This window comes from Pristis pectinata, chromosome 6 (genome assembly GCF_009764475.1).
Source record: "Pristis pectinata isolate sPriPec2 chromosome 6, sPriPec2.1.pri, whole genome shotgun sequence".
NCBI classification, from domain to species: domain Eukaryota; kingdom Metazoa; phylum Chordata; class Chondrichthyes; order Rhinopristiformes; family Pristidae; genus Pristis; species Pristis pectinata.
In genome coordinates, this window is record NC_067410.1 from 52879319 (window position 1) to 53167676 (window position 288358).

General features: G+C 46.0%; 5 protein-coding genes across 9 annotated transcripts; 3 read left to right on the forward strand and 2 right to left on the reverse strand.

The window, feature by feature from the left end:
• Positions 1-1364: 1364 nt before the first annotated feature.
• LOC127571810 (protein B4) lies at positions 1365-10064 on the forward strand. The gene is made up of 5 exons (XM_052018521.1): positions 1365-1475; positions 2371-2642; positions 4610-4724; positions 8831-8892; positions 9640-10064. The coding sequence occupies exons 1-5, from the start codon at positions 1376-1378 to the stop codon at positions 9829-9831; spliced, it is 741 nt and encodes a 246-aa protein (XP_051874481.1). The 5' UTR covers positions 1365-1375; the 3' UTR covers positions 9832-10064.
• Positions 10065-13964: 3900 nt separating this feature from the next.
• On the reverse strand, positions 13965-135593 carry plxnd1 (plexin D1). 2 transcript variants are annotated; one of them, XM_052018330.1, is made up of 36 exons: positions 134447-135593; positions 116387-116563; positions 115155-115283; positions 111471-111571; positions 104637-104769; positions 103554-103734; positions 102399-102507; positions 92309-92417; positions 90725-90829; positions 87306-87392; positions 86267-86360; positions 80654-80817; positions 77546-77697; positions 75812-75911; positions 72904-73043; positions 70074-70244; positions 56108-56198; positions 54771-54998; positions 49896-50039; positions 47363-47477; positions 46475-46582; positions 39267-39379; positions 38347-38469; positions 37768-37898; positions 34408-34606; positions 30483-30629; positions 29260-29416; positions 26151-26254; positions 25395-25458; positions 24990-25024; positions 21010-21114; positions 19312-19475; positions 18511-18658; positions 17087-17227; positions 16762-16836; positions 13965-16304 (listed from the first exon to the last, which is right to left on the reverse strand). In XM_052018330.1, the coding sequence occupies exons 1-36, from the start codon at positions 135554-135556 to the stop codon at positions 16188-16190; spliced, it is 5571 nt and encodes a 1856-aa protein (XP_051874290.1). In that variant the 5' UTR covers positions 135557-135593; the 3' UTR covers positions 13965-16187. The 2 variants fall into 2 exon arrangements, with proteins under 2 accessions (XP_051874290.1, XP_051874289.1); XM_052018329.1 differs by having other exon boundaries at positions 49896-50042.
• A 49414-nt stretch (positions 135594-185007) lies between these two features.
• On the reverse strand, positions 185008-244355 carry LOC127571672 (transmembrane and coiled-coil domains protein 1-like). 4 transcript variants are annotated; one of them, XM_052018259.1, is made up of 5 exons: positions 244245-244355; positions 242094-242825; positions 198952-199877; positions 197323-197458; positions 185008-187432 (listed from the first exon to the last, which is right to left on the reverse strand). In XM_052018259.1, exons 2-5 carry the CDS (start codon positions 242652-242654, stop codon positions 187118-187120), a joined length of 1938 nt encoding a protein of 645 aa, XP_051874219.1. In that variant the 5' UTR covers positions 242655-242825; positions 244245-244355; the 3' UTR covers positions 185008-187117. The 4 variants fall into 4 exon arrangements, with proteins under 4 accessions (XP_051874219.1, XP_051874222.1, XP_051874220.1 ...); XM_052018262.1 differs by having other exon boundaries at positions 242094-242614; positions 244088-244337; XM_052018260.1 differs by lacking the exon at positions 244245-244355 and adding an exon at positions 244088-244225.
• Positions 244356-244382: 27 nt separating this feature from the next.
• Positions 244383-272552, forward strand: abhd14a (abhydrolase domain containing 14A). Its single transcript, XM_052018263.1, has 5 exons — positions 244383-244441; positions 254635-254920; positions 263035-263150; positions 267970-268205; positions 272136-272552. The coding sequence occupies exons 2-5, from the start codon at positions 254658-254660 to the stop codon at positions 272316-272318; spliced, it is 798 nt and encodes a 265-aa protein (XP_051874223.1). The 5' UTR covers positions 244383-244441; positions 254635-254657; the 3' UTR covers positions 272319-272552.
• A 4887-nt stretch (positions 272553-277439) lies between these two features.
• Positions 277440-286280, forward strand: rpl32 (ribosomal protein L32). Its single transcript, XM_052017863.1, has 4 exons — positions 277440-277492; positions 278624-278724; positions 279306-279487; positions 286104-286280. Exons 2-4 carry the CDS (start codon positions 278629-278631, stop codon positions 286231-286233), a joined length of 408 nt encoding a protein of 135 aa, XP_051873823.1. The 5' UTR covers positions 277440-277492; positions 278624-278628; the 3' UTR covers positions 286234-286280.
• Positions 286281-288358: the final 2078 nt, after the last annotated feature.

Genomic DNA, 288358 nt, shown 5'->3' on the forward strand with positions numbered 1-288358 from the left:
TGTGGAGGACTGTCCAAGATTGCAGAGGGACATTGATAGGATGCAGAGCTGGGCTGACAAGTGGCAGATGGAGTTCAATCTGGAGAAGTGTGAGATGGTACACTTTGGAAGGACAAACTCCAAGGCGGAGTACAAAGTTAATGGCAGGATTCTGGGTAGTGTGGAGGAGCAGAGGGATCTGGGGGTTCATATCCACGGATCCCTGAAATTTGCCTCACAGGTGGATAGGGTAGTTAAGAAAGCTTATGGGATGTTAGCATTCATAAGTCATGGGATCGAGTTTAAGAGCCGCGAGGTAATGATGCAGCTCTACAAAACTCTGGTTAGGCCACACTTAGAATACTGTGTCCAGTTCTGGTCACCTCATTCTAGGAAGGATGTGGAAGCGTTGGAAAGGGTGCAGAGGAGATTTACCAGGATGCTGCCTGGTTTAGAGAGTATGCGTTATGAGGAGAGACTAAGGGAGCTAGGGCTTTACTCTTTGGAGAGAAGGAGGATGAGAGGAGACATGATAGAAGTATACAAAATATTAAGAGGAATAAATAGATTGGACAGCCAGCGCCTCTTTCCCAGGGCACGAATGCTCAATACAAGAGGGCATGGCTTTAAAGTAATGGGTGGGAAGTTCAAGGGAGATATCGGGGAAGGTTTTTTACCCAGAGAGTGGTTGGTGCATGGAATGCACTGCCTGGGGTGGTGGTGGAGGCAGGTACATTGGTCAAATTCAAGAGATTACTAGATAAGCATATGGAGGAACTTAAGTTAGAGGGATATGTGGGAGGAAGGGGTTAGATAGTCTTAGGCGAGGTTTAAAGGTCAGCTCAACATTGTGGGCCAAAGGGCCTGTATTGTGCTGTATTGTTCTATGATTCTATGATTCACTCAAAAAATCCAAGACATCTCAGAATCTAAGTCCTTGTATCACAAAAGGACTGACATGTAGAACCTGTGTAAGCTTCAGGTTTTCCACAATCTGTGAGCATGGCACTGCAGTGAGTGCCTTTGAACATTGATTTTATATTTGGCTGTATTAGAAATCCCACCTCTGTTTGAGGAGTTGGATTTTTTATCTTTATCACACTCTGTGAGCTAATGTGTGTTGATGATGGAGTCTCCATCTTTTTAAATGAGCCATGGATTGTAATTTGAAGTTTGGATTCTGCTGATGTCATTGAGTTAATCCAGCCTCACTCCTATTGGTTTATTTATAAGAAATCTCTCAGTAAGGAGGAGCTCAGCACACAGTCATCAACACCAAACTCATTGACAGACTCAATGAGGTTCAGCTGCAAGCCAATCAGAAACTTGTCTGACTGATTCACTAAGTATATAGGCATCATCCAACACAAGCACCCTTTGCACTATATTAATCACTATGCCTCCAAAGAAAGCACCAACAGGACCTGGAAAAAGTGGCTCCCAAACAACTGGTGTGAGGGTGGTTCCTTCAAGGAGTCAGCAGATGCCCCTTGCAGGTAGGAGTAGATCATGAGTGTGTGTTTGCTGGGCAGCAGATGGTTTTAGTGATCTAAGTTTAGATGGACTAGAGAATTCATTTGGTACAAGGATTTCCATTTAATTCAACCTCTTCTATAGGTGGTCTGGGTGAGAACTTGGAGTGACACTGGTTTAACTTGTTGTCAGTGGCTGTCTCTTTGATATGCTTACCCAAAGCCATCTAGCTGCCTTTAACTGATTTCTGGATTTGTCTCCCTGATTTTTGTTTTGGAATTCTTTTATTCTTTGGGCCTCTTTTGTATTCACTGCCTTGATGCAATTATTTGTGCCAGTTAGATGCTAACTAATTGCTCCTTGGCATCAAGAATAGTTACTTCAACTCTTCCTCCTTTGAGGAATTGACTGTCCAATTTACTGACTTGTTCCCATATAAGTTCACACCATCCAACCTGATTATATGCTACCTTAACTAGCTCTTGTTGTTAATTATTTACTCTTTGAACCTAGTTGAGTTGAAGTATTATTTGCCTCCATCCACTTCAAAAAGCAACTCTTTGCTGTTGATTTTCCTTTCTGAGAGCAAAATGTTGCATCCTCTTCTTAGTTGGAGCCAAGTAAATGCTTTGTCCAAATCCCACTGCACTAAAGCTGTGGTTAGTATTTACAATGTATTGAGGTCTTGGAATCTTTCCAATCCCAAGCTTACTCTTGAGGCCCAGCTGCAGTGCTTGTCCTACTCCCTGATTCCCAGACCCTTAACTGTTTTCCCTCCATGTCCTTCTCTCCTTGAATAAAGTGACTCTGTTCCATACCTGCTGATTTTGCTCATCTTTTACTCTTGAAATTGGAGGCAACATCAATTGTAATGTATCTTGTCAAAGCCCAAATTCTTGTTGTGCCTTTCTGTTCCAGGGGTGAGCAGGAGAACCAGCAGTACATTAATCCACTTGCAGTACAAACGTCCTCCTACTATACAAATGGTGGTTAAAGCCTTGGAGAAAAGCAATGATCCCAAAGGTACTTCAGTACCAGCCATAAAGAGCTACATTCTCTCAGCCTACCCCACAGTGAATCCTATCATCCTCAAGTACAGTCTGAAGAAAGCCTTGAGTGTTGGCCTTGAAAAAGGCATTCTCATCAGGCCTGCAAACTCAAAAGCAACTGGAGCTACAGGACGATTCAAAGTAAGCATGGTCCTTTAACTCATTGTACCTATTACCCAGTTGGTGAATAGAAACTTTTAAAAAGTAACTATTTATGTTAAACTTCATTCACTCTAATGGCGAATGCCCTTTAACCTGGTCTCCTGATGCTTCTGATTCTTATTATCCAATTATCAGCCAAGTTGCTTCAATCCAATTTGAGTCCCCAGTACAATTTGCCATTCATTCCAGTTGTGTCCTGATAAATGATTTTGACCTGCTTGCACCTTGGATAACATTCATTTGGATGACTTGGTTATCAATTGTAATAACAGTGAGATTCTGCATCTTCAACAACAACCACTGCCCCCCCCCCCCAAAAAAAAACTCTGACATAGCAGGTCTGCTTCTCTACTACTGGCCTGTCTTGACCACTAGATAAACACATGAATGATAGAGAAATAGGGGACTATGTGGGAGGGAATGGTTAGATCTTAGGGCAGGATAAAATGTCAGTGCAACATTGTGGACTGAAGGGCCTGTAGTGTTATATTTCAACATGCAATCATTCAGTGTTGGCTTCCTACTCATAAAGGGTCTGTACACAGTTTCCTTGTTGAAACTGAAACAAACATCAGTCCTTGTTGCACAGACAACTGCACTGATTGTTATGCCAAGTGTCTCATGTGTTGGGTGAGGCTAGGCAAGAGAATCTGGTGGATAGAAACATTTTGCCCCACCGATCTTCCATTACCTTGTGATGGGATTATATATCTGGCATGGAACAGGATTCAATGAGTGGGAGTCTTAGTTTGACCCTAGTAACAACTACCTGTGATAGAAGCTTGGCCTTTCATCCAAAATGCTGATGCATCTTGATTGGGAGGAGAATTTGTTTGAATAATGCAACGAATCTCACTGCCCAATGTTCAGGGGTAAAATTATTTCCCTACTTTTGGTTGAGTATCATTACTTTGTTCTGCAACTGAGCCCACCTTGGATGATGTACTTGCCTATTATTTCATCTTGGAGTTGGTCTGTTGATGTCTTTTGCTGAGTAAGAAATAAAAGCAGGAGAAGGTCACTCAGCCCCTCATACCTGTTTTGCCATTCTATACAAAATGGTTGATCTACTGCAGCATCTCCTTCTGCACTAACTCCATATTCCTGGATTCCTTGGATATCCAATGTCAATTGGTATATTTTGAACATCCTTACTGAGCCACCACAGTCATCCAGTTGAGAATTCCAAAGATTCGCCAGCCTCTGGGTAAAGTGGTAACTTTTCATTAGCTCTGAATGGCTAACTGGTTATTTTGAGACTGAGCCCCCTGGTTCTCAACCTCTTGGCTGGGGACCAGTTGCCCTATCTTATGCTGTAGAACCATCTAAGAATTGGAATCACTTTGAGCTATTTCAGTAGGTCAGCTGGGATTGGAGCTCTTCCCTCCACCTCCAGAGCCTGAGGGATCATCCTGCATTTAGTGACTCAAGCAAGGGGGCATATTGCAAGACAAGGGGTGGGTATTTAAAATTGAAGTGTGTGAATTTCTTGAGGGTAGTGAACTGCTGGAATTCTTCTACCCTGGAGGGTATATTGGGGGTATTTAAGAGGATGTAGGTTTTGTGAAAGAATCAGGCATTCAGGGCTATGGGGGAACTGACTCAGTTCAGGCTTGGGGTGGGTTAGCCACAAACATATTGAATGGGGGTGTGGAGAATGATGTGCTGAGTGACTTTCTACACACATTTTTGTATTCTTCTGTTAAAATGCCCAGCTTAAGTCGGTGTCCAATGGTGGGTAAATGCTGTCATCAAAACCACTTGCCCCTGACATGTGCTCCAGCAATCCTTGTCTAGCACTGCCAGATGTCTCTGTCCCACCAACCTCTCCAACCCACCAATTCTTTCAGATGTTGTTTTGTTTCACAATACCATGCGAATTACATAGTTTTGAAGCTGAAGCAATTTCCTGATTTATCTGAAGTCCCATGATTAATCTTTCCCAGCTTGCAGCCAAAAAAACTGTGAAGAAAGCCAATGAAAACAGTAACCCCAATGTTGGCCCTGCAAAGGCAGATGTAAAGCTCAAGGCCAAGACAACTGGAGCTGATAAAAGATCAGGTAATGATATTTACTGTTTGGTTCCTTCTCATCTAAGCTCATTCTAACACATGAGCCAACTCTTCATTGCTTTTGGTCTAGTCTTTTGTCCATGCTACTGGGTTGAACAAATTTCCACATGCTGTGGTCTGTCTGGGATCAAATGGCTGTTAATGTCCCCTCTCTCCAAGTGGGTAGATTGGTAACTTCAAAACAGAATTTGTAACCTACAGTCTCTGTGGATTTAAAAGCACAGTTAAACCAGGGCAGGGTATACAGTGTACCTAAGGAGTGTTGTAGAACAGACCTTGAGGTACAAGTACATATTTCCCTGTAACTGATATGGGTAGATGGGGGTGGGGAAGGCAGGCATGCCATACCTTCATTGGCTGGGACATTGAGTATAGAAATTGGTATGTCATGTTACAGCTGTACAAATCATCAGTTAGACTGCACTTGGAGTACTGTGTGCCTTTCTGGTTGCCATGTGATTAAACTGGAGGGTACAGAAAAGATTAGAGGATGTTTTCTGGATTGGAGGGCTTGTTAGAGGAGAGATTGGATAGGCTGGGTCTGTTTCCACTGGAGTGAATAATTGAGGTAGCAGGATGAACTATATAAAATTAAGCATAGATAGCTGGAGTTTTTCCCCATACTGGAGTATCAAAAGCTTGAAGCTGAGTTTGTACAGGAAAGGTTTAAAGAAAATCTGAGGGGCAACATTTTCACATGCTAACTTCAGGTAAGTTAACTGTTCCCTTTTTTGTTTTTAGTCTGTGGACAAGTGTAAGTTTTGCAGTTACTAGTTTGTTCCTGAGGGGGGCCAATATCCTTGCAGCCAGGTTTGCTAGGGTGGTTCAGGAGGGTTTAAACTAGATTGCAAGGGGAAGGGAACTAGAGGAGTAGGTCAGGAAGGGGATGGGGAAAAGTCAGATCTCTCAAGTAGAGAGGCTTTGAGGAAGGAGAAGCAGAGTACAGGCTATAAAGTAGTAAGGTGGATGGGCTAAAGTGCATTTACTTAAATGGAAGAAGCATCAGGAATAAGGGAGACGAATTGAGAGCTTGGATAAGTGCATGGGACTATGATATTGTAGTTATTACAGAGACATGGCTGACATCAGGGCAGGAATGGATATTGAATATTCCTGGTTTTCACTGTTTTAAAAGGGTGGGGGGGGGGGGGAAGAGGAGGAGGAGGGGTGGCAATACCTGTCAGGGATATTGTTACAGCTGCAGAAAGGGTAGGTAATGTAGAAGGATTCTCTAGAGTCAATATGGGTGGAAGTTAGGAACAAGAAAGGGGCAGTTACCCTCCTGGGAGTATTCTATAGGCCCCTGGTAGCAGTAGAGATACTGAGAAGCAGATTGGGAGGCAGTTTTTAGAAAGATGTGAAAATAACAGGGTTATTATAATGGAAGACTTCAACTTCCCAGGTATTGTTTGGCACCTACTTAGTGCCAAAGGTTTAGATGGGGTGCAGTTTAAGTGTCCAGGACAGATTCCTGACACAGTATGTTGACGGGCTGACTAGAGGGAATGCCATATTAGGTCTAGTTCTAGGTAATGAACTGGGCCAGGTGACAGATCTATTGGTGGGTGAGCATTTAGGGGACAGTGACCATTTCTAAAGGTTATGGAGCATTGTCATGGACAAGATAGGAGCAAAGAGGATGGGAAGATATTTAATTGGGAAAGCTGAATTGAGACCATAGGGTGAGAACTTGAGTGTAAATTGGGATGACAGTTTTGAAAGGAAATGTACTATGGAGATATGGTCAATTTTCAGGGATCTCTTGCAGGATGTTAGGGATAAATTTGTCTCAGTGAGGCAGAAGGAATGGCAGGGTGAAGGAACTGTGGGTGACAAGAGGTGGAACAACTAGTTGGAAGAGGGCAGCATTCATAAGGTAAGCAGCAAGGATTGGACAGGGCTCGTGAGGAATATAGAGCAGCAAGGAAGGAGCTTAAAGGGCTGAGGAGAGCGAAGGGGACATGAAAAGACCTTGGCAAGTAGGGTTAAGGAGAATTCCCAAGGCTTCTTTCTCATGTACAGCAGAAGGATGGCTAGAGTAAAGGTAGGACCAATTAAAGACAAAGGTGGGAGGATGTGCCTGGAAGCTGTGGAAGTGGGTGAGGTTCTCAATGAATCCTTCTCTTCAGTATTCACCAAGGAGAGGGGTCTTGATGATGCTGAGAACAGTAGGTGAGGGTAATGTTCTAGAGTATGTAGATATTGAGAGGATGTGTTGGAGTTAGAAAATATTAGGACAGAAGTCCCTGGGGCCTGACAGAATATTCCCCAGGCTGCTTTGAGAAGCAAGGGAGGAGATTGCTGAACCATTGGTTAGGATCTTTGTCTTTGTCAATGGGGATGGTACTGGAGGATTGGTGGGTGGCAAATGTTGTCCCCTTATTCAAAAAAGGTAGTCGGGATAGTCCAGGGAATTACAGACCAGTGAGCCTTGCATCAGTGGTGGGTAAGCTGTCAAAGGATTCTAAGAGATAGGATCTGAGCATTTGGAGAAACATGGAGTGATTAGGGACAGCCAGCATGGATTTGTGAAGGGAAGATCTTGCCTCTCAAGCCTGATAGGGTTCTTTGAGGAGGTGACCAGGAAGATTGAGGGTAGTGCAGTAGTTGTGGTCTACATGGATTTTAGTAAGGTATTTGTCAAGGTTCCACATGGTAGGCTTCTTCAGGTCAGAGGGCATGGGATCCCAGGAAGCCTGGCTGTGTGAATTTGGAATTGGCTTGGCTGTAGAAAGCAGAGGGTTGTGGTAGAGGGAGTGCACTTGGATTGGAGGGCTGTGACTAGTGGTGTCCCACAGGGATTGGTTCTGGGACCTCTACTTTTTGTGATATTTATTAATGACTTGGATGAGGGGGTGGAAGGCTGGGTTAGCAAGTTTGCAGATGACACAGATTGGTGTTGTGGATAGTGTGGAGGGCTGTCAAAGCTTAGAGGGATATTCATAGGATGCAGAGCTGGGCTGAGAAGTGGCAGATGGTGTTCAATCCAGATAAGTGTGAGGTAGTACACTTTTGAAGGACAAACTCCAAGGTGGAGTACAAGGTAAATGGCCGGATTCTGGACAGTGTAGAGGAGCAGAGGGATCTGAGGGTTCATATCTACCTGTGGAGGCAACTTTGTGATCTGTGGATAAGGTAGTTAAGAAAGTTTATGGGATGTTAGCTTTCATAAATTGGGGGATTGAGTTTGAGCTATGAAGTGATGATGCAGCTTTACAAAACTCTGGTTACTCCACATTTGGAGTACTGTCCAATTCTGGTTGCCTCACTATAGGAAGGATGTGGAGGTGTTGGAGATGGTGCAGAGGAGGTTTACCAGGATGCTGTCTGGATTAGAGAGTATGGATTATGAGGAGAGACTAAGGAGCTAGGGCTTTACTCATTGGAGAGAAGGAGGATGAGGGAGACATGATAGAGGTATACAAGATATTGAGAGGAATAGATAGTGGACAGCCAGCACCTCTTTCCCAGAGCACCAATGCTCAAAACAAGAGGGCATGGCTTTAAGGTAATGGGTGGGAAGTTCAAGGGAGATGTCAGAGGGAGATTCCTCACCCAGAGAGTGGTTGGTGCACGGAATGTGCTGCCTGGGGTGGTGGTGGAGGTTGATATGTTGGTCAAGTTCAAAAGACTTAGATAAGCATATGGAGGAATTTAAGTTAGAGGGATATGTAGGAGGAAGGGGTTAGATAGTCTTGGGTGTGGTTTGAAGGCCAGCACAACATGGTGGGCTGATGGTTCTATGGTTCTAATGGTCTTGTGTACATCCAGACAACACTGCTTCAGTATAGTGTATAATGGAGCTCCAAGAACCTTGAGCTCTTGTCCTGAGATCTGCAGACTTTATTTGGATGGTAAACTATAAATGTTCAGTCTAAAGGCCAATTCCAAAGTTTGGGTCCACTCCACTGGAAGAAGTTGAATAGCATTACTTTGAACCTTGTGTTTTTACCATCACACCACAGATGGTTGTGACTCTACAATCCATGCTACAGTGTCAATGAACATAACATTAACACTCAGCTGTTTTGTTGTACTCCAACTCCCAATGTGGTTTCATAAAAGAGCTCCCAACCAGCTTCAATCTCTTTGCAGAGGTAAAAAAGCCAAAGAAGTCTGCAGAACTTTCAAAAGGAAAAGGAGCAGAATCTGGGAAGGTAAGTGGTGACTTGATTCTGCCTTTGGCATCTAAACTCTAACAGTCCAAAGGGAGCTCTAGTCTTGTTGCCAACCTCAATTTGCTGTTAGTTGCAGGACTGTAGATGAGGTTGGGTGCTTCATTAGTGATGCCACTATCCTCCTGGATATGTCACTATTCCTATTAATACCTCTAGTTACACAACAATGGTTGGACTAGAGTGCAAATGGTACCAATGCAGAGACTGGTGCCTTCCACAGCACTCCAACCATCAATGCAGCAAGAATCTACTTAAAGCCCAAAAGCAGCCTGCTGGTAGAGAAAGGGTGACAGTTTGTGACCAGGTAGATGTCAATGTTCCCACTTGTGGGAGCCTCTAATGAGGGGATATAGTCACAGATAAGGAGGCAGTCAGTTAATGCTGAGGTGTAGAAACTATATTGGAGGATGGCAAATCTTGGACTGTGTGTTGTGGTGGCTAAATTGTTAGGTGTTTTTAAGAGGATAAAACTTGCACCCTCTTTGATAGAGTAGATAATTATTTTGAAACTTCAGGGAGATGAAGGTTATGGGTATCTGGCATGGAAGAAAGCCTGAGGCAGCTCAGCCATGATATTGAATGTAGGGCAGGATTGAGGGGCTTACTCCTGCTCCTAATTTCTTGTGTTCATTGTTACTTGTATGCTTGTGGCTTGTTTGGATTATCAGAAGTGCAAATCTGCTCATTGATTGGAAGGTTTCACTAAATGTTCTCCTGATTTTGAAGGCATCAGGGAAAAGCCAACCAGCAGTAGCCAAGAAATCATCCAAGAAGTCATCTGATAAAACATCAAAACCTGAAGGAAAGAAGGAAGTGAATAAAAAGCTTGGCGAACCTTCAGGCACTGGGAGAACAGATAAGGTGGTGAAAAAGAGAGGTGGACTTTCAGAAGCCTTGCCAAATAAGGCTTTAAAGTAGTCTTCTGCCTTGCTTGTTTCTCCCTTCCTGCCTTGGATCCTTGAGTCTTTCTTCACAGGGTCACAGACTAGCTCCAGATGAGCTTCAACCATCCACCAGTATGGCTGGGTCCAGGAGGGGCTGCTGATGGCCAAACACATCTCATGGGGCAGGCTGTCTCTGAACAAATGAATAGCAACTTTTAAATTTAATGTATTTTGTAGATTTGTTTAATAAAGTTCTAACAAGATGTATTGAGCCTTTTGGTTTGGTCATTTGGAAAATGTCCTGCACCTTGGCAGGTTCCCTAATTGACAATGGCAGTCCCCTGCTGTAGGAAATTCACCAGGGAATGCAATGACAGAAATGGTGAGTCTTCAGGCCAATTGGCTGCAGGTAACCTTGCCTAATATTTACCCCAACAGCAAGTCAAACCTGTCCATCTGGCTTTTTTCCCACCCCCCAAAAAAATACTCATCAAATCTTTCCTGTAATGGGCCTGTGGTTTCTGACAGACACCAGTATTCCTGACTCTGCATCTTTTGCTGTGCTAATTATGAAGGGTTTTAAATGTTAATTTGTCCCTGACAGCTGCAGAAGCCTGTGGTGTGGAAGATGGAGGGAAAATGCAGTGAGTCAGGAACCTGCTGGAAGTGAAGCTGACAGTTGCCATGTAAGGCAATGGGTTGGTGATTTAGGCCACACTCCTTTCAACTGTTGATTCCACTGAGAACTAACTTGCTGGTAAGTGTGCAGTAGATTACTAATGTTGGCCCCAGGAGAAAGACAACAAATGCCCAACTTTCTACTGGGTACATCTCAGTTGATACTGCACTTGGTCAAATGCTGCCCTGGTATCAAGGATACCCTTGCCCTGCCTCTTGAATTCAGCACTTTGGTCTATTTTGGATCAAGGCTATGGAAGCAGGTGTCCATTTCCTCCCCTAGATCATAGGAGGTGAGTTTATTGCTCAACACTTAATCACCCAATGACACCTATCACCTTGCCATCAACTTACCTACTACAGGCCCTCTAGCCCACCATATCCATGCCAATCCTACCTTCCAGCACTTGGCTTGTAGCCTTCTGTGCCAGGGCATCACAGTACTTAACTATTTAGATGAGTACTTCAGTACCTCTCACCATCTCAGGCAGTAATCTCCAGTTTCAACTACCATTGGTGGAGGAAGGAATTCTTCCCATAATCAAGTGCCCTTAAGCTTGCCCTCTTGTTATAGATACTCGTACAATGGGGAAGAACTTTCTCCTACTCTCCATCTATGCCTCAACTTTCTATGCCTCATCAGATACCCCTCTGCTCCAAGGAAAACAAACCCAGCTTTTTTGGTTTTGTACCTACAATACAGTATTGCATCCCAAGCAGCAGCCTGGTGAATCCCCTCTGCACACTCCCCAATGCATTCATACCACAGTGACTGCACTATATTCTGTCTTTTCTCTACCTCAGCTCTGTATTTGATTACAATAAACTGTCATGTCCAGCATCCACCCCAATAACTAGCTTTCCTCTCTGCTGCTGATCTGCCTGGAGAGCTGCAGGAGTTAACACTCACCAGATGTGTGATCTGAGGCTCACACCCTTGTCTGTTTTATTTATTTACCATGGAAGTGTGTGGAAATGGATGCTGAGCAAGCACTGGCAAGCTGACTTCATAGGGAGAGCTATGATGGAGTAGCTAAAGGTGAGTTGGGCCCAACATTCTGCAATGTCCTGGTGCTGGGGTGAATGGCCTCTAACAACCACTACCACCTTCCTTCATGGAAGGTAATGACAGCAACCATTGATGGTATTTTCCCCTTAACACCCTCTAACCAGTTTTACCAGGGCAACTTGATGCCACACTCTGTCACATGTATTCTTGCTGTGAAGGATAGTTACTCTCACCTCTGGAATTCTGCTGATTGGTTCAGGTTTGGGCCAAGGCTGTGACAAAGCCAGGAATGCAGGATTTTTACTACTTGTTCATGGGATGTGGACATTGCTGACAATGTCAGTATTAATTTGTCATTCCTATAATCATCCTTGAATTAAGGAGGCTTTTAAGAGTTAACCACATTGGTGGGTCTGGAACACAAAGGAGGGAAATTATCTTACCTGGAGTGAATTCAATGAGTTTTTAACCATAACCTAGCAGTTTCATGTTGATCATTTGCTTTTTTTGAAGTTCCATGTGTAGTTAATGGCCAAGATGGAATTCAAACTCCTGCCTCTGGCTCAATGGTGCAGAAGTCCAGCTCATAGTCAGTTACTGGTCACTACACCCTGGGCCAATCACCCACACACTCCCACTGGGTCCTCACTTTCACTGTTTCCATCTGCCCCCTCCCTCCCTTGATTCCATCATCTTCAGCCCTTTGCCTCCTCCAATCACCTCCAGCTTCTGTCACTATTTCCACTCCTCCCTCTGCTTATCACCCTTCCTCACTTGGATCCACCTATCATCTGCAAGCTCTTACTCCACCCCTTCCCTCCACCTTTTATGCTGGCCATCTCCCCTCTATCTTTCAGTCCAGATGAAGTGTCTTGACCTGAATTGGCGACTGACTGTAGATCTCCATAGATGCTACCTGAGCCACTGAGGTCCTCCAGATTTTTGTGTTGCTCCAGCTTCCAGCACCTGCAGACTCCTGTGTCTCCAGGGGTACAGCTGGAACATGATTGGTTCTGGAGCCACACAGTGGGATGTGATCTGGTTCCCACAGCCTTCAGTAGGTGCAAGTACACTCTGCTCTTCATATCATCAGATTAGTCTAACCTGCTGAAGGCTGGCTTCTGTGATGGTGGGCCATTGGGAGAAGCTTGTAAATGCTTCACGTGCCGGGCTTTGCATTGCAAAGGGTGCTCTTGGAACCTGTCCTCTCGGGTGAGGTGGTCTAGTGAACATCACTGGTCTAAGACTCATCAGCCTGTCCATCAGCTCCCCTCTGAGGATGTGGAGGATCACATTCTCCTTGTGTAGGTTGCCTCATTCTCCAGCACCAGCCCTGGCTGAAGCGTTGAGCCATTGACTGTAAGGTTGCTCTTTTGATAGCCTACTGCTTAAACCAGCAGCAATGTGTTTATTGCCCTACATGATTCATACCTCATCCTAAAGCATATGAGCAGAACTGTCTCTGGGGCAGTGAGATATCTCTCCTTGATGGTCCTGGCCATTCTGCACAGTGACCACACACCATATTGTCTTTTCTCTTCCTCAGGAACTCTGTACTAGATTATAAGCAGGTGATTTGCTTTGTTGATTTGAAGGCCATCAAGAATCAACAACATTGTGGAAATGGAGGCCTGGGCTGGCAAGAGTCCCAGCTTCCTCACCAGCTGAGAGTACAAAATTACCTGGCAGTTTTTGAGGTTGTGTCTGGTTACCAAATTAACCCCACCTTTTGGGCTTTGCACTGTCAAGCACTCTACCCTCAACTTGGGACAATGACCTCCAGTCCACAGTTGCCTGAGTGGGATGTTGCTTGTTCAGTATGTCAGCAGTCAAGTACAGCCCATGGCTCCTGTCATTCTGTCTGGGACAGGTCCAGCATAAGTTTTACTGAGCTCCCAAAGAGGCCACTGTAGAGCCTACCAACATGACAGATCCAAACATGAAGACAAATAGAGCCAGTGTTCACAAAAAAACATTTTATTAAAACAAAAGGCATGTAACATACTAAAGGTGGTGCAATCCCTCATACTTGGTCATGATCCACTTTGGTTGTGCATTGTGACTGTGCCAGTCACATTTGAAACCTGCTGTTGGGAAAGTGGCACACACCAGACTGCTGGGCACTGCTTCAATTCACCCTACAGATCATGAGGTGCACACAAATTGCCTTGTGGAAATGAAGGATTCCATTTGCCACCTCTGCTAGTTGATATACTTAAGGTGTGAGAACTTAAAATTAGATTCAATGAGATGAAGTGCATGGTTTGTTGGTGAGGCCAGGAAATTGTTTAAGAAAGGACAATCCAAGTGACTTGCCTGACAATGTGCTAACTCCCATTTACCACATCTGATTACTACTTTAGGCTGGATATCAGCACAGGATGCAGGTGCTGAGCCAGACCCAGAGCACTAGTCCTGAGGGCACCAGGATCAGGCAACGCTGCCAGCGTGATCAGACCACGACTACCTTCCTAAGCGGGTTCTGAACAGGTAAAGGTCCTGCCCCTTCTTGCAGGTATGGAGTATGGAGGGAGCTTTAGCAACATGGTAGGAGCACACTCTGCATGAACACACATGTTCTCTGGATCGTCAGACACATGGCTGCCTGCTTTATATTGGCCAAGCAAGTGGCTCCATTAACTGAGGCTACAGCCCATTTATTACTGAATGTCTCCAGATAACTCATCTTAAGTACAAGCATCTCCAGATAACTCATCTTAGGTACAAGCATCTCCACATACACTCAGGCCTCAGTTTACTGGGTACTGTTTGCACAATTTCAGTTTTCCATAGAAAATAAGTTGTGACCGTTTACTTTTTGTGCATGGTACAGGTTCATTGTTACACAGAGCACTGCAATGCCAGGATTGGTGGATGGGTTACAGGGAGCAGTGCAATGCTGGGATTGGTGGACTGGTTGGGATCAGGTGGTGACTGCCCATTGTCCCACAGCCAGGCTACCCCCAGTGTGATTGGGTCTTACCCTGTGAACATCACACAGGCCATCGCTCTCAGTAACTGTCCACCCCAAGCACCAGGCTAAATGAGTGACACTGAGGAAGCAGGATAAAGTGTTGACTTTAGTATGGAGGAGGTGTTAGATAGATAAGGTTCATCATTGGTGACTCATGCTTATGGCCTCAAAGAGTCAACTGTACACAGAGTGAAAAGGAAAGAGGCACAAATTAGAGCAAGTCTTATCACTCGTGATAGCAGTCTATGCTTGTGATACTCCCAAACAGGTGGATTAAGGAGTAAGGACAGAAAATATTCCATCAGATGATTCAGTGATTCAGGAAGCAGCTAAGTGACAGTACTACACCTAAAACCAGAAGCTCAGGGAGTCAGGATAACCAAGTGCCATCAGTACTGGCAATGGTTGGCTCCGCTCCACAGGAACCCACTTCACAGTTCCCACTTCAACCTCAGCATTACCATTACAACTAGTTCATCTACATTGTCAGTAAAGGTTAGTAGAAATTTAAAATGTCATTAACATTTTTTAATAAATACCTATACTGGATAAATTAGGATGGCCACCTTGTAAGCCTAGAACCTGACCCCTGCTTCCCCACAGAGCCTTGATGTGTACTGGCTTGGTGTTTCTCACAAAGATGGCCTGGCTGTGCGTCAGGCCCACCACAGACCACAGGCATCACCTCCCTGTGCTGGCCCAGAGACGCGCCCTCTGCTCTCCCGTCTGACCACTGTGGCAGGCTCAACGGCTGCTACAGAAGGACAGAGGGTGATTTTCGAGTGTCCCACTCTGAAGGGGCCAACTGACCCACTCCTGTCCCTATCCTCCTCCCCATGGGATTGCAGCAAGGTTGGACAAGCCTTCCCACAGCCTGGATCAGAGACAGCTTCACAGCCAGGTTGGTTAGTAGAACAGTTTAATAGATCTATTCATAAAACTAAACAGCACATCCAGCGGAAGTATTGATATCCAAAGGTGGTGATGGGGGGGTTGAAGCAGATGAGGCACTCTGTGGACATGCTGACACAGTGTCCACATACTAACCAACCTGCTTCAAAGTCAGCTGCTGAAATACATTGCACAATATGAAAACCACAAAATCACCTCATTTACAAATGACCGCTTCAGATTTAAGCCCAAAGTCAGAAGTGAATCCCTGAGAATTTGGTTGAGTGCCCGACAGCCCCCATACCAACCTCCTTTTGTTATTGTATTGTTGGAACGAAGGTTCTTAGCACCAATCCCCTGCAGTCCTTCAGAAAGACTCCACCAATGATCACTGGCCTGCCCAGAGTTCTCTCAGTGGTGGTAGTCCTGGGGGCCAGTTCCTCATCTCCCACTCATGTCTTCTCTAACTGTATCAGGCAGCTTCCCACCACTCTGAGAGGACCTCACTGTTGCTGGGTACACAGACATGGTCTCTCCCTGTCTAAGCACCTCCCTTCCTCTCTCTATATTCCACCCCCCCCCACCCCCATGCTGAACCTTCCCTGCTCACAATCAGCACCCCATCCCCAGGACATGCCACCTACAGCCCATGGAATCGCATGCCAGCACTGACTCAGTGCTGCCACACCAGTCGACTGGGTCTGTTCAACAGCTCTTAGGGCCATGGAGGCCATCAGATAATGTTAAAGGGCAGCATGTTGTGGTGAGAACTATCTGCTGAAGGCTCTGTGTTGGAAGGGCAGGTCTTGGTGCATTCATTCAGCAAGCTTTCACCCAGCTACGCCTCACTACAACACTCATAAATGTTGTCCTCCATCAGCGCAATGACTTGTTCGAACTTGTGTTGCATTTGCATGCGTCTAGTCACTGAGTTTGATTCCAAGGCATTCATCACCTAGAGGGAGAGGGGAAGGAAGAGAGCTTGAGTCTGGAGTCTGTTCTGTGACCTGTTAACAGCAGTAAACATTGACAATGGGGACTTTCTGCAACTCATGAAACTGTTTCTAACACAAACAATGAGATCAGTGCTGAGATTGTGTAGGAACTTTCCGGTAGCTTTGTGTGTCTGTGTACAGGTGGACACAGTGAAGTGCACAGTTGAGACTGAATGCACATCTGTCAATCTGCAGCTAAGTGACAAAGTGTTTGAATGTGAGTGTGTCTGTGTCCCAGATTGATTGAGTCTCAATGCTTGCCTTAGAGTTTGTCTGAGTGAATGAACGTACACATGTGTGCCAGTGAGGTGAACAGTCAAAAGGAGCAAGCCTGCCTCTTTTTAATGAGTTGGTTTGCTACAGTAGTTTGATGTGAAGAGCTGAAACATTTTGGTGATGTAACACTGGTGGCCTTACCTGACTGCGATATCGCTTGGCGTATTTATAGATTTCAGCCATGGCAAAATTGGTGTTAAACTCATTTTGGTATTTCTGTAAAGAAAATAATGAAAATGTTTAGAAATCTGCAGTCAGGGCTTGCCTGTAGTTGCCTCACCTCCAGCCCTGAAGCATCTATCCTCTTATTTAACATGACTTGTCCATGGAGAGTACTGAAGCAACATCCCACTTTAATCCCAGTGGTACAATGATGGATGAAACACACTCTGTGAGCAAAGACAGTGAATTCGATAGCACACTGCAGTTGTCCTAGCTGCTGTGCTCCTTCAGCCTCATTACTTACCCGGGATTCTTCTGCCAGGTGAGCATTCATTTCCTGTTCACTAAGTGTGATCATTTCCTGGATTTCTCTGTAATATCTCTGCACTGCTTTCTTGTATTCAGGAATTTCCTTGGCATACAAGAGTTTATTTGTTGGTGAATCCTAATGGAAGCAAGAAAAAGAACATAAGGATCCCAAATGCTCCATGAAGTTGCCTTTCATCAACAGTTGGTTTTGAGTTTGGGAAATTGCTATCAAGGCCCCCATTTATTGCTGATCCCTCATTGCCCATGAGAAGCTGGTGGTGAGCCATCTTGTTGATTAACTAACTCTGGAGGATTCCGTGGCTGTGAGGAATAATCACCTGTGCAGTGCCCACCTACCCAATATCTCACTACTGAGCCTACAAAATGCCATCTCCAGCTAATTCAAGCATTAGAATGGACGAAATTACCAGAAGGATTAAGTGAGCTACAAGGGTCCCTCTGTCACAAAACAGCAGCACAAACTCCACCTGAGGCTCAACACAGTTGGAATCCTGAACATTAATCTGATCCTCCCCTTTTGATCCCAGCCTGTAAATCACTCTGGTATATCTGTTATTCTGTGTTTGGGCTCAAGAAGGGGGACTGAAAGGAAGCAATATAAACCAGTGGGGCAGTTCTAAATGGAGTACACAGACAGAGAGTTCTGGGGGTGTAAGTGTATAATTCATTGCAAGTAAAAGAGTAGTTGAGAAAGTGGTTAAAAAAGCACACAGGATCCTGGGCTTTATACACAGAGCTAGAGAGCACAAGAGCAAGGAAGTCACGATGAATCTTTATAAAACACTGACTGGGCCACAACTGGAGGATAGTGTCCAATTCTGGGATTAAGATGGGAAGGCTTTGGAAAGGGTGCAGAAGAGATTAACTGATGTGATTCCAGGGATGAGGTACCTCATTTCCATGGAGAGACTGGAGAAACTGGAGTTGTTCTCCTTGAAATGGAGGAGGTTGTGAGGGGACCTGACAGAGGTGTTTGAAGTCATGGAAGGTTTTGACATTAGACAGAGAGAAACTGCTTCCATTGGTGTAGGGGGCAAGGACCAGGGTTCACAGAAAAAAGATGATTGGCAGAAGAACTAAAAGTGATGTCAGGAGAACCTATTTCTGTGGTGAGTGGTTCTGGGCTAGAATGCATTGCTGGGGAAGTCATGGAGGTAGATTCAGACAAAAGCATCAAAAGGGAGCTAGCTAAGTGCCTGAAATTAAAGGATTTGCAGGCCTGTGGGGGAGTGGGGCCAGATTTTTTTTTTACATAGGAGCTGGAACAGACCCAATAGATCAAACGGTCTCCTTCCATTCTGTAACTCACTCCTGACATTTGTTATTCTATCTTCTAACCAATCAAACATAAAGGAGGTTTGAGCCTTCCTGCTGGGACTCCGTCGATCTGACATGTACCTTGCCCAGCTGCAGGTCTGAGATAGAGCAGGCATCAATGAAGGCCTGGGCTATCACTGACAGACAGGCGTCCATGTGGTCAGTCTTCTCTATGTCAAATACAAACTGAGGATTCTTTAGGATATTCACCCAGAAGCGGAGCGGCAAGCTGGAAAAGGAGAAATCAGACATCATGTGAGGATAAAAAACTGCTTGCAGGACACAGAGAGGGCATATCTGGAGAAGATCAATTGCTCACAGCCTCGGTGCTGACATTGGAGCTCATGCGTCTGCCTTTGTCAAGTTGGCCACAATGTTGGCAGGGAATCCATTGGAACAGCACTTCCAGGAGAAATCACTCAGGCCTCGAGAAAGGGTCTCTGTAATTCACCTGAGGACATGAAAGGCAAGGAATCCCTTGTGCAGGCATGCAATATTAAAGGGTCTGATTATACAAACCTGCATGTTCTGTTATTACACTTCAAGTGACTCTGTAAAAATGCTGAGTCAATTGCTTGATTTCCAGATGTGGGTGCCTGGGTCAGTCTCTCTCTCTCATCTGTTTGCTTTCCAGATGGAGAGGGCACCTGGGTCAGTTTCATCTGTTTGTTTTCCAGATGTTGAGTGTGTCTAGGTCAGTGTCTCACCTGTTTTCCAAATCTGTTGAGTCTGGGTCAGTGTCTCACCTGTTTGTTTTCCAGATGTGGAGTGTGTCTGGGTCAGTGTCTCACCTGTTTGTTTTCCAGATGTGCAGTGTGTCTGGGTCAGTGTCTCACCTGCTGGTTTTCCAGATGTGGGAGTGTGTCTGGGTCAGTGTCTCACCTGTTTGTTTTCCAGATGTGGAGTGTGTCTGGGTCAGCAGTGCCCCGTTTCTCAGCTTGCTCCTCCAGGAAATCAAAGAAATATTTCACTGCAAAGGGAGGTTTCACAGCGTGGATACTAAGCACTGCACAGAATAAATCATCCAGGAACTTCTGCAGCGTGCCCTGAAATGGAGAGGGGAGAGGGCACAAGACAGAATGAGGATAAAGAGTTATTGGGGAAAAGCACAGAGAGCAAGGTGTCCAAGGTAGTGGTGCTAGAGGGTACTGGTGGGTTGGGGAGAGGTGCAGGGGTATTGCTGGTGTAACCACATGAGTAGCATCTAAATCTCCACAAAGCATGATGGGAAAAGAAGCCAACTTTACATGACCAATGGATTATTGTGAGAATAGAAATAAAACAACACAAAGGTGGCTCGCAAAGTGTTAAAAACAACCATCCCAGAACAGAAAACTGGACAGTGCTTTCAGTTTGAACAAGACACCTGCAAGGATAGACAATGGTCCATGAACTTCTCTAAGAATGCTAAGAGAATATAGGCAAAGAGTTAATAGGAAGAGTTTTCTCTAGTATCAATGGATTGATCACAGAATTGTGAATTAGGAACTGTTTTGAGAAGCCATCTGTGCCAATTAAACAGTGAAATATAAATTTAAACTAGACCTTTAGAAGATAAAGAAACCAAGTTGCAAAGTAACATTCTCTTGGTCTAATTCTTCTCACTGGGGAGTTCTTGGCTTTGTTGGGATTCAAGGTCTCAGAGGTCTAATAAATTGAAAACAAGAAGACAGCAGCCACCTGGCGATAGTGAGATACGAATCAATAGGTCCACTCTGAAATATCTCCCACGGCCTCCAAGTCCTCAACAGCAGGCTGAAGGGTCAGTTGTCACTCTAGTAATAAGAGATAGTTGGGGCCTAGGTTAACACAGTGAAATACCTATGGGAAGATGGTCATGAGACCAACATAAGAAAAGTGTCAGGAGCAATCATCTCCACACTCCTCTGTATCTGATTGGCTCAGCTGGGGTGTAAGGATCCTCCAGAATTCCAAAAGATTGGTGCAAAAAACATATAAAAGAAGAAACATCAAATACCTTGGCAGCAACAATGTGGGAACGACCATGTCAAATGGAGGACCCTAACTTCAGAACTCAGAGGAGACTTCAACCCATTGGAGTTGAGTCTAGCCAGTTTATCTTGAACAGGCTGTATCTGAATCCAAGTTGTGAGTTTTATGATTTAAAGTATTGAGTAACAAGCTAAATGCAAAGTTGTTTGAGAGTTATATAGTTTAATTGAATACCTGTATACTTTGAGTAATCTGAGTATCAATAAAGATTGAGTTGTACTAAACTGTACTTTGAGTGTTTTCTTTGTCCACCACGTCATTGACACCCATAGACTCACAGATGCAACACCGGAGAGCGGGGTAGAGGTGCTGGAAGGTAATCATGGGTAGGGACAGATGCTTTGCTCGCTCTCCCTTTGAGATACCACTCTAATTTAGCTGTGTTATGTGCAAGCCTGTTGTACAACAGGCTTGCACATAACACAGCTGTCTGTTGCACATAGGAAATCCCCAAACAAGCACGTGCACACAAAGGCACACACATGGCAGGCCAGGAAGAGCCGATGTCTTGCTGAAGCTCCCACATTTGAGGTGTTCCAGTAGCAGTCCACCGCACAAACTCCTCACCTTGGTGGAGAGAAGTCGAGTCAAATAAATCTCTGGCAAAACCTTCTTCCGCTGGCTGTGTTTGTGTGAGCGGCTGGTTTCAACCAGCTCATCATTTGGAAGCACCTAGCGTGGAGAGAACAATGTGATTAGTCCATGTTCCTGCACAAAGGTGAAATCCATTGAATTGAAATGGGCCCACTGGTCACTGGAATGAAGGGATAATAGGGAGGTTGGAAAGGCATTAAATTAGCAAGTCCTTGGGTGGGATCTACATAGAACAGTACAGCACAGGAACAGGCCCTTTGACCTACAATGTTGTGCCAAACTAATTAAACTAGTAATTAAATGCCTAACTAAACTAATCTCTTCTGCTTACACAATGTCCATATCCCTCCATTCCCTGCACATCTATGTGCCTATCTGAGAACTTCCTCAATGCCTCTATCATATTTGCCTCTATCATATTTTCCTCCACCACCAACCCCAGGCACCCACCACTCTCTCTGTAAAAACTTGTCCTGCGCTTCTCCTTTGGACTGTTTGTATCTACTCTATCGATACCTCTCATAATCTTATAAACCTCTATCAGGTCTCCCCTCAGCCTCCGCTGCTCCAGAGAAAATAACCCAAGATTGTCCAACCTCTCCTTATAGCACATGCAGCATCCAGGCAGCATTCTGGTAAACCTCTTCTGCGCCCTGTACAAAGCCTCTACATCATCCTTATAATGGGGCAACCAGAACTGAATGCAATACTCCAGATACAGTCTAACCAGAGTTTTATAAAGCTGCAACATAAAGGTGCAACATAATGCACCTTCTTTACCACCCAATCAATGTGCAGCCACTTTCAGGCAGCTATGGACTTGAACCCCAAGATCCCTCTGTACATTAACACTGTCATTAACAGTGTACTGTCCCTCTGCATTTGATCTCCCAAAGTGCAACACCTCACAGTTGGCTGGGTTAAACTGCATCTGCCATTTCTCCGCCCATATCTGCAACTGATCTGCATCCTGCTGTATCCTTTGGCAATCTTCTACACTATCCACAACATCAGCAATCTTCATATTGTCTGTGAACTTACTAATCCACCCATCTACATTTTCATCCAAGTCACATATATGTCTCACAAGCAGCAGAGGTCCCAGTATGGATCCCTGTGGAACACCGCTAGTCACGGACCTCCAGCCAGAATAGGTCCCACTACCCTGTGTCTTCTATGGACAAGCCAAGTCACGGTGGATCCCATGCATCTTAACCTTCTGGATGAGCCATCCATGAGGGACCTTGTCAAATGCCTTACTAAAATCAATGTAGACAACGTCCACTGCTCTACCTGCATCAATCACCTTCATCACCTCCTTGAAAAACTCAATCAAGTTAGTAAAACATGCCCTGCAAAAAGCCATGCTGACTGTCCCTAATTAGGTCATGGTTTTCCAAATGCTCATAAATCCTATCCCTAAGAATCCTCTTCAGTAACTTCCCTACCACTGACATAAGACTCACTGGTCTACTCGCCAGTCCTCCGGGACCTTGCCTGTGGCTGGAGAGGACACAAGGATCTTAGTCATGGCCCCAGCAATCTCATCTCTTGCCTCTCTCAATAACCTGGGGTATATCCCATCAGGCCCTGGGGACTTATCAACCTTAAAGATCTACATCTACAAAGAAAAGGAGCCAAATAAAACCTCATATAATATGCTCCAAGATAAACACAATGAATAAATGATAATTAGAGACAAGTCAATTCTAGGCATCCAGGAACAGAACATGGGAAAGGAATGTGGACAAGAGTATTTTAAAAAATTCTGACGCAGAACAGTGGGAGATAGGAAGTGGGGCAACATGGAGCGAGATGGGGGGAGGGCACGGAACAAGACGGGGAAGACATGGAGTGAGACAGTCGGCGGGGGGAGGACATGGAGTGAGATGGGGAGGACAGAGTGATACGGGGAGGATACGGAGTGAGATGGGGAGGACATGAAGCGAGATGGGGGAGGATACGAAGCGAGATGAGGGGGACATGGAATGAGACAGGAGGAAGACACAGAATGAGATGGGGGCATCAGAGCAAAATGGGGGGGGGCGGAAGAGGGTGAACACTAGTTGGAAAATAATGGTGTGGAATCTGTATGTGTAGCTGAGAAACAACGAAGGGCAGAAATGGCTGGTGGGCCTTGTCTTTAGGCCCCCAAACAGCTGTGGTGATGTAGAGGATTGAATTAAACAGGAGCGACACATGCAATCAGGGTATAACTGAAATCATGGGTGACTTTAATCTGAATATTGATCAATCAAACCAAATTAGCAATAATAGAGTGGAGGGAGAATTCCTGAAGCATGTGTGAGTTGGTATTTTTTAAACTGATACATTGAGGAACTGACTAGAGAACAGGCCATCCTTGACTCAGTAATGTGCAATGTGACAGGAATCATGAATCATGTTGTTAGTTAGGGAAGAACAACCATTAAGATGAAGAGGGAAGTTGTGGAATCAGAGTCTTGAGTTCATCTCTGAACACGGGGAATTCCAAGGATACAAGGCACGTGCTAACAATGATGATTTGGGGAAAGGCAGAAAGATGAACCTCTTCATTCAGTGTTCAGCAGGGAAACCCATCAGGACATTTTGGAAGGCAAGATCAGACATGATAGCTTACACAAAACAATCCACTTCAAAAAGAGTACAGTGCCTGGTGTGGAGGAACTACATTTGTGCTTTTTAAATATATTTAGAAAAGTGACAGCAGGGGTGTAGCTAAATATATTGCTGGAAGTTGTTTAGAGCCAGAGGACTGGAGGAAGGAGCACTCTGTCAACATGGACTGGGCTGCAACAGTGAAAAGAAGTAATGGACAGAAAATTGCAAGAACTTCAACATGGAGGTGGATTCCACTTTGTTAAGGAAAACAAAGAAGTTACAGAATAGTAATGTCACTTGGAGGGGCAAAGAGATCCGAGCCTGAAAGCAGCAACATATTGAAAAAGCAGCAGATTTCAGGAGGGATAGAATTGAAAACCTGAGATGTTGAACTAGAAGTATATTGGTTGAAACATGGCTGGAGTGGTGTGTTCAGTTCTGGTCACCACTTTATATCACAGCAAGACTGGAAAAGGTACAAAAATAGATTTACAAGGATGGTGACAGAAATATGAGGTTATATATATATATATACTGGCTGGATCTATTTTTTTCTCCTGGAAAGGGAAAATTAAAGAATTCTAAAATTATGAAATGTTTTGCTGCAGAGACAGAGAGAGAGAGTTTCTACTGGGGAAGAGAAAAACACGTGCCCATCAAAGATAATTACAAAGATACAGGTGTTGTAGAGTGTAGAAGTAGGGTTGAACACAGGGCCCCCAAAAAGGGAACACAGGAAGCAGAGCATTGGTGAGCTGGATGCCGAGCCATTGGGATTCCCAAACAATGGGATAGCAGATTATCAGAATTTTACTGTATTGCACGGGGTATTCAGAAAAACCTGGAGCAGTCTGCCGAGAACATTTGTACTCAGATCAACAGGGCGAGTTTGAAACCAAGAACACGAAAGATTTAAAGGAAAGCTGGATAAACACATGAGGGAAGGGATTAGAAGGTGATTATGATAAAGTTGGATGAGGAAAGGTAGGAGGTGACTTTTGTGGAGCAAAATGGCAGCATGGGGTGGTTGGGCTGAAGGCCATGTGATGTATGCCCAGTTCCAGCCTGGACATAAGACCGCCCTGAGCCTCTGTCAACACCAGACAGCAGTTGGTGGACCAGGTACGTCTGTGACAGTTCCCTTTACCCCAGACTCCACCAGGCGCACAGGGGAAGGCTGCATTCCCAGGCGGAGGTCTGACTCCGCTGGCTTTACCCAAGAACCAGTCGCAGTGCACTGAATCCCAGCCTGGCCCCTTGGCTGGCCCTGCCTCAGAAAGGCTGAGCTGCAATGGACTGCAAACATTGACAGTGAAGACAGTTCCACAGAGAAGTGAGGAAGAAGTACCTACCAAGTGGAAGTATTTTTCAGTGTCCAGGTCCTTCACTGTAAAACAATTGAACACATTTGAATAGGACCCACTCAAGTATCAGTTCGTTAATACAGATCAGTGCAGAGAGCAGTTTCTGTGCAGGAAGTGAAGAAAGCCCCCTGATCATGCAATGGTCACACATGGTGGCTGGGGTACACCAACTGCCATGTGGTGCTGGGATACCACTATGAGCCCGATTATCTCTGTTGATTTTCAAACTCAGTTGTGACTGCCATTTAAATTTAAGTTTTTTCCAAAGTCCTTATTTAGTCTGTGAACTGTTGCTGGTCCAGCATTCACAGCTGGGTGCTGCTTACAGGTCTTTAACACCACCCCATATTGTTCTATGTCGCCAGTTAGTCCTTGCTGTTTAGTGAGACCTACCTCGTCCCAGAGTGCCGTCCCACTGGTCCTTCAAGCTCATTGCCAACGAGGCTCCATCAGGGACCTGCACAATTGTACAATCATAAGTTAGTCTTGTCTAAACATCTGAACTATTGCAGCCAAGTTCAATCAGCCTCTGGTAGGACAAGTTACACTTAGCCTTCACCAAACTTATGTGAATGTCCTGCACCCTCACTTTCATTTAAAGAAACCCACAGAAATGTTATAAAACATGGAACCCCTTTATACAACAGACCTTGGTCATGGGAGTAGAATGTAAATGCAGGGAAAGATGGAGAGGCTAGGAGGAGTCAGGAGGGGATTGAGAGCAGAGCCAGGCATGGATACATCTGGTACTGGAGGGGCAATGTAGATAGGGGTCTGTGCAACCGGGGGATGGGATATCAGTGTGAACCAGGGTGGGTTGGAGGAGTCAACGGGACTGGGTGGAGGGTCAGTGGGACAGTGAGGTTAGCGGTGGGGGAGGGGTTCATGGGAGGGGCATTCATGGGAGAAGTCAGTGGGAGGAGTCAATGTGAGGGCCAATGGGAGGAGTCAGTGAGAGGAGGGGTCAGTGGGGGGGGTGGGGTTAGTGGGACAGCATTGGGTCAGTCTGGTCCCCATAGGTGGGGGGTCTTGATGTCAGACAGGGACCAGTGAGGGGATGAAGATGATGACATCTGGTCATGTATGACAGGTCCTGCCAATACCTCTGGTGGGGTGTGCTGGGCTGTGGAGGTTCTGCCCACTCCTCACCTTGCAATGTGCCAGGGTGTTGAGCTTTTTCCGGCCATCCTCAACTATGGAAGTGTTGTCCAAGTCCCGCAGGATTCGGCTGTTACTGCTCGACGGAAACCACTCTGTTAATGACAGACTCAGTCAGAATGAACGTCAGCCGCTGTTGACTCTAACCACTGACACAACATTAGCCAGTCACTCATTGCTCTAAGATTCCTTTTACTGCTTCATTTTCTAGGTTCTGCCCAGCTGTCATTGCCCATCAGATAGTGGTGATGAACTACCTCTTGAACTGCTACTGTCCTGGTGAAGGTGCTCTCAGTGCTGTAGGGCAGGGAGTTTCAGGAGTTAGACCCACTGATGAGGCAGTGTATTTCCAAGTCAGGATGGCATGTCCCTTGGAGGGGAACCTGAGGACCCACTGCCCTTGCCCTGGTGTAGAAGTCAAAGGTTTGGAAGGTGCCCTTCGAGGGTGGAAAGGTCTTGGGATGTCAGGTGTGTCACTCACTGCACATCACCCAGCTTCTGACCTGTTCCTGGAACCATTGTATTTATGTAGCTGGTCCAGCTGTGCTTTTGATCAATTGTGTCTCTCAGGAAGGTGGGAGCGTTGGTGATGGGAATGTCATTGAATGTCAAGGGAGGTTGTTTGTGTCTTTGTTGTGGGAGTTCACCATTGCCTGGCACTTTGTGGCACAGATGTTACCAGCCCCTGCCAGAATGTTGTTCAGGTCCTGCTACATGCAGGCATGGGTTGCTTCATTTACTGAGGAGATGTGAATGGAATTGAACATTGTGCAATCAGTGAAGATCCCCACTTCTGACCTTCTGACGGAAGGAAGGTCATTGATGAAGCAGCTGAAGATGCTTGGACCCAGGACACTGCCCTGAGGAACTCCTGCAGTGATGTCCTGGGGCTGGGATGATTGACCTCTAACAACAACCACCTTCCTTTGTGCCAGGTATGACACCAACCACCGATGCCCACTCACCACAGTTTCACTGGGGCTCTGATGCCACCCTCAGTTAAATACTGTCTGGGTGTCAAGGGCTGTCCCTCTCACCTCACCTCAGGAAATTAGTGTTTGAGCCAAGTCTGTGAGAGTCATAGAGTCATACAGCAGGGAAACAGGCCATTCAGCCCATCATGTCAAAGCCAACCACTGCGGATGTATCCATATTACTCCCATCTCTCAGTAACTGGCCCATAGGCAATTCAAGTGACTTTTTAATACATGATTCTAGACACTTCCACCACTCTCTCAGGTGTTCCAGGTTACTCTCCACTCTCTGGGATCCCCCTCAGATCCCTTCTAATCATCTCCACCCCTTACCCTGATTCCACATCCTCTAGTTTTATCTTATCTCTGATATGGGGAATGTTTCCTGTATTCTACCTTATCTATAGCCCTCATTATTCTACATACCTCAATCATGTCCCCGTCTTTACCTCCTCCACTCAGGGAAAACAAAACCAGCCTCTCCAGTTTCTCCTCATAACTGAAAATGTTCCATCCTAGGCACCATCCTGGTGAATCGCCTCTGCACTCTCCTCCGGCACCATCACAATGTCCCTATAGTGGTGAGGACACAGAACTGCACACAGTACTCCATCTGAGGCTTGACCAGTGTTTTAAAAAAGTTGGAGCATCACCTCCCTGGTCTTGCATTCAGTGCCCTGACTAATGAGGGCAAGTAAACCATATGCCCCTTAACTAAGTTACCTACCCACACTGCCACCCTTCAAGGAACTTTGGACTTGTAACACCAAGGTCCCTCTATTCTTCAATATTCCACATTCCATGGTGTATGTCCTAGCCTCATTAGTGGTCCCAAAAAAGCATCACCTCATATTCAGGAGACACAAGAGACCACAGATGCTCGAAATCTGGAGCAACACACAAAAGAGCTGGAGGAACTCAATGGATAAGGCAACATCCATTGAGGGAAATGGATAGTTGATGTTTCAGTTGAGACCCTTCATCAGAACCGGAAAGAAAGAGGGAAGATAGCTAGTATGAAAACTTCTGGTACCCATTCTCCTCTGGCCCATCCCTTTTTTCCCTCTGATCCCACTGGCCCCATCACCCCCTCTCTTTCCCTTCTGCTGCTCTCTCCATCTGCCCATCACCCACACATTCCTTCCACTGGTTCCCCTCCCTTTATTCCATGGTCCACTGTCCTATCAGATTCCATCTTCTTCAGCCCTTTGTCACTTCCACCTATCACCACCAAGCTTCTTACATCAGTCCCACTCTCCTCTCTCCCCCACCTGCCTATCTTCCCCCTCTCACCTGGACTCACATATCACCTGCCAGCTCTCGCTCCACCCCTTCCCCCTACCCTTTTATACTGGCTATCTCCCCTCTTTCTTTCCAGACCTGATGAAGAGTCTCCACCTGAAACAACGACTGTCCATTTCCCTCCATAGAGGTTGCCTGACCTACTGAATTCCTCCAGCATCTTTGTGTGTTACCTCACATTTGTCTGGATTAAACTCCACCTGCCATTTCTCAGGCCATTTCACCAACACTCCATATCTCCTCTGCAGCCCAAGACTACCCTCCACACTATCAACAACTTCACTAATCTCCCGCGTCATCTGTGAAGTCACTGATCATAATTCCAATCATTCACAGATTCCCTAGTCACAGGAATTCAGTCACAAAAACTTCCATCCTCTGTCTCCTATTGCCAACCCAGTTTTGGACTTCCTGGAACCCATAAGCCCTAACCTTTTGGACCAGTCTCCCACGTGGGACCTAATCAAAGGTCTTACATAAGGGCCTCTCACCATTGTTGCACTAGCACCCAAAGCCTCGCCCCATTTGTGGGCCTCACTGCCCTTGGTCCAGTCCTTGGCCTTGACTCTTGCTACTGGGCCTGGTTCCTGACCCTCAGGATAAACCCAGTAACCGGCACTCGCTCAAGCCCCGCCTCGACCCTTGTTCCCAGTCCCAAACTCTCTCAGTGCATGGTTTGACTGGGCCATCCAGTCCTGGTGTCAGACAGCCAACTGCAGGCTGAGCAATAGCTGGCATTGTCCTGGTGACTACCACACTGTGAGCTGTCACTCCAAGTCAAGCCCAGTTTACATATCAAGGCCCTTCAGCAATAAAGCACATACCCAGGTCCACATCTTCCACTCGCGGCCACTGGGAGAAGGGCACGTTCTTGTAAAAGCCTTCCAGAATCTTCTCTTTGACTTGGCTGATGGAGTCGCTGTCCATCACTCGGACTGTGATGGAGTCCATACCACAACCTTGGAACGACACGTTGAGGTTCTGTTGTAAAGGGGGACAGTTTGGTAATTATTGGGGGATGGGCTGCTCTGTGTCAGGGAGGGAAGTGGGCAGATCCCAGGGCTCAGACCTGAGCCCACTTTCATGATGAATATAGGAGGGAGCTTGGGGTCCCCCGCTCAGCCCCAGAAAGTTTTCAGATAGGGGAAACTACTGGAGGCCATTGAGTCCTTGCACTTCACACATATCCTGCTCTTTGCCAGTGTCGCAAATATTATTATCCTGTAAAAGTACTGATCTATTGAACTAGCTCCCATCACCCATTCAAACAGAGCATCACATCACCCCAATTTGCATGTGGTGTGTTTTACAGTATTTGTATAGATTTCTGGGTGGGAATAAATAGCAGACCCACAGTAGTTAAACTCAAACATCCAGGTAAATGATATATAAAGTTTGTGCGGTTTCTGCAGAAGGGTCTGACTGAGGCATTTAAAATCATGAAGTATAGAGAGGGAAGGTTCCAACTAACTAACTAAGGATCAAGGATCAGGGATGTAGAATGAAGGTGAATGGCAAAAGAACCAAAGGTGAGGGTGGGGGTGATAAGGATAGGGTTGGATAGGGGTGGGGCTGGGAGGTGAGGAGGGTGAGGACAGGAGGTGAGGGTGGGGGCAGGAGGTGAGGAGGATGGGGACGGGAGGAAAGGTGGGGGTGGGAGGTGAGGAGGATGGGGACGGGTAGTGAGGGTGGGGGTGGGAGGTGAGGGAGTGGGGATGGGTGCTGAGAGGGGGAGGATGTTGATTGTGGGACTGGAGCTTTAAGGCTGGGTCTGGTAGTTGGAGTTTACTGGGAGTGTGGTTTGGGATGTCAGGAGCATTGGGATGTCCCAGGATGGGTGCTAACAGTGAGGCACAAGCTCTGCAGCAGCTCCATGACCAGAAGTGCCCAGAAGGACCTAGCTGAAGGACGTGAGACTGCAGGGAAAGCACCAGGTTCCCCCGAACACCCGATCTCTGCTCTCTGTTCTCCCATCCAAGGCCCCAGTGTCAGAGGGTTGGGGAGGAGAAGACACTCCCAGCCATGGCTCTCCCACCCTGCTCCTTACCATCGCTTTGGCCTCAACATTCTCCCTCAGCAGCCACTCCTCGTTGAGGGTGTATCGGGCCTTCCCGGTGATCGCATCCACCGAACCCTTGTTAATTTGCTGCTTCATGGCACACAACAACAAGAAGAAAGGCTCCCCCACCGTTTCCTGTCAGGCAGCAGATGCACAGGAGGAAGGCAGAACAGAGTTAGATATACAACGAGTAAAGGTATGAATCAGAATCATTATCACTGACATATGACGTTAAATTTGTTGTTTTGTGGCAACAGTACAATGCTATAAATTACGAAATAAATAGTGCAAAAAAAAGGAATAACAACGTAGTGTTCATGGATCGTTTAGAAATCTGATGGCAGAGGGGAAGAAGCTGTTCCTGAATCGTTGAGTGTGGTGCTTACTGGTATGCATGGTGTGTCACAGGGTACATTCTCACAGGTTACACTCTCACTGTGCGTCAATCACGGGGTACAGTCTCACTGTGAGGTCAGTCACGGGGTACAGTCTCACTGTGCATCAATCATGGGGTACAGTCTCACTGTGGGGTCAGTCAAGGGCTACACTCTCACTGTGCATCAGTCATGGTGTACACTCACTGAGTGTCAGTCACGGGGCACACTCTCGCCGTGGGGTCAGTCATAGGGTACACTCGTATTTAAATGTTGCTAATGTGCCCACCTTAAACACTGTTTCTGGCAGCTCATTCCAAATACGCATCACCCTTTGCATGAAGAAGCTGCCCCTGATGTCCCTTTTAAAGTTCTCACCTCTGACCTTAAACCTATGCCCTCTTGTTTTTAGCACCCTCTCCCTGGGAAAAACACTCTGTGCTTTCACCCTGTCTATGTCCCTCTACCTGAGACCCACTTTCAACAAACTATGCAATTGCACTCCTAGGTCCCTCTGTCCCATAACACTCCTCAGGGCCTTAGTGGTCACTGTACAAGTCCTACCCTGGTTTGATCTCACAAACTGCAATAACTCACATTTATTTGGACTGAAAGCCATTTGCCAATCCTCAGCCCAGATACCTATCTGAAGATTCCCCTGTAATTTTTCATAACCTTCTACACAATCTACAACACCAACTATTTTAGTATCATTCACAAACTCACTAACCATGCCTTGCACATTTACATCCAAATTGTTTATATAAATTACAAACAACAAAGGTCCCAGCACTGACCCCTGTGGCACACCACTAGACACGGATCTCCAGTCTGAGAAACAAGCCTTGAGCATCACCCTCTGCTTCCTACCACTGAGCCAATTATGAATCCAATCCGCTATCTCTCTCTGGATCCTATGCAACCCAACCTTCCAAACTACGCTACCATGAGAGACCTTGTCAAAGACCTTGCTAACATCCATATAGACAACAGCCACTGCCTTACCCTCATCTATCCTCTTGGTTACCTCTTCGAAGAACTCCAAGAGATTTGTCAGACATGACTTCCCACACACAAAGCCGTGCTGACTGTCCCAAATCAGACCCTGTCTCTCCAAATGCTGGTAAATCTCATCCCTCAGAATGCCCTCCTGCAGGCTCTGAACTCCTGACATCACACTTTTAAAGGCTTCCCACCTGGCAGACATTCCCTTCCCTGCAAACAATCTCACCCAGTCAACCACTGCAAGATCCCACCTAATGGCTCCAACATTTGCTCTGCCCCAGTTTTCAAGTCCTTAACCTATGAACCAGTCGTAGCCTTCTCCATAACTATTTTAAAACTAATAGAATTATGGTCACTGGACCCAAAGTGCTTGCTGACAGACATTTCCACCACTTGCCCTACCTCTACCTCATTCTCCAGGAGGAGGTCCAGTGCTTCACCGTCTCTAGTAGATCCCTCTATATATTGATCAAGGAAGCTTTCTTGGACACATTTCACAAATTCTATTCCATCCAACCATTTGCACTATGGTTGGCCCAGTCTATATTAGAGAAGTTTAAATCTCCCACTAATATTACCCTATTATGTTTACAACTAGCTGCAATCTCATGACATATTTGCTCCTCTAATTCTCTCTGAGTACTGGGGGGCTTATAACACAATCCCATCAGAGTGACCATTCCCTTCTTGTTTCTAGGTTCTACCCATTGGGCCAACTGGATGATCCCCCAAGAATATCCTCTCTGATGACTGTTGTTATGTCCTCTTTCATCAAGAAGGCAACACTCCCTCCTTACTTATCTGCACCTCTGTCACACCTGTAGCTTCTGTATCCTGGAACATTGAGCTGCCAGTCCTTACTCAATGACAGTCCTGACAGCTGTCAGCCATGTTTCCATTATGGCTACAACATCCCAGTCCTCAGAGCCAATCCACGTTGAGTTCATCCACCTTACCTGTCAAGCCTCTTGCATTGAAATAAATGCAGTTTAAACCAATGGTCTTTTGTCTCCCTTTACTGTGCCCCTGTCTATCCTGATGACTAAATTTGCTCTCATTGGCTACAGTATTATCCTCTGATTTCTCATCAGCCACTCTACTGCTCAGGGCCCTACCCCCCTGCCACTAAACCCTCCCAAGTAGCACTAGCAAATCTCCCAGCCAGGATATTGGTCCCCCTCCAGTTCATGTGCAACCCATCTCTCTTGTACAGGTCACCCCTACCTCAGAAGAGATCCCAATGATCCAAGAACTTGAATCCCTGCCCCCTGTACCAGTTCCTCAGCCACACATTCACCTGAGCTATCTCTCTACTTCTACCCTCACTAGCACATGGCACTGGGAGTAATCCAGAGATTACTACCCTTGAGGTACTGCTTTTTAGGTTCTCTCCTAACTTCCTATATTCACTGGGCAGGACCCCATCCCCTTTCCTACCTATGTCGTTAGCACCAAAGTGCAGCACAATCTCTGGCTCCTTGTCCCCCCCCCCCCCTTGAGTATGTTCTGCAGCCTCTCCAAGACGTCCCTGATCTCTGGCACCCAGGAGGCAACGTACCATCCTGGTGTCTCTTTGTGGCCACAGAATCTCCTGTCTGTCCCCCTCACTATTGAGTCTCCTATCACTACTGCCCTGCCTGACTTCTCCCTTACCTGCTGGGACTCAGAGACGGCCTCAGTGCCACCAACCTGGTTACTGCTGCTGTGCCCAGAAAGGTCGTTTTCCCCCCCAGCAGTATCCATAGGGGTTTACTTGTTGCTGAATGGAACAGCCACAGGGGAACCCTGCACTGTTTGTCTCTTCCCCTTACCTCTCCTGGTGGTCACCCAAGTATCTGCAGTGTGCACTGGCAGCCAGTCACAAGGTACACTCTCACCATGTGTCAGTCATGGGGTACACTCTCACTGTGGGGTCAGTTACGGGGTACACTTTCACTGTGCATCAATCACAGAGTACAGTTTCACCATGCATCAGATGCAGCGTACACTCTCACTGTGCGTCAGTCACGGGGTACAGTCTCACCATGTGTCAATCCTGGCGTACACTCACACTGTGTGTCAATCACAGGGTTCACTCTCACCGTACATCAGTCATGGGGGACACTCTCCTTGTGGGGTCAGTCATGGGGTACACTCTGTGTGTCAGGCATGGGATACACTCTCACCATGTGTCAGTCATGGGTTACACTCTCACCGTGCGTCGTTCATAGTGCACACTGGACTGTCTGTGCCATAACGATTGTGAGACTGGGTTTGCTGTGCGTGCAGTTTGAAGGTTGCCTGTCAGTTACTGATCACTATTCCCTCTGTCGTGCTGATGTCCTTGTGCTTGGCGGTCAGGGTGGTGGGAAAGGGGGGGGTTCCAAGGTGCCTGTCCATTGACATGCAGTGACTGCTGACCACTGCCTGCTGAGGGTCAGTGAGTCCAACTCTGGGAGCAGGTGTGGAGTGTGCTTGAATCCAGTCCTTCATTCATGGTCCAGTGAGTGGGGAGGGTGGAGGGGGAATGGCTGAATGTGGTGGTGGATCTCTACCTTGAGGAAGCTGTACATGCAGATGGACATCCAGTTGGTCAGCATCTTCTCCACCACTGACTCCGTCCTCCGCAGCATCAGCTTTGGGTTCTTGGAAGCAGAGGCATCGATGAGGTCCACCAGCAGGTCCTTCATGATACCCGTGAAGTACTCCAGTTTACCATGCAGCGCTATGGTCAGCAAGGATGCGAGGTTACATCTGTGAGGAAACAGCTACATTAGGGCCTTGTTCTGCCTCCTGTTTGGCTCTCGTGAAAGGATGGTCAGATGTGGTACTGAGGCACACAACCCATCACTCCAAACTTCACCCTGTCTGCTGAGTTAGCGGCCTCTTGGGCTGTCTGAGGGCTTCTGAGATGGTTGAGTAGGAGGGAGAATACAATTGGCCTTGGCACCCTGATAGAAACTCTGTTTGGGTTCCTTTGTCTGTTTCGCTGTTGCTGGGTGTATTTGTGGCTCTGGGTATTACCAGAAACACTCTCATTACACAGGTTACTGTTGTAAAGCAGACATCCACTCAGCCCATCGCATTGGTGCCAGCTTCTCAGACAGGTTATCCACCAGTTCCACTCTCTTACTCTATGGACAGTTTTTATCCACTTCTACTATCTTACTAAGTGGTGACTTGATCAAGATACCTGGGTGTATGGAGACAATCCTGTGTCTGGTTCCTGGTTCTCTTCTGTGTCCATGGTTACCAGTAGAAATGGGTTCTACTGCAGTCATAGAGTCATATTGCATGGAAACAGGCCCTTCAGCCCAACTTGTTCATGCCGACTGTGTTGCTCAACGAGCTAGTCCCATCTGCCCATGTTTGGCCCATAGCCCTCTAAACCCCTCCTATCCATGTACTTATTTAGATGGCTTTTAAATGTTGCTGATGTGCCCACCTGAACCACTATTTCTGGCAGCTCATTCCAAATACGTATCACCCTTTGCATGAAGAAGCTGCCTCAGATGTCTGTTTTAAATCTCTCACCTCTGATCTTAAACCTATGCCCTCTTGTTTTTAGCATCATCTCCCTGGGAAAAAGACAATGTGCTTTCACCCTGTGTATGATACTCATGATCTTATATACCTCTATCAGGTCACCCCTCATTCTCCTACATTCCAGGGAATAAAGTCCTAGTCTATGTAATCTCTCTTTGTAACTCAGGCCCCCAAGTCCAGACAACATCCTGGTAAATCTTTTCTGCACTCTTTCTAGTTTAATAACATCTTTCCTAAAATATGGTGACCAAAATTGTACACAATGCTCCAAGTGCGACCTCACCAACATCTTATATAACTGCAACATAACTTCCCAACTCCTATGCTCATTGCTAATGAAGGCTAGTGTGCCAAACGCCTTCTTCATCACCCTATCTACCTGCTTTCAGTGAACTATGCACTTGCACTCCTAGTCCCTCTGTTCTATAACACTCCCCAGGGCCCTATCCATCTCCGCCTGGATCCCATGCAATCTAACCTTTCATGCTAGCCCGCCATGAGGAATATTGTCAAAGGCCTTGCTAAAGTCCATATAGACAACTTCCACTGCCAAACCCTCATCTACCCTCTTTGTTACCTCCTCGAAGAACTCCCAGAGATGTGTCAGACATGACCAAATGTTGGTAGATCCTGTCCCTCAGAATCTCCTCCAGCAATTTACCCACCACCGATGTCAGACTCACCAGCCTGTAGTTTCCTGGCTTGTTTTTGCTACACTTTTTAAACAATGGTACCACATTAGCCACTCTCCAGTCCTTTGGAACCTCACCTGTGGCCAGAGATAATACAAAAATCTCTGCAAGGGCCTCTGCAATTTCTTCTCTAGCATCCCACAGGGTCCAAGAATGCACCAGGTCAGACCTTGTGGATTTATCCACCTTAATGCATTTCAAGGCCTTCAGTATGTCCTACCTGATAATTTGAATGTGATTGTTTTCTCCATAGTAAAAACTAAAGAGAAATATTCATGAAAAATCTCACCCATTTCCTTTGGTTCCACACACAGAGGCCACGCTGATCTCTAAGGGGACCTACTCTCTCCCTAGGCACCCTTTTACTCTTAATCTACCTATAGAATCTCTTGGGATTTTGCCTCACTTTGCCTGCCAGATCCTTTTCATATCCTGTTTTTGCCCTCCTAACTTTTCTCTTAAATGCGCTCCTACACTTCTTGTAGCCATCAAGAGATTCACTAGTTCCCAAAAGCTTATGTGCAGTGTATGCCTCCCTCTTTTTCTTAACCAGAGCCTCAATATCTTTCATCAATCAGGGTTCCCTAAGCCTGCCAGCCTTGCCCTTAACCCTAACAGGAGCATGCAGGCCCTGAACTCTTGACACCACTTCATGAGAGACCCTTTGTGACCTGTGAAGTATGTCAGCTGGAAGGAGAGCAAGCCCAGCCTCTCTACATCACTGAAGCCCTTCACCTCTGGCCCAGACTAGTAAACTACTGTACCTCTTTATGGCTTTGATGGCCCACTCATGCAGCACCGGCTGAATCAATATTGTACAAACTCAGCTCCAGCAACCCTGGCCATGCATGGTTGTCAGGCGAGGGCAAGGCCAGCGGGAGCAGGTGACGTGGGATGAGAGGCACAATCCCCCAACCCAGAGCTGGCAGCAGCATGGAGGCTGGTGTCACACCTGCTGCGGACAAGAGAGCACAGTGGCAGCTGGGCACAGCCTGCAGCGTGGAGACTGGGTCAGCAATGGTGAGCGGCCTCCCTGCAGCCGGGGCAGGGCTGTAGAGGGGACTCACAGGAACCAGACCAGGACGTGCTGGGAGACGGTTTGAGGCTCCCCTGCTTCATGGTCAGACCCAGTTCTGCAGGGCATCCATCGTCTTGGAGGGAGGGGGAAAGCAAGTGGGTGGTGCAGTGAAGGAGGAATGTGGTGAGGGAGGTTGTGGTGAGGGAGGTGTGCAGTGAGGGATGGTACGGTGAGGAGGGGTACGGTGAGGGACAGTATAGTGATGGAGGGTTGCGATGGGAGATGGAGGGGGGCACGGTGAGAGACGATGTGGTGAGGGACAGTGTGGTGGGGTACAGTGCGGAGGAGTGCGGTGGGGGATGGTGCAGTGGGGGATGGTGCAGTGTGGGAAGAGTACGGAGGGGGAGGGGTGTGGAGGGGTAGGGCTGAGGTGCAGGAGGGGTGCAGAGGGAGATGGGTGCGGTGGGGGACAGTGCAGTGGGGGACGAGTGCGGAGGGGGAGGGGTGTGGAGGGGGATGGTGCTGTGGTGGGTGCCCCAGGGGTGTGGGGGCAGCTGGGCTGCAGGGTCCCATGTTGTGAAGGTGCTGGGTGGTTCCCCTGTGTGTCTGTGTCCGGGCTTTCTATGGTCTCGTTCCCCAACACACACTCATTCACTCACCTGTCTCTCACTGCAAAGTCCTTCTGCTGTTCCAGTGCATGGACAAAGGTGATGAGAAAGTGCCTGTTGCTCAGCAGCATGGAGAATAAAGAAATACCCTCCTCCATGTTCTGCCGAGAGTTCTCAGGGACCTGACACAAAGAAGGAGAGACAGTGAGTGTGATCCCTGTCCCCAGTCTCCCACACCCAATGTATGGACTGCTCACTGCAAACCTCCGCCCCCCAACACCCAGGATTTCAGTTTCAGAGTCTGAACCCCTTCCCCGTCCTAGTCTGGATGACCTGAGGGAAGACCCCCACCCCGTATGCTGACTGACCACCCATCCACCAGACGGGCGCAGCCCCAGCCCACAAGTCGTCCCAGCACTCTCTCTCCTGCACAGGTGTAGCCTCACGCCTGGATCTCCCCACACCTCCATGGGGAGGGACTTGGACCCCCAGACCTGAGAGCTCCCTGATTGTTCACCAGCTCTCGGCATGTTCTGAGACCTGATCCAGAATCTGCCATCAAAGGTTCTGAATCCCAGGATCCACCTCAGCTCCCTTCTGGTCCTGGACCATTCCCCAGTCACAGCTCACCTTCCACTCGGGCAGCAACAGAGGGTGGGTCTCGGGCCGGCTGCTGGAGATGGTGGCCTCTCTGGACTGGGCGTTCAGCTGATGGTAACACTCAGGGCTTCTGCTTTCACAGTCAATTGAACACTGGAATGAAGGATTGAGCTTGGTGAGTACTGAGATGCAGACAATCTTTACCTCAAGTCTTTCATTGGCACCAAAGGGTGGATTGCTACAACTGATCCTTCTCCACTTCTGCCTTGTTTTCAATTGGTTCTTTCCAATTTATGCTATCCATCCAATTATGTTCTACATTTCTCCCTAATCACATTACACTTAAAAGCATTGCCACACATCACCCTAAAATGCACCAGACAATTGCAGTCTCCCAAATATAAAGCCATCATATCCCACCAGAAATAAAGCTTGCCAATCATTTGGGAAAAGAGAATGGGGGAGATGTGAAGCAGATGGAAGAAGGGCAGGGGTTGCCAACAGCTGGGGAAGAGAGGAAAAAGCCTCTGAATACAGGGAAATTAAGGGAAGGGGGAGAGACAGGAGGGAAGGGAGAGAAGTATGTGAGGGAGGGAGATGGGACGGAAAAAAGAATTAAGAGGAAGAACAAAACAAGGGGTGAATGACAGGAGACCAAGGGAGATTTGAGGAGGAGGATGGAAGGGGGAAGGAGGAGAGAGTGAGAGGAGATTGGATTTCACCTATAAATGACATGCTGAACAGGTGCTGTACGTGGTGCTAACACCCAAATCAGGGACCCCAGCCCTCCCCAGGAATTGTGAAACAGGTGAAATTTACCTTTGAAAAATCGTTAGTGGAAGGGGGAAGGGATACATTGGTTCAAGGTTGGGGAGGGAGTTGAGTGCAGGAGGACCCAGCCTGAATCTGGGAGGAGAAAGCAAAGTGGCAGTTAACACAAATGGACTCACTTTTGGGAAGAAGGTGCGAATGACGAAGTACTTGTAGTCAAGAAAAGGAATACCCTGGCTGCGGTTTAACTCTTTGGTGAGATCAGTCATATCAGTCTGCAACTCCGCAAAACCTGCAGAACAAGGGAAGGCAAAGGGTCAGTACCTGTCTTTCAATGGAGAGATGAATTGACATCTATGTAGCAATCTTGACAGCCTCGGGGCACCCAAAGGTTATTGTGACCAACAAAGAATTTTTGCAGGCTTTTCCCTGTTGCAATGTAGGATTTGCAGCAGTTAATTCAGTGCACGGGATGTACCCACAAACAACAAATGATATTGACCAGATATCTGTTTAAATGTTGTTCTCTTCAGGTGTCACAATCTGATGTGCTGGCCATTTTCTACAGCTCAGCATTTCACACCTTTTACATGTTCCTTTGCTTTTGTTTTCTCTCTCACTCCAACATCTCTCCTTAATCTATCAACCAGATGGATCCATTAACAATTTGTCCCCATGGCTACCCTGGCCTTAACCTGTACATTCCTGCAGTCTGTACATCCCTGCCAGCTGTACATCCCTGCACTTTGTGTATCTTGTCTCTTCCCAGTTCTGATGAGAGTCTTTAATCTGAAATGTTAACTCAATTTCTCTTCCCATGGATGCTGTTTGACGAGTGGAGTAAACGTTTCCTCATTTTACTTCAGAGGCAGGCTTCTGTTGCAAGTGACTCATCACCTGGCACCCTAGATCTTTTCCACCATCTACAAGGCATAAATAAGGAGTGATGCCAGGATAGTGCATGGGCAGGATGGGCAATAAATGCTGGCATTGCCAGTGACATCCAGATCCCAAAAATAATTAAGTAATTTAAAAAAGATACTGGGGAAATAGTACTACATGATCAGTGTACACCCACATAGCACAGCAGATGGAGCCTTACTTTAACACTTCAATCGGGAGATTGCAGCTCTAACAAAGTGACATCTCCTCAGTATTGTACTGGAGTGAAGGCTGAATTATGGGCTTCGATCAACCCACAACCTTCTGACCAGAGCTGAGAGAGCTACCAAGCAGCCATCGGGTGACATCACATGCATCTTACCTGTTTTCTTCTTTGTCGGTCCTCGGGACTGAGGCACATGTGGGGCCCACAGGCTCTTACACTGATGGGGCTGGAGGTCCTGACATGCACATGGGTAGTTTGGTAGATTTTGCACACCTATCGCTACATGACCTTCACGAGCTCCCTAATGAAAAGTCTCAGAGTTCCCAAATGTTTCTTCTCTGCTTGGAGTGAATATGGACCAGAGATTCCCAAGAGTCAGTGGTGATTTTGCATTTTTTTTTGTAAAGGCAGCTTTGATCACATCCTGGAATCTTTTACATAGAAACATAGAAAACCTACAGCACAATTCAGGCCCTTCAGCCCACAAAGCTGTGCCGAACATGTCCCTACCCTAGAAATTACTAGGCTTACCCATAGCCCTCTATTTTTCTCAGCTCCATGTACCTATCCAACAGTCTCTTGAAAGACCCTATTGTATCTGCCTCCACCACCATTTCCGGCAGCCCATTCCATGCACTCACCACTCTCTGAGTAAAAAACTTACCCCTGACATCTCCTCTATATCTACTCCCCAGCACCTTAAACCTATGTCCTCTTGTGGCCACCATTTCAGCCCTGGGGAAAAGCCTCTGACTATCTACCTGATCAATACCTCTCATCATCTTATATACCTCTATCAAGTTCCCCTGCATCCTCCGTCGCTCCAAGGAGAAAAGGCCGAGTTCCCTCAACCTGCTTTCATAAGGCATGCTCCGTATTCCAGGCAGCATCCTTGTAAATCTCCTCTGCACCCTTTCTATGGCTTCCACATCCTTCCTGTAGTGAGGTGACCAGAACTGAGCACAGTACTCCAAGTGAGGTCTGACCAGGGACCTATATAGCTGCAACAATACCTCTCGGCTCCTAAATTCAATTCCACGATTGATGAAGGACAATACACCATATGCCTTCTGAACCACAGAGTCAACCTGCGCAGCCACTTTCAGTGTCCTATGGACTTGGACCCCAAGATTCCTCTGATCGTCCACACTGCCAAGAGTCCTACCATTAATACTATATTCTGCCATCATTTTTGACCTAGCAAAATGAACCACTTCACACTTATCTGGGTTGAACTGCATCTGCCACTTCTCAGCCCAACTTTGTATCCTATCTATGTCCCTCTGTAACATCTGACAGCCCTCCAAACTATCCACAACACCCCCAACCTTTGTGTCATCCGCAAACTTACTAACCCATCCCTCCACTTCCTCATCTAGGTCGTTTATAAAAATCACAAAGAGTAAGGGTCCCAGTACAGATCCCTGAGGTACACCACTGGTCGCCGACCTCCACTCAGAATATGACCCTTCAACAACCACTCTTTGCCTTCTGTGGGCCAGCCAGTTCTGGATCCACACTGCAATGTCCCCTTGGATCCCATGCCTCCTTACTTTCTCAATAAGCCTTGCATGGGGTATTTTATCAAAAGCTTTGCTGAAATCCATATACACTACATCTACTACTCTCCCTTCATTGATGTGTTTAGTCACATCCTCAAAAAATTCAATCAGGCTCGTAAGGCAGGACTGCCCTTGACAAAGCCATGCTGACTATTCCTAATCATATTATACCTCTCCAAATGTTCATAAATCCTGCCTCTCAGGATCTTCTCCATTAGCTTACCAACCACTGAGGTAAGACTCACCGGTCTATAATTCCCTGGGCTATCCCTACTCCCTTTTCAGAATAAGGGAACAACATCTGCAACCCTCCAATCTTCCAGAACCTCTCCCATCTCCATCAACGATGCAAAGATCATCGTCAGAGGCTCCGCAATCTCTTCCCTTGCCTCCCACAGCAGCCTGGGGTACATCTCATCTGGTCCCGGCGACTTATCCAACGTGACGCTTTCCAAAAGTTTCAGCACCTCCTCTTTTCTAATATCTACATGCTCAAGCTTTTCAGCCCACTGCAAGTCCCCACTACAATCCTCCAGATCTTTTTCCGTAGTGAATATTGATGTAAAATATTCATTAAGTACCTCCACTATTTCTTCCGGATCCATACACACTTTCCCACTGTTGCACTTGATAGGCCCTATTCTTTTGCACCTTATTCTCTTGCTCTTCACATACTTGTATAATGCCTTGGGGTTATAATGCCCACCAAGGCCTTCTCATGCCCCCTTCTGGCTCTCCTAATCTCCTTCTTAAGCTCCTTCCTATTAGCCTTATACTCTTCCAGATCTCTAACATTACCTAGCTCTCTGAACCTTTTGTAAGCTTTTCTTTTCCTTTTGACTAGATTTATTATAGCCTTTGTACACCATGGTTCCTGTATCTTCTTGTTACTCCCGTTTCATTGGAACATGCCTATGCAGAACTCCACACAAATATCCCCTGAATATTTGCCACATTTCTTCCGTACTTTTTCCTGAGAACATCTGTTCCCAATTTAATCTTCCAATTTCCTGCCTGAGAGCCTCATAATTCCCTTTACTCCAAGTAAACACCTTTCTAGTCTGTCTGTTCCTATCTCTCTCCAGTGCTAATGTAAAGGAGATAGAATTATGATCACTATCACCAAAATGTTCACTCACTGAGAGATCTGACACCTGACCAGGTTCATTTCCCAATACCAAATCAAGCACAGCCTCTCCTCTTGTAGGCCTATCTACATATTGTGTCAAGAATCCTTCCTGAACACACCTAACAAACTCCACCCCATCTAAACCCCTCACTGTCTGGAGATGCCAATCGATGTTTGGGAAATTAAAATCCCCCATCACAACAACTCTGTTATTCTCACACCTTTCTAGGATCTGATTCTCTATCTGCTCCTCAATATCCCTGTTACTATTGGGCGGCCTATAAAAAACACCCAGTAAAGTTATTGATCCCTTCCTATTCCTAACCTCCACCCACAGAGACTCTGCCTCTGCCCATCTGGTCATCTCTTCCCTTGACAGTGCTCTTCTGGTGTTAGGCATGTGAATGATAGGGCCTGTCCAACAGAGCCAACTGTGTAACTGGGGCCTCAGTGCTGGGGATGTCAGCCTAGGTTAGGGTGCTGACATTGGCTTACTTAACCTGCGGTGGATTTGAGGGTTTTGCAGAAAGACACTTGGTCATATCCATCAGTGCCTGCTGTAGAGAGCTGAGGTCTCAAGATCATGATGACAGGGAGCTCCGCTGTCTGGTAGACCAGCAGCTTTTTCCAGGTTCGAGGTTTATCTTCAAACATTCTTCTCCTCATATGACTGAAGGCAATTGTGAGGGTCACGTAAATAGATTTAGAAGAAGGGACACTCATGAAGCATAAATGCTGGAAAGGTGAGGTCAATTGACCCAATTAGAATCACAACAGAGTTATACAGCTCGGAAACAGGCCCTTCAGACCCCTACACCTTTCCAATCCATGCACCTGTTGAAATGTCTTTTAAGCATTGTAATTGTACCCGCCTCTAGTTTTCGACTCCGCTACTTTGGGAAAAAGACTGTGACCATTCACCTTATCAATGCCCCTCTTGATTTTATAAAACTCTATAGGGTCACCCCTCAGCCTCATTCACTCCAGGGAAAAAAGGCCCAGTGTATCCAGTCTCTTCTAACTCAAGCCCTTGAATCCTAGAAACAACCTTGTGAATCTTTTCTGCACCTTTTTCAAGTAATTCTGTTCCATTTTCACATACAATCCAGTGTAATTCTGCCATTGATGTTACTTTCAGTGAGATGCAGCTCCTGAGAAACGGAAAGTGATCCCCAGGGTGTTGCCGGGGACCTTGGTTGTTGGTGGAGGATGTGCCAGATCCATAATGAAACATGAGAAACTGAAATGTGAAGATCCAGTATGGAAAGTCATACAGTGCTGGTCTGAGGAAATAGATGAGCTTTGACGCAACTGCTTTGAGACGGTAGACTGGCCCACGTTCAAAGACAACTTAGATGAGTATGTCACCACTATCACGGACTTTATCAGCAAGTGTGTTGAGGACTGTTTACTTAAACAGGACAATCCAGGTGTTCCCAAACCGGAAACCATGGATTAACCTGAAGATCCAAGTCCAGGACTGTGGTATTCAAATCAGGTAACACTGACTGATACAAGAAATTGAGATATAACCTCCGTAAAGCTCTCAGAGATGCCAAGAGACAATACCAGTCCAAGATAGAGTCCCAGACCAGCCCTCAGTTGTGGCAGGGTTAACATGCTATAATGGGCCAGAAAACGAAGTTGGACAGCATCACCAACAACAACACATCCCTTCCTGATGAGCTTTAACGCATTCTATGCATGCTTTGAACAGAAGGGTTTTGGAATTTCACCACCCATCCCGACAGCCTCCAATGCACCTGAACCCACAGTCACTGTTGCAGACGTAAAATCAGTCTTGCGGAGAGTGAACCCGCAAAGCATCTGGCCCAGATGGTGTCCCTGGCCGTGTCCTTAGATCCTGTGCAGATCAGCTGGCGGGGGCATTTGTGGACATTTTTAACCTCTCCCTACTTCAAATTCACCCCGGACATTCTCTCTTCTCCCCAGAAGATACAAAAGCCTGAAAGCATGTACCACCAGGCTCAAGGACAGCTTCTATCCCACTGTTATAGGACTCTTGAATGGTCCCCTACTATGTTAAAATAAAATCTTGACCTTACAATCTACCTCGTTATGGCTTTGCACCTTATTGTCTGCATGCACTGCACTTTCTCTGTAACTGTAACACTTTATTCTGCATTCTTATTGTTTTCCCTTGTACTACCTCAATGCACTGTTGTAATGAAATGATCTGTATGGATGGCATGCAAAATGTGTTTTTCACTGTACCTCAGTACATGTGACAATAATAAATCAAGTTATCAATTTAATTTTATGTGCAGATTCTTTATTGCTCACCTACAGTCTGCTCACCCAAGGACCCACCTTGCTGAGTAGAGGTTATCAAGGGCAGAGAGGCAGTCAGCACCTCTGGAAGGAGACACAAAGACTCAGTCTTTGACTAAAGCAAGGACAGAAGTGGCCATCCATAGCTGATTACACTGGTCTCTGGAGCAGACCCAAGCCCTGCTGAGGTACAAACACATGCCAGCGAAGTACTCCTGTGGTAAATGAATGCCCTCACCTCTCATGTCTGGAATGGGGGAGACATGCTGGAGCATCTCAGAAATGCCCTAATGATGGCTGCCTTCAAGATAGGAGACATTCGACAATGGTAACTATAGAGAGGCAGGGGGTCTCCCTGCTGTCTGTCACAGTGCAGTTTATTGACAGGGTTCTCCTCAAATGCCTCCATCCAGGGTCCAAATTGTGGTGTGCATTCCGAGCATCTGGTGGACATGTTCTTCACCGTGCACCTACTCGAAGAGAAATGCAGGGAGTAGCTCCAGCCACTGCACACGGCCTCCCTTGACGTTACAAAAGCTTTTGAATCCATCAACCAAGGGGAATTATGGAGCATCCTTCAGAGACGTGTCCCTTCTACATCTGCCAACCAATGGGTCCACCACAGGCCTATTCCCATGTCAGACTGGGGCCAAGCAAGGCTGTGCCATTAGTCTAACGTCTTCTCAACTTTCCTAGGTGCAATGCTGCACCTCAGCCCTAACAGGCTTCTAATCTTCACTGTGGTCCAGACTTTCCGAGAGTTCGCCAACAGAATCTGGAGATGCTTTTGGTTCACGTTTCATATTTATCATATTATTTTCATGGCATAGGAGACCATTCAGCCCACTGAGTCTAAGCCGTTCTCAAAGTAATCCCTTCAATCCCATTCCCCCACATATTTCCCTGTAACCTATTTGCCGTCACAAATGACCACAAACCCCTCCTTGAATCCCAGCCACCCATTTACACCAGGGGTAACCTACAGTGGCCAATTAACCTACAACTTCACTTGTATCCTACTTTGCTTCCGCCTATTATTATACACATAAAAATCTGAAACAATGCTTTAGCCTGCTCAGTACTGTTGAACATCTGAAATATAAAATGCCTACTGTGTATTTATATATGAATATAATATATGAATATATATGAATACACTGTGATTGAAGATTACTTTTGTAGCTGTGTCAAACTAACATCCCGTCTGGAACAGGTACAGGTCACTTGTTGTCCAGTCAATGGGACCATGGTCCACTGTTCCCCTGGAGCCGGTGTGGCCACAGGCAAGGCACATACCTTTTCGAATCTCCTCCCTGATCTGAGCCTCCATCTCCTCCATCTGAATCAGGGTCTTCTGCCAATATCGCTCTGCTCGTCGACTCTTTGTACAGAAGATGACCAAGGCTAGGAAACACAGAATGGTTACAATAGGGAGGAGGTTGTTCAGCCCATCAACTCCATACTGGATCTGTGCAATCTAGCAGGTCCCACTACCCCCCCCCCCCCCGTGCACCCCCCCCCCCACCGCCTCTCTCCACAGTCCTGCAAGTTCTCCACAAAGAGGGGCAGCTGAAGGTGGAGCTGGGTCAGCAAAACTGCTTCCATGGGGAGAGAGGCTCCACCAGTTGTGGAGAGCGGACCATCCCCAGGAGAGAGGAAGAACCAGGGGAGACGGAGGAAACCCATAACCCAGTATGCAGGAAAGACAGGAGGGAAGGGGAGTGAGGGTGGACGGGGAGATGGGAGTGAGGAGGGAGGTGGGTGTGAGGAGGGAGGAAGGAGGGGGAGGTGGGAGTGAGGGGGAGGTGGGAGGTGGGATTGAGGAGGGGCATATGAATGAGGGGTAGATGGGAGGTGGGAGTGAGGAGGGGAGGTGGGAGTGAGGAGGGGAGGTGGGAGTGAGGGGGTAGGTTGGAGGTGGGAGTGAGGGGGTAGGTGGGAGTGAGGTGGGGGAGGTAAGTTGGCTGAACCAAATTTCACTGTTCAGATTCCATAGTTCCAGTCCTGAAACACGAACTGTTTCTCTCTGCAGACACTGCTCAATCTGCTGAGTGTTTCCAGCCTTGTCTATTAATCCTTGAGCCATGGTCTGCACTGTGCACATAATATGTCTGGGCTGAATTGAGTAGCTTCCGGGCACTTTCACTGAGACGTGTCCACAAACAAGATATGTGAATTTCTTACCGATGCCACAAGCCAGCAGCAGTAACAGGCAGACCACGATCGATATCACAACCGAAGTCTCACTCTCTCCCAGTTGCACCATCGCAATTGTCTCATTGTAGTTCCCCACTCGCACCTAGAGCAGAACGTACAAAGACAGGTAGAAGACAGGGCACTGGGAAATGGCAATAAATGAGAACTTTGGGAGAAACACCCACAAAGTGTATGAATAAAAATGCCAAGGAATTACACACAAATCCAGCATGTATTGAGACGGGGAGGTGGGAGATGCCCAGCCCACAGCTACAACCAGCCGCCTCTTCTGGTCTTGCTGCTCCAGGCTTTCCAGTTGTGAGTTGTGGGCCAGCAACTGGGACTCTAAGGAGAAAGCAAAATTCCAAAGGGAAGGCCCACTATAAGTGGTTTACTAAAAATGTTATAGATAAAAAATGACAGGAAAATTGGTGGAGTTGCTGATAGTGGGGCAGTCTTAGGTTATAGCATGATATTGATCAGCTGGTAAATTGGGCAAAGCATTGGCAGATGGAGTTTAATCCCGATGTATTTTGGAAGGTCTAATAGGATAAGACATACACCATGAATAGTGGGGCCCCAGGGAGTATTGAGGAACAGAGGGATCTACATGTACAAGTCCAAAGATCCCTGAAGGTAGTAGATACGGTGGTGATGAAGACATACGGGATACTTGCTTTCATTAGCCAGGCATAGAATATATGAGAAGGGAGGTTATGGTACAACTTTATAAAACATGATTAGACCACAGCTGGACTGCCGTGTACAATTCTGGTTGCCACACTATAGGAAGGATGTGATTGCACTGAGAGGGTTCAGAGAAGATTCATCAGGATGTTGAAACAAAAACAGAAATACTGGAAGGACTCAGCCTGGACATTCCCTGGGATGGAGTGCTATAGTTATGAGGAGAGACTGGATAGGCTGGGATTGTTTTCCTTGGAGCGGAGGAGGTTGAGCGGGGTCCTGATAGATGTGTACAAAATTATAAGGGAAGATTATAATGGGAAAATTATAGATAGGGTAAACAGTAAGAAACATTTCCCCATGGCAGAGAGGCTGTAAAATTAGGGTGTGTAATTTTAGAGTAAGGGGAAGGAGGTTCAGGGAGGATCTGAGGAGGACTTTCTTCACACAGAGAGTGGTTGTAATCGTGGCCTGAGGAGCTCATGGAGGCAGAGACTCTCACAACATTTAAGAAGTATCCACATGAGCACTTGAATCGCAAACACCTGGGAAGATATGGACCCAGAGCTGGAAAATGGAAATAGTATAGATAAGATAGATAAGATCTTTATTAGTCACATGTACATCGAAACACATATCGAAACGCCACACTGCTGGCGCCAACATAGTATGCCCACAACTTCCTAACCCGTACGTCTTTGGAATGTGGGAGCAAACTGGAGCACCCGGAGGAAACCCACACAGACACGGGGAGAACGTACAAACTCCTTACAGACAGTGGCTGGATTTGAACTCGGGTCACTGGCACTGTAAAGCGTTACGCTAACTGTTACACTACCATGCCTGCCACTAGTTGATAAACAGGTAGTTGATAGTCAGCATTGACATAGTGGGTGGAAAGGCCTGTTTCTGTGCTGTATGACTCTATGAATCTAGAGCATTCACATCACTCCAATCTGCATTTGATTCCAACCCAGGACCATGTTCCACCACCGTGACCCCAACCCAGGACCCTGTCCTGGTCCCACCACCATACCCCAACCTAGGACCCAGTCCCACCACCCACGATCCCAACCCAAGTCCTGATCCCACCACTATGACCCCAACCCAGGACCGTGTTCCACTACCATGACCCCAAACCAGGACCCTGCCCTACCACCATGACCCCAATCCAGGACCCCGTTGCACTACTGTGACCCCAACCCAGGACACAGTCCCACCACCGTGACCCCAATCCAGGACTCTGTCCCACCACCATGACCCCAACCCAGGACCCTGTCCCACCACCGTGACCCCAACCCAGGACCCTGTCGCACTACTGTGACCCCAACCCAGGACCCTGTCCCACTGCTGTGACCCCAACCCAGGACATGGTCCCACCACCATGACCCCACCCAGGGGCTGGTCATCAGTCTCACTGCTGTTCGTGAGACTTTGTGGTCATTCGGAACTGTTGCCACCATCTAGACAAATGATGGACACAGGCAGTCCGAGGAAATTGTGAGGATAAACTTAGAGTGTGATGGGAAAAGAAGAGGGCACATGGGCTGACAAAACATTTGTTCTTAGAGTCCGTAGTGCCCAGTGAATGGAAAGCCTTCTGTGTAAACTGATTCATGCAAGTGATGCTGGGAAAATTGTCCAGTTTTCTTTGTTTGCCATGATCGCAAGGTCCGTGCTGAGACAGCAGCACCATATTCACGTCCAACCACCCCACAGTGCAGTCTGAAGCTTCCCCCGACAGCCCAGCATCAGGCTGTCACCCCCTGTGACCTAAGATTTGCATGTGGTTCATGATGGAGATTTACAGTTGATCTAACTTCCTGTTACTTACCATGACAGGCAACTGCCGTTCATCAGAGTCGATTGAGACATTCACGGTACAATGAATCTTTCCCTTAACAACATAGATGTCACATGGAAAAGGGCCAATCATCACTTTGTATTCCTCAGGAGCCAAGTTCAAGTTGTCTGGTGTCTTCTGTGAAAGGAGTAAGTTCCTAATGAAGGGTCTGAGGGAGAAGTCATAGGCTACAACAGTTATGAACAAGGGGGAGGAGAGTGTGAAGGGGCAGAAGGCAGACAGAATGCAGAGAGAGCAGAAGGGATGTGATGAGGGTGTACCCCCTCACTCTTCCCTCTCTTTGTCCTCTCTCTCAATGAGGAGAGAGAGAGAGAGGAGAGAAGGGACAGATTTCATGTCTCTCTAACTCTGTGATCCATGAAATGTGACCAATGGTAGAAAATCAGTTGATTCTCCGCTCTCTCAGGGTTCCCAGGGCAGTGATCAGGAGGAGGTACCCTGGGTGACTCTCCTTCTCCCTTGCTCACTGCTGAAATGGCAGTTGTTGGGAACAGGTGTCCTGCCTGTCTTTCTTCTTAGAAAATGATATAACAGAGCAGGAGGTGAAGGCACAGCCCTCCTTTGTCTGATGACACAGCATTCCTTGGTCAGTAGCAGAAGGTGGTTGTACAGGAGACACACAAGACTACTGATGCTGGAAGCTGGAGTGACACAAAATCTGCTGGAGGAAAAACTCAATGGGTCGAGCAGCATCTGTGGAGGCAAAGGGAAGATCGACGAATGTCGAGACCCTACATCAGCACTGAGAGGGGACACAGCCAGTATAAATAGGTGAGAGGGAGGGGTGAGATGGGCTGGTAGGTGGATCTAGATGAAGTGAGGGCTGATGGAGCCAGATGGGGATTGGGGGCGGGTGGGGGGGGGGGGGAGGTGGTGACAGAGGGAGATTAGAGGCAGGTGGGTGATAGAGTCATACGGCACAACAGAAACAGGTCCTTCAGCCCAACTGGTCCATGCTGACCAAGATGCCCCATCCAAGCTGGTCACATTTGCCCATGCTTGGCCCATGTCCCTCTAAACCTTTCCTATCCATGTGCCTGTCCAATTATCTTTTAAAAGTTGTTATTGTACTTGCCTCAACCACTTCCTCTGGCTCCTCATTCCACATACATAGCACCATTTGTGTAAAAAAGTTGCCCCTCAAGTTCCTAATAAATCAGTCCCTTCTCACCTTAAGCCTCTAGTTTTTGATTCCCCAACTCTGGGAAAAAGACTGAACGGATTCACCTTTAGCTACGGCCCTGATGGTTTTATACATCTCAAGGAGATCTCAGTCCCCTATGCTCCAAGGAATAAAGTCCCAGCCTGTCCAACCTCTCCCTATAACTCAGTCCCTCAAGTCCTGGCAACATCCTTGTAAATCTTTTCCACACTTTTACCAGTGTAATAACATCTTTCCTATAGCAGGGCGATCAAAATTGAACACAATTCTCCAAGTGTGGCCTCACCAGCGTCTTGTATAATTGCACCATGACCTCCCAACTTTTATACTCAATGCCCTGACTGATGAAGGCCAACGTGCCAAAAGCCTTCTTTACTGCTCTATCTAACTGTGACTCCACATTCAGGAAACCATGTACCTGAACTCCAAGGTCCCTCTGTCCTACAACACCCCCAGGGCCCTGCTGTTCAATATGAAAGTCCTACCTGGATTTGACTTTCCAAAATGTAACATCTCGTACTTATCTGAAATAAACTCCGTTTGCCATTCCTCGGCCCACTTACCCAGCTGATTGAGATCCCCCTGTAATGTTGATAACCTTCTTCACTGCCACTAATCACCTATTTTAGTGTATCTGGCAATTTACTAACCATACCTTGTACATTCTTATCCAAATCATTGATATAGGTGACAAACAACAATGCACCTGAAGCACACCACTAGTCACAGGCCTTCGGTTCCAGAAACAACCTTCTATCATCACCCTCTGCTTCCTATCATCAAGTCAACTGCGTATCCCATTAGCCAGCTCTCCCCAACTATCTATAACCTTCCAGAGCAGCCTACCACATGGAACCTTATCAAAGACCGTACTGAAATCTATAAAGACCACATCTACTGCCCTGGCCTCATTGACCTTCTTGGTCACATCATTAAAAATCTCAATCAAGTTTGTAAGACATGATCTCCCATACAAAGAGCTATGCTGACTACCCCAATCAACCCCCATCTTTCCAGATGTATGTCTATCTTATCCCTCAGAATCATCTCCAGTAACTTACCTACCACAGATGTTAGACTTACTGGTCTATAGAACAGTACAGCACTGGACAGGCCATTTCACCCACGATGCCAATTTATACTCAATGTCCTCCTCCTGTGTATCATCCATATCTCTCTATTCCCTTCATATTCATGTGTCTATCTAAAAGCCTCTTAAAATCCACCAACCTGCCTGCTTCCACTACTACCCCTGGTAACCCAGGTACCTACCACTCTCTGCATAATAAAAAACTCGCCCCTCACATTGCCTTTAAACTCCCCCCTCCCCCCACCAACCTTAAAAGCACGTCATCTGGTATTTGACATTTCTACCCTGAGGTAAACATTTTGACTGTCTACCCTATCTATGCCTCTGATAATTTTAAAAACCTCTCTCAGGCTCCCTTCAGCCTCCGACACTCTAAGGAGAACAACCCAAGTTTGTTCAACCTTTCCTTATAGTTCATACCCCCTAAACCAGGCAACATCTTGGTAAACCTCTTCTGCACCTTTTCTACAATCTCCACATCCTTCCTACAATAGGGCAACTAGAACGGCACAAAATACTCCAAGTGTGCTCTGACCAAAGGTTTATATAGCTCCAGTATGACTTCCTTACTCTTATACTCAACACCCCTACCAATGAAGGCAAGCATTCTTTTTGCCTTCTTTACCACCTTATCCACTTGAGAAGCCTCTTTCAGTGAACTATGGACTTGGACACCAAGATCCCTCTATACCTCAATGCTACTAAGAAGCCTACCATTAAATGTATACTTTCACCTTTCATTTGACTTCCCAAAGTTCAACACCTCACACTTTCCTGGATTAAACTCCATCTGCCACTTCACTGCCCATACTTGTAACTGATCTATATCCCACTGTATTCTTTGATAGACTTTACACTGTCCACAACTCCTCCAATCTTGGTGTCATCCACAATCTTGCTAATCCACCCATCTACATTTTCATCCAAATCATTGATATATATCACAAACAGAGGTCCCTGCACTGATCCTTGTGGAACATCGCTGGTCATGGACCTCCAGCTGGAATAATAGCCTTCCACTCCTACTCTCTATCTATGGGCAAGCCAGTTCTGAATCCAAACTTGCATTTTACCCTGGAGCCCATACATCCTTATCTTCTGAATCAACCTACCATGAAAGAGTTTGTCAAATGCCTTACAAAGGTCCATGTAGGTAACATCCACTGCCATACCCTCATCAAGTACCTTTATCACCTCCTCAAAAAACTCAATTAAGTTTATAAGGCATGACCTGCCCTGCACAAAGCCATGCTGACTGTCCCTAAGCAGGCCATGCCTTTCCAAATGCTGAAAAGTCCTATCCATTAGCATTCTCTCCAATAACTTCCCTATCACTGACATGAGGCCTGGATTATTCCTATTTCCCTTCTTGAACAAAGGCACAACATTTGCTACTCACCAGTCCTCCGGGACCTTGCCTGTTGCTAGTGAGAACACCAAGATCCTTGTCAAAGTCCCAGCAATCTCCTCACTTACTTCTTTCAATATTCGGGGATATATGCCATCAGGCCCTGGGGACTTATCCACCTTAATGCTTTCCAGAAGACCCAGCACTGTCTCCTTCTTAATCTCAAGATGTCCCAGCACATTAGCATGCCCCACTCTGTTTTCAAATCCTTCTCCTTAGTAAATACTGACACAAAGTAGTTATTTAGTACCTCAGCCACTTGCTCTGACTTGAAGCCCAAATTCCCTCTATTTATTTGTTATTGGACCTACCCTCTCCTTATTTATCCTCTTTTTCTTAATGTAAGTATAAAATGCCTTGGGATTATCCTTGACCCTGCTCATCAAGGACATTTCATGGCCCCTTTTGACCTTCCTAATCACCTGCTTGAGCACTTTCCTGCTATCTTTATATTCCACAAGGGCCCAGTTTAATTTTAGCTTCTTAAACCTTATGTATGCTTCCTTTTCCTTCCTGATTAAATTTAGTCTTGGGTCATCCAAGGTTCCCTTACCTTACCATCCTTGTCCTTACACCCTACTGGAACACGCCAATCCTGAACTCTGATCAACTCACCCATGTCAGACATAGACTTGGCCCACAGCAGCTGTTAGCTCCCGTCGTAATTTGCCCTCTACAGTTCCCAGGATTTTCCTTGTAGCCCTTCTTAAATAAAGGTACAACATTCACTACCCTCCAGTCTACCGGCACCTCACCTGTGGCTAACGATGATGCAAATATCTCAGCCAGGGCCCCCGCAATCTCTTCTCTAGCCTCCCACAGTGTTCTTGGATATACCTGATCAGGCCCTGGGAATTGTCTACCTTCATAAATTTTAATGCATCCTGCATTTCCTCTGCTGTAATGCAGACTATTACCTCCTATGGTGCATCAAGTGCAAGGGGATGAGGAGGGATGGGTAGAGAGGGATGGGTGAAACAGGAAGTCACAGAGAGAGTGGTCCCTGGGAAGGGGTGGAGAAGGGAAGATGTGGCTGGTGGTGGGATCACATTGTAGTTGACGGAAATGGTGAAAGATGATGAAATTAATGAGTTCCACGTGCGGCAGCTGGTTGGTGGATTTCCAACAGGGTTTGTATTCAATAAAGTAGGGGTGTGTCATGGTCAGATTGCATAGATCACTTACCTCAATCACCAGAGTGAGGGGCTCTCCCTGATGGTGTTTGATAAACTTTTCCTTGCGGCAGAACTGTGGGTCACTGAAATATTCCATAGAGAACCCTATATCAGTCTGTGACAAGGTTCGAGGCTCCTGGTAGAGGATCCCATTAATATGGAAATGAACATTCACTGTGGACACTGAATAGGTGGGAGACAGGCAGATGAGAACAGAATCGTTCATAACTACACATCTCTGAAAAACACAAAGAAAACTTGTCTCATTAAATGGAAAACTAGTGCCTTTACTTCACAAATTTACATGAACAGGAAGAAATAACAGAGGGACTTATGAGTACAAGTACATGGTTCCCTGAAAGTGGCGTCACAGGTAGACAGGGTGGTGGAGAAAGCTGTTGACACACTGACCTTCATCAGTCAGGGCACTGAGTATAGAAGTTGGGAGGTCATGGTGCGATTGTACAAGATATTGGTGTTCAGTTTTGGTCATCCTGCCTTAGAAAGATTCCATTAAACTGGAAAGAGTGCCAAGGAGATTTACGATGATATTGCCAGGACTCAAGGGACTGAGTTATGGAGAGAGGTTGAGCAGGCTGGACTTACTTTTTCTCCATTGGAGTGTAGGAGAATGAGGGGCAACCTTATAGAGTTGTATAAGATTATGAGGGGCATAGATAGGGTCAATGCGTACACAGTCTTTTTCCCAGGGTTGGGGAACCAAGAACTAAAGGGCATAGGTTTAAGACATGTAATAGGAACCTGAGGGGCAACTTTTTCACCCAAAAAGTGGTCATTTAAAAGGTACTTGGACAGGTACATGGATTGGGAAGGTTTAGAGGGATATGGACCATATGTGGGCAAATGGGACCAGCTTAGAAGGGCATCTTAGTTGGCATGGTCCAGTTGGGCCAAAGGACCTGTTTCCGTGCTGTATGACTCCATGACTATAGAGCAGTTGAAGGGGAAAAGTTGCAAAGGTCATAAGCTGGGGTGTGGGATACCTTGGTCACTAGCCTGTCTGTGTAGTGTTCTGTCACAACTCTCTGGATGTACCCTCCTCATCCATTAAAAAGAACACATACACCAATAAAAGGAGTACTCACTCCTTCAAAGCAAAGCCTTTGAGGTTTAACCTCAGAAAATCATTTTTAAAACACTGAAACCTGCACCAGTTCCTTCGGACACAAACTAATCAAATACATCCATAGCCCGAACCATTAAAAGAACAGAGTTCAAGTTGTGCAAACACTTCATATTCATGTCAATAACTATCCCAGTAAACTCAAATACCCACATAAGACAAGTTTGTGTGACATTTATTTTCAACCAGAATGAGAAGCTCACCGACTGAGCACTTCCAGTGTGTTTGACCACCATGAGGACAGTCTGTATCAAATGGAATCGTTGGCCTTTCACTGTTATCTCCCGTCCACCACTGCAGAGAAAGCAGGAGGTTACTATACAGTTATAATCACATTGCAGACCTGTACCTGAGTTATACTGATGCTATAGTAACAATAACTGTCTGACACCAGCTTACAAGAGTGTTACAGACTGTCATCATGGGTGACAGACTGATACTATAAACACAGGCGAAGAAACCTCCTCCTGATCTCCACCTCCCATCCTCCCTCAGGTGGTGAATCAGTGCTCCTTCACGTTGAATAACACTTGGAAGAAGCATTGAAAGTAACAAGGGTACAGAGTGTACTCTGGGTGGTGATTTCAATGTCCATCACCAAGAGTGGCTGGCAGCACCACCACTGGCTGAACTGACCAAGGCCTGAAAGACACAGATGCCAGACTGAACTAACAGGGGGATAGACCCACATGACTTGTCCTCACCGATCTACCTGTGGGAGATGCATGTATCCAGTTCAACATTGGTAGAAGTGACCACTACAGTCCTTGTGGAACATAGTCCCGTCCTCAACACCCAAGATATCCTCCATTGTGTTATGTGGTACTACAATCATGCTAAATGATTTAGACTCAGAACAGATCCAACAGCTCAAACTGGGCATCCATGTGGACATCAACATCAGAACTGTTCACCACTACAATGGCCTGGCATATCCCTCCCTCTACAATTACAGTCAAGCAGGTTCAATGAGGAGTGTAGAGGTGCATGCTGGAGCAGCATTAGGTGTACCTAAAGCTGATGAGGTACCAGCCCAGAAGCAGCCCGGGAGCCGTTGGAGCAGCAGTTCCCTTTCAGGTACGGTGAGTATATTTAAAAAGCTTGTGTTTTTCATGGGCTTTTCTTTTACAGAAGCAGCCTGAGAGCTGTTGGAACAGTAGCTCCCTTTCAGGTACGGTGAGTATATTTAAAAAGCTTGTGTTTCGCGGGCTTTTCTTTTATAGAAGCAGCCCGGGAGCCATTGGAGCAGCAGTTCCCTTTCAGGTGCGGTGAGTGTATTTAAAAAGCTTAATAAGTGGAGGGCAACTGAAGGGTTAAACAGAGTGTTGAGTGCTTGAGTAGAGGGAGTGTGTATTAAGGTAATTGGCAGGGACAAATATAAGGAGGGGTAACTGAAGTGGTCAGTGAGTAGTGACTGAGGAAGAGTTTGCTTCCAGAGAGGTAAGGCTGGTAAGTTCCTTTAATTTAATTAACTTAGGAGTAGGTAATGAAGGCAGCAGTTAGGGCAGTTGTGTGCTCTGGATGTGGGAAGTTAGGGACAGTACACTTGTCCTTGATGACTATGCCTGTAAAAGGTGCATCCAGCTGCAGCTCCTGATAAACTGAGTTAGGGAACTGGAGCAGGTGCTGGATGAACTCTGGAACACTTTTGAGGCAGAAACAGACAGGAGTTTCAGGAAGCTAGTCACCCCTATAAGTCAGGAGGCAGGTAGCTGGGTGACTGTCAGGAATGGGAAGGGGTATAGACAGAAAGAGCAGAGCATCCCTGTGGCTGTTCCCATCAACAAGTATACTGTTTTGGATGCTGCTGGTTGGGATGACCTACCAGGGACAAGTTGCAGTGGCTGCCTCTCCCACAAAGATGGGATCCTCAACTCAGAAAGGAAGGAGGGAAAAGAGAGCAGTAGTGATAGGGGATTTGATAGTTATGGGGACAGATAGGAGGTTCTGTGGGAGAGATTGAGAATCCTAGATGGTCTGTTGCCTCCCTGGTGCCAGGGTCTGTGATATCTTGGATTGAGTTCTTTGTATTCTCAGGAGGGAGGGTGAGCAGCCAGATGTTGTGGTCCATGTAGGGACCAATGATGTGGATGAGGAGGAGGTCCTGCAAAGAGTTTAGAGAATTAGGAACAAAGGTGAAGGACAGGACTCCTAAGGTTGCAATCTCAGGATTGCTACCTGTGCCATGAACTAGTGAGGCTAGAAAAAGGAGGATCATGCAGCTAAATATGTGGCTAAGGAGATGGTGCAGGAGGGAGGGCTTCATGTTTCTGGACCACTAGACTTTCCACCAGGGAAGGTGGGACCTGTTCTGACAGTATGGTTTGCATCTGAACTGGAGGGGGACTAACCTACTTGTGGGTAGTTTGCTAGTGCTGCTCTGGGGGGTTTAAACTAGATTTGCGGAGGGAGGGGATCCAGAGTGTTGGAGCAGATAGTGAGATGGAGGAAGAAAAAGGTCATGTGAAGACTGTAGGTATAGACAGAAATATTCTCAGGTGCATCTATTTCAATGCAAGAAATATTGTAGGTAAGGCAGATGAGCTTAGTGTGTGGATTGGCATGTGGGATTATGATATTATTGCTATTAGTGAGACTTGGTTGCAGGAGGGGCAGGACTGGCAGCTTAATGTTCTGGGGTTCTGTTGTTTCAGATGTGATAGAGGGGGAGGGATGAAAGGGGGAGGAGCGGCATTACTAGTCAGGGAAAATATCACAGCTGTGTGTAGATAGGACAGCCCAGAGGGCTCATCTACAGAGGCTGTATGGGTGGCACTGAGGAACAGGAAAGGTGTGGACACACTAATAGTGTTGTATTATAGACCACCCAATAGTCAGAGAATTGGAGGAACAAATCTGTAATGAGATAGCAGACTGATGTAAGAAACAAAGTTGTAATAGTAGGGGATTTTAACGTTCCACATTGACTGAGACTCCCACACTGTGAAAGGGCTGGATGGCTTGGAATGTGTCAAATGTGTTCAGGAAAGCTTTCTAAATCAAAATAGAGGTACCAATGAGAGAGAATGCAATACTTGATCTCCTATTGGGGAACCAGACAGGTCAGGTGACAAATGTGCAGGTGAGCATTTTGGGTCCAGTGACCATAATGTCATTAGTTTCAAGTTCCTTATGGATAAGGATAGGTCCGGTCCTTAAGTTGAGGTTCTAAATTGGAGAGGCCAATTTTGTGGAAATGACAGGATCTAGGAAGAGTGAATTGGGATAAGTTCTTTTCTGGCAAGGATGTGTTCAGTAAATGGAAGGCCTTCAAAGGTGAAATTTTGAGAGTGCAGAGTTTGTATATTCCTGCCAGGATTAAAGGTGAAGTTAACAAGCATAGGGAACCTTGGTTTCCAAGGGATATTGGCAATCTGGTTAAGAAAAAGTGGTGTATAGCAGGTACAGGCAACTAGGAACAAATGAGGTACTTGAGTATAGAAAAAGTAAGAAAATACTAAAGAAATCAGTAAGGCAAAAAAGACATGAGGTTGCTTTGGCAGATAATGTGAAGGTAAATCCAAAGGGTTACTACAAGTGTATGAAGAGTATAAGGATAGTAAGGGACAAAATTGGTCCCCTAGAAGATCAGTGGTCATCTATGTGATGGGGGAGATCTTAGTTTTTTTTGCATCAGTATTTACTCAGGAAACTAGCATAGTGGACATGGAAGGAAGGGAAACAAGCAGTAGTGTCATGGAACATTTAGAGATTAAAGAGCAGGAGGTGCTTGCTGCCTTACAGCAAATAAAGGTAGATAAATCCCTGGGCCTAACAAGATATTTCCTCGGACATTGAGAGAGACTAGTGTAGAAATTGCAGGGGTCCTGGCAGATATATTTAAAGTGTCCTTAGCCATGGGTCCAGTACTGGAGGGTAGATCATTTTGTTCCATCCTTTAAAAAAGGATCTAAAAGTAAACCAGGTAACTACAGGCCAGTGAGCCTGACATCATAGTAGGTAAATTATTGGCAGGTGTTCTGGGAGATCAGATATACAAATATTTGGACAGGCTGATTAAGGATAGTCAGCATGGCTTTGTGTGGTAGATAATGTTTAACAAATCTTGTAATTTCCTCCAAGGAGGTTACCAAGAAAGTAGATGAAGGAAAGTCTGGATGTTGTCTATGTGGACTTTCGTAAGGCCTTTGACAAGATCCCACATGGGAGGTTAGTTTAGAAGGTTCAGACACCAGGTATCCATGGAAAGGTTGTAAACTGGATTCAAAATTCTGTGGGAGAAGACAAAATGGTAGTGGATGATTGTTTCTCAGACTGGAGGCCTGTGAGTAGGTGTGCCTCGGGGATCTGTGCTGGGTCCATTGTTGTTTGTTGTCTATATCAATGATCTAGATGTGGTAAATTGGATCAGCAAGTTTGCTGATGAAACTAAAATTGGAGGTGTAGTGGACAGTGAGGAAGGCTTTCAAAGCTTGCAGAGGGATCTGAACCAACTGGAAAAATGGGCAAGGAAATGGCAGATGGAATTTAATGCAGACAAGTGTGAGGTGTTGCATTTTGGAAGGAAAAATCAAGGTAGGACATACACAGCAAATGGTAGGGCACTGAGGAGTGCAGAGGAACAAAGGGATCTGGGAGTTCAGATACACAATTCCCTGGAAGTGGTGTCACAAGTAGACAGGGTTGTAAAGAAGGCTTTTGGTATCCTGGCATTCCTAAATCAAAGTATTGGAGTATAGAAGTTGGGATGTTATGGTGAGGTTGTATAAGACATTGGTGAGGGCCAAATTTGGAGTATCGTGTGCAGTTCTGGTCACCTAACTATAGGAAGGATATTTGTAAGATTGAGAGTGCAGAGGAGATTTACTAGAGTGTTGCCAGGTCTTCAGGAGTTGAGTTGCAGGGAAAGATTGAAGAGGTTAGGACTTTGCCTTGGAGTGCAGAAGAATGAGGGGTGATTTGATAGAGGCTTACAAAATTGAGGGGTATAGATAGTTAATGTGAGGAGCCTCTTTCCACCTAGATTAGGAGAGAAGTATGAGGACATGGCTTTAGGGTGAAAGGGGAAAGGTTTAGGGGGAACTTCTTCAGTCAGTGGTGGGAGTGTGGAATGGGCTGCCATCTGATGTAGTAAATGTGGGCTCACTCTTGAGTTTTAAGAATAAATTCCATCAATACATGGACGAGAGAGGTCTGGAGGGTTATGGACTGGGTGCAGGTAAATGGGACTAGCAGAATAAGTTTGGCATAGACTAGAAGGGCCAAATGGCCTGTTTTGTGCTGTAGTGTTCTATGAGAATACATAGCTAGACAGCAGACAGTGTTCAATGATCTGTGACTGGATCAGATCAAAATTCTTTAGTCCCACCACATCCAATGGCAGATCTAATCTAATGCTTGCAAATAATAAACAGAGGAGGAGGCTCCAAGAGCATTCCCATCCTCAGCAATGGCAGGACCCATCATGTGAGTGAATCCTAAAGGAACATTTGAACATTCAGAACAGGTGCTCAACCAAAAGTGCCAGGTATATGATTCCTCCCAGTCTCCAGAACCAATTCCATTCACTCCAAGTGATACAAAAACAGCTGAGAGCACTGGATACAGCAAAGGGCAAGTAACCAGACAACATGCTCAGTGAGTGGTTGGAGGCAGAACCAAGTGGGAGCCAAAGTTTAAAAAGAGCTAGCAAGGTGACTGTTTTTCTTCAGGTTAAAATTGGTCAGTGTGCTCAGTAACTTGCTGGAGACAGTGTCAGCCCCCATCAATGAATAAGAGGCCAGCTTTAGCAGAGTGGCCATTTTGCAGAGCTGTGTTTTGAGCTGTGAGTGTCATGGTTGAATAGAAGTGCTGAGGCTTTGCTTCGAGGCTTCAGTGAGAGGAGGCTGAGCAAAGGAAAAGGTAAGAGCAGGTAATGTTTCCCTTAGAATTGTTCTTCCTATTAGAGTAGCTGGGATGGCAATTAGGGCAGTGGCATGCTCCTCTTGCAGGATGTGGGAGATCAGGGAGACTTCCAGTGTCCCTGTGACTTCACCTGTAGGATGTGTCCAACTGAAGCTCCTAATTGTATTAAAGAACTGGTGCTGGATTTGGACGTACTTAGGATTGTCCAGGATGCTGAGAGCATCATAGAGTTTTAGTAAAGTGGTCACACCTATGGTGTGGGCAGCAGAAAGTTGGGTGACTAGCCAGAGGTAGAGTGAGCAGGCAGATATTGCAGGAGTCCCCTGTGGCCATTCCCCCTCAGCAAGAAGTGTACCCCTTGGATGCTGGTTGGGGGGGCGTCAGATGTGCAGCAGCAACCAGGTCAGTGGCAATATGACCAGCTCTGAGGCTCAGCAGTGAAGGGAAAAGTCAGGAAAGGCAATAGTGATAGGAGACTTAATTGTGGTGGGGGGGGGGGGGGAGAAACAGGACAGATAAACAATTCTGTGGCTGCAAAAACACTGGGATGGAGCATTACCTCCTGGATGCCAGGGTCCAGGATGTCTCAGGCTGCAGAACATTCTCAAGGGGGAGGGTGAGCAGCTAGAGATTGTGGTGCACATTGGCACCAACAAAAGTAGAAAGGGTGACCTGTACAAGAGGGATGGGTTGCACCTTAACTGGAGGTCAGGTTCCCTTGTGCTACTCAGGAGGGTTTAAACTAGTCTGGCAGGGGGATGGGAACCACAGCACCAGGTCAGAAATTGGAGGGATTAAGATGAAGGTAAATGTCAGTTTAAGGAAGTATGGGCAGAGACAAGGTAATAGACAAGGTGGAATGGATGTTTATTTTAATGCTTGGAGTATTAAGAATAAGAGATGAACTTAGACCATGGATCACTACATGGAACTATAATATTGTGGCCATTACAGAGACTTGGTTGAGAGAAGGACAGGACTGGATGCTTAATATTCTGTGGTTTTGATATTTTAGAAGAGGGGGAGGTAAAAAAGTAGTGGGGGGGGGGTTGCAGTATTGATCAAGGACAATATCACAGCCTCACTCAGAGGGGATATAATAGAGGGCTATATTGAGTCTACGTGGGTAGAACTCAAAACAAAAAGACATCCAATCACTCTGGGATTATACTATGGACCACCCAGTAGCTACTGGGACACTGAAGAACTGATATGCAAGCAGATTAGAGAAAGGTGCAAGAACATCACTGTTGTTGTCATGGGTGACTTCAACTTCCCAATATAGACTAGGATCTCCTTAGTGCAAGAGGTTTAGATGGAACAGAATTTGTTAGATGCATCCAAGAGGGTTCCTTAAATCAATATGTAGATAGTCCAACTAGAGGAGGAGCCATACTGGACCTGGCCAGCCATTGCTGGCTGGCAATGAGCCTGGCCAGGTGACTGACCTTTCAGTGGGGTAATATTTAGGGAACAGTGATCACAACTCTCTATTCTTTAAGATAGCTACAGATAAAGATGAGTATGGCGTTTGGGGAGACTATTAAATTGGAGCAGAGCAAATTATGAGATCATTAGGCAGGAACAAGGGAGAGTTAATTGGGAACAGCTACTTTTGGGCAAGTTCACATCTGACGTGGAGGGTGTTTAAAGACCAACTGCACAGTACAGGACAGGTATTCTTCAGTTAGAAGGAAGGACAAGGCTGGCAAAGTAAGGGAACATTGGATTATGAGTGAGTTGGTGAATTTAGTCAAAAAGATAAAGGAAGCATAAGTAACTTTTAGTAAGCTTAAATCAAACCGGGTTCTTGAGTATTATAAATTAGCTCAAAGGAATGCCAAGCCATCCTCAATAGCTATGGGCTATTGGCAAATAGGATTAAGAGCATCCCATGGCATTCTATACATCGAGCAAGAGGATAACTAGGGAGAGAGTAGGACCACTCAAGGATAAAGGAGGGAACATGGGTGCTTGGACACAGAGGATGTGCGGTGAGGTCCTAAATCGAACACCTTGCATCAGTGAAGGATATTGCGATCAGTGTGGAGCAGACTAATATACTAGGGCATCATGAGCTAAGGGAGGTAGTGTTGGGTCTCAAAGAACATAAAGGTGGATGTCCCCAGGGCCTGATGGGATATACCCCAGGTTATTGAGAGAGGCAAGAGATGAGATTGCTGGGGCCTTGAGCAAGAGCTTTGTCCTCTCCAGCCACATGTGAGATCCTGGAGGATTGGCAAGCAGCTAATGTTCAAGAAGGGAAATAGGGATAATCCTGGAAACTATAGACTGGTGATTCTCACTTCAGTGGTAGAGAAGCTATTGGGGAGGATTCTTAGGGATAGGATTTGAGCATTTGGAAAACCATGGCTTAATTAGGGACAGTCAGCATGACTTGGTGCAGAGCAAGTCGTGCCTTACTAATGATTGAATTTTTCGAGGAGGTGATTGAGGGTAGGGCAGTGGATGTTGTCTACATGAATTTTAGTAAGGCATTTGACAAGGTTCTACATGGTATGCTCATCCAGAAGATTAAGATGCATGGGATCCACAGTAACTTGGCCGGTTGGATTCAGAATTGGCTCTTCCATAGAAGACAGGGTAGTGGTCAATGGGTCTTATTCTGGCTGGAGGTCTGTGACTAGTGGTGTTCTGCAGGGATCCATACTGGGACCTCTGCTGTTTGATATATTATAATGACTTGGATGAAAATGTGGATGGGTGGGTTAGTAGTTTGCAGATGATACAAAGATCGGTAGTGTTGTGAGATAGCGTAGAAGCTTGACGAAGGATATTGTTACAGATATGGGTGGAGAAATGGCTAGGAGTTGTCACACTTTGGGAGATCAAATGTAAAGGGATAGTACACAGTTAATTGGCAGGACCCTTAACAGCAGGATTTTGGAGTCAGTCCAGGCTCCCTCAAGTGGCTGAACAGGTTGATAGGGTGGTAAAGGCAGTGTATGGCATGCTTGTCTTTATTCAAGGCACTGAGTTCAAGAGTTAGGAAGTTGCATTGCAGCTTTATAAAACTCTGGTTAGGCTGTATCTGGAGTATTGCATTCAATCCTGGTTGCCCCTTTACAGGAAGGATGTGGAGGCTTTGCGAAGGGTGCAGAAAAGGTTTACCAGGATGCTACCTGGATTAGAGGGCATGGGCCATGAGGAGAGTGGACAAAGTTGGGTGGTTTTCTCTGGAGCAGTGGAGGCTGAGGGGAGACCTTATTGAATGAGAGGCACAGATACAGTAGACAGCTGGTACCTCTTTCCCAGGGTTGAAATGTCTAATACTGGAGGGCATACATTAAGGGGTAAGTTTAAAGAAGATGTGTGGGACAAATTTTTTACCCAAAGAGTGGTGGGTGCCTGGAATACACTGCCAGGGGTAGTGGAGGTAAATACGATGGAGATGTTTAAGAGGCTCTTAAATAAGCACATGAATTCACAGAGAATGGAGGGCATAAACATTGTATTGGCAGAAGGAATTAGTTTGGTTAAGTATTTAATTACTAGTTTACTTAGTTCAGGCCTGTTCCTGTATTCTGTTGTAACACCCCAACTGTTGTACTGAATCAGTGCTCCAGAACTAGTTGCATGTCCAGTCAAGCTGTTTTGGTACAGATACAACACTGGCACCTACCCAACTATTTAGAAAATTGTCCTGACATGTCCTGTAGGACAAATGCATTCTGGTTAATTACCACCCAATCATTTAAGTCTGTTCATTGTGCAATAATCAATGTTCAATTCCACATACAGCTCCTCAGTTAACCTGGAGAGTATTCATGCATGTGTTGATAAGTGACATGTAACATTCACATCACAGAAGTGCCAGGCAATGACCATCTCCAATAAGAGAATCTAACCATCTACCCTTGGCATTCAAAGTCATGAACTTCCCCCTCCACTGACATCCTGGGGATCAGAAACTCAAGACAAACCTCAAGAATACTGTCTGAGATGTCAGGTGGGGGTATCCTGTGGCAACTGGCACCCCAAGGCCTTGCCACTAATCAAAAGGCTCAAATCAGGACCTGATGGAGCTTTGCTCTCCCCTTGCCTGGATGTGCAGCTCCAAGAGCTCTTAAGAATATGGACATCAACGAAGGCAAAGCACCCCCTGGATAGGCTCCCCATCCACCACCACAGAAACCCACTGGCTGCAGTCTATCCCATCTACAGCACCTCCCATGATCTCCACTACCAAGGGCAAGGACAGCATGTGCACTAGCACACCACCTGCAGCTTCCCCCTCCAATCTGCACAACATCATGACTTGGAAATATATCAATGCTCCTTCATCACTGGGTCTAAATCCTGGAACTCTCTTCCCAACTTTTGTGGGAACACCTTCAGGACTGCAATAGGAATAGAGCATAGGCATCTGCATTCCCCACCCTTACCCCCAAAATATTGTCATATAACATTCTTGAGGCACATGCCACATGGGCTGGGTAGAGTAAAACTCCACCCCTCCACACTTTCCTATCATCAGACTGACACTTGGGATGGCAGGATTAATGTATGAAGAAATTTGGACAAGTGGGCTTGTATTTGCTGGAGTTTGGAAGAATGAGAAGGGAACTCAGTGACAGAACTGGACCAGCTAGATGCAGGCAGGATGTTCCCAGTGGTGGGCAAGTCCAGAACCAAGTGTCACAGCCAAAGGACATGGGGTAAGCCATTTGCAGCTGAGGAGAAGGTTCTCCACCCAAAGAAGTGAACCATAGAACTCTCTATCACAGAAGGCACTTGGCCAAATCATTAGGCAAAGTCAAGGAGCTAGATACAGTCCTAATGGCTAGAGGGATCAAAGGATATAGGGGGAAAAGCTGAAAGAGGGAACTGAATTTGAATTAGGCCATGGGTTCCTATCCCTGGAGCAAAGGAGGCTAAGGGGTGACCCAAAAGAGCTATAAAATTATATAGATAGGGTAGATAGTCAGAATCTTCCTCGCGGTCAGAGTATAGATAAAATAGAAGGGCATAGATTTAGGATGAGTAAAGGAGATTTAGAGGGGATCTTAGGGGGGTTGGTTTTTATACAGAGTAGTTGATATCTGGAATATGCTGGTAAGAGGAGGGTGGAGGAATCAGATATAATTGCTACATTTTATAGTCAAGGCACAGAAAGATACAGACCTAACTTGTGGACAAATGGGTATTAATGTAGATGGGCAAAATGTCAGTATGGATGTGGTGGGCCAATGGGCCTGTTTCTCTACTGTACATCTTTGTGACTGAGCATATTGAATGGTGGAGTGGGCTCAAAGGTCAAGTGGCCACTCCTCCCATTTTTGTGTTTATCAAATGCTCAAACCAATGTAAAAGATGGCTATGAAGCTGCCCAACATATTGGGAGAACTTTATTTCATTCACAAAACATGCCTCTGCTTTTGTTCTTCCAAAAACTAATCCTATCACTGTCCATATTCACTCACCTATCCTTTTGTAACAATTCCCACTTTTGAAGGAAGGTCATTGATGAAGCAGCTGAAAATGTTGGACTTGGGACATTCCCCCAGTGTTATCTGCAGTGTTGTCCTAAGGCTGGGATGATTGACCTCCAAGAACAATTTCTACTCTAGCCCTACATTGACACAGTCACATGGAGACTAAGTAACTTTCTGGAACCAGAGAGGTGACAAATAGTATTGTCTTTCATGGCATAACTCCAAGCACTCAAGTAAAAAGAACAGAAGCTCAACCAGTGACAATGTATGAAGGCTGTCTTGCATGTTAAATAAAAACAAAATGCTGGAAACACTCAGCAGGTGAGGGGCAGCATCTATGGGAAGAGTAAAATTTCAGGTCATCAGAACTGGGAAAGAGTGAAAGCAAGTTGGATTTAAGTTGCTGAGAAGGATGGATAGGACAAAGAGGATATCTAATCAGGTGAGTCTAGGGTCAAGGTGGGAATAAACTGTAAATGAGGTCATCTGGTCAGTGGGTTAATGTGGCAGCTGAGGGTGGAAATCAAATAAAGGAAGCTATGAAATGAGGACAGTAATCAACATAAGTTGCAAAGTGTAGGGCTGTCAGACATACACAGCAGGTCAGCCTGTACTAATGGAGAAAGAACTGACCCAATGTCACTGATGGATGACTGACAGCAGATGCAGCCAGTTCTTATCCAAACAGGGCATGTGTGCTATCTAAAGTTGTAGAATTTTCTATTGAGTCCAGGAGGATGAAACCTGCCCAGGTGCAAGATTATTAAACCAGTTCATCTGTGATATTGCCTCAGTCTCTATCAGTAGTACTATAGCCCCACAAATTGCAGGTATTGAGTTCTGTTCTTTGCATTCTAATTCTCTAATTTCCTTTATTTCATAGCTATTACCTTGTTCATTCTTTCTGTAACTATGGTTAACAGTAACTATGTAACAATGGTTAACAGTCATTAACCCATTGACTGGATGACCTCTGCAACTTGCTGTGCTCACCAGCCCTGACCTCACCCTGTCACATATATTCCCTTTGTCCTATCCATCCTCTCCCACATAATATGAGCAGAATTGGGCCATTCAGCCCATCAAGTCTGCTCCACCATTCAATCATGGCTATTTCTTTAAACCTCATTCTCCCACCTTCTTCCCATAACCCTTAATTCCTTTACCAATCAGAACCTATCAATCTCTGCCTTAAATACACCTTAAATAACTTGGCCTGCACAGCCTCTGCGGCAACAAATTCCACAGATTCACTACCTTCTGGCTGAAGAAATTCCTCCTTATCTCAGTTTTAAAGGGATGTCCTTTATTCTGGAGGCTGTGCCCTCTGATCCTAGACTCTCCTGCTAATGGAATCATCCTCTCCACATGCACTCTATCCAGGCCTTTCAGTATCCAGTAGGTTTTAATGAGATTTCACCCCCCCCCCCCCCCCCCCCCACCCCCAATCCTTCTGAACTCCAAGTACAGGCCCAAAGACATCAAATGCTCATCATATGTTAAGCTCTTCATTCTTGGGATCATTCTTGTGAACCTCCTCTGGACCCCCTCCCAGGGCCAGCACACGCTTCAGATAAGGGGCCCAAAGTTGCTCCAATTTTTACTGCTAACAAAAATTCCACTGTAATGTCAGGAATCGCATGTCCAGTTGGAAATGGGTACCATATCACTCTTGGGGCTAAACTGGTTTTCAAATGCACAGAACTGAGTTTTATTCATAAATCATTTTTTAAAAATTTTTTAAAATGCAGATGAAGGAAAGCTGAAACTAAAATGAAAAATGCTGGAAACACTCATGTCTGGAGCAACTGTGGAACAAGAACACTTAAAGTTTCAGGCACAAAATTTGAAAGAATTTCTAATCTCTGGTCTCCTAGTCTTATTCCTTCTCCTGCTTCTCCTTGCACAACTTCTAGCTACATCTCTCTTGCTTTCAATGTTCAAATCCAAAAAGAATTACTGGGCAACCCATCAGACCCATCATCCCTCATTATAACTTAAAACCAACTTTTCTCTTTCCCAGTTCTGAAGAAGGATCTTGACCCTGAAAAAGTTTAGTTTTACTTTCCAAAGATGCTGCCAGACCTAATGAGTCTTTCCAACATTATTTTAGATTTCCAGTATCTGCAGTTTTTTGACTTTCATGTTAAATATGGAGATGTCCATCGTCTTGCAGATTTCTATCTTAAGACCATAAGATACAAGAGCAGAATTAGGCCATTTGGCCCATCTGGTCTACTCCATGATTTGATCACGGCTGATTTATTTTCCCTCTCAAACCCCATTCTCCTGCCTTCTCCCCATAACCTTTGATGCCCCTACTAATCAAGAACCTATCAACCTCTGCTTTAAATACACCCAACAACTTGCCCCCCCCCCCACAGCCATCTGTGGCAATGAACTCCACAGATTCACCACACTTTGGCTAAAGAAGTTCTTCCTCATCTCTATTCTAAGGGGATGTCCTTCCATTCTGAGGCTGTGCCCTCTGGTCCTAGACTCTCCCATTACTGGAAACATCCTCTCCACATCCACACTAACCAGGCCTTTCAATATTCAGTAGGTTTCAATGAGATCCCCCTCTTCCTTCTGAACTCCAGCAAGCACAGGCCCAGAGCCATTAAATGCTCCTCATACATTAACCCTTTCATCCTCAGAATCATTCTTGTAAACCTACTGGACACCCTCCAACACCAGCACAACCTTCTTTTGATATGGGGCCCAGAACTGCTCAGAATACTCCAAATGTGGTCTGACCAACACCTTATTAAAACCTCAGCAATACATTTTTGCTTTTATATGCTAGTCCTCTCGAAGTGAATGCTAACATCGCATTTGCCTTCCTTACCTGACATAACTGGTGTTAGGGCTGATGCTGTCTATGATTGGATTCTCCCGGTACTTGAAGGTCACATTCCTGCTGATGCAGCGTCGACCCTCAAGCTGGACACAGATGGAGGTGGCTGTCTCAGCGACACCTACGGCTGGCATCACACAGAAAAGGGCATTCTGAGTCCGTCTGTGAAAGGAAAAGTTTGCACTTGTAATGAGACCATTAAAGATGTTATACATCCCAAAGCACTTTATGGCCACTGATGTACTTCTGAACTGTAGTTCCTATTGAAATATAGAAGCCATGGCAACTTGCATATAACCAGAGCCCACAAACTGTTCATTGAAGAATAATATTTTTTATTTAAATTTCAGGATCTGGACATTGGTGACAAGACCAACATACATTGCCCATCCCATGAACTGAGTGACCATTCCAGAGGATGTTACTGGTTCTAGAGTCGTATGCAGGCTAGACTGGGTAAGGACAGCACCATTCTTCCCTGAATGGGCATCAGTGAATGAAGTGAGATTTTAAAATCTGGTAGTTTTGTGGTCATTATTACTAATTTAAAGCAAGCTTTTAAATTAGTCTATTTAACTGAATTTATATTCCACAGCAATTACAGTGGGATTTGAACTGGTGTCTCTCAGGTTAGTCCAGGCTTCTGCATTACTAGGCACTAACATCACTGCTGCACCACTAACATACTTCATAATGTCAGCAGGACATCAGGAGACAGTTCTCTGCCTTTTTCCAGGAGATTGTCCCAGACCATCTGACAGACACCTTTGACAAGATAGACTTTATCGGTACAGAACCAGAAGAGACTTTTGACCAGAGGTTTCTGGTCAACTAAGATAAATCCACTGAATTTATTTGATGGAAAATGTTGAAGGCTCAAAGGCTGAATCAGGCAAAGGCACATAGCAACTAAGGATTTGTGCTGGAATTGTAGGCAAAAGTGAGTTTTAAGGAAAGCCTCACAAAAGCAGAGTGAGGTCTGGACAGAAGTTCAGGGAGGCAACACTAGAGCAGTGAATCAAAGGATGTTGTGGCCAGTTGAAGAGAAGGTGCACAGAGGAATGAAGTGTCTTTGAGAAATGAAGGATACTGGGGGAATGGTGCATTAAACTGGGACTAATGAGGGGCTGGTGCATCATAGAGCTTAGACACACACAGCCCAGTGACTGGTGCATCAGACCATTACTAACTTGGAACTAATGCAAAAGACATCAATGCAATAGATTTCTGCATCAGAGCAGGGACTGGTGCAGTGGACCAGGGCAGAGCAGGGACTGGTGCAGTGGACCAGGGCAGAGCAGGGACTTGTATCTAGAAGGGTACAGACCAGGAGACACGAGACTGTAGATGCTGCAATCTGGAGTTAAAAACTGCTAGAGCAATTCATGGGTCAGCCAGCATCTGAGGAGGCAGAAGGATGGTCACCTTTTTTTTTCAGTTGGCACCTGCATCACAGTGTAGAGGGAAGATAGCTAGTTATAAGGGGGGGGGGGGGGGGGGGGGGGTTGCTGAGACAGGAGATGGCAGGTGATATGTGGAACCAGGTTACAAAGATTGATGGCCAGATGACACCAGGTGGGGGAAGGAGGTCGAAGGTAGACACAAGCTGGAGGGTGATGTGGAGATACAAGAGGCTGCAATCTGATAAGCAAGGTGATAAGTGGAACCAGATAAAGGAAGGATGATGGGCAGATGGAACTAGATGGGGGGAGGAGAATAGGAGACACAGTAGGTGTGGTGTGTTGGTGATGGGCAGATGGGAGGGGATAGAAACTGGCTAATGGGGGGCTGGGAGATGAGAACCTGTGTGGATCAGGAGAGAAAGCAACACAGGCTGTGGGTTTTCTGAAATTGGAAAATTCCATGTTCAATTCAAAATTCAATAACAAACCAGGGACTGGTGCATTAGATGGGAGAGACCAATTACTAGTACATTAGATAAGGACAAAAAAAGGCCTGGTGCAGTAGGCCCTGGCTGACCAGGGCCTGGTGCAGTAGTCTGGGACAGGTCACAAATTAGCACATGAAGGTCCTGTCGGGGGTTGGTCTATGGAAAAAGTCCTGGTAAGATGGAGGGAGAAAAGGTCCTGGCTGGTTGGGGCAGAAGATCCTGGTAAGGGTAGGTTGAGGTCCTGGCAGGAGGGAGGTGGGAGGCATATCCTGAAGGGTGGTAGGAAGAGAAGGTCCTGGTGGGTGGCTGGGGAGGCAGGGGGTTAAAGAAGGTCCTTGCAGAAGTGGGGGTCATGGTGGGGCAGGGGGTTGGAGAGGTTGGGGAAGGGGGGTGATGAGAAAATCCTGGTGACAGACAAGAGAAGTCAAGGAACTGGCTGCCTTTCCACTGGGTACAGAGCCAATGTATTGGTGGAGGTCCTGGTGGGGGAGAGAAGGTGCTGGAAGCAGGTAAGCAAGGTCTTCTGCTGGGTACAGTGAACCAACTAATGCAGCTGAGAGTCCTGGTCAGCTGGTACTGGACGACAAACTTCCAGAAGTTGGATACAGGCAGCATCTGAGGAGAGCTGGAGAGGATACACCTGCTGGGTTATGGGCTGATTTACTTCTGGGCTGCTGAGTACATTTGGTGAAAGACTCAATCTGAGATTTGTTTTAAACCAGAGATAAGATACTCAAAAATGAGTGAAACCATTAGATCTCAAATAAGCTTCATCTGAATTGTATAGACAGACACATGCAGCTTTGTTTTGCCTTCACATCCTTGCTGGCTGCATTTGGCAATGTCATCTTTCACCTCATTTGCTGCAAGCAAGTATGTGACTGAAGTAACCCATCAATAGTTATCCAGGCTGCTGTCCAAGTGACTTACTCTATATTGGTGCAGTCCTTGGAGCCATTGACAATGATCCTGACTGTGGACCCAATGTGCAGGTTTTTGCCACTGATAGTGACTTGGGTGCCTCCAGCTTTGGGCCCCTCATCAGGCCCAACCAAGGTGACCTCAGGAACCTAGTTAGAAAAAACACAAGTTCAGTGGATGAAAATCTAGAGTAGAACATCCAAACCAAGTCCATAGATGGAAAACAAACTTACAAGTATTCAAAACAATGACCAGCAGTGAGGAGAGGCTAAGGGGTGACTGGATGGACGTTTCCAAGCGCTGCTTCATCAGGGACACATTGTGAAATCCCACTGCATCCAGACACTGGTCATGTACATAATATGCACATACCCTCAACATCCATTAAAACTACAGGTAGACAGGGTGGTGAAGGAAGCACAAGAGATACTTTCCTTTATTAACAGAACACCAGATATAAAAACAGGGAGGTTATGGTGCAACATTGATTATAAAACATGGGTTAGGCCACAGCTGCAGTACTATCCAGTTCTGGTCACCGTACTACAGGAAAGAAATGACAGTAGTGGAGAGGCTGTGGAGGAGACTTGCCAGGATACTGCCTGGGATGGAGTATTTCAGTTATGAGGAGAGACTGAATGGGCTGGGTTTGTTCCCTTTCAAGTAGAGGAGGCTAAGGGGAGATCTGAGTGAGGTATAGAAAATGATTAAAAGCACAAATGGGGCAGATAGTGGGAAACTTTCCTCCATAGCAGATATGTCTAAAGCCAGGGTCATAGGTCTGGGGTAAAGGATAAGAGGTTTAGAGGGTATCTGAGGAGGAATGGTTTTACTCAAAGGTTTAGATCCGCCATGATCGTATTGAATGGTGGGGCAGGCTGGAGGGACTGAGTGGCCTACTCCTGCTCCAATTTTCTTGGGTACTTGTAGAAGGTGGTTAGAATCTGTAATACACTGCCTTAAGCAACATCTGCCGAGCACTGGAATCACCAAGGGTATGAACCAAGTGCTGGTAAATGGGATGAGTACAGAAAGATACTTAATGGTCAGCATGGACACAGTGTGCTGAAGGGCCAATTTCTGCTGGCTTACACTATCACCCTAAGCCTTTCCAAAATAACTTCAGATTAATCATCTGAATTCAAATTCAACAGCTGACATGGTGGGATTTGAACTCGGGACCAATGACTTAAAATTGTACCATTTTGACAAGGTTCCTCCATGGGAGGCTGGTCCAGAAGGTTAAGGCACATGTGATCAGAGGCACATTAGCAAACTGGATCCAAAGCTGCCTTGGTGATAGGAGGCAGAGGGTAATGGTGGAGGGGTGTTTTACTGACTAATCCAGGCAGTGTCCTGTAAACCTCTGCACCCTCTCCAAAGCCTCCACATTATAAAACAGACCATAGAACAGTACAACCCATGATGTTGTGCCAAACTAATTAGCTAATGATGCCTAATTAAACTAATCCCTGACATAGACAGATTCTGCAGATGCTGGAATCTGCAGCAACATGCACAAAATACTCAGAACTCAGCAGGTCAGGCAGCATCTATGGAGGGAAATAAATAGTTGATGTTTCTGGTTGAGACCCTTCATCATCCTAATCCCTTCTTCCTGCACATGGTGCACATCCTTCCTGTAATGTGACAACCAGAACTGCACACAATACTCCAAATGTGGTCTAACCAAAATTATATACAGGTATTGCATGACACCCTGACTTTTATACTCAGTGCCTTGACTGATGAAGGCAAGTCTGTTTCTTTACCACTTTCAGGGAGCAATGGACTTGAACCCTAAGAACCCTCTGTACATCAATGCTCCTAAGGGTCCTCTCACTTAGTGTACTTTTTCTTCTATTTGACCTCCCAAAGGGCAACACCTCACATTTTTCCAGATTAAACTCCATCTGCCATTTCTCTGCCCAAATTTCCAATTGATGTATAACCTGCTGTATCCTTTAGTGACATCCCTTACTGTCAACAACTCTGACCATGTTTTTGAGCCATCTGCAAACAAATGGCAGTCCCAGTACTGATTCCTGTGGAAAATCATTGGTCATTGACCTCCAGTCAAAATAACACCCCTCCTCTATCATCCTCTGTCTCCTATGGCCAAACCAATTTGGAATCCAATCTACCAAGTCCTGTGGATCCCTGTGCCTCAAACTTTTGGATTGTGTACCACACTACAGGAAGGATGTGGTAGCAATAGAGAGCACAGAAGAGATTCACCAGGATGTTGCCTGGAATGGAGGCCTGTAGTTATAAGGAGAGATTGAATAGGCTGTGTTCTCACTGGAACCTAGGAGGCTGAGAGGTGACCTTAGAGGTTTATAAAATTAATAGTCAGTCTATTTCCCAGGACAGGAGTCTGTCTAGAGGGCACAGGCAGTGGTATTCCTAGAGGGAACAGTACCCCCATGTCTGATGCACATCAGCACAACCTGAGTTACAGGTAGTGGTATTCCTGTGTCTGATGCACATCACACACTGAGCTATAGAGTGTCCCTGCTGCCTGATTCAGATAATCAAACAGGGAAGTGTCTGATTCTGAGTATTGTTTTATTATTGTTACTTGTACCAAAGTACAGTGGAAAAACTTGTCTTGCATACTGATTGTACAGGTGAATTCATTACACAGTGCAGTTACATTGAGTTAGTACAGAGTGCATTGAGGTAGTACAGGTAAAAACAATAGCAGTACAGAGTAAAGTGTCACAGCTACAGAGGAAGTACAGTGCAAGTAGACAATAACGTGCAAGGTCACAACAAGATAGATGGTGAGGTCAAGTCTATCTCATCGTATAAGGGAACCATTCAATAGTCCTGTCACAGTCACAACCTGAGCTGCAGGGAGTGTTGTCTGTGTTACTTGCTGTTTTTTGTAGGTTGTATTGAAATTGTCACTTACGAGGAAAGAGAATCTTTGATTGGAGTTTGCTTCCTCCTGGACCCTGACGCTCACCACATCTGTGAACTCTCTGTTGGCTCTATCAGTTGTGCACACAATCCTGCAAGACAACCATTCAGCAAAGGAAGATCATTGCCTTATTCAGCTTCTCCATCTCCAACCCACCCTCCCAAATTTTGTGTGCACACAGATTGTGCCTTTATTTAAGAAGGGCAGCAAAGAAAAGCCTGGGAACTATAGGCCAGTAAATCTAACAGCTGTGGTAGGTAAGTTACTGGAAAGGGTTCTGAGGGATAAGATGTATGTACATCTGGAAAGGTGGGTTGATTAGGGATAGCCAGCATGGCTTTGTACATGGGAGATCATGTCTTATGAACTTGATTGAGTTTTTTTGAGGTGACCAAGAAAGTTGATGAGGGCAGGGTTTATATGGACTTGAGTAAGGCCTTTAAGGTTCCACATGGTAAACTGCTCTGGAGAGTTAGATCACATAGAATCCAGGGAGACCTGGTTAATTGGATACACAATTGACCTTATGGTAGAGGGTAATGGTTGAAGGTTGTTTCTCAGACTGGAGGCCCATGACTAGTGGTGTGCCTTGGGTTGGTGCTGGGCCCATTGTTATTTGTCATCTCTATCAAAATGATTTGGATAAGAATGTACAAGGCATGGTTTGTAACTTTGCAGATGACACTAAAATAGGTGGTATAGTGGACAATGAAGAAGATTATCAAAAATTACAGGGGGATCTTGATCAGCTGAGTAAGTGGGCTGAGGAATGGCAAATGGAGTTTAATTCTAAGTGCAAGGTGTTGCATTTTGGAAGGTCAAATCTAGATCAGACTTTCACAGTGAATGGCAGGGTCTTAGGGAGTGTTATAAAACAGGGACCTTGGAGTACCAAGCACATGGTTCCCTGAAAGTGGAGTCACAGGGTAGACAGGGTGGTGAAGGTGGCTTTGGCACATTGGCCTTCATAAATCAGGGCATTGAGGATAAAAGTTGGGAGGTTATGGTGTGGTTGTACAAGACACTGGTGAGGCCACACTTGGAGTAATGTGTTCAGTTTTGGTCACCCTGCTATAAGAAAGACATTATTAAACTGGAAAGAGTGCAGAAAAGATTTACAAGAATGTTGCCTGGACTTGAGGGACTGAGTTCTAGGGAGAGGTTGGACAGGCTAGGACATTTTTCCTTGGAGTATAAGAGACTGAGGTGATCTTATAGAGGTGTATAAAATCATGAAGGGCATAGCCTTTTTCCCAAGGTTGGGGAGTCAAGAACTAGAGGTCATAGATTTAAGGTGAGAGGGGAAGATTTAAGAGGAATTTCAGGGGCAAACTTAGAACGAACTGCCAGAGGAAGTGGTTGAGGTGGGTACAACAACAACTTTTAAAAGACACTTGGACAGGTACATGGATTAGAAAGGTTTAGAAGGTTATGGGCCAAATGCTGGCAAGTGGGACCAGCTTGCATGGACTAGTTGGGCCAAAGGGCCTGTTTCCATGCTGTATTACTCTCTGATTCTATGACACAGAAACAGACTGAGACAATGTGCACATGCACAAACTAATACACATGGTTGATATACACATTTATAAAACCACTGCTTTCAGTGACTGATAAGTGCAAGAAGTCCATATTGTGCAATGTGCCAGGAGAGGAGTTGAACATTACCATTACAACAGATTTTCTTCCACAGAATGCAGAAAAAGAAATAGGGGAACTACATACTGTGCTGAGACCACGTAACCTTCCTGTAGAGGAGTACATGCAATGTCACCAATGCGAACACCATCAACGATGTCACTGAACCTGCGGCCCAGGTTCCTGCCTTTAATTGTGAGATGTGTCCCACCATGCACAGGGCCAGTCAGTGGTTCTATCTGAAAGAGACAGACCCTTCCATCAGCTGGGTCACAGTCTGGTTGAACAAAACACACTCATGGAAGATCATTCAGTACTCTGGTCAAACTCCTTGCAGTCACCCAGAGACTATCTATTGAACTCGCCCCACAACAAACTCTCAAATGTGAGAGTCCCCACAACACCCTCGTTCACACTCGCTGACCCCGCAACACCCTCGTTCACACTCAGCAACACCACTCACCCTGCAACACCACTCACCCCACAACACCAGTGGATCAATCCCCTCAGTCACATTTCCTTCTCCATTTTTCCCTGCAGACCTGCAACTTATTCTTTCACATTCCACCAACGCATCTTTAAATCTTTTGCTACTTACCTGTGTTGGGGGCAATTTACAGATGCTAATTAACCCATCGACCCACAGGTCTTTGGGATGTGGAAAGCTGGGGAAACCCACATGGTTACTAAAAGAAGGGTGACATAATGAAGATCAAGTAGCAAATGTGCAAACTCCACACAGACAGCACCCGAGGTTAGGATTCCACCCAGGTCCCTGAAGCTGTGAGATACAGGCACAGTAGTTAATTCTGCTGCTCACAACCACAAGGATGCAGGTTCAGTCCTAACTTCAGGTGCTGGCTGTGTGGAGTTTGCATGTTCACCACTTGACCTTCATTAGGTCATGTGTTTTACAAAAATTTTAGTAATGAAAACAGACTATAATCCAAACCCTTCTGCTTCACTAATGTCCTTCAGAGGAAGAAGTCTGTCACCCTCATCCTCATCTAGTCTCTGGTAGATAAAACTAGAGGACATAGATATCGAGCAAGGGGTAAGAGATTAGAGGGGATCTGAGGGGGACCTTTCTCATCCAAAGAATGGTGAGTACCTGGAATGCACTGGCTGAGGGAGTGGTTGTAGTCAACTCACTGACAGCATTGAAGAGCTATCTAGATGAGCACTTAAAATGCCTAGGCATAGAAACCTATGAACCAAATGCTGGAAGCTGGGATTAATAGGGATGGGTGCCCACTGATTGGCATGGATTTGATGGGCCAAATGGCCTGTCTCTGCTGTGTGAATCTATGAATGTATCATGATGAAGTTCAAAAAGAAAATGAGGAAAGACACAGCCCAGGGTCTGCTTTGATGCCCATGGCGGGGTGCGTGCCAGGGTGCACAGTAGCAGGCCTTTTGGCTGACCATGTCCATGCTTGCCTTCAATTATCCATCTGTACTAATCCCATTTACCAGCATGTGGTCTATGTCTCTGCAATTCAAGTGCTTGTCCAGGTACTTCTTAAATGTTGTGAGAGTACCTGCCTCCACCACTTCATGCACTGTCTTCCAGATTCCAACCACCCTCTGGATAAAAAAGTTCTTCCTCACATCCCCTTTGAACCTCTTCCCCCAGTTCTTAACCTATTCCCTGTTATGGGGAATAGTTTCCTATTTTCTAACCTATCCATGACTATCACAATTATGTTAATTTCATTCAGAATCCGCTTAGCCTCTTCTGCTCCAAAGAAAACAAACCCAAACCATCCAGGTTCTTCTCGTAACTGAAAGCAACATCCTGGTGAATCTCTCCAGGGCAATCATGTCCATTCTACAGTGTTGTAACCAGATGTTCATATATTGTATGCCCAGCTAGTGAGGGCAAGTATCCTGTATGTCTTCACCACCTTATCTACCTGTGCTGCCACCTTCAGGGATTTTATTGGATTCGTACAACAATTTCTCTCTGTTCCTCAATACTGCCTAGAGCCCTTCCATTCATTGTGTAGGTCCTGCATTTATTATCCCTTCCATAATGCATCATTTTGGATTTATCAGGATTAAATTACATTGCCCATTGTTCTGCCAACTGATCAATATTGTTCTGTAGCTGAAGACTACCTCCTCACTATCAACAACACTACCAATTTACATATTACTGAGAACTTGCTAATCATACCTCCTACATTAGCATCTAAGTTGTTGATGTATATAACAAACAGCAAGGTCCCAGCTCTGATCCTTGTGGAACACCACTGGTCACAATCTTCCAATCACACAAACAGTCCTCCACCATCACCCTCTGTCTCCTATTACCAAGCCAATTTCAGATCACATGGGGTCTTTCCTTTTGGACCAGTTTGTCAAAGACTTCACGGAAGTCCATCAGACCACATCAACCACGCTACCCTCATCAATACATTCTGTTACCTCTTCAACAAATTAATCAGACAGAGTTTCCCCCAAACAATGACATGCTGACTAACTTTCCAACTGTAGATTAATCCAGTCCCTCAACACTTTTCTTCCCCAGGATATTCCCTTTCACTAATGGTCAACTCAAAGGCTGTAGTTCTTTGGCTTATCCCTGCTGCCCTCATACCTGTAACAGATTCCACAATCGGGCTCCTGAGAGGAGTATTTAGAATTGAGGGTCATAGATAGGGTGGATAGTAGAAAACTTTTCTCAAAGCAGAGCTGTATAAAACTGGAGGGAACAGGATTAGTGGGAACAACTGTAAAGTTTAGTGGGGATTTAAGGAGGTACTGTTTCACCCAGAGGATGGCTGGAATCTGGAATGCAGTGCCTGAGGGGATGGTGGAGACAAAAACTCTAACAATATTTAAAACATATCTGGACAAGCACTTGAATCTCCAAGGCATAGAAGGTTATGGATCAAGTGCAGGATTAGTACAGATGGGGACTTGATGGTTGGCTTGAATATGGTGGGCCAAAGGTATTGGATCTCTGCTGTTTGATTATAACTCTGAAGTTCTGGTGACTTGAAGGATGTAGCAGTGGAATGCAGAGAAGAGGAAGATCTGGTCTTGAGAGGACTGTACACTTGGAACATGAATAGAACAATCAGACCAGAGAGTGTGATTTGGAGGATTGCACCCCTAGAGTAGGGAGCAGGGTTGGTGCATGGTGAGGCTGAGGGTGTGTGAAGGTGTGAGGAAAGAATCCTTACTCACCCTTTGGATCTCAGGGGCAGGACAGTTGTTTGCGATCTGTCCACACTCACTCTGCAGCTTGCAGCTCTGGGTGGTTCCACACCAGACACAATGATGTTGCCGGTCCTCTCGCCCCCAGCACTCCGAGCAGTCTGAGCTCCCACTCGCACAGTTGTACACCTCCACTGCAGAGACACAATGTCCCAACTTTCATTTCCAGGTTTAATTAGCTTTGTCAGTAGTTGAGAAGCAATAAGCAATGTTTTGTGATTTCCCACTGGTTACTGACAGACCACATTCATCCCATTTTCAGCATCAGGTAATCCAACTCCTCTTCCAGATTTCACTTTGCTAATTGTGTCAGGTTCCTCAATCCCCAAAGCACATTTAGATATGAAAGAAATGTTGCCTCTATACTGACACTTCAAACAGCCAGAATTGGGACAGCCATTGGTTATGTACAGATTATAGCTCCCTTTGCACCATCCCAAACATTCCTATTCCTGAAGTGGGACAGTGTGGATCAGACTCAGAGTAAAACTCCTTCTCCACTGCCCCAAAGATTTCCATTGCTGGGGCAGGGACAGTGTGAGTCAGAAAGAGTAAAACTCCTTCTGCACTGTCCATGTAACACACTCCCAAGGCAGGGATGACACAAGTCAGACACAAAGTAAAGTTCCGTCTGCACTGGCCAGACGTTGGCAGGATGGGTTTGAATGGGCCTAACTCCGGTCTCCAATGAAGGAGACCCGAGGGCTGAGAGAGCTGCAAAGAGATGATTTGATTGGTTTCATCCAGTTTTGCTGGTGGGAAAAAGGAGAGGAACCTTATAAGGTGGAGGAGAGGAAGAAGAGGCTGTAACCTTGCAGGGATAAGGTTGCCAGAGGCTTGTACTGACCTTTTCACCATTGGAATTCCTTCTCCATCCCTAATGCCTGGCTCAGGTCAGTTTTCATTGGAGATTGGCAATAGGGATGAAGAAGGAATTCCAATACAATACAACTCTGGAAAGGCCTGTGGGTTTTCAGCTGACCTTGGTGGAGATACTTCCCCCAACAACATTGCCATCAGAGCTGGAGCTGTTGTCCTCTGCTGCCTTCTCCCCTTTCCCAAGCCCATTCATCTTCTTCCAAACATTTTTGTTATCATTATTTCAACTGCGATATGTTTGCCTGCTGGACACAGTGGCAATCCACCCTCTCCAGTGGCAGGGTCCACGGACAACTATGCAGCAATGGCAGCTGCAGCCAATCCTGTTACTCTGCCACCAGTTTTTACAAGATTATTGACAATGGCTGAGATTGTTGGCCCCTTTTCCATTGTCATAACCTCCAAACATATGGAAGGCTGCATATATTCTGAAGGCCTGGCAGATCATGTCTTGCTTGAACATGGAGCTCACCCGGGGCAGGACCTTAACTTTAGTTGAGCAGAGAGCAGGTGTTGGGAAGTGTTCCAAGTTTTCACTTCCCATGTAACCCCATTAGGAACATGTAATTCCATTGAACCTTCCTTCCCACTTAAAGCCCTATTGAAGTAAAATGGGCAACCCCCATTGAAATTATGTTCGACCACCTGGAATATAATTTAGAGTTACCATTTTGAAACATTGAAAGGTTGTTTCAAACAGCTGACACCGATACCAGACAGGAGAGAGGGAGACAGCTAAGCACTGTTTGCTTGGACCAAGAGGGGAGGGGAGGGGAGTGTATGAAACACAGTTTTAGATCAAAACATATGGCATTTCAGCTATATTAGTATATGGCAAATGGGGCTTTACTCTAACATCAAGGTTTCTCAGCCACAAAGACACTGCAGTCAGGGCAGGGTCCCTGGTCACTGGAAGACAAATGTTATTTGGACTGTCAGGAGATTAACTGCTGAGACATTCATGATAATACATATGGTTCAGCTTGTAGTAGAAACAGAGAAACATAGAAAACCTACAGCACAATTCAGGCCCTTTGGCCCACAAAGCTATGCCGAACATGTTGCTACCTTAGAAATTACTAGGCTTACCCATAGCCCTCTATTTTTCTCAGCTCCATGTACCTATCAAAAAGTCTCTTAAAAGACCCTATTGTATCCACATCCACCACCGTTGCCGGCAGCCCATTCCACGCACTCACCACTCTCTGAGTAAAAGACTTACCCCTGACATCTCCTCTATACCTACTCCCCAGCACCTTAAACCTATGTCCTCTTGTGGCCACCATTTCAGCCCTAGGGAAAAGCCTCTGACTATCTACCTGATCAATGCCTCTCATCATCTTATACACCTCTATCAGGTCCTCCCTCATCCTCCGTTGCTCCAAGGAGAAAAGGCCGAGTTCCTTCAACCTGCTTTCATAAGGCATGCTCTGCATTCCAGGCGGTATCCTTGTAAATCTCCTCTGCACCCTTTCTATGGCTTCCACATCCTTCCTGTAGTGAGGTGACCAGAACTGAGCACATTACTCCAAGTGGGGTCTGACCAGGGTCCTATATAGCTGCAGCATTACCTCTCAGCTCCTAAATTCAATTCCACGATTGATGAAGGACAATATGCCTTCTTAACCACAGAGTCAACCTGTGCAGCTGCTTTGAGCGTCCTATGGACTCGGAACCCAAGATCCCTCTGATCCTCCACACTGCCAAGAGTCCTACCATTAATACTATATTCTGCCATCATATTTGACCTACTAAAGTGAACCACTTCACACTTATCTGGGTTGAACTGCATCTGCCACTTCTCAGCCCAACTTTGCATCCTATCTATGTCCCACTGTAATCTCTGACAGCCCTCTATACTACCCACAACACCTCCAACCTTTGTGTCATCCACAAACTTACTAACTCATCCCTCCACTTCCTCATCTAGGTCGTTTATAAAAATCACAAAGAGTAAGGGTCCCAGAACAGATCCCTGAGGTACACCACTGGTCACCGACCTCCATGCAGAATATGACCCTTCAACAGCTACTCTTTGCCTTCTGTGGGCCAGCCAGTTCTGGATCCACATTGCAATGTCTCCTTGGATCCCATGCCTCCTTAATTTCTCAATAAGCCTTGCATGGGGTACCCATTGCATGGGTAATTGACAGACAGTGAAAAGGGGAGGTGTATTTCAATGTCAGCTGTTACATCAAGGTTACTGTAATCCTCTAACCTCAAGAAAATGCATTTCACCACAGAATGAGCAATTATGGTCTCGTTATTTTTTTTCCAGAAGTCCTTCATCAGGACCCCCATCTCCCACCTTGTGCTGGAAGCCATGAGGATGGAGCCAGACGTCAGCAAGGGTTGTCAAGGAGGGGAGGGGTTAGTCAAGTGGAAGTGCAGAGATGGTGACAGAGATCCCTTTTGTGAAGGTGGTATTAGGGCTCCTGTTCCCCTTGGGAAAGAAAAGGTGGAGGTGCCCCTCTTTAAAGGTGGAGGAGGACCTTGAGGTCCATCTACTGGAAAGCAGTTTGCTCCTGGTGCATTCCCCTAGCCATCCCCCTCCATTCACACCAGCACAGCCATGAACCTGGTATCTGCAGGGGTGGGTACAAAGTGGGAAACCCCAGAAAAAGAGGCCCGTTCTAGAAGAGGGAGGCAAGGTGCCTCTGTGATGGACCCTTCACTTGTCACATCTCTGTCTGACATTGGGTGGGGCAAGGAGAAGGGTGACGTCTGCATGCTGTTCCACACCGTAGAGCAAGGATTCCTGGACAGGCTGCTCCCAGACACTCTCCATTTCCTCACCCCCCATCAACTGTGGTGGTTTGGATGTCCAGTGGAAGTTTCAGTGTGAAGGAATCCTCCCCCTATACATCGGGGACTGGGGTGGAGAATGTTGTGTGGAACTGTTCACAGACCAGGGCATCTTCTGCAGCCTGGGTGAGTCTGTGTTCCATCTACATGTGGAAGGTGCAAGGTTGTAGCTCCTGTAAGTAATTGAAGGGGCTACTCCTCAAGTTCCAGCTGCAATTCAGCCCCATGCTCCTGATCTTTGGGCATCTGATACACAGGTGGAGCTGGAGTCAAGGTTGATTCAGAGACCTCATCATTGGTCTGCTCCTGGGTATGGCCATTCACATCCAGGTGGAGAGTGATTGGAAGGTCCATCCACATTGACTGCCTCACTTCTGAGGTTACGATCATTGGGTGCCCCATGTTGGCTAGCTTTCTGTGATCAATGCACACTGCAGGGGCTGGAGTGCACCCTGGACAGCAAGGGCAACATTTTAACTTAAGGTTTTGTTTCGCTTTGCAATAAAATTACTTAATAAAAAAACAAAAAGGTGTGCACACTAAATAGGACCAAGTCCAAGGGAAAATAAAAGAAAAAAATACTGTTGGAGATAGAATATAGCTCCAAAAAGGGAAAAAAAGATCAGATTAGATACTGAGTATGTTGTCCCAATGATTTCTGGGAGAGTTACAGCACAAGTTATACACATAAAATCTCCCTCTTCATTCCTGCAGCAAACATTCCCAGGACAGTTATGGTGCAGGCCAGGTACAGAGCTTAGCTCTCCCTGCGCTGTCCCCAACATTCTCTGGACAGGTACAGCATCAGATACAGGGGAAACCTCCCATTATTGGGCTCCTTTGGCCACAGGTTGAGAAGAGTGCTTCACACTGATCAGGAACGGATGGCAACTCCACACTGACACCAATCTCCTCCTGGGCATGAATTTACCAACGTGAAGCCAATTAACAGGAGTGAGAAAGGCTCTGGAGGTGGGATTGATGTTCATGAGCAGTGCAATGCTTCCGTAAATCCATGCTGATCAAATTTGCAAGGGCAGCTACATTAATTGGGTATGGTGGATAATTCCAGGGTGCCAGTGTAATATAGGAAATAGCCCGACTATAAACGTCCCATGGAATTCTGATGGCTAAATTCAGGTGCAAGCGAAGGAAGTTGCTTGACTACACCTCCCAGCCTACACCACAGTTGTTGTCTAAGCAACCCTTCTCATAGTAACCTCTGGAAGCCTTTCTGAGAAGAGGGGTAGGTTGTCTCTGCACAAAGACCATAAGATAAAAAGATTCATCCCGTGCTTGGGTATTACAGAATCCATTCCTGAGGAGATCCCCTCCTTCCTGAGGATCTCTCCACTCCTGCAGGGATTTCCTCAGGAACCTCTCCACTCCTACAGGGACCTCCTGCAGGGATCACCCCAGTCCTACAGGGACCTCCTGCAGGGATCACCCAACTCCCACACCTGCCACCCAGAATGCATCCATTGGCTCTGTACTGCCTGTCTGAGGAACTCAACACCTGTTGTTTGTGTATCAGCATGGCACAATTTGACATGTCCCCGGGATGCCTGTCCTACTGCCAAAGTCTGGGCTATTCAGGACTTCGACCACTTGAATGATGGCTACAGCCAAACTACTTTTTAGTTCGTGGAGATGTGAAGGGTCCTGTTGGATGGTAGCCCCAAGTTGGAGACTTGAATCACTTAACATGCAGTGAACCGTTGGAGAAGCAGTCCCTGGTGCAGTGGAGGACAGGCTGGTGTCAGGACCTGTATCTCAGCATGTATTTCCATGAAATATTGAACAGAACAGAGAGAGAATCATTCTGAGCTGGTCCCTCAAGACAAGATGAGTGCCCTGCCACACATCCCATGGTGCATTCACACTCGTAGTGTACCAAACCTGAGGTTGTGCTGGGATTGTCAATCAACTTCTCTGGGTCTTCCTTCAGCCTCAGATTGATGGGAAAGTGGTGGCTTGTATTGGCTGTGGACAGCTGAAAGAACAAAGGAAATGATGGTCTGCAAAGCGGTTCAGGAGTCAGGAGGGGCAGAGAGGGGTAAAGGTGTGGTGCTGGGTCTGGATATGTGCAATATCACCGACCTGCTCCCAGCAATGCCCATTGTCTAATAACCAGGAGCTGCTGCTTGACACGGTTGGACAGACATGTGCCTTCTACAGTTGCCCCAGCCACAGATTGCAGGCATTGGCATATTGGAGACCTGAGATAAATAGGAAGAAAAGCTTGCAATCACATGGCACCATTCTCATCCCCTTCAGAATGGCCATCGAACCTCACTGCCAACCACATCCTTCTTGGAAGTACCATCACCTCACCAATTGGAAACATGGCAGGCAATCTGTGCACAGCAAGATCACACAAACTCCCATACACCACAGACTCTCATACACAAGCTTTCATTCACAGGCTCACATTCACAGCCTCCCCTACACTGCAAGCTCCCACACACAAACTCCCATGCATCATAGGCTCTCATACGCAAGCTCCCACACGCAAGCCCTACATGTATAAAGCCAATAGGGACCAGGTAAATTGTTTTTGGAAAAGCCAATCAGGAGATAACTATTGACCAGGGCTCCTGGGCTAAGTCACCTGCTCCTTTTGCTTCCATCTAAGAGAGCTTCAGTCAGCATATTCTTCTAGTTGCACACACAGCAGACCCACAACACTTGGCTGGAGAGCCAGCCTCAGATCCCTGGGACATTCAGAGGAGAATCCTACCAACAGAGTCACAGCTGACAGTGGTGTTACAGGCTGAGATTATAGTGTTAGATCAAGGAGGCTGCTCAGAGTGGGAGGTTGAGCCCAATGTGTCGGTAAGGGTTGTTAGGCCTCCTTTGCTACGTGACTATTTAACGCCAGCTGTTTGTGATCAAGGACGGGAGGAAGAATTGCGGAGGTTTCCAGTGCTGTACTCACCCTGACGCCCTCACACAGCACGTGGGAACTGTTGAACCACCGTGCCTCGTAAACCTGGTGTCCAAAGTCACACTGCAGCTTACTGCCCTGGAGCAGAGGAGAAAATGGTCAGAATGGCAACTACTCCCACCTGGGTCAGTCCCTACACCCTGTCCCTCCCTCACTAATGCCCCAGTCTTAACCCTCAGTCCCTGGTCTTTTGGCCTGGACCATCAGCATGTCCCCTCCCCTCTTCTGCTGCCCTCAGATCCAACCCTTCTGGTCTGACCACCACCACCCCCATTCCCACCCATCCTATCTGGACTCCCAGTCGATCTTAACCCTATCCCTAACCCAGCTCCACCACCACTGGTCTGGACCCCCAGCTCAATCCCAATCCTCCCCTCACTGGTCAGCACCCTGAACTCCAGCCTCTTTGGGATGCAGACCACATCCACTATCTAGTGCCCTGGTTTTGTGATGTGGAGGGGAATCTGCAGGCAGTGGTGTTCCCTACACCTGCTGCTCCTCTCCAGCCAGTATTAACTGCAGGTTTTAGAGGTGCTGGTGGCATTGCCCAGAAGAACTCCTGCAGTACATTTTGTAGGTAATACACATTGCACACTAGTTACATTACTGGACTAATATCCAAAGGGCTGTACAACTGATTCAGGGACAGGAGTTTGACATGAATTCCCACCATGGCAGCTGGAAAATCAAGTCAAATCTGGAAACTAAAACTAGTATCAGGAGCAGAGACTATAGGTGGTGGCCACTCCTTCCACTGCTACCATAGGGTGAGGACGAGGATGAGGACTGGGACAGACCCAGTCTGGCAGATGTGTCCTTCAAGACTTGGTCAGCTCAGTCGGTGGTGGTGTTACCCAGCCAGACCAGGTGGTATAACAAAACCAGAAGATGCTGGAAACTGGAGAAGGTGCAGAAAAGATTCACAAAGAGGTTACCAGGACTGGAGGGCTAGAATTATAAGGATAGGCTGGGGCATCTTTCCCTGGTGTGAAGGAGGCTGAGGGGTGACCTTATAAAGGTTTATAAAATCATGAGGGGCATAGATAAAGTGGATGGTCACAGTCTTTTTCCCAGGGTAGGGGAGTCTAAAACTAGAGGGCATAGGTTTAAGGTGAGACGGGAAAGATTTAAAGGGGACCTGGGCAACCTTTTCCACACAGATGGTGCTTATGTGGAACAAGCTGCCAGAGGAAGTGGTGGAGGCAGGTACAATTACAATGTTTAAAAGACATTTGGACAGGTACATGGATAGGGAAGGTTCAGAAGGATATGGGCCAAACACAGGTAAATGGGACTATACAGACATCTTAGCATAGGCAAGCTGGGCTGAAGTACTGCCTCCTGTAGTACTCCATTCCTTTCTCCTAGTTCCTCTGTCTCTATTGTGTCTATTCTGATGATACATCTTGCATGTCTCTGACGTGTCTTCCTCATTCCTTAACCATGGATTCCCCCTCTACCAAAATGGGCAGAGGCCTTGACTGTATCTCATCTATTTCCCATAGCTGTGTTCTCTCCCTTCTCCTCCTGGATAGAGCAAGAACAGGACGTTCCTGATCTTCACCTTGCCCTCCAACAGCCTCTGCATTCTATCCATCATCCTTCACAACTTGCACTGCAGTATTTTCAGTTTTTATTTCAGAGTTACAGCAACTGCAGCATATTTTGATTTCCCCCTTGTGATAGGCATTGAAGTTCTCCATCCAGAAGACTTTCTGTGCTGTTGCTTCAACGTGACAGAGCACCAATTCATCAGCTGAGGGAGGGTGGTAGGTGGTAATCAGGAGGAGGACCTGATGCCACGAGACTTCATTGGGTCTGGGGTGGATGTTGAGGACTCCCAGGGCGACCCTCTACCACCTCTATACCACTGTGTTGACAATCGCCCCCTCCCCCAGATGGTCTGTCCGAGTGAGGCAGGACCTGCCCAAGGACTGTAAATGAGTCTAACACATTGTCTGTGAGGTGTGATTCTGTGAGGATGACTGTATCCAGTTGTTGCTTGCCCAGACTGTACAGCAGCTCCGCCAGTACAGACACCAGTCTCCAGATATTTGTGAGGATGACTGTGCAAAGGTGACTGGACTGGGAGTGACTTTTCTGTATTTGAACCTGTTGCTTTGTGTGATAGAGTCATCCAGCACAGAAGCAGGCCCTTCGGCCCAACTCGTCCATACTGACCAAGATGCCCATCTAAGATAGTCCCATTTGCCCCAGTTTGGCCCATGTCCCTTTAAACCTTTCCTATCCATGTACCTGTCCAAGTGTCCTTTAAGTGTTGTTAATGTATCTGCCTCAACTGCTTCCTTTGGCAGTTCGTTCCACCTCTGAGTGAAAAACCTGCCCTTCAGGTTCCTTTTAAATCTTTCACCTCTCTCCTTGAACCTATGCCTTCTAGTTTTTAATTCCCTTTCCCTGGGAAAAAGACTGTGTGCATTCACGCTATCTATGCCTCACATGATTTCATACACCTCTATAAGGTCACCCCTCAGTCTCCTACATTCCAAAGTCCAAGCCTGTCTAACCTCTCCCTATAACTCAGGACCTAAGCTTAGCCTGAAGCTTAGATGGAAGTAAGGTGGTCTATCTGGCTGTATTGTTGCATCAATTAAACTTGATTGATTCATTCAGTTGTATCTATCAAGTTTAATTGATACAACTGAATGAGTTGTGCAACGTGAGCACTGGGCAAAGACCAGATTACAGAACAGTTGCACAAGCAGATCAGTGTATTGAAGCCAATCACCACTCCATACCTGAGGAGAGGGAATGAAAGGGAAAAAAACCTATGGGAGTATAAATCCTGTTGGTTGCCGACCCTACATCAAAGCCAGAGATGCAAGACAGACAATTTTGGGATGTAAGCACTGAAGGGGAGGAAGGGATGGAGGCAACGTTAGGGAGGTTGGATCAGAAGAGGTGGGGACGTGGAGACACTGCCTCACAGGCTGACCAGGAAAGGAGCAGATGGACAGGGAGACTGACCAACCTTCACCAGCCCCACAGTACATTATTGCAGATAGCTTCTGCACTGTGCAGGAAGCCAGGGTACCTGAAGTAAAACAGGTCGCTGCCATCTACACTTGTGTTGGCTTTGATTATCTCATGTTTACTGACGTTAAATTCCATGATCTGTATTGTCTGCATTCTGTCCTGTGCTGCTGTCTGCTCAGATGGTTCCTGCTCCACTCAGTTGCATGAATGTTGGGATAACTGAGGTTTGGCTGAAGGGGGAGGTGAAGCTAAAACAAGCAGGGTGGACTCAGTGACATCTCTTACAGGATCACCTGACAAGTTATCCAATATTTTGCTGATCTGATGCCCTGTTTGATTCCATGCCCAGAACCTGGCCTTTATCCTGGCCATTTTGTGCTGTTTGTGTAACAGAGGAAACTCCTGCAATGGTTTACCTGGAGTAATGCACTGTTATTTATGGAGACTGGGAAGTCTTGGATACTCCCAGTGGGAACTGGCTGGACCTGAACTGGCAACATTTGGGGGCATTGTGTGAAAGTCTGCAACAGAAAGAGGCAGAGGATTAAAACAAGCACCCAGTAACCTATCTTTACCAAGCACCTCCAGTTCTCAGCCCTGGACTGTGCTGGTAATTCACAAATCCAGCAGACATTCCCAGCCCCTCAATCCCAGAGCTTCAAACCTCCTGCTCCCGTTCATTGTTCAATGACCAGGAATGAGAAAGTAAGCAGGTAGTGTAACAGCAGAAGTGGAAGCTGATGAAGACCACTCACTTCCCAAGTCAGTTCTCCATTCAGAAAGATCACCACTGATCTGACCAATTTATCGCCTCGCCACCTTCCCATTTCATTCAATTCCTTTGGAGTGTAAAAGTCCATTGATCTTGGTCTTAAACATGCTCAGCCACTGAGTATCTACAGCTTCCTGGGAGAAAGTATTCCAGAATTTCACAACCCACTGAAAGAAATTTCTCCTCAGCACAGGCAGATTCTTATCCAGAGACTGTGCTCCCAAGTTTGGACGCTGCAGCCAATGAAACAGCCTCTCAACAGATATATTCTCAGTCCCTCTGAGAAGTTTATGCATTTCATTGAATTTGACTCTCATTCTTCTAAGCTCATGTGAGCATTGGCCTGGTCTACTCACAAAACAACTCACTCATCCTGGAGTCTGTTAGTGAACCTACTCCACTGATACTTGCACCCACGCAACCCCCCCCCCCCCCACCCCCACCCCCATGTGTCACACACTCCCAGCTCTGTTTCCCACCCATTCATCGGTCTTCAATCTATTCATTTTGCTGGGAGACAAAAGACAGGTTTCTGCTCCCCATTCCATCGCTCTCCCACACCGCCCACAGAAACAAGTCACAGTGCTCAGTGAGATGGTATCAGGGATTGCTTTATTCTTGCCCTCCCACTTCACTAGCCAAGGGGTAAGGAATCAACTGCTCCTCCTTCAGCCTCAATCAACGTTGTTGTCATTGCAGACTTTGCATCTTGTATTGCTGGGACATGATATTTAACTCGGCAGGGGTAAGTGATGCGATAATGTGGAACAGGTGAATCCTGCAAGGTGCAGAGAGAGGATATAGCCAGTCATCTGCCTGGGCTGCAGTCAAGAACAGAGACCAAAGGGTGAGGGAGAATGGCCCAGGTTGGAATGACCTCCAGTACCCAGGCCTCCCACTTATTCCTTGTTATAGTGAGAAGCAGAGGGTGCCCCTGGGCCAGACCAGGTACTCTCACTGCTGACTCCTGCTCCACAGGTAAGGAATTATTGAACATCAGGAGAGGGCTGAAGTGGACAGCAGCTCGACCAACAGACACAGAAGTAAATCACAGCCGGACCGACACAGATGTAAATCACAGTTGGACCGACAGACATAGACCGCAAATTACTCCACAGCTAGGCTGACAAACACACTGAAAATCATCTCCACATCTGGAATACAACCAGCTGGATTTGGCTGAAAGGACTCATCCTGCACTGAGTTGTATAATGGAATGCTTCCTTACCTCAGGTACACCACCTGTTACATTGCTACAGTCTGCTTTTGCTGAGACACACCTGTGCTCAGGAACACACCAGAAGCATGTCCAACTGGTCTGTAAGCAACTTCTGCATCTGAAAAACCAAGTAACACCAGTAATGCATTCACAAGCCACAGAAATAACAGAATCCTAACATAGGTCGCACCCTCACTGCAAATGTAAAACAGACACACATTCCCAGTCACATGCCCAAACGGAATTAAGCAGGAGCATTGAGTGTGGGGTAATCACATCACATTGACCCCTTACACAACCCCACTGCAGTCAGCCCCTCCATCACAGCAGCACATCGTACTAATACATACTCCATTGCTGCTGAACCACACCACACCACCCCGCCCCCCACCCCCCCTCACACACACACACACACACACACATCCTCGCATACCTTTTCCTGGGTTCAGTGATTGGAGGAAATTTTACTCCTTGCTCAACAATTGGAAAGGATTCACTTTCTCCCCGGGGTCAGTGATAGGAGGATTCTCACTTTTACTAGGGCCATATCCAGCGGGCAGCGTCGGAGCAGGCAGCGGAGTGAGAGGGAGCAGAGTGGTTGGGCTTTGGCTTAAGGGACTTAGGCATAAAGGGGCAAGGCAGGTGAGTAGCTGGTAAGTAGGTAAAGGTAAGGTTTTACCTGTTATCTGTTTATAAATTTTTAAGTAGGAAAAACTAGGGGGGAAAAAAAGGAATTAGTTCAGATGGAGGACATGGTGGTGTGCTGCAGCTGCTTGACGTGAGAGCCCGTGGACCTTGCTGTGGTCCACGATGGCCACATCTGCAGTAAGTGCTTGAGGCTGGAGGAACTTTGGCTCAAACTTGATGAGCTGGAGTTGCAGCTTCAAACACTGCGCAGCATCAGGGAGGGAGAGAGTTATGTAGATACTGTACATAAGGAGACGGTCACCCCCCTTAGAGCAGGTACTTCTGGAGTCCAGGAAGTTGATAGAAGGGTGACTGTCAGGGGAGGGAAAAGGAAAAAGGAAACGAACAGGCAGACAGAGCAGAGGACCCTGGAGGCTGTTCCCCTCAGTCACAGGTTTTCCATTTTGGAGGCTGTTGAGGGAGATGACCTGCCAGGGCCTAACAGCAGTAGCCAGGTCTATGGCACTGGGACCGATCCTGCTGCTCAGAAAGGAAGGGAGGAGAAGAGGAAGGCAGTAGTGATAGGGGACTCAATAGTCAGGGAAACAGATAGGAGGTTCTGTGGTAGTGAGCGTGAATCCCGGATGGTGTGTTGCCTCCCAGGTGCCAGGGTCCGGGATGTCACTGATCGGGTCCACAGGCTTCTAGAGCGGGAGGGAGAACAGCCAGAAGTCGTGGTTCATGTTGGTACCAACGACATAGGTGGGAAGAGGGATGAGGCCCTGAAAAGTGAGTTCAGCGAGCTAGGCAGAAGGCTAAAGAACAGGACCTCGAGGGTAGCAATCTTGGGATTGCTGCCAGTGCCACACGATAGTGAAGGTAGGAATAGGAGGAGATGGCAAATAAATGCGTGGCTGAGAAGTTGGTGCAGGAGGGAGGGTTTTAGATTTTTGGATCATTGGGATCTCTTCTGGAGAAGGTGGGACCTGTACAGAGAGGACAGGTTAGACCCGAACCTGAGGGGGGAGGCCAATATCCTTGCAGCCAGGTTTGCTAGGGTGGTTCAGGAGGGTTTAAACTAGATTGCGAGGAGGAAGAGAACCGGAGGAGTAAGTCAGAGGAAGAAGGGGATGGGGAAAAGTCAGATCTAACATATAGAGAGGCTTTGAGGAAGGGGAAGCAGAGTACAGCCTATAAAAGTAGTAAGGTGGATGGGCTAAAGTGCATTTACTGAAATGGAAGAAGCATCAGGAATAAGGGAGATGAACTGAGAGCTTGGATAAGTACATGGGACTACGATATTGTGGCTATTACAGAGACATGGCTGACATCAGGGCAGGAATGGATATTGAATATTCCTGGTTTTCAGTGTTTTATAAGGGATAGGGAGGGGAGGAGAAGAGGTGGAGGGGTGGCAATACTGGTCAGAGACACTGTTACAGCTGCAGAAAGGGTAGATAATGTAGAAGGATCCTCTCTAGAGTCAATATGGGTGGAAGGTAGGAACAAGAAAGGAGCAGTTACCCTCCTGGGAGTATTCTATAGGCCCCCGGTAGCAGTAGGGATACTGAGGAGCAGATTGGGAGGCAGATTTTGGAAAGATGCAAAAATAACAGGGTTATTATAATGGGAGACCTCAACTATCCAAATATTGATTGGCACCTACTTAGTGCCAAAGGTTTAGGTGGGGCGCAGTTTGTTAAGTGTGTCCAGGACGGATTCCTGGCACAGTATGTTGACAGGCCGGCTAGAGGGAATGCCATATTAGATCTAGTTTTATGTAATGAACCGGGACAGGTGACAGATCTATCGGTGGGTGAGCATTTGGGGGACAGTGACCATTGCTCCATAACCTTTAGAATTGTCATGGACAGGGATAGGAGCAAAGAGGACAGGAAGATATTTAATTAGGGAAAGGTGGATTATGAGGCTATAAGGCAAGAACTTGAGAGTGTAAATTGGGGTGACATTTTTGAAGGGAAATGTACCATGGAGATGTGGTTGATGTTCAGGGATCTTTTGCAGGATGTTAGGGATAAATTTGTCCCAGTGAGGCAGAGAAGGAACGGCAGGGTGAAGGAACCGTGGGTGACAAGAGAGGTGGAACAACTAGTTAGGAAGAAGAAGGCAGCATACATAAGGAGTAGGCAGCAAGGATCAGATAGGTCTCGTGAGGAATATAGAGTAGCAAGGAAGGAACTTAAGAAGGGACTGAGGAGAGTAAGAAGGGGACATGAAAAGGCTTTGGCGAGTAGGGTTACGGAGAATCCCAAGGCTTTTTTCTCGTATGTGAAGACCAGAAGGATGACAAGAGTAAGGGTAGGTAGAATTAGAGACAAAGGTGGGAGGATGTGCCTGGAAGCTGTGGAAGTGGGTGAGGTTCTCAATGAATACTTTTCTTCAGTATTCACCAAGGAGAGGCGACTTGATGACACTGAGGACAATGTTGGTAAGGGTAATGTTCTAGAGTATGTAGATATCAAGAGAGAGGATGTGTTGGAGTTGTTAGAAAATATTAGGACAGATAAGTCCCCGGGACCTGACGGAACATTCCCCAGGCTGCTTCGTGAGGCGAGGGAGGAGATTGCTGAACCATTGGTTAGGATATTTGAGTCCTTGTTGTCCACGGGGATGGTACCGGAGGATTGGAGGGTGGTGAATGTCGTCCCCTTATTCAAAAAAGGTAATCGGGATAGTCCAGGGAATTACAGACCAGTAAGCCTTACGTCTATGGTGGGTAAGCTGTTAGAAAGGGTTCTGAGAGATAGGATCTATGAGCATTTTGAGAATCATGGACTGATTAGGGACAGCCAACATGGCTTTGTGAAGGGAAGATCTTGCCTCACAAGCCTGATAGGGTTCTTTGAGGAGGTGACCAGGAAGATTGATGAGGGTAGTGCAGTGGATGTGGTCTACATGGATTTTAGTAAGGCGTTTGATAAGGTTTCGCATGGTAGGCTTCTTCAGAAGGTCAGAGGCCAAGGGATCCAGGAAGGCTTGGCAGTGTGGATTCAGAATTGGCTTGCCTGTAGAAAGCAGAGGGTTGTGGTGGAGGGAGTGCACTCCAATTGGAGGTCTGTGACTAGTGGTGTCCCATAGGGATCAGTTCTGGGACCTCTACTTTTTGTGATATTTATTAATGACTTAGATGAGGGGGTGGAAGGGTGGGTTAGCAAGTTTGCAGATGACGCAAAGGTCGGTGGTGTTGTGAACAGTGTGGAGGGCTGTCGAAGCTTACAAAGGGATAATGATAGGATGCAGAGCTGGGCTGATAAGTGGCAGATGGAGTTCAATCCAGAGAAGTGTGAGGTAGTACACTTTGGAAGGACAAACTCCAAGGTGGAGTACAAGGTAAATGGCAGGATTCTGGGCAGTGTAGAGGAGCAGAGGGATCTGGGGGTTCATTTCCACAGATCACTGAAAGTCACCTCGCAGGTAGATAGGGTAGTTAAAAAAGCTTATGGGATGTTAGCTTTCATAAGTCATGGGATCGAGTTTAAGAGCCGCAAAGTAATGATGCAGCTTTACAAAACTCTGGTTGGGCCACACTTAGAGTTCTGTGTCCAGTTCTGGTCGCCTCATTATAGGAAGGATGTGGAAGCATTGGAAAGGGCGCAGAGGAGGTTTACCAGGATGCTGCCTGGATTAGAGAGTATGGATTATGAGGAGAGACTAAAGGAGCTAGGGCTTTACTCATTGGAGAGAAGGAGGATGAGGCGAGACATGATAGAGGTATACAAGATATTAAGAGGAATAGACAGAGTGGACAGCCAGCGCCTCTTTCCCAGGGCACCAATGCTCAAAACAAGAGGACATGGCTTTAAGGTAATGGGTGGGAAGTTCAAGGGAGATGTCAGAGGGAGGTTTTTCACCCAGAGAGTGGTTGGTGCATGGAATGCGCTGCCTGGGGTGGTGGTGGATGCTGATACGTTGGTCAAGTTCAAGAGATTGTTAGATAAGCAATATGGAGGAATTTAAGATAGAGGGATATGTGGGAGGAAGGGGTTAGATAGTCTTAGGTGTGGTTTGAAGGGCAGCACAACATGGTGGGCCGAAGGGCCTGTATTGTTCTATGGTTCAATGATTGGAAGAAGGCAGAGATGGATGTGGGATAGAAACAGCCAGATGTTGTAGTTCACATTGGTACAAACGACATAGGTAAAGTGAGGGATGAGATCCTGCAACATGGTCACAGTTTAAAGAGCAGGGAATGTTGTAATCACTGGATTACTTCTGGTGCCATGTGTTAGTGAGTATCGGAATAGGAAGATAGTCAGATGAAGGCATGGCTGACGGGATGGTGTAGGGGGGAGAGCTTTGGATTTCTGGATCACTGGGACTATTTCTGGGGAAGGTGGGATCTGCACAAGCTGGAATCGACATCCTTGAGGGGAGATTTGCTAGGGCTGCTGGGAAGGACTTAAACAAATTTAGTAGGGGAATGGGACACTGTATGTGTACAGTTGTGGGGAATGGGACACTGTGTATGTGTACAGTTGTGGGGAATGGGACACTGTGTATGTGTACAGTTGTAGGGAGTGGGACACTGTGTATGTGCACAGTTGTGGGGAATGGAAGTGCAGTCAAATATAGAAGGAAAACTGTCAGTCCTGTGGGAGAGCAGACGTGGGTGTGATAAGGCACATGGGAGGAAGGTGAGGGAAAATACATCTATTTTATTGCAAGGAGTCTGACGAGTAAGGCAGATGAGCAGAGCGCTGATTAGCAGATGGGAATATTGATATTGTTGCTGTCACAGAGACTTGGTTAAAGGATAGGACTGGAAACTCAACATTGCAGGGTACAGAAGGTTCAGGAGTGTTGAGGGGGAATGTAACAGAGGAAGTGGCATTCCAGAGTCCATTACCACAGTGATGGGAGAGGATGTCCTGGAAGGTCCTTTAATAAGGCCATATGATTGAACTTAGGAACCAAAACTGGGCAAGCAATCACTTTGCTGGGGGTATACTACAAGCCTCCTAACAGTCAGCAGAATTCAGAGCAGCAAATATGTGGGCAAATTACAGAGAGATGTACAAATAGTAGTTTGCAAATAGTTTTTAAATAATAGTGTGCAAATAAGAGATTTCAACTTCCCCAATATTAACTAGGATCATAGAGTCATAGAGTACTACAGCACAGAAACAGGCCCTTCGGCCCATCTAGTCCATGTCGACCTGATCTTCTGCCTAGTCCCATCTACCTGCATCCCCGGACTATATCCCTCCAAACCCCTCCCATCCATGTACCTATCTAAACCTCTCTTAAATATTACAATTGAACCTGCATCTACCACTTCCACTGGCAGCTCGTTCCACACTCGCACCAGCTTCTGAGTGAAGAGGTTTCCCCTCAGATTCCCCTTAAATATTTCACCTTTCACCTGAAACCTATGTCTAGTTCTGGTCTCACCCAACCTTAGGGGAAAAAGCCTGCAATGCATTCACACTAACTAAACCCCTCATATACACCCCTATCTATACACCTCAATGTGAAAGTCTTTTTGAGCAAGTATGTAGTTAGTCCTACTGGAGAAGGAGCTGTACTGGAGCTAATACTAGGGAATGTAGCCAGGCAAGTGTTTGATGTGTCAGTGGGAGAGTATCTTGGAGACAGTGATCATAATTCTGTAGGATTCAAGATAGTTGAACAGCTATCCAGAAATTGAGTTCCTGAATCAGAGGGAAGGCTGATTTCAATAGAACTCAGCAACAGTAGACTGGGAGTACTACCTACAGGGAGGTCTACATTTGACTAGTGGAAATTATTTAAAAATGAAATAATGGATGTTCAGGGACAACACGTCTCCATAAAGAAGAAAGGCAAGGGCAGCAAGGATGAGGGCAGGGCAGTATATGTAGTCCATATGGACTTCAGTAAGGCCTTTGAAAAGGTTCCATATGGTAGGCTGCTATGGGAAGTTAGATCGTGTGGAATCCATGGAGAACTGGCTAATTAGATACACAATTGGCTTGATGGTAGGAAACAGAGAGTGATGGTGGATTGTTATTTTTTGGACTGGAGGCCTGTGAATAGTGGTGTTCCCCATTGCTATTTGTTATCTATATCAATGATTTCGATGAGAATGTACAAGGCATGGTTAGTAAATTTGCAGATGACACTAAAATAGCTGGTGTCGTTGACAGTGAAGATGGTTATCAGGAATTACAGAGGGATCTTGATCGGCTGGGTAATTGGGCTGAGGAATGACGAATGAATTTTAAATTGGATAAGTTCGTATAGCACCATGAATAGCAGCATTAATTCAGATAGCATCATGGTTGGCATGGACTCATTGGGCTGAAGGGCCTGTATCTGTGCTGTATTGTTCTACAACGCCACAAGTGCAAGGTGTTGCATTTTGGGAAGAAAAATGAGAGTAGGACTTCCACAGTTAACGGTAGGGCCCTGGGGAGTGTTGTAGAACAGAGGGACCTCGGAGTTCCCTGAAAGTGGTGTCACAGGTAGACAGGGTGGTGAAGGAGGCTCTTGGCCTACTGGTGTTCATAAGTCAGGGGATGAGTGTAGAAGTTGGGACATTTGGTTGCAGTTGTACAAAACGTTGGTGAGGCTGCATTTGGAATATTGTGTTCAGTTTTGGTCACCCTGCTAATAAGAAAGATGCCATCAAGCTGGAAAGATTGCAGAAGAGATTTACGTGGATGTTGCCAGGACTGGAGGGACTGAGTTATGGAGAGATGTGAGCAGATTGGGACTGTTTTCAATGGAGCGTAGGACAATGAGAGGTGATCTTATAGAGGTGTATAAAATCATGAGGGCCGTATAAAGGGTCTTTTTCCCAGGGTTGGGGAATCAAGAACTAGAGGGCATAGGTTTAAGGTGAGAGGGGAGAGATTTAATAGGAACCCGGGGGTGGTCAGTATATGAGCTGCCAGATTAAGTGATTGAGGCAGGTACATTAACAACATTTAAAAGATGCTCGGATAGGTACATTGTTAGGAAATTTTCAGAGGGATATGGGCCAAATGTGGGCAAATGGGACGAGCTTAGATGGGAGTCTTGTTCGGCATGGACCAGTTGGGCCGGATGGCCTGTTTCCGTGCTGTATGACTCAATGATCACAATGATCCTTGAGGGAACCTATTCTCTCCCTAGTTACCATTTTGCTCTTGATATACTTGTAGAACCTCTAAAGATTCTATTTTACCTTATCTGCCAAAGCTATCTCGTGTCCTCTTTTTGCTCACCTGATTTCCCTCTTAAATGTACGCCTATATCTTGTGTCCTCCTCAAGGGATTCGTTTGATCCCAGCTGCCAATACCTGACATATGCCTTCTTTTCCCTGACCACAGCCACAACATCCCTTGTCAACCTGGGTTCCCTTATCCTGCCAGCCTAACCCTTCAGTCTGATAGGAATATGCTGTCTCTGAACTCTCCCCATCTCACTTTTAAAAGCTTACCACTTGCCAGACTTCCCTTTACCTGCAAACAGCATCTCCCAATTAACCTTTCCAAGCTCCTGTCTATTGCCTTCAAAAATTTGCCTTACTCCATTTTAAGATTTCATTTGCAGACCAGTCCACAACTTTTTCCATAACTATTTTAAAACAAATAGAATAATGGTCATTGATCCCAAAGTGCTCCCCTACTGGTACTTCAGTCACTTGCCCAGCCTCATTTCCCAACAGGAGGTCCAGTGTTGCCCCCTCTCTAGTAGGCCATCTACATACTGTTTGAGAAAACTTTCCTGGACACATTTGGCAAACTCTGACCCATTCAAGCCCTTAGGACTACTGCAGTCATCAATATGACAGTGCTGGGACCTCTGTTGTTTGTGATTTTTATAAATGATCTGGATGAAAATTGGGCGGCACGGTAGCGTAGCGGTTAGCTCGATGCTATTACAGCGCCAGCGATCGGGGTTCGATTCCTGTCGCTGTCTGTAAGGAGTTTGTACGTTCTCCCGTGTCTGCGTGGGTTTCCTCCGGGTGCTCCAGTTTCCTCCCACATTCTAAAGACGTACAGGTAGGTTAATATGGGGGTTTAAAATGAGCGGCGCGGACTCGATGGGCCAGAAGGGCCTGTTACCATGCTGTAAATAAAATTTAAATTTAAAAAAAAATTTTAAATGTAGTTGGGTTGATAAGTAAATTTGTAGGTGACATGAAAATTGGCAGAGTTGTGGATAGTGAGGAAGGTCGCCAAAGGACTCAGCAGGATATAGTTCAGTTGGAAATTAGAGAAATGGCAGATGAAGTTAAATCCAGATGAGTGTGAGGTGTTGCACTTTGGGATGTCAAATACAAGAGGCAAGTATACAATAAACGGCAGGATATTTAGGAGCACTTATGTACAGAGGGATCCTGGGGTGCAAGTCCAGAGCTCCCTGAAAGCGGCAACACATGTAAGTAGGGTGGCAAAAAAAGTGTAGGGCTTGCTTGTCCAGATCGGTTGGGCCAGTAAGTATAAAGTTTGGGAAGTCATGTTACAGCTGTGTAAGACTATGGTATGGCCACGTTTGGAGTACTGTGTGCAATTCTGATCCCCACATTACAGGAAGGATGTGGAGGCTTTGGAGAGGGTGCAGAAGAGTTTCACCAGGATGTTGTTTGAACTAGAGTGTATTGTCTATGAGGAGAGATTGGACAATCATGGGTTATTTTCTCTGGAGCGCCAGAGGGAGACCTGATAGAGGTTTATAAAATTATGAGAGGTATGGAGAAGGTAGATAGTAAGAGTCTTTTTCCCAGGGTGGAAATGTGAAATACTAGAGGGCATAGTTTAGGGTGAGAGGGAGGAAAGTTTAAGGAGATTTACAAGGCAAGATTTTTTTTACACACAGAGGGTGGAACTTGCTGCCAGGGGAAGTAATGAAAGCAGATACAACAGATAAGATAAGATATCTTATCTATTGTTAAGATATCTTTATTAGTCACATGTACATCAAAACACACAGTGAAATGCATCTTTTGCGTAGAATGTTCTGGGGCAGCCCGCAAGTATCGCCACGCTTCTGGCACCAACATAGCATCCCACAACTTCCTAACCCCATACATCTTTGGAATGTGGGAGGAAACTGGAGCACCTGGAGGAAACCCATGCGTCACGGGGAGAACGTACAAACTCCTTACAGGCGGCGGCCAGAATTGAACCCGGGTCGCTGGCACTGTAATAGTGTTATGCTAACCGCTACACTACCATGCAAGGGACATTGAGACAGGCACATGAACATGCAGGGAATGGAGGGATATAGACCATGTGCAGGCAGATGGAATTATTTTAATTTGGCATCATGGTTGGTGCAGACATGGTGGGCTGAAGGGCCTGTTCCTGAGCTGTACCCTGTTCTCCCTAGGGTCCACCTCCCAGGGAATCCCCCTTTCCCCGGGCTGAATGATGGAGGATTATCACTCTCCCCAGGTCAGTGTTCAGATTTTACTTCACCCTGAGAATCGATATAGATACAGAATGTGAGTTGAAGCAGGAATGATAACAATGGGTAACTTACGCTGTGTTTGCATGAACTTTTCCCGTTCTCTCACATTCATAGAAGGTTAAATTCCCAGTCACGATCGATCGATTCCCCACCTCGACTGCAACTGTTACAATGGCATAATCTAAATATTAAATAAACAGTATTAATCAAGGCAGTGTGCCATTTTGGTTGGGGAGAATGAGAAGAGATGATATAAACTAGATGGTACGATTCTAAAAGGGTCACAGAACACAGATTTCTGGGTATACGTATGTGCACAATTCATTTGAAGGGGCAGGACAGGACGAAGAACATTTGGGATTCTGACCTCAGGATTCTGTTGTTTTTTTAAAACACTCCCTCAACTTTAATGTAAGAACTGAGTACAAGAGTGAGGAAATCATGATGAAGTTTTATAAAACATGGTTAGTTCACAAATGGAAGACTGTGTGGAGGCAAATGCAATTGTAGTGTCTATGACTCTATGACTTGAGTGGTATATGATCTAAATCAAAAGTCCTGTGTGAACCAGAGCAGTATATAATCACAATGTGAATAACCTGGTGTGAAACAAGGCACCACGTTATCTCAATGTCAATAGTCCAGTGTTAATCAGATTGATCTGTGACCTCAATGTGAATAACCCAGTGTAAACCAGAAGTCTTGAACACCTCAGTCACGAGCAGGGCAACCTCACACACAGTTTGTCCATGCAAGGATCACACTGCAGAGGTAGGTTGTGGGATGTGTCATGTAGACACACTGCCCAAAAGTCTCAGTCCAGGCAGATCAAGGTTCAAACTCCAAGCCCAGCCTCCTCAGAGCTCAGCAGCTAAGGGGGCTAACCTCTCTCTGACCCATAGGTTAGGGTCAGGATTTCTGGGGCAGGGGGCTGGTAGGGTGGTGGGCATATATAAAATGAGAAAGGACAATGTATAAGCTGAGCGACTGGCTGTGGTGATGAACGAGACTGCAGTCAGAGAGCCTGAACGAAGCCTCCTGGCAGGCTAAGGAACTGGGAATCATTGAAGGAGCAGCAGAATAAATTTTAAAAAAGTACAACTCAGCTTCCAACTGGCATCTCTGTGTAAAGAACACATCTGTCCTGCATTTCTGTTGGTCACCGTCGGCTCTGCAATGTCCATTCAGCAGCCAGAAGGGTCAAGCTCCTACATAGAGTCTGCATACCTTTATCCAACAAGAATGCTGGGTACTTATTCTTCCGCAGGAAAGGGCAGTGCACCAACTGGGACGGGCTTGACTTATTTTCAATTATGGTGGCTGGGGTCTTCTCCATGTTCACGTAAACACAGCGAACATCCCTGCCCATCAGCTGCGGGACATGACCATTGATGGTGATTTCAATGTCCTACAGCAAAATGAAGACTGCTTTCAGTAACAGTGGACCACACAGAAGCAATTTGTATTAATTTCATACTTTTTGACATAGAGAACTTAATGAGAACTTCACTGGAGACTTAGCACACAACCTCACGTGGACCAGCGGCTGAGGTAAGAGGGCTTGGTAAGAGCTAAAGGTTTCAAGGACTGTATTACAAAAGGGCAAAGGAGAGAAGATAATATTTACAGAGAGAATTCCAGAGCTTAGGCGAGCAAGCTGAAGACATATTCACCAATCATGGAAAAAAGGAAATCAAGGCTTTATGGGAGACCACAAATAAAAGATCTACATTTCTTTCAGGGTTCTAGGTCTGGAAGAGGACGCAGAAACAGAGAGGGTGCAAGACTGTGCTGGGGTTTGAAGACAGAGTGTTGCTGGAGCAGGAGCACTTGCTCTCAGGATGAACACAATGGTGCGAGTTCAGATACAAATACAGCATCGCAGCTTACAGAGGTAACAGACTGATGGGCCAGAGGTGAAAGCAGCCTCTTAGTACAAGGGCAGACATGGGCTGCCATCCACAACTGTCACTCTGTGTGATTACTGCTGCAGTCAATGATAGCCTTGGTTAATCCAAGCCATTCCCAGGAGTCACCAGCATTACTGTGGCTAACATTCACTTTTGCCCACTGTCAGCATTACCCTTCATGACCCCAGCCCCTGTACCAATGGCCTTCAGTGTTAATTTGGTTCCTTTTTACCACTGACCACATTCACTGCCTCTGGACATTTGTTGGTGTCCACAGGGTCTGATGTAAATCTATCCCTTAAATGTACTGAGAAGTCTGAAACCACTGGGCATTCAGCCACTGCCATCAGGAGAGGAATTGTATTCAGGAGAATAACTGGCACTGTGGATGATACGGTACCTTTTGGGCAGCAAGGCTGATGTCGATTTTCGATGGGATTATGTTCATGGTTGGACACTTTGGTATTCCAGAGTTGAGGTTGATCCAGAAATAGGGCATATCAGAACTGGCACAGTCCTGTTGTAGAGAGCAACTGGGAAGGAAAAGGTCATAGAGTGGGTCATACACAGGCAGCTCAAAGACTATATGCAGCACAGACTGAGATGTGTGCAGGCTGCTTAAACACTACACACAGCGCAGATTGAGACATACACAGGCCAAAGACTAACACTGCAGAGACTGAGACATACGCAGGCTGCTTGAACACTACACACACAACAGACCGAGACAAATACAATCCACTCAAACACAATGCATAGCTCAAACCAAGACAGACACAACCCACTCAAACACTATGCAGCTTTTAAAATGTCTTCCTTCTTCCTGAACTGTGGCATCCCCTCCACCATTGTGGACAGAGCTCTCGACAGTGTCTCGTCTATTTCCCGCACCTCTGCTCTTAAACCTCCTCTTCCTGGAGAGAGCAAGAACAGAGGGCCCCTGATCCATACCTTCCACCCCAGCTGCCTTGCATCCAATGGATCACCTTTCACAATTTCCTTTCAGCTCCAACAAGATTCCACCACTGAACACATATTCCCCTCCCCTTTCAGCATATTGAAGGGATCATTGCCTCCTCAACTCCCTGGCCTGTTTTTCCATCCCCAACTACCACTCCATCTTAGTGCACTTGCCCATGTAACTACAGGAGGTGGAACACTTGTCCTTTGACATATTCACCAAATCACCTCTGGGACTTGGAACGAGAGTGGGAGAGTTTAAAAGAGGCAAGTCTCATTGCTTGTAAGACATTGTTCGGGGAATTATCCAGTGAGGCCATATAGGTAGAACTTAGAAACAAGAAGTTCACTCTAGTGGGCTGTATTATAGACACCCCAGTAGTCAGTGGGAACTTGAGGAGCAGGTGTGTAGAGAAATTGGTCATGATTGTAAGAATAATAGGGTTGTATCAGTGGGAGATTTTAATTTTCCCGGTATTGACGGGGCCATCTAAAGTGTTAAAGCCCTGGATGGGGTGGAATCTGTGAAATGTGTCCAGGAGAGTTTCCTGAGTCAATATATAGAGGGGACCTACTCAGGAGGGTGCAGTACTGGGCCTCCTCTTGGGGAACAGGGCAGGGCAAGTAACCGAAATGGCAGTCAGGGAGAACTTTGGCTCTAGTGACCATAATTCTATCAGTTTTAAGATAGTGATTGAAAAGGATAGGACAGGTCCACAGGTTAGGGTCCAGAACTGGCACAGGAATAATTTTGGGGGAATTAGGCAGGATCTAGCAGAGGTTGACTGGGCGAGCCTGTTTGAAGGGAAAATGGAAGGCTTTTAAGAGTGTGATATCAAGAGTCCAGGAGCAGCATGTTCCTGTTAGGGTGAAGTTTAGGGAACCTTGGCTGACGAAAGATGTTGAGGCTCTGGTCAAGAAAAAGAAGGAAGCATACATTGGGTTTAAGAGTTTGGGAATGAGTGTATCCCTTGATGACTATAAAAAGATTAAGAATATACTTAAGAGGGAAATCAGGAGGGCAAAGAGCAGGTATGAGATGGATCTGGCAGGTAAGGTTAAGGAAAATCCCAAGGGGATCTATAGCTATATAAAGAGTAAAAGGGTGGCCAGGGAGAGAATAGGTCCTCTTAGAGATCAGCAGGGACACCTACGTCTTGAGCCACAGGACATGAGTGGGATTTTTAACAAATACTTCTACTTGATATTTACGGAGGAGAAAATCATGGTTGGTCAAGAGATAAGGGAAACAAGTGGTGATGTTCTGGAGGACATTCATATTACTAGGGAGGAGGTATTTGCAACCTTACAGCACACTAAGGTGGATATATCCCCAGGGTCTGACCAAGTGGAGCTTTGTGGGAAGCCAAAAAAGCAATTGCAGAGGGCCTTGCAAGATATTTACTTCATTGGCAGCCACTGGCGAAGACTGGAAGGTGGCTAATGTTGTTCCGTTGCTTAAGGGTAGCAAGGACAAGCCAGGGAACTACAGGCCGATCAGCCTGATGTCAGTAGTGGAGTAGTTACTGGAGGGAATTCTAAGGGACAGGATCTACCAGCATTTGGATGGACAGAATCTAAGTAGGAGTCTACATGACTTTGTGCATGGAAACTTGTGCTTGACGAACCTTTTAGAGATTTTTGAAGAGGTAACCAAAAAAAGTAGATGAGGGTAGGGCAGTGGATGTTATCTATTTGGACTTTGGCAAGGCCTTTGACAAGGTCCCACATGGTAGGCTGGTCTGGAAGGTTAGGTCCCATGGAATCCAAGGGGAGCTAGTTAGGTGGATTCAAAATTGCCTTGGAGGTAGGAAGCAGAGGGTGGCGGGTGAAGGTTGTTTCTTGGAATGGAGGCCGGTGACTTGTGGGGTGCCGCTGGAGTTGGTGTTGTGACCCTTGTTGGTGGCAAACTAACTCGGCAGGTAGAGTGGACATCAATTGACCGCCAGAGGTTCCAGGTCAGGAGAACAAGACTAAGACAGAACCACCATGTTTATGCTCAATGAAGAGTTAATCATGAAGCAGTACTCTGCTTTCACCTGATGCTGCCATCTGGTCCATGTGGTCCATGACTATACACAGCAAAATGTGAGTAACACTCTGTGCATTCACTTTCTACACAACACAGAGTGTGCAATCACACTATACAGGACATAATGTAAGTGGCACATTCAAGGCTTTCACTCTGTACACAGCACAATGTGATTGACACCCACTAGGCACTCACAATATACAGCAGAGTGTAAATGATACTCTCTGGGCATTCACTCTATATACAGGACAGTGGGAGTGACTTGGCAATAGGAAATAGAGGGTGATGGTGGAGGGTTGTTTTTCTGATTGGATGTCCATGACCAGTGGTGTCCCACAAGGTTTGGTGCTGGGACCTTTGCTGCTTGTTATATATGTGAATAACTTGGATGTGGATGTGGGAGACAAGATCAGCAAGTTCTCAGATGTCATGAAGATTGCTGGAGTTGTTGAAGGCAGTCTTAGTCTGCAGAGAGATATCCATATGTTGGTGAAATGGGCTGAGAAATGGCAGATGGAGTTTAATCCAGACGAGTGTGAGGTGATGCATTTTATGAGCACTAATGAGGCTAGGACATACATCATGAATGGTGGGGTCCTAGGGAGTACTAAGGAACACAGCGACCTTGGTGTACATCTCTGTAGATCCTTAAAGGTGGCATTGCAGGCAAATGACGTGGTTAGGAAGATATAGGGAATACTGCACTTCATTAGGTGGGGCATTGAATAGAGACATGAGGAGGTTATGCTGCAACTTTTATTAAGCATTGGTCACGCCTTAGCTCGAGTACTGTGTGCAGTTCTGGTCACAAAGGGACAGGAAGGATGTAACAGCACTGGAGAGGATGCAGAGGAAATTCACCAGGATGTTGCCTGGGATGGAGCATTCAGTCATGAGGAGAGATTGGAGCCGCTGGGTCTTTTCTTCCTGGAGTGGAGGAGGTTAAGGGGGATATGATTGTGGTATATAAAATTACGAGGTGTAAAGATAAGTAGATTGCAGGTAACTTACCCCCACCAAAGGTAGTTAAAACTAGAGGACAAGGGGTTAGGGTAAGGGGTATGAGGCTTAGAGGGAACCTGTAGGGGACCTTCTTCACTCAGACAGTGATGAGTACCTGGAATGCACTGCCTGAGAGAGTAGAAGCTGGCAGCATTTAAGAAGTGTCTATATGAGCACTTGAATCACTTAGACATGGAAGGCTATGGACCAAGTTCTGAGCAATGGTTCGTACAGAAGGGTTCCCACTGGTTGGCGTGGACGAGTTGGGCCAAATGGCCTGTACCAATGCTGTACAATTCTATGACACACACTAGGCATTCACTGTATACACAGTACAATGAGAGTGAAACACTCTGAGCATTCACTATACACACAGCACTGTGTGAGTTACACACACTGGGCAATCACTCTATACATATGTCAGTCTGAGTAGCCATTCCCTGTAGATACAGCACAGTGAATATACAGTGTATGTCACTCATTGAGTCATGCAGCTCAGGAACAGGCTTTTTGGGCCACCATATCCATGCCAACTAGTTTACTCATCTGCACTGATCCCATTTCCCACACTAGGTCTGTATCCTACTATGCCTTGCTATTCGTCTGTCTAAATGTCTCTTAAACGTGGTGACTGCAACTAATTCCAGCACCTCCTCTGGCAGCACGTTCCAGATATCAGCTACCCTGTGCAAAAAATTGTCCTCTCGGATTCCCTTTAAAACCACTTCCTCTCACCTTAAACCTATGCTATCTTGTTTTTGACACCTCTGCCATGGGAAAATGATTCAAACTATCTACCTTATCTATGCCCCTCATAATATTATATATCTCTATTAGGTCACCTTTTGGCCTCCTCCACTCCAGGGAACACAAGCCCAGCCTTTCCAATCTCTCCCCATAACTAAAGTCCACCAATCCAGGAAACATCCTGGTGAATCTCTTCCGCACCCTCTCCAGCACCATCACATCAATGCACATTCACATGGTACATAACACGGTTGGCAAGAGGTATTGTATCCACAACACATTAGAAAGACACACACAGCTCATCAATAAACTGGACACGTAACTCTATGATAAGAAATTCACACAATATTCATAGCCCTTTGTGAACTGGACACCCTGTTTTTCTCTGGCAATATTTTGGCCTGTGAGCTTTAGTGATGATTGACATTCCTTTAATGAAGGCCATTGCTTAATCATAGCACCGGGCAAAGTTAGGCATTTGGCAATAACTGGAAATAGTGATGTGAAACTTTCATCTGCATTGTATTCATGTGTCCTGTGGATGCACTTACTCAGGGTCACATAATTTGCAACAATTCCTTTTTGTATTTTTACAAAGACCTAGAACAATATTTCCTTCCTCCTCGTTCCTCCTTAATCAGTTTCTGTCTGATTTCACATCCTTAATACAGGACAGAAATATATGAAGATTTCTTCCAGTACTTCTCTGCATTTGGAGCATGGTTGGATGGCCAGGTCTCTAACCCCTGCAGCTGGGGCAGGGTTGGATGGCCCAGGTCTCTAACCCCTGCTGCTGGGGCAGGGTTGGATGGCCCAGGTCTCTAACCCCTGCAGCTGGGGCAGGGTTGGATGGCCCAGGTCTCTAACCCCTGCAGCTGGGGCAGGGTTGGATGGCCCAGGTCTCTAACCCCTGCAGCTGGGGCAGGGTTGGATGGCCCAGGTCTCTAACCCCTGCAGCTGGGGCAGGGTTGGATGGCCCAGGTCTCTAACCCCTGCAGCTGGGGCAGGGTTGGATGGCCCAGGTCTCTAACCCCTGCTGCTGGGGCAGGGTTGGATGGCCCAGGTCTCTAACCCCTGCAGCTGGGGCAGGGTTGGATGGCCCAGGTCTCTAACCCCTGCAGCTGGGGCAGGGTTGGATGGCCCAGGTCTCTAACCCCTGCAGCTGGGGCAGGGTTGGATGGCCCAGGTCTCTAACCCCTGCAACTGGGGCAGGGTTGGATGGCCCAGGTCTCTAACCCCTGCCATGCAGTGGCATTTCCAGCATTCTTCCTTATTTCAGTATTCTACCCTACAGTTCCAGTAAAGATTTTTCTTCCTCTGTCTCCGTTCATCTCTCTCTGTTTACACCTCCTTGAGATAGATCAGCTGTGATTAACAAACCTTCACTGCTTTCTCTGAGCTACCATCATCATTTTGCTAAGCTGTCCTGTCACAAACATTCCCTTTGCTCCCTCCACCACTGCCCTTTTTCAGCAACCGGTTTCCTAGTTTAGATCAAAGGTCATTGTCCTGAAATGGTATCTCTGTTTCACTCTCCCCACAGATACTGCCTGACTTGCTGAGTACCTCAGGCATTATCAGTTTTTCTTTCAGACTTCTAGCAACCTTTTTTCCACTCAAATTCAGCAAAACAAAAGAGCTGGTCATTGACTTCAGGAAGTGGGGGCGGTGCACATGCTCCAGTCTACATCAAAGTCGAGAGGGTTGAGAGCTTCGAGTTCCTGCGAGCCTGTCCTGGTCCAATCATGTAGACGCCATGGCCAAGAAAGCTCATTGGTGCCTTTACTTCCTCAGGAGGCTAAAGAAATTTGGCATGTCCCCATCAACCCTCACCAATTTTTATTGATGCACCATAGAAAGCATCCTATCTGGATGCATCACAGCTTGGTATGGCAACTGCTCTGCCTGTGACCCCAAAAAACTGCAGAGAGCTGTGGACACAGCTCAGCACATCATGGAAACCAGCCTCCCCTCCATGGTCTCTGTCTACATTTCTCGCTGCCTCAGTAAAGCAGCCAGCATAATCAAAGACCCCACCCACCCTGGACATTCTCTCTTCTCCCCTCTCCCATTGGGCAGAAGATACAAAAACCTGAAGGCATGTACCACCAGCTCAAGGACAGCTTCTACCACACGGCTATAAGACTATTGAATGGTTCCCTAGTACGATAACATGGAATCTTGACCTCACGATCCACCTCGTTATGACCTTGCACCTCATTGTCTACCTGCACTGCACTTTCCCTGTAGCTGTTACATTTTACTCTGCATTCTGTATTGCTTTACCTTGTACTACCTCAATGCACTGTGTAATGAATTCATCTGCATGAACGGTACGCAAGACAAGTTTTTCACTGTACCTCAGTACAAGTGACAATAATAAACCAATTCTGATTCTGTAGTTTTGATTTTTTTATAGATGCAGTTGTAATCTCATTGAGGTTTGGAATATATTTAAAGAGTAGGATGGCCATTTTTCTAAATTTTCCATACCGGCTCTCCAAGGTGCACCATCCACAATGGGCATCATGTGCTCCCAAACACTCCCGGCAGGACTGGAACTGGTCACAGGAGGCAACTCTCACCCGACTGACCTGTAAAATGCAAGAAAGCAAAGCTGAGGACTCAGTGGGACATCCAGAACCAGATTGGAACCAGATCACCAATCACTCAGCGAACAGGAGAACTCGCAAGATAAGTAAAACCCTTACAAGCTATTTCTGGGCAAGGTGAGAATTGGAGTTTGTGGAAATCCTCTTGGTCCTGAACACTGTGTACCTCTGTCAACATCAGCCATGATGAGCAAAAACAATTCCCAGCACACAAGTGATTGAGGGAATTGATGAGGCATTGGGGGATAGACAGGGAGGGGATGATGCTCAATATGAGCAAATTATGATGGAATGAAGAATTACAACAGACTATGCCTTTCAGTCAGATACTAGGAGTGAGTGTCAGCCTGAGTCTGAAAAGGGTCTGGATGGTTTATACACAAAACAGCAGACAGATGAGAGAGAATAGCAGGTAGCCGTCTATACAGCAGTTAGAACATGAAACAGTACAGCACTGGACAGGTCATTTGGCCCACGACGTTGTGCCAATCTTGATGCCAATTTATTCTAAATGTCCTCCTCCTGTGTATCATCCATATCCCTCCATTCCCTTCACATTCATGTGTCTATCTTAAACTCCACCAAACTGCCTGGTTCCACGACTACCCCTGGTAACCTATTCCAGGTACCCACCACCCTCTGCGTAAAAAAACTTGCCCCTCATGTTGCCTTTAAACCTCCCCCTTCTAACCTCTAAAGCATGTCTTCTGGTGTTTGACATTTCTACCCTGGGAAAAAGATTCTGACTGTCTACCCTCTCATAATTTTAAAAACCTCTATCAGATCTCCCCTCAGTCTCCAATATTCTATGGAGAACAACCCAAGATTGTCCAACTTTTCCTTATAGCTCATACTCTCTAATTCAGGCAGCATCCTGGTAAACCTCTTCTGCACCCTCCACAGTCTCCACATCATTCCTACAATGGGGCAACCAGAACTGCACACAATACTCCAAGTGCAGTCTGACTACAGTTACGTATATATAGCTGCAGCATGACTTCCCTACTCTTATACTCAACGCCCCTACCAATGAAGGCAAGCATTCCATACACCTTCTTTATCACCTTATCCACTTGCGTAGCCACTTTCAGTGAACTATGGACCTGGACCCCAAGATCCCTTTGTACCTCAGTGCTATTAAGGGGCCTATACTTCCTCCTTTCATTTGACCTCCCAAAGTGCAACACCTCACACTTGCCTGGATTAAGCTCCATCTGCCACTTCTCTACCCAACTGATCCATATACCACTGTATTCTTTAATAGTCCTTTACACTGTCCTCAACTCCACCAATCTTGCTAATCCACCCATCTGCATTTTTATCCAAATCATTGATATTTATCACAGACAACAGAGGTCCCTGCACCGATCCTTGCGGAACACCACTGGTCACGGACCTCCAGCCACAATAACAGCCTTCTACCAACTACTCTCTGTCTCTTCTATGGGCAAGCCAGTTCCGAATCCAAACCTGGATCCCATGCATCTTCATCTTCTGAATCAAACTACCATGAGAAACCTTGTCAAACGCCTTAGTAAAGTCCATGTAGATAATATCCACTGCCTTACCCTCATGAAGCACCTTTGTCACCTCCTCAAAAAACTCAATCAAGTTTGTAAGGCATGACCTGCCCCGCACAAAGCCACGCTGACTGTCCCTAAGCAGGCCATGCCTTTCCAAATGTGCATAAATCCTATCCCTGAGTATCCTCTCCAGTAGCTTCCCTACCACTGACATGTGGCTCACTGGCCTATAATTACCTGGATTATCCCTATTTCTGGTAGCAAAGGCAGAGGGAAGATTGTGATTCCTACTTCAGAATGGCCACAGGGAACGCTTCAGGAATAATTTCAGGAGGAAGGCCTCCAACTTATATATTTGATGTACCTAACAAGGACAGCACAGTGGCGCAGCTATAGAGCTGCTGCCTCACAGCTCTAGAGACCCAGGTTCAAAGCTGACATTGGGTGCTGTCTGTGTGGAGTTTGGATGTTCTCCCTGTGATTATGTGGATTTCCTCTGGGTGCTCCAGTTTCCCCCTACATCCTAGAGACATGCAGGTTGGTAGGTTAAATGGCCACGGTAAATTGCCCCTAGTATGTAGGTGAGTGGTAAAATCTGGAGGAATTACTGAGAATATGGAGAGAATTCAATGAGTTAGGATAGGATTTGTGAGAAACTGGGTGGTTGATGGTCAATGTGGACTTGGTGGGCCAAAGGGCCTGTTTCCATGATGTATCTCTCTATGATTCTATTTCCTTTCTTGAACAAAGGAACAACATTTGCTACTCTCCAGTCCTGTGGGACCTTGCCTGTTGCTTGTGAAGACACAAAGATCTTTGTCCAAGCCCCAGCAATCTCCTCGCTTACTTGTGATATATGCCATCAGCCCCTGGGGACATATACACCTTAATGCTTTTCAGAAGACACAGCATTACCTCCTCTTTAATCTCAAAGTGTCCCAGCACATTAGCATGCCTCACTCTGCCTTCACTATCCTCCAAATCCTTCTCCTCAGTAAATACTGACACAAAGTAGTCATTGTTGCTGGTTATAGTATGGCTGACGGATTCCACTAACTTTAAATCTATCAACTGTTGAAGTTTTTGCGATTTCCCGTTTAAAGTTTAAAGTGTAGTTAAAATGCACAGGTAGATTAAGCCTGTGAGGCAAGAACAGCCCATTCTCGGGACCAGAAACTAGGAAAGACCAACCACCTATTGATTGCTCACAGGCTGGCAAACGACTGCTTGCTGTTCACTACGTAAGTTTCCAAATGCATCACAAGATCACAAGACAAGGGAGCAGAAGTAGGCCATTTGGCCCATCGAGTTTGCTCCATGAGCTAAACTAAAACTATTCCTATCTAGCCCCAATTTCTGGCCTTATCCCCATATCCCTTGATACCTTGACTAATTAGATACCTATCAATCTTCTCCTTAACCACTCCCAATGATCGGGCCTCCACAGCTGTATGTGGCAAAGAATTCCATAAATTCACTACCCTCTGGCTAAAGAAATTTCTCCTCATTTCTGTTTTAAAACGGTACCCTCTAATTCTAAGATTGTGCCCTCTAGTCCTGGACTCAGCCACCAAGGGAAACAGCTTAGCTACATCTACTCTGTCCAGTCCTTTCAACATTCTAAATGTTTCTATGAGGTCCCCTCTCATTCTTCTGTACTCCAGTGAGTACAGTCCAAGTGCAGACAAACGTTCATTGTACGTAAACCCTTTCATTCCAGGAATCATCCTCGTAAATCTCTTCTGAACCCCCTCCAACATCAGTACATCCTTCCTAAGATAAGGGGCCCAAAACTGCACACAGTATTCCAAATGAGACATTGGGACAATGATCAGCCACACTGACCCAGCCAGTGATCGCCAGCTAGCAAATACTAACCTGTGTATTGGCCAATGATGCTGGTATGGCCAGGAAACAACATTTGCAGTTAAGGGTGTAAAGTATGTGAAGCCTCCTTCCTCTTTTAGCAACAACTTACAATATATTAAACATAGCAGTCGGTTTATGACACAGGCAGAGATAGGCTTTAAATGTTCACTCACCTGGTAAGTGGTCATCACGTACAGATAGTTCTGGTCCTCAGGGTCAAAGTGCATGATGTGATGGACTGCCTCCCCTGGGGCCACTGGAACAACTTCTTTCTTCAAAAGCCCATCATTCTGCAAGTTCATCTGGAAGAGTGGAGCCCAAACATCAGATGGGTGCTGGTACTTCACCTACCCCCCACACTCCCAGCTTCCTATCCCAGCATAAGACCAGACACACAGCATGGGGTCTTCCATGTACATGCACAATGAAGAGGTGCTCTGGAGCACTGACCTTACCCTGACCTGTTTGGCCACATGTTGGCCACATCTCCCGGCAGTGCTGGTGTGTGCCCGAGCCTAGCTGTGCCAGTGTGAGCCCTCTGTTAGCCGTGCCGGTGTAAACCCAAGCCGGGTTTGTCCTGTATGAGCCCAAGTCTAGCTGTGCCACAGAGTACCCACCAGTGCCCAGTGGTGCAAGCATTCTGATGAAAACTTCAGGAACTTGCATTTAGCTGAAGGTCCCCAGGTGCTCCACAGAGAGTGAGGTATTCCTGGAGAGTGGTTGCTGTTATGGGGAACACGGCAGCCATGTGCATAGCAAGATCCCACAAACTGCAATGGGATAATGGCCAGAGAATCTGCTTTTAAAACTTGATTGAGGGTTAACTATTGGGCAAGGCACAGCATGCAATTCCCATGTTCCTCTCCAAAGTAAGTCCATGGGATGTTTTGCCCCCTAACGCGAGCAGGCTAGCCTTGATCTAACATCTCAACCAAAAGGCAGCACTTCCAACAATGTTGCACACCACAGGTGTCCCACCACAGTCTAAGCCTTGATGTTTGCAATTGAAATCAGCTCTCTGAACTGAGACCCAAAACCAGCACCTGACTCTGAGGGGGAGCCCTGCCATTACAGACACAGCTATCCCACATATTGATGCAAGGCATGAGCTCACTAACCTACAGACTGAAGCACACAGTGCAAAATGGTCTGGGTTGAGGGCTGGTCTCTGTGCTCAGCAACTGCTGCAACCAAACCAGCATCTGAGGGCATTGAGGAAGCGTGAAGGGCTGAGGCAGTTCTGGTGTCACAGTGACTGTCTACTATGAGAGTGGGAAAGAGGGTGCTGATGGCCTAGTTCACCAGTACACAGTAGGTGTGATCTCAGAAGAGATGGAAGTCAGTGTTGTCTGCTGGGGACACCAGAGAGGCCAGGCAGACATGGGCACGAGTGACAGTGACCTACCTTCAGCAGACGACCATTCGCTGTGCCCAGAAACACCACCGTGTGGTTATTCAAACTTGACACTGCCACTGAGGTCAAACCCTTCTCCTGCAGAATGGGGGTAGCTTTCAGTGGGTCCCTGATGGCCAGAGGGTGCTGCAGATGGGCAGCTCCACAGTCTAGCTGTTCCTCATGCAGCTGCAAACAAAGGAAAACATTCAGTTCAGATACTCTATCCCTAAGCCACACCCCCAGGAACCACACACCCAGACACACCTCTCTCCCCACATCCAGGGACCACATGCCCAAACAACTCCACACACCCAGACACACCCCTCCCCACACACCCAGACACACGCCTCCCCACACACCCAGACACACCTCTCTCCACACACCCAGGGACTACACACCCAGATACACCCCTCCCCACACACCCAGACACAAGCCTCCAACACACCCAGTCACAGCTCTCTCCACACCCTCCAAGAACCACACACCCAGAGACCCCCCCCCCCCAACAAACCCACACACACCCCTCCCCACACCCCCAGGGACCACACACCCAGATGCACCCCTCCCAACACCCCCAAGGACCACACACCCATAAACACCCCTCACCACACCCACACACATCCCTCCCCACACACCCGGGGACCACACACCCAGACACACCCCTCCCCACACACCCAGACACACGCCTCCCCACACACAACTCTCTCCACACCACCATGGACCACACATCCAAACACACCTCTCTCCACACCCTCCAAGAACCACACACCCAGAGACCCCCCCCCCCAACAAACCCACACACACCCCTCCCCAAACCCCCAGGGACCACACACCCAGACACACCCCTCCCAACACCCCCAGGGACCACACACCCATAAACACCACTCCCCACACCGAAGGGACCACACACCCTGACACACCCCTCCCCACATCGCCAGGGACCACACACCCAGACACACCTCTCTCCACACACCCAGGGACCACACACCCAGACACACCCCTCCCCACACACCCAGACACACCACTCCTGAAACACACAGGGACCACACAACCCGACACACCCCTCCCCACACACCAAGACACACACATCCCAACATCCTCCAAACACCACACACGCTGACACACCCCTCCCCACGCATCCCAACACACCCTCCACACATCCCCAGGGACCACACACCCAGACACACCCTCCCCACACCCCCAAGGACCGCACACCCAGACACACCCCTCCCCATACAGCCACACACATCCCTCCCCACATGCACACACATCCCTCCCCACATCCCCAGGGACCACACACCCAAACACACCTCTCTCCACACCCCCGGGACACAACACCCAGACACACCCCCGCCCACACACCAAGACATGCCCCTCCCAACACCCTTCAAGGACCACACTCCCAGACACACCCCACTCCAAACCCCCAGGGCCGACACACCCAGACACACCCTTCACCACACCCCAGGGACTACACACCCTGACACACCCCTCCACACACTTCCTACCACACCCCTCCCCACACCCCAAGGGACCACACACCCAGACACACCCCTCCCCACACACCCACACACATCCCTCCCCACACCCCCAGGGACCACACTCCCAGACACATCCCTCCCCACACCCCCAGGGACCACACACTCCCAGACACATCTCCCTCCACACCCCCAGGGACCACACACCCAGACACACCCCTCCCCACACACCCAGACACACCTCTCTCCAAACCCCCAGGGACCACACACCCAAATACACCTCTCTCCACACCCTCCAAAGACCATACACCCAGACACACCCCTCCCCACAACCCCACACAGATCACTCCCCACACCCCCAGGGACCACACACCCATAAACACCACTTCCCACACCCAAGGGACAACACACCCTGACACAGCCCTCCCCACATCCCCAGGGGCCACACACCCAGACACCTCTCTCCACACAACCAGGAACCACACACCCCGAGACACCCATCCCAACACCCACCAAGGACCACACACCCAAACACATTCCTCCCCACACACCCAGGGACACCACTCCCCAGGGACCACACACCCAGATACACCCCTCACCACACCCCAGGGACCACACACCCAGACACACCCCTCCCCACACCCCCAGGGACCACAAACCCAGATACACCCCTCCCCACACCCCCAGGGACCACACACCCAGACACACCTCTCTCCACACCCCCAGGGATCACACACCCAGACACACACCTACCCACACACCTAGATACACATCTCTCCACACCCTCCAAGGACCACACACCAAGACACACCCCTCCGCACATCTCCAGGGACCACACACCCAGACACACCTCTCTCCACACACCCAGGGACCACGCACCCAGACACACCCCTCACCACACCCCCAGGGACCAGACACCCAGATACACCTCTCTCCACACCCCCAGGGACCACACACCCAGACACCCCCCTCCCCATACACCCACACACATACCTCCCCACACCCAGACACAGATCTCTCCACACCCCCTGGGACCACACACCCATAAACACCACTCCCCACACCCAAGGGACCACACACCCTGACACACCCCTCCGCACATCCCCAGGGACCACGCACCCAGATACACCTCTCTCCACACCCCCAGGGACCACATACCCAGACACACCTCTCTCCATGCCCCCAGAGACCACACAACCAGACACCCCCCCTCCCCATATACCCACACACATCCCTTCCCACACCCAGACACACCTCTCTCCACACCCCCAGGGACCACACACCCCTCACCACACCCACACACATCCCTCCCCACACCCCCAGGGACCACACACCCAGACACACCTCTCTCCACACCCCCAGGGACCACACACCCAGACACCCCCCCTCCCCATATACCCACACACATCCCTCCCACACCCAGACACACCTCTCTCCACACCCTCCAAGGACCACACACCCAGACACACCTCTCTCCACACCCCCAGGGACCACACACCCAGACAACCCCCCTCCCCATATACCCACAATCCCTCCCCACACCCAGACACACCTCTCTCCACACCCTCCAAGGACCACACACCCTGACACACCTCTCCGCACATCCCCAGGGACCACACACCCAGATACACCTCTCTGCACACACCCAGACACACCCCTCGCCACACCCTTCAAGGACCACACACCCCGACACACCCCTCCCAACACCCTCCAGGGACCACACACACAGACACACCGCTCCCCACACCCCCAGGGACCACACACCCAGACACACTGCTCCCCACATGCACCCCTCCCCACACCCCCAGGAACCACACACCCAGACACACCCCTCACCACACCTCCAGGGACCACACATCCTGACACACCCCTCCTGACACCTCAGGGACCACACACCCTGACACACCCCTCCCCACACACCCCTCCTAACACCCTCCAAGGACCACACACCCAGTCACATCCCTATCCACACCCCCAGGGACCACACACCCAGACACACCCCTCCCCACACCGCCATACACACAGTCCTGACCCACACCGCCAGACCCACCCTCGCCTCCACATGCACAGCCCCACGCCCGCCTACAGTCCCACACACCCAGACCCACAGCCCGACATCCACCTACACCTCTACACACACAGACCCAGACCCCCACAGCCACCTACACCCCCACACACCCACCCACACCCACCGCCAGACCTACCCACACCCCCACCCCTCAACCACCTACACCCCCACACACCTAGACCCACAGCCCCCAGACCCACCTACAGACTCACACACTCACCCTTCACCCACCTACACCACCACATACCTAGACCCATACCCCTAGACCCACTGCCATACCCACCTACACCCTCATACACCCACCCTCAGACCCACCCACACCCCCAGACCCTCACCCCCACCCCGAAGCCCACACCACCTGCCAGTGGCCACAACAGGCTGGTGACATTGAAAGCCCCTAAACAGGGATCCACAACCAACCCCAGAGCCCCCACTTATCCCAGGTGTCCATGTTCACTTACAACGGCAACATGACCTGATGACATTATTAGCTCCCAAAATCTCTCAACTTTCGACCAGCCGCCAATTTGTGTCTTACTGCACAACCATCCCAGTGTAACACCATGCCGTAGGTCACTCAACTCAAGGGAATTTCTGGGTCCCTCCCTGCCATACCATTGAGTTCATTGCCATGGAAATAAGTCTTCATAACATCCAGCATCAGGGAAATATTAGACCTTCTTCCTTTGAAAGCAATACCTGAGAAGCTTCAAGAACAACCTACGTGGTTCCCCCAAAGTTGCTCTCCTTCCAGACTTCCACATTTACCTTCCTTCCTTCCCAACTCACCAATGGTCTGAGCTACCACACCCACCTTGGCAATGGGTCACAGTGCTAGAACTCAGCACATTCATTCTGGCATATACAGACACTCCCATCCAGCTCCACCCCTGGAAGCTGAGGTGAACTGCTCATCCCCTCCTTAGTGCTTTGGTAATTTGTGAAGTGGTACAAAGTGAAGACCGAGTGCAGGGAGCCTTGTTCAGAAGCATAAAGGTTTCTCCTGCACTAGATTTGTATACACATCGATACGAGCTCATGACGGTAGCCAGAGGACAGAGAAAGAAGCAACACTGACAAAAGAATGGCCGGAAAAACAGTGAGGGAGCCATCTGAAGTGAACAGTGTTACTTGGAGAGACGAAGCTGTCTGCACTAAACAGTGTTACACAGAATAAGAGCTGTGTGAATTGAACAGTGTGTTGTAGAGAGTGAGAGCCAAGTGGATTGAATAGTATGTTATACAGAGAAAGTTCAGTGAACATTATTACACAAACAGAGGGACTATGGTTTGAGAGAGGATGTATTGCATTAGGTGCAGTTCAGAAAAGGTTTACTTGACTAACACCTGGAGTGGGTGTGTTTTCTAATGAGGAAAGGTTGGCTTATATCCACTGGAGTTTAGAATAGCACAAGGGAAGTGACTGAAACATTTAAGATCCTGAGGGATCCTGACAGGGTGGTTGTGGAGAAGGTGTTTCCTCGTGTGGAATAATCTGGAGCCAGGGGTCACTGTTTAAAATTCAGTGATTGCCCATTTAAAACAGCATTTCCCTCAGAGGTTCATGAGCCTTCGGAAGTCTCCTCCTCAATGGGTAGGGGAAGCAGAATGTTTTGACTATTTATAAGGCAGAAGTAGATAGATTCTTCATAAGCAAGAGGGTCAAAGGTTACTGGGCCAGGCAGGAATGCAGAGTTGTGGTTACAGTCAGATCAGTCATGACCTTATTAAAGGGGGAAGCAGGCTTGATGGGCTGAGTAGTCTGCTCCTATTTCACATTTGTATGTTTGTACGTAACTCTCCCCTCCATTAGAAAATGATGGAGGTATTCAGCAGGTTAGGCAGCATCTGTGGAGGGAGAATCAGTTGATGTTTCAGGTCAACGACCTTTCATCAGAATTAGGAAAAGTTAGAAATCAAACATAAATACAAACTGCTGGAGGGACTCTGTGGGGCGGGGGGGGGGGGGCGGTTGGTGGCGGGGAAGAATTTTCGATGTTTCAGGTTTAGACCCTACATCAGGACTGAGAGTGGAGAGGGGAAATGGTCAGCATCAAGAGGAGAAGGGAAGTGGTGAGACAGGGGCCAGTAGGTGATAAGTGGACTTGGAAGGGTTGAGTAATGGTGGGCAGAAGGAACAATGTTGGGAGAGGGAGAGAGATGAAGTTGAGAGAAAGAGACATGTGAATAATTGATGGAAACAGATGAGGATAAAAGAGGCAGATGGAGCCAGGTGGGGGGAGGGGAGGGAGAAGGTGGAGATAAGAGGGGACACAAAGGCTACAAGTGCTGGAATCTGATAAGTAAGGAAGGTGATGATGGGAACCATGAGGAGAGAGGTGAAGGGCAGATGGAACCAGATGGGGGAGGGATCCAGTGGGTCATAGAGTCAGACAACACTGAAATAGGCCCTTCAGCCCAACTGGTCCATGCTGACCAAGATGCCCATCCAAGTGAGTCCCATTTGTCTGCATTTGGTCCATATCCCTCTAAACCTTTCCTATCCACGTACCTATCCTACCAACTTTTAAATGTTGTTATTATACTTGCCTCAACCAGTTCCTCTGGCAGCTCATTCCATAGACGTACCACCCTCCATGTAAAAGTGTTGCCCCTCAAGTTTCTATTAAGTATTTCCCCTCTCACCTTAAACCTATAGCCTCTAGTTCTTGATTCCCCAACCCTAGGAAAATGACTGAGAGCATTCAAGGAGAGAAAAAAATGACACATTGCTATACAGAGAGATCTTGGGGTGCAAGTCCACAACTCCCTGAAAGGGTTTTGAAAAGGTCATTTGGTATGCTTGTCTTCATAGGCTGAGGCATTGTGTATAAGAGTTGGAAATTTATGTTGCAGTTATACAAAACATTGATTAGACTGCACTTAAGAGTATTATTGTGTACAGTTCTGGTCACCAAACTACAGGAAGGATATGGTAGCAATAGAAAGAGTGCAGAAGAGATCCACCAGGATGTTGCCTGGAAAGGTGTGCTGTAATTATAAGGAGAGATTGGAAAGGGTGGGTTCAGTCTCACTAGAATGTATGAGGCTGAGAGGTGACCTTAGGATAGATAGTCAGTCTTTTTCCTAGGGCGGGGTAGTCTAGAACTAAGAGGGCACAAACGAGAGGGGAGAAATTTAAAGGGGACCTGAGGGATAAATATTTCAAGCAGAGGGCGGTAATGATCTGGAATGAGCTGTTAGAGGAGGCAGATATAACCACAACGTTTAAAAGGCATTTGGACAGGTAGTTGGATAGGAAAGTGGAGGGATACAGGCCCAATGCAGGCAAATGAGATCAGTGAAGATAGGCATCATGGTTGGCATGGATAAGGTGGGCCGAAAGGCCTGCTTCTGTGCTGAATGTCTCTATGAAAATAGGAAACTATGAACAAGTTAACCTGACAGCAGTGGTACTGAAAATGCAGACATTGATTATTAAGGAAATGGCAGGACTGGGACTGAGAAATCATGTTGGATAAAACTGTTAGAATTGTTGATGTTCTAACTGGCAGAATAGATAAGGCAAACATAGAAATAGAGAAATTAGCAGCAGGAGTAGTAGGTTTAAGCCTGCTCCACTACATTGTATGACAGTACCCTGTTCCCACTTTCCCCCATATCATTCGATCTCTTTAACCATTTGAACCTGTGTTAGCATGGACTGAAGATGGGTTATCACAATATCTAAGTGGGGAAAAATTACAGATGGGCAAAGTACGAAGGGATATAGATGCTCTATTGCACAAATAGGAAAAAGTGAGCAGGCAGGTGCATTAAGTGGTAGACAAGCAGGGAGAGAAATGGCATATTGGCCTTCAATGCAAGAGGGCTGGATGTTTGGAAATTGGGAAGTTTTGTTAGAATTTGTAATGGGTACTAGTGTGGCCACACTGGAGTAATGCACACAGTTTTGGTCCTCTTATTTAATAAAGGATACACTCGCATTGGAGGCTAATTCCTGGAATGAGAGAGTTGTCCTATCATGAGCAGCTAAAGTTATGAGATCAATACTCTTTTGAATTTTGAAGAATGAGGGGTGATGTTATTTAAACATACAAGGTCCAGAGGGGACATGACAAGGTAAGGGTTGAGATGTTTCCACTAATGGAAGAATCTCTAACAATTGGACACAGTTGTAAAGCTAGGGTGGGGATGGGAGGTTATTTAAAACTCAGACGTGTAGTTTTTTTTCATAAGAGTGTGATGAATCTCTGGAATTCTCTACCCCATGGGTGGAGGCTGGATCATGGGTATTGAAAGAGGAAGTAGATAAATTTTTGAAAGATCGGGGAACTGAGAGCTATGGGGAACTGGCACAGAAGAGGAAATGAGGTATGGCAAGATGGACTTGAGCGGCCTGGTGGCCTACTCCTGCTCTTTTTTTTATGTTTTAATGTGATTTCTTTGTCTCCATTATAAATTACCCTCTTTCTGACTGTAAGGAGACTACATTTGTCCTCACCAGCAACACACTGGGGGAACTCAGTGGGTCAGACAGCATCAATGGAAGGAAATGAACAGTTGACATTTTGGGTCGAGACCCTTCATCAATACTGGAAAGAAAGAGAGGGAGATAGTCAGTATAAAGGGGTGGGGGGAAGTGGTCGAGCAAGATCTGGTGGATGATAGGTGGGTCCAGGTGAGGGGGGGTGACAAGCAGGTGAAGGAGGGGGAGAGTGGGAATGATGTATGAAGCTGGGAAGTGATAGGTGGAAGTGACAAAGGGCTGAACGTGATGGAATCTGACAGGAGGAGGACAGTGGACCATGGAATAAAGGGAAGAAGGTGGGGAGGGAAACCAGTGGGAAGAATGTGTGGGTGATGGGCAGATCGAGGGGTTGGGGGAAGGGAGGGTGATGGAGGCCAGTGAGATCAGGAAAACAAAGGGAAGGGACAGAGGGGAGTGACTACTAGAAGTTAGAGAATTCGATGTTCATGCCACTAGGTTGGAGAGTCCTGTATTAATCCAAATCTAATCCCACTTTATTTAGCATAGTGTTGTATCAATTCCAATCTATTCCCACTGCCCTGCTCTCACCCACAGCTCCATAGTAAATAGAATTAAATCCCACCTTCTTCCCATAGCCATGTATCAATCCAAATCTAATTCTGATGCCTGTTCTCTTAGTTTTGCATCAAAATTACTTCAACCCAACTGTCTCCGTAAATCTTATATCAATGCTATTTTAATCCTACTCTTTCCCTGCAGTGATGTGTCTATCTCACTTTCCACTCTCTCATAACATTGTCTGAAATTTATCCCATTTACCACTCTCCCTAAGGTTCTGTACCAATTTCAAACTGACCCCTCTGCTCAGATCTCTCCCCATTATCTTTGCATCATTTCCTTTCCAATCTCCTGACCCTCACCATACTTCTTAATCTATCCCTCTCTCACCTCACGGTATCAACAATCCTCTCTGTATACCAATCACAATCAGATCCAGATTATATGGTATGAATCTGAATCTGATGCCATTCCCATTGGCCCTCCCTCAATCCCAAACCATTCTAAATTGGTCATTTTTCCTAAAGCCCCGTGTCAATCCTAATCCAATTCCACTGCCTACCTTTCTTTTTAGCTCTTTTATATGAAGTGAGAGGAAGTGATTTTAATGATGACTGGGGCAGGCAAGGATCAAGCCATATTAGATTTTGTCAGCAGTAATAAGCAAGATTTAGTTGACAGACTTTTTTCATAATATGACCAACTTTAGTGTTGTGCTTAAAAGTAAGAAATGCAAAACAGCTTCTAAAATTCCAGATTTGGGCAAGCTCAACTTCCTCATATTGATTCAATACACAATAAACTAGACAATCCTGTGAGAGGCTAACGTGATAGTAGCACAATGGAATGAATTCAAAAACAATTTAATACAATATTCAGTCAGTTAATACTCCTGAAGGGCAAGATCTCTACTTATCAAATAAAAACAGACTTGGGACTAAAATGGTAAGGCAACAGAAAACTGTTATGAAAGGCAACAACTTGCTGATCCTGCTAAGGATAAAAAGAACAACAGGAGGTGATAAAACAAGTAGTAAGGTATACAGAATGGGAATATAATAAGAAAATTGCAAAGGACATCAAAAACAACACAAACTAGTTTTTATAATTGTATTAGCTATGGGTGGTCAGAAGCGTTGTGGATCCTTAAAGATGGATGATATTGATATTATAAAAGAAAGTAAAGGGACAGTGGACACATTGAATTGTGTGCATCAAAGCTACCCTTGCAAGAATAGGACAGTAATCCTGACATACAAGAAACAAACACTGATCAAAGGACAAGTTCTCACAAATCCCAAAGCACTAAAGCCTAAATGGGATCTGTCCCAGGGCTCTGAAGAGAATTGGTGGCAGTATTACACATGTCCCAACTATAAGTTCCAAAAATCACTCATTTCGGGAACACTTTTGTTAGACTGTGAAAGATATTCTGCTATACTGATACTGAGAGAAAGACATCAGGGAACTATAGGCCAATTAGACTAGTACCTCAAAATTACCAAAGTCTTTAATTAAGGGTAGAGCACTGAACACCCTCAATTTTCAGTGGATTGGAGAGATCCAGATGTACTTGTAAAGGCAAGTGATGCTGAGAAGCTTCCTGCCCCAAGTACAGCGACCCTGAGTGCACTTTGAACCTGATGACCAGGTTCTTCCTAGTTACTGAGTGGGAGTGCCATTTCCACAGTCCCAACTATTGTTAAACCTTCATCTCCAGAAGATGTGACTAAATTGGTTAAACAGGGGTATATATCTGTGGTTGTAACTTATGTGGACATTGATAAAGTCCCTCATAAGAATATGCTGACTGAGGTTGCTCATGGATCCGAAGACAAATTCCTATCTGGGTAAGGACTTGCTGAGTGGCAAAGATGGAATGTAGGTTTAAAGGAAAGATAATCAAGCTGACATTATGTGCCTTTGGTGTCCAATAATTCACCTTCTTTGTAGATGGCTTGGGTCTTGGGGTTGAAAAATGAAGTATTTGTGCACAAATATTGACAACTTTTGGTGAATGGTTCATTGACGGTGGATCCCTTTCTGATAGACAGGACCGACTTTACTGACATCTCATTGGCCGACCAACAATGATGTAGGGGCTCTCATTTACCCAAGGCTAATTTGCATACTGTGTTCTCATTGGTCAAGTGAATGTGAGCAAGTTGGCTGCTGTCAATGCACGGACTGGCGGCCATTCACTCAGGACAAGAGCCAGGTTAATGGGACCGCGCACCACAGGAACGCACATCTCTCCCTTCACCTTTGCCTTGCTTTAACCTCTCCCCCCACTCATCTCACCTCTCCCCCTCACTGCACCTCCCCACCCTACCCCCTCACCCCATCTCCCCCTCCCCTCGACCCTTCCCACCACCTAACCCCTCCCCCTTAGCTCATCTCTCCCCCTCACCCATCCATTCTGTCCATCACCTCTCCCCCCTCCCTCACCACCCTCACCTCGTCTCCACCCTGGACCCAAGAGCTGAATTTCAGAGATGAGCTGAGATTGAATTACCCTCACATCAAAGTATCATCGGACATGTGTGGCATCAAGGATCCCTAGTTTCACTGTTTCCAGTCTTTCACTATTCAGAAAGTATTTGTCCCTTTTTAGGGTACAAACAGATGACCTCACAGATGTTTACACTTAAATTCATTTGCATCAACACACACAAAATGCTGGAGGAACTCAGCAGGTCAGGCAGCATCTATGGAGGGAAATGAACAGTCAATGAAGTCTTGATGAAGGGTCTTGGCCTGAAACGTTGACTGTTCATTTCCCTCCAATAGATGCTGCCTGACCTGCTGAGTTCCTCCAGCATTTTGTGTGTGTTGCTCCGAATTTCCAGCATCTGTAGTCTCTCGTGACTGAAATTCATTTGCCACATTTCTTCCCATTTGTCTAATCTATATATATCTGTGTGTAATTTAATGACTACAATGCCACCTGCCTTTGTGTTTTCTGGCTTTAAATGTATTGCTTTCAACACCAAGACCCAAGCCATTTACAAAGAAGGTGGGGAGGTGCAGTGAGGGGTAGAGGTGAGATGAGTGCAGAGGGAGGTTAAAGCAAGGCAAAGGTGAAGGGAGAGATGTGCTTTCCTGTGGTGCGCGGTCCCATTAACCTGGCTCTTGTCCTGAGTGAATGGCCACCGGTCCGTGCATTGACAGCAGCCAACTTGTTCACATTCACTTGACCAATGAGAACAAAGTATGCAAATTAACCTTGGGTAAATGAGAGCCCCTATGTCAATGTTGGCTGGCCAATGAGACATTATAAGGTCAGTCCTGTCTATCAGAAGGGGATCCGCTGTCAATGAACCATTCGGTTGTCAGTATTTGTGCACAATAAATCCCTGTCTAACACTGTGTAATTGGCTGCATCAGATGGTGTGTGTACCCAAAGTACGTGGGCACTAAGTTTCAGTATGTACTGGGGTTCTACCTGTCCCTGGTGTGGCGGAAGATAGACCTGGCACCAGTCAGCTGGCTGTTGCAGCACTACCTGTCCTTTGTGGAAGAGTTCTTGCAAGTAAATACCTTTGGCCATATGTCCATCAGGCAGTGGTCAGCGCGCAGTGTACTGCAGAAACTGCGGGACAGGGAAACTATGGACTCTGTGGGTTTGTTCCTTGAGCAAATGGTCCAAACCATCAGGCAAAATGCCTCATCGCCAGATCTGACGAACAAACACCAAGACTTCACTTGGATGGTGGTGAGAGGTGCCCTCCCAGTCAGAGGTTTCCTTTACAGATGTCATATCACCCCCAATGTCTGCTGCCTCAGAACAGCTACAGTGGGGAAGAAACGGTCACCCACCTCTTTGCAGACTGTGGATTTGCTAAGAGGTTGTGGAAATGGATGCAGGGGTCCATGTCCCGGTTCATCCCCAGCAGCTGCATAACAAGAGGACTCTCTGATGTACAGGCTGTCCCCATGGATCCACACCGAGACAGACATCAAGTGCTGCTGGTAGGTCATCAACCCGGTGAAGGATGCACTTTGGTCTGTCCGAAACTTGTTGGTCTTCCAGCAAGCGAGGTGTCTGTAAGGGAATGATGCAGACTGGCACAGTACAGGCTGCAGGAGTACGTGCTGAGGGACGCACTGAAGCTGAGTGCAGCCAACACAAAGGCTCTGTGGGGAAGGACCACAGTCTAGGGTCCTTCCGCTACCACACATGGAGGGGCTGAATCGGGTGGGGAAGCCCCTCAAACTTTGAAGTGGCTTCACCTCAGGGGGCCACACAAGTGGCAATGGTGCTATGGTTTTGAAAAAAAAAGTTAACACTAGTGAATGTAATGACCGTGAATGTAAAAGTTTTGCACCGTTTCCTCTTTTGTATATATTTTTTATTATGAATAAAGTCTATTTTTGGAAGAACATCGACTATCCATCTCCCTCCATAGATGCTGCCTGACCTGCTGAGTTCCTCCAGCTTTTTATGTGTTTGAACCGATAATGCCTGGGTGGTTGATTGTTGGTGTGGACACATTGGGTTGAAGGCTTGGTTCCATAGAACCATAGAAAACTACAGCACAGAAAACAGGCCATTCGGCCCTTCTAGTCTGTGCCGAAACATTATTCTGCTAGTTCCATCTACCTGCCCCCAGCCCATACCCCTCCAGACCTCTGTATCCATGATGTCTCTCGCTATAACTCTCACCCTGAACCTATGCCCTCTTCTTTTAGATACTGTCACCTTGGGATTCTTACTATGTATCTATCCCCATCGCAGTGTTATAGATTGCTGGCATTGTGGATAGTGTAAAAGATTGCCAAAGGACACAGCGGGATATAGATCAGTTGCAGATAAGGGCGGAGAAATGGCAGATGGAGTTTAATCCAGGCAAGTGTGAGATGTTGTACTTTGGGAGAGCAAGTGTATAGGGAAAGTATGCAGTTAATGGCGGGGCCCTTAACAGCGTTGATGTACAGAGGGACCTTGGAGTCCAAGTCCATAGCTCCCTGAAAGCGGCTGCACAGGTTGACGGGGTGGTAAAGAAGGCATGTTGCATGCCTGCCTTTATTAGTTGAAGCATTGAGTTCAAAAATCAGGAAGTTATGTTGCAGTTTTCTAAAACTCTGGTTAGGCCTCATCTGGAGTATTGCATTCAATTCTGGCTGCGCCATCATAGGAAGGATGTGGAGGCTTTGGAAAGGGTGCAGAAGAGGTTTACCAGGATACTGCCTGGATTAGAGGGTATGAACTATAAGGAGAGTTTGGATAAGCTTAGGTTGTCTTCTCTGGAGTGTTGGAAGCTGAGGGGTGACCTAACAGAAATTTATAGAATTATGACAGGCATAGATAGAGTAGATAGTCAATATCTTTTTCTCCCCCAAGATTGAAATGTTTAATACCAGAGGGTATGCATTTAAGGTGAGAGGGGGTAAGTTCAAAGGAGATGCACAGGGCAAGTTTTTTTTACAGAGTGTGGTGGGTGCCTGGAATGCGCTACCACAGGTGGTGGTGGAGGCAAATACGATAGAGACATTTAAGAGGCTCTTAGATAGGCACATGAATGTGCAGAGAATGGAGGGATATGGACCATGTGCAGGCAGAAGGGATTAGGTGTCATTAGCTTACTTAGTTCAGCACAAGATCATGGGCTGAAGGACCTGTTCCTGTTCTGTACTGTTCTCTGTTCCATGTATAAACCTAAATGAAGTCTCCCCTCAGCCTCCTACATTCCAGCAAAAACAAACCCAGCTTATTCAGTCACTCCTTACAACTGTAACACTTTAGAATTTGCAGAGCACCTACACTCTGTCCTCAGTGGCTATCCCGAACTCCCAGTTGCATGGCATTTCAATTCTCCTTCCCATTCCCACACTGACCTGTCCATCTTTGACCTTCTCCACTGCCAGGATGAAGCCCAATGCAAACTAGAGGAATGACACCTCTTCTTCCCCCGTGTAGTCTACAACCCAATGGCATTAACATTGAGTTTTCTAATTTTATGAAACCCTCCCCTCCAGTTGGTTTTTTCCCCTTCCTCCACTTCCAATCCTCCTCTGGCCCTCCCATTTTTGTCCCTTTTCACACCTCCCACCCATGCAGCTCCCCATTCTCTATTTTTGAGACCCTCCCCTTCCTAGTTCCATCCACCCACTACACACACAGTTAACCCACAGTGTCTCCTTGCCCCCGCTCTCCCCCATCTGGTTCTGTTTCCTTCTGCCAATCACCTCTCCCCTGATGGTTCCCATTCTCACCTCCTTTACAGCACTGGTAGCCCTTTGTGTTCCTGCCTATCACCCTCCAGCAGCTGGTTTCAACATTCACTCTCCCTTCTCACCACCTCATCCCATCTGCCTCTCATTTTTTCTTCTCTTTGTCTGCCTCCATCTCTCATTCACCTGCCACTGTCCCCCAACTTCAGCCACACCCCCCTCCACCTGCTGCAACCTGCCCATCATCTCAGTGACCTATAGGCTTGCACCCCAAGATCCCTCTGTGCTCAATGTTCCCAAGGGTCCTGCCATTTGCTGCATTCTTTCCACTGACATTTGACCTCCCAAAATCCAAACCTCACACTTATCTGGATTAAATCTGCCATTTCTACTCCCATCTGATCTACATCCTGCTGAATCCTTTGACAACCTTCCTCACTATCCACAAATCCACCAATTTTCAGCTCACCTGCAAACAGTCTACATTTTCATTCCAATCATTAATATATTACAGAGATCCCAGCACTGATCCCTGCAGAGCATCGCTGGTCACAGACATTCAGTCAGAAAAACACCCCTCCACCACAACCCTCCGTCTTCTATGGCCAAGCCGATTTTGAATCCAATCTCCCAAGTCACTGTGGATCCCATATGCCTTAATCTTCTGGATCAGCCTTCCATAAGGGGCCTTGTCAAATGCTTTACTAAGGTTCACGAAAACAACATCTATTATCCCACCCTCATCAATCACCTTTGTTACTTCCTTAAAGAGCTAAATCAAACACAGGACCTCCTCCACACAAAGCCATGCTGACTATCCCTAATAAGTCCAAACTTTTCCAAATGTGATTGATTTACTGTCCTCCAATAATTTCCCTATTAATGACGAAAGGCTCATTGGCCTATAATTTCCTGGTTTGTGCCTGTTGCCCCTCTTAAACATGGGAACAACAATGACTGTTCTCCAGTCTTCTAGCACCTAAAGAGGATAAAAATATCTCAGTCAAAGTCCCTTACTTCATTGTTGAAGGGTCGTATTCTGAGTGGAGGTCGGCGACCAGTGGTGTACCTCAGGGATCTGCACTGGGACCCTTACTCTTTGTGATTTTTATAAACGACCTGGATGAGTAAGTGGAGGGGTGGGTTAGTAAGTTTGCGGATGACACGAAGGTTGGGGGTGTTGTGGATAGTGTGGAGGGCTGTCAGAGGTTACAGAGGGACGTAGATAGGATGCAGAGTTGGGTTGAAAAGTGGCAGACGCAGTTCAACCCAGATAAGTGTGAAGTGGTTCATTTTGGTAGGTCAAATATGTTGGCGGAATATAGTATTAATGGTAGGACTCTTGGCAGTGTGGAGGATCAGAGGGATCTTGGGGTCCGAGTCCATAGGACGCTCAAAGTGGCTGCTCAGGTTGACTCTGTGGTTAAGAAGGCATATGGTGTATTGTCCTTCATCAATCGTGGAATTGCATTTAGGAGCCGTGAGGTATTGTTGCAGCTATATAGGATCCTGGTCAGACCCCACTTGGAGTATTGTGCTCAGTTCTGGTTGCCTCACTACAGGAAAGTTGTGGAAGCCACAGAGAGGGTGCAGAGGAGATTTACAAGGATGCTGCCTGGAATACGGAGCATGCCTTATGAAAGCAGGTCGAGGGAACTCGGCTTTTTCTCCTTGGAGAGACGGAGGATGAGAGGGGACCTGATAGAGGTGTATAAGATGATGAGAGGTATTGATAGGGTAGATAGTCAGAGGCTTTTCCCCAGGGCTGAAATGGTGGCCACAAGAGGACATAGGTTTAAGGTGCTGGGGAATAGATATAGAGGAGATGTCAGGGGTAAGTTTTTTACTCAGAGAGTGGTGAGTGCGTGGAATGGGCTGCTGGAAACGGTGGTGGAGGTGGATACGATAGGGTCTTTCAAGAGACTGTTAGATAGGTACATGGAGCTGAGTAAAATAGAGGGCTATGGGTGAGCCTAGTAATTTCTAGGGTAGGGACATGCTCGGCACAGCTTTGTGGGCTGAAGGGCCTGAATTGTGCTGTAATTGTTCTATGTTCTATTCATTACCCTAGGATAGATCACATCAAGCCCTGAGGACTTATCTACGATACTAACAAATTCTGCCCCATCTAAGCCCCTGGTACTAAGGGAGACCCAGTTAAGTTTGCAGAAGTTAAAAATCTGTTGCTTTTACATTTCTCCATAATCTGTCTACATATTTGTTCCTCTATCTCCTGCTGGCTTTGGGAGACCTATGATAAACTGTAACCCCATCAGAAGGATTGCATCTTTCTTATTCCTGAGCTCTACCCATATTCCCTCACTGGGTGAGCCCTCCAAGATGCGTTCTCTGAATGTAACTGTGATATTCTCCCTGATCAGTAATGCAATTACCCAACCTCTTTAACCTCCCTCTCTGTCTCATCTGAAACATCTATACCCTGGAACGTTGAGCTACCTGTGCTGCCCTTCTCTCAACCAAGTTTCTGTAATGGCTACAATACTGTAGTTCCATGTCCTAGTCGGGTGGATCTAGCGCATCAGTAAATGCTACTTGATAGTACTCTCCTCATCACTTTGCTGACGATTCACAACAGACTGGGTGGTAGTGAGCTAGATTGGATTTGTCCTACTTTTTGTGAACAGGACTTGGGCGATTTTCCACATTGCTGGGTGGATGCCAATGCTGTAACTGTACTGAAACAGCTTGGCTGGAGAGACACTGCTAATTCTGGAGTGCTGGTCTCCATCTGGGTGTTGTCTGATCCCATAGCCTTTGCTGGATCCAGTGCTCTCAGCCATTCTGTGGAGTGAATGTGGAGTTGGCTGGAGACTGCTTCCTGTGGTGGTGGGGGTGGGGGATTTCAGGACAGAGCCGAGATGGATCATCCACCAGGCACTTCTGGCTTAAGACAGCTGCAAAATTAGCACTGTCACCGGACTTTGCCATTGTGGAGGGTGGTTGTGGCTTTTGAGCTGCCAGATCTGTTTCAACTTCATTCCATTTTATCACAACTTTAGGGCCACACCACATGGTCAGATGCACTTTTCAGAATTTGCAACTCTTCCACAGGGTCATTTGTTAACATTAACTTGGTGGCAGACCTTTGTCAATGAAAAGGATTGAGTTATAGGAAAAGGGTGGGTACTGGAAGCCCATGGGACATGGCTCAATGAATGATTCCTTACCCAGGCCAGCGCCTTGCCCTCAGTTCCATGAACAACCTCAGTTAGCAGTGTCCTTCATGCCTTGAGGGTCTACATGCTGGGCTGCTGATCTGAACAGGCCATCACCAGTCTCCCTGTAATATGCAACTTCTCAAGCCCTGATGCACTCACCGTGATGTTACGCTGGATGCAGGCTGGTCCACTTCCTTGGATCACACTGTCCAGCACGGTCACCTCCTGACTGTGCTTCTTCTCAAAGCACTTGCGGCGGGCGTTCCTCATGCTCTGCTCAATGTGGGCGAAGCTGAAGGTGCAGAGGGCAGAGATCCCCCTGCTGTCCTCGGGCCTGTCGAACAGACCGTACAGGTAGGGTCCTGGGCCCGGCCACACTGACCGCAGGCGTCCGTAGAGGGTGGGGCCCGAGCTGCAGTGCAGACCGAGCTGGATGTAGGACTCGGTCAGCTTGCGGCTCTCAGTGGGCCGTGAGCCCCGAGCTCCAGTACAGATACGGGCCAGCAGGCTGCGGGCACGGCCACCCTTGGCGCTGGAGTCAGCGTCGTTGTTGAGCGCCAGGTAGGTGTAGGTTTGGTAGCTGAAGGCGCGGACGAAGTTGAGCCGGTTCCGAGCCTTGGCCTCGGCCTTGATCTTGAAGACGTTGTCCTCGGAGGGGTTGATGTCATAGGTGAAGAGGCGGGACAGCTGTTGCCTGTCCAGGGCGCGGATAGCGATCTCGGGTGTGTTCTCGAAGCGCAGGTCTTCCCGGCTGCTGTTGGTGGGGAAATAGCGAGTGCCCAGACCTGTGTAGGTAGCAGCCACTAGGAGCCGACTCCCGGCCTGCCCGCCCAAGCCCCGCAGCACCAAGCCCACGGTGGAGGCCTGCGGGTGATTGGCTGCCACATACAACATGCTGGGGAAGATGAGGGTGCTGGAGGGGGGTGGGAAGGGCACCGCCAGCCGGCTGACATTGGCCAGGTCCCGCAGCTGGCAGAAGCCCTGATGCACGGAGCCACATACCACCAACAGGTCCTGGCTGGGGTCTGCCAGCAGCAGCTTGTTGTAGCAGTCGGTGTGGCTGCGTGGGTGCACACAGCTGACGTTGGAGAGCTGTGGCGCATGGCACAGGGCACTGTCCTGTACCGGGCCCGTCCTCAGCCGTGCCTCCAGCCCCAGTCCTGGGCCCAGCTGGTACACGGCATTCACCGCTCCCACGTACACCCGGGACCCCAACACCACTAGGTTGTTGGTGGGTGTGGCACTGCGGAAGTGCTGACACACCTGCATGGGCAGTACCAAGGGCGGCAACAGCAGCAGCAGTCCAGCCGGGAACCCCCTCCTCCTCAGCCCCAGCCCCATCCCCATCCTGCTTACACCCCCTACCCCTCGAATACTCGGAATCCCTACCCCTGAAATCCCGGGGTCCTAGCCCCACAAACCCCACAACCTCAGGTACCGCTGCTCCTCAGGGGGTCTTTATCTATGGCTCGGGTCGTTGTTCGGACGGTTGTGACCAAGCGTCCACCCAATCCTCGGGCTCCCTCTCGCCCCGTCGGCTTCACCAATCGCCCCTCTACCCCTTCCGGTTCCTCGGCGTGCTGGGACCCATTTCTCCCGGTGCGGGACACTCTCCCTATCTCCCGGTGCGGGACCCTCTCCACCTCTCTTTCCCGATGCAGGACACTCTCTCCAGGTGCGAGACTCTCTCTCCCTCTCTCCTGCTGCGGGACTCTGTCTCCCGGTGCGGGACTGTCTCCCGATGTAGGACTCTCTCCCTGTCTCCCGATGCAGGACTCTCTCCCTGTCTCCCGATGCAGGACTCTCTCCCTGTCTCCGGGTGCGGGTATCTCTCTCCCTCTCTCTCCCGGTGCGGGACTCTCTCCGTCTGTCCTGGTCGGGGTTCCCTCTCTCCCGGTCCGGGCTCTGCGTCTCTGGGACCGTGCCCCACTCCCTCCTCCTGCTCTCTCTCTCTCTCGCAACAAGCCCACAGGAAGTCTGTTTCCTGTCAGTCCTCTCCCTCGGCAGAGGCAACGCCGACTCACCGCTCCGTCCCAAAGTCAGGCTGAGCGGCGGCAGAGATACCGAGGACCCCAGCCCCGGCACCACACTGTCGGTGAAGCTCCCTCTACTCTCCGATGAAGCTTCCTCACTGACCTATACCCTCCGGCAAAGCTCCCTCATTGACCTATGTCCTCCGGTGAAGCTCCCTTTGTGTCCCACTATCTGCAGTAAACTATATGTCAATTTGTTTCACATCTCACACAGACATACCACATGTAAACAGGCTCTTTGGCCCACTGTCTCCCCCACCATCAACCACTTATTACACGAATTCCACATTTCATTCTCCCCACTTCCTCAACAACTCCCCCCGGATTCTGCCACTCGCCTACACACTTGGGGTGATTTGCAGCAGCGAATTAACTTACCAACCCGATCATCTTCGGGATGTGGGAGGTAACCAGAGCACCCGGAGGAAACCCACACGATCACAAGGAGAACGTGCAAACTCCACACAGACAGCACCTGAGGTCAGGATTGAACCTGCGTCCCCGGTGCTGTGACGCAGCGGCTCTACCAGCTAGCTGTACCACTGCGCTGTTCCTTCACGTTTGTATCAGGGAAAATGCTGGAATCCCTTATTGGGCAGTTAATAGCTGTACATTTAGAAAATCATAATGCAATCAAACGGCCAATGTAGTTTTATGAAAGGAAAATCGTGTTTGATAAAGTTGCGAGAGAGTTCAATGAGGATGTAACAAATAGGGTGGATGAAGGGGAACCAGTGGATGTAATATAGGTGGATCTCCACAAAGCATCCCACAAGGTGCCATGCAGAAGGACATTGCACATGGAGTTGGGGGCAATATATTGGCATGTACAGAGGAGTGGCTAACTAACAGACAAGAATGTTGAGATCAAGGGTCATTTTGGGATTGGCAATTAGTAACTAGTGGGATGCCACAGGGATCAATGCTGGGACCTCAATTATTTATAATCTGTGTTCATGACTTGGATGAAGGGACTGAGTTAATCATAGCCAGTTCAGTTAAAGATGTTAGCAAGTGGCAAGGGGGACACAGGGATATTGATAGGTTAAGTGAATGGGCAGGTGGAGCATAATGTGGACAAATGTGAGGGTATCTGAAAATGTTAACATGCTCTCTCCCAGCTAAGTCCAACATGCTTAAGTTTTTCCAGTATTTTCTGTTTCTATTTCAGAATGAAATAGTAAATTAATAAAATGGAGAGAGACTACAAAATGTTGTGGTGCAGAGGGATCTGGGGGCCCTTACGTATTATGAAAGGCATCGATGGGCTAGATCGGCAGTGTCTGTTTCCCACGGTAGTGGTGTCTAAAACTAGAGCACATAGGTTTAAAGTGAGAGGGAGGAGGTTTAAAGTGGATATGAAGGGGTAAATTTTCCACACAAAAGGTAGTTGGTATCTGGAGGTGGTGGAGACAGGTACAACATTTAAGAGGCATCTGAACAGGTACTTGAATGAGCAGGACACAGAGGGATATGGAATTAGTGTAGACAAGTGAGATTAGTATAGATAGGCATGATGGTCGGCATACATGCAGCAAGCCAAAGGGCCTGTTTTTGTGCTGTACAAATGTGTGATTCTGTGACTGAGAAAGGGTTGGTAGATACAGCAAGTGACCATTGTGTTCAGTTTTGGTCACCCTCCTATAGGAAAGAAGCCTTTAAACTGGAAAGAGTGCAGAGGAGATTTATGAACATGTTGCTGGGACTTGAGGGATTGAGTTTATGGACAGATATTGTATATGAGGAAGTGGTTGAAGCAGGTACATGAACAACACTTAAAAGGTACTTGGAGAGGTACATGGATAGGCAAGGTTTCGAGGGATATGGGCCAAATGTATACAAATGAGACTAACTTAGATGGGAATCTTGGTCAGCATGGAACATTTGGGCCGAAGGGCCTGTTTCTGTGCTGTATGACTCTTTATTCATTGAAGAGTGAGAGGTGATTTTATTGAAACAGATGATTCTGAGGAAGTTGACAGGATAGATACTGAGAGGGTGTTTCCCCCAGTGAGGTATCGAGCTAAGGTTAGGCTTCTGTTTCTGGTGCTACTGGGGGGTTTGAAGGAACAGGAGATCTAGGCTAAGACATGAATGTGACAGACATTGAAGGAAAACTGGTGCTTTGATCTATACAGCTGAGCAGGAATGTTCTAGATTGTCTAGGAATTTGCACCTCACCGAATAGGAGAAAGAATCCCCACAGTCTGCTGGTCAGGGCCTAAGTCCCCACTGGCTGCTGCTCAGGGCCTGAGTCCCCACAGTTTGCTGGTCAGGGCCTGAGTCCCCACTGGCTGCTGGTCAGTACTTTTCATTGGGTTTAGATTCAGTAACAAACCACGGTTTCCGTGGGAAAGTGCAGCAGCATTATGTTCCAGTGTAGTCTGGATCTTCTCCAAAAAGACAACTCACCAAATAAAGCATCCAGCAAACAGAACTGCAAATCTCCTGTCACCCAACAGCCAGCCTAGAACTCTCGAACTCTGTAAATTCAACATATTGGAATGATTGTCATGCCTGGAACTGGGCCAGAAGCTGAGAGCAGTCAGGTCCTGGAACCAACTCAGTCCTGACGGAGCAGCCGCCTGGGTCACAGGGAGATCCAGAGGCTGGATAGCAGCCAGTTGGAAAGGTCACTTCTCAAGGGCTGGACAGGGGAGGGGCGGACACTTGCTGCAAATGAAAATCCAAACACTGCAGATGCTGGAAATCTGAAACAAAAGCAGGAATAGCTGAAAACACTCAGCGGGAATGTTTTTGGGACCCTTTATCAGACTGTGGTCCCAAATCAGAAATGTTGAAGGTTTCTTTTCCCACGGATGCTGCCTAACCCACTGAGTAGAACCATAGAACATAGGACCATAGAACACAATAGGACAGAAAACAGGCCATTTGGCCTTTCTAGTCTGTGCCGAAACTTTATTCTGCTAGTCCCATTGACCTTCACCCAGTCCATAACCCTCCAGACCTCTCCCGTCCATGTATCTATACAATTTATTCTTAAAACTTGAGAGTGAGCCCGCATTTACCACGTCAGATGGCAGCTTGTTCCATACTCTCACCACTCTAGAGTGAAGAAGTTTCCCCTAATGCTCCCCCTAAACCTTTCCCCCTTCACCCTAAAGCCATGTTCTCTTGTACTTTTCTCCCTTAATCTAGGTGGAAAGAGCCTACTCACATTTACTCTGTCTATACCCCTCATAATTTTGTAAACCTCTATCAAATCTCCCCTCATTCTTCTACGCTCCAAGGAATAAAGTCCTAACCTGTTCAATCCTTCACTGTAACTCAACTCCTGAAAACCTGGAAACATTCTAGTAAATCTTCTCTGCACTCTTTCAATCTTACTGATATCCTTCCTATAGTTAGGTGACCAGAACTGCACACAATAATCTAAATTTGGTTTTATACAACCTCACCATAACATCCCAACTCCTATACTCAATACTTTGATTTATGAATGCCAGGATGCCAAAAGCCTTCTTTACAACCCTGTCTCTACCTGTGACGCCACTTTCAGGGAATTATGTATCTGAACTCCCAGATCCTTTTGTTCCTCCGCACTCCTCAGTGCCCTACCATTTACTGTGTATGTCCTACCTTGATTTGTCCTTCCAAAATGCAACACCTCACACTTGTCTGCATTAAGTTCCATCTGCCATTTTCTGGCCCACTTTTCCAGTTGGTCCAGATCCCTCTGCAAGCTTTGAAAGTCTTCCTCACTGTCCGCAACGCCTCCAATCGTAGTGTCATCAGCAAACTTGCTGATCCAATTTACCACATTATGATCTAGATCATTAATATAGACAATAAACAACAATGGACCAGCACAGATCCCTGAGGCACACCACTAGTCACAGGCCTCCAGTCTGAGAAACAATCATCCACTACCACTCTCTGTCTTCTCCCACACAGCCAATTTTGAATCCAGTTTACAACCTCTCCATGGATACCTTGTGTCTGAACCTTCTTAACTAACCTCCCATGTGGGTTCTTGTCAAAGGCCTTACGAAAGTCCATGTAGACAACATCCACAGCCTTTCCTTCATCTACCTTCTTGGTAACCTCCTCGAAAAACTCTACAAGATTCGTTAAATGCGATCTACCACGCACAAAGCCATGCTGACTATCCTTAATCAGCCCTTGGCTGTCCAAATACTTGTATATCTGATCTCTCACAACACCTTCCAATAATTTACCTACTACTGATGTCAGGCTCACCGGCCTGTAATTACCTGGTTTACTTTTAGATCCTTTTTTAAACAACAGAAGAACATGATCTACCCTCCAATCCTCCAGCATTTTAAATATATCTGCCAGGGCCCCTGCAATTTCTAGACTAGTCTCTCTCAAGGTCCAAGGAAATATCATGTCAGGCCCGGGGGATTTATCTACCTTTATTTGCTGTAAGGCAGCAAGTACCTCCTCCTCTTTAATCTCTATATGTTCCATGACACTACTGCTTGTTTCCCTTCCTTCCAGATCCACGATGCCAGTTTCCTGAGTAAATACTGATGCAAAAAAACTGTTTAAGATCTCCCCCATCTCCTGAGGCTCCACATACAGCCCACCACTCTGGTATTGGTATTGGTATTGGTTTTGGTTTATTATTGTCACTTGTACCAAGGTACAGTGAAAAGCTTGTCTTACAAACCGATCGTACAGGTCAATTCATTACACAGTGCAGTTATATTGAGTTAGTACAAAGTCCATTAATGTAGTACAGGTAAAAACAGTAACAGTACAGAGTAAAGTGTCACAGCTGCAGATAAAGTGCAGTGCAATAAGGTGCAAGGTCACAACAAGGTAGATCGTGAGGTCATAGTCCATCTCATTGTATAAGGGAACCGTTCAATAGTCTTATCACAGTGGTGTAGAAGCTGTCCTTAAGTCTGGTGGTACGTGCCCTCAGGCACCTGTATCTTCTACCCGATGGAAGAGGAGAGAAGAGAGAATGTCCTGGGTGGGTAGGGTCTTTGATTATGCTGGCTGCTTCACCAAGACAGCGAGAGGTAAAGACAGAGTCCAAGGAGGGGAGGCTGGTGTCCGTGATGCGCTGGGCTGTGTCCACAACTCTCTGCAGTTTCTTGCGGTCCTGGGCAAAGCAGTTGCCGTACCAAGCCGTGATACATCCAGATAGGATGCTTTCTATGGTGCATCGGTAAAAGTTGGTGAGAGTCAAAGGGGACAAACCAAATTTCTTTAGCCTCCTGAGGAAGTAGAGGCACTGGTGAGCTTTCTTGGCCGTGGCATCTACATGATTTGACCAGGACAGGCTGTTGGTGATGTTCACTCCCAGGAACTTGAAGCTCTCAACCCTCTCGACCTCAGCACCATTGATGTAGACAGGTGCATGTACACTGCCCCCTTTCCTGAAGTCAATGACCAGCTCTTTTGTTTTGTTGACACTGAGGGAAAGGTTGTTGTCATGACACCATTCCACTAAGCTCTCTATCTCCTTCCCGTACTCCAACTCATCACTGTTTGAGATACGGCCTACAACGGTGGTATCATCTGCAAGCTTGTAGACGGAGTTAGAGCAGAATCTGGCCACACAGTCATGAGTGTATAGGGAGTAGAGTAGAGGGCTGAGGACGCAGCCTTGTGGGGCACCAGTGTTGAGAATAATCGTGCCAGAGGTATTGCTGCCTATCCTCACTGATTGCAGTCTGTTTGTTAGAAAGTCAAGGATCCAGTTACAGAGGGAGGTGTTGAGTCCTAGGTCTCGGAGTTTGGTGACAAGCTTGCTTGGGATTATTGTATTGAAGGCAGAGCTATAGTCAATAAACAATAGTCTAACGTAGGTGTCTTTACTGTTCAGATGCTCCAGAGCTGAGTGTAGGGCCAGGGAGATGGCATCCGCTGTAGACCTGTTTCGGCGATAGGCAAATTGCAATGGGTCCAGGTTGTCTGGTAGGCTGGAGTTGATGCATGCCATGACCAACCTCTCAAAGCACTTCATGATGGTGGACGTCAGAGCCACTGGTCGGTAGTCATTGAGGCATGTTACCTTGCTTTTCTTTGGTACCGGGATGATAATGGTCTTCTTAAAACAGGAGGGAACCTGAGGTTGAAGCAGGGAGAAGTTGAATATGTCCGCAAATACTTCTACCAGCTGATCAGCACAAGATCTGAGCACACGGCCCAGGACACCATCTGGGCCAGGTGCTTTCCTCGTGTTCACTCTGTGGAAGACTGATCTTATGTCCTCCACTGTGATCACAGGTTCAGCTGTGTTGGTGACTGTCAGGGTGGCTGGTGACAATCCACTTCCCTTTTGTTCAAAACGCGCATAGAATGCGTTGTTCATCAGGAATGGATGCGCTATTGTTAACTATGCAGCCCGACTTCGTCTTGTAGCCTGTTATGGCACATAAGCCCTGCCATAACTGACAGCTGGTCAGGGACTCTATTTTGAGTCGGTATTGCCTCTTGTCATCCCTTATAGCTTTCCGAAGGTCATACCTCGACTTCTTGTACAGATCAGGATCACCCAGATTTGTGTGCAGCAGTCCTCTCCTTCAGTAGGGAGTGGATCTCCCAGTTCATCCATGGTTTCCTGTTTGGGAACACCCGGATTGTCTTCTTTGGTACACAGTCCTCCACACACTTGCTGATAAAGTCTGTGATGGTGGTGGCATACTCATCAAGGCTGGCAGCTGAGTCTTTGAACATGGACCAGTCCACTGTCTCAAAGCAGTCACATAGGGGCTCATCTGCTTCCTCAGACCAGCACTGTACAACTCTCCGTACCAGATCGTCCCATTTCAGTTTCTGTTTGTATGCAGGGAGAAGGCGCACAGCCTGGTCGTCTGATTTCCCAAAGTGAGGACGAGGGGTGGCTCGGAAGGCTCGGATGGTTTATAGCAGTGGTCAAGGGTGTTGGCACCCCTGGTGGAGCAGGAGATGTGCTGATAGTATTTTGGTAACACACTCTTGAGGTTGGCCTGATTGAAGTCCCCTGCGATGATGAAGAGGGCCTCAGGGTATCCTGTCTCAAGGTTGTCTCTGATCTTCTAGGGGACCAAATTTGTCCCTTACTATCCTTTTACTCTTAATATACTTGTAGAAACCCTTCGGGTTTACCTTCACATCATCTGCCAGAGCAACCTCGTATCTTCTTTTTGCCTTCCTGATTTCCTTCTTTAGTATTTTCTTACATTTTCTATACTCTTCAAGTACCTCATTTGTTCCTAGTTGCCTATACCTGCTATACACCTCTCTTTTTCTTAACCAGATCGCCAATATCCCTTGAAAACCAGGGTTCCCTATGCCTGTTAACTTTGCCTTTAATCCTAGCAGGAACATGCAAACTCTGCACTCTCAAAATTTCGCCTTTGAAGGCCTTCCACTTACTGAACGCATTCTTGCCAGAAAACAACTTATCCCAATCCACTCTTCCTAGATCCTTTCTCATTTCCACAAAATTGGCCTTTCTCCAATTTAGAACCTCAACTCGAGGACCAGACCTATCCTTATCCATAATTAACTTGAAACTAATGACATTATGGTCACTGGACCCAAAATGTTCACCTAACATACTTCTGTCACCTGACCTGTCTGGTTCCCTAATAGGAGATCAAGTATTGCATTCTCTCTCGTTGGTACCTCTATATATTGATTTAGAAAACTTTCCTGAACACATTTGACAAACTCCAAGCCATCCAGCCCTTTCACAGTGTGGGAGTCCCAGTCAATATGTGGAGAGTTAAAATCCCCTACTATTACAACTTTCTGTTTCTTACATCGGTCTGCTATCTCTCTATAGATTTGCTCCTCCAATTCTGTCTGACTATTGGGCGGGTCTATAATACAACCCTGTTAGTGTGGCCGCACCTTTCCTATTCCTCAGCTCCACCCATATGGCCTCTGTAGACGAGTCCTCCAGGCTGTCCTGTCTACGCACAGCTGTGATATTTTCCCTGACCAGTAATGCCGCTCCTCCCCCTTTCATCCCTCCCCCCCATCACGTCTGAAACAATGGAACCCCGGAACATTAAGCTGCCAGTCCTGCCCCTCCTGCAACCAAGTCTCACTAATAGCAATAATGTCGTAATCCCATGTGTCAACCCACGCCCTAAACTCATCTGCTTTACCTACAATATTCCAGAATCTTCTGTTTTGTTGGACGCTGCTGTCCGTAACCCTGGTCGGACCACATCTGGAACATGTTAGCACTGCTGGGGATCACACCTCAGGAAGGAGATGCTGGTCTTGATGGGAAAATCATCACTAAAGCATTACCAGCTGAGGAGGGTGAGATTGCGAAGACAGATTGTAGGACCTGTCGATGGATTACTGGTGATGTACTGAGGACAGAGAGCCTTGGAGTTTGGAAGGAAGGCTGGATGTTATTTTATATGTTATTTTATATATTTCTCATGACATAGAATGTGGTTAGTTAACCCCCTGAGTCCCTGCCAGCACTCAGAATGTTCCCATCAGTCTCATTCCCCCACTTATTTCCCTTTAACCTATTCCTTTCCTATCAATGGGACAGCACAGCTCCAGTGACCACAGTTCAATCCTGACCTCAGGTGCTGTCTGTGTGGAGTTTGCATGTTCTCCCTGTGACAGTGTGGGTTTCCTCCGGGTGCTCCAGTTTCCAAAGACAGGCTGATTGGCAGGTTAATTGGCTTCTGTAAATTGCCCCTGGTGTACAGGTAGAGGGGAAGCAGGGGTTGGAGTCGGGGGAGGGGGGAAATTAGTGGGGATACGAGCAGAAAGGAGGGATGAGTGTGGACAATGCTTGATATTTGATTGTTGGCATGGACACAGTGGGCTGAAGGGCCTGTTTCCACACTGAATGGCTCTCTCCTGATTCTCCTCCCAGGACCTACACTAGGGGTAATTTACAATAACTAATCCAACCAATCACTGTAACCAGAGCCTGAGCCTGACACAAGGTGGGAACAGTACTGCATGTACTGTCAACTAGATATGATGCTCAGCTGTTACTCCATGGCTTCCTTTCAGGCTCCAACAAGTAACACTAGCCACACCTTACCATTCACAAGAGCACCAGTGTACCAGTACCTTCCTTTACCCAGGGAAGGAACAGAGTGGGCTATAGGCAACTACAATCAAGCAAGTCCCTTGAGTGTGTAGGAGAGTAAGAAGGAAATTAGGAGGGCATAAAGAGGTCATGAAATATCCTTGGCAGGTAAGATTGAGGAGAATCCGAAGTCTTTCTATATCAGGTAGCTAGGGAAAGAGTGGGTTCCCTTAGGGACCAAAGGGGTAATCTATGTGTGCAGCCAGGGGTTGTGGGTGAGGTCCTAAATCAATGTTTCTCATCCATATTCACCAAGGAGAAGGACATGGAAGATAATGAGTTCAGGGAGGGGTACATTAACATTCTGGAGTATGTCAGTATTAAGAAGGTGAAGGTGATGGATGTCTTGGAACGCATGAAAGTGTCTGCTGAGTGAGATCTATCCCAGGTTGCTGTGGGAAATAAGGGAGGAGATAGCTGGGGCCCTGATAGGATCTCTGCATCTTCCTTAGCCATAGGCAAGGTACCACAAGACTGGAGGATATCTTATGTTGTTCCTTTATTTGAGAAGAGCAACAGAAGGACATATAGGCTAGTGAATCTAACATCAGAGCTAGGGAAATTACTAGAGAAAATTCTGAGGGGTAGGACTTATGTACAGTTAAACAGGCAGGGACTGATTAGGGATGGTCAAAATGGCTTTGCACAGGCCAAGTCCTGCTTTACTAATTTGAGCTTTTTGAGGAGGTGACTAAGAGGATTGATGAAGGCAGTATTGTAGATGTTGTCTATATGGATTTCAGTATGACATTTAACAAAGTCCTGCATGGTAAGCTGGTCCAGAAGGTTAAGGCACAAGGGATCTAAGGAGAGTTGGTTAATTGGATCCAAAATTGGTTAGGTGATATGAAGCAGAGGGTAGTGGTGAAAGATGCTTTGCTGATTGGAAGTCTGTGACCAGTGGTGTACCACAGGGATTGGTGTTGGGACCATTGCTTTTTGTGATATATATTAATGACTTGGATGTGAATATAGGAAAATGATTAGCAAGGTTGTGGATGATACAAATGTTGGTGATGTTTGCAGACAGTAAGTAAGTTTGTCACATGGATCAGGTGGAATGTTGGGTGGAGTGTTGGCAGATGGAATTTAATCCTGACAAATGCAAGTTGTGCACTTTGGGAAGTCAAGTAGTGGTAGGATATACGTATACAGTAAGTGGTAGGGAGCTAAGGAATGTTGATAAACAGAGACCTAGGGGTGCAAGTCCATAGTTCCCTGGAAGTGGCAATGTAGGTCGATAGAAGGCATATGGCATGCTTGTAGGGGGCATGGAATATAAGAGTTGGGATGTTATGTTTCAACCTTACAAAATACAGGTTAGGCTGCACTTGGAATATTTTCTGGTTGCCACACTGTAGGAGGGATGTGGTTGAACTGGAGAGTGTGCAAAGAGATTCTCCAGGATGTTGCCTGGATTGGAGGTCTTTAGTCATGGGGAGAGATTGGATAGGCTGGGCTTGTTTTCCCTGAAGCAAAGAAGGCTGAGGGGGGCCTGACAGGTATATAAAATTATAAGAGGCATAGATAGGTTAGATGGTCAGAATCTTTTTTCTATGGTAGGGGTATCAAAAACAAGGGGGCATAGGTTTAAGGTGAGAGGAAGGAGTTTTAAAGCAGATCTGGGGGGAAACTTTTTTAGGCAGAGTGTTGTTGAAATCTGGAACGCACTGTCAGTGGAGCCAGTGGAATCAGATACAATCACTGCATTTAGGAGGCATTTTGAGACTTAAATAGGCAAGGCACAGAAAGATACAGACCAAATGAAGGCAAATGGGATTAGTGTAGATGGGCAAAAGGGTCAGCATGGACGTGGTGAGCCAAAGGGCCTGTTTCTGTGCTGCACAACTCTATGACTCTATGATTCGAGAGGAGGGCTCAAGACTTCATGTGGAGAGCAGGGAGCAACAAGGGGAAGACGGTGCCTTCCCCTTGTTGCTCCCTGCTCTCCATACGAATACCCTCATCCTTTATGAATCAAAATGATTCCACTCGCTCATCATCAATGCAAGACTGTGCCTGCTGCCAGGGCCCAGTTTCCCCCTCTCTCCCTCCATCAGGCCCCTGGCTGCCCCACTACAGGCTGATCATTGGACATGGCACATATCCCAGTCAGGAACTAGGCCAGGCGCCTATGTGAGTCAGCCTGGCACACCTTCGATGGGCTCCATGGTCAACATGGACAAGATGGGAGGAAGGACCTGTTTCTGTGCTGTATGACCCTATGACATCAGGTTGATGCCAGTCCACAAATCATGGCGTGTGAGCAATAGGCATTCTCAGGCCTTTGCAGAACACTGAGTAATGTCCCAGCAGGAAGAATGACTGTGGGGTAAAGTTTAAGATAAATATTTAGCAAACTAAATCAAGGGATTATCTAAAATTTAAACTGTTAATTAAACTGACAATTTAATGAACTATTTAAAGAGTTAGGATGGGGTGACAGGTTAGGTCACATCTGCAACATGTAGGGTTTTCTGTTGTCACAGTCCTGCACATCTGCACTGTGTGCACAGCTGGAGAAGCAGGTGTGTTGCTGGGCTGCAGCTGAGGCCAGGTGCCAGGGGTGTGGAACTTTGCACTGTGTGGTCTGACCCACTGCATCATGTGGCATATTGATGTTCCTCTACTGAAGTAGACCAGGCAAGTGCAGCAAACATGGGGGAAGCTGGTCTTGTCAGCGGGCAGTGCCACCAACCCATGTCCCCCGCCCAACCTACAGGGGGGTTTAAAGGAATACTGCTGTTGGGAGTGGAGCAGGAGGGTAGATCACTGTTTCAGTATGTGGGGGGGGGGGGGGGGGGGGGGGTGATGAGAGGCTAGACTGTCCACAGTGGAAGCTGTGTCTGCCGAAGTGCTCTCTTCCTGTGGCTGCGCGACCTCACCAGGAGGGAGAGTCTGTCCTCCAGCCGTGGGAGGCAGACGCTCACTGTCACAGGAGGCGTGGAGCCCTCCACCCTCCCTACACTACAGCAAAGCCTGTTGCCCACCCCCCCACACTGCTGCCCCCTCCAGCCCACAGGATTCCCGGAGGCCCTGGCTCAAGGGGAGAGGATCTCCTCCTCCTCCTCCTCCTCCTCCTCCAGAGAGCAGGAGGCAGTGAAAAGGGATTCCCTGGGCTTGGACTGCAGGCATGGGGCACATAGGTCTCGGCACAGGCATCCTCCCCTTGAGGGTGCAGTGATGTACCTGAGAGCTCCCTCCTTTTCTCTCCTGCTGTGTCCACCACAGTTCAGCCCATACATCAGTCAGTCCTCTCAATCCCTGGCTCCAGTCAGAGCTCAGCATGCACAGTGGGCACAGCGATACCATCAGCTCCAGAGCAGCCTGGCACCTAGCAGACAAGTGGTCCTCTGGTGGCTGGAACTGTCAGTAGCACCATGCATCACGGGGCTGAGGGCCCCTTTCACTTCCCCAAATGCATCGTGCAGAAGCTACAGTGGGAATTACCACTGGCCAAGGGCATGACATCACCAGGAAGTGAACAACAGAGTCATAGAGTTGTCCAGCACAGAAACGGGCCCTTCAACCCACAATATTTGTGCCAATCTTTTTACCCATCTACACTAATCCTATTTGCCCACATTAGGTCCATATCATCTATACCTTGTCTGTTTAAGTGTCGGTCTAAATGTCTCTTAAACACAGTGATTGTATCTGATTCCACCACCTCCTCTGGCAGCGAGTTCCAGATAACAACCACTCTGTGTAAAAGAAAATGTGGGAGAATAGAAAGAAGATGGGTTAACAAAAAGAGTAGTGTATCATTGTCAAGTTGGCAGACTGTTAGGAGTGGGGTGCATCCCACACCATACAGTCTGTGTCCATGACTCAGATGGAGGAGCTTGCTGACACAACACAAGGCAGCAGTGAGGAGCACACAGTAACACTGGAGAGTTGGAGAAATAGAAAAATAATGTCTATTCAATGGAGAGAAATGTAGATGATCAAAGACTTTGGGGGGTCTTTTTACCAGAGGGTTATCCAGGGGTGCTTCAGGCACTGAGAATGGCAGGTGGAATGTTGGTGTTTACTGCAGTGACAATGGAGTACAGGAGCAAAAAGGCTCACTGTGGGTCATCAGGGCTTTGGTGAGATCACACTAGGAGCCCTGTGGAAAGTTGTGGACTTTATCACAGGAATTATACACTGACCTTAGAGCCAGTGAAGAGAGGTTCACTGAAGTAGTTCCTGGTGAGGAGACAGTCCCATGAGGAAAGATTGACAATTCTGGAGAATAAGAATCAACTGAAAGATACAGAACAGAGAACACAGAACAGTACGGCAAAGGAACAGGTCCTTCAGCCCACCATGACTCTGCCAACCATGAGGCAAAATTAAATGGAATCCCATCTGCCTGTCCATGGTCCATATCCCTCCATTCCCTGCATGTTCATGTGCCTGTCTAAATGCTTCTTAATCAATGCCATTGTATCTGCTTCCACCACTACCCCTGACAGCACATTCCAGACACCTACCACTCTTTGTGTAAAAAACTTGACTCATAAGTCTCCTTTAAACTTTCCCCTTCCCACCTTACACAATGCACTCGAGCATTTGACATTTCCACCCTGGGAAAAAGACTCTGACTACTTACCCTGTCTATGCCTCTCTTAATTTTATGTACTTCTATCAGGTCTCCCCTCAGCCTTTGAGGTTCCAGAGAAAACAATCCAAGTTTGTCTAACCTCTCCTCATAGCTAATACTCTCTAATCCAGGCAACATCCTGGTAAACCTCTTTTGCATCCTCTCCAAAGTCTCCACATCCTTCCTGTAGTGTGGCAACCAGAATATGCATAATGCTCACAATACTCCAAATGTGGCCTAACTGAAGTTTTATACAGCTATAACATGACTTGCCAACTTTTATTCAAAGCCCCATTCGATGAAGGCAAGCATGCCATACACCTTTTTTGCCACCCTATTCACTTGTGTTGCCACTTTCAGGGACCTACGAACTTGCACTTCAAGACCCCTCTGTACATCAATATTCCTAAGGATCCTACCATTTCCTGTGTACTTTCCACTTACATTTGACCTCCCAAAGTACACCACCTCACCCTTGTCTGGTTTAAATCCATCTGCCATTTCTCTGCCCATATCTGTAACTGATCTATATCCTGGTGTATCCTTTGACAACCTTCCTCACTTTCCACAATTCCACCAATTTCCATGCCATCTGCAAATATACTAATCAGAACACCTACATTTTGTCTAAATCATTTATATTTTATATATATCTCACAAACAACTTGCCCCTCAGGTCCCAACACTGATCCCTGCGGAACACCACTGGTCACAGATTTCCGGTCAGAAAAACACCCCTCCACCATCACATCACAGTCTATTTCCCAGGGTAGGGGAGTCTAAAGCTAAAGGGTAGAGGTTTAAGATGAGAGGGGAAAGGTTTAAAGGAGATCTGAAGAACAACTTGTTCACACAGAGGGTGGTGGGTATATGAAACGAGCTGCCAGAGGAAGTGGTTGAAGAGGGTACATTTACAATGTTTAAAATCATTTGGACAGGTTCATGGATGAGGAAGGTTTTGAGGGATATGGGAGACTAGCTCAGGCGGCGCCTTGGTCGGTATGGGCCAGCTGGGCCGAGGAGCCTGTTTCCCTGCTGTTTAATACTATGATTTTGTGATACTACCTTCTGATGTCTTTGACAATTTTGGATCCAACTTACCAACAATATGGGACACAAGAGACTGAATGTTACTAACATTCTGAAAGCCTCAACAGGGTGGATGTTGAGAGGATGTTCCCAGAACAAGGGGTACAGTCTCTAAACAGGGGCAGGAAGAACGTTTTCACTGAATCACTCTCCCCTGGGCTGTGGATTGAGTATATTCAAGGTAGTGAGTAATAGATTTCTGCCAGCTGGGGCAACAAGAGGATATCAGGCACTGAGTATTGAGGTAGATCAGCCCTGACCTCATTGGTATGGCAGGCTCCTGTAACCATTCCTGCTCCACCTCCCTGGAAAACATAGGGAGGATGAGTTAGGGGGATCAGATTCCATTCAGCTAAGAATCCAATTAATGTTGTCACAGCAGATTGACCAAAAGCTCTATGCCTTTATTTATTTATTTATTTGGATGTAGAAGGAAGGGGCCGGAAACCCACCCAAAGTAGCAAAAAGTCAACCACAGGAGCTGAGAGATTCCCATCAAGGGCAGGATTCCCACACCGGGACACAACTAACAGAAACCCTCACACCAGGACACAACTAGCAGACAGCAGGACCCCCTCCTCCCCATCCTCTCACACTGGGACAGAACTAACAGGAACAGACCCTTCGGCCCACTACGTCTGTGCTGACCATGATGCCAATTTAAACTGCACATCTGCCTGTACATGATCCATATCCCTCCATTCCCTGCCTGTTTATCCGTCCATCTAACAGTCTCTTAATGCCACCATCATATCTCCCTCCACCACTACTCCCGGCAGCCTATTCCAGGCAACCACCAAAAAACTTGCCCTGCACATCTCCTTTGGACTTACTCCGTCTCACCTTAAGTGCATGCCCTCTAGTTTTTGACACTTCTACCCTGGGAAAAAGATTCTGACCATCTACTCTAACTATGCCACTCATAATCTTATAAAATTCTATCAGGTCTCCCCTCAGCCTCCACCACTGAAAAGGAAACAACCCAAGTTTGTCTGACCTTTCCTTACAGCTCATACCCTCTAATCCAGGCAGCATCCTGGTAAACCTCTTCTGCACCTTTTCCAAAGCCTCCAAATCCTTCCTGTAATGCAGCAACCAGAACTGCTCACAATACTCCAAATGTGGCCTAATCAAAGTTGACTTCCCAACTTTTATACTCAACACCCCAAGTGATGCATGCTATATGCCTTCTTTACCACTCTATCTACTCAGCAAACTATGGACTTGGACCGCAAGATCCATAGAGCCATAGAACCATAGAACCACACAGCACAAAACAGGCCCTTCTGCCCACCATACACTACCTAACCCCTTCCTCCCGCATATCCCCCCATCCCACACTCCTCCATATGCCTATCCAACAAGCTCTTGAACCTGTCCAACGTATCTGCCTCCACCACCACCCCCTCTACATCTTAATTCTCCTAAGGTTCCTGCCATTTGTTTTGTACTTGCATTTGAATTCCCAATGTGTAACACTTCACACTTGTCTGGGAGCAGAGGTAATGGGTCAGGGGTGGAGGTGATGGGTGAGGGGTGGAAGTGACGGGTCAGGGGCGGAGCTGATGGGTCAGGAGTGGAGATAATGGATCAAGGTGGAAGTGATGGGTCAGGACCTGCTGACCCCCGACTGCATGATCCCCACCGCTGCACTAGCTTCCCACAGTCCTGTGGGTTTCCTTACACTGGAGGCCTCCAGAGATACTCCTGACCCCTGACCCCTTACCCCAGGACCCTGACCCCAGCCCCCCTATCCCTGACCCTAAACAGCAGAGACAGTGGCCCAGGCAACCCCTGTATGAAAGGATATTCCAGGACGGATTCACTGAGCTAATTCCTGGGATGAGAAGGTTGTCCTGTCACCAGTGGATAAGGAGTTTGGAGTTCAGAAGAACGAGGGGTGATCTTATTGAAACATATGAGATCCTGAAGGGGATTCACAGGGTAAGTGTGGGAATGTATCCACCAGTGGGAGAACCCCACACATATGGACACTGTTGCAAGCTTAGGGGGCAGTCATTTAAATGTGAGGTGTGTAGGAACAACTTATGGCAGAGCGTGGTGAATCTGTGGAATTCTCTGCCCTGGTGGGCTGTGGAGGAGGTAGATAAACGTATGAAAGATCAGGGAAGTAAGGTTGAGGGGAAACTGACAGCAGATCAGCCATGTTCGTATTAAATGGTGGGGCAGATTGAGGGGCCGAGTGGCCTACTCCTGCTCCTGTGTTCTTCTGTCATTGTGTCAGGGTGAGTGTGAGCTTCAGTGTATCAGATAGTGTGAGATTTGGTGTGTCAGAGTGAGTATCAATGTTCAGTGTGTCATAGCAACAGTGTATCAGTGAGTGTGTGTGTGTTTATGTTTCGAAGTGTCACACTGTCTGAGAATAGGTGTATGAGTGTGTGTATCAGTGTGAGAGTGAAAGATAGTCCCAGTGTATCAGTGTGTGTTTTTAAGTGACTTTCTATGTGTCAGACAGTGTGAAAGTTTGAGAATGTCAGTGTGAGGTGAGTGTGTCGATGTGTGAGGTGAGTGTGTCAGTGTATGAGGTGAGTGTGTCGGTGTATGAGGTGAGTGTGTTGGTGTGTGAGGTGAGTGTGTCAGTGTATGAGGTGAGTGTGTCGGTGTGTGAGGTGAGTGTATTGGTGTGTGAAGTGAGTGTATCAGTGTATGAGGTGAGTGTATCAGTGTGTGAGGTGAGTGTGTCGGTGGTGTTGGAGTGAGTTTGTGCTTATAGCTGTGATGAATGTTGGAATGAGAGAGCTCCCCTCTGTCCTCACCCGCCCCTCCCTCTCCCTTTCCCTCAGTGACAGTGTGCAGGACGTGGTGCTGGGTCTGCAGAGAGCCAAGGTCCCTGACCTGGTTTGACACACCACCTCTGATGTTTGTATCACACTCCAGCCGAAATCCCTGTTTCAAGGCTTGGGCTTCCTGTTTATTGTGTTGCTCCTGCAAATCAGCAGGAAACAGGCATTTGCTTCATTTATCTTGGCCTGTGTGCCTAATTTCAGGGAGACAATGGGAAGGAATAACAAATTGCAGTGGGAGCAGGAAGCAGAGTGTAGAGCAGATTCTCTGGGGATTTGAGCCAAAGCTGTGAACAAGGAGCACCACAACATTATCACAACAGAAAAAACGAGTACAGCAGAGAACATAGAACATTACAGCACAGTACATGCCCTTTGGCCCACGATGTTGTGCCGACATTTTATCCTGTTCTAAGATCTATCCAACCCTTCCCTCCCACATAGCCCTGCATTTTTCTATCATTTATGTGGCTATCTAAGATTCTCTTAAATGTCCCTAATGTATCTGCCCCACAACCTCTGCAGGCAGTGCATTCCACGCATCCACCACTCTCTGTGTAAAAAACATACCTCTGACACACCCCTATACCTTCCTCCGATCACCTTAAAATTATGCCCCCTCGTATTAGCCATTTTCACCCTGGGAAAAAGTCTCTGACTGTCCACTCAATCTATGCCTCTTATCATCTTGTACACCTCTATCAAGTCACTTCTCATCCTCCTTCGCTCCAAAGAGAAAAGCCCTAGCTCACTCAACCTACCCTCATAAGACATGCTCTCCAATCCAGCCAGCGTCCTGGTAAATCTCCTCTGCACCCTCTCTAAAGCTTCCACATCATTTCTATAATGAGGCGACCAAAACTGAACACAATCTTCCAAGCAGCAGCCTTCCACAGGCACACAAACTCTCCCAGCTTTCACATTGGCACAGTACAGCACAGGAACAAGCCCTTCGGCCCACCATGTCTGTGCTGAACATGATGTCAAATTAAACTAAATCTCTTCTCCCTGTACATGGTCCATATCCCTCCATTCCCTGCAGATTCATGTGTCTGTCTAACAGTCTCTTAAATACCGCTATTGTATCTGCTTCTCCTTTAAACTGTCCCCTTTCACCTTGTGCATATCCTCTAGAACTTAGCATTTCTACCCCACGAAAAAGATTCTGACTGTCTACCCTATCTATGCCTCCCATAATTTTATAAAGGTCTCCCCTCAGCCTCTGCTCCAGAGAAAATAACCCTAGTTACCCACAAGACAATTGACTGGGTTTTCTTAAGGTAGTGAGGCAGTCACAGCAATGTATGTGCTGGTATTTCTGTGCATGTGACACCTGTGTGTGTGACACTCCACGAGGGCATGATGCTTCATGCAGGATGACCTGTATGCACTGTGATCCAAGTGTGCACTGTCTGTGCATGGGATAATCAATGCACACAACATCTGTGCACAGGAGAATCTGTGCACACAACGCTCTCTGCATGGGATGTGGTGGCCATCATGGCTGAATGTGATCATCTGTGGGCTCCCTGAGAGTGAGATGGTGAATGTTGGTGTTGGGGTTGATGCGGCTTGTGAACACATACTCAGACCCTGTTCCTCAGCACCCAGCCCTCCCCAGCACCACAGAACCCACCACTCCCAGCCACAGTCTCTGGTCACTCCCAGACTCAGGCTGGAGACAAACCCCAACATCGTCAACAAAAGGGGCCCTACTGTTGTGACTTGCAAAATGTCAGTTCTCAGAGACAAACTCATACCTCTAACTGGACCACTATGTTGTCATTGGACATTAGGCTCTTGTCTCCCAGACAGTCTCTGACCCCATCTCCTTGGGAAATCTTTCCTCCACAGCATCCTGCCTCAACCCACAATCCTGCACATTCTGCTTCTGCCTCCTCCCCAAAATCCACACGCAGGAATGATGGGTAGACCCATTGTTACAGTTTACTCTTGCCCACCAAACTAATGTCTTCCCACCTTAACTCTATTCTCTCTCCCCTTGCTCAGACCCTTCCCACCTACATCCTCTGATGCCCTTTGCCACTTTGACTGATCCCAACTGGCTCTTGTTCACCATTGGTGTCCAATCCTTCTACATCCACATCAGGATAGTCTGAGGGTCCTTCACTTCTTCCTTGAACAGAAGCCCAACTAGTTCCTTCCACCACCACCCTCAACTTCTCCTTCAACTCCATTTCCTTTCTCCCAATCAAGACCACACGAAAATTAGTGAAGTATTACATAGCAAAGGTTGTCCAAGGATACAGCGGGATAAAGATCAGCTGAAAAGTTGGGTGGTGTGGTGGAGGATGGAATCCAGACAATTGGAGCTCATTCAAGCTATGCTTGTTCTCTTTGAGGAGTACGTGTAACAGTCCTTGTTTCTTACCCAGGCACCTCCTTCAGCTCTCTTTCTGGTTAATGAATGACTGTATTGGTGCTGCTTCCTTCACTCATAGAATCATAGAATCATACAGCACAGAAACAGGCCCTTCAGCCCACCTTGTCCATGCCCACCATGATGCCTATCCACATTTATCCCATTTGCTTGCATTAGGCCCATATCCCTCTACTTTCCTACCTAATGTCTTTTAAACATTCTAAATGTACTTACGTCTACCACCTCCTCTGGCAGCTCTATGTGAAAAACTTACCTCTCAGATCTAATTCAAATTTCTCCTCTCTCAGCTTAAACCTGTGCCCTCTGGTTCTAGACTCCCCTGCCCTGAGAAAAAGACTATTTATCCTATCTACGTCCCTCATAATTTTATAAACCCTTCAGTGCTCTAAGTGCGATCTAACCAATGTTTTGTACAACTGCAACACGATGTCCCAACTCTCATACTCAATGCCTCAACCTATGAAGACAAACATACCAAATGCCTTCTTTACTACCCTATCCACCTGTGATGCCACTCCCAGTAAACTATATACTTGCTCTGTACAGCAATGTTCCTAAGGTCCCTGCCATTTACTCTATATGTCCTCCCAGAACTTGACCTCCCAAAATGCATTACCTCACAATTGTCTGGATTCCATCCTCCACCACACTGCCCAACTTTCCAGCTGATCTTTATCCCACTGTATCCTAAGACAACCTTTGCTATCTAATACTTCACTAATTTTCGTGCGGTCTGCAAACTTTTTAATATTACAAACAAGAAAGGCCCCAGGTTACAGACTTCCAATCAGAATAAAACCTTTTGCTTCCTATCACCAAGCCAGTTTTGGATCCAGTTTGTTGATATGTCCTTCTGGATTATCGACCATGGGGGACCACTCATACAAAACTCCAAGATTTCCTCACCTCTGCTGCCTGTTCTCACCTTCACATAGTTCATATCTGATTCTTCCCTTTCTATTCTTATTTTTAATTTCAAACATTGGCAGTTTTTTTGCTTTACAGGAAAGTAAAAATTGATTAGTTTCTTCCTATGTATCAGGGAGAGTCTTGGTCTGATCTAATCTCATGATGGAGGAGATGGACCTGTGAATGGCCCAGGTGGGAAATGAAAATGTGGGGGCCAGTCTACACTTCTGTAGCTGAACTACAATGACCCAAAAATTCCTTTCAAACTAACAATGAGGCCAGCAGCACTTCCTATCATTGAAGTACAAACAGCAAAGTGAAATTAAACAAGAGAATCTGTGCATTCTGTCATGGACCTCAGGAGGTCAACAACTCCCACAGCACTCATACTTCACTGTATCCAACCCAGCAGTTGTGAATCAGGAAAGGAGGCACATGAATTCTTACCTCTCTATCACTGGCCATTTGAGTTCTGGCTCTATTCCTGTTACTGGAATATTACACCATTACCAACCCTGTGACAAGCTAAATCCACAGTGATGAGTTTACATTTGACTAGAAGTTATCAACATTTCATCCAGGGCTCACGTTCACTGACCTGAGGAGAGAGGTCCTCCATTTGCTGAGCTGGGAAGCACTCTGGACACAGCAGACTGAGCAAATGTGAAGGTGAGATCAGCTGTTGCAACCATAGATATCTGGCTTCGTATATATCCCTGACCTGATGTGCAGGGTCAAGGTCAGGATATATATTCAATTTCCCCCAACTCACGACCTACATCAGCCACTGCTCATCACTCACCTCATCAACAAACTCTGAATATAACTTGCAGAAAAGTCTAGGGGATGCATTCATGATGTTTTTTAGAACAAAGGATTGTCAAAAGATTCAGCAGGATATAGATCATTTGGAGATATGGGCAGAGAAATGGCAGATGGAGTTTAATCTGGCCAAATGTGAGGTCAAGTGTAGAAAGACAGTAAATGGCATTGATCTTGGGGTGCAAGCCCATAGCTCCCTGAAAGTGGCAACACAGCATGGTAAAGAAGGTGTACAGAATGTATGCCTTTATTGATTGGGGCATTGGGTATAACAGTCAGGAAGTCATGTTGCAGCTGTATAAAATTTTGGTTAGGCCACATTTGGAGTATTGTGTGCAGTTCTGGTCGCAGCATTACAGGAAGGATGTGGAGGCTTTGGAGAGGGTGCAGAAGGGGTTGGAAAGGATGTTGCCTGGATTAGAGAATATTAGCTATAAGGAGAGGTTGGACAAACTTGGATTGTTTTCTCTGGCGCGTCGGAGGGTAAAGGAGAGACCTAACAGGAGTATATAAATTATTTGAGGCATAGGTAGGTTAGATAGTTAGATTCTTTCTCCCAGAGTGGAAATGTCAAATACTAGAGGCACAGTTTTAAGGAAAGAGGAAGAAAGTGTAAAGGAAATTTACCAGGCAAATTCTTTTACACAAAGAGTTGTAGGTTCCAGGAACGTGCTGCCCGAGGAGGTTGTGGAAGCAGATACAATAGCAATGTTTAAGGGGCATTTAGAATACACATGAACAGGCAGGGAATGGAGGGATATGGATCAATGCAGGCAGATGAGATTAGTTTAAATTGGCATTATGGTCAGCACAGGTATGGTGGGCCGAAGGGCCTGTTCCTGTGCTGTGTTGTTCCTGTTCTTATGTTGTATGTTTTTTAACAGTAATTTCATGAACCAATTAGGGAATAGATTATTTTGAACACAGAATTCTCTATTGAGTCAGTGCTGTGAAGAAGATTCATCATGATAACCTGATGTGTCTAGACCAAGACCAGGGTCTTAAATTTAACTGAACACAATTCCAAAGGTATGAGGGCTTAGGCAGACTGAGAAATACAATTAAAAGTTCTGACTGTAACTAACCAATTCCAATCACTTAAAGAAATAAATGACAATTCTCAATAAACATATACTGCACTGAGGAATACAACTCCATTCTGCTTACCCTACCCCGCTGCCTGTTCTTCTACAACAGACATCATCCTTTGGAACAACTTCTAACACTGTGGCAGCACACATCTCTCTCTGATGAGTCAGATCAGGTGTTTTCCTGACCTTCCTGGGTTCTTACTTCCCTGATTTTTCCAATCTATGAACTGTGGCTTTACAAAAGTTAAACAAGGAAACTGAATTAGGTTTCAGGAAAGCGGACTGATGAGAAACATTAGAACAAAAGTCACCGGGAGACATTGAGTGAAAATAGAAGGCACAATTAACTCAGAGAAACCTTGCCAGTTGGGCAGGAAATGAGCGGTTCCTTTCAGTACACCAGTTGTGCAGGAATATCAGGATATGAGTCAGGATCAGGCTCCGAGGAAAGCCACAGCATCAAACTCCCATTTCCCAAACAACCTTTTTTTCACACAGTCTGCCGAAAACCCCTCTGCTGTGGAGCCTGGCCTGTACAGATGGCTTCAGCATCCCAACCTACTTCTGCTGATGAGGCTGAACAAAATGAGAACCTGATGGAAAGCAGGAATGCAGGGTAAACAGTGCTTCAGTGAGCTACAGAGGAGGGCACCTCAGATCACTAGACAAGGACGGACGACATCAACACCTGCTCTGGGACTAACAGACATCGAGGTGCAAGCCAAACCAGTAAAGGAATTGAACGGCAAAGTTCTGAAACTGAATCAATGTACACAGCACGGAGAATGCAGTGGAACAGAATGGCAGTGGAAATTGAATAGGATTGCTGGCTTTAATACAGATAGTTAAGTCCCAGGCCATTGACTGCAGTCTGACAGAGGTGTGCCAGCCTGCTCCAAGGATCAGTGAGCATAAAACTTTGAGATTACCTCCCCAGGTGGCCATACATGTGTGTAAACAGATTCCTGTGGGCCTCCTTTTCGTCATGTCGAGAGTGAGGTTGTCTAGGGAATTGGTGTCTACAACAGAGAGAGGAGGGAGCCCAGAACTAGAGGACTGTAAATAGAGCTCCTCGAACAGAAGAGGCCATGGTCTTCTATTACTCCAGCAATAGGAACATAACAGCGTAGGAAATGGGAGCAAAACCAGGGCCCAAATATGAACCTTCTCACCGACCAACCCCCTCCCACGTCCCTCCCAGACCACCACACACACACAAAACAAAAGCCTCCATAACATGTGATTTCACCTTGTAGAGTCATAGAGTTATATAGCACAGAAACAGCCCTTCAGCCCAACTCGTCCATGATGACTAAGGTGCCTACCTGAGTTAGTCGCATTTGTCTGTATTTGACCCATTTCCCTCCAAACCTTTCCTATCCACCTATCTGCCCAAATGTCTTTTAAACATTGTAATTGTACCCACCTCTATCACTTCCTCTGGCCACTTGTTCCATATACCCACTGTCCTCTGTGTGTAAAACTTGCGCCTCAGGTCTCCATTAAATCTTTCCCCTCTCATCTTAAACCTATACCCTCCAAGCTTTAGATTCACCTACTCTGGAAAAAAGACTGTGACCACCCACCTTATCTATGCCCCTCATGATTTTATAAACCTCCATAAGGTCACTCCTTAGCCTCCTTCACTCTGGGGAAAACAGTCCCAGCCTATCCAGTCCTTCCTTATAACTGAAGCCCTCCAGTACCAACAATATCCCTGTGAATTTTTTCCGCACCCTTTCTAGATTAATCGCATCCTTCCTATGGTATGGTGACGAGAACTGCACACAATAGTCCAGGTGTGGTCTCACCAACATCTCGTACAGCCGTAACATGACGTCCCACCTCCTGTACTCAATGGCCTGCTCGATGAAGGCAAGCGTGCAATACGCCTTCTTCACCATCCTGTCTACCAGTGTGTCCACTTTCAGGGAACCATGTACCTGTACCCCTAGGTCTCTCTGTTCTCCAACACTCCCCAGGGCCCTGTCATTTACTGTGTAAGTCCTGCCTGGTTTAACTTCCCAAAATGAAACATCTCACACCTGTCCGAGTAAAATTCCATCTGCTATTCATTGGTCTACTTCCCCAGTTGATAAGATCCCATTGTAATCTTACTGACCATTATACCACCAATTTTGGTGTCATTGTCAAGTTTATTAACAATGCCACCTACATTCTCATCCAAATCGTTAAAATAGATGACTAAAACTGGGCTCATCCAGATTTGAAGGTAGGATCTGAAGGAAGCAGGTGGGGGCTTAGATGGTAGGGGAGGATTGTGTAAGGACTGGTGCTGTGTCTCCTGTGCTGGACAGTGTTGGGGGAAGGAAGGTGGTTGGTGGGAGCTGTAGACAGAATTGTCTCTTCAGAATTCAGGTGAGGGATGTACTGCATTAAAGGAACTGTTAAAGTGCATGAGACTGATGCTGTTGAAACATTTCTTTTAGCAGAGCTCTGTGCCCAGTTTAGGAAGCTGAGTCTTTGAGAGGAGTTTCGGGAATGAGGAGCCTGTGTTCCCACACTCTGTGTTTTCAAGATCTATTAACCATCTCAGGTCAAGATCTATTAACTATCTCAGGTCAGAGAGTTAATGGATCTTGAAAATGACAATGGTTTTAGATGGAGGAGATGGAGAAGAAGTGTCCAGTTCCCATTATCACCCTCCTTACTTATCAGATTCCAGCATGGTAACCCTTTGTGCTCCTGCTTATCACATTCCAGCTTCTGTCTCCACCTTCATCCCCCCTTCCCTCACCTGGCCCCATCTGCCTTTTTATTTTTTTGTCTATCATCCACCTGCCTCTGTCTCCTAACTCCACCTCTCCCCCTACCCTACATGGCTCCATCTGTCTTCCTTCACCCTTCCTCAGTCCACCACTCCCTTTTATTCTTTATACTGTTCATCTCCCATCTCCACACTCAGTCCTGATGCAGGGTTTTGGCCTGAAATGTCGACATTCTTTCCCCCCACAGCTGCTTGACCCGCTGAGTTCCTCCAGCAGTTGTTTGTTGCTCCGCTGGGAGTAGGTTCCACAACCCCACAGGACATTAATACACTGTCTACAAAGAGGCAAAGGGACATGGAGAGATATATTTTAAACAATGAAAGATGATGGTCTGGTATGGCAATTTGAGTGCACACAAACATAAGCTGCAGAGAGTAGTGGACTCAGTCCAATACAGCATGGGCACATCCCTCCCCACCACTGGTAGTATCTGCATGAGGTGCTGCCTCAAGAAAGCAACGTCCATCATCAAAGATCCCCACCATCCGGGCCATGCCATCTTCTCACAGCTACCATCGGGCAGGAGGTACAGAAGCCTGAAATCCCACACCAACAGGTTCAAGAACAGCTACTTTCCTTCAACCATTCAGTTCTTGAACCAACCGGCACAACGCAAATCATTACAGTATGGACTTCGTCTTTTTTTGTTCTAATTGCTTTCTTTCTTGTAAAAATTGTGTGTAATTTATGCTTCATTTATGTTTTTCTTGTGAATGCTGCTTATATAATGCTATGTGCCTATGATGCTACTGCACATTTTTCATTATGCACATTGCAAGTGTACATACATGTACTTGTGTATATGACGATAAACTCAACTTTGACTTTATTCATGCATTGTCTGAAACCCTGGTGCAAGAAATTCCACAACAGCTGTTAGCAGAGAAGGGCAAGTGAGAGAGCGGCAGGGTGGGGCAGGTGAGGGAGCGGCAGGGTGGGGCAGGTGAGGGAGCGGCAGGGTGGGGCAGGTGAGGGAGCGGCAGGGTGGGGCAGGTGAGCGAGCAGCAATAACTGAACCACATGCTGAGGCCTTGCCCAGGTCTGACAATGGTTTCACTCCTTCACAAGACAGTATTTGCTGATTTTCACCTGAACTGTTCTGGAAGCTCCTCTTCCACTGTAAGCAGCTGTTTGCTGTACAAAATGGATTGTGTATACATTGTTCAGAGGAGGGTGAGAGTGCAGACACTGACACTGAGGAGCAGGTAATATGATAGATGTCACATCCTGGATCCAAGAAACAGTCTGAAGGAAGGTTTTACAGGAGGGAGGAGGGAGGGTGAAGGCTGTGGAGGAAGTGCCAGAACATAGGGCCAGTGACCGAGGAGTGACCATCCTGCCAGTGCCCACCTCACCACCGCTCGCCCCACCAGCGTCCCCCAGTGCCCAGCCTGCAATGACAGCTCTGCCAGTGCCCACCCCATCAGTGCCCACCCCACCAGTGCCCACTGATGGGTGGAGGAATGTGCTGGAGCAGGAGTCTAATCAGATGCAATATGTATAGATGTATAGAGCACAGCCGGCCCTTTATGAGAAACCAGCGTCACTCACCACAGTCTGAGCCAAATAGCTCACAGTCACAGCTGTGCCTGAGATCTCCGGTCCTGGACCGGAGGTGGACATAGGGAAGCGATGCTGCTAAGGTTATTCCCAGTAAACAGAACAGCAACGCTGAGGAAGAATGTGGGTGAAAGGTGAGAGTCCAACCTTGCTTTTCATTCTGCCAACAGCTTCCCAGAAACAACTGCCCGTCCTAATCCAACTTTCACCAGGGTCCCAGCCTGGCACTGAATTCATCTGCCTCTTTGATTGACACCTTCTCCTCAGCTCCTGTGCTGTCAGTTCCACAAACCTCTGGACTCTTGGTGAGAGAGGTTTGACAGCCGGCTGGTCTTCAGGTCCCTGACTGTCAGCTCACACTAACAGTAATGGCGCGTACACACACACACAGCCCCAAATCCATGGAGCAGCCCCATTCATCACCGCATGATCAGAAATCAATGGCAAAGTACTCCTTGCTCACTGCACTGCCCACAAGGCTCCAGTGCAGACTCAGACCCCACCCAGTGAGCCTGGTGCATGCCCTCGGTAAGGTGGTGTGGGAAGCCCAGCTTTGCTATACCGTGACCGGCAGTGAGTCACAGCCCACTGCCCCGGACTATGCAGAGGCCCATATGTTGGAAAAACGTGAAAGAATCAAAAGGGCAAGTTTGCATTCTGAGCAGAAAATCGGTAGCAGGTCCCGAATAAGTTACCATAAATTTCAGAATGACATAAGGTGTTGGGACACCTACTGTGGTTCCATCTGTCACAGGCAGAATAATGTCTGTACACATACAGGTGTGGCTTCACAAGAGTAAATCCCAGAGTCTGGGAAAATGGTTCAGAGATACACTCACACACACACACTCACAGAAAGAGTGAAACCAGACAGGCAGGTGCACAGAGGAAGAAGGGGAGAGATGGGGGAACCAGACGGAGGCAGAAAAACAGATTAATAAAAAGAGGGTGAGAGTCAACAGTGTGACAGAGAAAAAGAAGGGGACAGCGATAGGCAGTAGATAAAAAGAAACAGAAAATGATCAGTGAAGACAAATGTATGTCCCTTACAAGTTAGAAATGGGAGAATTTATAAAGGGGACAGAGAAATTAAATCCTTTGGTTCTGCCTTCATGGAAGACAACACAAATAACTTCCAAGAAATATTTGGGAACTAAGTGTCTAATTATATAAAAAAAATTAATGGAAATTAGTATTGGTTAAAAAAGTAGTGCAGGAGAGCCAAAAAAACACTATGATGCTGGAGGAATTCAGCAGGCCAGGCAGCATCCGTGGAGAAAAGCAGGCAGTCAATATATCAGGTCACGACCCTTCTTCAGGACGGAAGACAGGAAAAGGGGAAGCCCAATATATAGGAGGGAAAAGCAGAGCAGTGATAGGTGGACAAAAGAATGGAGGCGGGGTGGGCACAAAGTGGTGATAGGTAGATGCAAGAAAGAGAGATAGTGATAGGCAGATAGAAAGTGATGAGGTGTGAACTAGTGATGGAGGTGGTGTAGGGGCAGGTGCTCCAAGTGTGGCCTCCTCTACATTAATGAGACCAAATGCAGACTAGGTGACCATTTCGCAAAACACCTGCACTCTGTCCATAACCGCGATCTGCATCTTCCCGTTGCCAGTCACTTCAACTCCCCCTCCCACACTATCACTGACATGTCAGTCCTCGGCCTCCTCCACTGCCAGGAGAATTCCAAGTGCAAACTGGAGGAACAGCACCTTATTTTCTGTCTTGGCACCTTGCAGCCTAACGCCATGAACATTGAATTCTCCCACTTTAGGTAATCCTCACCTCCCTTCCCCACAACACCCCCTCCCCCATCATGCTTCTTCTCTTCTTCCCTTTCCTAGCATGTTTTTTTTCCACGATTTTTTGTCTCTCTCCTTACCTTTGACCCATCTCCCAGTGTTCTGCTCTCCCCTCCTCTCCTGTATCTGCCTATCACTATCTCTTACCTGTATCTACCTATCACCGCCCTGTGCCCACCCCACCTCCTCTCTTTTGTCCACCTATCACTGCTCTGCTTTTCCCTCCTATATATTGGGCTTCCCCTTTTCCTATCTTCAGTCCTGAAGAAGGGTCCTGACCTGATATATTGACTGCCTGCTTTTCTCCTTGGATGCATAGAAACATAGAAAAAAACTACAGCACAATTCAGGCCCTTCGGCCCACAAAGCTGTGCCGAACATGTCACTACCCTAGAAATTACTAGGCTTACCCACAGAAACATAGATGCTGCCTGGCCCGCTGAGATCCTCCAGCATCATTGTGTTTTTCATCTAGATTCCAGCATCTGCAGTCCTTTATTTCTTTAGTGCAGGAGAGCTAATGGCACTGAAAGCTGATAAATCCCAGGGTTTGATAAACTGCAGCCCAGAGTACTGTAAGAACAGCTAAGGAAATTGTGGATACATTGGTTGTCATATTTCAAATTTCTCTAGATTATTGAGCAGTCCCTGCAGATTGGAAAGTAGCAAATGTAAGCCCAATAATTTAAAAAAGGGAGAGTGAAAAAAGATTAGCCCAACATCAGTTGTGGGGAAATGCCAGACTAATACAGAGGGAGGTAAAGAGGTGTGGAGTTACACAACTGATCAGGGAGAATGTCACAGTGGCACTTAGAGAGGATGTCCTGGAGGGTTCATCCAGTGAGGGAATGTGAGTACAGCTCAGGAATAAGAAAGGTGCAATCTCTCTGATGGGGTTGTAGTAGTCAGTGGGAACTAGAGGAACAGATATGTAGACAGATTATAGAAAGAAGTAAAAACAACAGGATAGTTGTAGTGGATGACTTTAATTTCCCCATTATTGACTGGGACTCCCTTAATGCTAGAATCTGTCAGGTGCATATGGGAGGTATTCTTGACACAGTATGTAGATAATCTAACTAGGGATGGTGCCAATACTATATCTTATATTGGGGAATGAGTCAGGTCGGGTGATTGGAGTTTCAACGGGAGAGCATTTTGGGAACAGTGACCAAAACCCCACAAATTTTCACGTAAGACTGGATCTTGGGGCAAAGTGCTAAATTTGGGAAAGGCTAATTACAATGATATGAGGCAGGAGCTGGGGAGAGTAGACTAGGATAAGCTGTTATTGGGTAGGCCCACAACTGACACGAAGGAGTTTAAAGGCCAGCTGTTCTGAATTCAGGACCAACGTGTTCCTTTGAGGAAGAAAGACAAGGATGGCAAGGTTCAGGAACCTTGGATGATAAGAGATGTAAATTTAGTTATACATAAAAAGGAAAGATATATAGTCATAGAACAATACAGCAACGAAACAGGCCATTCGGCCCAATGAGTCTATGCTGACCACAGTGCCCACCCAGCTAAGTTCCAATTTCCTGCATTCGGCCCATATTCCTCTAAGCCCCTCCCCCTCCATCTACCTATCCGAGTGCTTCTTAAATGACACTATTGTACCTGCCTCAACCACTTCCACTGGCAGCTCGTTCCATATACTCACCACCCTCTGCATGTAAAAGTTGCCCCTCAAGTCCCTTTTAAATCTTTCCCCTCTCACCGTAGTTTTGGTTTTGGACTCCCCAACCCTGGGGAAGAGACTGCTACCTTCCACCTCATCTATGCCTCTCATAATTTTAAACATTTCTATAAGGTCGCACTCCACCCACCACCACCCCCCCCCCCCAAACCCCCAATTCTCCTACATTGCAAGGATTAAAGACCTAGCCTGGCCAACCTCTCCTTATAACTCAGGCCCTCTAGTCCTGGCAACATCCTCATAAATAATTTCTGTACTCTATCCAGTTTAACCACATCTTTCCTATAACAGGGTGACCAAAACTGTACACGGTACTCTAAATGTGGTCTCACCAACGACTTATACTACTGCAACATAATGTCCCAACTCCTGACTGATGAATGCCTGCATGCTAAACAACTTATTCACCACCCTGTCTGATGCCGCTTTCAACGAAGTATGCACTTGTACTCCCAGGTCCCTCTGTTCCATTACACTCCCTAGCGCCCATAGTATAACTCCTACACTAGTTTGACTTTCTGAAATGCATCACATCACACTTATCTGCATTGAAATCCATTTGCCAGTCCTCGGCCCACTTCCCTAACTGATCAAGATCCCCCTGTAATCTACAATAACCTTCTTCACTATCAGTAACACCTCTTACTTCCGTGACATCCGCAAACTTACTGATCAAGCTTTATGCATTTGCATACAAATCATTGATATAAATAACGAATAACAAGGGTCCCAACCCCAACTCCCGTGGCAACCACTAGTCACCGGCCTCCATTCCGAGAAACAACCTTCAACCACCACCCTCTGCTTCCTACCTCCGAGCCAATTTTGAACCCACCTTACTAGTTCTCCCTGGATTCCATGGGACCCAACCTTCCAGTTCCAGTTCCAGAACTTTGTTGAAGGCCTTGCTGAAGTCCAAATAGACAACATTCACTGCCCTACCCTCATCTACCTTTCTGGTTACCTCTTCAAAAATCTCTAAAAGGTTTGTCAGGCATGACTTTCCACGCACAAAGCTACGCTGACTCCTCCTAATCAGACTCTGTCTATCCAAATGCTGGTAGAGCCTGTCCCTCAGAATTCCCTCCAGTAACTGCCCCACCACTGATGTCAGGCTGACAGCCTGTAGTTCCCCGGCTTAGATTTGCTACCCTTCTTAAACAACAGAACGACATTAGCCACCTTCCAGTCTTCGGGAACTTCACCAGTGGCTAATGATGAAGCAAATATCTCCGTAAGGGCCTTCCACAATTTATTCTCTTGCCTCCCACAAAGTTTGAGGATGCACTCAGTCAGGCCCTGGGGATTTATCTACCTTAATGCACTGCAAGGCTGCAAATATCTCCTCCCTGGTAATGCGAATGTCCTCCAAATCATCACCACTTGTTTCCCATATCTCTTGACCGATCATGATTTTTTCCTCAGTAAACACCGAGGAGATATTCATTAAAAATCCTACCAATCTCCTGCAGTTTGAGACCTACTCTCTCCCTATCCATCCTTTTACTCTTAATATAGCTATAGAACCTCTTGGGATCTTCCTTAACCCTACCTGCCAGATCCATCTCATACCCTCTCTTTGCCAACCTGATTTCCCTCTTAAGAGTATTCTTAATCTTATAGTCATTAAGGGATTCACTCATCTCCAAACTCCTAAACCCAATATATGCTTCCTTCTTTTTCTTGACCAGAGCCTTAATATCTTTCATCAGCCAAGATTTCCTAAACTTGCCAGGTTTATCCTTCACCCTAACAGGAACATAGTTCTCCTGGACTCTTGACATCACACTGTTAAAAGCCTCCCACTTTCTATTCGTTCCTTTCCCTTCAAACAGGCTCACCTAATCAATCTCTGCTAGATCCTGCCTAATTCCCCTAAAATTAGCCCTGCTCCAGTTTAGGTCCCTAACCTGTGGACCTGTTCTATCCTTTTCCATCACTATCTTAAAACTAGTAGAATTATGGTCACTAGGGCCAAAGTGCTCCCTGACTGCCACTCCAGTTACTTGCTCTGCCTCGTTCCCTAAGAGAAGGTCCAGTATTGCACCCTCCCGAGTAGGGTCCTCTATATATTGAGTCAGGAAACTTTGCTGGACACTTTTCACAAATTCCACCCCATCCAGGCCTTAACACTCTGGGTAGTCCAGTCAATACCGGGGAAATTAAAATCTCCCAATAATACAACTCTATTATTCTTACAACTATGAGCAATTTCTCTACACACCTGCTCAAGTTCCCACTGACTACTGAGAGGTCGATAATACAGCCCCACTGGAGTGACCCTCCCCTTCTTGTTTTTAAGTTCTACCCATATGGCCTCACTGGATGATCCTCCAAGAAGGTCATCTCTAAACACTGCTGTTAAGTCCTCCCTTATCGAAAAGGCAACACCCCTCCTCACTGGGCGTACCCCTGTCACGCTTGCAATATCTGTATCCTGGAATATTGAGCTGCCAGTCCTGCCCTTCTCCCAACCATGTTTCTGTGATGGCTGTAACATCCCAGTCCTCAGAGCCAATCCACGCTCTGAGTTTGTCCGCCTTACCTGTTAAACATTGTGCATTGAAATAAATGCAGTTTAACTGGGTGTTCCTTTCCCTGCCTTTACTGTGCCTCTGGCTATTCTGATCTCACTGGCTACTGCTTTATCCCATGACTTGCTCCTGCTCAAAGTCCCATCCCCCTCCCAATCTATGTAACTAACCTATGTAAGGTTTAGGAAGCTGAATTCAGACAGGGCCTTTGAGGAATATAAACGAAGCAAGAAAGAACTTAAACAGCGAATCATGAGGGCTAAAAGGGGTCATGAAATATCCTTGGCATGCAGGATTATAGAGAATCCCAAGGCATTTTATACATGCATAAAAAACCTGAGAATAAATAGGGAGAGGGTAGAAACACTCAAGGACAAAGGGGGGAATTTATGCCTGGAGCAAGAGGAAGTGGGTGAGGTACCAAACAAGTACTTCCTGTCAGTATTCATCAAGGAGAAGGACATGGAGGATAGCGAGATCAGGAAGGGGCATATTGATATCGAGGTGAAGGTGTCGGGTCTCTTAAAGAACTAAGGCGGCTAAGTCCCCAGGGTCTGATGGGATCTGACCCAGCTATTGAGAGAAGCAAAAGAGGAGATTGCTGGGACCTTGACTGAGGTCTTTGTATCCTCTTTGGTTGCAGATGAGGTCCCAGAAGACTGGAGAATAGCCAATGTTGTTGCTTTGTTTAGGAACAGCAGCATAGACAAACCAGGAAATTATAGGCTGGTGAACCTTACATCGGTGATAGGGAAATTATTGGAGAAGGTTTTTAGGGATAGGATCTACTTGCATCTATAGAAGCATAGACTTATTAGGGATAATCAGTATGCTGTTGTGTGGGGGAAGTCAAGTCTTACGAGCTTGATTGAGTCTTTTGTGGAAGTGACGAAGGTGATTTACGAGGCAAGGGCAGTGGATGTTATCTACATGGACTTTAGTAAAGCTTTCAACAAGGTTCCTCATGGTAGGCTGATCCAGAAGATTAAGGCACGTGGGATCCATGGGGAATTGATAGGCCATTTTCAATCCAGAGGCTAGTGGTGGAGGGATGTTGTTCTGACTGGAGGTCTGTAACTAGAGGTGCTCTGCAGGGGTCAGTGCTGGGATTCTGTTGTTTGAAATCATATATATCACAAAGTCAAATTTATTGTCATATGCACAAGTACATGTATGCACAGGTGCAATGAAAAACTTACTTGCAGCAGCATCACAGGCACATAGCAGCCTTCACAAGAAAAACATAAATTAAACATAAATCAAACATAAATCATACACAATTTTTTACAAGAAAGAACACAATTAGAACAAAAAAAAGTCCATTTTAGTCCAAAGTGATCAAAATGGTCACTATAGTGTTGTTCGTGAGGTAGTGATTAAGGTTGTGCAGGTTGGTTCAAGAACCAAATGGTTGAAGGGAAGTAGCTGTTCTTGAACCTAGTGGTGTGGGACTTCAGGCTTTTGTACCTCCTGCCCAACAGTAGCTGAGAGATGGCATGGCCCAGATGGCAGGGTTCTTTGATGATAGATGTTGCCTTCTTGAAGCAGCTCGTCCTGTAGATATTACCAATGGTGGGGAGGGATGTGCCTGTGATGTATTGGGCAGAGTCCACTAGTCTCTGGAGCTTCTTGCATTCCTGCGCATTTGAATTGCTATACCAGATGCAACCAGTCAGGATACTTTCAACAGCACATCTGTAGAAGTTTGTTAGAGTGTTCGGTGATAAGCCGATCCTCCTTAACCTCCTTAGAAAGTAAAGACGCTGATGCGCTTTTCTTATGATTGCATCTATGTGCTGGGCCCAGGACAGGTCATCTGATATGTTAATGCCCAGGAATTTAAAGCTGCTGACTCTCTCCACCACCAATCTACCAAGATAGACTGGAGCATGTTCGCTCTAATTCCCTTCCCTGAAGTCAACAATCAACTCTTTAGTTTTACTGACGTTGAGTGAGAGGTTGTTGTTGCTGCACCACTCAACCACGTGTCCTATCTAACTCTGGTAAGCTGACTCATCACCACCTGTGATTTGTGCAACAACAGAGCTGTCATTGGCAAATTTGTACATTAGTCTCACAGTCGTGTGTGTATAGTGAGTAGAGCAGGGGGCTAAGCATGCAGCCTTGAGGTGCACCTGTGTCGATGGTCAGTGAGGAGGAGATACTGTTACAAATCCTCACTGATTGAGGTCGGCTGATGAGGAAGTTGGGTAACCAGTTGCAGAGGGAAGTACAGTAGTCCAGTTCTTGAAGCTTGATGATAAATTTAAATGGGTTGATTATGTTGAATGCTAAGCCGAAGTCTATGAACTGCAGCCTGACATACAAGTTCCTGTTGTCCAGACAGTCCAGAGCAGAATGAAGAGCCAGAGAAATCACATCTGCTGTTGACCTGTTGTGATGGTGGGCAAATTGAAGCAGATCCAGGTCATCTCTGAGGCAAGAGTTGATTCGCGCCATAATTAACCTCTCAAAGCACTTCATTATGGTTGAGGTAAGTACTACTGGACAGTAGTCATTGAGGCAAGTACTACTGGACAGTAGTCATTGAGGCAGGTCAACCCACTCTACTTGGGCACCAGTACAACAGATGCCTTTTTGAAGCAGGTGGATACCTCAGACCGCATAAGCGAGAGGTTAAATATGTCCATAAATACTCCGGCCAGTTGGTCTGCACATATCTTTGGTACTTGCCAGGTACTCTGGATCAGACGTCTTTCATGGATTTACCCACTTGAAGGATGCCCAGACGTTGGCCCAGAGACTGAGACCACAGGGTCCTCTGGAGATGTGGGGGCTCATGTGGGTGTGTCATAGTTTTCCCTATCAAAATGTACATAAAATGCATTGAGCTCATTGGGAGTGATAGGTCATTGCCACTTATGTTACCTGATCCTGCCCCGTAAGAAGTAATGCTGTGCAAGCCCTGGCACAGCTGTCAAGTATCCATCTGTGATTCCAGTTTTCCACCTTGTGCACGCAATGGCCCTCCAGAGGTTGGACCTACACTTTTTGTACGACTCTGTGTTGCCAGCACTGAATGCCACAGGTCTCATCCTCAACAGATTATGAATCTCCTGGTTCATCCAGGGCTTCTGGTTGGGGAAGACTCAGAATGTTTTGTTGGTATACACTAAATAAATGGGACTTTACTTAGATTGGCTGGTGTTGACTAGTGGAATACTTCATATGTCCTTATGAAGTCAGTGACGACTGTGGCATATTCATTTTGGTCCGGTGACGAATCCTTGACCATGTTCCAGTCCACCGACTTGAAACAATCCCAAATTTGGATGAAAATGGAGGTGGGCTGATTAGTAAATTTGCAGAAGACACAAAAATTGGTGACGCTGTGGACAGTGTTGTCAAAGGATACAGTGGGACATAGATCAGCTGGAAATGTGGGCACAGAAATGGCAGAGTTTAATCCAGACAACAGCGAGGTGTTGAGGGAAGTAGACAGTAAATCGCAGGAGCATTGATGTACAGAGGAATTTTGGTGTGTAAGTCTATAGCTCCCTGAAAGTGGCAACATGTGGATAGGGTGGTAAAGAAGGCATATGGCATGTATTAACTATAAGGAGAGGTTGGACAAACTTAGATTGTTTTCTCTGGAGTGTTGGGGGCTGAAAGTAGTATATAAAATTATGAGAGGCGCATACAGGTTAGATAGTCAAAGTCTTTTTCCCAGTGTGGTAATGTCAAATACTAGAGGGTATCGCATTAAGGTGAGAGGAAAAGTTTAAAGGAGAGTTACGAGGCAAAGTTTTTTTTTTAAACAGAATGGTAGATGCCGGGAATGGGCTGCCAGGGGAAGTGGTGGAACCAGATACAATAGTAATCTTTAAGTGGCATTTAGACAGACACATGAAAAGGTGGGGAGTTGAAAGATATAGATCATGTGCAGGCAGATGTGTGAATTGGCATCAAGGTCAGCACAGACACAGTGGGCCAAAAGGACCGTTAACTGTGCTGTGCTGTACTGTTTCATGTTCTAATAGGACTCTCAGACAATATTAGTGAGATTAGCAGTCGCTATGCAGTCTCTATAGCCAGCATGGATTTCGGGAAGGGAATTAATCTTTGATAAGCCTACTAGAGGTTTTTTTTTTGAGGATGCAACTGGTCGAATAGATAAGGGAGAACCAGTGCACTTTGTGTGTGTGTGTGGAATTGGGCAATGTATTGGCATGGAATGAAAATTATTCAACAGACAGGAAATAGTATAAGAATAAATGGGACTTAAGAGTGGCTGGTGTTGACTAGTGGAATACTGCAGAGTTCAGTATTTGGGCTCGAGCTGTTCATAATATATAAAGAACTGAATGTAAGACTTCTAACTTTGCAAACAATGTGAAACTGGGCAGAAGTACGAGATGAGAGGAAAACACAAAGAGGCTTCAAGATGATGCACGGTGAAATATACATAATTCTGGATAACATATACTGTTGGGGCAGATGACCTTTCAGAGGCCAGCAGCAGTGGCCAGGTCAGTAGCACCATGCCCGGCTCTGAGGCAAAGAAGGGAAGGGTGAAGTCAGGCAGAGCAATAGTGATAGGGGACTTGATAGAAAAGGGATGCAGATAGGTGTTTCTGTGGCTACAATCAAGACTCCAGGATGCTGTGTTGTCTCCCTGGTGCTAGGGTCAAGGATGTCTTGGAGTGGGCACAGGATATTCTGAGGGGAAGGTGAGCAGCCAGAGGTCGTGGTCCATATAGGTACCAATGACATAGTCAGGAGCAGGGATCAGGCTCTGCAAAGTGATTTGAGGGAGCTCGATAGAAAGTTAAAAAGCAGGACTTCCAGGGTTGTAATCTCAGGATCACTACCTGTGCCACGTGCTAGTAGGGTGAGAAATAGATACATAGTGCAGTTCAATACGTGGCTAAGGAGCTGGTGCAAGAGGGAGGGCTTCTGATTTATGGATCATTGGCCTCTCTTCCAGGGAAGGTGGGACATGTACGAACAAGATGGTTTGCATCTAAACTGGAGGGAAACCTATATCCTAGCCAGGAAGTTCTCTGGTGCTGCTCAGGAGGATTTAAACTAGAATGGCAGGGGGACGGGAACCACAGCAGCAGGGCAACAGGCGGTACGGTTGAGAGCAAAAAAAAAGATGGTATGAAAAACAAGTCTGAAAAGAAGGACAGCAAGGAACAGGCTAATAAACATGGTGGGATTGATGGGGTGAAATGTGTTTATTTCAGTGCTAGGAGTATTATGGGTAAGGAGGATGAACTTAGAGCCTGGATCAGTACATGGAATGATGTTGTCGCCATCAAAGAGACCTGGTTGCATGAGGGACTGGACTGGCAGCTCAACGTTCCTGGATTTTGTTATTTTGGATGTGATACAGAGAGGGTAAAAGAGATGGAGGGGTTGCAGTACTGATGAGGGAGAGTGTCACAGCAGTACTCAGGACATACTGGAGGGTTCATCCACACAAGGAATTTGGGTGGAGCTCAAAAATAGGAAAGGTGCAATTACACTGATGGGATTATACTGTAGGCCTCCCAATAGCCATTCAGAGGTGGAGGAACAGATTATAGAAAGACACAGAAATAACAGTGTTGTTATACTGGGAGACTTTAACTTCCCCAGTATTGATTGGAACTTCCTTAATACAAGAGGCTTAGATGGGGCGGGATTTCTTCAGTGCATCCAAGAAGGGTTCTTCAAACAGTATGTGGAGAGTCCAACTCGAGGAGAGAACATACTGGACCTAGTTTTGGGAAATGAGCCAAGTCAGGTGACAGACCTGATAGTGGGTGAACATTTTGGGAATAGTGACCACAACTCATTATGTTTTAAGATAGTTAAGAGCAAGGATAAAAATCGGATCTTGCGGCAAGGTAGTCAATTGCGGGAGGGAAAATTACGACAGGATAAGACAGGAACTAAGGGGCATTGATTGGGAGCAGCTGCTGTGGGATGTCCACATCTGACATGTGGGAGTTGTTTAAAGACCAGATGATCAGAGTTCAGGATTAGCATGTTCTGGTAAGGAGTAAGGACAAGGATGGTAAGATGAGAGAACCTTGGATGACCCAATGTCCTAAATTTAGTCAGGGAGAAAAGGGAAGCATAGGTAAGGCTTAGGAAGCTAAAATCAGACTGGGCCCTTGTGGAATACAAAGGTTGCAGGAAAGTGCTCAAGCAGGCAATTAGGAAGGCCAAAAGGGGGTCATGAAATGTCCTTGATGAGCAGGGTCAAGGAGAATCCCAAGGCATTTTATACATACATTAAGAAAAAGTGGATAACTAAGGAGAGGGTAGATCCACTCAAGGATAAAGGAGGGAATTGGTGCTTGGAATCAGAGCAAGTGGCTGAGGTACTAAATGAGTACTTTGTGTCGATATTTACCGAGAAGGATTGGGATGATAGTGAAAACAGAGTGGGGCATGCTAATGTGCTGGGTCATTTTGAGATTAAGGAGGTAGTGCTGGATCTTCTGAAAAAGCATTATTGTGGATAAGTCTCCAGGCCCTGATGGTATAGATCCCAGAATATTGAAAGAGCAAGTGAGGAGATTACTGGGGTTTTGACAAGGATCTTTGTGTCCTCACTAGCAACAGGTGAGGTCCCGGAGGACTGGGGAGTAGCAAATATTATGCCTTTGTTCAAGAAGGGAAATAGGGATAATCCAGGTAATTATAGGCCATTATGAGCCTCACATCAGTGGTAGGGAAGCTAATGGAGACGATACTGGGGGATAGGAATTTGGAACATTTGGAAACATGGCCTGCTTAGGGACAGTCAGCATGGCTTTGTGCAGGGCAGGTCATGCCTTACAAACTTGACAGATTTTTTTGAGGAGGTCACAAAGGTGCTGGATGAGTGTAAGGCAGTGGACGTTATCTACATGTACTTTAATAAGGCATTTAACAAGATCCCTCATGTAGGTTGATTCAGAAGATAAAAATACATGGGATCCAGGGTGAATTCCAAGTGTGGATTTGGAACTGGCTTGCCCATAGACAGAGTAGCAGCAGTGGAAAGCTGTTATTCTGGCTGGAGGTTCATGACCAGTGGTTTTCTGCAAGGAATGGTGTGGGACCTCTGTTGTTTGTAATATATGTCAATGATTTGGATGAGAATGTAAATGGGTGGATTAGCAAGTTTGTGAATGACACCAACATTGTTGAGGACAGTGCAAAGGACCATCAAAGAAGACAGCAGGATATAGATCAGTTACAGATATGGGCAGAGAAGTGGCAGATGGAATTTAATCCTGGCAAGTATAAGGTGTTGCACTTTGGGAGGTCAAATGAAAGGAGAAAGCATACAGTTATTGGTAGGCCCCTTAATAGCATTGAAGTACAGAGGGATCTTGGGAGTCCAAGCCCATAGCTCACTGAAAGTGGCTACATAAGTGGATAAGGTGATAAAAGTGTTTGGCATGCTTGTCTTCATTGGCAGTGGTGTTGAGTACAAGACTAAGGAAGTCATACTGCAGGTATATAAACCTTTAGTCAGACCACACTTGGAGTATTGTGTGCAGTTCTGGTTGCCCCATTATAGGATGTATGTGGAGATTGTGGAAAAGGTGCAAATGAGGTTTACCAGGACACTGCCTGGATTAGAGGGTATGAGCTACAAGGAGAGGTTGGACAAACTTGGATTGTTCTTCCCAGAGCGTTGGAGACTGAGGGGAGACCTGATGCAGGTTTTTAAATTATGAGAGGCAGAGAGGCATAGATAGACAGTCAGAATCTTTTAACCAGGGTAGAAATATCAAATGCTGGGGGGGGTGGGGGTGGTTTCAAGGCGATGTGAAGGGCATTTTTTTTTAAAACGCCTTTACGCTGAGAGTAGTTGGTATCTGCAACAGGTTATTGGGATAGTAGTGGAAGCAGGCAGTTTGGTGGAGTTTAAGAGGCTTTTAGATAGACACATGAATATGAAGGGAATAGATGGATATGAATGACACACAGGAGGAGGACATTTAGTATAAATTGGCATCAAGATCAGCACAACATCATGGGCCAAATGGCCTGTCTAACGCTGTATTGTTCTGTTTTATGATGAATTTGAAGTTACCCACAAGCAAAGGCAGCGGAGGTCAGGCTACAGAATACAAGAGTTGGGACATTATGTTGCAACTTTACAAAACACTCATTAGAGCACACTTTAGTCAGACCACACTTGGAGTACTGTGTGCAGTTCTGGTCACCAGACAATGGGAAGGATGTGATTGCGCTAGAGAGAATGCAGAGGGGATTCACCAGGATGTTGCCTGGAATGGAGGAGTTTAGTTATGGGGAGAGATTGGATAGGTTGAGCCTGTGTTCCCTGGAGCAAAGGAGGACAAAGGGTGACCTGATCAAAGTATACAAGATAATGAAAGGCATAGATAGGGCAGATAGTCAGAACCTATTTTCCCTGATGGTGAGGGTAGCAAAAAACAAGAGAGCATAGGTTTAAGGTGAGAAGGAGTTATGAAGGGGATCTGAGGGATGCATTTTTTTTAAAAAAAAACAGAGTGGTTGATATCTGGAATGCACCGCCAGAGGTGGTAGCAGAATCAGATACAGTCAATATGTTTAAGAAGTGTTCATACAGTCACTTAAATAGTGAAGGCATGGAAGGATATGGTCCTAACGTGAGTAAATGGGATTTGTGTAGATGGGAAAAAGGTCAGGATGGACATGGTGGGCTGAAGGGCCTGTTTCTGTGCTGGACGATTCTGACTCTGTGACTCTAAAACTGATGCTTTGCAGATGATAAAAATTAGTGGAGCTGTAGATAACAAAGAAACTTGTCCAAGGATACAGTGGGTGTAGATCAGTTGGAAAGTTGGGTGAAGCGGTGGCAGATGGAGTTTATTCAAGACAAGTGTGAGGTAATGTACTTTGGAATGTCAAATTCTGGTAGGATACAGTAAATGGCAGGGACCTTAGAACCGTTGATGTACAGAGGGACCTTGGGGTGCAAGTCCATAGTTTCCTGAGAGTGATGACAGGTGCATAGGATAAGCCAAGAAGGCATTTAGTTTGCTTGTCTTCATAGGCTGAGGCACTGAGTATAAGAATGGGGACGTCATGTTGCAGTTGTACAAAATATTGGTGAGACAACATTTGGAGTATGTGTACCGTTCTAGTCACCACACTACAGGAAAGATGTGATAGCAATAGTGTGCAGAAGAGATTCACCAGGATATTGCCTGGAATGGAGGGCTGTAGTTATAAAGGGAGGTTAGATGAGCTGGGTTTATTCTCACTGGAATGTGGGAGGCTGAAGGGTGACTTCATCAAGATTTGTGAAATGATGAGGGGCATAGATAGAATGGATAGTCACAGTCTTTTTCCCAGGTAGGGGAGTCTAGAACCAGAGGGCACAGATTTAAGGTGAGAGGGGAGAAATTTAAAGGAGGTCTGAGGGGTATCTTTTTCCACACGGAGGGTGGTGAATATCTAGAACAATCTGTCAGAGGTGGTGGTGGGAGCAAATACAATGTTTGTATTTGGACAGGTACTTGGGATAGGAAAGGAGTAGAGGGATAAGGGCAAATGGGATTAGCAATAGATAGGCATCACAGTTGGCATGGATGAAGTGGACTGGAAGTCCTGTTTCTGTGCTGTACAATTCTATGGAGTTTAGAAGAACAATAGTTCTCATTGAAATGCACAAAATTCTGAGAGGATGACAGACTGGATGTGGGGCAGATGTTTCCCCTGGTTGTGATGTCTAAAGTGAGTGGTCAGAGTGTCAGGATACAAGGTAAAACATTCAGGGCTGAGAGAGAAGTTCCTTCTCTCAGAACGCTGAACCATGAAACCCTCGACCAAGAAGTTGTGGTGGTTGTGCTGGTGGTGCTGGTGAATAGGAGAGAGGAGATGGATGGATTTTGAGACACAAGGTGCATCAAGGGGTGTGGGGAAGCACAGGAATCTGGAGTTGAGCTGGAGGATCAGCCTCGTTTGTATTGAACGGTAGAGCAGACTCAAAGGGCTGAATGGCCTGTTATTTTCTGACACAGAGAGGGGGGGGCTGGGGGTGGGGAAAGAGGGTAAAACGACGAAGTAAGTGTGTTCCTAGAGGGTTTAAAGTGACCGAGAAAGACAGGGAAGGTTCAAAGAGATGGAAGCAGTGAGAAGTCACTGAGACAGCAAGGCTCATATATGATATTTCGCAATTGGATAGGGGTATGCAACATTATAGATAAAGTAGATAGTAGGAAACTTTTACCCCATAGCAGAGGTATATAAAACCAGAGGGTATAGTGTAGATGGGTGTTTGATAGTTGTATTGAAATGGTGGGCCGAAGTGCCTGTTTCTATGAGGGACAGCTCTATGATGATTTACACTGGAACATGTGAGCTTCTGTTCCTCATACTCCACTATCTCAATCTCTTTCATTGAAGTGTCTATTGTGTCTTGTCAACCTCAGGCCTCTGGTCCCTCCCAGCACAATAGAAACATAGAAAACCTACAGCACAATTCAGGCCCTTCGGCCCACAAAGCTGTGCCGAACATGTCCCTACCTTAGAAATTACTAGGCTTACCCATAGCCCTCTATTTTAGTCAGCTCCATGTACCTATGCAAAAGTCTCTTAAAACCCTATCGTGTCCGCCTCCACCACCGTTGCCAGTAGCCCATTCCATGCACTCTCCACTCTGAGTAAAAAAAAACTTACCCCCGACATCTCCTCTGTACTTATTCCCCAGCACCTTAAACCTATGTCCTCTTGTGGCAACCATTTCAGCCCTGGTAAAAGGCCTCTGACTATCTACCCGATCAATGCCTCTCATCATCTTATATACCTCTATCAGGTCCTCCCCCATCCTCCGTCTCTCCAAGGAGAAAAGGCCAAGTTCCCTCAACCTGCTTTCATAAGGCATGCTCCGCAATCCAGGCAGCATCCTTTGTAAATCTCCTCTGCACCTTTTCTATGGCTTCCACATCCTTCCTGTAATGAGGTGACCAGAACTGAGCACAGTACTCCAAGTGGGGTCTGACCAGGGACCTATATAGCTGCAACAATACCTCTCGGCTCTTAAATTCAATTCCACGATTGATGAAGGACAATACACCATATGCCTGCTTAACCACAGAGTCAACCTGTGCTGCTGCTTTGAGCGTCCTGTGGACTCAGACCCCAAGATCCCTCTGAACCTCCACGCTGCCAAGAGTCCTACCATTAATACTATATTGTGCCATCATATTTGACCTACCAAAATGAACCACTTCACACTTATCTGGGTTGAATTCCATCTGCCACTTCGTAGCCCAGCTTTGCATCCTATCGATGTCCCGCTGTAACCTCCAACAGTCCTCCATACTATCCACAACACCTCCAACCTTTGTGTCATCCGCAAACTTACTAACCCATCCCTCCACTTCCTCATCCAGGTCGTTTATAAAAATCACAGAGTAAGGATCCCAGAACAGAACCCTGAGGTACTCTATTGGTCATTGACCTCCATGCAGAATATGACCCTTCAACAAACACTCTTTGCCTTCTGTGGGCCAGCCAGTTCTGGATCCACAATGCAATGTCCCCTCGAATCCCATGTCTCCTCACCTTCTCCATAAGCCTTGCATGGGGTACCTTATCAAATGCCTTGCTGAAATCCATATACACTACGTCTACTGCTCTCCCTTCATCAATGTGTTTAGTCACATCCTCAAAAAATTCAATCAAGCTCGTAAGGCAGGACCTGCCCTTGACAAAGCCATGCTGACTATTCCTAATTATATTATACCTCTCCAAATGTTCATAAATCCTGCTTCTCAGGGTCTTCTCCATCAGCTTACCAACCACTGAAGTAAGACTCACTGGTCTATAATTTCCTGGGCTCTCTCTACTCCCTTTCTTGAATAAGGGAACAACATCCGCAACCCTCCAATCTTCTGGAACCTCTCCCGTCTCCATTGATGATGCAAAGATCATTGTCAGAGGCTCCGCAATATCCTCCCTCGCCTCCCACAGCAGCCTGGGGTACATCTCATCCGGTCCTGGCAACTTATCCAACTTGATGCATTCCAAAAGTTTCAGCACCTCCTCTTTCCTAATATCTACATGCTCAAGCTTTTCAGCCTGCTGCAAGTTTTCACTACAATCCCCCAGATCTTTTTCCGTAGTGAATACTGATATAAAGTATTCATTATTTACCTCCGCTATTTCTTCCGGATCCATACACACTTTCCCACTGTTGCACTTTCGCATCTTATCCTCTTGCTCTTCACATACTTGTAGAATGCCTTGGGGTTTTCCTTAATCCTGCCCGCCAAGGCCTTCTCATGTCCCCTTCTGGCTCTCCTAATTTCCTTCTTAAGCTCCTTCCTGTTAGCCTTATACTCTTCCAGATCTCTAACATTACCTAGCCCTCTGAACCTCTTGTAAGCTTTTCTTTTCCTTTTAACTAGATTTATTATAGCCTTTGTACACCACGGCTCCTGTATCCTCTAGTGACTCCCGTCTCATTGGAACATGCCTATGCAGAACTCCACACAAATATCCCCTGAATATTTGCCACATTTCTTCTGTACTTTTCCCTAAGAACATTTGTTTCCAATTTAAGCTTCCAATTTTCTGCCTGAGAGCCTCATAATTTCCTTTACTCCAAGTAAACGCTTTTCTAGTCTGTCTGTTCCTATCTCTCTCCAATGCTATTGTAAAGGAGATAGAATTATGATCACTATCTCCAAAATGCTCTCCCACTGAGAGATCTGACACCTGACCAGGTTCATTTCCCAATACCAAATCAAGCACAGCCTCTCCTCTTGTAGGCTTGTCTACACATGGTGTCAAGAATCCTTCCTGAACACACGTAACAAACTCCACCCCATCCAAACCCCTCGCTGTATGGAGATGCCAATCGATATTTGGGAAATTAAAATCTCCCATCACAACAACTCTGTTATTCTCACACCTTTCTAGGATCTGCTTCCTTATCTGCTCCTCGATATCCCTGTTACTACTGGGTGGCCTATGAAAAACACTCAATAAAGTTATTGACCCCTTCCTGTTCCTAACCTCCACCCAAAGAAACTTCGTAGACAGTCCCTCCATGACGTCCACCTTTTCTGCAGCCGTGACACTATCTCTGATCAACAGTGCCACTCCCCCACCTCTTTTGCCTCCTTCCCTGTCCTTTCTGAAACATCTAAAACCTGGCACTTGAACTAACCATTCCAGTCCCTGAGCCATCCAAGTCTCTGTAATGGCCACCACATCATAGCTCCAAGTATTTATCTAAGCTCTAAGCTCATCCGCCTTGTTCACAATACTCCTTGCGTTAAAATAGACACATCTCAAACTGTTGGTCTGAGCACGTCCCTTCTCTATCACCTGCCTATCCTCCCTCTTGTACCTACTACAAGCTTTCTCTATTTGAGAGCCAAACAGCTCTTCCCCAATCTCTCCAGTTCGGATCCCACCCCCCAACAATTCTAGTTTAAACTCTCCCCAACAGCCTTAACAAACCTCCCTGGCAGGATATTGGTCCCCCTGGGATTCAAGTGCAACCCATCCTTTTTGTACAGGTCATACCTGCCCAAAAGAGGCCCCAGTGATCCAGAAATCTGACTCCCTGCCCCTTACTGCAATCCCTCAGCCACGCATTTAACCTCCACCTCATTCTATTCCTATACTCACTGTCACGTGGCACAGGCAGTAATCCTGAAATTACTCCCTTTGCAGTCCTGCTTCTCAACTTCCTTCCTATCGTCTTTTTTCAGGACTACATCCCTTTTCCTACCTATGTCATTGGTGCCAATGTGTACCCCAACCTCTGGCTGATCTCCCTCCATCTGCAGGATATCTTGGACGCAATCTGAAACATCCCGGACCCTGGCACCTGGGAGGCAAACTACCAGAGTTTCCTTCCTGCGTCCACAGAATCACCTGTCTGACCCCCTAACTATAGAGTCCCCTATCACTACTGCCCTCCTCTCTCCTTCCCTACCCTTCTGAGCCAAAGGGCCGGACTCTGTGCCAGAGGCACTGCCACTGTTGCTTCCCCCAGGTAGGCTGTCTCCCCCAACAGTACTCAAGCAGGAGTACTTATTGTCAAGTGGTACAGCCACAGGGGTACTCTCTAGTACCTGACTATTCCTCTTCCCCCTCCTGACTGTGACCCACTTGCCTGACCCCCGTCGCCCCAGTGTGACCACTTGCCTATAACTCCTTTCTATCACCTCCTCATTCTCTCTGACCATACGAAGGTCATCGAGCTGCATCTCCAGTTCCCCAACACGGTCCCTCAGGAGCTGCAGTTTGACACACCAGGTGCAGATGTGGTCGTCCTGGAGGCTGGGAGACTCACCCCTTTTACCGCACAAGCCCTTTGAGCCAAACCCCAATCACTCTGCTCCCTGTCACTCCACTGCCCGCTCCGATGCTGCCCGCTGGATATAGCGGTCTTCTTTTTAAACTGCTCGCGCACTACCCGCTTACATCACACGCCTGCGCAGTCTCTCAATCTGTGCTCTGTTCCTGTCCCACCTGGCTTGTTAGTTTCCTATGCTGGGCTGTGGGTCTAATGATTGGCAGCTGTTCACCTCACCCAGCAGCTGTCTTGAAGGGGGTCTGAGCAGAGTGTAACCTGTCAGGATGGAGCCATCTGTCTCAATGTGTTTAGAGGTAACACCCAGTGCAACAGAGATCAGGACCAAATCCTGGGCACTTCTTCATTCTCAGGCTGTGGGACACTGAGGCTGATTTCATCACTTCCATTGCCGCGATGGCAGGATCAGGCAAAAGGGCTTCACTGTGGGACCAGTACGACAAAGGGAAATGAGAATTTTTTGAGAAGGTGACGAGGTGATTGATGAAGGTAGAGCAGTAGATGTTGTCTGCATGGATTTTAGTAAGGCATTCAACAAGGTCCCACGTGGTCGGCTCATCCAGAAAATTAGAGTGCATAGGACCTACGGTGACTTGGCTGATTGGTTCCAAAATTGGCTTGCTCATAAGGTGGATGGGACTTATTCTGGATGGAGGCCTGTGACTTGTGGTGTTCCGTACTGGGACCTCTGCTGTTTTTCATATATAATAAGTGATTTGGATGGTAGGCTGGGTAAGTGTGCATACGATACAGAGATTTGTGACATTGTGGATAGTGTAGAAGATTGCCAAAGGATACAGCGGGATATAGATCAGTGGCAGATATGTGCGGAGAAGTAGCAGTTGGAGTTTAATTTGGGCAAGTGCGACGTGTTGCACTTTGGGAGATTCAACAAAAAGGAAGAGTACACAGTTAATGGCAGGATCCTTAACAGCATTGATGAACAGAGGGATCTTGAGGTTCATGTATATGGCTCCCTAAAAGTGGCTGCACAGGTTGATAGGGTGGTAAAGAAGGCATATGGCATTTATTCGTTAAAGCATTGAGATCAAGAGACAGCAAGTTATCTTACAGCTTTATAAAACTCCGGTTAGGCCACATTTACTGTACTGCATTCAATTCTAATCACCTCATTGTAGGAAGGACGTGGAGGCTTTGGACAGGGTGCAGAGGAGGTTTACCTGGACACTGGCCTGGTTTGGAGGGCATGTGCTTTGAAGAGAGGGGTTGGACAAGCTAGAGCTGTTTTCTCTGTAGCGGCAGAGACTGAGGGGAGATTTGATAGATGTTTATATAAGTATGTGAGGCATAGATAGAGTAGACAGCCAGAATCTCTCTCTCCAGGACTGAAATGTCTAGTATTAGAGGGCACGTATTTAATATGAAAGGGGGAAGTATAAAGGAAATGTGCAAGGCGAGTTTTTATTTATTTTAATTTTTTTTGTACAGAGCGTGGCAGAGGCCTGGAATGCACTGCCAGGAATGGTGGTAGAGGCAGATAGCATAGGAGCGTTTAAGAGACTCTTAGATAGGCACATGAATATGCAGAGAAGGGAGGGATGTAGTCAATGTGCGGGGAAGAGGAATTCGATTAATCAGGAGTTATTGGTTTAATTAGTTTGGCACAACATCGTGGGCCGAAGGGCCTGTCCCATGCTGTACTGTTCTCTGTTCTAATAACCAGTGTGAGGATGAGCATAAAAGCTGAAGGAACAGTTTGATCCTCAGCCCAATCAACCATAAGGACTTTTAATGAAGGAAGAATTAATATAGCCAAGGTCTTTATTTAATGTACAATATAGTAACTGCCCAGTAACCAAGATGCGATGCAATCAGATAGGGAACAGCAACTGCAAACTAAACCAGTGTTAATTCCTCAAGTGTCACTCGGAGCTCACCCAGCCCCCTGTACACACTGCACTGAGGGTGTTCCTGTGCCCACCAATGGTTCAGACTACCCATCACTCAACCTAATGAAACACCTTCACAAATCAATGGATAACTGAATGAATAAAGCTTTCTGTTTTACATTGACAACACCAACCTCATTACAAACAGCCTTGATCCCCAATTGTAAAGGATGCTTTGCAGCTGGTCTAACACTGGCTCCTCTGTAGCTCTCTGTGCTTTGAAACCCCAGCATTTTCTGGCAAGCTTGTGACACCTGATCTTGAAGTCCCATTCAATAGCATCAAAATGGGGGAAACTGCAAACATTCACTCTGCACCTTCCTTGCAGAAGTGGGGAGCCCATGCACTGCTGCCCAAACAGGCTCCGTGTGGAGGCCTCTATCCAATTGACATAACTGGGAAATTCCTATGTCATAGGGCAGAGAGAATCCTAACTGTACAAATACTACTTCACAACACTCAGCAATTGTCAACCATTCTGCTGTGAATAAATCAGACTTCACTTTACCGGAGGGAGATGGGGTGGGTGGCGCAGGGTAGCATCAGCAGAGACATTTGGAGCAGTGCCCTGTGCCCAGGATCGACTGAGCCCAGTTTTGGGTTGTGATGAGATGAGTTAGAATAGGATGCCATGAGATTGGATGGGGTAGGTTCAGGGATCTCCATCACTGTACATTATTTCATTTAAAAGATTCTACACATATTTAAATTAAATAAGAATTCATTGCTAAAAACATGTCTATTTTAGAAGCAGTACGGAAGCACTGAGACAGTTGAGCATTACACTCTTCAAGTATGTTAGTCATGTGGGAAGGAGGTTGGGTGGAGTGTCTGAGCTTCAAGGCAAGGAGGAGGGTACCAGTAGTCCCCTCAATAATCACGCACAGTCACTCCATGGCACAGGACACTGTGCCATCTCCACCCTTTCGCATACAGGAGCCAGCTTGGCCAACAGGTTCACTTTAAATGTGAACCTGTGGATTCTCTGAATACACATCATTGTGGCGATTTTTGGAAGGTGGAATGTGCCTTACTTCACAGTAAGGTACTTCTCAATACTGCATGACTGGACCTAGTCAAACAAAATATAAAATATTTCTCTAACAGAACAGAGGTTGTGCACTAAATTTCAGGCAATTTTGTTATTGTTTCTCTCCTCCCCCGAGAGAGATTTGGTGAGTGAGGAGGTTAGCAACAAAGCATATATCAAACTTCTGGTCTACTTCTGCTCTGTCAGTTGGTACCTAGGCAGCAGAAATGATCTCACACACAGTCATTACACAAATCACCAACCAGATTTACGTGAACCTTCAAATACCATTGCCAAGTGTAGTCAGAGAAAGAAAAGGAGTGTCCTTCAAATGTAAACAAATCCACTCTGTGTCCATGTGCACTGGTTAAACAGTCTAATTCATAGTGGACCTGAGTTCACATCTCAGCATCAAGTGGGAGACCAAGCAAGTTGCCCAGCATACCAGGTGATCACCTTCCAGTTCCTCCACATCACCACCACCAAGACCAGCAGAAACAAAGTGCAGAACGTCCTGCTCCGTGTCTTCATCAGTGGCACCAAGCAGTTGGTCAGAGTTGAGATGAAGACCAGGAGCACCGCTATCACAGCCAGCAACACGTTGATGAGTTTGCCCAGCAAGGTGCGTGCCGTACCGTTCTCCAGACCCTCCAGCTGTACCACCTGTTGTTGCTGCTGCTGCAGTTCCATCTTGGAGATACGAGTCTGACAGGCTTCCAGAGCCTCCTGTACAATTTAGAGATTCAGGCACCAGTTACAAACAATCAGGGCAGTCCACACAGAGGGGGTCAGGGAGAAATCATTTCTGAAGGAATGGGAAATGTGGGGGAAGGGGGGACAAAGGGTGGAGGGGGGCAAAAATTGGGAGGGGTGGAAGGGTGTCTAGTCTTCACCCTCAGCAACATTTTCTCATGTTATACCTATATCCCTTAATTCCCAGAAATCTATTGACCTGCTTTGAATGAACACAATGATCCAGCCTCCACGTTTCTCCAGGGTGAAGGAATTTTCTCATCTCAGTCCCAAACGTACTACCTCATGTTCTAAAACTGTGACCCCCCCCCCCCCCCCCCCCCCCAAGTCCTAGACTCCTACATCTAGTCCATCAAGCTATAAAGGCTTAGATTCATCAAGCCATACAGCACAGAAACAGGCCCTTTGCCCCACAACATCCACACCAACCATTAAACACTCATTTTGCACTCATCTTACACTAATCCCAATTTATTCTGCCCACATACCTATTCCCCCGTCCCCTCATATTCTCTCACCTACACTATGGAATGTTTACAGTGGTCAGTCAACCAACTAATCAGCAAGTCTTTGGGATGTGAGAGCACCCAAAACCCACACAATCACAGGGAGAATGTGTAACCTCCACACAGACAGCACTGAAGGTCAGGATTGAACCCAGTGCCACTGGAGCTGTGAGGCAGCAGGTCTACCAGCTGCACCAGTATGCCGCCCTTTAAAAAATATTTTATGTTTCAAATGAGATCTCCTCTCATTCTCCTGATCTCTGGAGAATATAGCCCCAGTCTACTCCTCCAACTTCAACTTCAATCTCTCCTCCAACTTCAAACCTGCCATCCCTGGAACCAGTCTAGTGAATCTTTGCTGTGCTCCCTCTATGGCAAACAGACCAAAACTGTACACAATATTCCAGGTGCAGTCTCAACAAAGCCCTGCACAACAGTAGGAACTTCCTCACTCCTGTATTTAAATCTTCTCATTATGGAGGGTAACATACCATTTGCCTTCTTAGTTGCTTCCTGTACCTGCATGTTGGCCTTCAGTGGCTTGTGCACAAGGACAGCCAGGTTCTTTTGAACATTTGCACTACCCAACCCTTTACCACTGAGCAAGTACTCCACAAAGTGAATGACCTCATATTTTCCCACACGATACTCCCAGCTGCCCACTCACCATCTACATCCCCCTAAAGCCTTCTCCTTACTCACAACCCAATGTTATACCTACATTTGGAGACAATAAATATGGCGTTTGGTCCCCACAGCCAAACTGTTGATATAGATAACGAATAGCTGGGCCCCAAACCCCCATTCCTGTGGTAAGCCACTAGGTAAGGCTGCCGATTTGAGAACTATCAGTTTATTCCCACTCTGTACTTTCTCTCTGATAACTAATTCTCAATCCATGTCAGTAGGTTACCCTCATCTCCATGAGCTCTGACCCTGCTAATACACCCCAGAACGCTAATAGATTAGTGAAACATGACTTTCTTTTGATAAATCTAGTGGAATCTTCTCAAGCTCACATTATTCTTTTCAAGGTGTTCTATTATTACATCTTTCATTATAGATTTCAGTAATTTCCCTACCACCGTCATTAGGCTAACAGGTATGTAGTTCCTAGTTTTCTTCTCTCCCTCCCCAGCCTTGCTTAAATAGTGAAGTCACATTTAGGCCTCCTGGAGACAGGGCTGTACTGGAGCTAACATTGGGAAATGAGGCCAGGCAAGTGATGGAAATGTCAGTTGGGGGGGTGGGTGGGGATGATAGCAATCATAATTCTTTAACTCTCCAGGTAGATATCAAAAGGGATAAGGATGGTCTGGATGTTAAGGTCCTAAATTGGGAGAAGGTTGATTTCAATAACATAGGACAGGACCTGGCAAAAACAGATTGAGAGCAGCTGCTTGCTGGTAGAACAAGGCCCAAGTGGGAGTCTTGAAAAGTGAAGTGGTGATAGCTCATGGCCAACATGTTGGGTTAACGGTGAAAAGGATAGTAAGATTAGGCAACGCTGGATGACAAAGGGATATTGAGGGTTTCTTGGAGAAAAAAAGGAAGCATATGGCAGGTATGGGAAACTGAAAACGGGAGAAACCACCAAGGAGTATGGAGACTGTAGGACAGTACTTAAAATAGAAATTAGGAGGACAAAGAGGGGCCATGAAATATCATTGGAGGACAAAATTAAGGAGAATCCCAAGGCATTTTAAGTATAGTGGGAGCAGAACGGGGAACCAGAGAAAGAGTGGACCCTCTCAGGGACTAAAGAGGCAATCTGTGTGTGGAGACAGAGGATGTGGGTTAGGTCGTAAATGAATACTTCTTGCATGTATTCACTGAAGAGAAAGACAGGATAGATGGAGACAAAAGAGACTGCAGATGCTGGAATCTGGAAGGAAAAAAAAACAGAACTCAGCGAGTCAACCAGCATCTGTGGAGGCAACAGGTGTATGACTAAAATTCAACAGGTTGGATACACGTCATAGAACTGTACAGCACAGGAACAGGCCCTTCAGCCCATGATGCTGTGCCAAACTAATTAAATGTAATTAAACACCTATCCAAACTAATCCCTTCTGCCTACACAAGGTCCATATCCCTCCATTCTCTGTACATTCACATGCCTATCAAACAGGCCCAAACACTTCTATTAGCCTCCACCACTTGAGCAGGAAGGAGAACAGCCCGAAGTCGTGGTTCACGTTGGTACCAACGACATAGGTAGGAAGAGGGACAAGGTCCTGAAAAGTGAGTTTAGGGAGCTAAGCAGAAGGCTGAAGAACAGGACCTCAAGGGTAGCAATCTCGGGATCGCTGCCAGTGCCACACGATAGTGAAGGTAGGAATAGGAGGAGATGGCAAATAAATGCGTGGCTGAGAAGTTGGCGCAGGAGGGAAGGTTTTAGATTTTTGGATCATTGGGATTGAGGACGGATTACACCAGAACCTAAGGGGGGGGGGGGGCCAATATCCTTGCAGCCAGGTTTGCTAGGGTGGTTCGGGAGGGTTTAAACTAGTTTGCGAGGGGGATGGGAACCGGAGGAGTAGGTCAGAGGAAGAAGGGGATGGGGAAAAGTCAGATCTAACATGTAGAGAGGCTTTGAGGAAGGAGAAGCAGAGTACAGGGTATAAAAGTAGAAAGGTGGATGGGCTAAAGTGCATTTACTTAAATGCAAGAAGCATCAGGAATAAGAGAGATGAACTGAGAGCTTGGATAAGTACATGGGACTACAATATTGTGGCTATTACAGAGACATTGCTGACACCAGGGCAGGAATGGATTTGGAATATTCCTGATTTTCAGTGTTTTAAAAGGGATAGGGAGGGGGGGAGAAGAGGAGGAGGGGTGGCGATACTGGTCAGCTGCAGAAAGGGTGGATAATGTAGAAGGATCCTCTCTAGAGTCAATATGGGTAGAGGTTAGGAACAAGAAAGGAGCAGTTACTCTATAGGCCCCCCATTACCAGTAGGGATACTGAGGAGCAGAGTGGGAGGCAGATTTTGGAAAGATGCAAAAATAAGAAGGTTGTTATCGTGGGAGACTTCAACTTCCCAAATATTGATTGGCACCTGCTTAGTGCCAAAGGTTTAGATGGGACGCAGTTTGTTAAGTGTGTCCAGGACGGATTCCTGTCACAGTATGTTGATGGGCCGACTAGAGGGAAGCATAAAACCATAGAAAAACTACAGCATAGAAAAACAGGCCATTCAGCCCTTCTAGTCTGTGCCGAAACATTATTCGGCTAGTCCCATTTACCTGCCCCCAGCCCATACCCCTCCAGACCTCTCTCGTCCATGTATCTATCCAATTTACTCTTAAAAGTTAAGAGCGAGCCCGCATTTACCACATCAGATGGCAGCCCATTCCACACTCCCACCACTCTTTGAGTGAAGAAGTTCCCTCTAATGTTCCCCCTAAACCTTTCCCCTTTCACCCCAAAGCCATGTCCTCTCGTACTTATCTCTCCTAATCTAGGTGGAAAGAGCCTACTTGCATTAACCCTGTCTATGCCCCTCATCATTTTATAAACTTCTATCATATCTCCCCTCATTCTCTGCCCCAAGGAATAAAGTCCTAACATGCTCAATCTTTCCTTATAACTCAAATCCTGAAGAACCGGCAACATTCTTGTAAATCTCCTCTGCACTCTTTCAATCTTACTGACATCCTTCCTGTAGTTCGGCGACCAGAACTGCACACAATATTCTAAATTTGGTCTCACCAATGACTTATACAACCTCACCAAAACATTCCAACTCCTATACTCAATACTTTGATTTATAAATGCCAGGATGCCAAAAGTCTTTTTTACAACCCTGTCTACCTGTGACTCTACTTTCAAGGAATTATGTATCTGAACTCCCAGAGCCCTTTGTTCCTCTGCACTCCTCAGTGCCCTACCATTTACTGTGTATGTCCTCCCTTGATTTGTCCTTCCAAAATGCAACACCTCACACTTGTCTGCATTAAATTCCATCTGCCAGCTTCTGGACCATTTTTCCATTTGGTCAAGATCCCTCTGCAAGCTTTGAAAGCCTTCCTCACCGTCCACTACACCTCCAATCTTAGCGTCATCTGCAAAATTACTAATCCAATTTACCACATTATCGTCTAGATCATTGATATATACAACAAACAACAATGGCCCCAACACAGATCCCTGAGGCACACCACTAGTCACAGGCCTCCAACCTGAGAAACAATCATCCACAACCACTCTCTGTCTTCTCCCACTCAGCCAATTTCAAATCCAGTTTACAACCTTTCCATGGATACCCATTGACTGAACCTTCTGAACTAATCTCCCATGTGGGACCTTGTCAAAGGCCTTACTAAAGTCCATGTAGACAACATCCACAGCCTTACCTTCATCTTTCTTAGTGACCTCCACAAGATTCGTTAAACACGATCTACCACGCACAAAGCCATGCTGACTATCCTTAATCAATCCTTGGCTGTCCAAATACTTATATGTCCTATCTCTCACAACACCTTCCAATAATTTACCCACTACTGATGTCAGGCTCACTGGCCTGTAATTACCCAGTTTACTTTTCGAGCCTTTCTTAAACAATGGAACAACATGAGTTATCCTCCAGTCCTCTGGCACCACACCCGTGGCTAAGGACATTTTAAATATATCTGCCAGGGCCCCTGCAATTTCTACACTAGTCTCTCTCAAGGTCCGAGGAAATATCTTGTCAGGCCCTGGGGATTTATCTACCTTTATTCGCTGTAAAGCATCAAGTACCTCCTCCTTTTTAATCTCTATATGTTCCATGACACTAGTGCTTGTTTCCCTTCCTTCCATATCCACGATGCCAGTTTCCTGAGTAAATACTGACGCAAAAAAACTGTTTAAGATCTCCCCCATCTCCTAAGATCTCCCCCATCTCCTGAGGCTCCACGCATATATGACCACTCTGATCTTCTAGGGGACCAATTCTGTCTCTTACTATCCTTTTCCTCTTAATATACCTGTAGAAACCCTTTGGGTTTACCTTCACATTATCTGCCAAAGCAGCCTCATGTCTTCTTTTTGCCTTCCTGATTTCCTTTTTTAGTATCTTCTTACATTTCCTATACTCTTCAGGAATGCCATATTAGATCTTGTTTTAGGTAATGAACCGGGTCTGGTGACAGATCTATCGGTGGGTGAGCATTTGGGGGACAGCGACCACTGCTCCATAACCTTTAGCATTGTCATGGACAGGGATAGGGATAGGAGTAAAGAGGACGGGAAGATATTTAATTGGGGAAAGGCGAATTATGAGGCTATAAGGCGAGAACTTGAGACTGTAAATTGGGATGACATTTTTGAAGGGAAATATACTGTGGAGATGTGGTCGATGTTCAGGGATCTCTTGCAGGATGTTAGGGATAAATTTGTCCCAGTGAGGCAGAGAAGGAATGGCAGGGTGAAGGAACCATGGGTGACAAGAGAGGTGGAACAACTAGTTAGGAAGAAGGCAGCAGCATACATAAGGTGTAAGCAGCAAGGATCAGATAGGGCTCGTGAGGAATATAGAGTAGCAAGGAAGGAATTTAAAAAAGGGGCTGAGGAGAGCGAGAAGGGGACATGAAAAGGCTTTGGCGAGTAGGGTTAAGGAGAATCCCAAGGCTTTTTTCTCATACGTGAAGAGCAGAAGGATGGCGAGAGTAAAGTAGGTCTGATTAGAGACAAAGGTGGGAAGGTGTGCCTGGAAGCTGTGGAAGTGGGTGAGGTTCTCAATGAATACTTCTCTTCAGTATTCACCAAGGAGAAGGATCTTGATGATGCTGAGGACAGTGTTGGTAAGGGTAATGTTCTAGAGTACGTAGATATCAAGAGAGAGGATGCGTTGGAGCTGTTAGAAAATATTAGGACAGGTAAGTCCCCGGGGCCTGACGGAATATTCCCCAGGCTGCTTCATGAGGCAAGGGAGGAGATTGCTGAACCGTTGGCTAGGATCTTTGAGTCCTCTTTGTCCACGGGGATGGTACCGGAGGATTGGAGGGTGGTGAATGTTGTCCCCTTATTCAAAAAAGGTAGTCGGGATAGTCCAGGGAATTACAGACCAGTGAGCCTTACGTCTGTGGTGGGTAAGCTATTAGAAAGGATTCTAAGAGATAGGATCTACGAGCATTTAGAGAATCATGGACTGATTAGGGACAGCCAGCATGGCTTTGTGAAGGGAAGATCTTGCCTCACAAGCCTGATAGGGTTCTTTGAGGAGGTGACCAGGAAGATTGATGAGGGTAGTGCAGTGGATGTGGTCTACATGGATTTTAGTAAGGCATTTGACAAGGTTCCGCATGGTAGGCTTTTTCAGAAGGTCAGAGGCCAAGGCATCCAGGGAGGCTTGGCCGTGTGGATTCAGAATTGGCTTGCCTGTAGAAAGCAGAGGGTTGTGGTGGAGGGAGTGCATTCGGATTGGAGGGCTATGACTAGTGGTGTCCCACAGGGATCGGTTCTGGGACCTCTACTTTTTGTGATATTTATTAATGACTTAGATGAGGGGGCGGAAGGGTGGGTTAGCAAGTTTGCAGATGACACAAAGATCAGTGGTGTTGTGGATAGTGTGGAGGGCTGTCGAAGCTTACAGAGGGATATTGATAGGATGCAGAGCTGGGCTGAGAAGTGGCAGATGAAGTTCAATCCGGAGAAGTGTGAGGTGGTACACTTCGGAAGGACAAACTCCAAGGCGGAGTACAAGGTAAATGGCAGGATTCTGGGCAGTGGGGAGGAGCAAGGGGATTCGGGGGTTCATATCACTGAAAGTTGCCTCACAGGTGGATAGGGTAGTTAAGAAGGCTTATGGGATGTTAGCTTTCATAAGTCGTGGGATCGAGTTTAAGAGCCGCAAAGTAATGATGCAGCTTTACAAAACTCTGGTTAGACCACACTTGGAGTACCATGTCCAGTTCTGGTCGCCTCATTATAGGAAGGATGTGGAGGCGTTGGAGTGCAGAGGAGATTTACCAGGATGCTGCCTGGATTAGAGAGTATGGATTATGAGGAGAGACTAAAGGAGCTAGGGCTGTTCTCATTGGAGAGGAGGAGGATGAGGGGAGACATGATAGAGGTATACAAGATATTAAGAGGAATAGATAAGAGTGGACAGCCAGCGCCTCTTTCCCAGGGCACCAATGCTCAAAACAAGAGGACATGGCTTTAAGGTAATGGGTGGGAAGTTCAAGGGAGATGTCAGAGGGAGGTTTTTCACCCAGAGAGTTGTTGGTGCATGGAATGTGCTGCCTGGGGTGGCGGTGGAGGCTGATACGATGGTCAAGTTCAAGAGATTGTTAGACAAGCATATGGAGGAATTTAAGATAGAGGGATATATGGGAGGAAGGGGTTAGATAGTCTTAGGAGTGGTTTGAAGGTCAGCACAACATGGTGGGCTGAAGGGCCTGTATTGTGCTGTATTGTTCTGTGGTTCTATGGTCTCGGTCTGAAATGTTGACTGTATTTCCCTCCATAGATGCTGCCGAGCCTGCTGAGTTCCTCCAGCATCTTGTGTGTATTGCTCCAGATTCCAGCATCTGCAGAATCTTGTGTCTCAGGTGTATGGAAGAATGAGCAGACCAGGGAGTCCCAAAGAGAGTGATCGCTGTGGGAAGCAGAAAGGAGAGGAGAGGGGAAGAGGTGGCTCGTGGTGCAATCCCATTGGAGCTGGCAGAAATGGTGGAGGATGACATGTTTGATGCAAAGCTGGTGGGGTGAAAGGAGAGGATCGAGAAACTGAATCCCTGTCCTGTCTGGGGTCAGGTGGGTGAGAGCAGCCCTTGTGAGGGCTCCATCAACTATGGCTGAGGGGAAAATACATTTCCTGAAGGAGGACATTTCAGACGCTTTAGAGCAAAAGACCTCATCTTGAGAACAGATGAAGTGAAGACAGAGAAATTAAGAAAAAGGAATGGCATCTTTATAGGAGGCAGGGTGAAAGGAGGTGTAGTCGAGGTAGTTGTGGGAGTTAATGTGCTTACAGAGATGTCAATAGCAAATCTGTCTCCTGAGATGGAGATAGAGGGATCTAGAAAAGGAAGATAAGTGTCAGACATCGTCCAGGGACATCTGAGGGCATGATGGAAGGTGATGAAATTGACAAGTTCGCATGAGTGCAGGAAGTAGCACCAAAGTAGTCGACGTAGCAGAAAACTAGTTGGGGGTGTGATGCCGGAATATCCTGGAATAAGGACAGATCCACATACCCAAGGAAAAAGTAGGCACTGCTGCAGCCCATGTCATTCCCCACAGCAACTCCTTTGATCTGCAGAAAGTGGGAGGAATCAAAAGAGATGCTGTTGAGGGCAAGAACAGGTTCTGAGAGGCAGATGGGAGCGTTAGTGAAGGGGGAGCTGTTTGGGTCTTTGTTCAGGAAAGAAACAGAATCCCAAGACCTTTTTGATGGGGAATGGAAGTGTATCGAGACTGGACATCCAAAGTGAAGATGGGGCAGTGAGGGCTGGATACTTGTAAGTTGTCAAAATGGTGAAAGGTGTTCCGGATAGAGGTGGAAAGGGACAAGACAATGGGAGACAGGACAGAGTCCAGGTATGATGAACTGAGTTCAGTGGGGCAAGAGCAGGCAAAAACAATGGGCCTACCAAGATAATTGGGAAAAGATAGAAGTGGGGTGTATGGGGTTGGGGCATTATCAGGTTGGAAGCTGTGGAGGGGAAATCTCCTGATGTGACAAGAGATCTGTGACAGCGCAGGGCAATGGCCTGGTGTTTGTTCATAGGGTCATGGTCCAGAGGAAGATAGAGGAGGTGTCTAAGAGCTGCCATCTAGCCTCTGTAAGGTAGAAGTCAGCCCAGATCACAGCACCACACTTGTCAGCTGGTTTGAGGATGAGCTTGGGATTGGTGTGAAGTCAGTGGAGAGCTGCGCGTTCGAATGGGGTGAAGAGGCAAGGCGACTGATGTCATGTCAGCAATTGGAAATGAAAAGGTCAAGAGAGGGTAAAAGGCTGGAAAGGGGTGACCATGAGGAAGGGAAGTGCTGGACATGGGAGAAAGGATCAGTAGTAGAGGGTGAGGCCTTCCTGCTGAAGAAATAGGCAAAGGTGGAGGCGCAGAAGGAGAGCGCGACATCAGGTCAGGCCTGGAACTCACAAAGTGTGCATAGTGGTACGGAGGTGAGGACTCTGCTCAGTGGAGGGGTTTGGCAAGGTGAGAGATGAACATGGGGGAGGATTGAGGAGGAGGGAGGTGGTGATTGTGGGCTGGGAGGGAGAGAAGTGGAGCAAAGCAGAGCATGTTTCTGCTCTGTATATGAATTTCAGAAACAGAGCAAGCTCTCAGAAGCTGAGCTATCGGGTTCAAGTGGCAAAGATGAGTGTCATACTGACTCAATGAGCATGTCTGTGAGCTGACCTGAATATCCTGTGCTCGCTCATAAGACTGGTAGGCAATCTTCTCCTCCATGCTCACCAACTCTTGCTTTAGGTTGAGGATTTCGTGCTGGTGAAGCTCTGTCAGGTCATTGAGCTGATCCTCAAGCCGCTCACACCTATAACAGACAGTAGTACATGTCATTCAACTTATTGCAGCAGCCAGGACAGGCCTCTATTTGTGTTAAGTTGAGGCTGAATAAGCACAAAAAGTCAATCTCAGTTCTCCAGGCATCCCCAGGAAAGGTCATCTCGGCACCTGTCCCTTCTTCATCGTGAGCACCAGCCCAAAGGTCCCATCCTATCTTCTCTCTGCTCCCTCACCTGACACACACATCTGCATCAAACCATGCCAACTTCTGAAGAATTATTGCCTTGAGCATAAATGGAGCAACAGACTCAGGGGTACAGTTCAGAGAAGTACAGCTGGGTAAAGTAACTCACGAAGAACCTTGAATCCCAAGGGTGGAAGAGGCAGCTGAGAGTGGAAACCCTAGGCAAGGGGCAGGGAGGTCTGGACTGATGAACGAGGGAGGGTACTTGTTCTGTCCGTCCTTCCACTTCGCTATCAATGGTCTTGCTTCAGTTGCCTCTACCTTAGTCTGTGCAACACTCTCCATAAACTTCAGCCTTGTTACCACAATTATTTGCTTAAACACTCCCATCATGGCTCAGTCAAGAACAGTATTAACTCATGGACTTCAGGGTTTTGTTCAAGAACTGATAATACATCCGTGAGACAAGATCAACGAAGACACAAGGTACAAACATGACATTTTTAAGCAAACTACCAGAAGAATGGAGCCTCTGACAGTTAATCAGGGAGCTGATCAGGCAGCCACAGCAACAACGAGGACAGAGAAGAAACAACAACGTCAGCACTGATTTGATGTGAGTTAGTTGGCAGCAGTCAGGGGAGCCGTAGACATGAGAAAGTACATTGTGTCCAGACTGAGAATTGGAGGAATACTTGTACATAGCAACCCTCAGCTGAGGGATCCCCGACCCAGCTGACAGTGGCCTAAGTAATTTGAAATTAGAATTCTATCAGTGATTGGAGAGTGATCTGCACTAATGGAATCTGTTACACATAACCCGAATAAAGCTGTAAAGTTAAATCTTCTAGTTGTCTGTCCAGTCATAAATCACCCACTCAGATTCCTGCCAGGGTGACAAGGGTTCAGAAACAGCTCCCACACCTCCCATGGCTTCCATTCTGTGCTCCAAACTTAAACACTTGAGACTCTACAAATGTGATGGTTATTGCAGCCCCTCTCTCCATTTCACTCCAGACTCTGTATCAACTTGTGAACAAGCCCTTGCTTACATGAATTTCTACATTCACATCTTGACTTTGATGGAGCCACAGCCAAGAGATGTTGCTACCCATCAATGAGACTTCAACGCACGGCTACATCTTCCACACAATTGTAGTGAAGCAGCCTTGTCTCACACTCACATATTGCATTCACTGGCACAGACCACACACACACACATCCTGACAATGAATAAACACACAGGTAGAGAAGGAAATACAAGTAAATTTATATGCAAACTACTGGATTTTAACTGAGGTGAGGGAAGTGAAGCAGGTGGATCCACCTGAGACTACCTGTATCGCTCTTCCTGCAAAGTTTGTAGCATCAGTGTATAATCCCTTTGATAGTGAGACTTCAAAGTGTCAAATGATTCCTCCAGCTGGGCCTGTGTCTCTTTTACTTGCTGCAGTTCTTGGAATAGCCCCTCGAAGCTCGAGCAGGCGAGGTCTAGCGTGTTGTTTTTGGAGGTGGCAGGTTCCAGTGGTGCCCCTGACACACTGTTGGCAGCTGATCCTGATGTGCCACTTGAGCATTCCTCCTCACTGCCATACTTGGGGCTGGACTGCAGGTTGCCACAGATGCCCAGGCCCTTGAGGCACTCCTCTGCCTGGGCTTCGTCCAGCGAGTCCTTCAGGGCAGGGATGTTGTCAGCGCTGCCAAACCTGTTGCGGAGGAGGGACGCGATCTCCCGTGGCTTGGAGACCACAGCGCCTGCAGCTGAGTGGGTGGCTTGTGAGAAGCTGGAGAGACCACCCCGTACACTACCCACGACACCCTCACTGAAACCCGTCACCTTGGCCCCTACGCCTCTCAGCCCCTGCTGCATGTCCCGCAACACATCTTTGGGCTGCCGAGGCATGCCATTGTGCTCAATCTCACGCAGCTTGCGGTGACACTGCTCCAGCTTGCGCTGCAGCTGCAGGATGGTCTGAGCCGACTTCTGGTTCTTCTTCTCGAAGACCTGCTTGATGCGGGCCCCCTGCTGTCGGTCAGCATTGTTGGCCAGCTTAAGGTACTCCGCCACATTGTCATCCCGGGCTGTCTGCTCCACCTTCAGCTGCTCCGTCAGCTTCAGTACTTTCTGCTGCAGGTGAGTAATGGCTGCTTTCGTCCTCTGAGGATCCAGCGCACTGTCCAGGCTATCCACGCTAATCCCCCCATCTGAGCTCGACACAGCCACGCCCAATGGGGCTACACTGTTCACTTCCAGCCGTTCGACCTGTGATACAGAATCAAAAATTAGCTTATTACTTGCAGGTATTTTTTGTTTAAAAGGTTGGACAGATGCCAACTTGTAACCGTGTCAATTAAAAATATGATTTATTCCCCCACTTTCTCCCACACAAAGCCCAGAAGCTTTTCCCGCATGAATCTGGGATGTTCAGCAAGCAACAGTAACTTGCTACAGGAATGAAAGCAGTTGTTGCCCCAGTTCACATCTTGGTGCTGCCTACTGAACTAAATGGAAAGTTGTGGGACTGCCCAAAAGCACCAGACCTCTCCCTGCACCCAGTGTTCCACTCAGACAGTTGTGGACTGTCCAGTGCCGGGACATTTCTGCCCATTCCCCATCAGTTGTGGACTGCTCAATACCTGGACATTCCCACCCAGTCCTGGGGCAAGGTTGTTCTCATCACTGAATGATTGCTGTATTAGTGTCCCAAACGCTGTCACTGTGAAGGAACGAATTGTGCGCAAAGCATTCCCGCTCCTGGTTTCTGTAATGGCGTACATGGGAATAAATGTACATACAGCATGCCATTTGTGGTTACTGCTCTCATGTCCGTGGGACTAAATGTATCCAAAATCTAAACGCATCCTGATGAAGGATCTTGGCCGGAAACATCAACTGTTTATTGACGTTGATCAATAAACAGCCTGACCTGCTGAGTTCCTCCAGCACTTTTTGTGTATTTTTAGGGATTCCAGCATCTGCAGAATTTCTTGCATCTCCAACAAGATATAAAATTGGCTTGGTGGAAGGAGACAGAGGGTGGTAGTGGAGAGTTGTTTTTCAGACTGGAGGCCTGTGCTGCAGGGATTGGTGCTGGGTCCACTGTCGGTTGTCATCTACATTAACAATTTGGATGATTAGTAAGTTTGCTGGTGGCACCAAAATTGGTTGTGAGGTGGACCATGAAGAAAGTTGTCTCAGGTTACAATGGAATCTAGATCAACTAGAAAAGTGGGCCATGGAATTTAACTCAGACAAGTGTGAAGTGAAGTACTTTGGGAAGGTAAACTAGGGCAGGACACGTACAGTGAATGACAGGGCCCTGGGGAGTTTTACAGTACAGAGACACCTTGGGGTATGTTCATAGTTCCCTGAAAGTAGCAACACAGGTAGAGAGGTTGGCGAGGAGGGCATATGGTATGCTTACCTTCATCAGCTGAAGCAATGAGTACGGGAGTTGGGACATCATGTTACAGTTGTACAAAATGTTGGTTACATCACATTTGGAGTATTGTGTGCAGTTCTGGTCACCATACTACAGGAAGGATGTGATTAAGCCAGAGAGGATGCAGAAAAGATTCACAAGGATATTGCCTGGATTGGAGAGCTTGAAGTTATGAGGGACTTGATAGGCTGGGACTGTTTTCCCTGGAGCAAGGGAGGCTAAGAGATGACATGATAGAGGTTTAAAATATTATGAGAGGCCTGATAGGGTACATAGCCAGAGTCCGTCTCCCACGGTAGAGGTGTCTAAAACTAGAGGGCAGAGATTTAAGGTGAGGAGGAGGTGGTTTAAAGGGGATCTGAAGGTTAATTTATTCACACAAAGAGTAATTAATATCTGGAATGAGCTGCAAGAGGTGGTGGTGGAGGCAGGAACTGCAACAACATTTGAGGCAACTGGACTGGCACCTGAATGAGCAGGGTATAGAGAGATATAGAATGAATGCAGGTGTGGGATTTATATAAATAGGCATGATGGTTCGCATAGACGCGATAGGCTGAGCAGCCTGTTTCTATGACTCTAACGTGGTCTCCTCTACACTGGAGAAACCAAACAGATTGGGTGATCATTTGCAGAGCACCTGCGCTCAGTACACAGTGGTGACCCTGGGCTTCCTGCTGCCTGCCACTTGAATTCTCCATCCCACTCTAACCCATCAGTCTGTGGTCTCCTGTATTGTTACAGCAAGGCACAACACAAGCTCAAGGAACAGTACCTCATCTTCTGTCTGGGCATGTTGCAGCGTCCTGGACTCAATATTAGCGATCCAAGCTTCAAGCTTGGATCGATACTTGGAGCTACGATGTGGTGGCCATTATGGAGACTTGGATGGCTCTGGTGTGGGAATGGTTGATTCAAGTGCCGGGCTTTAGATGTTTCAGGAAGGACAGGGAGGGAGGCAAAAGAGGTGGGGGAGTGGCACTGTTGATCAGAGATAGTGTCACGGCTGCAGAAAAGGTGGACGTCGTGGAGGGATTGTCTACGGAGTCTCTGTGGGTGGAGGTTAGGAACAGGAAGGGGTTGATAACTTTACTGGGTGTTTTTTTATATATATATAGCCCGTCCAGTAGTGACAGGGTTATTGAGGAGCAGATAGGGAAGCAGATCCTAGAAAGGTGTGAGAATAACAGAGTTGTTGTGATGAGGGATTTTAATTTCCCAAACATCAACTGGCATCTCCAGACAGTGAGGGGTCTAGATGGGCTGGAGTTTGTTAGGTGTGTTCAGGAAGGGTTCTTGACACAGTATGTAGATAGACCTACAAGAGGAGAGGCTGTGCTTGATTTGATATTGGGAAATGAACCTGGTCAGGTGTCAGATCTCTCAATGGGTGAACATTTTGGTGATAGTGATCATAATTTTATCTCCTTTACGTTAGTGCTGGAGAGAGATAGGAACAGACAGACTAGAAAGGCATTTACTTGGAGTAAAGGGAATTATGAGGCTCTCAGGCAGGAAATTGGAAGATTACATTGGGAACAGATGTTCTCTGGGAAAAGTACGGAAGACATGTGGCAAATATTCAGGGGATATTTGTGTGGAGTTCTGCATAAACATGTTCCGATGAGACAGGGGAGTCATGAGAAGATACAGGAACCGTGGTGTACAAAGGCTATAATAAATCTAGTCAAAATGAAAAGAAAAGCATACAAAAGGTACAGAGAGCTAGGTAATGTTAGAGATCTGGAAGAGTACAAGGCTAAAAGGAAGGAACTTAAAGAGATTAGGAGAGCCAGAAGGGGACATGAGAAGACCTTGGCGGGCAGGATTAAGGAAAACCCCAAGACGTTCTACAAGTATGTGAAAAGTAAGAAGATGAGATGCGAAAGGATAGGGCCTGTCAAGTGCAGCAGTGGGAAAGTGTGTATGGATCCGGAAGAAATGGCGGAGGTACTTAATGAATACTTTACGTCAGTATTCACTACAGATAAGGATCTAGGGGATTGCAGCCTGAAAAGCTTGAGCATGTAGATATTAGAAAAGCGGTGGTGCTGAAACTTTTGGAAAGCATCAAGTTAGATAAGTTGCCGGGACCAGATGGGATGTACCCCAGGTTGCTGTGGGAGGTGAGGGAGGAGATTGCGGAGACTCTGACGATGATCTTTGAGTCGTCGATGGAGAGAGGAGAGGTTCCGGAAGATTGGAGGGTTGCGGATGTTGTTCCCTTATTCAAGAAGGGGAGTAGGGATAACCCAGGGAATTATAGACCAGCGAGTCTCACTTCAGTGGTTGGTAAGCAAATGGAGAAGATCCTGAGAGGCAGGATTTATGAACATTTGGAGAGGTATAATATGATTAGGAATAGTCAGCATGGCTTTGTCAAGGGCAGGTCCTGCCTTATGAGCCTCATTGAATTTTTTGAGGATGTGACTAAACACATCAATGAAGGGAGAGCAGTAGATGTAGTGTATATGGATTTCAGCAAGGTGTTTGATAAGGTACCCCATGCAAGGCTTATGGAGAAGGTGAGGAGACATGGGATCCAAGGGGACATTGCAGTGTGGATCCAGAACTGGCTGGCCTACAGAAGGCAAAGAGTGGTTGTTGAAGGGTCGTATTCTGGGTGGAGGTCAGTGACCGGTGGTGTACCTCAGGGGTCTGTACTGGGACCCTTACTCTTTGTAATTTTTATAAACGACCTGGATGAGGAAGTGGAGGGGTGGGTTAGTAAGTTTGCGGATGACACGAAGGTTGGGGGTGTTGTGGATAGTTTGGAGGGCTGTCAGAGGTTATAGAGGGACATAGATAGGATGCAAAGTTGGGCTGAGAAGTGGCAGATGCAGTTCAACCCAGATAAGCGTGAAGTGGTTCATTTTGGTAGGTCAAATATGTTGGCGGAATATAGTATTAATGGTAGGACTCTTGGCAGTGTGGAGGATCAGAGGGATCTTGGGGTCCGAGTCCATAGGATGCTCAAAGCGGCTGTGCAGGTTGACTCTGTGGTTAAGAAGGCATATGGTGTATTGTCCTTCATCAATCGGGGAATTGAATTTAGGAGCCAAGAGGTATCATTTTAGCTATCTAGGCCCCTGGTCAGACCCCACTTGGAGTACTGTGCTCAGTTCTGGTCGCCTCACTACAGGAAAGATGTGGAAGCCATAGAGAGGGTACAGAGGAGATTTACAAGGATGTTGCCTGGAATGCAGAGCATGCCTTATGAAAGCAGGTTGAGGGAACTTGGCCTTTTCTCCTTGGAGAGACGGAGGATGAGGTGGGACCTGATAGAGGTGTATAAGATGATGAGAGATATTGATCGGGTAGATAGTCAGAGGTTTTTCCCCAGGGCTGAAATGGTGGCTACAAGAGGACATAGGTTTAAGGTGCTGGGGAGTAGGTATAGAGGAGATGTCAGGGGTAAGTTTTTTACTCAGAGAGTGGTGAGTGCGTGGAATGGGCTGCCGGAAACAGTGGTGGAGGCGGATACGATAGGGTCTTTCAAGAGACTGTTAGATAGGTACATGGAGCTGAATAATAGAGGGCTATGGGTAAGCCTAGTAATTTCTAGGGTAGGGACATGTTCGGCACAGCTTTGTGGGCCGAAGGGCCTGAATTGTGCTGTAGTTTTTCTATGTTTCTATTGAGTGCTATGACTTCAGGTGACTTGATTTCTATCTGTATCAATTGCCAATCTGCGGTCTTGGCTGTTTGCTTTTCCCTTTTTTACCCTGGGCGTGGGGGCATGTGCAGCCTGACCTGTCAGGCATGTCATTCTGCTCTGCTTTTCAACACTCCTACATTCTTTTGTCTATGATCTCACTCTCCAATTTCTCCCATTCACCAGATCATCTTGTTTACATCTTATCCCCGTGGTCACCCAGTTTTACCCTACCAGGGACATCGCCCTCCCTACAGCTTAAGCAGCTTCATTTGTCTCCTCTTGAATCGCAGAGTGGACTCAAGGGGCTGATTGATCCTACTTCTGATCCTGTCTCGGCTTAAGCACGTTTTTCACCACCTGTGATGCCACTTTCAACAAACTATGCACTCATACTCCTAGGTCCCTCTGTTCCAATACACTCCCTAGTGCCCTATCATTCATAGTACAAGTCCTATACTGGTTTGAGTTTCCAAAATGCATAACCTCACACTTATTTGTATTGAAACCATTTGCCACTCCTCGGCCCACTTCCCTAACTGATGAAGATCCCCCCTGTAATCTACCATAACCTTCTGCACTATCAACAATACCTCCTAATTTCGTGTCATAGAACATTACAGCACAGTACAGGCCCTTCGGCCCACGATGTTGTGCCAACATTTTATTCTGCTCTGAGATCTATTTAACCATTCCCTCTCACAACAGTCTATCTAAGATTCCCTTAAATGTCCCTAATGTATCTGCCTCCACCACCTTTGCTGGTAGTGCATTCCACACACCCACCACTCTAAAAAAAAACCTTGCCTGACATCCCCCCGAACCTTCCTCCAATCACCTTAAAATTATGCCCCTTCACATGAGCCATTTTTGCCCTGGGAAAAAGTCTCTGACTGTCCACTCGATCTATGCTTCTCTAGTTTATGCTGAGGGAGATGCTGGGCCATGAAGTTGGAGGGTGCTGCAACAGAATTCTTCTGCTGATGGTTCCCAGCAGCTCAGATGCCCAGTTTTCAGCTCCATTGAGCACAACAGTGAAACAAAACATTATGTAGGGTACCTCAGTGTGAAGATGGGCATTAACTATCTGCCCTGCCTCCTACACAGAATCCCCTCCATTCTCCCATTTGCTCTGTCACACTTATTCTGATAAGGAGATTTTCCTCATAGATGCCTCTGAAATGTATTTCTTCTTCCTGAATAGTGGCTTCCTCTTTATCAGTGGACAAAACCAGTCACCACATCTCATCTATTTCCCACCCACTCCTCCTCTTCCTAGATAAAACAAGAACAGAGTTCCCTGGTCCTCATCTTCCACCCACCAGCTTTCATTCAATGCATCATCCTTAACAATTTCCATCAGCTCCAACGAGAATCCACCATCAAACACAACTCCCCTCTCAGCATATCGAAGGGATTGCTCCCTTTGTGACTCCCTTGTCTGCTTTTCCATCCCTACTAACCATCCCCCTTCTTACGGCACTTTCCCTTGCAACTGCAGGTGGTGCACCACCTGTCCTTTCACCTCTTCCCTTCCCACCATCCAGGGACCCAAACAGTCCATCCAGGTGAAGGAGAGATTCACTTCCATTTCTTCCCATCTTGTGTACTGCATTTGGTATTCACAGTGTGGTCTCCTTGGGTGATTGCATTGGAGACCGCTGCACTCGGTCCACAGGAGTGACCCATAGCTTCCAGTTGTCTGTCACTTTAATTCACCAACCCACTGATCCACGCATTTCACACAGCCAAAGAAGCATAATCTATCTCAAGCTGCCACATTTACCCTTTTTGGTCTCACCAGATCAGAAATATTTCCTTTTATCTACCCATCTTTCTCTGCTGGGGCAGGGTCTCAGGCCAGAGCTTAACTGTTTCTTCTTCAACAGATGCTGTCTGACATGCTGAGTATTTCCAGCATTTTTTGTTCTAGTCTAAAGAACTTTGGGTTTCTCAATTTTAAACAGTAATGGCTTTCTATTCTTCCTATTCAAGTGAATAACACCATATTTTCTCACATTACAACTCTACAGCTATCTTTGTCCATTCATTAACCTATCACCCTACCAAATGCTTCCTCATGGCTCATTCTGGCACCACCCACATTCATTTCCCCATATTTTTTCCATTTTTTTCTCCCTCACAACACAGGAAGTGGCCATTTGGCCCACTGAGTTCCTGCTGGCTCTCCGGGTATTCCCATCAGATCCATTCCCACACTAATTCCTGATAACTAACTTCCCCAATTTTCCTACCATCCACTGGCACTGGGACCAATTTACAGCAGCTAATTAACCTGCTAGTGACACTTAGGATGTGGGAGGAAACCCACGTGGTCCAGCGAGAGTGTGCAATCGCCAACAGACAGTATCTGATGACAGATTGAACCTGGACCACTGGAGCTGTGAGACAGCAGTTACTGTGCCATCTTTGTGTCATCAAGAAATAGACATTACTCTTCATCATGAATGTTGATTGTAAAGGACTGAGGGCCTTTGTGACACGCTACCCGTAGCACCTGACCAACCTGATAAAGTGCCATTCATTCCTACTCCATGTTCTGTCCTTTAACTGAACCTTTATTTAGCTCCTTGGCCTCGTCAATGTCCATGAGGCAGATCGCTTGTTCCAATAGCCCTGCATGTGTCCATCTCCATTCATGAAACACAAAACTGAGGACCAGTTCAAGTATCCAGGCAGCACCATATCCAACAATGCTTCCCTGGGTAAAGAAATTTCTTCCAGAATCAGTAAAGCTAAATAGGTCCTTGGCTGTTCCACAGTCTCTTGGACATTGTGGAATGGTTGTAAAAGCTACTGCAGTGTTCCAGCAGGCACACCAGCAAGCATTTCAGGTGATCCACCAGCAGAGGGAACAGTAGAGCAGGGTGGGAGAGAGAGCATGTGAGCTCAGTAACACACCACTGCAGAAAAACAGATGACCCTGCCAAGGTTTAAGAAAGGTCTCCAATTATTAAATGTCAGCCGCACATGCAAACATTGCAACCAAATGAAAAGGTGATCGAGCACAAACTTTCAGCTTAAACAAATACTATGCCACCTGCCAACAGTTTCACTGAAAATAAAAACAGTAAACACTGGAAATATTCAGCATCCCTGGAGAGAAACAGCTAATGTTTCAGGGTGAGGACCCCTCCTAATTCAGATGAAGGAGAGAAATCAAGTTAGTGTCAAGTTGCAGGGAGGGATGAGGTTCTCTTTCCACAAATGCTCCTGACCTAGTTGAGCATTTCCAGAAGGTTCTGTTTTTCCAATGCAATTACTCACTATAGCCTGCTCACCGATTTGGATTTTGCATGACCACCCAGATCCAGGCCTGCTGATCATGACATAGATGAAATGAGGGATGAGGTCCTGCAACATGAATTCAGGGAATAGGGTTGCAGATTAAAGAACAAGACCTCTAAGGTTCTAACCTCTGGATTACTTTCAGTGCTATTGAGTGTAGAAATAGGATAGGTCAGATAAATGTGATGATTGCAGCTGACCTAGAATGGAGTCATTATCCTTACAGGGAGATAAGCTAATGTGGGCAGGGGAATGGGGCACAGAGTAGGTGTACAGTTGAAGGGGGAGGGAGGAGCAGAGGTGCAGTCAAATATTGAAGGAAAACTATGTCACTCCATTTGGTAGAGCAGGCATGGGTGTGATAAGGCACATGGGAAGAAGGAAAGAAGTCTACGTTGCATCTAGTAGTTTGTTTAGCTGGCAGATAAACTGAGATCATTGATTAGCACATGGGAATATGATAATGTTGCTACCTCAAATGGTCGAGAGAAGGACAGGACACTCTACGGCAGAGATGTAAATGAGGTGACATTGCAACATTGACAAGGAATCCATTACTGCAGTAATGAAGGGGCAATATCTCAGAAAGCTCTTCAAATAAGGACCTATGGATAGAGTTTAGAAACAAAAAGGGCGATCACTTTGCTGGGAGTATTCTATAGGCCTCCTAACCATTGACAGGGGACAGAGGAGCAGTTATGTAGGCAAATCACAGAGTTACAGAGGCAGGGATTTCAACTTCCCCAAAATGAACTTGGATCACCTGGTATGAAAGACTTAGAGGGAGTGGCATCATTGCTTCCAGGGGAGTTCTCTAAGCCAGTAAAATGATAGACCTACTGGAGAAAGGTAACACTGGATCCAATCTTAGGGAATGAAACCAGGCAAGTGTATGAAGTGTCAGTCAGAGAGCATTGTGGAGATTGTGATCATAACTCTAGGTTTCAAGGTAGTCAAGGATGGTCTGGAAATTAAGGTACTGAATTGGGAAATGCCAATTTCAACATCAATAGACTGGACCTGGCAAAAGTAGACTGGCAGCAGCTACTTGCAGGTAGGTCTACATCAGACAACTGGCAGTCATGCAAGAGTGAGAGAGAGGGGGAGAGCTCAGCTGCAACACATTCATGTAGGGGTGAAAACACACCCAAGGAATCCTGGGTGTCAATGCAGATCAAGGGATGGGTAAAGAAAAGCACATGGCAGGTATAAAGAACTGAGGCCCTTCAGAATAGGAACTGTAAGGGGTACTTAAAAAGGGGACACAAAATATCACTGGCAGACAAGATTAAGGAAAGTTCCAAGTATTTTGTTTTAAAAGTATAGCAAGAGAGTAACCAGTTTTGGACCCATTACGGAACAAAACAGCAATCTGTGCATGGAGCAAGAGGATATAGGTTTTAAACAACTACTTCTCAAATGCATTCACTATGGAAAAGGACATTGTGGAGTAAAACTCCAATAATCTAATCCCTGACCATTTGGAAATCCCGATAGCTTGGTACCTGGCACACCAGGTAATGCTCCCTTCCAACCTGCCAGGGATCTGGTTTCCGCACTCTCCTTAAACTGACCAGGGTCCTGTTTCCTTCACTTCCTTTAAACTTACTGATTCACTGGGAAATTTATTATAATACTGTGCAACATCTTTAAAAAAAATGTGTTGGAGTATTGAAATGAATAACATCCAATAGCCCAAAAATGTGTGCATCTGACACCACCGGAGAGCTGAGTGAGCCAAATATCAGTTTTACTACAGTTGGAGGATCTGGGGATGGGGACACGGTGAAAGTTGAGAACAAGTTAACATTAAAAAGGAGGAGGTATCAGATAGGGATAAAGGTGGGTAAAATCCCAGGCCTGATGGGATATATTTCAGGCTGCCGTGGAAGACAAGAGAGGAGATTGCTCTGGGTCCAAGAGTGTTTTTAAATTTTTCTGCCACAGATAAGATGCCAGATGACTGGAGGATAGCAATTGTGATGCCTTCATTCAAGGAGGACAGCAAGGATGAACCATTTAAGTAAAGTACAAACCTGTGAATCTAATGCCTGAAGGATGGGATTAATCTACGTTTGGAAAGGCAGGGATTGATCATATATATTTGGTAGGGAGATCCTGTCACTTTTTTCCTCCAAAGTGACAAAGATTATTGATGAGGGCAGTGCAGCTGATGTAATCTACATGGATTGAAATGTCCCTGATGACTTCACCTATAGGAAGTGTGCCCAACTGCAGCTCCTAGCTGACCGCATGAAGGAACTGGAGCTGGAATTGGATATACTTAAGATTGTCCAGGATGCTGAGAGCATCACTGACAAAAATTTAAGCAAGGAGGTCACACCAAAGGTGCAGGCAGCAGTTAGTTAGGTGACCACCAGGAGAGGTAGATAAAGCAGGCAGATGGTGCAAGATTCCCCTGTGGCCATTCCTCTCAGCAACGTGTACCCCTCTCGAAACTGCTGAGCACTGGGGAGATGCGGAACCCCATCAGGGCACAGCAGCAGCAGCCAGGTCAGTGGCACTGTAGCCAGCTCTGAGACTCAGCAGGGAAGGGTAAAGTCAGGCAGAGCAACAGTGATAGGAAACTCAACACTTAGGGGGACAGACAGGAGATTCTGTGTTGGAGTGGCTGCAGAACATTCTCTGGGGGGGGGGGGGGGGGGGGTGGTGGTGGTGGGAAATGGTGAGCAGCGAGAGGTCATGGCGCACATTGGCACCAGCGACATAGGTAGAAAGGGGGAAAGAGGTCCTGTGCAATGAGTATAGGGAGTTAGGAAACAGACTGAAAAGCAGGACCTCTAAAGGTAGTAATCTCTGGATTACTCCTGGTGCCACACGCTAGTCAAGGCAGAAATAGAAAAATAGAACAGATGAATGTGTGGCTGAGGAAATGGTGCAGAGGGCAGGGTTTTAGGTTCTTGGATTATTGGAACCTCTTCTGGGTCAAGGGTGACCTGTACAAGAGGGACAGGTTGCACCTTAAGTGGAGGAGAACCGATATCCTGGCTGGGAGGTTTGCTAGTACTATTCGGGAGGGTTTAATCAAGTTTGGCAAGGGAATGGGAATGACAGCACCAGGTCAGAAAGTGGAGGGATTGAGAGGAAGGTAGATGTTATGACCAGTAAATCTGTAAGGAAGAACCAGCAGAAGCAAGTTAATAGACATGATGGTATGGACAGACTGAAGTACTTTAATATGAGAAGTATTTGGGGTAAGGGTAGTAAAGTTAGAGCATGGATCAGTAAATGGAAATATGATACTGTGGCAATTACAGAGACTTGGTTGAGAGCGCGAGAGAGAGAGCGTGAGAGAGAGAGCGAGAATGTTTAATGTTCCAGGATTTCAATGTTATAGAAAAGATAGAGAGGGAGGCAAAAGGGTGGTGGGGGGGGGTGGGGTGGGAATTGCACTATTCATCAAGGCAGTATCACAGATGCACTCAGAGGGGATATAATGGAGGGCTCATCCACTGAGTCTATATGGGTAGAACTCAAAATTACAAAAGGTGCCATCATTTGGATGGGATTACACTACAGACCCTCCAATAGCCACCAGGACATTGAGGAACAGATATGCAGGCAGATGGAGATGTCTTTATTAGTCACATGTACAGTGAAATACATCTTTTGTGTGGAGTGTTCTGAGGGCAGCCCGCAAGTGTTGCCATGCTTCTGGCGCCAACAGAGTATGCCCACAACTTCCTAACCCGTAGGTCTTTTGGAACGTGAGATGAAACTGGAGTACCCGGAGGAAACCCACGCAGACATGGGGAGAACATACAAACTTCTTACAGAAAGCAGCTGGAATTGAATCCGGGTTGCTGGCGCTGTAATCGCATCACGCTAACCGCTGTGGTGTAAAAACAACAGAGTTGTTGTGGGTGACTTCAGCTTCCTAAATATAGACTAGAACCTCCTTAGTGTAAAAGATTTAGATGGGGCAGAATTTGTTCGGTGCATCTAGGAGGGTTTCTTAAATCAGTATGTAGATTGTCCAATGAGAGGAGGGGTCACACTGGACTTGGTGTTGGGCAATGAGCCTGGCCAGGTGACTGACCTTTCAGTGGGAGAACAGTTAAGGAACAGTGACTACAGCTCCTTAAGTTTTAAGACAGCTATAGATAAGGATAAGCATGGATCTTGAGAGAAAGTATTAAATTGGAGCAGAGCAAATTACAAGATCAATTAGGCGGGAACAAGGGAGAGTTAATTGGGAACAGCTGCTTTTGGGCAAGTCCACATCTGACATGTGGAGGGTGTTTAAAGACCAACTGCACAGAGCACAGGACAGGTATGTTCCAGTAAGGAAGGAAAGGATGGCAAGGCAGGGGAACCTTGAATTACAAGAGATGTGGTGAATTTAGTCAAGAAAAATGAAGCGTACGTAAGGTTTAGGAGGCTAAAATCAAACAGGGCCCTTAAGGATTATAAAGAAGCTAGAAAAGACCTCAAGAAGGGAATTAGGAGAGCCAAGAGCGGCCATGAAAAGTCTTTGGCAAGTAGGTTTAAAGAGAATCCCAAGGAATTGTGTGTATATACACACACATATACATCAAGAGAATAACTTGGGAGAGAGTGGGACCACTCAAGGAATGAGGAAGAAACATATGCTTGGAGGCAGAGGATGTGGGTGAGATCCTAAATGAGTACTTTGTGTCAGTATTTACCAAGGAGAAAGATGTGGAGGATAGTGAGATCATTGTGGAGCATGCCAATATGCTAGGGCATTTTGAGATAAAGATGGAGGTAGTGTTGGCTCTCTTAAAGAACATTAAGGCGGATAAGTCCCCAGGGCCTGATGGAATACACCCCAGGTTATTAAGAGTGGCAAGAGACGAGATTGCTGGGGTCTTAACTAGGATCTTCGTGTCCTCTCTAGCCACAGGCGAGGTCCCAGAGGACTGGAAAGTAGCAAATGTTGTTCCATTATTCAAGAAGGGAAACAGGAATAATCCTGGAAACTATAAATCAGTGAGTCTCATGTCATTGATAGGGAAGCTACTGAAGAGGATTCTTAGGTATAGGATTTATGCACATTTGGAAAACCATGGCATAATTAAGGACAGTCAGTATGGCTTTGTGTGGTGCAAGTCACGTCTTACTAACATGATAGAGTTATTTTGAGGAGAAGTTGAAGGTGATTGATGAAGGTAGAGCTGTGGATGTTGTCTACATGGGTTTTAGTAAGGTATTTGACAAGGTACCTCATGGGAGGCTCATCCAGAAGATTAAGATGCATGGGAGCCACACTGACTTGGCCATTAGGATACAGAACTGGCTTGCCCATCGAAGACAGAGGGTAGTGGTCAATGGGTTTTACTCTGGCTGGAAATCCATGACTAGTGCTGCTCTACAGGGATCCGTACTGGGACTTCTGCTGTTTCTGATATATATAAATGACCTGGATGAAAATGAAGATGGGTGGGTTGGTAAGTTCACAGATGATGCAAAGATTGGTGTTGTGGATAGTGTAGAAGATTGCCAAAGGACACAGCAGGATATAGATTAGTTGCAGGTATGGGCAGAGAAATGGCAGATGGAATTTAATCCGGCCAACTGTGAGGTGTTGCACATTGGGAGATCAAATGCAAAGGGACAGTACACTGTTAGTGGCAAGACCCTTAAGAACATAGTACATTACAGCACAGTACAGGCCCTTCAGCTCACAATGTTGTGCCGACATTTTATGCTGCCAAGATCCCTCTAACCCTATCCTCCCACATAGCCCCCCCATATCTATATCATTTATGTGTCTATCTAAGAGTCTCTTAAATGTCCCTAACGTATCTGCCCCCACAACCTCTGCCGGCAGTGTGATCCACGCACCCACCACTCTCTATGTAAAAAAACTTACCACTGACATCTCCCATATCTTCCTCCAAGCAGCTTAAATTTATGTCCTCTCATGTTAGCCATTGTCACCCTGGAAAAAAGTCTCTGACTGTCCACTCGATCTATGCCTCTTATCTTGTACACCTCTATCAAGTCACCTCTCATCCTCTTCTCCAAAAGAGAAAAGCCCTAGCTCACTCAACCTACCCATATAAGACACGGTCTCCAGTCTAGGAAACATCCTGGTAAATCTCCTCTGCACCCTCTCTAAAGCTTCCACATCCTTCCTATAGTGAGGTGACCAGAACTGAAAACAATACTCCAAGTGTGGTCTAAAAGAGAGTTCCAAAAAGCTGCAACATCACCTCGCGGCTCTTGAACTCAATACCCCAACTAATGAAGGCCAACACTCCATACGCCTTAACAACCCTATCGACCTGCACGATAGTCTTGAGGGATCTATGGATGTGGACAAGATCCCTTTGATCCTCCACACTGTTAAGAGTCCTGCCATTGACCTTGTATTCTACCTTCAAATTCGATCTCCCGAAGTGTATCACTTCACACTTATCCAGGTTGAACTCCATCTGCCACTTCTCAGCCCAGCTCTGCATTCTATCAATATCCTGTTGCAATCTACAGCAACTTTCTACAACATCACCAACCTTTGTGTCATCAGCAAACTTACTAACCCACCCTTCCACATCCTCATCCAAATCATTTATAAAAATCACAAAGAGCAAGGGTCCCAGAATAGATCCCTGCGGAACATCACTGGTCACTGACCTCCAGGCAGAATACACTCCATCTACCACCACCCTCTGTCTTCTATGGGCAATAGCCAGAGGGTGGTTGGAATCTGGAATCCACTGCCTGAGAGGGTGGTGGAGGCAGGTACACTCAACATTGAAGCATCTGTTGGATGGGTACTTGAATCATCATGGTACAGAAGGCTATAGTCCAAGAGCTGATAATGGGATTGGTATGGATGGATACTTGTTATTCAACATGGACAGGGTGGGCCGACTGGCCTGTTTTGATGCTGTAGGACTCTATGGACCATAAAGCCAAATTCCAGAGGTGAGATGAGAATGACTGCCCTTGACATCAAGTCAGCATTTGACCAAGTGTGGCATCAAGGAGCACTGGTAAAACAAAGTCAATGAGCATCAATGGGGAAAAATACCTCACACAAAGAAAGGTGGAGATACATGAGACTACAGATGCTGGAATCTGGAGGAACACACAAAGCACTAGAAGAACTCAGCAGGTCAGGCAGTATTAATGGAGGGAAATGGACAGTTGACATTGTCCAGATAAAGAAAGGTGGTTGTGTCATTGAAGGTCAATCATCCCAGTTCTAGACATCACTGCAGGAATTCCTCAGAGCAGTGTCCCCAAGCCTAATCATCTTCAACTGCTTCATTAATCACTCCATCATAAGGTCCAAAATGGGGACATTCTCTGACAATTGCACAATGTTCAATTCCATTCACAACTCCTCAGCAAATGAAGCAGCCCATGCAGCAGGACCTGGACAACATTGTGGCATGGACTGATAAGTGGCATGTAACAGTCACATCACAAAAGTGACAGGCAATGACCACCTGCAACAACGATCTAACCCCATCTCCTTTATGTTCAGTAGCATTATCTTTATCAATTCCCCTATAAACATCATCCTGGGGGTCACTACTGACCAGAAGCTTAGCTGCAGCAGCCATATACGTAAATACAGTGGCTACAAGAATTGCTCTGAGGCTGGGTATCCTGCAGCAAGTGACTTACCTCCCAAGAGGCAAGTGGAGCATCAACTTCGCTCCATTAATGAAGCAGGCACACCAACTGAAAGCAAAGCTGGAGAATGGAAACATTAACACCTTACCAATATGAGCAGAGGCACCAAACATGACCTTCAGCTACTGTTTTTGAAGCTGTCAACCATGAAATATGAAACTGAAATATGAAGCAGTCAGCTTGAAATCTGTGCTAAATGTTCCAGTCAACACAGGCTGTAAAGGGCCTGATGCTGACACAAATATTCTGGAACAGGCTGATACACTTGACAAAAACAGAGGTTATCAGCCTCGTTGTTCTCTGATGCCAATTGCAAACTGCCTCTATTCATGAAAATCAGCAATCATGCTAACTAAACGAGAGAAGCCCGAGGAGCAGGTTACAGCCTGAAACCTAATTAAGGGTTATGGAATAGGGCAGCACAGAAATGCTGATAATTTTGCCCATCTACACTAATCCCATTTTCCTGCATTTAGGACTGTATCCTTGGCCTATTCAAGTGTGTGTCTAAATGTCTCTTCAACATTGTGATTGTATCCAATTCCACCACCACCTCTGGCAGTGAGTTCCAGATATCAACTATGCTCTGTGTGAAAAACTTTCCCCTCAGATCCCCTTTAAATCTGCTTTCTTCCACCTATAACCTATTCCCTCTTGTTTTTCATACCACTAATATGGAAAAAAGATTTTAATGATGTATCTTATTTATGCCCCTCATAAACTTAACTGCTTCTATCATGTCACCCCTCAGCCTCCTCCACTCCAGGCAAAAGCAATTCAGTCGTCGGGGGGTGGGGAGGAGCGGTGTGTGTGTGTGTGTGTGTGTGTGTGTGTGTGTGTGTGTGTGTGTGTGTGTGTGTGGCGTGTTGAAGATAGAATAAGATATCCAGTTGTGAGTTAGAGGGTGGATCTAACTGATCAGTGTTTCGTGAGGTGGGGAGGTGTGCATAAATAGAAGGTAAAAGAACTTTGCAAAGTACAGACTAGGATGTATTCAAGGTTTTCCAGACAGTGAGGGAGTTATCAGGCAGTAATAACAGGCTACAATTGAAGAGATGACACAACATACATTTAAGTAAAGGTACAGGCTCGAACAAAATCTTGATTTATACAGAATGCAAGTTATATCTGGCCATAGACTACAATCAAACAATGTTTGCCTCATCTAGTGAGTGAAAGATATCCAGAATGAGTTACAGGCTGGAATTTCATCAAGGTCTTTGGGGAGGTTATGCACATAGTAAAAATGCCCAGGAGTCAGAGATGTACAGCACAGTAAAAAGGCCCTTCATAAGGAGGTTTGGAACCTATTGACAGGTATGTGTATTTTTTCCCCCACACATAAAACGACAGGTACCTAGGAATGAGTAAAAAAAATGGAAACTAATTGAGAAGTGTATACTGGAATAACAAGTGGTCAGGAGCAGGTAAAAGGCAACCAGGCAGCAACAGGAATAACAGATACCCAAAGTGAGGCACTCTAGCACTGGGACAGGCAAGTCTTTCAGCTTCAGAACGGAGGTTGTTCCTCACAGTTGGAAGTGTCTTTCTTCTATTTCACATTTACCAGTGATTAATATTAAAGCAAGCACCAGGGCCCAGTGATGTGAACAGCCAATGTTTAAATAAGCCATTGACAATGAGCAGTGCCAAGAACCCATTGTTCAGTTAGGTGACGATTCCTCCCAGTCAGAGCAACATAAAATGTAATCATTCACATAAACCACACCCCTCGATTCAGTTTCAACATTGCCTCATTGTTTCAATATTTGTAATGAAGCAATTGTGTTTTTTTTAGGAACAGCATTCTTATTTTTCTGCTTCCTGATGTCCCACTGTATAGTCTGGGACAAATTTTAACATTACTCCTCCCACCCGAGTTTCTCTGCATCTACCAGTCAGGTCCTTTAAACATTTTAAACAGTTTGAACAAGTTACCCCTCAATATTCCATAATCAAGAAATACAAAACAAGCATATTGTCAATGCTGTATATCTGACGGGATTTGGGTGTGCTTTTAAAATGATATTTTTATTCAATAAAAGAGTTTAAATTGGTATAAAGAAATCAGTGATTCCTGATGACGATGCATATGTTACATAATCGAGATGAACACCTCGCTGACTCCATCAATTGAGAGGGACCATGGAGCCTTCAATACCAAAATTCCATAGAATACAGGCCCTTCGGCCCACCATGTTGTGCCGCCCTTCAAACCACATCTAAGACTATCTAACCCCCTCCTCCCACATATCCCTCTATCTTAAATTCCTCCATATGCTTATCTAACAATCTCTTGAACTTGTCCAATGTATCAGCCTCACCACCACCCCAGGCAGCGCATTCCATGCACCAACCACTCTCTGGGTGAAAAACCTCCCTCTGACATCTCCCCTGAACTTCCCACCCATTACCTTAAAGCCATGTCCTCTTGCTTTGAGCATTGGTGCCCTGGGAAAGAGGCGCTGGCTGTCCACTCTATCTACTCCTCTTAATATCTTATATACCTCTATCATGTTTCCCCTCATCCTCCTTCTCTCCAACGAGTAAAGCCCTAGCTCCTCTAGTCTCTCCTCATAATCCATACTCTCTAATCCAGACAGCATCCTGGTAAATTTCCTCTGCACCCTTTCCAACACCTCCACATCCTTCCTATAATGAGGTGACCAGAACTGGACACAGTACTCCATGTGTGGCCTAACCAGAGTTTTGTAAAGTTGCATCATCACTTCGCGGCTCTTAAACTCGATCCCACAACTTATGAAAGCTAACATCCCATAAGCTTTCTTAACTACCCTATCTACCTGTGAGGCAACTTTCAGTGATCTGTGGACATGAACCCCCAGATCCCTCTGCTCCTCTACACTGCCCAGAATCCTGCCATTTACCTTGTACTCCGCCTTGGAGTTTGTCCTTCCAAAGTGTACTACCTCACACTTCTCTGGATTGAACTCCATCTGCCATTTGTCTGCCCAGCTCTGCATCCTATCAATATCCCTCTGCGAGCTTCTACAGCCCTCCATACTATCCACAACACCACCGATCTTTGTGTCATCTGCAAATTTGCTAACCCACCCTTCCACCCCCTCATCGAAGTCATTAATAAATATCACAAAAAGTAGAGGTCCCAGAACTGATCCCTGCGGGACACCACTAGTCACAGCCCTCCAATCCGAATGCACTCCCTCCACCACAACCCTCTGCTTTCTACAGGCAAGCCAATTCTGAATCCACACGGCCAAGCTTCCCCAGATCCCTTGGCCTCTGACCTTCTGAAATAGCCTACCATGCGGAACCTTGTCAAACGCCTTACTAAAATCCATGCAGACCACATCCCCTGCACTACCCTCATCAATCTTCCTGGTCACCTCCTCAAAGAACCCTATCAGGCTTGTGAGGCAAGATCTTCCCTTCACAAAGCCATGCTGGCTGTCCCTAATCAGTCCATGTTTCTCCAAATGCTCACAGATCCTATCTCTTAGAATCCTTTCTAACAGCTTACCCACCACAGACTTAAGGTCTGTAATTCCCTGGACTATCCCTACTACCTTTTTTGAATAAGGGGACAACATTCGCCACCCTCCAATCCTCCAGTACCATCCCCGTTGACAACGAGGACTCAAAGATCCTAACCAACAGTTCAGCAATCTCCTCCCTCACCTCATGAAGCAGTCTGGGGAATATTCCGTCAGGCCCCGGGGACTTCTCTGTCCTAATATTTTCTAACAACTCCAACACATCCTCTCTCTTAATATCTACATACTCTAGAACATTACCCTCACCTACACAGTTCTCAGTATCATCAAGACCCTTCTCCTTGGTGAATACTGAAGAGAAGTATTCATTGAGAACCTCACCCACTTCCACAGCTTCCAGGCACATCCTCCCACCTTTGTCTTTAATCTGACCTACCTTTACTCTAGCCATCCTTCTGCTCTTCACGTATGAGAAAAAAGCCTTGGGATTCTCCTTAACCCTACTCGCCAAAGCCTATTCATGTCCCCTTCTTGCTCTCCTCAGCTTTCTTAAGTTCCTTCCTTGCTACTCTATATTCCTCACGGTCCCTGTCCGATCCTTGCTGCTTACACCTTATGTATGCTGCTGCCTTCTTCCTAACTAGTTGTTCCACCTCTCTCGTCACCCATGGTTCCTTCACCCTACCATTCCTTCTCTGCCTCACTGGGACAAATTTATCCTTAACATCCTGCAAAAGATCCCTGAACATCGACCACATCTCCATAGTACATTTCCCTTCAGAAATGTCACCCCAATTTACACTCCCAAGTTCTTGCCTTATAGCCTCATAACTCACCTTTCCCTAATTAAATATCTCCCCATCCTCTTTGCTCCTATCCCTGTCCATGACAATTCTAAAGGTTATGGAGCAATGGTCACTGTCCTCCAAATGCTCGCCCACCGATACACCTGTCACTTGACCCAGTTCATTACATAAAACTAGATCTAATACGGCATTCCCTCTAGTCAGCCTGTCAACATACTGCGTCAGGACTCCGTACTGGACACACTTAACAAACTGCGCCCCATCTAAACCTTTGGCACTAAGTAGGTGCCAATCAATATTTGGATAGTTGAAGTCTCCCATTATAATAACTTTGTTATTTTCACATCTCTCCAAAAACTGCTTCCCAATCTGCTCCTCAGTATCCCTACTGCTACTGGGGGGCCTATAGAATACTCCCAGGAGGGTAACTGCCCCTTTCTTATTCCTAACTTGCACCCATATTGACTCTAGAGAGGATCCTTCTACATTATCTACCCTTTCTGCAGCTGTAACAGTGTCCCTAACCAGTATCGCCACCCCTCCTCCTCTTCTCCCCCCTCCCTATCCCTTATAAAACAATGAAAACCAGGAATATCCATTCCTGCCCAATGTCAGCCATGTCTCTGTAATAACCACAATATCATAGTCCAATGAACTTATTCAAGCTCTTAATTCATCTCCCTTATTCCTGATGCTTCTCGCATTCAAATAAATGCACTTTAGCCCATCCACCTTACTACTTTAATAGCCTGTACTCTGCTTCCCCTTCCTCAAAGCCTCTCTACCTGTCAGATCTGACTTTTCCCCATCCCCTTCTTCCTGACCTACTCCTCCGGTTCCCTTCCCCCTCGCAATCTAGTTTAAACCCTCCTGAACCACCCCAGCAAACCTGGCCGCAAGGATATTGGCCCCCCACCTCAAGTTCGGGTGTAACCTGTCCTCTCTGTACAGGTCCCACTTTCCCCAGAAGAGATCCCAATGATCCAAAAATCTAAAACCCTCCCTCCTGCACCAACTTCTCAGCCACGCATTTATCTGCCATCTCCTCCTATTCCTACCTTCACTATCGCGTGGCACTGGCAGCAATCCCGAGATTGCTACCCTCGAGGTCCTGTCCTTCAGCCTTCTGCCTAGCTCACTAAACTCACTTTTCAGGACCTCATCCCTCTTCCCACCTATGTTGTTGGTACCAATATGAACCATGACTTCTGGCTGTTCTCCCTCCCGCTCCAGAATCCTGTGGACTCGATCAGTGACATCCCGGACCCTGGCACCTGGGAGGCAACAAACCAGCCGGGATTCATGCTCACTGCCACAGAACCTCCTGTCTGTTTCCCTATCAAGTCCCCTGTCACTACCGCCTTCCTCTTCTCATCCTTTAAGAGGAAGGCGGTCCCAGTGCCACAGACCTGGCTACTGCTGCTAAGCCCCGGCAGGTCATCTCCCTCAGCAGTCTCCAAAGCAGAAAATGTGTTACTGAGGGGAACAGCCTCCAGGGTCCTCTGCACTATCTGCCTGTTTGTTTTTTTTCTTTTTCCCTCCCCTGACAGTCACTATTCTATTTACTTCCTGGACTCCAGAATTACCTGCTCTAAGGGGGGTGACCGTCTCCTTATGTACAGTATCTACAAAACTCTCCCCCTCCCTGATGCTGTGCAGCGTTTGAAGCTGCAACTCCAGCTCATTGATTTTGAGCCGAAGTTCCTCCAGCCTCAAGCACTTACTGCAGATGTAGCCATCGTGGACTGCAGCAAGGTCCACGAGTTCCCACATCAAGCAGCTGCAGCATACCACCTAGTCCTCCATCTGAACTAATTCCTTTTTTCTCCCCCTAGTTCTCCCTACTTAAATATTTATCACAGATAACAGGTAAACCTTACCTTTGCCTACCTACCAGCTACTCACTTGCCTTGCCCCTTTACGCCGAAGCCCGAAGCCAAAGCCCGACCACTCTGCTCCCTCTCACTCTGCTGCCCGCTCCGACGCTGCCCACTGGCTATGGCTGTTTGCTTTTTAAACTGCCCGCGTCGCGCCTGCGCAGTCCAGCCCCCACTCTTCCCGACTAAAACTTACAGAAGCACTTAAAAAAGAACCTTATAAAAATCTAACCCTAATAATCACAACCCTATTAAAAACTAACCCTTATAATTAAAACCCTATTAAAAATAGATAAAAAAATAAAACTTAAAAACTTATCTGCTCCGAAGTCTTCCGAAGCGAAACCCACGAAGCCTCCGAAGTTGTTCCAAACAAAGTCATCTCCGAACTCCTAGACTGAGGACTCAAGACCTCCCTCTGCAACTGGATCCTTAACTTCCTGATAAAAGACCCCAATCAGTAAGGATAAACAACACCTCCATGTTGAGTCCTTGGTTTAGGAGTTTGGAGATGAGTTTGTTTGGGGTTATGATATTGAAAGCTCCATTATCCTCAACACAGGTGCCCTGCAAGGCTGCATCCTCATCCCTTACTTTACTCCCAATGCACCCATGACTACGTGGCCAAATTCTGCTCTAACTCCATTTACAAGTTTGCAGATGATACAACCGTAGTGGGTCTCAAATAGTGACGCAACAGGGTACAGGAAAGACGTAGTGCATGGTGTCAAGACAACCTCTCTCTCAATATCATCAAAACGAAGGGGCTGGTCCTTGACTTCAGGAAGCAGGGCGGAATACATGCCCCTGTCTGTATCAATGGTGCAGAGGTAGAGATGGTTGAGATGCAATCTGTGATCCTAATTAATGGGTCCACAACAAGGTTCATCATCTCAGTGCTGAGTGGTGTTGAGAAAGGCTGTGGCCTTTCTATGCCTTGGCAATTTGTCAAGATGATTCTTAAATGCTGGGAGGATATCACCTGAGTAAGTGAGCTGAGAAATGGCAAATGGAGTTTAATTCAGATAAGTGCAAGGTGTTGCATTTTGTAAAGTCAAATCAATGGAGGACTTTCACAGTGAACAGTAGGGCCCTTTGAGTTCAAGTACATGGTTCCCTGAGAGTGGAATCACAGGTAGACAGGTGGTGAAGGCAGCAGAATCAGAATCAGGCTTATCATCACTGACATACGTCACGAACTTTGTTGTTTTGCGGCAGCAGTACAGTGCAAGACAAAGACATAAAAATTACTACAAGTTACAAAAATAAATAAATAGTGCAAAAGAGGACTAATGAAGTAGTGTTCATGGACCATTCAGAAGGGAAGAAGCTGTTCCTGAAATGTTGAGTGTGGGTCTTCAGGCTCCTGTACCTCCTGCCCAATGGTAGTAACGTGAAGAGAGCATGTCCCAGGTGGTGAAGGTCCTTAACACTGACCTTCATCATTCAGGGTATTGAGTATAAAAGTTGGAAGGTCATGGCGTGGTTGTACGAGATGCTGTTGAGTCCGTACTTGGAGTATTGTGTTCAGTTTTAGTTACCCTGTTATAGGAAAGATGTTATTAAACTGGAAAGAGTGCAGAGAGGATTTATTGGTATTGGTTTATTGTCACTTGTACCAAGGTACAGTGAAAAACTTGTCTTTCATACCGACCGTACAGGTCAATTCATTACACAGTGCAGTTACATTGAGTTAGTAGAGTGCATTGATATAGTACAGAGTGAAGTGTCACAGCTACAGAGAAAGTGCAGTGCAATAAGGTGCAAGGTCACAACAAGGTAGATTGTGAAGTCATAGTCCATCTCATTTTATAAAGGAACCGTTCAATAGTCTTATCACAGTGGGGTAGAAGCTGTCCTTAAGTCTGGTGGTATGTGCCCTCAGGCTCCTGTATCTTCTACCCAATGGAAGAGGTGAGAAGAGAGAATGTCCTGGGTGGGTGGGGTCTTTGATTATGCTGGCTGCTTCACCAAGACAACGAGAGGTAAAGACAGAGTCCAAGGAGGGGAGGCTGGGTGTCCGTGATGCACTGGACTGTGTCCACAACTCTCTGCAGTTTCTTGCGGTCCTGGGCGGAGCAGTTGCTGTACCAAGCCGTGATACATCCAGATAGGATGCTTTCTATGATGCATTGGTAAAAGTTGGTGAGAGTCAAAGGGGACAAACCAAATTTCTTTGGCCTCCTGAGGAAGTAGAGGCGCTGGTGAGCTTTCTTGGCCATGGCATCTACGTGATTTGACCAGGACAGGCTGTTGGTGATGTTCACTCCCAGGAACTTGAAGCTGTCAACCCTCTCAACCTCAGCACCATTGATGTAGACAGGTGCATGTCAATGAAGTCAATGACCAGCTCTTTTGTTTTGTTGACATTGAGGGAAAGGTTGTTGTCATGACACCATTCCACTAAGCTCTATCTCCTTCCTGTACCCCACCTCATTGCTGTTTGAGACACGGCCTACAAGGATGTTGCTAGAACCATAAGACATAGGAGCAGAATTAAGCCATTTGGTCCATTGAGTTTGCTCTGCCATTCAATCATGGCTGATTTATTTTTCCCTCTCAACCCCATTCTCCTGCCTTCTCCCGTAACCTTCAATAACCTTCTAATCAAGAACCTACTAACCTCCACTTTAAATATACCCAATGACATGGCCTTGACAGCCATCTGTAGCAATGAATTCCAGATTTACCACCCTCAGGCTAAAGAAATTCCTCCTCATCTCTGTTCTAAAGGGACATCCTTCTATTCTGAGGCTGTGCCCTCTGGTCTTAAGCTCTCCCACATCCACTTGATAGCATTTCAATATTCAGTAGGTTTCAATGAGATCCCCCTTCATCCTTCTGAACTCCAGTGAGTACAGGCCCAGAGCCATCAAATGCTCATGTTAACCCTTTCATCCCTGGGATCATTCTCATAAACCTCCTCTGGACGTTCTCCAACACCAGCACATCATTCCTTAGATATTGCACCCAAAACTGCTCACAATACTCCAAATGTGGTCTGACCAATGCCTTATAAACCCTCAGCATTACATCCCTGCTTTTATATTCTACTCCTTTTAAAATGAATTCTAACATTGCATTTGCCTTCCTTACTACTGTAAAAGATAACAGGAAATGTAAGGGTTACCAACTGGCAATGTAAGGGTTAATGGTGCGCAGGTATTCTTCCCATGGTGTGATATTGCCTCAACCATGGGGTGATTATAGTTATGACTGTAAAATGTCCAGCTGCTGGTGAGAAAGTTTTTAAGACATATCTTGTTTTGCTAAAAGCTTGCTGTAAGCAACTGCCTTAGTAAGTGCAACTTCCCATGAATTGGGTATAAAATTAGGGACACTAACCTGTAAATCTGAGTGGGGATCAGTACAGAACTTGTGTTACACTGTTTACTCTTTCTCTGTATCCCTCACTCCCGCTAGCGTTAAAATAATAAAGCATTAATTGTACATTCTTTGGTTCTGCTGTTATCTGATTTATTACAGTGTGGGTTGACTTTCACACTACTGACTCAACCTGCAAGTTAACCTTTCAGAAATCCTGCATTCTGCACCACCGATCATCCAGATCATTAACATATAACATGAAAAGTAGCAGACCCAACACTGACCCCTGCAGAACACCACTAGTCAACTGAACCAACCAGAAAAAGCCCCCTTTATTCCCACTCTTTGCCTTCTGCCAGTCAGACAATCTTCTCTCCATGCTAGTGCCTTTCCTGTAATACCATGGGTTCCTATCTTGTTTAGCAGCCTCATGTGCGGCACCTTGTCAAAGACCTTCTGAAAATCCAAGCAAACAACATCCACGGACTCTCCTTTGTCTATCCTGCCTGTTACTTCCTCTAAGAATTCCAACAGATTTTTCTGGCAAGATCTCCCCTTAAGGAAACAGTGCTGACTTCGGCACATTTTATCATGTGCTTCAAAGTACTCTGAAACCGCATCCTTAATAATGGAATCTAACATCTTACCAACCACTGAAGTCAGGCTAACTGGCCTATAATTTCCTGTGTTTTGCCTCCCTCCATTCTTAAAGAGTGGAGTGACGTTTGCGATTTTCCAGTCCTCAAGAACCATTCCCAAATCTCGTGATTCTTGAAAGATCGCTACTAATACCTCCACAATCTCTTCAGCTACTTCTTTCAGAACCCTGGAGCGTAGTCCATCTGGTCTTGATGACTTAACCACCTTCAGACCTTTTAGTTTCCCAAGCACTTTCTCTTTAGTAATAGTGACTACACTCATTTCTGCCCCTCCTCTCTCGAATTTCTGGCATGTTGCTGGTGTCTTCCAGTGACAAGACACTTATTCAGTTCATCCACTATTTCTTTGTTCCCCATTACTACTTCTCCAGCTTCATTTTCCAGCAATCCAATGTCCACTCTTGCCTCTTTTACTCTATATATCTTAAGGGCAGCACAGTAGCATAGAGGTTAGCATAACACTATTACTGTGTCAATGATTGGGGTTCAATTCCTGACACTGTCTGCAAGGAGTTTGTATGTTCTCCCCATGACTGCATGGGTTTCCTCTGGGTGCTCCGGTTTCCTCCCACATTCCAAAGACATACAGGTTAGTAGGTTAACATGTATAATTGGGCAGCGCAGGCTCATTGGGCCAGGTACTGTGCTGTAGAAATAAAGTTTTAAAGTTTCTAAAGTTTTAAAAAAACTTTTGATATCCTGTTTTATATTACTGGCTAGCTTACCTTCACATTTCACCTTTTCTCCCCTTATTGCTTTTTTAGTTGCCTTCTGTTGGTTTTTAAAAGCTTCCCGCTAATTTTTGGAATATTGTATGCACTCTTTTGCTTTTATGCTGTCTTTGACTTCCCTCATCAGCCACAGTTGCCTCATCCTCCCTTTAGAATGCTTCTTCTTCTTTGGGATTAAATGATCCTGTGTCTCCTGAAATACTCCCAGAAACTCCTGCCATTGCTGCTTTTAACTGCAGGGTCCCTGCTAGGGTCCCCTTCCAATCTGGACTTCTAGAACTGAGTTATAAGGAGTTGGACAAGCTAGGACTTTATTCCTTGGAGCATAGGAGACTAAGAGATGATCTTATATTGGTGTATAAAATGAGGGGTACAGACAGGGCAAATGCACTCAGTCTTTTTCACAGCACTGGGGAACCAAGAATTAGAGCGCATAGGTTTAAGGTGAGAGTGGAAAGACTTAATAGGAACTTGAGGGTCAACTGTTTTTTTTACACAAGGGGTGCTATGTATGTGGAAGGAGTTGCCAGGAGTGGTTGAGGCAGGTACATTAACAACATTTAGAAAACAGTAGGACAGGTTCATGGATAGGTGGGGCTTAGAAGGTTATGGGCCAAACACAAGTCAATGGGACTAGCTTGGATTGGCATCTTGGTTGGCATGGACCAGTTGAGCCAAAGGACCTGTTTCTGTGCTGTATGATGCTATGACAATGCCAGAATCCTCTCCCCAGGCCAATGCCCCCAGCACTGGGGCCTTTATTACACTCAGTTTGCTACAATGATCGGGCTGTGTTGTTCACATGCCCGACACCAAAATCCTGTAAAAGACACTATTGCAAGCACTGTCACAGGAAGACAGAGGAAAAGTTTCAGTGTAAGCTTAAAACCTTCTTGAAAACCTGCAATAGCCCATGACCACTCAAAATAGAGGAGTATTCTAGCTACCACTGAGAATCTAGAGTCCACGCATTGGGAGCACACAAGGCCCAGTCTTAGAGGCAGGAGTATACCACTTACAAACTACCTGCTTGCCCACCTGTGGAAGAGTCTGTGGTTCCCACATTGGCATCAACAGTCACCTCAGCCTCACAGAACCAGAGTAGAAGCTAGTCACATTTGATGCTGAGGAACTGCCCAAGAAGAGATGGCAGGAATGAGTGCTGTGAATAAGGTAACATGGGCACTGGGTGTGGGATGAAGGATGTCTGTTGGCTGTTTGTGAATGGAGGGGGTAAGTGTTCGATCAACAGGGTGATGAAATGCATGTAACCCTGCCTTAATCTCAAGCACACTACTACCCCAGAAGGTTAGCAATACACAAACCACACCAATGCACAAGGATAAACTTTAAATCTGCTGAATGAACTCAGCGGGTCAAGCAGTATCTGCAGGAGGAAAGGAATTGTCAATGTTTTGAGTCAGGACACAAAATGTCCTGATGCAGGGTTTCGACCTGAAGCATTGATAATACTTTTCCTCCCACAGATGCTGCTTGACCTGCTGCGTTCCTCCAGCAGATTGTTTGTTGCTGTAGATTCCAGCATCTGCAGTCTCTTGTCTTTAAACTTTAAACCTTGTTTTCAATTTTTGCTCCATATCAATTTACTGATATCAACTGATTTTGATGCTCTGATTTGGGATGTATCCACCATTGAGGCAACATTGCTATGAGTAGGCTTTCCAAACACAACACCCCAATTTACTAAGTTCACTTGGCATTCAATGCTCAGAAGGCAGAATCAAGCTGCATGGAGTTTGAGTGTCAGTAGCTGCAGGGGTTTCCACCTTGCACTTTCTATCATGCAATAAAATCAAACAGTCAAGGCTGTGACACCAGAAGTCAAGAGATTGACTGGAATTAAAAAGAATTTGAACTATTAAGCAAGGCTCTGATTGTAAGAAACTCATATAATAATTTAGATTGATGCTGGAACCACTCTCTCACCATTCAAAGAATGCTTCCATAGAGGCTGTCTGAGCCACTGAGTTCCCCCAGCAGTTTATTTTTTGGCCAGATTCTAGCATCTGCAGTCTCTTGTACCTCCACAATAATTTGCATTTCTCTACCATCTTTTCACATTACAAAGCCTCCCAAGATGCACAATCAAAACATTATTAGACTCAACTTGCCTTAAGGAATGACTTTGAGAAAGAGTCAGAGGTAGGATGAGAGAGAATTCCAAAGCTTCAGGCCATGACAACCAAAGCCATGATGTCAACAACTGAATGACTCAAATTGTAAATGCACGAGACTGGACTGGAAGTAATGTTTGGGTTGGAGGAAGTTATGAAGGCCAAGGCCATGGATGCATTTCAAGACAAGAATTCTGAAGCTGATCCAATGCACAATCAGCAATAAATGCAGATCAGCAAGTACGTGGGTACTGAGGAATGGGATAGAGCAGAGTTCAGAACAGCCCAATCCAACATGCCACCCTTTTCCTGCATAAATAGCTGATTGTAAAGAGCTATTTTTACAGCATGAATAAAGTAACCAAAATCAGAACTGACACTAATTGGAAGAAAAATATAATTTTAGCAATGCATGAGAAAGATTGGTTTTTAACTGTTCATGCGTTAGTCTACAAAAAAAGTCACAAATTTGAATCCAAACTGTCCCAGAAATAGTCTATGGACAGAAACTGTAAACAGGTAGTCAGAGAATGGATGGATCTATCAAAAGCCACAGAATAATCTATGCATAGACATTCCAACATACAAATTAGGAGCAGGAGTAGGCAACTCATGTCCCCAAGAATGTGCCAACATTTAACAAGATCATGACTGATTTGATTCTAATCTCAACTTCCTATTCCTCTTTATCTGCCTTGCTCATTAAGAACCGAACCAACTCTAGAAATATTCAATCAGGAGGGACTGTGAAACCTCCTCAAATCTGACAGCATGCAAACTGTAATCCTAATCAATGAGTTTACACAGAGACAATTTAAGTGAAAAATGGTGTCAAACAAGGTGGCGTTACTGCTCCAATGCTTTTCTTCAACTTTCTAACCACAATGCTTCACTTACTTCAAATTTTCCTTGAGTGCAGCAAGTTCTCAGAACTAATGGTATTGGTATATTATTGTCACTTGTACCGAGCTTGTCTTACAAACCGATTGTACAGGTCAATTCATTACACAGTGCAGTTACATTGAGTTAGTACAAAATGCATTGAAGTAGTACAGGTAAAAACAATAACAGTACAGAGTAAAGTGTCACAGCTACAGAAAAAGTGCAGTGCAATAAGGTGCAAGGTCACAACAAGATAGATCCATCTATCATAGTCCATCTCATTGTATAAGGGAACTGTTCAATAGTCTTATCACAGTGGGGTAGAAGCTGTCCTTAAGTCTGGTGGTATGTGCCCTCAGGCTCCTGTATCTTCTACCTGATGGAAGAGGAGAGAAGAGAGAATGTCCTGGGTGGGTGGGGTCTTCGATTATGCTGGCTGCTTCACCAAGACAACGAGAGGTAAAGACAGAGTCCAAGGAGGGGAGGCTGCTGTCCGTGATGCGCTGGGCTGTGTCCACAACTCTCTGCAGCTTCTTTGCGGTCCTGGGTGGAGCAGTTGCCGTACCAAGCCGTGATACATCCAGATAGGATGCTTTCTATCGGTGAAAGTTGGTGAGAGTCAAAGGGGACAAACCAAATTTCTTTAGCCTCCTGAGGAAGTAGAGGCGCTGGTGAGCTTTCTTGGCCGTGGCATCTACGTGATTTGACCAGGACAGACTGTTGGTTATGTTCACTCCCAGGAACTTGAAGCTCTCAACCCTCTCGACCTCAGCACCATCGATATAGACAGGTGCATATACACCGCCCCCTTTCCTGAAGTCAATGACCAGCTCTTTTGTTTTGTTGACATTGAGGGAAAGGTTGTTGTCATGACACCATTCCACTAAGCTCTCTATCTCCTTCCTGTACTCCGACTCATCGCTGTTTGAGATACAGCCTACAACGGTAGTATCATCTGCAAACTTGTAGATGGAGTTAGAGCAGAATCTGGCCACATAGTCATGAGTGTATAGGGAGAAACTGTCTTAACCTACACTCTGGAATCAAGGTCGCCCAACCCTCTGTAGATAAGCTACAATATGCAGACAATGCCTGCATTTATACACACACTTGGAGGACAAGCTCCAAGCCATTGTTGAATCACGAGAAGATGGGCCTCACACTCAACGTGCATAAGACCAAGGTCCTCAACAAACCCATCCCCACTACCCTTTGACAAAATGATTCACAGCAAGCCCAGGAAAACACTTACCAATATCTTAGGAACCATGTCCCAGTGAAGGCAGGCATTGACGAAGAAATTCACCTCCACTTTTAATTACAGCTGCTGGTCAATTGAGGTGAAGGGTATTAGAAGATCAAGACCTCAGACCTGTCACAAAACTCATGAACTACTGAGATGCAGTGATCCCTGCTCACAGACATGCTTCAGAGACCTGGACTACCTACAGCAGGCACAATGCCATCTATGCAAAATCCTCCAAATCCACTGGTAGGATGTGAACCAATGTCAGCACTGTCTCGCAGGCCAACATCCCCAGTTACGAGACCCTTGTTATGCACAGTTGGCTACACTGGGCAGTCCATGTTGTTTGCCTGCCTGACACCAGACTCTTGAAACAGACTCCTTTTCTAGTTCTGTCATGGGAGGAGATTACCACATGAACACAGCAAAAGATTCAAGGAGTCATGAAAGATTGTTAAAGTAGAAATAGTAGGAAAGCTGATAAAGGCTTAAAAAAGATACATCACCAAGTGGAGACAGGATACTTCATAGATTGCTGATGGAACTTAAGAAAATAGTAGACTACTCAGCCCCACCATGCAATATGATTATGGCTGATTTGTCCCAGGCCTCATCTCTTCTGTGCTAGTTCCCTACAGCCCTCAATTCCCTAATATGTATATTTATATATTTACCTACTTCCTCTGTAAATACCCCCAGTGATCCACCCTCCAGGCTAGGGAATTCCAGATTCACTACCCTCTGCGAGAAGTTCTTCAATATTAAATGACTGCCCTCTAATCTTATAACTACGTTGTCCTACTTGTGAAAACATCTTAACATCTACCCTGTCATGCCTCCTAAGGATATTATATGTTTATTATATCATAAAAAGATCACCCCTCATTTCTCTAAACTCCAAATATACATGTAACTTTTTAGCTACTCATGATAGAATAATCCTCTCATCCAAGGAAGTAGCCTGGTGGATCTCTCCTGGACTGCCTCCAAAAAGGGGATCAAATTATGCATCATACTCTCAGTGTGGCCTCATCAATGCCTTGTACAATTCTAATATGGAGACTGGAAATTATGGAGGTTTTGGCCATTATCTTCCATGCATAAGGATTGGTGACAGGACAAGTGAAATGCAAATATTATACTCTTATTCAAAAAAGGAAATCCTGTATCAACAGCCAAAACACACAATAACCCAGGACAGAATTATTACTCACTTGATTAAGTGACCATTAATAAAGGAAAGCAAGGATTTAAAGGCAAATCATGATTAAGTAACCAAATTTTGCAATGGGCTAGAAGAGGGCGAATACAATCCAGTTGATGCTATGTATATGAACTTTCAAAGGATGTTTGACAAACTGGGTCAGCGAATCAGAAAAATTAAATCTGTGAAATAAAAGGGGCAGTGATGTAAAATAAGAATGCGGGGCAAACTTGATGTTCTGCTATTTGAATATGGTTTACAAAGGAACCCAACGCAAAGCACAAATCATTCTTCCACCCACAAATTAAACAGCTTCACATCCTACTCACCACAAAGAGAAGCTTGTGCGATAAAAAGCAGACACAGACAAGTATCAAAGTTTCAGAGGGTAGTGAGGGACTGTTAATCTTCTCTTTAGCAAGTCCCTCAGGATCAAGGTGACTGGCTTCAACCAGTTTGAGAGATCCATGGTGCTGACAAGGCCACCGAGGGACCTAAAAACTCTTGTCACAAGTGGGACAGGAGGTGCCCAACGAGGCAGCTGAGCAGGTAGTTTAAGAAATGGTACACTCTCCATCATAAACACCCACAGACCAGGGAGTTCAAAAAGTTAACAGGGATGTAAATTTCTTCAATGAGGCTTTGAGAATTGCTTTCTCTTTCCATCTGATTTCTTGCTGTTTGGAACGTCTGTTTGTGAGGACCAGTAGCAATCACTGGACTCATACAGAACAGGTTGAGGACATCTGAACAGCATCTCCACCTCCCTCTTCCACATGTGTAGCTTCGTCAGAATGTAAGTGTCCCTCCACACAGATTTTGTCCTGTTGCAGATCTGCATGGCACATTACTGAAAAATTCTCCCCCACCACCCCTGTGCAAATCGGATACAGATACTCCTGCCTTCGTTGTCAATGGTAAACAGATTGAACACAAAGTCAACAGCTCACTATGAGGTCAGTGAGATAGAGGATCTGAGACAGAATACTCCTGTTGTATTCCTTGACAAGGAAATGCCCAGAATAAACATACTGCCTCACCTCCGGTTAACTCTCACCTAACCTTAACCTCAACCTCTCAAACTGCAGAGTGACAGACCTCCCACCATCCATGTCCCCACGCACTCTCCCAGATTGCCCTTAAAGTGGGTTACAGGCCACATAGTGATTACAATGAAAGGGAGGGCCGAGGCCCGGGAGGGATTAGGAGATGAGGATGAGAATTACAGAGAAAAGATTGATGATTCTGTTGCTTTCAATCCATTTACTATGTGGCAAAGTCAACAGCTGATGTGTGGTCAGTAGTATCAAGCTGATGACACTAAATGGAATGCTAAGTCTCACACTCAATGTACCATGCATAATAATGTATTTCATAAATTATACAGGTCCTCCCCAGGTTACGGCAGAATGCCGTTCCCGAGAAAGACCGCCTGGCAATATGTTTAAATGAAAACATAGGGCAACCAGGCACAACGTGTAATTAAACCAGGGCATTTAATTACACAACATGTAATTAAACTCATCCCATTTACCCATTCTGATTTCTCTGCAAGGTGCAATGATATCCCCACGAACCAAGTTCCCACATGGCAGAAGGTGCCTGAAGTTCTGCAGCAGCTGACAAATCACTCCTGCCAGTCACCCAAATGCCCGCCCGTATGTACAAATATTCATTACCTGGGGAGGACCTGTACATTTTATTAAAAAGACCAAGGATACAAACTTGAAGTCAAAGCATCGTCAGATCCAGAGCCAACGTAGATCAACAAGCACAGGGTGAGATGTGGTTGTAAATTGGCACAAGGGAGGACACAGGCAACAGAGCATTGGAATAGTTCAAGCCTACAGAAGGCAACAGTGGGAACTCAGCCAAGAGGGCACCAAAAGAGTCAAGTTTAGATTTGTGGACCTCATTTCCAGAGGGTGGAATTGGGCTGGAGTTGCACAGCTAACACTGTTATGGAGTCAAGTCACACAGCACATAAGCAGGCCTTTCGGCCCATCTCATCCCATTTACCCATGTTTTGTTGTATCCCTCTAAACCCTTTCTATGGTCTTCCCTTTTTTCCTACTCAGTGGCCACTTTTCCCCAATTTCTCCTGTTAGTGTTATGCTATATTTCTGAAGCTGAGGATACATTTCACAAGTGCTCCAGGGAAGTTTCTAAAGAAAAATTGAGATTTCTCATTAAGGTTTGACACTTACCTGATTTGGCTTTGCATTTAATTCTATGTATCATTAAACTCAAGCATTATGAAGAGAAAGACAATAAGTATAGTAAAACTCTGATAATCTACTACAGGGCCATTCGGAAATCCCAGTGGTTTGGAATCTGGCTCACCTTTCAACTTCAGGTTCACTGGAAAATTGTTTATAATACTGGGCAACATCTAAGAAAGTGAGGCAAAAGTATGTTGAAGTACTAATAGGAAAAAAACACTTGACAGTCTGGAAAATCACCCAGTACAACAACAAACTCCCAGGGGCACCAGGTTACTAGAGTTTTCCTGTATTACAAGATATTGGAAACAGCAGCAGGTCGAGCAGCACTCGTGCAACAAGTAGATCATCGTCTGTTTCAGGTTATGACTTGGCAATATCCATAACGAGGATCTAGACTGTCTGCTTTTCTGTTCTTTCAACACATGTTCCTGTCATTTTCTGTTTGTCAGCAGAATGAAACTGCTTTCTCCAGGCATTTCAAATTCTTCTTCTTTGCAAATTGTTAAGAAGGGAAAGGGCATGAATTGATAACGTGCCCTTTGCAACTACAGTACTTTTAAAGCCAAAGACTGTCTGGAAATGTGGCAGTCAATTTACAAACACTTAAGAATGATAATGTTTAAATTTTCCTCCAAGATCATCACTTCTATGAACCCACAATAACTACAGTATAAATGCACCTGGGATCTTGTACACTCAGGGGACATCAACATATCATCTGGTCTGCCAGTGCATCAGAATTGATCAAAATTAAGACAGCACTTTGAGATGAAAGATTTTCATATACATCTGCCTCAAGTTATAAACAAAGCCATGGATGAGTCTTTCAAGGGACAAGTGAGGGACAGAAGAGGTAGACAGAGGGAGTCTTAATTGACAATGAAGTAACCAGGGGAATGCAAAGTGAGGGAGAATACAAAGTGAGTTTGGGCTTGAATTGGAAATTGAGGCTCTGAGAAGTTATAGAGTCATGGAGTTATACAGCATAGAAACAAACCCTTCAGTTCAACTCGCCCATGCCAACCAAGTTGTCTACCCAAGTTAATCCTATTAGCCTGCATCTGGCTCACATCCCTCTAAATCTTTGCTATTCATGTACCTGTCTAACTGTCTTTTAAGCATTGTACTTCCTCTTCTGGCAGCTTGCTCCATATACCCACCACCCACTGTGATAAACTTGCCCCTCAGGTCACCTTTAAATCTTTCCCCTCTCACCTTGAACCTAGTTTTAGACTTCCCTACCCTGGGAAAAAGACTGACCATTCATCTCACAATTTTATAAACCGCTTTACAGCACAGACAATAAACAAGTCAAAGCACAGAGCTGTGTTGAACAGACCTGCAACATACAACAGTGACCTCTCTCCAACTACACCCTTTAGGATTCTTATCAAGACCAGCTTCAATACTTCGCATTATAAGAATGACGACTTCAATCTAAACCCTGCTGTGGGGGTCAGTAATCTTCTTCCCACTTAATGGGCACATCTGCAACTGCAGAGCAGCTGATTAAAGAATGGGCCTCCAATTTTTCAGTTCTAACTGCTAAAAGAAATTAGACCTCTAAAGGCCTAACTGGAAAATGTCTATTTCTTTTAAAGCTGATAAAATTGGGCCAGTGATAAATGCCAAGCACATTGATTTGACGTTTTCAGTTACTTTGAACATAAATAAATGGCTATTCGATGATCCTTCCCTGCTTAGTCATTCAGAAAGATCTCAGTGCCACTTTCCTGCACTAAATCCCTACCCCTCGATTCCCTTGGGATTGAACAAGATAGTATGTAGCTTGCAAAATGCTCAAAGACTGCTGACCAATCCCATTTGTTTGTGAGCTGTGCTGATCATAGCCTGACAGTAATGAGTGGACAAGTAAAGCTAAAGTAAAAGCATTGGCAGAATTGGGGTGAGAAGGTGTTCACAATGAATGAAACTTTGTCAAAGAAATTGTAAAGATTAGCTAGTCTATTATTGTCACTATTGCTTATTTAAATTTATTTACATTTTACAGTGCTAAAGTTGATGCACCCCTTGAATGAGTTCTTAAAGTGGAAATACCTAATTTTGCCAAAGAACATAACAAACCAGTCACAAAAAAAAATCAAGGAATGTCAAAGAGACGAGATGCTACAGTCAGTTCCTTGTTAATGCCAACCCAGCACAATGGTGGATCCGTGCCCCAGCGTCACATGTACAGAATCAGTGCCACCCGTTCAGAAAACTGAAAACAGGAAAGGCCCTACAAGAATATAGAATGTGTAGATGGGGTATGCATAAAAATTAGGAGGGCAAAAAAGGGGGCACAAAGTAGCATCAACATGAACTTTAAGGAAAATCCTAAAAGAATGTGAGCTACATTAGTAGCTGGCGGATAACCAGGGAAAGGGTAGGCCCATTACAGACCAAAGAGAATGTGTTGGTGGAGCCAGAGGAGTAGGTGAGTATGAAAGGGGATATTGCTGTTGGAGAATTCATGGAGGGTGCCAGTGGAATTCTACAAGAAATTACCATTGAAAAGGCAGCAGAAAGGTAGATAAATCACTTGGGCCTGATTAGATGTATTCCAGGCTGCAATCAGAGGCAAAAGAGGTGATTACTGGGACCCTGACAGAAATTTTCAAATCTTCACCACCCACAAGTGAGGTGCCAGATGACTGGAAGGCAGCAAACATGGGGCTTTTATTCAAGAAAGGCAATGGGGATAAGTTAGGTAATTGCAGGCCTGCTAGTCTAATATCAGAGATTAGGAAAATTAATGGAACAAATTTCCATGGGACAGGTGTAATCTGTACTTGGAAAGGCAGGGTATAATTCTAGTTTATAACACCAGCTTCCACAATTTGTGAACAGAAAACAGGAAGAATAAATTGGTCCTTTTAGGTGTGGGATGGGTCAGGTATTGGTAGTGACCCCAGCTGTTCACGATCCATTCCAATGGTTTAGGTCAAGGGATCAAGTTTAACAATGATGAGGTTAAGTGGCAGTGAGAATCTCAAAGAGGATGCAGAGAGGTTCAAGGGAATAGGCTAAGTGAGTAAGGACACAGCAGAGGGAATTTAATGCAGAAAATGTGTCATCCAATTTGGTAGAAAAATAGAAAAATATTTTTAAATAATGAGAAACTGAAAGTTAATGTGCAGATTCAGCAAAAAAAATCAGGAAGACAAACTACATGATGGCCTTTATTATTACAGGATTTGATTACAAGAGCAGTGATAACTTCTGCCAGTTACGCGAGGTCCCAGCAAGACTGCTGTACAGGTCTGGTCTCCCCAAGGAAGGATACATTTAAGACAGAGTGAGTGAACGAAGGGTCAACAGATTGATTCCTGGGATGGAGGTGAGGTTGGTTTGTCCCATAACGAGACATTTATCAGACTGGTCCCATAGCTTTTGAATTTAGAAAATGAGCAGAACTCAATTAAGCATGCAGAATTCTTAAGGGGATATCAGAGTAGATTCAGATGGATGGTGCTTCCCTGGCTGGACGTTGAGAATCAGGATCATGGTCTCAAAATAAGGTGTTAGCCATTCAGGACAACTATGAGAAGAAATGTCTTTGTCCAGTGGGTTGTGAATCTTTGGAATTCGTTCCCCAGGAGGGCCGTGGAACTGAATTGCTGACAGAGTCTGATAGATTATCAGATATTAAGTAACCAGGTCAAAAATGGCACTGAGGAAAAAGATCAGCCATCATCTTGTTGCAAAACAGAGGACTGAGGGACCAAATGGCCTTCTCTTGCTTCCATTTCTTCACTAGCACAGTTCTGGTAAATATAACTAGAACTATTCACCAACTGGTAGAACACCAGCATGTCATTAACTCCAGAGCCCCACCGTATTTCACTGTCCAGTACTGTTTCAGAATGCCATTAATCAGCAAACATCCATTGCTCCAACGAATGTCATTAATCAGCACGGTGCTGGTATGTCACCAACTATTCAAATTCATGTGTAATCAATGAACTGCAGCACTCGGGTTTGCTGTGATCTGCCAAGAACACAATTATCTGCCCAAAAAGCAAATTGTCCCTGTAACTTAAAGGATTTTAATGCCTTTTTCTACCCCAAAGATTCTATTTCATGAGCCTTTGTTGCACAACTGAAATGACAGGCTCATTGAATACCTAAACTTCAGTGGGGGAATTTTTAGAATAGTAATTTATTTTGTTTTCACTTTTTGGGATCTAGGCATCACTGGCAAGGCCAGCATTTACTGCCCACCTTTATTTGCCCTTGAGGTGGAGATGAGCCACTCTTGAAGCACTGGAGAAGGGAGTTTCAGGATTTGGACCCAGCGATGAAGGAATGGTGATAGGTTTCCAAGTCCGGATGGTGTGCGACTTGGAGGGAAAGTTTCAGGTGGTGGTGTTCCCACGTGGATGCTGCCCTTTTCCTTTTTAACATAGATCAGCCATTCATTGATCATTGCTGATCTAGCTCAGTGCCGTATTCCTCCAACTCCATATCCCTTAATATGCAAAAATCTGTCTTTATTGAGACTGAGCCTCCACAGCCCTCTGGTGTGGAGAATTCCAAAGATTCACCAGCCTGAGTGAAGAAATTTCTCCCCATCTCAGCCCTAAACATCCTGCCTGCCCTTTACTCTGAGGCAGTGACCTCTGGTTCTACACTCTCCAGAATACAGAAACAAGTCCCTGTATTCAGCCTGTGAGAATTATCTACATTCAATAAAACCTCCCCTCATTCTTCTAAACTCTGGGAACTAGATGCTTAATGTCTTCAATCAAACAGTCCAGTGAATCTTTGCTGCACTCCCTCGACATCAAATCTTTTTTTTAAAAAAGATTGGAGACCAAAACTGTACACAATCCTCCAGCTGCAGTCTCACCACAGCCCTATACTATTGGAGTAACACCTTTTCACCCCTGTAACTCAAATCCTCCCACAGTAACTGCCCTCCTAACTGCTTGCTGCACCTGTAGGTTAGCTTTCAGTAACATGGAGGTCCCTTTGAACATCTACATTTCTTGGTGGTGAAGGCTGCAGGTTTGGGAGGTGCTATCTGGGCAGGTAATTGCAGTGCATTTTGTAAATAGTACACTCTGCAGTCACTGTGTGCTGGTGGTGGAGGGGATGAAGGTTCAGGGTGTTTAATGGGGTCCCCAATAAAATGGGCTGCTTTACCCAGGACAGTGTTGAGCTTCGACTGTTGTTGGAGTGCACTCACCCAAGGCCTCTGGAGAGCATCCTGCTTCTTGCAGATGGTGAGAAGACTTTGGGGCAAGGGGGTCAGAAGGCAAATCACTTATCACAGAACCCCCAGCTGCCAAGCTGCTCTCATAGCTGAAGTAGTTGTTAAGTACTCAGTTAAGTTTCTGTTAATGATAACCCCAAGGGGATTCAGTGATGGTAACGCTACTGAATGTCATGCGTAGGCAGTCAGATTCACTGTTGGAGATGGTCATTTCCTGGCACATGCATAGTAGAATATCCTGGACAAGACAGGTAGACTTGCAACTACTCTTGACACCCCTAAAGGAATTTAGAGACAAGCTCTCAATGCTATACCTCATGAACATGCCAAGAACTGTCTTTTGCCTCTCTGTTCAACTCAGCAACCCTCATTCTCACAATTCAGCTCTCAGAAACAGCAAAGCAACAAATGCAAAATAACTAAAGACTATATCATCAAAACTTAGTAACTGCAAGGTAAAATCAAGTATTTTGAAAGAACAGTAGTAAGAGCAATGATACTTGTTTACAGATAACGGTGGAAGAGTCATTGCAAACCGTGTACGTCTCCTCACTTATGGATAAGCCAAGAATTGGTAGAGTACAGAGGTCATACAGCCAGTTCCAAAAGCAATCCCTTTAGTCCCATTCCCCTACCAATTATTTTCTTTCCATCCAATTCCCCTCTTGAAATCTTTCATTGATTGTTTCTGCAATCTTTATAGACAGTGAGCTCCAAACAATGCAACTCTCCAGTCTAATCCTACAACCAAAATCCCTCAACCCTGCAACCATTGTTTTCATTTACCTTTGCCCAGCTCTTCACAAGATGAAATACGTTCATCTATTTCCCCAATTTCCAAGTAATCCAAGCCCAGAAACTGCTTGAAAATGTTAAATAAAAACAGAAAATGCTGAGAATACCCAACAGGTCAGGCAGTAACCTGTGTAAAAAACAAAAGTTGATGTCAGATCTGATGAAAGGTTGTTAACCTGAAACATCATGCTCCTCTATCCAGAGATGCTGCCTGACCTGATGAGTATTGCCAACATTTTCTGTTTTGATTCCTAATTTTGCAGCACCAGATAACATGGTAGTTAATCTGCAATGAATGTTGTTTTGTGTCTCAAGGTCATTCCAAACCTGCATCCAAGACTCCATTATTACAAAGTTTTCATGTAAAGTCATCATCATGATTGTTCTATAACACTTCAAATTCTGGCCATACCTTGCCAAATGTGAGGTTTTACACTCTGGGAGATCAAAGGTAAAGGGAAACCTGTAAAAATAATGGAAAAACCCTGAACAGCGTTGATGTACAGAGGGATATTGGGGTCCAAGTCCATAACGCCCTGAAAGTGGTGCACAAGTCGATAGGGTGTTAAAGAAGGCTTATAGCATGCTTGCCTTTATTAGTCGAGGTACTGAGTTTAAGAGTCAGGAAGTTACGTTGCAGCTTTATAAAACCCTGATTAGGCTACATCTAGAGTACTGCATACAATTTTGGTTGCCCCATTGTAAGGAGGACGTGGAGGCTTTGGTGAGGGTGCAGATGTCTACATGGATGCAGCCTGGATCCTTATAGCATGTGCTATAAGGAGAGGCTGAACAAACTAGGGCTGTTTTCTCTGGAGCAGTGGTGGCTGAGGGGAGACCTGATAGAGGTTTATAAGATTATGAGAGGCATAGATAGACAGCCTTTATCTTTTTCCAAGGGTTGAGATGTCTAATACTAGAGAGCATGCATTTAAGGTTAGAGGGGTATGTTCAAAGGGGATGTGCAGGACAAGTTTTTTTTTTGTAAACACAGCGTGGTGCATACCTGGAATGCGCTGCCAGGTGTGGCAGTGGAGCCAGATACGATAGAGGCGTTTAAGAGGCTCTTAGATAGGCACATGAATGTGCCGAGAATGGAGCAATACAGACCTTGTGTACGCAGAAAGGATTAGTTTAGCTACGCATTTAATGACTAGTTTAATTAGTTTGGCACCACATTGTGGGCTGAAGGGCCTGTTCCTGTATTGTAGTGTTCTAGTTCCATTCTATATTAATATTCCATTGATTCAGCACACTTGTGACTTGACTACTGCTGGACATGGAAATTTCTGTACCACCAGATGTTATTTTATTAATACTCCAATTAACTTTTTAAAAAGATGTTGCACAGTATCATTTCAGTGAACATGGCAAGTTTCAGGTGAGGGCTGGAACTAGGGGTCCAATTAGTGGACAAGGAGCACTGACACTGGGATCCCAGCAAGTGGAAGGTGAAAACATCATTTGGTGAGCAAGATGCAAACTACTGGGGTTTCCAAGTGGTTGGATAGTGGATTATTGGAATTTTACTGTATTATCTTCTGCTATGGGAAACTCAGCTGCTTCGCACAACAGGGCTCAGTTACTCCTCCAAGTAGCACACCCACCTCAAACTCTAATGAGCAGCAAGCCCAACAAACAGCAAGTGAAACCTTGGAAGTGCATGCAGAATGAAGTCTTCCAATGGAATCAGCATCTATAGTGCATGTTAAACAGACCAAGTGCTGCTGGAGGACCAGCTACAACACAGCCTGACAATCTGCTGCAAAACTTAACCAGATTTCACAGTCTGCCAAAGTAATCTGACTGCACTCAGCCACTTCACAGTCCAACAAACATTTAAAAAGATAAGTAATTACCCGATCAAACTCATCTCCTGAATGAGGACTGAAGGTCAGGGTCTCCACAAACAAAGAGGAAGTTGGTGCATCAGTGGTGGAGGAGGAACGGGGTCTGCCAGACTGTAGCAGGAGAGAACTGGTGCCATCTGGAGCCGACTTGCGAGATATCTGTGGACTTCCCCTGGGCGGATCCAACTTGTTCCTCCGGCTGTGCAGACTCGCACCCCGTTTCATCATGGGAGCCACACGGAACTGCTGTAGGACCCTGTTAAGAGTAGTGGTCTGGGCAGAATGATGAGCTGGAGCTGCCCAGTCCAGCTCAGCAGTTGGGGCAGGGATATCTGGGCTCGAGGGCTCTTGGTCAGCTTGAACGTGGAGACCATCTTGGGGGGAGACAGACGATCGGCGACGTTGGTGATGAAAAAGCTGCTTTAAACCTTGCCCGAAGTTCTCCAAAGCATTGTGTGTTATTTTGGACAAGGAGTGTTCTAATTCACTTTGTTTTCTGCCCGTGTTGTCTGTGGGTCTGCTGTCGCTGTCTAGGTCATTAATTGAAGGGTCATTATTAACCTGCTCCATTTGAAGCTTTTTCTTTAGATTTCTAAATTCATATATATTATAGTTACTGGTACATAAATGGTATGGGTCTCTTTAAATAATGGTTTCATTTGGTGGTCTAGTTCCTGCATAGGCGGTGCATTCTCATTAGATTTCAGCATGCAGCACCTGTCAATGTCACTTCATGCTTGTCTGACATAAAAGGAAAAAAAGCAAACATTACATTTCATGCATATATAAAAGTCTGAAGCTCTGCTCAAACATTTCTGATCTCCATTCTCACCAGCCAATCAAAATACAATGAAGTTCACTTGATTTTTGCAGGTTAACGGGCTGTATTACTGCACTGTTTCATTTGAAGTAGCTAGCCCAATTTGTTCTTTAATTGTTTGGTCTTTCTAAAAATAACATTGTACAGCCTCATGATATTTGGCTTCATGGTTTCACAGTGTAAAGAAACACCACCCAAGCTTCAGCCCCAAGCAAATTGAAGGCTCTGGAAAATTCTTTAACCAGATCAATGTGCTCACCTATCTGCATCCTAAGTTTTAAAAAAAATCAACTATTAAGAGATCAAAGAATGTATGATAGATCAGAAATCTTTACTTGTATATTCAGCACCAAAATTATATTAGAAGCATAACTGAAGTATTCAGAGCACTAAAACAGCCAAAGCAAGGAAGGTAGCAACAAAGCTGGAGTAATGTTCTAATAATAAAATATTCAGCAAACCTAATTCACATAAATAAACAATAAAATTGGCCTAAAACCAGCAGTATTTTAATAATAAGTGCAGCATCAACTATAGGGTGGTCTCACTAGAATTTTTTTTGCATGATTCTTGACTATTCTTTACTCTGACATATTGCATCCACTTAACCTGCAGTACAGTATAATCAGAGACCATGTCACAAACAAAACGTTGGATGAAGTTTGCTGCCAGTGGGGTGGTGGCGAACCAACATGAAATGATTAGTTACACACACATCAACAGCAACAGCTTCATGAAATATCACCACTATCCCAACTATCCACTACCCGTATCCCACCTTTGTGCTCGACCCATTGAGTTCCTCCAGAAGATTATTCATTGTCCCACTTTTCCATATTGATTCTTCAATTAAAACACCAGCCCAGAGATGGAAAGTCAAAGCTGCTGCCAGAGGTTGTTCACAGGCCCATCTGCTCAGTCACCAAAAACTACAGACCGAGCATAAATCCCCACACCCAGCCCATTCATAAGAATTTCCAACTTGGCACTCAGGCAATATCATCCCATGTGACCCCCGCTCCATCCTTGCCCCATCACCCACATACACCATCCCTGCCTCCCTCCGATGCACCAACTCCAGGTGCCCTCACCCTTGGCCTTTCCCTACACTCCAGCTCCATCTCTTACCTCAGGCCGCCCCGTCCCCCACCCAGCCCCACCGCCAACCCGTGGGCCTGCTCACCCTGGCCTGCTGTCACCGTGAGGGAGAAGGCCAGCCCGAGGCTGGTTCCGCGTCCAGCAGCGGCCTGCCCCTGACCCGGGAGGCTCCCTCCCCTGCAGGGCGGAAGCCGGAGACGCCCCAGGCCCGAGTGCCACAGGTGGCCGAGGCCGCCACCTACCGCGTTACGAGCACCATCAAACCGGCAGCGGGGACCAGATCTGGGGAACGAAGCCCAGCGCAGCAACACTGCAGCGACGGCACTGCCGCCGACTCCCGGCCTACACACTGCGGCCCGCCCCGGCGCCATGACGTCAGCACGCCGCGCCCCACCAATCAGAGTCTGGCGGCCGAGGGAGCGGTGAGGGGCGCGGACAGGTAGGTGCCCGCCGGTGGCTGATTCTGCTCCGTCCCGGGACCCCCGGGTACACCCACCCATCGCTGCACTTGCTTCTCCCGGGGTCTCCTCTGCTTCCTTCAGGCCCCTGACACCGAGCCGCTGCCTGGTCTTCCGACAGCCCCTCAGACCTGGGCCGACCTGCCCGCACTCTTCCGTTGGTGTGCTGGAGGTTACTGAGGCTAGTGTTGGGGAAGAGGGAGGGGAGGTTGCAATGTTTTATTTGAAGGAGACTTCCAGCGCATCCTTGAATCTTTTTCGCTGTCACTCTGGTTATGTCTTCCCGTGAAATCGCGTGTTTGTTTCAGGAGTCTGGTGTCGGGCATGTGAACAATGTGGGCTGCCCAATGTAGCCAATGGGGTGTAACTAGGAAACACAAGAGACTGTAGATGCTGGAATCTGGACCACACTGCTGCAGGAACTCAGTAGGTCAGGCACATCTGTGGAGGGGAAAGAGAAATCCTGCATCAGGACTGAGAGTGTTAAGGGAAGACATCAAATATAAAGAGATGAGATGAGGGCTGGTAGATGATAGGTGGAACCAGGTGAGGTGGGATTGATGGGCAGATGGAGCATGTGGGGAGGGGGAGTTTTGAGACAGAGGCTGGTGGGTGATAAGTGGAAACCTAAGGAAAAAACTATTAGGTAGATGGAGCCATATGGGGTTGTTTTGAATTGTACAGTTTATATAGCCAAAAAGTTGGTGGTGTTCTGAATAGTGAGGAAGGTTGTCTAAGGCTATAACAGGATATAGATGAAACAAAGCTGGGTGGAGCATTGACAGATGGAATTTAATGCCAACAAGTGCGAGATGATGCATTTTGGGATGTCAAATGGGGTAGTACATGTGCAGTGAATGGTAGGGCACTAAGGAATGTTGATGAACAAAGAGACCTTGGGGTTCAAGTCATTAGCTTCCTGAAGGTCGATAGGGTAGTGAAGAAAGTATGTGGCATACTTGGCTTCATAGGTTGGGACATAAAATATAAAAGTTGGGATGATATGTTGCAACTTTACAAAACACCATAGGAGGGATGTGGTTGAGCTGGAGTGGATGGGGAAGAAATCACCAGGATGTTGGATTGGAGGGCTTTAGTTATGAGAAGAGATTGGACAGGTTGGGCATGTTTTCCCTGGAACGAAGGAGGCTGATGTGTGACCTGATGGAGGTACAGGCAACCCCTCCATTACAGGGCGATTGCATTCCTACAAAACGGTGTGTATTGTGATTTTCTGTAATGCAAAGTGAAATCATCTGCATATGCGTGAAGAAATGCGAGTCAAAAAAAATTGTGTTTATTTGTATTTATTCCCCACACAACATTTGTAACAGAGAATTTCAGAACAGATTTCAAATTTCTGGGTAGTGATCTGCAGATTATGTAAGGGTAAAATTCCATTATCTGAATGGCCATAATACAGAAGTTGCCTGTTTGTAAAATTAGAAGAGGCATAGATAGGGTGAATAGTCTGATTCCTTTTCCCTGATAGAGGTATCAAAAACAAGAGGGGATAGGTTTAGGTTGAGAAGAATCAGAATCGGGTTTATTATCACTGAAATATGACGTGAAATTTGTTATTTTGCGGTAGCAGTGCAGTGCAAGACGTAAAGACATAAAAAGTTACTATAAGTTACGAAAATAAATAAATAGTGCAAAAGAGGAAGAACGATGTAGTTTTCATGGGTTCATGGACTGTTTAGAAATCTGATGACGGAAGGGAAGAAGCTGTTCCTGAAACACTGAGTGTGGGTCTTCAGGCTCCTGTGCCTCCTCCCCAATGGTAGCAATGTGAAGAGGGCATGTCCCGGGTGGTGAGGGTCCTGAATGATGGATGCTGCCTACTTGAGGCACCGCCCCTTGAAGATGCCTCGATGGCAGGGAGGGTGTGCTCATGATGGAGCTGGCTGAGCCTACAACTCTCTGCAGCTTCTTTCGATCCTGCACGTTGGAGCCTCCATACCAGGTGGTGATGCAACTAGTCAGAATGCTCTCCACCGGACATCTGTAGAAATTTGCAAGGGTCTTTGGTGACATTCAAACTCCTAAATGAAGTAGAGCCACTGGTGTGCCTTCTTTGTGATTGCATCAATGTGTTGGGCCCAAGATAGATTCTGAGATGTTGACATAGAACATTACAGCAGAGTACCTGCCCTTTGGCCCACAATGTTGTGCCGACATTTTATCCTGCTCTAACATCTATCTAACCCTTCCCTCCCACATAGCCCCCCATTTCTCTTATCACTCATGTGTCTATCTAAGAGTCTTTTAAATGTCCCTAATGGTTCTGACCCCACAACCTCTGCTGGCAGTGCATTCCAGGCACCCACCACTCTCTGTGTAAAAAAACTTACCCCTGACATCCCCCTTATACCTTCCTCCATTCACCTTAAAATTATGTCCCCTCGTGTTAGCCATTGTCACCCTGGGAAAAAGTCTCTGACTGTCCACTCGATCTATGCCTCTTATCATCTTGTACACCTTTATCAAGTCACCTCTCATCCTGCTTCTCTCCAAAGAGAAAAGCCTTAGCTCGCTCATAAGACATGTTCTCCAATCCAGGCAACATCCTGGTAAATCTCCTCTGCACCCTCTCTAAAGCTTCCACATCTTTCCTATAATGAGATGACCAGAACTGAACACAATACTCCAAGTATGGTCTGACCAGAGTTCTATAGAGCTGCAACATCACCTCGTGGCTTTGAACTTAATACCCTGACTAATGAAGGACAACACTCCATATGCCGCCTTAACAACCCTATCAACCTGTGTGGCAACCTTGAGGGATCTATAGATGTGGACCCCAAGATCCCTCTGTTCCTCCACACTGCTCAGAGTCTTGCCATTAACCTTGTATTCTGCCTTCGAATTCGATCTCCCAAAATGCGTCACTTCACACTTATCTGGATTGGATGCCATCTGCCACTTCTCAGACCAGGTCTGCATTCTATCAATATCCTGTTGAAATCTACAGCAACCTTCTACACTATCCACAACACTAACAATAGTATCATCAGCAAACTTACTAACCCTCCCTTCCACATCCTCATCCAAGTCATTTATAAAAATCACAAAGAGCAAGGGCCCCAGAACAGATCCCTGCGGAACTCCACTGGTCACCGACCTCCAGGCAGAATACACTCCATCTACCACCACCCTCTGTCTTCTATGGGCGAGCCAATTCTGAATTTAAGATTTGCTTTTGGGTAGTGTGTACTTCAGCACAAAGAATACAACTATGGATCAGTTTTACTCTCAAGAACTGCCCATTCAAGGAGTGATTTGAAAAGAAGGTAATTGTGCTCTTTCACCAATTTCACTTACATCTATCACAAAAGCCTTTAACAGCTTAACCTGTTCATTACCATTGTACATTACTCATGCCTTTGTATCACATCTAACAGGACTAAATGACTGACAAAAGAACCAAATGAGATGAGAGGACATTTTTTTTTTAATGATCAGGAATGCATTACCTGTAAAGGTGGTGGAAGCAGATTCGATAATTCAGAAGAGGAATAAAGAATTTGAAGGGGAAATGTTTCAAGGTTATGGAGAACAAGTGGCTACTGGGACTAACTGGATTGCTTTTTCAGTCAGCTGGCATGGGCTTGATAGGAACCTCGTGGCTCTTGAAGTCAATACCCCAGCTAATGAGGTCCAACACACCATACGCCTTCTTACCAACCCTATCGACCTGCGCGGCAACCTTGAGGGATCTATGGATGTGGACCCCAAGATCCCTCTGTTCCTCCAGACTGTGAAGAGTCCTGCCATTAACCTTGTATTCTGCCTTCAAATTCGATCTCCTAAAGTGTATTACTTCACACTTATCCAGGTTGAACTCCATCTGCCACTTCTCAGCCCAGCTCTGCATTCTATCAATATCCTGTTGTAATCTACAGCAACCTTTGTATCATCAGCAAACTTACTAACCCACCCTTCCACGTCCTCACCCAAGTCATTTATAAAAATCACAAAGAGCAAGGGCCCCAGAAAAGATCCCTGCAGAACACCACTGGTCACCGACCTCCAGGCAGAATACGCTCCATCTACAACCACCTTCTGTATTCTCTGGGCAAGCCAATTCTGAGTCCACACAGCCAAGTTTCCCTGGATCCCATGCCTTCTGCCTTTCTGAATAAGCCTTCCATGAGGAACCTTATCAAACGCCTTACTAAAATCTATGTACACCACGTCCGCTGCTCTACCTTCATCAATGTGCTTTGTCACATCCTCAAAGAATTCAATCAGGCTTGTGAGGCATGACCTGCCCCTCACAAAGCCATGCTGACTGTCCCTAATCAGCCTATATTCCAAATACCCATTAATCCTGTCTCTAAGAATCTTCTCCAGTAATTTGCCCATCACTGAAGTAAGACTCACTGGTCTGTAATTCCCAGGGTTATCCCTACTCCCTTTCTTAAACAAAGGAACAACATTTGCCACCCTCCAATCATCTGGCACTACTCCTGTGGCCAGTAAGGACACAAAGATTGTCGCCAAAGGCGCAGCAATCTCTTCCCGTAATAACCTTGGATATATCCTGTTCGGCCCTGGTGACTTATCTATCCTAATGTTTTTCAAAAGTTCCAGCAAATCCTCTTTCCTCACATTGACATGCCCTAGTCAGCCTGTCGTACGCCACATCCACTGCTCTACCTTCATCAATATGCTTTGTTACATCCTCAGAAATGTCAATGCCTCTCTCTGGTAAATACTGAAGCAAAGTATTCATTAAGTCCAGCAGGGATCTTTTCTGGGACCTACCTCTTCCAACTCCAGGCACATGTTTCCTCTTTTATCCCTGATCGGTCCTACCCTCACTCAAGTCATCCTCCTATTCTTCACATACGTGTAGAATGCCTTGGAGTTTTCCTTGATCCTTGATCCTCTCCTGCCCCCTCCCAGCTCTCCTAAATCCATTTTTAAGCCCCCTCTTGGCTACCTTGTAACTCTCCAGAGCCCTGTCTAATCCATGCTTTCTAAACCTCAGGTAAGCTTCTTTCTTCCTCTTGACAAGATATTCTACATCTCTTGTCAACCACGGCTCCTTCACCCTACCATGCTTACCCTGCCTCAATGGGACAAACCTTTCCAGAACCCCATGCAAGTATTCCTTAAACCACATTTCCACTGTGCACTTCACCAAGAACATCTGTTCCCAATTTACGCTCCCAAGTTCCTGCCTAAAAAGCATCATAATTCCCCCTCCCCCAGTTAAATACTTTCCCATATCATCTGCTCCTATCCCTCTCCAAGGCTATGGTAAAGGTTAAGGAGTTATGGTCACTATCTCCAAAATGCTCTCCCACTGAGAGATCTGAAACCTGATCGGGCTCATTGCCTAGTACCAGGTCCAGCATGGCCTCTCCTCTAGTTGGCCTGTCCACATACTGTGTAAGGAATCCTCCCTGTACACACCTAACAAACTCTGTCCCACCTATCCCCTTTACACTAAGGAGGTGCCAATCAATATCAGGGAAGTTGAAATCACCCATGACAACAACCCTGTTATTTTTGCACCTCTCCAAAATCTACCTCCCGATCTGCTCCTCAGCATCTTTGCTGCTATTGGGGGGTCTGTAGAATACTCCCAATAGAGTGATTGCTCCCTTCCTGTTTCTGACTTCCACCCACACTGACTCAGTGGACGATCGCTCCAGGACATCCTTCCTTTGTACAGCTGTGACACTGTCCCTGATCAGCAAAGCCACTCCCCACCTCTTGTACCTCCGCCCCTGTCCCTTTTGAAACATCTAAACCCCGGAATATCCTGCAGTCATTCCTGCCCTTGTGACAGCCAAGTCTCTGTAATGGCCACCATGTCATAGTTCCACGTACTTACCCATGCTCTAAGTTCATCAGCCTTGTTCCTGATACTTATCGCATTAAAGTAGACACACTTTAGCCCATCCAGCTGACTGCAATTTTGGTCTTTCAACTGCCTATCCTTCCTCATAGTCTTTCTACACTCTGCATCTACTTGTACACTAAATGAACCAACCTTTAACCTATCACTCTGATTCCCATCCCCCTGCCAAACTAGTTTAAACCCTCCCCAACAGTTCTAGCAAACTTGCCCGCAAGAATATTGTTCCCCCTCCAGTTCAGGTGTAACCTGTCCCTTTTGTACAGGTCATACCTTCCCCAGAAGAGATCCCAATGATCAACAAATCTGAGATCCTGCCCCCTGCACCAATTTCTCAGCCACGCATTCATCTGCCAAATCATCCTATTCTTACCCTCGCTGGCACGTGGCACAGGCAGCAATCCAGAGATTACTACCCTTGAGGTCCTACTTTTCAGCTTCCTGTCTAACTCTATATATTCCCTCTTCGGGACCTCATCTCTTTTCCTACCTATGTCATTGGTACCAATATGTACCACAACCTCTGGCTGTTCACCCTCCCCCTTCAGAATGCTGTGGACCCGATCTAAGACGCCCCTGACCCCGGGGAGGCAACATACCATCCAGGAGTCTCTTTCACGTCCACAGAATCTCCTGTCTGCCCCCCTTACTATGGAATCCCCTATCACTACCGCCCTCCTCTTCTCCCCCTTCTGTTCTGCACCACATGACCTGGCTCAGTGCCAGAGACCTGGTCACTGCGGCTTTCCTCCAGTAGGTCATCCCCCCCAGCAGTATCCAAACAGTATCCAAAACAGTATCTTGTTATTGATGGGAACGGCCACAGGGGTACTAGGAACTTGAAGCTGCTCACCCTTCCCACCGCTGACCCTACAATGAAGACTGGTGTGTGTTCTCCTGACTCTCCCTTCCTGAAGTCCACAATCACTTCCTTGGTCTAATTGATGTTGAGTGCATGGTTGTTGTGAAACCACTCAACCAACCAATCTACCTCACTCCTGTATGCCACCTCATCGCCATCTGAGATTCTGCCAACAACAGTGGTGTAATCGGCGAATTTATAAGTGGTGTTTGAGCTGTGCCTAGCCACACAGTCATGAGTGTAGAGAGAGTAGAGCAGTGGGTTAAGCACGCATTCTTGAGGTGCAGCTGTGTTGATTGTCAATGAGGAGGAGAAGGAGGTTTAAAGAAGAACTGAGGGGCAAGTTTTTTTTTACACAGAAGGTGGTTGATATCTGGAACTCGTTGTCAGAAGAGGACAATCAAATACAATGACTACATTTAAGTGATGTATAGGCAGGCACTTGAATAGGCAAGGCATAGAAGCGTATGGACTTAATGCAGGCAAATAGGATCAGTGTAGATGGGCAAAAGGGTTATTTGTGCACTGAATCCGTTCCCCTTTTTAAGCATTTATACTTGGAATGCTGTCAAAGCCAGGATGTTTTGCCCAATCCTGGCTGCCCCTGAAAAGGTAGCAATCATATTGTAACTTGACTACCCCTTTTAATCACTACATGTACCCCATCACAGTCAGAGATATGCAGCCCAGAAACAGGCTATTCGGCCCACTACGCCCATGCTGACCATTAAGCATCAATCTAGAACAATGCCACCACCCATCTATGCTGTCCTTCAAAAGTAGGAAAAGGTTTGTTCCATTAGTGCACTCCTCAAGCAATTGGGAGGTGTTTCCACTGGGAGGAGCAGATATCCCAGGAAAGCTGCAGAAGGACCAATCTGTCACAACATGCCAAACCAAACCGCTGTTGGTCAGTTATGCCATTTGTATTTGCCACTCTAAAGGAACAGTCTCATATGGATAATGTTTTCTTGAGCACCTCTGAATTGTAAGCTGAGGGATAATTAAACTGGTGGAAACACAGCACATCAGCCAGCTCCTGTGGAGTAATAGCAAGAATATGATAATAGAAAGTAATATATTGGCAGATGAACAGGCAGACACACAATAGATACAAATTAAGAAGTGGGCAAGTGTTACATTTTGGTAGGAAGAATGAGGAGAGACAAGGAATACCGTTCAAAAGGGAGTGCAAGAACACAGATGTTCATCTCAACAAATTATTATTCAAGTGGCAAAATAAGTTAAACCAATTTGAAAAAAAATATTCAGGATCCTGATTTTATACGCAGAAACATGGAGCACAAAAGCAAAGAATTTGTCGTCTTATAAATCACTGGTTTGATTGCAAAGTTATACACCCATTCTTAGTCACAACAGACTAAGGATATGATAGCCCAAAAGGGGGTCACAAAAAGCTTTAGTAGAATGTTCTTAGGCATACAGATGATCTGGAGAAAATGGAACTATTCTCCTGAATGTGGAGCAGACCAAAGTTGATGCAAGTGTTCAAATCCATCAAGGATCTGGATAAATGAAATGTGAACATATGTACATCAGGATTAGGAGCAGGAGGCTACTCAGCCCCTTGAGCCTGCTCTACAATTCTTAGAGCACGGAAACAGGCCCTTCAGCCCAACTGGTCTATGCTAACCAAGATTCCCATCTAAGCTAGTCCCATTTGATCCATATCCCTCTAAACCTTTCATATCCATGTTTCTGTCCAAGTACCTTTTAAACGTTATTAATGTACCTGCTTCAACCACTTCCTCTGGCAGCTCATTCCATATACTGACCACTCCCTGGGTGAAAAAGGTGCCCCTCCGACTCCTATTAAATCTCTCCCCTCTCACTTTAAACATTTGCTTTCTAGTTCTTGATTCCCCAACCCTGGGAAAAAGCCTGAGTGCATTCACCCTATCTATGCCCCTCATAATTTTATGCACTTCTATAAGATCACCCCTCATTCTCCTATGTTCCAATGAAAAGTCCCAACCTGCTCAACCTCTCTCCATAACTCAGTCCCTTGAGTCCCAGCAACATCCTCATAAATGTCCTTTGCAGTCTTTCCAGCTTAATGGCATATTTCCTATAGCAGGGTGACCAAAACTGAACACAATATTCCAAATGTAGTGTTGTACAACTGCAACATAATATCCCAACTTCTATACTCAATGCCCAAACTGATAATGGCCAGCATGCCAAAAGCTACTTTCACCACCCTGTCTACCTGCAACACCACTTTCAGAGAACCATGTACTTGTAGTCTTAGGTCCCTATGTTCTACAACACTCCCCAGGCCCCTACCATTCACTGTCAAAGTCCTACTCTTGTATCTTCCCTCGTACTTATCTGATTAAATTCCATTTACCATTCCTTGGCCCACTTACCCAGCTGATCAAGATCCCTCTAAATCCTGATAACTATGTTCACTGTCTACGACACCACCTATTTCAGTGTCATCTGCAAACTTACTAATCATGTCTTGTGCATCCAAATCATTGATATAGATGACAAATAGCAATGGGCCCAGCACTAACCCCTGGGGAACACCACTAAGTCATGGGCCTCCAGTCTAAAAAACAACCCTTCACTGTCACCCTCTGCTTCCTACCATCGAACCAATTGTGTATCCATTTTGCTGGCTCTCCTTGGATCCTGTGCAGTTTTACTTTCCATAGCAACCTACTACGTGGAACCTTACTGAAGGCCTAACTGAAATCCATATAGATTATGTCTACCGCCCTGCCCTCATTGACCTTCTTGGTTACTTCTTCAAAAGACTCAATAAAATTTGTGAGACATGATCTCCCATGCACAAAGCCATGCTGACAATGGAAATGGTTGGCATGGACCAGTTGGGCCAAACAGCCAGTTTCTATGCTGTATGACACTATAACAGAGCTGACTGAGGGATTGAGTCATGAAGAGAGGTTGAGGAGGTTGAGAAGTTTGGGACTGTTTTCACTGGAGTGTAGGAGAATGAGGGGTGATCTTGTAGTGGTGTAGAAAATTATAAAGGACATAGATAGGGTGAATGTGCACAGTCATTTTCCTAGGGTTGGGGAATCAAGAACTAGGTTTAAGGTGAGGGGGAGAGATTTAATAGGAACCTGAGGGGCAACTTTTTTGCCCAGAGAGTGATCAGTATATGGAAGGAGCTGCCAGAAGAAGTGCTTGAGGCAGGTACATTAATAATGTTTAAAACATACTTGGACAATTACATGGATAGGAAAGGTTTGGAGGGATATGGGCCAAATGCAAGCAAATGGGACTAGCTTAGATGGGAATCTTGCCCAGCATGGAGCAGTTGGGCCGAAGGGCCTGTTTGCATGCTGTTGACTCTATAACAGAGATGACTGGGCAGGCAATGTGTTGTAGTTGCAATGTGTGGACCCACACTTGTATAACTGGGATTTTGTGCTCCTTTGTCTTTCCAGCTTTCTCCCTTCTGAAGAGGAATATGCGAACCTGTTCATCCACCCGAAAGAACCTGCTGACCTTTGCGTTTCTTATTGGAGCTACAATTTTGGTATACTATTTGCTTCCTAACGTCCTGCCTTCCTACACCAAGCCTTCAGGGCTCCCTCAGACACTTGACATGATTAACACTCGGCTGCTCTTAGTCAATGTCACTGTGCAGAATACCCAAAATGCAGGAACCCTGGACATGTTCTACAGGGAAGCACTGCCTCCAGAAAAGGATGGAGAAGGCTCACAGCCTAGGTAAATGAGATCAAAAAACATCGGAGCCATTTAAAGTCAATTTATACTGGAAGTGTTTTTATATGCCTGAAACATTTGAGCATGTTGATTCAAGGGAGCCAGCATGGATTTCTAAAGGGTAGGTTAAGCTTAACTAACGATTAAACTTTTTGAAGGGGTGAAAAAGGTCATGGACTGTGCAGTATCTCTTGATATTATTTAAAAGGACCTCGAAAACCTACCAGATAAAATTTCTTCTCAGAGAATTGAAGCTATGAAATTGAAGGCAAGGTTTTGGTCCAACTAGGGGATTGGATGAGCATCAAATGCAGTTGCTCCTAGTGGCAGGTTACCCTCTGCTCCTGCTGGCCAATACCAAGCCTTCAGGGCTCCCTCAGACACTCAGCATGGCCAACGCTCAGCCAATGTCACTGTGCAGAAAGGCACAGAAGGCAGCAAGATCCATGGGGAGCACACAGGAACATGGTGTTGAGGTGGAGGATCAGCCATGACAGCACTAAATGCAGAGCAGGCTCGATGGGCTCCTATTTCTTATGTTTCTATAATAGATTTGGAAGGGTACATTGATAATCCAGAGCATGTCAGTATTAAGAAGGTGGAGGTGTTAGTTGTCTTGGAATGCATAGGATGGATAACTACCCAGGGCCGCATGAAATCTATCCCAGGATATTATGAACCATAGAACCATACAGCACAAAACAGGCCCTTCGGCCCACCATGTTGTGCCATCCATCAAACCACCCTCACACTATCTAACCCCTTCCTCCCGCATATCCCTCTATCTCACATTCCTCCATGTGCCTATCCAACAAACTCTTGAACCTGTCCAATGTATCCGCCTCCACCACCACCCCCGGCAGTGCATTCCATGCACCAACCACTCTCTGGGTGAAAAACCTCCCCCTGACATCTCCCCTGAACCTCCCACCCATAACCTTAAAGCCATGCCCTCTTGTCTTGAACATAGGTGCCCTGGGAAGGAGGCGCTGACTGTCTACTCTATCTATTCCTCTCAATATTTTATATACCTCTATCATGTCTCCTATCATCCTTCTCCGTTACAGTGAATAAAGCCCTAGCACCTTAAGCCTCTCCTCATATTCCATACACTCTAATCCAGGCAGCATCCTGGTAAATCTCCTCTGCACCCTCTCCAACGCCTCCACATCCTTCCTATAATGCGGCGACCAGAACTGAACACAGTACTCTAAGTGTGGTCTAACTAGAGTTTTGTAAAGCTGCACCATCACTTCGCGGCTCTTAAACTCAATCCCACGACTTATGAAAGCTAACATCCCATAGGCCTTCTTAACTGCTCTATCCACCTGTGAGGCAACTTTCAGTGAACTGTGAACCCCCAGATCCCTCTGCTCCTCAACACTGCCAAGTACCTTGCCATTTACCCTGTACTCTGCCCTGGAGTTTGTCCTTCCAAAGTGTACCACCTCACACTTCTCTGGATTGAACTCCATCTGCCACTTGTCAGCCCAGCTCTGCATCCTATCAATATCCCTCTGTAAGCTCCGACAGCCCTCCACACTATCCACAACACTGCCGATCTTAGTGTCATCCGCAAACTTACTAACCCAGCCTTCCACCCCCTCATCTAAGTCATCTATAAATATCACAAAAAGTAGAGGTCCCAGAACCGATCCCTGCGGGACACCACTAGTCACTGCCCTCCAATCCGAGGGCATTCCCTCCACCACAACCCTCTGCTTTCTACAGGCAAGCCAATTTTGAATCCACAGTGCCAAGCCTCCCTGGATCCCTTGGCCTCTGACCTTCTGAAGAAGCCTACCATGAGGAACCTTATCAAACACCTTACTAAAATCCTTATAGACCACATCCACCGCACTACCATCATCAATCTTCCTGGTCACCTCCTCAAAGAACTCTGTCAGGCTTGTGAGGCAAGATCTTCCCTTCACAAAGCCATGCTGACTATCCCTAATCAGTCCATGATTCTCTAGGTGTTCATAGATCCTATCCCTTAGAATCCTTTTCTAACAGCTTACCCACCACAGACGTGAGACTCACCGGTCTGTAATTCCCTGGACTATCCCGACGACCTTTTTTGAACAAGGGGACAACATTCGCCACCCTCCAATCCTCCGGCACCATCCCCGTGGACAACGAGGACTCAAAGATCCTTACCAGCGGTTCAACAATCTCCTCCCTTGCCTCTCGAAGCAGCCTGGGGAAAATCCCGTCAGGCCCCGGAGATTTATCTGTCTTGATATTATTTAACAACTTCAACACATCCTCTCTCTTGATATATACAACCTCGAGAACATTACCCTTACCAGCACTCCCTTCCGCGTCATCAAGACCCCTCTCCTTGGTGAATACCGAAGAGGAGTACTCCAGGCACATTCTGCCACCTTTGTCTTTAATCGGACCTACCTTTACCCCATCCTCCTACCTTTCACATACGTGAAAAAGGCCTTGGGATTTTCCTTAATCCTACTAGCCAACACCTTTTCATGTCCCCTTCTAGCTCTCCTCAGCCCTTTCTTAAGTTCCCTCCTCGCTACTCAACATGGGCCCTCTCTGAACCTTGCTGCTTATACCTTATGTATGCTACCTTCTTCTCCCTAACTAGTCATTCCACCTCTCTCGTCACCTACGGTTCCTTCACCCTGCCATTCCTTCTCTGCCTCACCGGGACATATTTATCCCTAACATCCTGCATAAGATCCCTGAACATCGACCACATCGCCATGGTACACTTCCCTTCAAAAAGGACATCCCAATTTACACTCCCAAGTTCTCTCCTTATAGCCTCATAGTTCGCCCTTCCCCAATTAAATATCTTCTTGTCCTCTCTGCACCTGTCCCTGTCCATGACAATTTTAAAGGTTATGGAGCAATGGTCACTGTCCCCCAAATGCTCACCCACCAATAGATCCTTCACCTGTCCCGGTTCATTTCCTAAAACTAGATCTAGCATGGCATTCCCTCTAGTTGGCCTGTCGACATACTGCGTCAGGAATCCCTCCTGGACACATTTAACAAATTCCGTCCCATCTAAACCTTTGGCACTAAGCAGGTTCCAGTCTATATTTGGGAAGTTGAAGTCTCCCATTATAACAACCCTGTTATTTTTGCTTCTCTCCAAACACTGCCTGCCAATCTGCTCCTCTATATCTCTACTGCTACCGGGGGGCCTATAGAATACTCCTAGTAGAGTAACTGCTCCTTTCTTGTTCCTTACTTCCACCCATACGGACTCTAGAGATGATCCTTCTACAATATCCATCCTTTCCGCAGCCGTAACAGTGTCCCTGACCAGTATCGCCACCCCTCCTCCTCTTCTCCCCCCTTCCCTATCCCTCTTAAAACACCGAAAACCAGGAATATTCAATATCCACTCCTGCCCTGACATCAGCCACGTCTCAGTAATAGCCACAATATCATAGTCCCCCATACTTATCCAAGCCCTCAGTTCATCTCCCTTATTCCTGATGCTTCTTGCATTTAAGTAAACACACTTCAGTCCATCTACCTTACTAATTTTTTAGCCTGTATTCTGCTTCTCCTTCCCCAAAGCGTCTCTACCTGTTTGATCTAACTTTTCCCCATCCCCTTCTTCCTCTGACCTACTCCTCCGATTCCCTTCCCCCTCACAAACTAGTTTAAACCCTCCCGAACCACCCTAGCAAATCTCGCCGCAAGGATATTGGCCCCCTTCTGGTTCGGGTGTAACCCGTCCTCGTTGTACAGGTCCCACCTTCCCGAGAAGAGATCCCAATGATCCAGAAATCTAAAACCCTCACTCCTACACTAACTTCTCAGCCACGCATTTATCTGCCACCTCCTCCTGTTCCTGCCTTCTCTATCGCGTGGCACCAGCAGCAATCCCAAGATTGCTACCCTTGAGGTCCTGTTCCTCAGTCTTCTGCCTAGCTCCCTGAACTCGCTCTTCAGGACCTCATCCCCCTTCCTACCTATGTCGTTGGTGCCAACATGGACCACAACTTCTGGCTGCTCTCCCTCCCGTTCAAGAATCCTGTGGACCCGATCAGTAACATCCCGGACCCTGGCACCTGGGAGGCAACATACCATCCGGGATTCATGCTCACTGCCACAGAACCTCCTATCTGTTTCCCTGACTATCGAGTCCCCTATCACTACCACATGTCTCTTTCCTACCCTTCCCTTCTGAGCAGCAATACTAGTCCCAGTGCCAGAGACCTGGTTACTGTAGCTAGGCCCCTGCAGGTCATCCCCCTCAACAGCCTCCAAGGCGGAAAACCTGTTACTGAGGAGAACAGCCTCCGGGGTTCACTGCTGTGTCTGCCTGCCTGACTTCTTCTTCCTCTTCCCTCCCCTGACAGTCACCATTCTATCTGCATCCTGAACCTCAGATGTACCTGCTCTAAGGGGGATGACTGTCACCTGATGGACCGTGCCTACATAACTCTCTCTCTCCCTTATGCTGCGCAGTGTTTGTAGCTGTGACTCCAGCTCATCAACTCTGAGCCGAAGTTCCTCCAGCCTCAAGCACTTACTGCAGATGTGGCCATCTTGGACCGCAGCAAGGTCCACGAGTTCCCACATCAAACAGCTGCAGCAAAGAGGGTGCAAGGGATTGGAAGCAATGGGAAGCAAAGAGGGTGGAAGGGGTTCGAAGAATCCTGGGGCTTTGATATAGATTTTGCATCTTCATTAGCCACAGATAAGGTACCAGAAGACTGGAGGATAGCTAATGATGTTCCATTATTTAAGAAGGGTAGTAGAGATAGGCCAGTAAACCACTGGAGAAAATTCAAATAGTTAGGATTTCTGTACATTTGGAAAGGGAGGGGCTGAGCAGGGAGAGTCAACATAGATTAGTGTGGGGGAAATCCTGCCTCACCAGATTGATTTGAGTATTTTGAGGAGGTAACTAATGTGATTGAAGAAGTAACTAAGATAAAGGCAAGTGGTAAACATTATCTGAATGGACCTTAGTTAGGCATTTGACAACATTCTGCATTGTTGGCTGGTCCAGAAGGTTAAGATGATGGGCTAATTGGGTTCAAAATTGGTTTGGTGATTGGCAGAGGATAGTGGTGGAGGGATAGTTTTCTGTGACCAGTGGTGTACTGCAGGGATCAGTGCAGGGACCTTTATTGTTTCTGATCTACATTAACAACTTGGATCTGAATGTAAGAGGTATGATTGGTATGTTTGTGGATGATACAAAAATTTGTGATGTTGTGAATCGTAAGGAAGGTTGTCTAAGGCTACAGAAAGATGTAGATCAGATGCAAAATTGGGTAGAGTATTGGCAGATGGAATTTAATCCCGACAAGTGTGAGCTGGTGCATTTTGGGAGGACATGTATTGTAAATGGTGGGTCACTAAGGAATGCTGATCAGCAGAAAGACCTTTGTTCCCTGAAAGTGCTAGTGAAGAAGATAGTGTATATGGCATGCTTGCCTTCCTTGGTTGGGGCATAGAATATAAGAGTTGGGACATTATGTTGCAACTTTACAAAACACTGGTGAGATGCCACTTAGACTATTATGTGCAGTTCTGGTCATCACTGTATAGGAAGGATGTTGCACTGGAGAGAGTGCAGAGGAAATTCACCTGGATGTTCCCCGGATTGGATGACCTTAGTTATGGGGAGAGGCTGGATAAGCTGGGTTTGTTTTCCATGGATCGAAGGAGGCCAAGGGGTGACCTGATAGAGATATATAAGATTATATGGGATAGAGTATTTTTCCCATGCTGGGGATATCAAAAGCAAGAGGGCACAGGTTCACAATGAGAGGAGGGAGTTTCAAAGGGGAGCTGAGGGGAAAGCTTTTTTTTTACACAGAGACTTATGATGTCTGGAACTCATTGCCAGAGGAGGTGGTGGAATCATATATAATCACTATGTTTAAGAGACATTGAGACAGACATATAAATTGGTATGGCATAGAAGGATATGGACCAAATACAGGCAAATGGGATTTGTGTCGATCAGCATAAGGGTTGGCATGGACATGGTGAGGTGAGGGGCCCGTTTCTGTGCTTTACTTCCCCATGACTCATGATGGCCCACAAGGGTCTGTGGTGGGGATTCAGTGATTTCCAAGGTTATAGAGAACTTAAGTGATGGAACGGAAAGTTGTTTATCCATGTTTTGTGACAGCACAAAGTTTGATGTAATTAAGCAGTGTCGGCAGAGGCATTAGATTACAAAATGATATTAGTAGATTAACGAAATCGGTATTTCTGCAGAATGTTCACATGGGCATTTTGGACCTAACAAGAAAAGATTATTTCTGCTGCTTCTAGCTTACCATTTAGAATATCCTAAAGATAGCTTGGGGATCAAATGTCATGAACACAAAATACTCAAAATAACTTATAGAATGCCATCCTTTGTATCTAGAGAAGAGAACAATGAGGTGGGTGTTATGCAACAGCTGTGTAAAGCCCAGTGTTACAGCTGGTGGAGAAATGTGTGAAGGTCTGTGCTCCACACCTTCGGACGAGTAGGTTGGCCTAGGGGAGGCTGAAGCAAACATTTACCACAATGATGTGTACGCTTGAAGGGTTAAACTACAAGATGGATTGCATTCCCAATATTGCAGAGGTTAATGGTCAATTTGATCAAAGTTTTCAATGTCTTATGGGGAAGTGGTGAAGAGAGATGATTTCTGCCGATTGGAAAGTCGAGGACTTGAGGGCCAACTCATGCAGGTGTGAAAATTAAAGAACAACAGATAGTGTTCCCCCTCCATTTCAGGTGCAACCTGTCCCTCTTGTACACGTCACCTCTGCCCCAGAAGAGATTCCAATGGTCCAAAAATTTGAATCCCTGCCCCTGCACCAATTTTTCAGCCACACATTCATTTGCTATATCCTCCTATTCTTACCCTCATTAGCACATGGCACTAAAGTAATACAGAGATTTCTACCCTGGAGGTCCTGCTCTTTAAACTTATTTCCTAGTTCCCTATATTCACTCCATGGGACCCCATCCCTTTTTCTACCCATGTCATTTGTGCCAATGTGCATGAAGACCTCTGGCTGTTCACCCTCCACCTTGAGAATGTCCTGCAGTTGCTCTGAGACATCCTCGACCCTGATACCAGGGAGGCAACACATCATCCTGGAATCCCTTTTGCAGCGACAGAATCTCCTGTCTGTCCCCCTAACTATCAAGTGTCCTATCATTAAGGTCCTGTCTGCCTTTACCCCTTGCCGATGAGCCTCAGAGCCAGTCGTGGTGCCACAGACCAGGCTGCTGCTGCTTTCTCCTGAATGGTCAACCATCCAACTGTATCCAATATGGTATACTTGTTTTCGAGGGGAATGGCCACAGGGGAATCCTGCACTCTCTGCCTCCTCCCTTGACCTTTACTGCTGGTCACTCAACTACCTTAGGCTGTACCTTAAGTGTGTGACCACCTCGCTAAAACTATATATGATGCTCTCAGCATCTAGGATGATCCTGAGTGCATCCAGGTCCAACTCCAGCTCCTTCACGCAGTCAGTCAGGAGCTGCAGCTGGACACACTTCACATAGGTGTAATCCTCAGCGATACTGGAAGTCTCTCTGATCTCTCACATCCTGCAGAAGCAGCATGCCACTGCCAAACTGCCATCCTGACTGCTCTGAGACTAACAAGGAAATTTAAAGAACCTTACCTGTGCCTCTGCTCAGCCTTCTCTCACTAAAGCCTCATGAGCCTCTCTCTTAGCACTCAAACACTCACCACTTTCACAATGGCTGCTGTGCGAGAGCCTGCCTTCACTTTATTGGCTGATGTGCCTCACAATTAGCCAATCAGAAAGGTTTCTTCTGCCCTGCACTAACTTAGCTCTCTGTTTAAATCTTACCACTGCTGCTGCTCTGCCTCCTGGCTCTGAAACTTGCTTGCTCAACTCACCAACGACTCTCTGTTTATATCTTCCTGCTGCCTCTCTTTTCTGCCTGGCTCTGAAAAGAGAAAATTCCTTTGGTTGTCTTACATAAAAACACACAAACAATTGCTACCAAGGCATGTAGAATCTAGTCAAACTTGTAGATTGAAGAGAATTTGAATCACATTATGTTTTCCAAGTGGTTTAAATATGCTTTTGAATTGCAATGTTTCAGTGACACATTAGACCTTTTCTTTGCCCAGATTGGAGGTACTACTGCTACATGGACAGGCATTCAGCTCTAAGACGTGGGAAAGTATTGGGACACTTAACATTCTCACACAACAAGGATACCGAGCTCTCGCGGTGGACTTACCAGGTAAGACCTTTACGACCATTTATTTCTTGACCCTTAAAATTTGTGGAGGAAGATTTTCTCCAGCCTTCTATGTTTGTAAGAATGTAAAATATTGTTGAAAATCAATGCATCATTTTTGTGTGATCATGCACTGGATTGTCCCCTCCTCAGGTTTATTCACCAACTGCTGCTGTCTGTATCTCTTTATAACTTGCCCAAAGCAGCTTCACTGTGATGTTAAAACCTTTGATTAATCAAAATCAATGTTCCTCTGTGATTTAAATAATGTGGGTTGAAACACCCACATTGTTGCCATCAACCAAACCCTGATCCTGGGGAGTGGAGTGTGCTGCAGTTGGTGCTATGCCTCATAACTCCAGGGACCTGATTCAATCCTGACCTCTGGCACTTCCTACACTTGAGAGCTGTCTAAATTTGGAACAGAAGCCCTTGGCTGCTGGAGATCAAATGGAAAAAAGGGTGAGATTATAGATTTTCCTATAGTGAAGGGATCAACAATACTTGTTGTAGAGGCAAGTACTGCAATAGGGTACAGACACGAGTACCCATGATCTTACTCAATGATAGACTGATCACCCTCCACCAGCTGATGAGCCGACTGTTGTCTGAATGTAGTAGGTTTGAGAGGATGGGTTGGTGTCCTGTATCAGTGTAACAGACTGAAGCGGACTGATTGGTGCTCTTCTGTTCATGTGTAATGAACTGGCTGGGCAGTTTGGTCTCCTGCTTTCTCTGTCTAATAAAGAAGGGGGCTGATCATCCTCACCCTGTTCCTGTGTTGTAGATCAAGGGGGCTTATCATCCTCTTCCTGTTTCAATGGAAGGGACTGAATAACCTCCTTCTGCCCCGCTATCGATGATTCAAGGGACTAACTGGTGATCTCCTGTTCCTGTGCAACATACTCAGGACTGTTTCTGTGTCATGGACTCACAACTCCTGCTGTTGTACTGTAATCATCTTGAAGGGGTAGACTGCCATTGCTTTTCTATTTAATAGACACAAGGGGGGAATTTGGTCTCCTCGTGTTTCAAGGTAATAGACTCGAGAACTGGTTGCTGTCTTCTCGAAGGGGCAGTTGGTCTTGTTCTCTTCAGAAGATAACGTTATGTACGAGGTAGGAGCAGGATTAGGCCTTGCAGTTCTAATGTGATATCTCAGAAGTCACTTGGCAGACATCACTGCCTTCGATGTACCAGCACATGAGATCGCTTGAGGAAAATGGTATCTGAAGCTACGACCTCAGACCTGGCATAAAATTCATGATCTGCAGGTGATCCCTGCCCTCCTACATGCTTCTGTTTCAATGTAGTCAGCTGGGGTGGGCTGATTGTCTTCCCTCCTTTAATGTAACAGACTCAAGGGGCTGACTGGGTGTCTCCTATTTCACTGCAACTATTCCAGAAAAGAAGGAGGCAGAAAGCAGGGAATTATGAGCCAGTTAGCACTGTCACAGGGAAATGCTGATAAGAAAACATTTAGAAAATTGTAAGACAATCAAGTAGTCAACATGGCTTTTATGAAAGGGAAATAATTTTTGACAAATTTGTTAGAGTTCTCTGAGAATGTAACAGGGTGGATAGAGGTGAACCAATAGATGTATTGTATGTGGAAGAGGCATTTCAGAAGGCATTTTCATTGCTTTCCAGAAGGCAACCAATACGGTGCCACATCAAAGGTTACTGCACAAGACAGGAGCACACAGGGTTGAGGATAATATTTTGGGATGGATGGGGGAGTGCGGGCTGCCCTCAGAACACTCGACACAAAAAGATGCATTTCACTGTGTGTTTCGATATACATGTGACTAATAAAGATTATTAATCTAATCTAATCTAATACCAGAGAGTTGGGATTAATGGGTTATTACAGTTTTGCAATGAGTAACCAATGGATGGCACAAGGATATGTTGGAGCCTCAACTATTTATAATCTATTAACATTAATGACTTGGATGAAGGAACTGAGTGCACTGTAGCCAAATTGGTTGATGATACAATGAAAGTTGGTTAGCACGTGGAGAAGAGGGCACATAGAGCCTGCAGAGGGATATTGACAGGTTAAGTAAGTGGGCAAGAAGTTGGCAGATGGAGGATAATGTGGGCAAATCCACTTGGGAAGAAGAATGAAAAAGCAAATTATTTAAATGAAGTGAGACTATATATTACAAAGGGTCTGGAGATCCGAGTGCATGAAACACAGAAGGTTGTGAAACAGATACAGAATGTAATTAGAAAGGCTGATAGAACACTGGTTTTTATTGCAAAAGGAAGGCATTTTGTTGCAACTCTACAGGGCACTGGCGAGACTGCACTTTGAGTAGTCTCACACCTTTGGTTTCCATACTTAAGGAAGGATATACTTGCATTGGAGATGGTGCAGAAAACGTTCACTAAGTTGATCCTTGAGGTGAAGGGGTTGATATATGGTTGAACAGGTTTGACCTTGACTCATGCAGTATAGGAGAATGAGAGGTGATCTTATTGAAACAATAAGGGGCAGGTGCTGAGAGGGTGTTTTCTCCCAGTGGGGTAAAGAGTTACCCATTTCAGATGCTGGGGTGGGGGGGGGATGTGGGAGAGAGAATTCCTTCTCTCAGGGGGTAGTAAAGCTTTGGAATTCTCAGAGCGCTGTGGAGACGGAGTCACTGAATATGGTTTCAGTGGAGAATGAGTGACATTTGAACTACAAAGGAATTGAGTCCCCTGCATGGGGAGAGGGCATGAAGGTGGTGTTGAGGGCAATGATTTTATTGACCCACTCCCACTCCTGTTTCTTCTGCAACAGACTCTGGTCTCCTGCTGCTCCATAATAGAAGGAGGGGAATTAGCATACTGCTGTTTCCATGCAGTAGGTGACAGGGCTGAATGGCTTCTTCCTTTTACAACGTACAAGGGCTCACGGGGTTACAGAAGACCTGATCCTATGGAAATCCAACTTCACCCAAATTCTACCACAGAACTATAAATGTCTCCATGAAAACAAACCTGTCACTTGTACTTGATCATGCATGTTTGTCGTAGAGTCTTTAAAGTTTAAAATAACATTGAATAATTTATCCCAAAAATGTCTGTATGGGCAAACATCCAAGTGTTTAAACTGTGGCTTGATTAAAAATAAATGTCTTGTTGGAATTTTATTGCCTCTGTTGGTGCTCTGGCTCTTTTATGATGCGATCTGTGGTAACTGGCTATCGATGAATGAACGTCAGTTGTTATCTCTGTCCCCCACTTGTTTTCCCTTACTGAGAAATAGTTTGTTTCCGACTTGTGGATAAAGAGGTCTACGGATATTTCTCAGGAATGGAAACCATACCTAACCCAGGGACTACCTGTATTACAATCGAGGGTCTCAAGCTTAAGTTGAAGTTTGATTCGCCTATTCCAGATTGTGAGCTGGGGGAGTGGATTGGTCATCTCCTGTTTCCATGGACTATAATAGGTACTGATGAGCTTGTTTCTATGTAACAGACTTGACAGGGTTGATTGGTCTTTTCCTGTTTCTGCATGATAGACTGGGGAGGGTGTCTATTATTTCCTCAGGGGGCGAATCGCATTCCTTTTATTTCTGTGTAATAGACTTGAGGGGGCTAATTGATTTTTGTTCATGAGAAAATTAGAAATATGAGCAGGAGCAGTCTCTCTGACCCTATGAGCCTGTTCTGATGTTCGTCAGAGTCATGGCTGATCTACCTCAGCTCAGAACCCTTCATCCCTGGATTCCCTTAATATTCTGAAATCTATCACTCTCTGTTTTGATTGAATTTGATGGCTGAGTCTCTGTGGCTCTCCGGGGTAGAGAATTCCAAAGATTCACCATGAAGAAATTTCTTCTCATCTTGGTCTTAAACAACTTACCACTTATGTTGACACACTGATCCCTGGTTCTAAGCTGTGCCAGGGGAAACATCTTGAATACACTATATCAAGCCCAATAAGGTGATGATATAGACTCTACTCAGTGGACCAAAGGGGGCTGATTGGCTTCCAGTTTCTTTGCAATTGATTCGAGCAGATTGGTCTCTTCCTTCTCTGTCATGGACTGAAGCTGCAGATTGGCCTCTTGTGTAATAGGCTGAAGCTGGTTAATTGGCCTCTTCCTTTTCTGTGGAACAGATTCAGAAAGACTTATTGACCTCCTTTTCTGGTGCAGGTAGACCCAAGGAAGCTGAAGAGCCTTTTACTGTTCTAATTGTTTGTTTCTGTTACCAAATAACAGGGCTAGTGTGATACATAGAACATGGAACACTACAGCACAGGAACAGGCTGTTCAGCCCATGATGTTGTGCCAAACTAATTAAACTAGTAATTAAATGCCTAACTAAACTAATCCCTTCTGCCTACACAGTGTCCATATCCCTACATTCTCTGTACATTCATGTGCCTGTCTAAGTGCCTCTTGAACGTCTCTGTCGTATTTGCCTCCACCACCACCCCTGGCAGTGTATTCCAGGCACCCACCACTCTCTGTGTAAAACAAAACTTGCCCCACACATCTCCTGTGAACTTACCCCCTCTCAACTTAAATGCGTGCTCTCTAGTATTAGACATTTCAACCCTAGGAGAAAGGTACTGGCTGTCTGTTCTATTTATGCCTATCATAATCTTATAAACCTCTATCAGGTCTCCCCTCAGCCTTCACTGTTCCAGAGAAAACAACCCAAGTTTGTTGAATGGCCATCTCTTCCCATCTAACAATCCTAAGGTGTAAAACAGCCTCCCACTATTTCTTGGAATAGACCAGACAGGTCTGAATTGCCTCTTCTTGTTCCTGTGTTCTATGTAAACAACTTTTTCTATTGTCTAATGTCTTGTTCAATAGGTTTTGGAAATACCCCACCCATGGAGATTGGGAAAACAGACAAGGACCGGGCTGACTTCTTGTTGGCCTTCCTCAACGCTGTGGGACTTCAGACCCCAGTCCTGATCAGTCCATCGATGAGCGGTCATTTCTCTATCCCGTTTGTGATGTTTCACAATCAGAGACTGAAGGGCTTCGTCCCTGTTGCACCCGTCGGGACAAATGCGTACAGTGCTGAACAGTATCAGAAAATCCAGGTAAACTGTTGCTGAAGTCATCAGTGAGCAAACTGAAGCTTGACAACTAACAGTGCAGGCATCAGAGCCCAGGACCTGAATCCTGTCTCTGCATGCTTATAATTTGCTGGTCTTGATCAAATCTTGTGGATTAGTAAGTTTGGAAAGGTCTGTTCTTAATTAGTAAATAAATTCCAAACATAACGACTGTTAATATCAGTACCTCGAGAGATGTCTGTCGTATGTCTTTGTCCCTTGGGGTTGAGGGTGTCTTGTTTTTGCTTGAGACCTGTAGGATCTGAGGTGTCTGATAAGGCCCTTGTGGGAGCTGCAGACTTAGCCATGGGTGGATTGGGTAGGGGTGGGTCTCTTTTAGGAGACAGTGCCCTTCTGCTGTTCACGCTGGACTTCTGTGTGCTCCCAACAAATGGATTCAGAGTTGTCGGTGCTCCTCCTCCATTTTGAGCATACAAGGGTCATGGTTTTCCTCAAGTTGATGGGATATATTATGTATTTTCAAAAATGATATGAAAACATCCTTGAATTATATCACCAAAGGGACAATAGAAACCTTGAGATATGGAGAATTGTCACAGATTAAATTCTACAGGTCATCCTTGAGGCTTCCTGGAATGTACCCACCGGGTCTCCGAGCAGAAAGGCTTGGATATTCCTGGTGTGGGAACCAGATTCCTCAATCATCTGCTGCTGTTGTGCACACAAACTCTGAACTTGTTTCATTCTGCCTTTCCTTGGTTTATTCTTCCTTTCCTCATGTCTGCCATCATTTCACATCTTTCAATAACTTCCATCCCCAAATCACGTCAGCAACCTTTCACCATTCTAAAGCTTAATACTCTCCTGCCCTTGTCCCAGACCTAATCCCTCGTGGATGACTCCACAGCTTCTATTTGTGCCTCTTTTGACATTTTCCAAAGGATGTATCAAGGTGCACCTCTCTCTCCGCAAGAGCAGCAGTGCCCTTCCCCATCATACCTCCTCACTAACTTGCATATCCAAAGTGCCCACTAAGTGCTAATCTCACCAACTTCCCTCCCACTCACCCCTACCCTGGGGCCAACATTGCCCCTTTCACTTTTCCCTCCAGGATGTCTGTTAACTTCTAAACAAGGCTCTGGCCCACCTTGAGCTCAGTGTGAATGACTGCACTCACATCATGAGCCTGATAGAAATGAAGCTCACAGCTGATGACACCTTTCTGCTGAATGAAGCCTCTCTTTTCATTACTTGTCCCACCTAGATCAACATGGTCTCACTTGGTTTATCGTTTGTCGTCTCCTGACCTAAACACCAAATTGTCACCTAAATATCTTTCTTTTCCTCTGCACTGAATAATTTATAGAAGCATAAAATTGTTCAAGCCACTTGGTCCACTGATTGTATTGGTATTGGTTCATTATTGTCACTTGTACTGAGGTACAGTGAAAATCTTGTCTTACAAACCGATCGTACAGGTCAATTCATTACACAGTGCAGTTACATCGAGTCAGTACAGAGTGCATTGATATAGTACAGGTAAAAACAATAATAGTACAGAGTAAAGTGTCACAGCTACAGAGAAAGTGCAGTGCAATAAGGTGCAAGGTCACAACAAGATAGATCCATCTATCATAGTCCATCTCATTGTATAAAGGAACTGTTCAATAGTCTTATCACAGTGGGGTAGAAGCTGTCCTTAAGACTGGTGGTACGTGCCTTCAGGCTCCTATATCTTCTACCCGATGGAAGAAGAGAGAAGAGAGAATATCCCGGGTGGGTGGGGTCTTTGATTATGCTGGCTGCTTCACCAAGACAGCGAGAGGTAAAGACAGAGTCCAAGGAGGGGAGGCTGGTGTCCATGATGCGCTGGGCTGTGTCCACAACTCTCTGCAGTTTCTTGCGGTCCTGGGCAGAGCAGTTGCCCTACCAAGCCGTGATACATCCAGATAGGATACTTTCTATGGTGCATCTGTAAAGGTTGGTGAGAGTCAAAGGGGACAAACCAAATTTCTTTAGGCTCCTGAGGAAGTAGAGGCGCTGATGAGCTTTCTTGGCTGTGGCATCTACGTGATTTGACCAGGACAGGCTGTTGGTGATGTTCACTCCCAGGAACTTGAAGCTCTCAACCCTCTCGACCTCAGCACCATTGATGTAGACAGGTGCATGTACACCGCCCCCTTTCCTGAAGTCAATGACCAGCTCTTTTGTTTTGTTGACATTGAGGGAAAGGTTGTTGTAATGACACCATTCCACTAAGCTCTCTATCTCCTTCCTGTACTCGGACTCATCGCTGTTTGAGATACGGCCTACAACGGTGGTATCATCTGCAAGCTTGTGAATGGAGTTAGAGCAGAATCTGGCCACACAGTCATAAGTGTATAGGGAGTAGAGTAGAGGGCTGAGGACACAGCCTTGTGGGGCACCAGTGTTGAGAATAATCATGCTGGAGGTATTGCTGCCTATCTTCACTGATTGCGGTCTGTTTGTTAGAAAGTCAAGGATTCAGTTACAGAGGGAGGTGTTGAGTCCTTGCTGCCTTTCAGCAGATCCCATTAACTCATCATGCTCTCTTTTCTGAACTTGTTGTCCTCTCGTTCTCCATTAATATTTCCTCTCACGTAAACTTCCCTACCATATTCACAACCGTTCCCTCAACTGTCCTATCTTCCATGGCCTTTCCATTTTCATTACGTGATACAGCTATCTCTGGTCAATTACTCTTGTCCTCAAGTGGAACTCTCTTCATCAAGGTTTGGTGGAAGTAGTGTTTGAATATTCTCAAGGCAGATGGATTCTTGATTAGCAAAGGGGTGAAAGGTTATGAAAGGAATGTGGAGTTGTGGTTACAGTGAGATCAGCCATGATCTTATTAAATGGGAGAGCAGCTCAAGGATGTGTCCTCCTGTTGCTAGTACATAGCTTCATATGTACTGGTGACTTCCTGTCTACAACTGAATGGATCAGAATAGAACCAAGCAATGCAGTCACATCCAGCTGGATGGCAGATCTCTCTGGACCACAAAAGGCACAATGGGATCCTGCTCTGCAATGCTAAAGTTGCTAACTATTCAAAGATCCTTCTGGAAGGCACAGACAACTTGCAGGCTATCTTCACTGTGAACTATCTGCTTAACCTATCTCCCCAGCCTTATCTTCAAACACAAGCGTGAGGAGGTCATAAATGTCCATATCACTAAGACTGAGACTTCAATGATCTGCTCTTGATCTCTTTCATCCTTTCACCCAATTACTGGCACAGACTTCCTCTGAGTTCTTGCCCTGCATTTACAGCAACCTCCAGATTTCCCCTCAAGCTGGCTCCAAGCTCATTCGCCTCCCTCAACATTATTACAACCCAACTGCTAATCACACAACTTCCTTCATGATTGCTGTGTTCTCCTCAAGTACCACCCTCTTTCACCCTCTGCCATCTTTATCCCTCTCCTAAAATGACATTTGAATTAAATCCTCAGTCCTTGAAAGCTGCTCGTATATCTCCAACCTTCATTTCTTTACTAATTCCTTGAGTATCACTTCCAAAATCCATACTTGTCTTTCCCTCACCTCCATGTCTGAATTTCTTCAGTATTTTTCCTGCCAGAAGTCTGAGATGGAGAAAATACTCAGTATGTCAGGCAGCGACTGCAGTAAACAGACTTAAAGTTTCAGGTCAATAATCCTCTGTAAGAAACGACAGAGATGTAACAAATTTTATCATTCAGAGGAAATGCAGCAGATTTTTTGCTAACATTTTACTGGTGTGTGAGGAAGCTCGTTTTTTGTGCAATGACTGTCATGTTTTCTGCACTGCAAAAGTGACTACACTTAAAGTAGATCCAGAAGTCTTGAGATTGCTACAAAAATGAGTGTTTTTGCAGTGTGTTTCATGAGGATTGTGCTAATGGGTGTTCACATTTCACAAATGGACTAAACCTGTGCTTGCCTTTGCAGACCCCAACACTTGTTGTATTTGGAGAACAGGACACAAATCTGGGTGCACAGTCCCTGAAGAATCTCAGACATCTTCCACACCACAGTATCTTCAAAATACCCAGAGCACATCATGCTTGCTATCTGGATGAGCCACACAAGTTTCACGATGCTCTGCTGGACTTTCTAACTAAATTTCAGTGAGCGTGTGCTACTGTGCAGCATGTCCTTACCAAATTGTCAAGACCATAACTGAACCAGCTTCTACAGCAGTTGAATTTAACCAGCCTCCTCCACTCTTATACAGAAACTCTGCAATGTGAACCCATTTAAAAATAAATCATTCAGATTACCACCATTAAAAAACTTGGTGTCAACAGAAAGTTCATGTGGACGAATTACATGTGGAAAATTGACAGAAACAGAAATTAAAATGAGTTTTGAAACAAAAAGTCAAGTTATCAATTGAATGGTAAATGCATTGCAGTAAAACTCCATTTATCTGGTATGCTCGGGACTTTGGTTCTAGACCAGCAGATTTTTCCAGACTATCAGATGTTATTTGATTAATACTCCAACTTCACTTTTATTAACTTTTTTTTAGGTGTTACACAGTAGAATAAACTTCCTGTGAACTCAGCAGGTTTAAAGGGTGGGGGAAATAAGTTTAAACGGAACATAGGAAACGGAACATAGGAAACAGAACCAGGTAAATTTCAAGGCAGCACGGGTAACAGACCCAAGAGTTTTTAGAGAAGGACTGGGAAGGAAGTGCAGGAACCAGGGCCCTGGTGAGTGGGAGGGAAGTGCGGCAAACATTACCTGGTGAGCCAGATGCTGAACCATCAGGATTTCCGAAAAGTCAGCAGATTATCTAAGCATTACTATATCTAATATAGTATGCTGCAGTAATCCCAGGTTCAATTCCTCGCCTGATCTGAATTAACCAATCTCACCTAGCATGGGCTCTGGCCATCAGTGAGATACAGTCAGCCAAAAGAGCAGGAACAATGTGCAATGATGAGGGATTGAACAATTGGTGGGGGATTATGATGGAATGGTGGGACCAGAGACATGTCCTGTAGACAGATGGGACGCTGCTTCCTCAATACCAGGGTCAAGGACATCACAGACTAGCTGCACAGCATTCTGGCAGAAACTGTTCCTCCCAGGACATTACTCTACTCAAGCAGGGTGTTGCCACACTCCAGTGAACTACTTGGTGGTGTAATTCTGTTTGAATTTGAACTTTTGTCTCAATTATTTTGCATATTGCCCAGTGGCACGGCAGGTAGAGTCACTGCCTCACCCACCAGAGACCTAGCCTCAATCCTGACCTTGGAAGTTGTCTGTGTGGAGTTTGCATGTTTCCCCTGTGACTACGTGTGTTTCCCCCAGTTGGTCCAGTTTCCTCCCACATCCCAAGGACATGTGGGTTGTTTAAGTTTATTGTTGTCACAGGCATATACACATAGGATATAAGTGTCATGAAAATTAGTTTTTTGCAGCACCAGTACATTACAAGGACAAGTTAATATAAATTTAAATTAAGGTAAATTATACATAACTTACATGTATGCAAAATAAAACAAAATAAACATAAGGACATTAGTTCAACATTGAGAAAAAAAATAGTCTGAGGGAGTGTCAAGGTTTTTCACGCCGGTTCAAAGACCTGATGGCAGTGGGGAAGAAGCTGTTGTTGAAGCTGTGGGTCTTCAGACTGCTGTACCTCCTGCCTAATGGCAGCATTGAGAAGAGGACATGGCCCGGATGGCGAGGGTCCCTGATGATAGATGTCGCCTTCCTGAGACATCACCTCTTGAAGATATCCTTGATGGTGGGGAGAGCTGTACCTATGATGGAACTGCTTGAGTCCACCACTCTCTGTAGCCTCTTGTGTTCCTGTGCAATCGAATTTCCATACCAGGCTGTGATGCAACCAGTCAGAATGCTTTCCACTGTACATCTGTAGATGTTGTCAGAGTCTTCAATGACATGCCGTATTACCTTAAAATTCTAAAATAGTAGAGATGCTAGCGTACCTTCTTCAAGTTTGCATTTATGTGCTGGGCCCAGGATAGATCCTCTGAGGTGTTGACACCCAGGAACTTGAAGCTGCTCACTCTTTCCACACAGACCCTTCAATGAGGACTGGTGTGGGTTTGCCTGACTTCCCCTTCTTAAAGTCCACAGTCAGTTCCTTGGTTTTGCTGACATTGAGTGCAAGAATGAGGCAAGCAACACTGAACCAAGTGACATATCTCACTCCCGTACACCTCCTCGTCACCATCTGTGATTCTGCCCACAACAGTGGTGTCATCAGTGAACTTGTACATGGTGTTGGAGCTGCAGATTAATTGGTCGCTCTAAATCACTTCTAGAACCATAGAACCATAGAAAAACTACAGCACAGAAAACAGGCCATTCGGCCCTTCTAGTCTGTGCCGAAACATTATTCGGCTAGTCCCATTTACCTGCCCCCAGCCCATACCCCTCCAGACGTCTCTCCTCCATGTATCTATCCAATTTACTCTTAAAAGTTAAGAGTGAGCCCGCATTCACCACATCAGATGGCAGCCCATTTCACACTCCCACCACTCTTTGAGTGAAGAAGTTCCCTCTGATGTTCCCCCTAAACCTTTCCCCTTTCACCCTAAAGCCATGTCCTCTTGTACTTATCTCTCCTAATCTAGGTGGAAAGAGCCTACTTGCATTAACCCTGTCTATGCCCCTCATCATTTTATAAACCTCTATCATATCTCCCCTCATTCTTCTCCGCTCCAAGGAATAAAGTCCTAACATGCTCAATCTTTCCCTATAACTCAAATCCTGAAGACCCGGCAACATTCTTGTAAATCTCCTCTGCACTCTTTCAATCGTACTGACATCCTTCCTGTAGTTCGGCGACCAGAACTGCACACAATATTCTAAATTTGGTCTCACCAATGACTTATACAACCTCACCAAAACATTCCAACTCCTATACTCAATACTTTGATTTATAAATACCAGGATTCCAAAAGCCTTTTTTACAACCCTGTGACTCTACTTTCAAGGAATTATGTATCTGAACTCCCAGAGCCCTTTGTTCCTCTGCACTCCTCAGTGCCCTACCATTTACTGTGTATGTCCTCCCTTGATTTGTCCTTCCAAAATGCAACACCTCACACTTGTCTGCATTAAATTCCATCTGCCATTTTCTGGCCCATTTTTCCATTCGGTCCAGATCCCTCTGCAAGCTTTGAAAGCCTTCCTCACTGTCCACTACACCTCCAATCTTAGTGTCATCCACAAACTTACTAATCCAATTTACCACATTATCGTCTAGATCATTGATATATACAACAAACAACAATGGCCCCAACACAGATCCCTGAGGCACACCACTAGTCACAGGCCTCCAATCTGAGAAACAACCATCCACAACCACTCTCTGTCTTCTCCCACTCAGCCAATTTTGAATCTAGTTTACAACCTTTCCATGGATACCCATTGACTGAACCTTCTGAACTAATCTCCCATGTGGGACCTTGTCAAAGGCCTTACTAAAGTCCATGTAGACAACATCCACAGCCTTACCTTCATCTACTTTCTTAGTGACCTCCTCAAAAAACTCCACAAGATTCATTAAACACGATCTACCACGCACAAAGCCATGCTGACTATCCTTAATCAACCCTTGGCTGTCCAAATACTTATATGTCCTATCTCTCACAACACCTTTCAATAATTTACCCACTACTGATGTTAGGCTCACTGGCCTGTAATTACCCGGTTTACTCTTTGAGCCTTCTGAGGTGTAGGTGTGTGTAGAATTTGGGGGGGAAGCTGTGATAGGAATGTAGAGACACTGGGATCAGCATAGCATTAGTGTAAATGCTTATTGATGGATGCAGACGTGATAGGATGAAAGGTCTATTTCTGTGCTATATGCTGTACAACCCTGCATTAATGCGGCGGGACTTCACCAATAGTTAACAATGTGGAGCCCTGGTAGAACTGAAGTTGGTAAGCTTCAAAGGGTCAGGAATTATGATTACACAAAGGAAGATGGTTTTGCCATCTGAGGTAAACCACTAGTGGAGCTCCTCATGGCAGTATCCTAGGCCCAACCATCCTCATCAATGAGCGCAGACCTGGCCCTTCCTGCTTTATCAGCAACCATCCTCCATCCCTCTGGGCACACTCCTCACCTGCCTGGGTCAGTACAGCTCCACCAACACTGAACAAGACTGACCCCATCCAGGGCAAAGCCTCCATTTTGATGTGCCATCTACACAACGCACAGCAGTCACATACTCAAAATGCTGGAGGAACTCAGCAGGTCAGGCACTATCTATGGAGGGAAATAAACAGTTGACATTTCAGGTTGAGACCCCTTATCAGGACTGGACTGAAGGGACTGTTCCTGTGCTGTACTGTTCTATGGTCAATATTTTATGATATTTTAAGGAGGCTTTGGAGAAGGTGCAGAAGAGGTTTACAGGATGAAAAACACTATGATGCTGGAGGAACTCAGCAGGCCAGGTAGCATCCGTGGAGAAAAGCAGGCGGTCAATGTTTCGGGTCAGAACCCTTCAGGCTTTTCTCCATGGATGCTGCCTGGCCTGCTGAGTTTCTCCAGCATCATAGTGTTTTTCATCTAGATATTCCAGCATTTGCAGTCTTTTGTTTTTCTAGAGGTTTACAGGACACTGCCTGGATTAGTCAGTAAAACACCCCTCCACCACTACACTCTGCCTCCTATCACCAGGCCAGCTTTGGATCCAGTTTGCTAATGTGCCTCTGATCACATGTGCCCTAACCTTCTGGACCAGCCTCCCATGGAGGAACCTTGTCAAAATGGTACAATTTTAAGTCATTGGTCCTCAGTTCAAATCCCACCATGTCAGCTGTTGAATTTGAATTCAGGCAAATAATCTGAAATTATTTTAGAAAGGCTTAGGGTGATAGTGTAAACCAACAGAAATTGGCCCTTCAGCACACTGTGTCCATGCTGACCATTAAGTATCTTTCTGTACTCATCCCATTTACCAACACTTGGTTCGTAACCTTGGCGATTCCAGTGCTCGGCAGGTGTTGCCTAAGGCAGATTCTAACCACCTTCTACAAGTACCCAAGAAAATTGGAGCAGGAGTAGGCCAGCGTGTTGCTCCAGATTCCAGCATCTGCAGAAGCTCGTGTGTTTACGCACTGCAGTCACCTGCCCACCTGCGAGCTCCTTCTCCGCCCCCAGGCATAGGATGCCGTTACCCGGGCGACGCTCTACGACGCCGGATTTGACGCACGGAGCTGACGCCACTTCCTCCTGCCGGAGCGGCGGTTATAGTTCCCGGCAGGCCGCGCGCACCTCCCTTCCGCCCTGAGCTCTTCAGGTGAGGCCCCGGTCCCGCACCATCCGCCGCCATCCACCGGCACACCGGCCTCCGGCACTGTCCTCCCGGCACTCCGAGTTCCGCGCCGGGGAGGCGGGCTCCGGCCTGTCGCCTGTGTGACCGGCCCTGCTCTGTATGCGGTCGGCTGGTCCCGGCATTGCGGTTAGGGCTCGGCCGCGGGAAATGGCGGCCGGGCCGCGGGGATGGAGGGTCCCGGTGGTGGGTTATCGGGGGAGGGGGCAGAGGAGGGGGGGGGAGGGTTCGTGGCGGGAGATTAGGGGGTACCGCGGCCCGGTTGTAGGCCATAGGGCCTCGGCTTCCAGTAACTGAGCGCTGGCTGTGGCTGCGGAGTGAGGTGGTTGGGTAGGACTGGTTCACACCGGTCGCTGCCCGTCCGAAGCCGGGTCAGGACAGACATCTTCCGCTGAGGATTGAAATGGGGTGTTAATAATTCCTCGTTCTTAAACCGTCTGTGTTGCTGAGAAATAAAACTACCTGAAATGATCCGTCCCCGGCGAGAGAGACGGGTTTACACAGTAGTACTGCAGCTATTTATGATGTTATTGAGTAATAAATCTATCTTGAGAGAGGTTTAAAACCAACACAATGTGCTCCGATGATGTGAGAGGGTGAATGTAAACTTATGAAAGAGTAAGGAATATGCAGACGTCTGCAGTGGTTTAGGGTTCCTTTTGTGAGGATGTAAAAGGTTCTGAGAATATACTGGCTGAGCTTTAGGACAAGTTGTAGTGAGTATGAATATATAAAAGTTGAATATGGAATTGCTGGTGGCAGGATGAGTGGTAGTTGTCAAAGTTACAACAAAGTTAGACATTTTGTATGAGAGTGATTAAACATCCTCACAGGGAACATTGAGGGTAAACAAAAGAACCTACGATGAAGAGAGCCTCAAGTTGAGCATCCAGACGCCAAGTGGGTAGCAGTCAGGATTGTGATGCTTTACACTATCAACGGATATTTGCTGTCCAATTTCTTGGACAAGTCACAGGGCTGAGTTGGATCTGAATCTTTCAGTCCCATGTATATTCATATATGTGGGGTCATCGTGAGCCACATATTAGTTACAGTAAACACGGGTTCTGCTGCTAACTTCGATGCTTTATCTGACAGTTACCATGGCAGCCCTAAGACCACTTACCAAGCCTAACATTGTGAAGAAACGCAGGAAGAAGTTCATCCGTCATCAATCGGATCGCTATGTGAAAATTGCGGTAAGATGTAGGGGTAGGCATTTTACCCTTTGAGATCATGGCTCATTTAGTGCAGAGTTATTTTGTTTGCACTGTACCATATTCCATATCTCTTACCTGTTAATTCTGATTTTAAGTGAAACCAACAACTGAACCTTGGGTAGAGAATTCACCACCTGTGTGAATGATCTGTCCCTTATTCAGACTGATCTCTGATCCCACACTTGACAACTAGGAGGAATATCCTCTGCCTCACCTTGTTGAGCCTGCAGTTTAAGTTCCAATGAGTTCTCTCATTCTAAATTCTGAAGAATAGAACCCCAGTCTACACAATCATGGCAAACCTGCTGTCCCTGGAACCAGTGCAGAAGGATAAAAGGAGCCCACTGGGGCTCTGGTATAACCATTTGCAACAAATTGTTTTTTGTGAGTTGGTCTGTTTTGAATGTTTAATGCATTTTGTTGAGTGGGGTTGGTGAATTCCAGGAGAAGAATTGTCATATCTACAGAGAGTGAATCTGCTCTGGAACAATATCCTTTCCTTGGGAAGTGTTAGGGCTGCACAAATTTTATTTATTCAAATTTATTTCTTTCCTCAACAGCGTAACTGGCGGAAACCCAGAGGTATTGACAACAGAGTACGCCGGAGGTTTAAGGGTCAGATTCTTATGCCAAACATTGGTTATGGCAGCAACAAGAAGACCAAACACGTATTGCCCTCCGGATTCAAAAAATTCTTGGTTCACAATGTGAAGGAGCTGGAGGTTCTGATGATGAGCAACAAGTAAGGATTCTTTGTGCAGATGAGCTAACATTTACAGTTGCTTCAGTAGATCTTTTTGATCTTGGTTACTTTTTTTCTCTAAGGCCACGTAACTGGGTCTTGTACTTAATCCAAGTGGGAATTCTGAGCATGCTAAAACCTATCTCAGCCAATGTTTTCTGAAAATTCTGACATGTTGTTACTTTGACATGTTGTTTACATAACAAAGTATGTTACTCATACTTTGGAATTTGTGTGATGGAGTATTTTACTGGTGCTGTCAAGAGTAAAACTAGTTGAGAAGGCAAGTTAACTATGTACCTTTTTATATATTCCATTTCTACATGTGACATAGAGGGTCATTTGACCCATTGAAGTGGCTGACAGTGTAATTACCATTTTTCCATTTATTTTCCCTGATACCTACTCTCTCCATATTTGCATCAGTTCTCCCACTCACCCATGTACTAAGGGGAATTTACAGCGGCCAATTAACCTGCCAACTCCTGGGATGTGGGAGGAAATTGGAGCCCCAGAGGAAACTCAAGCAGTTACAGAGAAAACGTACAAACTCTACACAGACAGTATCCAAGGTCCAGATTGAACCCAGGTCTCTGGTGTTGCGAGACAGTGGCTCTACTAGCTGTGCCCCTTGATTAATATGCTTCAGTGACCTCCTTATGAGGCAGCAGCTGTGCCACTGTACACCTCCATATCACTCAGATTTTATATTTTCTGCAAGCATGTAAATTGGGACAAATTCGTTCTGTCTCAAATTGCAGTGTCCTTGTTTCAGTCCAATATTTAAGGGTACAAGAACACAAGAAAATTGGAGTAGGAGCGGACCATCAGGCCCTTCAAGCCTGCCTCACCATTTAATATGATCAATGCTGGCCCCAACTTCTCTTCTGCTCCATTTTTCCATTCCTCTCTGTTCCTCGAGCTATCAACTATATATTTATCTATCTCCATTTTAAATACTTCTAATGATCCAACACCTGCTGGGGCGGGGAATTCCAGAGATTCACCACCCTCTGCGAGAAGAAATTTCTATGTACCTCAGTTTTAAATGACCGGCCCCTTGTAGTTATGTTCTCTTGTTCGAGACTCTTGAGTAGTGAAAACATCCAAACATCTACTCTGTCAAGCTCCATTAGGCTCTTATCCTCTTCTTAAAACTCCATCTTTGCAATGAAAGCCAAATGCTATTTTCCTTAATTACTTGTTGGACCTGCCTGATAGTTTCTTGTGATTTGAGCACTAGAATGTCCAGATCCCTCTGAACTTCACTCACTTGCTTTTAATTTCAAAGTGCATCACCTTGCACTTCCTCACATTAAACGCCATTTGCCAGTCTTGTGCCCATTCACAATCTATCAATATCCTGCCGCAGAATCATAGCATCCTTATCACTGACATGTCCTTCCACCTATTGTATCATTGGTACATTTGGAAATTTCGCATTCTGTTCTGTCCTCAGGATATTAATGTAAATAGTAATAACATCTACTGCCTTGCCCTTGTGAATCCACTTGGTCCCTTCTTCAAAAATACACAATCAAATTCATTATCATCTTTGTTTCTGTTACTTTGCTTCTGAGTTTGGAGAATGCCTTGCCCTGGCACTTTCTGTTGCCAACATTGTTCATTTGTGAATGAAGGAATTATTTAACATGTTTGGTGTTTTCTTTCTTTTGATTACAGTTTTCAGTAGTCACTATTAGTTCCACATTGCTTCTGTTTACCTCTTTTTTTTATCCCCCCTAATCTTCTCAAGAATGTATTTTTCAAGTATTGTTTCCTTTCTTCCTTTTAGAACAATATCTTTTTGAGCACCTTTTCTATCTGCCTCCTTAATGCCTGAATCTGAGATCAGCCATTTTTTAATTGTGTTTTCCTTTGTAATTCTGATTGCTTATGACTTTTTCATGATATCAGTGTGAGCTGTTTCTATGTTTTATAAAGTTGTTTTGAGAGCAGCTCCCACTGGAGGTTTGCCCACTTTACTACAGGCTGTCTCTGTCTGCATAGATGTTGAATCTAGAGCATTGGCTGTTTCACCCTGCTCCCTTTTAAACATTTCATTGCACATGATAGAATTGGCCAAGTTTTGTGAGTGATGCCCCCCTTTCTCGTGTATCCTCAGCAAGTTGAGGATTTCTAAGCCTGCGCACACAATCATAAGCTGGTGACAGTATTTCCTGGAGGAAATACCTGTACTGACTTGTTGAGGCCTCCCAGTGAATGCTGTAATTGTGAAGTAAAAGTTATGCCCCCCTTTGCTGTAATTTTCTTGCATGTGATGGGGAGTGCTCCTTGAAGCAGTGCAGTTACCTAGCAATTTGGAGTCATTAATTACCACTAATGCACACAGTTAACTCCCAGAGAAATTGATATTGTGTACACTGACACAAAGAACTAACAAGACTCAGTCACGATTTGCATCCTCCATGTTGGAGTGACCAGCCTGCCTTCAGACTCTGAACCTGTGGCTTATTGGGTTCCAGTATCCATTGCTTTAGTCTTCTCCATTATCTACAGGTCCGCCAAGATAAAGGTCTTATTTCTTAAGCTTATTTTAATACAAATGAATTTGATGTTGCAAGGTTCTGTGTCCTGATGATATGGTGTTATGTGTCAATATAAGGCTGTTAATTTGCTGTTAATCATGCTCAGAAAAATCAAAAAGATAAATCACCTGTAATGTGTTATTGGAAACAAATACCAAAGTACCTCTGTGACAATATTTTGACTTTGAGCAATGAGGAACTAGCCTGTCCTTCAGCAGTTTTTAACTCCTGAATTTTTCTCCTTGTTTACAGTGGCATGCAAAAGTTTGGGCACCCCTGGTCAAAATTTCAGTTACTGTGAATAGCTAAGCAAGTAAAAGATGACCTGATTTCCAAAAAGCGCAAAGTTAAAGATGACACATTTCTTTAATATTTTAAGTGAGATTACTTTTTTATTTTAAAAACTAAAAGATAGAAATAACAAAAAAGGAAAAGGGCCCGAAGCAAAAGTTTGGGCATCCTGCATGGTCAGGGTGCCCAAATACCCCCTTTGGTGCAAGTATCACAGCTTGCAAACACTTTCTGTAGCCAGCTAAGAGTCTTTCAATTCTCGTTTGGGGGATTTTCATCCATTCTTCCTTGCAAAAGGCTTCTAGTTCTGTGAGATTCTTGGACCGTCTTGCATACACTGCTCTTTTGAGGTCTATCCACAGATTTTTGAAGATGTTTAGGTTGGGGGACTGTGAGGGCCATGGCAAAACCTTCAGCTTGTGCCTCTTGAGGTGTCCATTGTGGATTTTGAGGTTATCCATCGTTATCCTGTTGTAGAAGCCATCCTCTTTTCATCTTCAGCTTTTTTTTTTACAGACGGTGTGATGTTTGCTTCCAGAATTTGCTGGTATTTAATTGAATTCATTCTTCCCTCTCCCAGTGAAATGTTCCCTGTGCCACTGGCTGCAACACAAGCCCAAAGCATGATCGATCCACCCCTGTGCTTAACAGTTTGAGAGGTGTTCTTTTCATGAAATTCTGAACCCTTTTTTCTCCAAACACACCTTTGCTCATTGCGGCCAAAAAGTTCTATTTTAACTTCATCAGTCCACAGGACTTGTTTCCAAAATACATCAGGCTTGTTTAGATGTTCTTTTGCAAACTTCTGATGCTGAATTTTATGGTGAGGACGCAGGAAAGGTTTTCTTCTGACGACTCTTCCATGAAGGTCATATTTGTGCAGGTGTCGCTGCACAGTAGAACAGTGCACCACCACTCCAGAGTCTGCTAAATCTTCCTGAAGGTCTTTTGCAGTCAAACGGGGGTTTTGATTTGCCTTTCTAGCAATCCTACGTGCAGTTCTCTCGGAAAATGTTCTTGGTCTTCCAGATCTCAACTTGACCTCCACTGTTCCTGTTAACTGCCATTTCTTAATTACATTACGAACTGAGGAAACGGCTACCTGAAAACGCTTTGCTATCTTCTTGTAGCCTTCTGCTTTGTGGGCATCATTTATTTTAATTTTCAGAGTGCTAGGCAGCTGCTTAGAGGAACCCATGGCTGCTGATTGTTGGGACAAGGTTTGATGAGTCAGGGTATTTATAAAGCTTTGAAATTTGCATCACCTGGCCTTTCCTAATGATGACTGTGAACAAGCCATAGCCCTAACAAGCTAATGAAGGTCTGAGACCTTGGTAAAAGTTATAAGTGCTCAAATCTCTTGGGGTGCCCAAACTTTTGCATGGTGCTCCTTTCCTTTTTTCACTTTAAAATTGTACAAAACAAAAATAATACACTAATCTTGCTTAAAATGTTGAAAAGAATGTTTCACCTTTAACTTTGACTTTTGGAGATCAGTTCTTCATCTACTCACTTAACTATTCACAGTAACAGAAATTTTGACCAGGGGTGCCCAAACTTTTTCATGCCACTGTAATTACTTCAGTTTTTTAATTGTGTCTGAAGCACCAGATAAGTGTGAAGTGGTTCATTTTGGTAGGTCAAATATGATGGCAGAGTATAGTATTAATGGTAGGACTCTAGGCAGTGTGAAGGATCAGAGGGATCTTGGGGTCTGAGTCCATAGGATGCTCAAAGCAGCTGCACAGGTTGACTCTGGTTAAGAAGGCATATGGTGTATTTTCCTTCATCAACTGTGGAATTGAATTTAGGAGCCAAGAGGTAATGCTGCAGCTATATAGGACCCTGGTCAGATCCTACTTGGAATACTGTACTCAGTTCTGGTCACCTCACTACAGGACGGATGTGGAAGCCATAGGAAGGGTGCAGAGGAAATTTGCAAGGATGCTGCCTGGATTGCGGAGCATGCCTTATGAAAGCAGGTTGAGGGAACTCTCCCTTTTCTCCTTGGAGCAATGGAGGATGAGGGGGCACCTGATAGAGGTATATAGGATGAGAGGCATTGATTGGGTAGATAGGCTTTTTCCTAGGGCTGAAATGGTTGCCACAAGAGGACAGGTTTAAGGTGCTGGGGAGTAGGTATAGGGGAGATGTCAGGGGTAAGTTTTTTACTCAGAGTGGTGAGTGTGTGGAATGGGCTACCGGCAATAGTGGTGGAGGCGAATATGATAGGGTCTTTTAAGAGACCTGAGAAAAATAGAGGGCAATGGGTCTCTAAGGTAGGGACATGTTCGGCACAGCTTTGTGGGCCAAAGGGCTTGAATTGTGCTGTAGGTTTTCTATGTTTCTATATCTGAATTGTAGTTTACTGTCTTCCTTTCACTGAACATCTCTCCATTCTCTGCATTAAAGTTCTTTTTGGCACCTGTTCATCCTTTGCAAGGGGACCTGGCTCAGATCTCTTCCCAGCCTAGAATTAGTGGTGGTGTGCAATGCATTGGAGCCACTTTTGCCTGTACCGGGATCCATACTGGGACCTCTCTGTTGTATATAAATGACTTGGATGAAGCTGGGTTAGTAAGTTTGCAGACAATACAAAGATTGGTGGCATTGTGGATAGTGTAGAAGATTGCCAAAGGATACAGTGAGATACAGATCAGTTGTAGATATGGGATGAGAAATGGCAGTTTCAGTTTAATGTGGCCGAGTGTAAGGTGGCAGAACATTGTTAATGGCAGGACCCTTAACAGTGTTGAAGTACAGAGGCATCTTGGGGTCCAAGTCTATAGCTCCCTGGAAGTGGCTGCACATGTTGATGGGCTGGTAAAGAAGGTGTATGGCATGCTTGCTTTTATTAGTCAAGGCTTTGAGTCCAAGATCAGGATGTTACGTTGCAGCTTTATAAAACTCTTAATTAGGCCGCATCTGGAGTATTGCATTCAATTCTGGTCACCCCATTATGGGAAGGATGTAGAGGCTTTGGAGAGGGTGCGGAAGAGGTTTACTAGGATACTGCCTGGATTAGACAAGTGCTGTAAGGAAAGGTTGGACTTTGCCTGTTTTCTTTGGAGTGGTGGAGGCTGCGGGGAGACCTGATAGTTTATAAGATTGAGAGGCAGAGATAGGGTAGACAGCTGGTATCCAGGGTTGAAATGTCTAATACTGGAGAGCATGCATTTAAGGTGAGAGGGGGTAAGTTCAAAAGAGATGTGCAGGGCAAGTTTTTTTTTTACAGAGTGGTGGGTGCCTGGAATGCACTGCCGGGGGTTGTAGTGGATGCAAATACAATAGAGGTCTTTAAGAAGCTCTTGGATAGACACCTGAATTTGCAGAGAAGAGTGATATGGATCTTGTGTAGGCAGAAGGGGTTAGTTTAATTAGTTTGGCAGAACATATTGGGCCAAAGGGCTTGTTCCTGTGCTGTACTGTTATGTTCACTGACAGTTAAAGCTTTGGAACCATTGCATTTCTTGCACTTTGACCTCTAGAGTCATTAACTGTAGCATTATAAACATGCTGTGGAATACACCCCACTGGTGTCTATCATTAATATTAAAACTGAAATTCAGCTTGAAATTTCCAGTCCTGGAGAATTCTTGCACCGTTTGCCTCTCCCTCCTCTCTGGGGTGGCAACCAGTTTACTCTCTCCTCAGGGCAGTCACTACCCATATGGGCATTCCAAAGTGGTGTCTGACTTGCTTGTTAACTTGTGATTTGTGTACAGTTGACTTTTTAAACACGTGTGCAACCCTTTAACTAGTTTATTCTTTTACAGGACATATTGTGCTGAGATTGCTCACAATGTCTCCTCCAAAAACCGCAAGACAATTGTGGAGAGGGCAGCCCAGCTTGCAATCAAGATCACCAATCCCAATGCCAGGTTACGCAGTGAGGAGAATGAATAGGCTCCTTGTTGAGCTGCATCTAACTCTTCAATAAAAGTTTAAAATAACATATTTCCCATGTCATTTTTTACAGTGAGCTGTTTCCATAAAAACTCCAAAAATGCATCTCTTTTAGGGGAATTGGCACTATATTACAATGAGGGACATATAAACATGAGATGAAGAAGGGCTTGTTTGCTTCATTGAAGGTATTAGAGTAAAATGGTAATGACCTCTTTGGGTGGGTTTGAAGAAAAGTTGTTTCATAATTTTGATTGGGCTTTGGCAAGGATGCATTTGGACCTTGTCTTGTGGTTTGCATCATCAGTAGCTGGGTTGAGGTAATAGAAAATGGGAGTTGATCAAATGAATGTTGATGTCTTGATTGGGTTTTGAGCTGTTGAGATTGGCAAGGATGGTTGCCGCACTGCAAAAAGTATGCAATGGCATTGGAGAGGGTGCAGAGGAAAGTCATCAGGATGTTGCCCGGAATGTGGCACTAATACTTTGCCACTCCAGTTGCCTTAAAATATCTCCAAAATACATTCTTCTCTCAACTGCTTGCTGGTCATTAATCAGTCTTATGTCTGAAAATACATTACCTCCACACCTTGAGCCATTGTGTGGTAACCTATAGTTTGGCACCTTGTTGAATGCCTTTTGGAAATTCAAATATACCAGATCCACTGTTTCCCCTTTATTGATTCCAGTGCTTAAATCCTCAAAGAATTTCCTCATTTGTCAAACACAAGTGCCCTTCCAAAAAGCTATCAGAAACTCATTCGGCCATCCTCTGCAGCATGGAGTTTTCTTATCTGGAGATGGTCATCTGGTCCCTATTGCTTAATGCCTCTTCTCCAAGATGGACTGAGACACCTGGGCAGGTACCTTTGGGGAGCTATGGAAGGACACCATATCCAGGTCTGAAATGCAGTCATTCAACAGCTCTTCAAGGGGTGAAAAACCTGGGTGACTAACCTACAACTCCAATCTGGAGAGGTACCTGATGGAAAATCTTTCACACAAAATGGGAAGATTGCTCCTCTATGCCTGCTTCCTCACTGAGGCCAATATCACCAACTATTAATATAAGAAATGGGGGCTATTTGGCCTGCCACCATTCAGTAGGATAATGACTAACCTTGGGATCCTACAGGTCCACAACAGATGCAATTGCAGTGAAATCCGGTCAAACAAGGCTGTGTCATTGCTCCAACACATTTCTCAATCTTTCTCACGTCAATACTTGCCACACCAAGTTTCCATGGAACTGGAACCTCCTAGCTAAAGAGAAACTTCATCCCACAACAAATGCACTCCAGGAGCAAGGTCACTCTAAACTGTGCAGGTTCAGGCCTAACTGCAGGCCATTATTGACTCATTCACTGAAGAGCCTTGTACTCAACATTTGCAAGACCAAGGCTCTGCCAACCTGCCTCCACTGCCCTCTGACAATAAAGGTTCATTGCAAAACCCTGGGAGCCAAGTCTCAGCAAATGCTGACATTGATGGTAAAATTTACCACTGCCATCAATGTGCCAGCACAGCCTTTGGGCAATTGAGGAAAAGGGTATTAGAAGATTAAGACCTGACACAAAACTCGTGGTCCACAGGGCTGCAATGATCCTTGGCCTTCTGAATGTAAGATACATTTGTCATTAATACAAACAAGAGTCAGTCTTTAACCTGTTTTTGAATGTAAACTACAAGCAGTAATAGATTTTGAAATTACAGACAGTTGCATAAACAACGGTGTTGATCAAAGGGTATGACAGCAATAGGCAGGGCTGTGGAATGTTCTTCCTGCAAAATAGAACAAAGAACAGTACAACACTGGTCAAGCCATTTGGCCCATGATACTGTGTCCATCTTGATGCTGATTTATACTTAAATGTCCTGTTTATCAACCATATCCCTCCATTCCTTTCATACTCATGTGTCTCTTTAAAAGCTTCTTAAACTCCACCAAATTGATTCCACTACTACCCCTGGTAACCCATTCCAGGCACTTACCACTCTGTGTAAAATGTTTGCCCCTCATGTCACCTTTAAACACTTTCCTCCCTGCACTACCACCTCCCCCAATCTTAAAAGCTTGTCCACTTTGACATTTCTACCCTGGGGAAAAGACATATCATATCTACGC

Excerpts from the sequence above, each read along its gene's own strand:
- LOC127571810 (XM_052018521.1), top strand. The coding sequence starts at position 1,376 with ATGCCTCCAAAGAAAGCACCAACAGGACCTGGAAAAAGTGGCTCCCAA. Across the intron at positions 4,725-8,830 it reads TGGAGCTGATAAAAGATCAG|AGGTAAAAAAGCCAAAGAAG; the intron begins GTAATGATATTT and ends ATCTCTTTGCAG. Across the intron at positions 8,893-9,639 it reads AAGGAGCAGAATCTGGGAAG|GCATCAGGGAAAAGCCAACC; the intron begins GTAAGTGGTGAC and ends CTGATTTTGAAG.
- plxnd1 (XM_052018329.1), bottom strand. The coding sequence starts at position 135,556 with ATGCAGGTGTGTCAGCACTTCCGCAGTGCCACACCCACCAACAACCTA. Across the intron at positions 38,470-39,266 it reads TTCGCACCTTCTTCCCAAAA|TGTTCAATTGACTGTGAAAG; the intron begins GTGAGTCCATTT and ends CCTTCATTCCAG. Across the intron at positions 26,255-29,259 it reads AGTGGAAGATGTGGACCTGG|AGTGGTTTCCGTCGAGCAGT; the intron begins GTATGTGCTTTA and ends TGTCATTAACAG.
- LOC127571672 (XM_052018259.1), bottom strand. The coding sequence starts at position 242,654 with ATGGAGCAGGTTAATAATGACCCTTCAATTAATGACCTAGACAGCGAC. Across the intron at positions 197,459-198,951 it reads TTGCAGGAAGAGCGATACAG|GTGTGAGCGGCTTGAGGATC; the intron begins GTAGTCTCAGGT and ends TGTCTGTTATAG. Across the intron at positions 187,433-197,322 it reads AGCGAGCACAGGATATTCAG|GAGGCTCTGGAAGCCTGTCA; the intron begins GTCAGCTCACAG and ends TAAATTGTACAG.
- abhd14a (XM_052018263.1), top strand. The coding sequence starts at position 254,658 with ATGCGAACCTGTTCATCCACCCGAAAGAACCTGCTGACCTTTGCGTTT. Across the intron at positions 254,921-263,034 it reads GGAGAAGGCTCACAGCCTAG|ATTGGAGGTACTACTGCTAC; the intron begins GTAAATGAGATC and ends TTCTTTGCCCAG. Across the intron at positions 268,206-272,135 it reads AACAGTATCAGAAAATCCAG|ACCCCAACACTTGTTGTATT; the intron begins GTAAACTGTTGC and ends TTGCCTTTGCAG.
- rpl32 (XM_052017863.1), top strand. The coding sequence starts at position 278,629 with ATGGCAGCCCTAAGACCACTTACCAAGCCTAACATTGTGAAGAAACGC. Across the intron at positions 278,725-279,305 it reads ATCGCTATGTGAAAATTGCG|CGTAACTGGCGGAAACCCAG; the intron begins GTAAGATGTAGG and ends TTTCCTCAACAG. Across the intron at positions 279,488-286,103 it reads GTTCTGATGATGAGCAACAA|GACATATTGTGCTGAGATTG; the intron begins GTAAGGATTCTT and ends ATTCTTTTACAG.